Below are 285502 nucleotides of genomic sequence, written 5' to 3' on the forward strand. Positions count from 1 at the left end.
CCGACTTGAGACATATGGCCTAGTGAGATGTATTCGGACAAAATAGAGTTATATTCATCTCTGCCTTGCGGATTCTCATTCAATTTCCTCTCCAGCAATTTGTAACGCTTAATGGCTGTCGTCTGAGAATCTCCTAATGCCGCCAAACAATCTATTTCCTTAAGCAGTAAAGGAACAACATATCTGCCGCTTGGCTTTCGATAATGGCAATTAACAAACATTTCCTCTGCTAACTCATCCTGCGGTGACACAATATGAACCATAGGTGCTTCCTCTAATCTCCAAAATTTTTGAAGAGTTAAATCGAGATCAGATTCCGAAGATACAAGACAAGTAGAAATGTTAGATGAGTCACGAGTTGCAGAAGACACCGAGTTTAATGGCCCAATAAGCACATACCCAAAAATCGAAGGCCAGGCAGTGGGAAGTCCACTTGAACGAACCACTGGCTTATCCAACATTATATCAGAAAACATATCTGCTCCAAGCAAAATATCAACTGGCCCTGGTTTGTAATACTCCGGATCGGCTAATTCTAGGAATTCAAAATGATGGCGTACTCTATCTGGGACTTGCTCCGTGGGTTGTGTTGAGCTTATCTTTGGTATAACAATGGCATTTACTTGAAGCTCAGGACCCCGTCGACGCGGTCGAATAACTACAGAGGCCGTGCCCTTGGTGGATGTAATCGGAGTAGCGGCTAAACCAAAACAATTGACCAGCGATGATCTGCGAGGAATACCTAGCCGTTGCTGACAGTCCGTTGTAATGAAGCTCGCTTGAGAAGCAGGATCAATTAGAGCACGAATAGGAATGAACGTTCCTGACTTGTTCTTTGCAAGTACAAGACATGTCCCCAACAAAACCATAGAATAATGCAAATTCATCTGGCAAGCAGAACATGAAATTGAATTTGACGAGCCATCCACCTCGACTACAGCTGATTCAGAGTTTACTGATTCAGTATTCTTAAGAAGTTCTGCAGCCGGTCGATTATTTAAAGACTGTGTCTTATCACTTGTGGCTTGAGATTTGTGGACTACATTGTCGTAGCACAAGTTTCGATTGCATACTAAGGTATGATGTTTATTATTACATACTTTACAAAGGTTTTTGGAAAGACATTGCTTAGAGGAATGTTTCTCTCCTAAACAATTGTAGCACAGCCGTTTTGTTTTCGCCAATTCCCTTCTCTTCGTCATCGATAGAGAAATGAATTTCTCGCATTGATATATCTTATGATCACGCGAACAAACAGGGCATGATAACTTCTCTACCTTGGCTACATGGAAATGAGATGTTTTCTTTGCAAAAGATTTGGTTGATGAACTAACTTCTTTCAATGATATAGACTGTGCGCTCTCCTTTACTCCCGATGATCGGAGAACGTTAACGTAGTCGCGACCAAATTTTAAAAGCGTGTGAACCGATGGAAAGTCCACCCGGTTATTCTCAAGTTCAAAATGTTTCCTAGTGTCTTGATCCATAACTCGAGATGCTAAATAGAACAAAATAAATTCACCCAAATTAGGTATGTTCATCGTCTGCAAAGCAATCACATTTTCAGAGTATGTTTCGATGAACTTTTGCAAAGAATCCAGAGAAGTATTCTTCAAACATGGATAGTTAAACAACTTATCTAAATAATGAAACGCCAACTGGCGTTTATTCTCGTACTGTTGGATCAAAGTTTTCCACGCTATTTGATAGTTTTCAGCGATTAGCGGCAAACTAGTAACAAGCCTGTGGGCATTACCTCGTACGCTTGACACCAAATAATGGAATTTTTCAATGTCAGTTAATTTAGTGTTTAGGTGAACAAGACTATTGAACACATCAAAAAACGGCTTGAAATTCTCAATTTTCCCATCGAAGGAAGGCAGCGTAATTTTGGGTAAATGTACCGTTCTATCGTCGGATTCATTCGAAGAGGCTCTATTTGACGCTGCAGGTACCTCCCGAATCAGAACACGTCTTGCCACAGCTCGTATTTCGTGGAAGTAGCCTTCTACCTTATCGAATGCCTTTAGCTGTGGTGCTTCTTCCTCATCTAGCTCTAAATCAATTGTCATTTCCCGCAATTGATCCGATAATTCAACGAATGACTTATACTGATCATCGAGTAGCAAAAACCTACTCTCAAAAAGGTCTTTATCCACCGCGTTGCCTTCGACCGTCATGGATATTTCGTGTAACTTTTCAATGATACGCATGTTCTCTTCAAATTTAGATTTAGTTAATCGAAATCTCCTCAGAAGCCTACTACTCTTCTCTTTATCGCACATGATAAATCAACTTCACTCAAATGAATAAGAAACAATGCTACACAAATGGAAATGCCTGACAAATCCAAAGAAAACGACCAAAGAATAGCAAAAATACCAATGAATCAACAGGAAAGAAATATTTCCCCAAGCACTCGCCACGACAAATAATGATTTCAAATATGATAACCAACAAAATGATTACGTTGTGGATTCACCAAATGGATCCACCCAACAAATATGCGATTCGGTAAGCCAATATCCGGCCCGAAGGACCAAAAAATGTTTAATAATCAAAAAGGGGGAGAGTGGACTGTATTACACTGGATTGCCGCCGAATGGTACTCACGAAATTCGGAGGCTTCAATGCCATGGCGAGCTGGCGCGTGGTCTCCGAGGCAGCTCCTCCTCGGTGTTCGAAGCACAAGTACGCGTCTCGTATTAGTCCTTGCTAACAACTGTCCTCGTCTCGAGGATCAAAAAAAAGAGAACCTTTTGCCCTCTTACGGCGAACACAAACAAAACAAAAGAAAAACAAAATGCACCACTCGGCGGCAATACGAATGATAAGTTTACCGAACAACCTGTGTTAACATATTTTTTATCGTGACGTCTGCTTTCAGCAGACTTAACAAATGCTGTTGGGCCTCGCGTGGAATTAATTAATATCCGCAAAATTACTTCAAAATATTTGTATTAATGTGCTGTGTTGCCGAGACAACATTTTTAACTGCTCAAGTGCCTTTTATAAAATCAATTAAAATACATTTTACGCTCTTCTTAAAAGGAGCTCCCAAGTCATGAGGATCTTTTACGCTTCTTTTTTAACATGCCATAGTAAATATCAATCTTATATTATTTTTATAGTCTTGATGCAGAGCTTCATCCCTAGTCATTTTGATACAGATGATGAATGGGAAAATGTCCTCAAAATATTTGTGCATAAAGGGTTTAAATTATTTTTCCTAGGTCATTGTAAGAATTTGGGGTATCCGCGGCAGCATATGCAGGACAAAAATATTTTCATACACTCGGCTAACCTCTCTGGTGTACAGATTTGCCGCAAATATTATTTATATTTTTTAGACAAATGCAGTGAAACTTCTAATTAATTTATCACCATGTATTAGAACACTTTACTTGTCCCAAATTTTTCGCAATTAGTAATTCAAAATTTTTACTACGATGCTGGAATCTATTTATCCAAAGCAGTGTCCTCTGTAGCTATCTCGGGCCACAGCGAGAGTTTTCAGGAAACGGGGCTGAAGTTTTTGGACTAACTTTAGGCACTTTTTGGTTTTCATGGCTCCATCAAAATTCTTTTTTTCACATATTTTAATTGCAATTTCAGTTCGTAATGGCGAAATCCACCTTTCGGAAAGGAAGCTTTAATTCCATTGAAGAATTTTAATCTATGCTCTTGAGATTGCTCATTACTTACTTGGCATAACCATGTGGGCAGATGCTGCCGGGTAAAATCCACAGTGAAGGCTGGACTTGAGGCGGGGTCACCCCCTAAAATTAGCCCAAAAGCAGTGAATTAAGGCATGGAAAATCCCCCGAAATTTAATCCCCTTTGCCGATAAGAGTCTTGATCCCCGTGAATCCCATATTGGTCTCACTCCAGCTTCTTTTTTGTTCTCTTTCCATTTCTGATGGAACAGGTCAGTGGATGCGGAACTTCTGGAAAGCTTCTCGTCCGGCTTATACCAATCAAGAGTCGAGTGAGGAGGTCCAACGGCTGCACCCCTTTCACGTGAGTCTAGCTGTGTTCGCTGGAATCGCCTTGATCTCTCAAACCCTGGATTGTTCGGGGCTTTGCGGATTATTTGAGGTGAAAGGAAGGCGCGGGTGCGAACTCAAAAGTATCGGAGTCTGGGTGAGGGGATTGTAGGAGAAGAAATAAAAAGGCGAGAATTTTCCGGTGCCAAGGGATTAAAAATCGGGAGGGAACAGTTGTTCGGATATAAGAATAAAATAAGTGGAGTTCCCTCGTTCGTGTTGCAAGAAAAGAAGGGAGAACCTATGATTGTGGAAATTGTATTTTGAAAGCAGTAATAGCGACACGCCAGAAGTGCCGATGAACAATATGACTTTTCAGAGCCGTAACTGTGTTATCAGACCGGTTTTCCTTAGCCATATTCTTCCTCTTTGGGGGGATACCAGATTATCTAGTTGGATCATTAAGGCTACATAATCGAAGGGAGGAGTAGAAATATTTTTGTGTTTATCGGAGAATAAACACACCTCTGTATTGTGTTCGGTTTCCAGCCCCTGTGGTGACGAAATGCTTGGAGTGAATGTCCAAAGGACAATTAAGTGTTAAGAAGACTACATAGTGGTTGTGTACTATTTCGCTCTTCTATTGGAAGGAATTCAAACCACGTTTCTTATGAAGAGGGTACCTATTTGTATTTATTCGAGCTCTGATAATTTGCCTAATAACCGCTTAATTTAGCGATCACACCTTCAAACACCCAGCCAACGGAAGGAGAGATATACGACTCCGGTGTAAATGGTGAGGAGACTCAGGAAATTTCTTTTCTCCTTTTAGCTCCTTATCATTACCTTTTTTACTGTGAAAAGCGTGTGTTTTCCATCCCACCCACTTAATTAAGCTTCGTTGCTGCAAGTACGATTGTGTGAAGGCTAAAACCGACCAATCGGCTCTACCGTAGAAGGCCAGAGATTCCTTATTGTTTGGGTTGTGCTGCAATATAGGATGAATTTGTGGGCGGGAGGATATTACAAATTGCTTGTTTGACAACGGATGGAGGCTATTCTTGCAATTTCAATTGTGCTGAAGGTGAAAGTCATCTCCTGAGCGGAAGATAGGGTGACAAGTGTTATTCATTTCGCGTGGGAGGGAACATTTGGTATCAAAGGAAAGTGACTACGTCTGAGCAACGTCGCCCATTAGAAGGAAGGGTATTAACTTCCGGTATGTTTTGAAACCCAAACTCGCCGAGAAATCGAAGGTCGTGTCTTCATGATTAAGAGTGGAGCAAGGCATACTTGAATTTACTTCATTACAATATGGTACTAAGTTGCCAGTAATAAATATCTTGACATTTGTAGTCCAATTGTTTGTTGCTATTTGGTTATGACGGTAGTGCGGGAACAGGTTTAAATATCGATATCAAGTAGAAAAAAATGTAAATTTTAGCTCAAAATTTGCAAGTTGGAGTGCCTTTCAGAGTTAGAACTTTATTTTTATCCGTGGGATAGAGAGATTAAGCTTTGGAATTAGAAGTGTGTTAATGAAAATTTTACGAATTGGAAATGATCTAAAACTCAGCTAAGGGATTTCAAAAATTGAATTTTTGTTATTTTTTGGGCTGTATACGTTTTTGAAAGCGTTTTGCTGCGAAAAAGGGGGAAGAAAATTCGTCCAAAACAATCGCGCCTGAGAAAACTGGTATCCCAAAAAACTGAAAAAAAGGAATTCTTGTGCAAAGGACGTGCAAGGGGGGAAAAAAGGGTCGCACGATATGTAGAGAGGAGCCGTAACTTTGATTGTTGGGTCGGAAGAAATGGATTGTTCGTAAAAATCAAACACGAAAGAGGGGATCAAGCGCAGCAGGCGTGGGCAAGGCTCGTCCCATCCGCTATCGAGGGAATGTGATAGGCCCGAGGGAAAGTGAAAGTAGACGTCTCTACCCGGGGGATAAGCTACGGGATGGTGGGAAGGTGACGTGGGAATGGAATAGAGGAGAAAAAGAGAGGGAAGGAGAAAGGGGTGAAAGGTCAGCGTGGGCAGCAGATATAGAGGGCATCGCAAAGGAAAACAGTTGCCGTTCGTCCGGCGAACGAGGACTGAGCCTTTATCGAGGCGAGTTTTTGTCGAGCACAAGCGATGAATAATCTTAACAAGAACATGTGCAAAGAGCAAAACGAATGGACAAAATGAATGCATAGGGATATCCGTTGTCGAGGGAGAAATAGAATAATTTGGCTTACAAGAATGCTCTTTCATAGCGAGATGCTGAAAGTTAAATTTGTTGAGGAAGGAATTAAAAAAGTATGCCTTGTATAGTAAAGAGAATAATTAATGATTATTGGTTACGTATTGTAGCAAAAGCGTACGGCGTAAGAAGCTGACTGAAAAAGAATACTGAGTAGGCTGTCAAAGGAGGAATTCGCTATCACATCGCAAAATACGGCGAGCAAGAGAAATAAGATAGATTCCGTAAAGAGTTGACTAAGAAAATATCAAGAAAACAAATTTAAGATGAGGTGATCTACAGAAACATTAGAAGTGAAGTTCAGGTGTTCAAAATATAGGGGAAAATATTAGGACAAAAGGAAAAGAAACATAATTGGTACTGAAAACTTTGATACTGATTCAATTCTAGAAATGCTGGACGAATAAATCAATGCCAAAGAGAAACTTCAGGCTGGCGTCTCTATAATAATTGGTCTGATAGCTGCCCTTACGTAAAAACATCACCGAGCATTCTTGAATTTATTGAATTCCTATTAGTGATAATAAACTAATTATCTGTGATAATTTTTCGGTGCGGTGTAGTGTTAGGTCTTTGTGGCAGTATAGAAACAGGAGCGTACATGTACTTTATCGTTGTAAAAGACAAGGATTCGTATCAATAGCCTGTGTGTACAAATTGTCTGTCTTTAATAGTATTTTAAGTAATTATAGAGCATATTAAGCATTATTTACATTCATTGAGGTGCTCATATGTTTGCTTATAAAATCACAGCGGATAATCTAGGAAATATATGTAATTTAAAAAAGTTTTTTCATACATCGTGAGACCATTTAGAATACTTATAAATGATTCGACGACACAAAAAGTCGAAGAAGAGCTATCTGGGAATAGCCTGTAAGCTGACGTCAAAAATTCTTGTCTGCGCATAAAGCAGTGAAATAATTACAATAAAATTGTGTTTTTTCCTTTTATTTTCCATTCCGGAATCTCAAAATCGTTAATATTTTAATTTTGTAAGTGTATATGCTAATCATATCCAATAAAAATTATTTGTTTTAAGAGTTCAACTAGTCTTTCTTGCGGGAACTTTTTCGTGATAAAATGTAAGATTTCTTCAGTAGGGGTAAATCCGTTCCGCGAGGACTGATTTTCAGGCGTAGGTACAACCAATGTAAAAATTGGAATGAAGAGGTAGTTTTGATTTGGGTACAGATGCGAAGCCACAAGTCTGTGGAATTTTTAAAACTGTCTCAAACACTTTTGAAGTTCTATTTTGCGGTGCAATAGCAAGCAGGTGAGAAAAAAGAAGTCAAGTGAAAAGTCAAGCCAACGTTACCCGTCAAGGGTGGCCGGATTTTATAAAAGCAATATATTTCACATCGGGCGTAGTCGTCTTTCATACACTCTTAGTGCCTCGGATTGGTGGTTGATAGAATTCATCTGTGGAGCGAGAAAAATGTCCCAACTGCATAAACAACGGTTTACGGTTCTTCCCTACTACGGTTATATATCGAGCCAAAATTTTTCTTAGAAAACGCTGTCTATTTGATCTTTGAAAGACAAAACCATTCACGTTCTTGGCTGTAAAAAGAGGGCATTAATATTATGTAGAGTGATAAGAAAGCATGGTGCTTAAAACCGCGGTGTAACTTTATGTAAATTATGAATAAACACAATCCCAATAAGTCCGACTCACAATAAAAGTAATATCTGTCTTAATAACTCGAGCAATAGACAAATCAGAGAAGCTAACCACGATCGTCTGTAAAATGGATGGTGAAATTCAATGAAAAGAGGCTAGGTGATAGGTGGAGTGCGACTTTCATAGTAAAATAAATATCTAATATCCCCATCTCATAAGTCAATGTCCTTCGATGGTCAGGCAACTCTAAAAACCTTCTTATTTTTGCAAACAATGAGTAATTTATTAGTTTCCTCGAAGTGATTCATGTCCTAATAAATCAAGTATATTAATTTTATGGATTAATAGTGATTTTTTCACATATTTTGCAATAGAACATAATGCAATTCGATGGTAATTTACGTGGATGAGTGAAGATTAGAGAGTGATCAGATGTAGTGCATAGTTTAAAGAGAGTTAGTCCTGAGCTCCAAATAGAAGTTGTAATGGATACTGTAAATGTGAATGGAGTTTGATTAACAGGCGTTTAATAAAACTAGACCATATCATTTTTCAGGAAAAGGTGGACCTAAGAGCCTTGCGTGTATTTACGTAAATATTATGCTATTCAAGTGAAGTGCATCATTAAATACGGCGTTCAGTGCTCCAAGTGAAAGTGCCATCATATATTGTGGTCATGGAATTTCAAGTCATCTTATTTTTATTGGAAACCTAAACAAAGAACAAGTAGAAAGTAAAGGTGAATAAATCGTTGAAGATTAATTCAAACTTTTGAATAATCAAGTAAAGCGCGTTAGCGTTGAATTCTGCTCCAAGGAAGCGTGTAAACAATATTTTTGTCGTGAATTATGTGAAGGAGGATCTTTCAAGGTTAAGGCCATTCCAGTGCATGGATGAAAACCTATGAGTAATAAGTTGACGTGCGTCATATAAAACAAGTGAGATGTACTTCAAATAAGCATGAAAACAAATTCGAAGGCCGTGAATTGCTTCGGATTTGATCTATTCGAGTAATTTTGAAGGAAACCTAAACTTGGTGAAAGTGAGATAAAGGTGCTGTGCAAAGACAAGCGAAAACTTTGGAATAATCAAGTGGAGTGCGTCGTTGAATAACACTGTGTTGTGCCCCAAGTAAAAGTTAATGTGACCGTGAATTGTGCTGGGGTTGATTCGTTTATTTCTTTATAAAGAAAAGGAAAGAAAACAAAGGTGGAGGGGGGAAAGAAGGCGCCTGCGTATTGATGGGAGGAGTAGAGAGTGGGGATTAGGGAGGGGGGAAGGGTGTGAGATGCCCATCGTGTTCGGGCGTTGCGTGGGGCGGAGGGGCGAGGGGGCGGTCGCCAAGGAGGGCCCCTCCCCTCCCCCCGCCTCCTCCACGCCTCCTCCCCCGCCCCCTCCCTCCCGCCGCCGCTTCCCCTTCAACATCGGCCGTCGACAGTCGTCGCTCGTGAGCGCCGGCGAAACATCCGTGCCCGCCGTCGCACTCGTATCCCACGGACGTCTCCCCGACCTCCCGGCTCTCCCCAAGGGATCGCCCCTCGCCAACAGGCGCTGCGGACGCTGCCGGAGGTTCGCCCTATCGGACAGGGCTCCTCCTCCGCCCCCCGCGAACACCACCAGGGAGGAACTGGTGGTGGTCGTACCCGCCTCTGCCGAGTACTGCGAGGCCCGTCCCCGCACAGCCCCCGCCGCCTCCGCGGGGGACGGCAGCAACTCGGCGGTGGTCGGGGAGGAGTCGGACACCGCCTCCTCCTCCGCCGGTGGCCGCGGTGGTCCGTCCCCGGCCGGTGGGGGCGGGGCGGCCGGGAAGAAGAGGGATAAATCGCCCCGGAGGTCAGCAAAGTCCAAGAAGGTGCATCGCCAGGCGGAGGCCGCGGCGGCTACGGCGGGGGGCGGCGGTGCGGCGGCCGGGGGCAAGGCCTCCCAGCCTCCGGCGGCGCCATCCGCCGCCCCCGCGCCCCCCGCCGCCAGACACCGCCACCACCACCACCATCAGCATGACCAGGCGCCCTCGGAGGACGCGGCGTCCGTGGCGGAAGGAGGCGGGACGACTGCGGGGGCCGGCCACGGATCGTCATCGGGGTCGGTGTCGCTCGCCACGTGGGTCATCAAGAGGGTGCAGAACCTGAGGCTCTTCCAGCCGAAGAGAGGTGAGCTTTAACGATACGATGATTATTTATACTTTGCGATCCCAACATAGGTTGTTGAAAGCTGGTTGCATTAGAATTGTGACATTCATTGACTACTTACATTGCTCATATCCCCCAACTTTTCATAGTAAACTAAGCGAATCAGAATTTGGCAATCAATATGCTACTTTTTGCAATGAAGTGAATTACGATTTTAAACATTATTTTTAATATTTTAGACATAGATTAATGACGGTACCAAAGTCAGAAGACGCTATGTTGCATTACAAAAAGGTATGAAACAATTTTAAGCTATTAATTTTGTCACTGAAATGCTATGATCATCTTGATTTGTCAAGTTGAATACGCACTCCTTTTTACCCTTTCTGTTGAGTTTTTCAGCTTTAAATCTGGCCTAAGAGTAAAAATTCTGATAATCTTATATTTGAAATCAATGGTAATGCATCATTAACCACCACTTATCATCGATATAAACAAGATTCACACAGATGTAGTTACGCCTTCCTTCTTACAGCTTCGTAGAAATAGATGATCGCCATTAATCTAGTTTTTTCTTCTTATGACGCCTTGGTTTTTCGGAGTGTCTGAGTGGTATTGTCTTTTGATGGTGACGTGTCTATTTATGTGCTACAACCATCCTCACACTGGGCCATAGTTCAACCCGTCTTGATGGCGCCATTAAGTCAGATTAATTTCGCCATCTATACATATCAAGCTCAGGATACAACTGAGGAACTCCAATAAAATTAAAATACCGTGAATTCAACCTTGAAAAAATCAAAATCGAATATAATTGATGTTATTCATTGCGTATTATTTTCTATTTGCACTATCAACTTTTATTTCCTCCAGGAAAAATAGAGGAAAACCGTTTATTTCTATTATATTTGTATAGTATTAAACAACGTCTTACACAAAAGAACAAAGTCTTATGAACGTAGAAATCCAGCCTAATGTCAGACAAACAGCTATATAGTAGTGTCAGATTCAACTTTATCGTTATATGTTTTCATTTTAAACTGAGATTTTGAAGTAGTTTGTACAGGAATTTCACGAAGAACTGGTCAATATGTATGTTCTCTCCGTACTTGTCACACAGACCTACGATTCAAAATATATAAATACTGATTTAGCAGTAGGAGGACACTGGTACTTGATTCCTACACTTAAGATAAAATATAAGGGTCCATTTTACCTACCCGGATACAGAGCTAAAATCGCCGATAGTTGGTTTTCACACTTTCATATCAATTTCACGCATTCACAATGTCGCAATTTGTGTTTACTCTCTTTCAGACTTTCCCGTTGACATATTTGTTTAACTGACATGCATATTCAATACTAGATGATAAACTATGTGAAACGCGATGATTTTCATATTTCACCCCTTTTCCATATTTCTACCAAATGAAGACAAATAATACCACCCGAAGTTAATTCCTTATGTGTAATTAGTGAGCAATTTCATTGGTGTAGGTCCTCATATCACTGTAGCTAAGAGTAAAATGCAAGTTTTACTAAGACCATATTAGACCATGGAAGATATTTTCTTAGACCTTATTTATTCCGTGAACTTTAGCATATTTGAAGCCTAATTACTTATTTTTTGACAAGTTAAAATTGAAATTAGTTCCTAAATTCGTTGTAAAACTTGAAAATCGTTTAATTTTCCTCAGTTTACATATCGTCACCAACTGCTACATAGTTTCCCTTTGTGGGATAGCAGCAGCAAAAGAATGAATGGCTCTCAATCCATGAAATAGCTGCAATTACTAATGACCTTATTTGGAACAAGAATTTGAGTTTGAAAAAACGATATGTTCGATATTTTTTTACGGTAGACCTTAAAACCCCGAGATAAATAAGTTAACATTTTGCTATGAATTGATTTTGAATCTGCCATACTTCCTCGACGTCGTTATCAACTCTCACCACCCTTTAGTTTCAATTATTCACGTTGTTTAAGGAAGTGACTGCGTCTTTATTTGCACAATACTTCTTTTTAAAATTGAGTCAAGCCAAGTTTATATTTTTGCGTTCCTTTATTTAATGTAGAATTGAATTTCGCAAATAAATACATTTTTAATCCTCACCTATTTACAATTATTGCTGAAACTAAATGGGGTTTCTAAACAATCAAATTAATAATCGAACCAAGTCAGACATGATGTAGCAATCGTTACATTAACGAAAGTGTGTTTTTCCTGCCGATTAAAGTTGAAAGCAAAAATTTACTGCCAATGAAATTTATGCATTTGTGTATATTAATTGAGATATTGCGTGACGGGTTCTAAAAGCTTATTATTTAATTCAAGAAAAACACAAATTGCGTTTTTTAAGAGTTACTGGAGTTTCTTCTGTCTATATATTACGGTTGTTTATTTCAGTAAAGTGCTGGAGCAGAAAGTCAATTTTAGGTAAATGTACGTCATGAAGTGGCACGGGACGAAATACTTTGAAAAATATAAACTCTCAGGTTAAAATATCTAATGTGCCATTATTTTAAAATAACCTTTACGGCTCGTCTTGAAAATACATGAAAATTGTGTTAGTAATGATTATTATGATCCCGTTTTTGAGCTTCATTTTGTAGGTAATGGCTTTATTATTCAGCCTAAAAAAACGTCTATCAGACACCCATGAGTGGAATTACCAAATGTAGGAGTCGGAAAATAACTTAGATTTTATTTGCGGAACTTTCAAATTCGAGAAAATGGTTGAGAAATGCTTAAATATTATGAGAGTAAAGTAAAAAGAATTTGGGCTTTATATCCCAACAATGTTAGTAATTGAATAAGATTTTAATATCTTTCAATTAGTGTTTCAAAGTGTAAATACTTCAGGTGTGTGCGTCAATGTATTTGTATCCATGGATACTTCACTGATTTTTGAGGTGGAAATAATCTGAAGGTCAGAAATGTGAAACCTCATATTAATTCCTTTCTTCTTCGGTGGCTTTTTTGTCAGAGTCAAAGGAAAAGAATTGAAAGTAAAAAAAAATTTCCTCGCTCTTTTTCGGGAATATCCACACGTGCCCCTGGACTTTCGATGCCACGACAGGCAAGGAATTAGTGACGAATGCTTTTCACATACTTTAATGCGACTTTGCACTGCCGTGCAGCATCATTGGCCTCTAATATTCCTAAATTTATCTTACGTTTTGAATTAGAAAGTAATATTAAAGTTGATTTTCCCAACGTTGGACCTTAATTATATCCTGATTTTCGTTCAACTTTCTTTGTTCTTCCCATACATTACCATAGTTTCTACGCATCTTTGTTCCCACACCTTCCTTATTATTGGTTTTGGCGATCGCTTAGTAAATCTTGTGCAATTTAACAAATGCTCTTGTATATCACCCAGTTTTTTATCATATTGTCTGTTATTCCGCTATTTCCAGCGATGTTTTTGGTCTCTTTTACACAGTATTGACTTCTGAAGTTTTTCAATTATAGCTTAACATTAGTGTGATCATTTTCATTAAATCCAATTTGTTTTGTGTCGACTTTAAATTACCATTTTCCCTGGTATATTTTGGTGTCTTTTTGATCGTGCTACAGTTGTTCTATCCCTCAATTCTCCTCATTAGCTCTCTCAATCCAAGTATTTCCTATACTTTTTAATCTTTCCAATATAATTCCATTTACGTTAGCTTCCCATTTATAGATGTTGTTTTTCTTTTTCATCGTTAAGTATCCATATCAGAATGCCCCTATGGATGTAATTACTGTAATATAATTCTTACTTTTCACCTGGAAAGATGTTTCTATTTCACTGCATTGATATTCTACAAATCTATGAGATGATTGCAGTTCACTCATTCTGTTTTTATCATTTTCCCAGAGAAATAAGTTAAAAATATTCAGTGCAAAAATCTTAAATTGCATGGTCGTGATTTTTGTTGGCGACGGGATTTATCTGCTATCCTTTGGTCGTGGGTTCTAATTCGATTCTTGATTTTTCTAGACTAAGAGCCGTAATACAGGTATATGGATTACCAGATCGTTCGTGAAAAAATGAAAAAATGGATACTATGAATTTCATATGAAAAAGTATAAATAGCCATGAACTAAGAAAAATGCTCCAGCTGAAATGGACGCTCAATATGATAATTAATTATATTATTTGTATTTCCTCCCATTAATTTCTATTTTACGGAAATTATCTCATACCCGGTTATTTTCATTTCATCTGTCAATCGTCTGGCCGAGGTCTTCCGCTTCCTCATTTTAACTTACTATTTCCTCTTAATGTCTGCTGCCCTCAGATTTTTCTTGGTCTCTAACATCGAAATGCATCTTTTACTATTCCTTTTAATAAAAACAGTACCCCTTAATTTTAATGTGAGAGTTAAAGGCTGATTAATCACGGGTGTAATTATTTTAAATTTTTTCTTAACGGTCTTAACGGTTGGTCGCGTGGCGTCTACTAGACGCCAGGCCATTTTCATATCTCTGCCCATATCGTATTTTCACAGCTAGGAAACTCATATTCCTTGTGTTTTATCATTTTATGATTCTGAAATAGTACCCAATATATATTTTATTTAATAGTGCCCAATATATATTTTATAATATACATATATATATATTGTCACACTTATGGAATTAATATTGATATTTAGTTGTATTTGGAGTATGGTAGACGCGAAAACTTCAGTTTCAATACGTTACATACCAATAGGCTCGTGATATTCATCGCAAAGTCTTTAATTACCTTTATGGTATATATACACTAGCAACTATTTAACAGTATTAAATTTTGGATATGCATCTTGTTGCTACGATTTTTTATCGTAATCAATTTAACACCTGATTGAAACTATTATTGCGAAGAATTTACTATGGTTCTCACATAATGTGAGTGAACTTAGGCGTATAACATACTGTTTTCTCCTCTGATATATACATTTATGGCCGCATATAACATGGTTGTAGATGCACGACATTAACCGTAAACATACATGTAACAATGCTGTGGTTGCATCGAATTATAACTTTCCAGTCCGATAGGAGATATTTTGGTTGAAGTTCAACTGAACGCGCTATCAATATAAAATGTCTCCAGCATGAATTATTACCCCTGGAGTCAAAAGTTACGTTAGGTTATTAATAAAATCCGTACTGTGAAACTGTGAAAAATCTTTTAAAAAAATATTTTTGCACCTACTGTTCGAATTAAACATTTTGATATAATTTCGATGAAAGAAAAACTATAAGAAATTTCAAAATAAGTGGTATTTAGTCTTTTATAAGTACAAAAATTTCCATCACTATCATGCATAAATTGCTGTCCATTCTTGAAATTAGGTATTTAATGAATGATTTATTGTAGCTAAAAGAGTTATTTCCACTTTCATGCATTTTGTTTAACCATTCCAAAATGGTGTCTGTGAGACGCCATTATTAAAAAATAACTTCCTCCGTAATGACAAAGCTTTAAAAAGAATGCGAAATGCTGAGGATGTTATCATGCCTGAGTAGTGAGGAAATTCAAAGCCTTTGCAGACATTCAACGAGGCGGTACGTATCAATTTCTCCAGCATCAATTCACAGAGACGGCTCAGTTTCATTCAGCCGCTAGCATAAATTTCTTTAATGTCTCTCTTTAATTTCACTCGTAGCTTGGCGTGGGTTTATTTTAAGGCATTTGTTTTATAAATTTCGATTTGTATGCAAGCATTTAGTCTCCAAAAATAATCTAGCTTTCACTTTCCCCTCCAATATTTGTCCTTTACTTCGTTTCCTCCCACAATCAAACTACTTTTTATCGAAATATTAGTCAGCTGCATCAAGGACGATAGGTACTTAAGCAGATTATATATTGTCCTTTGAGTTGTTTAGTATTTTTCTTTCTGAATAAGATATTTTTGTGAGAAATTTATTCATTTCAAAGGACTGGATGGACTGGAATAAGTGGCCTTGAATGTTTTAGGCGTCCTATGAGTGTGCATAGTTACCATTCTTGGAAAGGTGATTTTACAATATCTTCACTTTCAATTTCTTGAAATGTTTTTCATGCCAAAGTCGTACATAATATTCAAGAATATTTTTTTCTAATGCACTTTTCTAATTAGTTGAAGTATTATTTAAGGGGATGATTCTCGAAAATATATTTTTTTAAGTTTATAAGCCTCTCGTAAAAAAAATGCTTATCCCATAAATTTCATCGATTAAACGTTATTTAGCAGAAGAAATGCCAATTATAGCGATTTAGCCACTGAAATGTAAAACTTTTGCCGTAATCGTGAAGAAAATCAGAAGTATTTTGTAATTAAATGTATTTTTATCACAAACATTATGAGTTTGAAATACTCTTGCCATCTGTCAGACGAGATGGTAAACATTTTTCTGTTTTTTTTAGGGTAATGTAGACCAATAATGAGGATCAAGTCAGGCTGCAAAAGGTGATTGCAATGGAAAGTCTTTGGCGCCAACAAACGCAAAGCATTTTGTTTATTCTAATATACTTTATTAAGCTTTCCACCCTTGTAAATAGTGACTGACAATAAAACTGAGGTTCGCAGAGGGTAGCATTATAGCCTATGACTTATCAAAGGAGCAAACCTATTAAATTTTAAGCTAACGTTTTACAGTAATATGTTATATTATTTTTCAAATTTGATCCTCGGAATGGAAATATGTTACTTTCATACACCAGTCTCTTGCTCATCGTATTCAATAAAGCTTTTCCGTTATAGGTAGAAAAAAGCAAGTTCGTTCAAAACAGAGTTAATCATAAGTTACCCGAAGATAGAGGGAGAAATGAATTTTTACAAACGGCATATTTTCACATAAGTGGAATCATTATACCGTCCAAGATGTCAAATTACGGAAATATCTTTGTTAAAGTTTCATCCATATGGAATTGCTAGTCTTCTCTAACCTCTGGGTGTGTTGTCTTCATGTTACAAGAGTATATTTAAAGTTCACCTTTTGTATTTAATACTAACTAGCCACAAGTTAAGGAACGCCATAAATCGAGAATAAAAGCGCATAACAATGCAAGCGTATTCCAAGAATGTAGATAACCGCGGATTTCTGTCGCAAATATGGCGCATTGCTTTCATGGGTGGCCGTGGTTGACAGGAATATCGACTCATCCGTCGCCGAAGATTGTAAACACGGTCCCGACCGATGTTGGAACTCGGCGAGACAAGCCTCAAGGACGGCTGAGTGATTAAGGGAAGGAGGCATGGATGCGTCCGATGAGGGAGAAAGCGGCTTTGGTGAAGGAGGGAGACGAGGCAGTGGGGAGAAAGGCGATGCTATGTTCTCGCTGAGTGAAGACGGACCTCGGGGAAATGAGACAGAAAAGGAGGAGGCGTGGCGCAAATTGAGCATTTCGGGACCCGAAACCTCCCTCCCCACTCCCTCCCCCTACTCCACATCCTCATCTTCCCCTCCTTTCACTCCTCCTCACTCCGCGTCCGTGGTAACGGCCCTCTCTTCCCCGGCCCGGGTCATCGTGAAACCGAAAAACCAAAACATTTTTGTGAAAGAAAACGTACCAATTCCACGTATTCAGGTCAGATAGCTCCGTCGTTGTTAATTCTTCTTGCCGGGTCCTTTTTCGTGGGAATAACCCGATTTTCCGTGAACTGGAGGATGCATCTCTACTCCACTTGGCATTGACGCAGTGCGTCGTTGGGTCCATCCTCAAATGAAACACGCCGAGTCGTAAAGTTGCATGACATACCCTACTATTACCCATTGAATTAAAGGTTTTTCTATATGGTTTGCTGAATAACAAATTCGAGTAGGCATAAGTTCTTTTGAATTTATGGGATTTTTTCATTCTAATAAAATACTATAGTTTTAACAATGTATGTATAATTTTCTTATTAAATGTGACTGAAATATATACTTACTCCATATTCAAATCGTTATTCTAATACATTTTATTTCTGTAAGGTAAATTGCTAAAAACTCATGTATTACTAAACAGGTTCGTGGCCCAAATGAATGAAATACTGACATATTTACTTCATCTGTTTATTAAGCACCTGCCGTCGCAGTTTTTCTGCTTGGAAATCAAACATTTTAAAAGTAATCCTCTATATCTCATTGGGTCCGAATTGCGTGTGAGCTATAACTGAATGGAATAGGTTTGGCGGCTTTTATCAACGTCCCATTTTTGATTGATGGCATGGATTCGTTATCGTTAAGTAAAACGGAGCAACTTTGGTGTGTCCAAATAGTTTAATACGACTCATGTTTTGCATGGGCTATAATCTAGGTATAAAGGACATCGATTGGTGATAGTAACAGTGAAATGATCGTTCAGATCAGAGATGGCCAATGAAACGAAACGAAACCCAGAGGGAAGCGAAAATATGAGGCCTAGGTTTAGTTTCGTTCCCGCTCGAAATTAAAATCGCCGAAGAGTTTACTTTCGACCAGGGACGAAACTTTACTCCCGGGAACGAAATTAAATTAATCGGAACCCCGCTGCTCATAGTTAAGTTTCGATCCCAGAAGTTGAATGGAGGGGGGAAAAAAGGAATACTTTCTACCCCATTTCATGACAGCAATAGGAGATTTTAAAGCATTTAACTTCATCATATTGCGACTGAATGCTAGCCTGCGCATTATGAGTGGAAAAGTGCCCCACGCATCTAGAGGCGGTAGGGCGAACCTCCACTCGATTCAACCATACCCCGTACTCGGTGTGTGGGTCGAAACGAAACTGTTCAAAGGTGAAGTACGTGGTCCATCCGTTGCGAAACATAATCTGTGTTTCGTTTTTTTCGTCCCATATATTTAGTTTAGTTTCGACCCGAAGTAGTTTTGACTCCAATTTCGTTTCTACCCTGAGTTTAGATCCCTAGGTTTTATTCTTTTCCGTTTATTTCTACATTTCGCTCCCGGGAACGAAAATATTGAAAGTTTACTGATTTTGAATTTTATTTAGTTTTGAATGCCATCCCTGTTTGAGAGGTTTCAGAGGTGCTACTTGCCATAGCATTTGATTTGCACAAGTAACGTACAATTCGAATTCTTAGGTGTACAGCGAGTCCTGCGAGTTATGCAACATGCATATTTAAAATGCTGCGCAAGTGTATACACTGCAGGATAAATAACATGTTATCTGTTCACCGTTGACACCCCGGATTACAATTTCTAAACCAAGAGGAAATGAGGTTTGTGATATTCCAGGTAGTGCTTACGAAATAAGTTTTTGATAAGAAATGAACAGATTTACGGCAAAACAGTTGTTGTCGAAGCGCCATTCCTTTAACATAATTTACTATTCTCTGTCGGTCACATCACACTATTAGTGCTTTAAGTGCTATTACTGATAAAACAGAATTTATAATCCAAAGAAAAATTTTTCATTAACTTGTTTTGAGGGAAAAACTTGTTTTTCAATTGTACTTTTAAATATTATATGTTTATTTAAAGAATAATATTACACGCGCACCTTTTCAATCAGCAAATTGCACCCTCAGAGTAAACGAATGAACTTCGTGAGCGATAATATTTAGTCCTATTTTGAAAGGATTAACTACAGTAATAATATGACGTACAAATTAACATCATTTGCAACTTTATTTCGTGCGTATTGCATTTACGAATTCTGAAAAAGCCCGAAAAGTATCATTGCATTATTTTTGAGATAAATAAAGTTCATCTTGTTCCCAATTAGGAAATGATAATGAATTCCACAATATGTTAATAATTTGCTTTTAGGTTCCTTTTATTCATTATTTTTCATCATCTGCAACTGTTTGTTATGCATCTTAATTTTAATCTTATAGAACTTGAAATTGTGAACGCTGGTTACATTACTGATTGTGATAAATCGTCTCAAATCAAAGATAAAATTATATCATTTCAATATGATAATACGGATTTCAAACCTATGCCATTTATCCTTATCAATATTTAAAATATCAAATCACTGTACAATATTTCCCTAATCGGTAGTTCGTTAATTTATACTTCACATGTAATTTTATAATTGTTTAAAATGATTTCGAAAGTTTTTCGTTTTGTAAAGTATTTCGTCTTTGAAGTGATGAGGTTCAACATCCATTTTGGTTCTGCATCTCCTCCAATGGTGTTGCAAAGGGAGTGAATTAATTACATTTTCAGAGAACGGACAGGCTTCCACGATAAACGTAATTGATGCGGCATCCGCTAAGAGTTCCAATTCTTTAGGGCTTGACGACGTCGTAATAACAAGCCCAATGGTTCAATAGGCCAACTACGATTTGACCTCAGAGATAATGTGTTTGCCAAACGTAGTCGGGCATACGTATTTTTGTCAAACAAATCCGGGTTCAAAGGTTTGATTATTCCCTAGAAGCTTAGGAAAAACGATGTTATAGTGCCGTTTTTTGTGGCAAATATTGAATTTTTAATTCGGTTATAAGTAGGTTAAATGACATCAGTGGAAGTTTGCAAGTAGAGATAGTATATATGCGGATTATTGTTTCTAAATACATCTCATAGATCTTAGTGCAACGAGGAATACGGAGATAAGGTAATAATTCTCTATGAATTTTAGTTCAGAGACTAATACCTACATTGTTCGCAATTTCTACTTTTCAGAGCCCCAAATATTTGATCCGTGTAAATAAAAAATAAACATGATCGGTTCATTCTCCAACATAACTGCATATCTTTAACACACGGTCATCTAAAATGGTTCGGACCAAGTTGAATATGGCTCATTTTATTGTAGAGGTCATTTTTTTCATCCGAAGGGCAGAGTAAATGTTTATAGAATTGTACTGAAGTTTTTATGAACCTTACTTTATTTACCCTAAGTTTTTGGGCTCTTTCTCCACATCTATGGCGCTCTCCTCATTTATTTACCATAAACAACTTCGCGACCATGGTGGTAAACTGCTAAATGGATGGATAGGAAAATCCTGCATGTTAATTTTCTTAATTATATTTATTATTACCGATTATTTATTTTATTGTATTAAAATAAGAATAATATATTCTGAAAATTTCACCAATTTTACATTTCCTTCTTTGTGAGAGGAACCCTCTAAGCATATTTTACCGACGAAGTTTTGATGTTAGTGCTCCGTTACAAATCTCATGCAATTTGCTGGGTCGACATCATAAACCTGTGTACGAAGTCCACGTCCTCCATCGCTGACGGCCCTCTGCCCCTGGCATTTAATTATTGCTATCTGAAAGTTATGCCTTCGCAGCATGGGGCCTGCGTTTGTCCTCTGCGAAACGTGTAGGTAATGCATATGATATACAGGGCTGCTGTTAGAATGGACCCTCAGAAATCCTAGCGGAAGTTTTCTAACCCCGCTGGCAACTGTTCCATCCGCATCACCTCCAAGTTTTACTGAGAAATTTCATGAACGCTTATAATGAATTATGTACTATTCTTAAATTATTTGAAGGTGCCTTAAAGAAATATATGAGATATATAGCATTAATATCCTCATTAATTAGATAATCTATACTTAAGTTAAGGGGTAAGAATTATTTCGGATAAATGACGTCCTAGTAATATTCGATAGCCCAAGCGTAATAATTCATCAAAAATAATTTTGTCTCATGGCAATTTTTTCGTAATATTGGTTTTTTAATTTGAAATATACATTTTTCTATTTGAAACCAAACATTTAATGCCCTAACATAACTTAAATTAAACGTTATTCTTGTACTTATTGCATAATTTTTTGGATAGCTCTTTCCGACTTACTATTGCTGAATGGCCTGTGTTTGAACTGCCAAGTGTGTTTTTTATTTAAGGGGCGTCAATTCTTAGTGTTAAAACAAGGACAAATATCTTTAGAGGCAATTTCCAACTAGGTGAATTACCTTGTAACCATGTCTCAATTATCGCTAAATAACAATGCAAAACAAATAAAACTAATTTTTTCCAAATATTATCCACAAAAATGTTTTTGAAAAGAATATAGAGATAGGCTTTGTAGAAACGCATACGGGATAAACATAGTTTATTATTGATGGAGGTGTGTGGTGAAAGCATCAGAACGCCAAGAAAAGACTGACGTTAAGTTTAGTTCCGTCTGTCATCCGAGATATCTTAAGAAAACAAGCGCAGTCTCGTTCGTCAGGGTGGACTTTTTTATTCTCTTGGAAAAGAATATATGCTATAGTTTTTATATAATTTTTTCGTTTTCCGAACTGGAGAGGTCATTCAAAGTCAAGGCTCTTTGCATCTATTTTCCCTACCTGTATGTAGCTTCTCTACATTTAGACCCAAAGCAATAACTTTTAGCAGTTTTATCAAATACGGACGCTCCCTCTACATATTTATCAGCTAAAAAGTTTCACAAATTCTTTGCTATGTGTCAAAAATGTTATTTCTAATTTATTCTTTTTTCTTCTTACTGATATTGTAGCGTCTGTATTGGCATTTTATGTTGGAATATTATGTTAAAATAGAAAGATAAAGTTATTTTGAGTAATGCCAAGGTACAAGACACAAGACTTGACGGTCAAGTGGTAATAGAGCTGCGAGTTTTGAAATATTTTAAAATTTGTTTGTAGAATATTTTTTTACAGTCAAGAGACGCGAAAAAAGGCATTAAACTTTTCATGACAATGATTTTTATGAGCCATCAGTGTCATATTTGTGAACAAAATGCTCTCCAAAAATATCGACTGCAACTAAAAATCAGCGAGAATGCCCATTTTTGTAATCAATTAAGTTGTTATTTATAAGCAAAGTGAATGATCAAAAATAAAATGTTAAAATCATAGGTTAAATTTCTTTGCAAGGAAATTAATGTCGTAGCATTAACCATTTAACCACTGTCTTCGTGAGAAGTCTTAAGAGAGCACTTTTCCTCTTTGTTATATAGTTGATTTACGTTTCGGATTTCCTATTTTGAAAACATTATGGTGTTTCAATTGGCGAAATTTGAATGACTTTTTCTGAGATCTAGCAAAAATATTCCCTGCATATTATTTTCCAAAATGTCAAGCTTTGTACGAAAGACATTTGGAGTATGAATTTATGAACTCCCCTTCAACCCTTTCTAACCCAGAGCTGCTTCAAGGAGAAATCAAATTTGAAGATTTTTCATTTTGAAAACTTGAAAATTTAACACTCAATTATAATCATCGTGGCAGCTAAATATTTCGTCATTAAAATTTACTCTACAAAATAATAGGTAGTTTAGATACTTTCTAAATAAAGCTGAAAGTTTAAACATTTTTGATGTTGCTTAGAAGCAACATTGGGTTATAATGGGTTAATGGAAACATACCTCACTGTCGGTAGGTCGCATTTAGTCTGTTTTCGCGAAGAGGTAATGGTTTTAACTGAAATAACCAAGTTGAAATTGTTTATGATATGATTTTTTCATTTTCTATCTCAAAGACAAAATTATCTATATGAAATCTTAAGAAAGGAAAGCTCCTGACCCTGGTGCACCTCAAAAATTACAAGGATATTTATTTGAGAATATATAAAAGCTTCACTCTGAGCTGAACCGGAGACTCTTATGGCCTATGTTTCTTTTAGAAGGTCTTTCCTCTATTTTAATAAATAGTATAAAATTATTTGAAAATAAAATAAATTGACATTTTATATTGAAAGACTTCTTGGATAAATATGTATTACTTATACCACTTCTTTTCTCAAATAAAGCGACCGGGGTTTTGAGGAAAAATCATCACCATCAGGCGTAAATTGGCTGAAGCGATTTATTTGACTAAGAAGACTTATTTTGCCAGTGGTATGTTGAACAAGCGATGAATCATGGAATAAAAAGCCATAAGTTTGAGTGAAGCCATAAGTGCGTAATATTATCTTGAACTTTCTGGGATGACACAATAGGAGTCTTTGGAATTAGCAAAAGGATATTGCTTGCTAAAAGGGAAAATTGGTTGGTACTTCTCTTTTATGTAAGTCAAGATTTCAATCCCTGTTTCAAAAATTCTCCTAGCAAAAATATTAATGAATAACTAGCAATACCTTCTGTTGAAATAAGGAGTTAGTTTTCGAGAGTAGGTAAGGTGATAGGTACTCTACTTTTTTAACATCTAATATGAGAATATGAGATTAAGCTTGGAATTTCTTGAGATTTTACTCGAAAATAAACACTATCTGGAAACAAGACGTGGTCACCATCATCCCCATAGTAATATCATCAACAGGAATAACACATTCATCACTTAAATTTGGAATTGAGCAATTAAAAATTAAAAGAAATACAATATATAAAATTCAAAAATCTGTAATTCTGGATACATGTAGAACAGTCACATTGTTTTTAAATGAATTGTAACATGAGGCAGTGTCATGCAGCAAAAAACCCCACTCCAAGAAAACACCCACACAAGAAGGGGGCGTGAAACACCTGCGAAAACCTACTGAGTTAAAGCTAATGTCATGTTACATGTAAAATACAGCATAGTTAATGAGGTACAAAGTATACACAATTATTACACATGCAATGATGACATAAAATATAATATATATTTATAAATATTCAGTGATACATATCACTTTGTCGTAGGCGCTGCTCAGTGTCATGTTTATTAACCAGGTAGTTGTGAAGAGAAAAGTGCTCTGTGTAGCCTCCTCTTAAAAGATGCCAATAATGATGATTTCCTAGTTGAAAGGTTAAGATTATTCATATAGATTCATTCTCAACGGTAAATAATTTGTTGTAAATGACAGTTCAGTGATGAGGTATAACAAGATTGTGATTCCCTCTCTTGTTTGTCATGTGGACAGTGTCAAGACTCCTGAACTCGTATGATAGGTAAGGAGGTGTTTTTGTGTTTAGAATTTGATATAGGAGAGATAGAGTATGCAGCCGGCTTCGAGAATCGAGTTTCAGCCATGACAGTTTATTAACATAATCGGTTGTATGGTCCGATAATTGTAATTTAAATATGAATCTAATGCATCTGTTCATGGAACGTTGAAGCTTAATTCTAAGTTCTTGATAAAGGTCCAGTAACTGACGAACTAAACCGTTATTTATAGAGTGGTTTTCCTGTATAGTGAACTTTTCTCTTCATGATTTTATTCTCGTCCTTTGTAGATCCATTTTTCTTAGCCCAGCACTCGGTAAAAATTATTTCTATACTCGAGCGAAAACTCCAACTTGAAGGAAAGACCGCACTTTTATTTCATCCGGCTCTTATCTGATGGCGGACCGACAGAAATTCCACTTTAGGGGTGAAAAGATTATATCCCACGAGAAATATTTCAGGGAGACATTTTTCCATGAGTTCTGTCCGTTCAATTTATTGCACGAACAATATCAAGATACAGGTGATTCATTCACTTCTCTCATGATCGGTAGAATGATAAAATTTACGTACTTCAGGTTTTATTGCTTTCGTACTCCTTGGGCTTGTTATCATCCAAATGGTCACGGAAGTCAGTATTTGATCGATGCATATAGTTTATTTATTGACATAGGAGGCAGAAAATTCCGGAAAAAAGTTTGCAAAGGCAAAAAAACTGCTGTGTCGTGAGTCTAGTAAGAATTACTGCACATTGAAATTTACGGAGGTGACGATGTTCAGTGACTTTTAGCAATTCCAAAATACATTTCGCCTACCTGGATATACTCTCAGATTCAACGGATCTTGCGATATTGGTACTCAATCATGGTGTCAGAGTGGTTAGTTTTACTTCGATAAACCCTTGATTGATCATCTATGGAAAAGAAATCTCTTCGCTTATTAAATGACCAAGACTGAAATTTCTCTGCTTGCTTGTGCGATATTAGATTTGCTCTGTAGTATTCGGAATGGAGTTCCGTACACAAATATTGATGGTCTTTCTGCTAGTGTGGTAAGCGTCAATCAGAATAATTATTTCATTGAGTCAGATGCACATGTCGAATGCACCACTCGTATTTAATTGAGATGCAAAATCAATATAATTAGATTTCAATTTCAGATTCTCCCTGCCATTGATTAGCTCATGCTTTTTGGGATAATAAAGAACTTGCAGCCTGATTTCTTTGGTTTTACTTTTATTTCTTCGCCCATTTAGGAAACTTTAAATGATCAAAATTTCATTTCTGGCTGTCAATCAATGTGTTAATGGTTTCTATTCTAACATGGGTTGGTATAGAAACCGCATTTGGGTTTTTTACCCAGTGTTACGAAAGTAAATAAAATCCACAAGCGTGTGCCCAAATTTATTTTTTCCTATTTTCTGAAGACGAAAATGTAATAATCGCTCTCAAATATCGAGTTATTATTAGTTAGAATTTTTAAAATCATCCGATTGATTTATGACAGCCTCATTGAAAAGAACTCGTAAGTGTGTAAAAATAATAGAAATGACATGAGAGAAGAGGAGAAGAAATCTTTTTTCTTCCACCTCTTTCCTAAAAAAAAGCATTGCCATAATTGTACTGATTGCCATTTTCTGCTATGTTGTATCTTTCACTCGCCAAATTTATATGGCTTCCCTGCTTATTTGCCTTATTAAACAAATTAATCTGTAAATGACGCTATGTTTTGAAACTAAGATGCATTTCACCATGTAGAGGTGTTTTTTTACTGCCTTATTCCAAAGAAACAGCAAGTTTGAGGCTAGCTTTGCCGTTTAAAAACATTTTTATGGCTCAGTAGTTTGAAAAAGCTACTTCAATCGTCAATGATTGGATTATAATTCAGATTAACTTTCCAAATTAGTGACTTGTATTCATATCAATATGCGTAACTGCCATTTTGTCTGAAGATGTCAAAATTCCTTACAAATTAAATCAATAGATTCAAATGAACTCAATATACTATTTCGCATCTGTATCTAGGTTTTTAACCATGAATTATATTTTCAGCTTTACACGGCTGACATTTTTTAATTATGAAAAAAATTATATGCTAGTTTACAGCATGCGTAATCAAGATTGATTATGAAGACACAAAATGATTTATAAAGCTGATATTTTTTTGCACAGCAAGCTTTTTGCACTTCTGACATGTTTATTTTAGAATAAAGAGACATGATTTTTAATTGAGCCTGTGTATGTGCTGTACCCAGATTATTTTTCCTTTCATCTTCTAAAATATAGCATGACATTCGATTTTTGAAAATTTTCAATCGAGAATTTGTGAACTTGGTCTATTTTCTCCGCAGTGCCACGCTATTATTCCTTTCGTTTCGGCCCTTCGGTCCAGCGAGCTCTGAGTAGCGTCAACAAAGCCTTCATTTGTCTTTGATGCCAGTTTATGGTGTAAACAAAATTTTGTTATTCGGAACCCGAGGGAGGTTGGGCATTTTATACATGTCGATCACTGCGACTGCGCTTTATCATCCAAAATATCTCTTTCAATAACTTCTCGGAAAAAACATATGAAGTTGAGTTTACGCAGCGGGGATGTGCTTTGACGTAGAATTTTTTTGCTATCGTAAGCAGTCTCAACCTTCTCTATAACAAATGTCACAGATGCTGAAAATTTAAAAATGTGATTCGAATGATATCTGGACAGCAAAAATGAATTATTAAACTGGATAGAATATGAATCAGGAAGGATATTTCTGCGGTTCGTGCTTCAAATTTGGAGCAAATTTACTTCGGTCCTGCAGTATTTTGTGACAGCCAAATCGACTTTCCAAATATGTAATAGAGTATTTGCAGCCAAAAATCAACCTTTTCATGAAGAAGAGATTTAAAAATATATTAACTAATGAAATATTACTTACAATTAGTTATAATCACTCAGGAAATACCTGCAAATACTTTCGGCTGTGATTTGGAGCTGACACAAATAATTTTAAGTTTTCATTTAGTAAAAGGTGGAGTATGTATTATTTAATTTTATAGTGGTAATTGAAATATGTTTGAAAATTGTTATTGCTGTGGGTATCAAATGCTCATTTGTTACCGAATCAGTTTATTGTTTTTGTCATTTTGGCTATTGCGGGAGATGAAATTATATCCGTCAAAGAAAAATTTTGTGAAGTCATTGGGGCTGGAATTATTGGGATTGGTCAAGGGGGTAAAATGCTTAAGAATATTAGTATAAAATGGGCAAAAGTTTTTACGTTACTACACCATTTTTTTTTATTCTTCTCGGCATAATTAAAATAATTGTTACCCTATTACCGGTAAACGTAGATTTTTAAACTTCATTTTAATTAAAATCGTTTTTCAGTCATGAACCAACAATTTAATGTTTAGGATATTAATATAAAACGGAAAAATGTGTACATGTTACTAAACCATTTTGAAATTGCTCTTGGCATAATTTTTAAAAACAAAATTTGTAACCCTACAGAACCAGTAAACGTAGATTTTTTATTTTAATATTAATTTTAATCGTTTTTCAATCATGAAACATCAAATTTATTTTTAGAATGCCCTCATTAGGCTATCTACAATGAAATGATCATCAAACTCTCGTTCCAAAACTATGAAGGAACGCCGCGGAAAGGAAACAGTTGATGGTGATTTTAAAGCACATAATAGCTAGATTATTCACAGTCAATTTTGACGCTCCATTCCAATGACTGAGTATTCAATTTAGGCTACAAGAAAATCCTAGAAAAGGTGCTGGCGAACGACAAAAAAGCCGTTTTCGAACGAATCGCTGTTCCATCGATTGTACGGCGGAAAGATAGTTGATCTCTATTTTGGCTTCAACGGAGATGATGACCGTGAATAGAAGTCCGGACTACTTGCATTAGCACATTGTTGAGCTAACCCGTTTCCCTTACGTTCAAAAGTTGGCCGCAGCCCAGTTGTCGGTTAAAAAAAAAGAAGTGTTCGCCCCGCTGTAAACGGTCACTGCATATGGCTTGGGCTCAAAATTACTGCGAGGACTTTATGGGGTGAGCTCTCAGCAAACACGCGTAGCCCTGACTGTGAGTTTAACTGCTCGATTCTCTCGCATCAACCCGCAGGGACATTTGCAGGGAGGAACGACAGGGGTGGCGAGAAAACAGAAAACATCGACGCGCCTCGGAACAACGCAGTACTACTGCTGCTGCTGCTGCTGGTCATACATTTCACAATCGCAATTCGTGGCCAACATTTTTTTTTATCCGACCTTCTCGCCGTCTGGTAGGCACACATGCCGCACATTCTGTGTGCATTCAGTCGGATCGCCAGATGCCGCCAATGCTTTAAACTCGGGTGATTCCGGCATGGGAAAGACAAAGAACGTAAGTTTTACAGCGCCCCGCGGACAGGATAATTTAAAGGCTTAAAGCGTTCATCATCCGTGGAAAACATGGCGAATAAAACTCGTATCAAACCATTGGCTTTGACAGCATGGCTTTGCACATTATGAGCTGATTCCAAGAATGCTGTGCTAGTAAAGCGATTGATAGTGGGTTAAAATTTTAAAATTTCTTTGTAAATGAGCTATCAAAATTTTTTTAGGGGGAAATAACAATTTTTGGCACTTTTTCAATTCAGGTTAGTTTAATGAGATGGAATGGTATTGCAGTTATCTTGAGTCCACATCATTCGCTGTAATTTTACTATCCACTGGAAATTTAATTAAATGCATTTAGGGACTAATTTATTTTTATATTAAAATATTTGAGCTTTTCTTGATTTGAACTTAAATTTCATTTGTATACTAAATTCCTTTTTAGTATCATCGACGAATATTTCGTTTTACGTACATGTGTTCGAGATTTCTTCTATTCAAGTAAACCACTTGATACGGTTCACAGAAAATTATCCAATTTTCTTAAATAACATCTCAATAAAAAGGGGTTTTCCTACAGTATAAAATATTATTACATAGTGAAGATGTGCTTAACATGACCGCGAAGCTTTAATGCCGCCTTATTGAATGTAGGGTTACCGCCGAGGTCCCTGTATTAAGGCACCGGCAAGGTGGTGGTTCAAAATCAAGTTAATTCAAAAACATTTCAGGGTACTCATCGAGTCGAATGCTGAATGAGAAGTGGAATGTATTTGGATTTGTTCATAATTACATAACTTTTATTGGAATTCGTTTTGTATTTAATGAAACGGATATAGTTAATATGAAGCAAGGATGTTTATCAAATAATAGGGGACGGAAGGTATCTATGAAGCACCCAGCGCCATGATGGACCACGCGAATCAGCTATATCTTCAGTCACCGTGGATAGATATATTTGGGACATAGGAAGGATTTAAGGAATAAAAATATGAAAACTAGCATCTGATGACACCTAAAAACTAAAAGAAACTGTCTTGAGAAAGAAAAGAGTAGAGAAGTTTCTTAATGTTTAAGAATTATTCTCCTCCAAGAAAGAAAAGAAGTTATTGGTTTAATTTTCAAATGCATCGCCACTTACAGTGCTACTGGGACCGCATAGTCAGGGAACCCATTAAAATGCGCCTCAATTTAAAAAAATTCTATCGTGATACTGGTTTCGTCTGAGTAATACTTGGGCACTGATATGATGCTGCGTAAAACAGATAAGTAAATAACAGTTTAATGCGAACGAAATTACGTATATCAGCCAATGAGACGACTCTTAAACATATCTAGAACCTGGTCAGTTCAATTCATAGAGTAATATGACAAGGTGTGATAAAACCGCCTTGGAAATGGAAAGCAAGTCTTCTTACAACACGTTGATGGAATTTAAGTCAATATCCTGGGGGTGAGGCCGAGAACATTTTCTAAATACTATTCATGGAAAAAAACTTAAATCGTAATTTTCTTACCACAAAAAATATCTTTAACATCTTGGAATTGCAGTACAATGAATCAAAGATAAAAGGCATTAGTTCCAAAGTTTGCTGGCAGGACATTGGCTTCAGAATTTTTTTTCTTAATATTCTAACTTAATTTTAAATGAGGCCAACTAAGGATACTATGAGAAATAAGATATTCTTTTACAAATAAAATAGACCCTAATGCTCAAATTTACCGGAGAAAAGCTAGTAATTGTTTCATTTTTCTTCCCTGTTGACAGCACGTCAAATAGTTTTTATTTAAATTTTAAAAATGTTAGTGGCATACGCATATTATTTCTCTTACTAATAATTTATTGAGGAGTAGTCACATGAAATAAACGATATCCAATTTTCAATATCCCTATAGTCATGACTTTGATACTATATTTATAGCAAAAAGGCTAGTTAATTAATAGTCCAATTCCTCTGCATATTGTTTATCGCATATCCTTTGAAAGCTAGGGAAATCTAGTGGTAGTGGGGAAGCGTACTTCTCATTGAAGAGGAGGTCTCTTAACTGCGAAATATTTACAATAATAAGCGTTAGGCGTTGAGCGTATTACTTTACTAGAACGCTTGACTGATCTTTAGAAAGATAACAGAGACGACATCTGGCACCAACCTCTTCCTGTATGTGAAGCGTCGGTCCAATTTCTCAAAATGATTGGTTGCAGCAATGCCATCCTCAAGGAAAAATTCCGCCGAATCAATCCGAATTTAATGACACCTCATGTCGTTTCATAAAACACGGCCGTTGTGAAGTTTTTCAATTGCTGCCCATGATATTTATGTAGGAATCTAACTTTCCCTATGGAAGCCTGATCAAAACTTTAAGCATTTTTTTTTTGTTGAGTTTGTCTTAAATCGTTTCACATATTGCTGATTTTGGTCCTACATAACCTTCCTACGGGTGCAAACTTGACGTTATTTTTTATTTTTATCAGTCGCTTAGCGGAAAATTCACATGTCCTTCGTAAATACTGTTTATTATGACATGCTCTACTAAGCCTTTGTGACGCTTACTTTTATTTCGAACTTCAGCGCGGGAATCCGTTCTAGTATGGTTTTGAGGTCGTCATTGAGTCCCTGCTCATCAAGATTTTGAAAGAAGTTATTTTTAATGATATGATTGAATGAATTTATTATGACTTTGAGACTATATAATATACTTGTTACATATATATTTTCAGCACCTTCAATAGTGCGTTGAAACTCCTGACCTCCATTAGTTTGTGACACGTATGATGTCCCCTTAAGTAAGTTTAAAGGGATGGATTCCAGGCAATTAGGACTACGCACGAGATCTAGGCAATCTTGTCGTAGATGTTAATGACTTCAACAATTTTTGGAATCTATTCTTTTTTCTGGTGTGGGCTGTCCACGCCAGTGAACATTCATATATCCAATGTGAAATGCGTACGTTTTCCTAATTATTGTATTTTTACACGGCCAAAACGAGCACCACATACTTTCTCATGCTCCTTCTCGGTGCTGTAACATTTTCAATAACGACTTACAGATATTAACAGTAATTGAGCACATGTCTCCTAAACTCAGCTGTTATCGTTTTTCGCCAGGAAAAAGGTTGTGTCTAGAACTACCAGACTTGGCCAACGCCCTCCATCGGTCGAGAGGATCGAATTAATCCCCTAAAATTTAGTTGCACATGTGTACTGTGACAACATACTAAGTAACATTTCTTTTCCTATTTCTTTTCCTCCACCAACGAGAGCCTATAACCGTAATTTATAACAAAAATTATGTCATAGAAGATCGCTTCATTCTTAAAATAATATCTTTCATGCAGAGGGATCAATTTTAATACGTTCACCCGTTTGGAGTACATCTGATAGTTTCGTACACAATATTTAGAATTGACGATCCTGTTTTACACCCATGCATGAAATACAAATAGAATATAATTATTGACATGAAATGACTATATATTTCAACGTTTTCAAAAAGTATTCATCTCAAATCTTAAAAAGGATTAAATTCATCCCTCCCGCCGTTCTAGTGTTAATCACATTTTTGTGAGTGAATAGTTTGCGGTAAAGATGCCGATGAAGATTCGTTGCATCCGAAAGAAATATTTGTATCCAGGAGATCATAGAAATTCAGACCAGGTGTGTTGAGCGGCAGTGAATACAGTTATGGGTAGTTACAGAAAGGAATAATAGCAACCAAGTTGAGAGAATAGACGCTGGATCTCTTTAAGATGCACCCATCCCCAAAAGTGGCAAGAAAATACCGGAATAAAAATTCACTGGGGACATTTAATTGACCTGAATATTCTTTTTACTTTATTTTTATATCATACATAGGATGGAAGTGATGCTGCATAGTAACTTAATTCATTGCTAACGAGCTGGTCTAGAATCTTTGTTGATATAAATTTCCTAAATAAGAAGTAATTCCTAGTAGAGCAAGGGTAGTTTTTGCACCGAATCGCTCTGGGATTAATGTCTTTACCGGAGGTTGAAGGAAAAAGGAAATGTATTTAGGTACAGGAAAGGGTTTTTTCTATTCATATACCGTTCTTGTGTAAATCTATAAATACAATACACGTTTGTTCCTATGGTAGCCATGGTGACATTTATCTCCGTGATTTTATAAGGGTCCGATACTCTCTCCTCCCTTATCGCTGTATAGGCATTTGAGGTCGTGGCGTAGCACAGCGTATTACGCACATCGTCTGTGTTTTTATTATCATCTGCTGGTACTCCCTACTTGCCAAGTTTGGAAATACGCAGCGCTGACAGGAAAAGAGGGATATAAGGGCATGTAGGGAAAGGGGCCATGAACATTTTTCTTTTTCTGGCTGTTTTCCTTTATACTCAATAACGATGCTCAGGAAGTGAGCACAAGTTCCCTTTATTTTTGTGATTCAGGTTTTGCTGAAGAAGCAGAGAGCTAATCTTATCTAAATTTTTATTTTTGAATACATTCTTTTTTCTTGAAATCAACTCCTAGAAGTGCTTGTGTGGGGCACCATTGTCGACTACGTCCTTCACCCTCCTGTTCAACCAGCGACGATACCTCAGGGACACCCATAGGTAAATGTCTATTCTACTGCGGTTCTTGCCGGGAACTTGTCGTTTTGCTCACAATGTCCCGAAACTGGCGTTGCGGGATAATACGTAAACAGCGTTGTTTCTTTTGAGAGCCAATCTTATCCATGTATTTCTGAATACAGAATTTATTCGTTCTGTAAGAAATCGCATTTGGCATTGCTGAGTGAAACAAGAAAATCACCTAGTTATTCCAATCGAATTGTTAATAAGAATCTTTTGTGGAAATAAAATCTTTTAAATATATTTTAAATATTGCTTCTTTTTTATCTCTATGATGACTTCCTTTCTGATTTTTGTTTCTCTTGAAAAGTTAAAATGAATTGATATTCCTATATTTCAGTCATGAATACAAGAATTGAAGTTAGGAAAACAATTCATGAGATTATGAATACAGAGTATGTTTCTTTATGCTAGCGAGGCGTCTGATCATTGTCGGCAGCAGAAAAGTTTAGAGTTGATGAATTCGAAATACGGTGATATGGGAGAATGATGAAGATAAAATGTATCGTCCTAGTAAGTAACGAGGAAGTGCTAAGAAGAACGGGGGATAGAGAATATTCCTGAATGTCCTGAAAAGAATACAGGAAAACTTAATCAGCCGCAATGTAAAGGATGACAGCATGATGAAGACAATCGTGGATAGGCAATGAGGAAGATCCAGAATGAGTTATATAGAACAGGTTATTGAGGATGTAGAAGAGGACAAACACAAATATGAAAAGGTTATCAGGTAGCAGCGTCTAGAAGATAACTGTATGGAAAATAAAACTGTATGTAAATCTTGTTCTTTCCCTGCATATTTTCGTGTTATAATAGCATCGAAGCGTAAGGAGAAATGGGCCAGATGAACTGTGGGAAAACCTGGGAAGAATTAGTGTAGTTGAACTCGTTTAATTTCATATATTTTTACATAAATTACTTTTTAATTAACAGTCATGTAATACCTAATAAGATTGTGAGAAATAGGCTCGGCTAATTATATATCAGGGATAGAACAATTTAAACTAGAGGAACATCTGTAACAGTGTAGAGGTTAGATTGGATGAATTTCGGTGAATTTCTTCGGTGACTGTTTTTGGAGCAGATATGATATTGATGAAGCTACCCAGTAAATAATAGGTCAGTCCAAAACTCATTCTTTAATAAAACATTCCTTATGTTGGTGTGCTGAAATTCACTTCTATTCACCACTAGTGTCACCGTCCCCCGATGTTTTTCTTCCACGTGTCATTCTTCATCCCAAAGGCAAAAGCGTATGTGATTCTAAGATTACTGTAACTAAAATGTGAATAATTTTGAAACACATGCCAGTGAAGGTGATTTTCATTTTTAAAATGTAATACTAGGTCCTGTTAATAACACAACATTTTTAAGCATTCGGTCGACTTTTAAGAGCATTTCAAATTAAAAAGGCCTTCATATTATATTTTGGGTATTGCTTCAAAATTTCCAGTTCGTAGTTTGTCTTCTTCACTTGAGTCAACACTCTGAATTGTATTTGGCTTTGTTTTATGTGAATACTTCTCAGCACTTAAACAGTGGTCAGGCTATACATTTTCTTTGCTCACATGTGAGGCAAGAAAAACTACATGTTCTCCATTGATCATATTCTTTTTATTCAATATAGAATTTCATGAGTGATAATGAACCGAAAATTGTTCCCAGAATTGACTGTCAATTTAAAATGCCAAATCATTCTTCGCCGTTCTAGAATAAATTATGATTGCCGTTTTCTTCCCACCTAAGATGGATAGGCAAACGATACCTGAGTGCAATTCTTATTCTGGGTCGTCTTCCAATGAGTTATTGCCCTTTAACCTTTCCCTGAAGTAGGTGGCTCCATATGCCCTCATGCTTATTCCCTTTACGCCCTCTGCCCTCAGTAATTGGCTCCCGAACGTGCCTCCCGCAGGCATCCCCTCACTTCGCGCGAGCCCCGCCAGATGTCACTTTTCACCTTCAACCTGCGCCTCTCTTTCTTACCGTACACATGGCATCCTCTCACCATCCACTCGCGCACAATTCTTCCTCTTATTCCCAATACGCCTCCTCACTGAATCCATTTCACTCCGCACAATTCTCTCTCTTTCTCTTATTTTTCTCCCCCCTCCCCCCCTTCGCTTTTCTTTCATTCTGTCCGTCTCTTCCTCTACTCTTCCCATGACCTTTCCGGCTTCCCTTTTCAAGCACCCGTCTCTCTCACATTATCAAAAGCGAAGCACCAGACGGTCGCACATTCAGCAACTGATGCCAAACCCCTTTTTAACGGCGAGCGATACGTCGAAGTGCCGTCTGGCAAATTAAGAAGACACCTCACTCCCCCTCAACCGTCCATTTTTCTATGACTTATTATTAATTATGAATGAAAATCCATATTTTTGAAGCCAAATTATAGTAACCGCACCTTCCCGTCAAAGTAAAAAAAGGTTTTTCCATGGTAAATTTCACCCTTGATGTATATAGAAGCCATACTTTGTAGTTCCACATAAAATTTATTCGATTGCCCATGGTTTTAGGGTAAAACGTCATCATCGTATAAGATTTAAATGAGTTCTCAAGAAATGCTTTCTTAAAAACTGCTTTAAGTACCTTCACTCATCAGTCGTACCCTGTGCGACTGGAAGAAATTTGCTAAACTAAGTGAATGAAAACCTAGCACTTCCTAATTCTACATAATAATTTATTTAAAAGACTATGGTTTCGACGTAGAACGCTTAAATTAGGGAAAAACAGTTGCAAACACGCATTTATGTACAGGAGAAATATTACATTATTCCAATATTCCATTTCCCATTTATAGTTGAAAGTTAGGGGAGGCTGGGTGACTGTTACGGTGAAGTATCTGTAGCTGGGGCACTGCATACATGAACATATTTTAGTGTGCACTCGTTTTACAAACAAAAAAATAATAATTCGGGAAATATCGTCCAAAAATTCTTATGAGCTCTCATTTCGGTTGTTCGTGGTTCTAAAATTGTTGCCACTCAGGCATTTGTATTTATTCAAAGTCCTAAAATTGTCTTATGCCAGAAGTGGCAATATGTCGAGTTCATCTGATAAATAAAAATGTAATTTAAGGGGTGAGTCATTCACTGTAACAAACACACCAAGGTTAACATTACATAAAAGTTGCGTTCTCTACATGGGGCCTATGATATTTAATTCACTGCCCGCTAAAATTTAAAAATATAAATCCTTAAATGAAATGTGAAGAATTACCTAAGACTGGCTTTTCCCTCAAGAAATAATTGAACATTTATTTTGATGTTATTTTTTTAACACTTAAGTAATATTCTCTGCATATCTTTTTGCCATACATTTTTTTATTTGATGGTGGCTCAATTCTGATCTAATGACGTTTACTAAATTACCTAAATCTCCTTCTATTTTTTATCTTTGTTATTCAGCTGTAAAATTAAAACGTAGGAGAAGATAAAATCATTATTTTTATATTATGTTGGATGGGAAGAGGAAAACCCTGACCTTCCGACCTCTTCAAACCTACTACTGTAAATTGGAAATGTTCTATGCCTTACAAAACTATATTTTTACCTGTTTGTCCCTGATGATGACATACCACGTGTAAACCGTGGCCGGTTGAATACATTCCGATTCAATCAATTTCACATTGATTTGCAAATTCCTTCAAGAGACACCGTAGACAACGAATTTATTTAATACTTGTTTAACATTTGTGCTAAAATCTTGAATTATTATTAGAATTGAGTTTAGAAAATTGTAAACATTTGATTGTATACCTCTTAAAAAAATGTTTCCTAGTATTTTATCGGATGCAAAATATTTTAAAATATATATGTAACTTGAGAAATGAGTTTATGTTGACCAAGGTATGCTCAGTATATAATGAAAATTTCATTAACATAACGTCATTTTTAAAGGAGTTAATTCCTTAGATGAGACTATACAGATTGCGAGTAGTATTATAAGCTGTTCAATTATAACTCTTCAAAGAAAATCTCGATGGGGTGGAGCTACTGTGCATAATTCCACCCTATTCGTCGGAGGGGAGGGGGAACAAAATACAACCGTTGAAGAGGGAGTGATGCACGGAATATAGGGTTGAGCACGGGTTTTCGGTCTGGCACCAGTGTTGCTTGCAGGTTGCTGCTCAGGAAATTGCCCCGGTAGGTGAGGATATGAGGTGTGCCTTGGTTACGGGGAGGCATCATTTTCCGCGGGCGCTATTTCGGGGGTGGGTGTCTTGTCACTTGTTTGGTGACATCCTCCGCAGAGCCTTGCCATCGTGTCGATGTAATGGCGCCCGCGAACAGCAGGTGGTGCGGTTTCTCGACGAGGTCATGGAAGAGCGAGGACAGCCCTTATGCAGCATCAGCATATATATACATCGCCCTTTAAACTGAGGTTGCCCCCTTTAGCGATCTGTACTTTGCCCAAACGGTGAGCATTAATTTATAGATCTCATTTTCACAGTTTATTTACAGTACAGCGCATTGCCTTTCATATTCTCAAGTACTTTCGTCCCTCTCGTTATTTTTAACTTCCCTCGAATTATTTTCTAGACGCAAGACTGATGTTGTGCAGTTAACGACTCATGTCCGATCAGAAAAATAATTTGTGCTGTTTGTTTTTAATTTAGTAGAATTTTCAGTAGGTTAAATCGTGTATAATTTAATCTCTTTGTGGTCTTATCTGCATCCACAAAGCCAAATCTTCAAGCAAGTTCAAAATATTTTCGTAGGTCGCGAGTTTTTTCATCCCTCATGCACTACTCTAGATTTACCAACGATTTTTTTGTCATTGCATCAATACCGGCGTCTAAATTAAATATGTCTTCTATGCCAAAATAGAGCTTTTCAAGTATCATAATATCATTGCACATTTTCCGAACTAGTTTTTGCAGGGTTAAATCAATTTATGTGAGCCATGTGTCAAGAAATTGATTATTTTGATAAAATAATATGTAATGATATCGAAATATATTCAATCATTACCTTTCAGAACTAATCTTTTCTGGCTTAGATTAAGATATTGTAAAATTTATAACATATCACTCTACTTCCTATATTTTTATAAATCATTTTCTTTTACTTTACACAAAGTCCTCAAAACATTATTTGTTAAAAACTACTTTTAGTGCCTACGCTCATCAGACCACCGATTAAGAGAGAATTGCGTCTGTTTACCGGAATTAAATAAATTTTTACCCTGAAAAGAGCGTGACATTTTGTTTGGAATTCCTTTACAAACTACACAACTAGTACGAGTTTGGCAGTCAGTTGCTTCAAACGATTATAGTAGTTCAAATTTTATTTTTTCCGTAATGCCTTCTACTTTTCACCCAAGTCACCGAGAAGATGATAACCAAACTGGAGTAATAATTTATCTTTTTCAACTGTCCGCGGTGTATAGCGAATGGAAGTGGCATTTTGCAATTCCTAGAAGATGACCCTAATTGGTAAGTTACCTGATGAAAATAAGGATACCGAGTGCGGGCAAGATAAAATAAAATTTCGTCCTGTTGAAATATCACGGGAGCAACTTGGAATCGGAGACGTAGTTATCGCCCGCTGAGCACCACGACCAGGCCACTTTAATCTCCAGTAATTATCGCCATTCTGTGTGTGCGGATTAAAACAACGAAAATGCAGCGCACGCACGTTGTGAGGAAATCTTTTCGGTGCATTCGGCTAATTTGTGGCTCAAAAGGACGGACAAACATGAAACAAGCTTCGTGAATTGAGGACAGACGCGTAACACGGCTACCCTAACCCGTCCCACTGGAGAAAATTCTCAGAAGAGGGAAGAAAAAAAAACTTCCTCTCGAAACCGGACTTCCGAAAAATTAAAAACCCAGGGACAGTATGGCGTTGAGTATTTTCCCTTTGCGAATTTGCGTCGTTAAAACTCGAAGAGGTCACGATACTTCAAAGCCGCAAAAAAATGAGGGAGTTTCTTTTTAACACAAAAACTTATGGAGATATTTCCCAAGCCCTTCCCCTGTAATTTAGAGAGATGGTGTGTCTCGTTAACTTGTGCGAGCGCATTTGAATACTTCTTTCTCATTTCCCGAAGAGACGCTTGGGTGTACGATCAAAGAACCCGGTCTTGAATTCATTTAAAACGCGCAAAATATCTATTTCGTTTTCTATGTCTCCCCATTGCCATTTTAACGTGGCGTCTAATTTTTCAAAGAGAGTTACTCGGCTACATTGTATAACAAATAAATTGTTTCTGCTAGGGTTGATGAGCAACTTCTGATTAAGTTAGTTTGGGATCTGATTGGCTAGTAGCACGGCGCACCATCACTGCTATCAAACGTTGCAATATAAAGGACGACATTCTACCGTAGATTTCGTCAACCAGAGCAAAAAGGTATAAGATTTGGCAATAGCACGGAAGATGATGGGCCACTACGCCCTTCCTCATGCATATCTTTTCACTGAAGAGAGGATGCGACCTTTATACGACGAGAGCGATGTCCCATTACCATCAAACATATCTAAAATGAGTGTAACAAGTATCGAACTTCCAGGAATAAGAGGGACTCTTTCCGTAGTAATCAGTGATAAAACCAATTAGGTTGATATTGTGAGACATTGCCTTAAAGACAATGGATTTATAACAAAAATATAACGCATGCGGTTAGGATAATAAGGCAATTGGTGGAAAATTAAAATAAATACACACCTTTTATATTCCTTGACCTTAGCCGCCGTTAGGTGTAAATATGACCTTAGCCGTCGACGCACCCTTATTACAATTACTGCAATTACTCTTCTCCACCACCTCAATTGTAGGCATATCCAGCAGCCTCTCTTCCAGGGGGAAAGGTCCATTGCTGTTAGAAAACACTCCCTGTGCCCAGTACGACGGTTATAGTATCAATTATTGGGATCAGAGTAACTCTTCCCTAAGCACAGTATGATAATGCGAATAAGGTTAAGTGATACAATATATTAAGGACATGCATCAGTAAAACTGATAAGTGTCCTAAAAGACGCTCACCTTATGAGAAAAATGTATTTTATTCAATTGAGGACGGTTAGAAAAATGAGAGAAACATAAATATCGTTGCATCAAGCAAATAAGTCACGTCACCTCCTTTATTCCTTGACTGTGGTGTTGCAAAATGACATTAGCCGTCGCCGCACCCATAATACAAGGTACTATTTCTACTGCTGCGACATTGGTGTCTAAAATTTAATGTTTATCCTTGCTGGTTACCATAAAAGGTTTCATCCAAAAAACTGAGTCATTAAGGTCAAAGATGTGTCCCTGAGAACCCGTAGCGCTATAAGCCGTTGTGTATCTGGGAATGCTCTCATAAAATCTTCTTGCCTCTCAGACTCAGGTGAATTGCGATAGATATAAAAAGGCGCGTAGCGAGCGCACTTAACCTAGCAAACGTAGGCCTTCCAAACCTTCGCCTAAAAAAACATCTTAAATCGTCTTCTCGGTCATTCTATTTTCGCTGTGGCCACTTTTCTTCACACGAAGATAACCCTGAACGCATATGTTACCGTGGCATTTTAAAAATAATTGGACTGTGGCTATTTCTCACGTATTTAGAAATTCTCGTTCCAGCTGAAATTGTCCGTATGAATTAACTATTTGCTCACTAATGGTTTTACAGCTGCCATCTGTTTTTAATTTTCTTTTAGTCCTCAAAATTATAGCATCTACCGCGTTGAATGTTGAACAATCAGGTGACATTTGCTTGATTCAAATTAATTTTTCTCTCATATTCATTTGAATCATTATTTTGAGCATAATATTTAGGTATGCAGGGTAATATTTAGGCCTGAAATTTCACTTCATAAATGTTGAGATAGTGATCAGTATAACAAAAGATATTAAAAGGATGATCTTAAGCATATCACCCCACAAGCCACTTAAATGGGCATATGGCGAGGTATATCAGGATAACGTTAGATCTGATGTGAGGAAATAAATGACCTTAAGTTGATCTGTGACTCATTATTGGCTTTATTGTAGGTTTTTCTTTTTATCATTCGCAGCAGACTCTTTTGTTACTCCATTAACTTCTATGAATTGCCACCAACAGGACCATATTTCATTGATACAAACAAGTTCATCTGTTGTATTGGTTTAAGGAGCAAAATATTCCATTGTTTATAGAATTGCGTAATTTTCCTCTTGCTTATCCTCCTGTTGCGGCAGTTTCTCCTGGTGATAATAACCATGGCAACCGTTGTGACCCACTGTCGGATGCTTGTCGCAGTAGAGCTCTTCCCATAAGCTATTTCAATTTCCGCCAAATCTAGCAAATTGTAATTTTTTTTGTATATATCGTTGCATTGACTTTATCAGGAAATTGAGTTCTTATTAGGCAAAGACTCTGATCGATTAATTAAAGTTTTTCATCATTACCAGCGGCTAATCCATAAAATTATCATACGCTGCAGACTTTCGTATCGATTTTTGTTTCCATTTATCATTCTGCATCTCATTATACAGGGCCATATTGTTCGGAAGATAAATACGAAAAAAATAACTCAGTAACTTTGGAAATACTTTAAATTTGATTAATTCTTGGGAAACTCACCATTTTTCATTTTGCTGCTAACTTTTCAGACATAAAACGAAAAAAAAAAGTTGCGTCGCCGAATTGTACTCATTTTGCATTGCCCTAGATACTCAAATTCGAGCAACAGCCATTATTTCTGCTGGTTGGCACGTAAATGTATTTGGGTAATGGAACTTGCTTAATCGGTACCGATTAATGAAATTAATCAAGGGATGAGAGGATGGTCGTTAATTTAAGATGATTTCCCATTTTATGTGCTGTAATTGGTACGGATTATTAGAGATGAAGACATGCATTTGCGTCTTTATACGACCCTTAGGCACATACAAATCACACATTATCCGAATTTTAATCCATTACTTGAAAAATGTGCAATGATATGATGAAGGCCCAAGATCAATCTAATTAACAAATTTTAAACAAACATTAAAATGGCTATTAAAGTGGTACTTTATATAAGATTATTATAAACTGAACTTTTAATGCGGCTTATAATAGAAATTTTTTTGATTCCCAGTATTAACTCACGTTCCTCCTTTGTTCTTGAAACCTTTCTATTGCTACTTAAAATATGAGGATAGTGGATAACTTCTCAGTGGTTCTGATTTATTGATGATTGTCTATATACTTGACGAAATCGTTTGGAACGTTTCCTTAAGTTATTCGTTGTCCAAATGGTCATGCCTCCGAAGAGGACTTGCTTACCTTGGTTGCAGCGAGGTAAAGTTCTCGCCGATCAAACAAGAGGTCGCGGGTTCGAGTCCCACCTTGGTAGGTTGCCCTTACACTGGGAATTGTCGTTCGTGCACGTGTAATTGTTGAAATGTTTAGTAAATATTGATGTAAAAGGCCAAAATGTCTTCTTGAGGTGGTCTGGAAGGAAATAATTAAATAAATTATTCTAAGGGAGAATTAATCACTGCTGGAAGGTTTTGAATGAGCTATAATGAAGTCCAAGGAATGCTTTAAAAATACTTTAGTTGTGGAATTACGGTACATATTTTGTGGAAAATTTTAGTATGTTTGTCTATTGATGAGAGTTTTAAGTTGATTATACTCAACGTGAGGAATAGATTTAATAAAATTAAGTTGAAATATTTTTTCTACGATAATGACGTTCATTAGTATAGACGATAATAGCTGCCTAGAGCAATCTTGTAGGAAATAACTTCTTTTTTTATATTTCCTGACTTTTTAAAGTCTAAATTTCATGTAGTGGAAGAAATTTATAATTTTTGTGTATAAAAAACCTTTAAAAGAGTGTTTTACCATCCATCAACACATGCATGCAATGCCTAAAGCATAATTTCATTCCACCTATTCTGGTGATGCACAAAAAGTGTGAAAGTATAGAGCGGAAAATTCGACGTACCTATTTAAATTCGTACAAAATGGATTTACTCAATGTCAACCCGCCGCGGCATGAAATAGTTTTATGATTGTCTCGACAGCAGGAAGCAATAACCAGCAGTGGTCAAAAGTGAAAATGCTGCAGTTATTCTTTCAAACGGCGCTGCGGCTATCTCCTGGGAATTCACTTTTACCAAGCGCGGCACCAAATTGAAACGTTCAAAAAAGTTTGCCTCATTTATTTTATTTTTATTTTTTCTCAGTGTTTCTCCCTTAGGACTGTGAAACGGTGCTATCGCGACCCTGCCCAGGGATGCCGCACGTTCCCCGCGGGGAACGGGACCGTATCCCCACGGGGTCTATCAACGCGTCCCCTCCAGCCCCCTTCTCATGCTCATGAATATTTATAATATAATACGCACATAACGGCGGCGTGTGCGTTGAGTAAACAAAAGGAGGGAGGGGTTGGGTGGAGTGGGGGAGGTTAGGGTAGCTGGGTGTGTATGTATTGCGGGTTGTGCGAGGTCGAGGAGCCTGAGGGGAAAATTGAGGGAAGGGGGGGAGGGGTAAGGACTGGAGTCCCTTCCCCTCTACTCCCGTGACCCACTCACACTTCTGAGGGGAAAAGCACTTGGCTCCCGTAATTGGGAACTGGGGTGGGGGATGGTGGGGTGTATGGCAGCGGGTGATTAAAAAGCGGGACGCGAAGATTGGCCGTGGGAGAAGTTTGCAGCTGAAGGCGAGGATTAGGGGAGGAGGATACGAAGAAGACTATTTGCGAATAAAGAGAGAGAGGAAGGACCTACCATGGCGCGTAGGAGACACCAGCCGCTCATATTAAGAGTCTCTCTCGTTTGCAAATCCCAGAAAATATTTGTATCTCCGGGTGAAACTTTCCCTCCTACTTCCTTAATTGAACTGCCGAGATTATTTTATGTTGAGTGCCTAATACGTCCATCGACTGAGAAATAACTCCCCAAAATATTTGTATCGTCATGACTTCACCGAATTTTCTTAATATTCAGGAGGAATCCCCGCAGGGTGATAGCTGGTGGTACAAGATATTCAACTAGAAAAATCTAAAAATGTTTCATGATTCGATGCCAAGAATCGTCTTGCTATCTTTTTGTATTAATTTGCACTCATCCAATACTCACGTAACTGGAGATAAGACCGTACTAAACGGTACAAAACTGAGCACATTGAAAAGAATTTACTTTTCTTTTCCTACCTTTGTACTAAATGATTCACATCTCCGGCCACATTGATTGAATGATTTACACTGCCGGCCTCAGTGGCGCCAGTGTAAAGTCCCCGACTGCTAACCTAGAGGTCGCGGGTTCGAATCCCGCCTGGGTGGTTTGACCACCATCCAGGTCATGGATGTATGTGATTGTCAAACAAGTTAATTGTAGGACTATATAGTCCTAAATTCGCTTGCGAAATAAAGACGACATAATAATAATAATTATTATTATCTGTTTACTCCCATTACTATTGCTCCCATTTTCCAGAATTTATGTCTGACTCCTAGCTGTCCCTCATCGGAACTATACTGTTTGTTGTCACTCATCTCTAACACTTATTATGTGCTTTATTCTTTTCTTCGCTCATCCACATAAATTAATTCCACCAACTGACCACAATAATAAAGCTGTGAATCTTCATTTGGTTGATTGCAGGCCTCGAATGTTAGGTTTCCCTCTCCTTGAATTTATTTTTTTATTTCATATTTGTCGGCATAGAAACCCATTATGACTCAAATTGGGACCTAACTGCATGGATATTGTAATAACTGGTATCAGTGTGCGTTGTGACCTATTCCCCCAATGGTTTCGTCGTTTTCAGTTAATAAAAAAATAGACTGACAAACAAGAGAATTTTTTTATCATTTGCCCGGGAAGCTCTTCAAAATAAATGAGACTGAAAAATATTTGTATACTGACCAGACCTGCCTAATTGACCTGCCGTGTATACCTTTCCGTTTCTCTCTGAACATGCGTTTTCTTTTTTTAGCCACGGCAACCCACCAGCCTCGCATTGTTTATTTACTTTTATATTGCGCGCATCTATTCATGGAGGATTGGTGTTGTAGCCATAGAAAAAAGGGTCATCCAGTGTTTGATGGCACGCGGCAGTAGATTTGCGGCCTTGGATGCGGCGATACAGGCGAAATGACAGTCGGACCCAGGCTCATGAGTGGATGTGGGGCGCCACCCCTTCATTCCCCAAACGAAGCACGCCCGGCAGCGGAGGAGCGAAGGACGTGCATTGTGGGTGCTCGCATTAGACCTGGGAGTTTCGGTTCGTATTTAAGATTCGGTTCACGTGATCTGATTCATGACAATGATTCCACTGATAAATAATGCAAAATAAAAATAAATTTTTATAAAAACCAACGTAGTTATAGCGAACTAAATGGAAGACCAAATATATTTCCTATGAGCCTGACAAAGAGTCTAAATTACTTGCTTCCTATGCAATGAAAAACTTCTAGCGCATGGTCCACTATGACACCCAATTTGTAAACAAATTTGTTGTTATGACTCTCTATCATTCCCGTTCTTGTAAATGATCGCAACGCTGTCATCGGATTTTGGTGACCAATATTTGAACTAATCACCATACCTGTATTCAATTCTGAATAGCAATGGAGATACAGTTAAAACCATGATTAAAGTGTTAAAATATTGCATTTCCATCTGGTTATGGGTTATCCTAAAAATTTAAGACTGGTAATTTGGTAGATTTTAGCTTGGGTTAAAATTGAATCGTAGGATTTGACCCGTTCAAGATGGCAAACAACAAAGTAAATTGAATGAAATTAAAAAATTATAATAATTTAAAATTTTTCAGGTTTTACCGCGCGACACGGGTTATCTCCAGACGTTTCACGATCCTTGGTGGTCACTTCTTAAAAGGTGATTGAGCTGCTGTCGGTGTGGGTCGCAATCACCTCAAGCAGCAAAATCTCCTTTAAAGAAGCGGCAAGCATGGTTAGCGAAACGTCGGGAAATAACCTTTACCACGCGGTAAGACTCGGAAATGTGTTATTTTGTCAACCATGAACCGTAAAAGTCTCAATTAACAATAATTTTACTGTTCAAATTCTTCATGCAAAACAAAACCATTAAGAGTCTCCATTCTTTGGCCAAATCCTTGATTCCATGACGCATGCATAGTAAATCTAAGTTATATTTGATCTCATCATAAATGAACGTTCAACGAGCGTACAAGCATTTTAATCAAAGTTGACTACCCACCGAACAATGTCAAAGTCAGTTAGTGGAGTATAAAAATTGATTCTTTTCGGGATACATCCTACACTGCCAATGTCCAAGCCGCCCTTCAAAGATGGTAAAAAAACGGTTAACCTCTAGTCCCCATGCTCTTTCCTGGTCATGAATATAAAAAAAGACATATGATGCAGTCTTAAACCGCTGAATGTAAGTATTTCATTTAGAACGAGTTTCGTTCGGCGAATTTTACACTAGCAGCGGTATCACTAGATTCTCTAGAAACGTAGCCATCCACATCCTCTGCTAGCTCTAACATATTTTAATTCTTCGTCCCTCATAAGAAATTTAATTTTATATTAACGGTTTTGTTCATTTGAATCATTTCATCAGAGAATCATGATTCAATTCATTCAATTCATGCCAGTGAAGCGTTCTTTTCCAACAATTCATTAATGAACGACTCAGCTGTAGTGTATATTTACCGCTTTCCTTTCTTCCCTTTTCTCTCGCTTGACCTCCCTTTTTTCATTAATTAGAGGGTTACACGAGAGGACTGGGAGAGCAGTTGGGCGAGCTCATTATTAGGCGGGTTGGCATGGTACCTAGAAACTCGCGGGAAAGTGAACCCTGGAATTGATGACGCAGAGCAAGTTGCGAACAGAGGGAAAATACGAGAGAGAGAGGAAGTTTTTTACTGTCGTCATTCATGGCGAGTATCCACTTCTACGGGCTGATTCTGGAGATCTCCGTGCACTCGTATGCAATGATAGGGCGCATCATTCTCGATCGACTGTAAGATTTTTTTCTCGTTTTTCGTTTCATATATCTCTATTTTAAACTTATCTAGAGACTTGCGACAGAATAACTGAGCTATCATAACATTTCAAAGTTCTAATTAAGGGACGAACACATTAGCAGAACAACAAGAGTAAGAAAATGTAAAACAAAGATAAAAAAGTGATAACATATGAGTCAAAAGTATGGGAAATCAAGTAAAAAAAGCAGAAGTAAGGCATTGGATTCTTAGACAGGTTAATTGAGAAGGAATTGCAGAAAGAGTACACTTGCTAAAGTTAGAAATGATACAATAACGATGACATTGAAATTGGAAAAAGAGATACTCGACGAGGTAAAAAAGAACCAACTACTCTGGTTTGGCATTGTTGATAGAATGGATGACACAAGATGGCGCTAGCAAAAATTGGATTCTAGACCTCCAGTAAAACTGAATAGAGAAAGAACAAGAGTTAATTGAAGACAGGAAATACTAAAAAAATTGAACAAAAGCAAGATGGAGAGTATCATAACAAGGAAAAATGGAAGATGATTACAGGAAAACGACAAAATTAGTAAAAATTATGCTGTATATACACCTACTTCATGCAGGATATTGAAATATTAAGACGAAATGAGCGATGAGTTGTGTACTTCTTCTCTATACTTGGCCGTCTGTGAAAATACGAGTAATTGGATGCGATCTATTGTTTAAATAACCCTGATTTCCAAAGGTAGTGATATATTATAAAAGAGAAAACGCGTCAATGGAATGCTTAAAAATAAGCCTTAAGCCCGGTCCGTAATGGTTCCACTGACGCTAATGTAAGCTTCCGCATGGGTGCGGACCGTGCGCACGTGGATCATCCGCGCGCGTACGGGCCATAGAGACAGGGTTGGACTTACACAATACACATGAACGCGTACGGCTGATGCGGACCAAGCAGATTTGTCAATGGTAATTGAGTGAGCTTGGAGATGACAGTGCGAGTGCGTCTTTTCGCTATGGATAGTGAAAGGGAGTGGGCATGCGAAACTAATTGGAAAACTTAGATTCATCAAGCACGAACATCAGTAAATGTGGTCTCCAAAGTGGCTTTTAATTTTCTTCGTGCCACAATAGGGTGCGGCCAAAACCTTCTTTTGCAGACACTTTTCTTCCGTTTTTTTTTTCTTATTTGGTATACAGCAATAGGGTGGTTTCCTATTACTTTTTTTATTGCCTAAATCGAAAGATTATTACTCCTGGAGTAGGCATTTCACGCTCTGAGATTTTCGAATGACGATATCTATTTTCCGCGATTAAACGAAAAGTGAAAATTTTCAAGCGCGCGAAAACGCGACGGCTAAGTAGGAATGCTGGGAAAAGTCCGGGTGATGTATTTCTGGTTCCAGCTGTTACCTTGCGAGGTGACCGTGGGACGAGGATATGTTCTCCGCTGCGATGCAGGCTGTTAGCAGGTAGCAGAGTACCCAGCTAGCAGGTAGCGCTTGGCTTAAATAAGGATTATTGATACCTTATCAAAAGAAGGAAACTTTCCGACCATGGGCAGTTTTAATAGGTGATTATTAAGAGATGTTTCCCTGAACTCTGTGCCTCATGCATGCATTGGTAATCTCAGACAATGTAAAACTCCTATCTACTCGTATAGAAACTAGGTCCCTGTGACGTCACGTGGAATGGAATCGCGTAGGCGCCAATTTGGTCTTTTTCAAATGCGGTGAAAATTGACCATTGCCATTCGTCTAAACAGGGATTTCTAAAACCGAATAATTTGTATATTATGAATACACTAATGGTGGGTAACGAATAGCACTCAATACATTTCGTTTTGTTTGATGAAGGAAACTTCCCTATCGCTTTGATTGCACCTGGCAGTATGACGTTATTCTACCTCGGCAAGCTGCAGCAGCTGATATTGTGCCACACGCGGACAGATTTCGTCCGCGCCTATGTGAACAGCGGCGACCGCTCACGGCCCGTGGCGCGGAACGCGGACCGTCCGCGTCCATGAGAAACGGGCCTTTGAATGGTAAGCGAGCGGCCCTCCAGAGCGTCGGCAACCACGGGGCCTGACCCCCCGGATGAAAACCGTTATGTCTTCCTGAATAGTAATAGGTACGCCGAGAAATCTCCATTGGGAGTAATACGTCTATATTTATTTTTTTCAGAATGAAATAAACGAACGAAATTCTTTTTTTCTAGTGGTTTTGCTGCCTCTCTGTGGCGAGCCTACGGTTTTTTGCCATTCCGGGAGATCTTCAGCAAGCTCGCAATAGGGTAGTTTCCTTCATCAAAGAAAACGAAAGGCATTGATTGCATTCGTTACCCACCATTAGTGTATTCATAATATACAAATTATTATGTCTTAGAATTCCCAGTTTAGATGAATGTTAATGGTCAATATTAACCGCATTTAAAAAAGGCCAGATTGGCGCCCATGCGATGCCACTCCACGTGACGTCACAGGGACCTAGTTTCTATACGAGAAGATAGGAGTTATACATCGTCTGAGGTTACCAATGCATGCATGAGGCGCAGAGCTCAGGGAAACATGTCTTAATAATCACTTATTAAAGCTGGCTAAGGTCGGAAAGTTTTCTTCATTTGATAAGGTATTAATAATCCTTATTTAAGCCAAGCGCTACCAGCCAGCAGGGTACTCAGCTACCCGCTAGCAGCCTGCGTCGTATCTGCGCTCAACTCGCCTCAAGGTCACCTCACAGGGCGGCAGCGGGAACGAGAAATACGTCAAACGGAGAGATTTCCGGGCATTCATACTTACGCGTCGCGTTTTCGCGCGCTTGACAATTTTCACTTTTCATTGAGTCGCGAAAAATAGATATCGTCATTTAAAAATCTAAAAGAATGAAATTCGTACTCCAGGAGTAATAATCTTTCGATTTAGGCAATAAAAAAATAATAGGAAACCACCCTATTCCTGTCAATTTAGTGATGAAATTAATATCGGGGCAAAGGTGTTGTTGTTCATCTCTCAATATCTTTCCTTCAATACAGTAGACCTCCGCGTTGCGACGGCTTCGCCTTATCGGTATCCAAACCGGACTGATTTTCTGCGCTCTTTTAAAATTTACAAAGTTCGCCGATGGTGATAATATTTCATAAATATTATCCATGATATTTCTTATGCATAGGCCCTACAGTAAACGTTGAATGGATTGGCGCTGATTCTCTTCACATCTATTCCTATTCCGTAAATACTAATTCGAACTTAATGTGGAAAGTACGTTAATTTACTTCCTTCCGGGACTAAACGTATCCTCCGAGGAAATCCGCATTGCACAAGTATTCACAAGAATGTAAGCTTAGGAGTGGGAACGCCGGAAACTAGCGTTAATATTCCCAAAACGCTTGCTTCAGAGGAATTAAACATACTTACCAAATGTTATTAGCCCTCCCAGTAAAATTCACCCGCCTAGTACACAAAAGGTTGAAAAAGAACCCTGAGAAACTAAAACTTCATGATACATTATAACATTATAAATATGACATTAACCTTGTTGTAGTTAATTGCCGTAGCATAAAAAAGCGCGCAGAAATCGAACATATTTCTCAGGGCACAGATGTGGTCATCGGGACAGAGAGCTGGCTTAGGGAAGATGTAAGCGACAGCGAAGTTTTTTCTCGTAAATAGTGAATTTGGAGCGAATATGAACTCCGTTTAGCCGTAGCAGTATATTTAAATGGGGATGTCTCTAATTCCCAAGGGTTAGGCAAGAGTAGCTTCTACTAGAACTCCAAGATCTAAAAAGGTAGCATGTGGGTTGACGAGTAGTCCATAGATTAGCGAAGGAGGAGAAGACCAAACCTGCCAAATAACCCGTAAAAGGAAATATTTTGGTGACACTGCCGAGGAACCAACAAAGAAACCAAGGGATGGAGCTGCGGTAGAATGCTATTTTGAACTGTGCGAGGATGATAAAATGGAGTATATTATTAGGTGTATGCAATGCAATATATGGATTCATGCTCAAAGCGTGGAGGTGGGAAAAAGAATGAAATATTTTAATCTGCAATGCCTATAAATAAGGGTGTTGACTAGCAAGGTTCAGAAAAATACTTATGTCGATTACATTGACCTAAACTGCGACGCGTCGCGACGTATTCATTTAGCTTCTGCTCAAGTAATTGGTTACAATAAATGTGTGGTCCAATTTTGGAATCCACTATTATAAATAAGTCGACCAGTTTCCTAATTTGTACTACTTGAATATATTTATAAATACATAAGTATTTTGCTTGCTGTGACTTTGAAAACTTTAAAATCGAATTCTATTCATTACATCACACTAAACGAGATAAAATAATATATTGGAATAACTGGGTAACTTATTATTAGATCTACATAAAGTAAAATGTAAAAAGTGGTGCAATATAGGGAACTCTCCCCTATTACTTTATTCTCTTTCAAACAAATAATCTGTAAACAACGTTTACAGATTATTTGTTTTTTGATTTGATTATTCGTTTTACTTCGTATGTTTTTTTTCGCATGACAGTTTCACTAGCATTGCAGTCGGCTTCTTGATGTTAGTGAAGACTCTATAATCACACTTTACTGTCATGCAGTAGCCGACTACAACACCGAGAAACAACGCTTCATCCATACAATTCCGCGGAAGCCATCGGAAGAATTGTATTCGTTTGGAAGCTTATTGAATCGAGTTTGTAGGCATTCAAATTTACTGCAAGAGAAAGAAAAAAAATTCCATTTGCGTTAGTTATTTGTAGGAAAAATACATCTCGGCTTTGTGGAAAATTGAAGGGTAAGGGATGAATTATGTCAATGTTAATTGATACTACATCCTGTGATAATAGATTTTCCAAATAAGAAGAGCTCGGATTTGCTTAAAAATTGAACTGAGGAATGGTGCCAATAATACAGCGTGTGGTGACAGATATTCTGAAATGACCTCAAATTTGTTGTTGTCCGGTGAATCAAATCCTATCTCTCTTTTCTTCTTCTTCTTCTTCTTCTCCTTCCTTGAAGCTGCCAATTGCATCATTGGGTTAAAAGACCTCTTCCGCCTGTCTTTGCGATTTAACCAGGCCGAAGATGCTACGACAAAAAGTGCAGCGTTTCAAGTATGTTACACGAGTTAGGATGGGAATATTTACAGGAGCGTAGATCGAAGTATAGGCTTAACTTACTTAGGAAATTCGAAGAAAATATTTTCTCAGACGACGTGAATCATATCCTTCGTTTACCATCGTACTATAACAGACACGATCTTGAGAATAAAATAAAAGAAATAGAGTGCAAAACAGAGAGATTTAAGATGTCATTCTTCCCTCGTACTATTAAGGATAGCAACGTTGTCTCAATTGATATGATTAGTGGCGTCGCTCGGTAGGAGCACTCATATCATGTTTTTTTTCATAGTTTTAACCTTGCATGTATTTGATCTAGGAATTAAAAACCATTAGCAATTTTTTTTATGAATAAGCATGTATATTTTGCTAGTGTGCGTAATATGCATGTGGCAGTCCTCTTGCATGCTGCATGTTGGTGATTTGTCACCCCCTGCCAAACACACAAGAGGTGGCTCGCAGGGTATTATGTAGATGTAGAAGATCCTGTGCCTTCATCCGGACTCAATGTTATGAGGAATCCCCATGACTTTATGCCGGATTCAGCGTCTCTGCGCCCTACTTTCATTTTTTAGTTCGTACTTTTACAAATTTTCATTTGCGTTGAAGTGAGCTTTTACTCGTTTTTGAAGACTAATTATCTGGGCGTTTTAGTATCTCCTTGGCTTCTATTACACTGGGAAAAACACTTAATATGATTCCGAATCATTGTAAGCCTGACATAGAGTAAGGTATGAACATTTAGATAACTTTGAGGGTACACATCCCAACAGTTTACTACTACGCATGTTCATTATATAAATTTAATTTGACTACTTACGCGCAAAGAGCATATCCTAACAAGCCCTTGCACAGCTCATCTTTGCAGAGGAAGTTGAAGGAAACTAATTTACGCGACCTTTTCCCGATTTCCGGAGAGCAAGACCTAATCCCAAAATAAAAGTGCGCCTCTGGTAACGTAGCCTTGCTGGATTAAGTCCTCCACCAAGTGAGCCTTTTTTCACAATAACTCTTCCTACCTAAAAAATAATAATAATGAAATATGGAAAAAATATATAAAAGGGTTCATCATGTATGGAGGAAGAAACTACGCCGCACAGGGTAATCACGCGCACCAATAACGAAAAAAAAAGAAAAAGAAAACGCGGTGATTTCCCTATACGTTCGTCTTCTTTTTTTCCCTCGCGTTCGTCTTGCTCTTTTAATTAAGCCACTCTTTCCCCCCGTGAATTACGAAACGTGAGAGCGCACCAGAAAACCTCGAAAGACCCGCCGTTCGACCGCCGACGCCGTCATAATTAGAGGGCGCAAGAGGCGGAGGGCGCGCCTCTCTCCCCTCCCCCGCTCTCGCCGCGGAATACGCCACCAAAGACCGATGCTTCACATTCCTCCCACCCACTCTCTCGACCCATCCTATCGCTGCTTTAAGAAGACGCATAACTCTCAAGCGACCGGTCTATTTTCATGATGTACTGCTCGCGTAATACTAACGCCATCGGCGCAGCTAGGCTTCCGGGAAGTCCTCCGCGTCGATTCATCACCGTTTCGCCTGCGTTGCAGCAAGCGTCTTCAGGTTTGAACATCTTTTTTTTGTTTTTTTTTGTTTTTTTTAAATTAAAGTTGTACTCTAAAACTGGAGACGGGTGCCGTAACTCCAGCGAAACTGTCGCCAGGAATATGAGTCGACGTGGTGGACAACCCGGAAGCCTAGCTGCGCCTACTGCACTACTCCGCGGAAGCTTCCATCAACACTAACACTATTTTTCATATTGATTTTTCCGTAAAACTAGTCAATGATCTCCTTTCTCCGTGAGATTCATGTTTTCTATCGAGGCTGTGAGCTCCATTCAGACTAATTTTTTCACCGGAAAATAAAGATGTTAAGTTACAGAAGTTAGCAATAATGCTTTATCCTTTCAGGAATCACTATCCCACTTCCATGAGTTTGTGTATAACTAATAAAACAAACTGATATTTAATATTCGTAGAAAAGAATAACGTTTAGTGCAAAGATAAAGTATTATTTAAGCCGATGTAACTTAGTACATCTTTTTTTTGGGTAAGAAAATGCATGAAAGTATGTTGGAAAAAAGAGCGTCATTTGAATGCCTTTTTCTCCTCAGAATTAGCAATATGTCATTGATGCCTCTTAGTAATTAAATAAATACATTTTATTCCGTAGAATTTACAGAAAATTCTAGTTTTCAGCGCCAGCGCCAAACATCGAAAAGGGAATTTTCGACGGCCCGAAGCCGATGTACTAGCCTACCGTCTCCATTTTCTACCCTTGCACCACTGCCTTGAAAAACACCTCCTCAGATTCCCTCTGGCCACGGCGGAGAAAGATGAAGATAGAAATGGAGGCTGTCAGGGGCGAAACCTTGAGCCGAGACCCAAAACACCCTTCCTCTCCGCAACCGACAATGCCAGCCTCTCTCTCGCGCGGCTTTCTCCGTTGAAGCAAGAGAAGGGGTCGAAGAGGAATGGGGGGCAAAGGAAAGGGGTGGAAGAGAGAAATGAATGGGGTTGGTGCGTGATCAGGATTCCCCGCGGTCCTCCAAAAATCGGTAAAGGGAGAAATATTCTCATTAGGACGTTAATTCTTTGTGAGGGCATCGCCTCCGAAGGATAGCCGCGGCCGTGGATAAACGTAAGTAGAGATAAAAGTTTAAAAAAATTTAATATACTAGAACTGGCCAAAATGATGACTTTAGGGAGTCACCCGCAATGTACTAAGTATGCGAAATTTCCATAGAGAAAAATCAATTGCCTTAACCAAGATTTGATTCTGGAACACCTGATTTCAGGTCGAGTTCTTCAGCCCATTAAGCTACCGAAGTGTTTACCCTCCGTGGAAATTTTTGTGAAACGGCTGTGTAGCTTAACTTGCTGAATTACTCGACCGGAAATTGATTCGCATTCGAATTCCGGTTGAAGCAAATAATATTTCTCCGTGGAATTCTCACGCAAAAAAGGAATATTGGCGTCTATGCGAGGAGGGTTGAGGGAGAACTCCCTCCACTCGCACACGAATGAACGAAGACGGGAAAAACGTAATAGGGTGGTCTCATATTATTTTTTTATTGCCTAAATCGAAAGGTTATTACTCCTGGAGTACGCATTTCATGCTTTTAGATTTTTAAATGACGATATCTATTTTTCGCGATTGAATGAAAAGTGAAAATTTTCAAGCGCGCGAAAACGCGACGGCTAAGTATGAATGCTGGGAAAAACCCCGTGTGACGTCGTTCTGGTTCCCGATGCCGCAAATGAGGTGACCTTGGGGCGAGGCTTTGAGCGCTGATACGACGCAGGATGCTAGCAGGTAGCAGAGTACCCTGCTAGCTGGTAGCGCTTGGCTTAAATAAGTATTATAAGGATTAGAAGGAAATTTTCCGACCTTAGGCAGTTTTAGTAGGTAAGTATTAAGACATGTTTCCCTGAGCTGTGTGCCTCATGTATGCATTGGTAACCTCAGACGATATAAAACTCCTATCTACTCGTATATAAACTAAGCCCCTGTGACGTCATGTGGAGTGGTATCACATGGGCGCCAATCTGGCCTTTTTCAAATGAGGATAAAATTGACCATTGCCATTCGTCTAAACCGGTATTTCTAAAACCAAATAACTTGTATATTATGAATACACTAATGGTGGGTAACGAATCCCAATCAATGTCTTTCGTTTTCTTTGATGAAGGAAACTAACCTATTAGGAAAAGCAAGAGTGATTCCCTCAGGATACTTCGCGTCAATTATGCACTCTTTGGAAGTGTTACCCTTCCATCACCGGGAATCGGAATATAGAAGCAGAGGACTTTATTAAGGGGGGCTCTGCGGGGAGGGGAACGACTAGGAATTCTAGGAGAGCACAAACAGAAATATAAAAACCGCAGACCGGACCATAAGTACTATAAATTTTCAGTCAATTCTACGGAAAAATTTAATCAGTCGATCATTATAAGGCAATACTAAGATGTTTTTAATGTTTAGCCGGAAAAGAAATTCAGATAACGGTCCTATTTTGCTTTCCAACTTGCTTTCTTGCAATTTTTTATAAAGAAAGGTTATTATATTACACCAGCTAACGATAATGCTTCATCCTTAATCCGAGGGGAATAGTCCACACTGCCCAGTTAAATTAAAACAAAACCTAATCGGCGGGTGCAGCCGACCTGTCACGTCTTGTCTTCAGGATGTTTCACGTACGCCAAAGAAGGACCTGATTTCATAGGTTAAGTCATAAGGTGCACTAACTGCGTGAGACATATACGAGGAAATTAAAACACTGCCCTGGGAAAGGTAGGAGTCGGGTTCTACAGGTAACAAGCCTTAGGATTGATATGCTTGAATTGAGATGATACGGGTAAAAGTTTTAGCACTATGCAGTTGCTATCGTTTTTGGAAAACTACTGGATTACCTGTGGAGTCACTGCAGTACATTTTACAGGCTTAACATAAAATAATAGTGGAATTTTTCACCAGATTTAAATGCAAAACTGAGTTATTTTCACTTAATGATTATTTTATTTTTCGAATTTGTCGCCTCAAAAAGTCGTGGCTTAACGTCCTACACGACGACAGAGGGGTGCACTTGAAGTGCCATCCTCGAGTACTCTCAATCAAGGATAGGGCAGCCTCTTAACAAATATCTGCCACCCTAACCCTTCTATCTTCATATGAACCAATGAAACCGCACCATTATTTTATGATGACCCTGCATTCTTATGCATTATGCAATAAAAATACTCACCGCTCTCCATTCCTTTCCATTCTCATAAAATGTCGGCAGATTTCGTTGTAAATTTTTTTTCACCTCAAGGAGGAATAATCTAACCCTGTGAAGTATACTTACCTCGATGACTAGAGTCAGAATTTCCAATTAGAGCGTGACATAGTCGGTGCACAGTGGTAGTGTAAGGCGTTTTTTAAGTTTTGCTACAGTGCATGCTATTTGAGAAAAAAATATTTAATTAAATTTTTTAAATAGTCGGCTAATAAGTTATAGAATTTCAATGTAGAAAATCGCATAATTAATTGGGATCTAGTTAAAAAAACTAGTGACAACTTCTTAAAATTTTAAACTCCGAGTAAATTCATACACTATGTATACGATCGTGTTTCGCCTTTTTGCAAGAGGTAGTCCTAGTTTGAAACTGAGGTAATTATCTTGATATATTTAGGGCACACAGAGTACACCTTTTAAAATATTTTACCTGTATCACTGATATAATACAGAAATCACATCCGAGTAAGACCGACATGAAAATTTCAAATTGGATTGCGGGATACCTTATCAAACGAAGAAAACTTTCCGACCTTAGCCAGTTTTATTAGGTTATTATTAAGACATGTTTCCCTGAACTCTGTGCCTCATGCATGCATTGGTAATCTCAGACGATGTAAAACTCCTATCTACTCGTATAGAAACTAGGTCCCTGTGACGTCACGTGGAATGGAATCGCGTAGGCGCCAATTCGGTCTTTTTCAAATGCGGTTAAAATTGACCATTGCCATTCGTCTAAACCGGTATTTCTAAAACCGAATAATTTGTATATTATGAATGCACTAATGGTGGGTAACGAATTGCAAGCAATGCCTTTCGTTTTCTTTGATGAAGGAAACTACTCTATTCCGGTATAGAAGTGATGAAACAATAGATGCCACACCTGGAGTGAGGCTTGGACGTTGACAGGTGCAGGAAATTCAAGATTGGAAGCATTCGAAATGAGCTGCTACCGAAGAATCATAGATAAAATGGATCGACCGAGTAAGTAACGAGGACGTATTTACCCTCCGTCAGTCGTGTCATATTTTGGTATTCTACTTTTCGCGCGGCGTCTCATTGACACCATTTTGGAATGGTTAAACAAAATGCATGAAAGTAGAAATAACTGTTTTCACTACAATAAATTGTTCATTGAATACTTAATTTCATTAATAGAGACCAAATCTATGTATAGTAATGATGGAGGTATTTGTAAAAGACTGATTACTACTTATTTTGACGTTCCTTACTGTTTTTATTTCTTCGAAATTATAACATGTTTAATTTGGACAGTAAATGCAAATATATTTTTCACAGTTTCACAGTACGGATTTTGCTAATAATCTAACAAATAATTTTAGCATGAGGGAAATAATTCAATTTGGAGAATTTTATATTGATAGCGTGTTCAGTTTAACTTGGATCAAAATGCCTCCTATCTGATTGGGAAGTTATAATTCGATGAAACCACAAAATTGTTATGTGTATGTTTATGGTTGATGTCATGCATCTACATCAATATGATAGGCCACCACAAATGTATGTAGCAGATGTAAAAACCCAAAGTTATTGTATTATACGCCAAAATTCACTTAAATGATTTGAGAACCATAGTAAATTCTTCGCAATAATATTTTTATTCAGGTGTTAAATCCATTACAAATTTAATACATTGCAATAAAATACATTACAATTAAAAAATTCGTAGCAATAAGACGCATGTCCAAATTTTAATGCTTTAAGTAATTGTTATTTTATATTTATAAACGTATTTTAAAAATTTGCGATGAATATCACGAACCTATTGGCATGTAACGTATTGCAATTGAAGCTGTCGCGTGGCGTCTACCATACTCCAAATCCATTATTTATCCATGATGCTAAGAAGAGTGAAAAAAAGTGAAGTATTCTGAAAACCCTAAGAAGAAGACGGGACACATTAGTCGGCCGCATCATGAGATTAGATGACTTGATGAAAACAATGCTAGGAGGACAGGTAGGCGGAAGGAAGGGCTAAGTACGGCCGCTAATGAGCTACATAATGCAGGTCATTAAGGGTATAAAAGAAAAGAAATACGTCGCCATGAAAAGGTTAGCAGATAGGAGAGCGAAATGGAGAGTTGCGTCTAACCAATCTTAGGATTATTGACATTAGATGATGATGATGATACGTCACGAAAAATTAGCGGTCCAGTGGGAGCGATGCGTCCTTTTAAAGGGAAAATCAGTCCGTGTAAGGGAAAAAAACAGCTTGTGCGTGCGTGCGTGATGGGCGGAATGGAACGCAGGGAGAGAGAATAGAATGGCAAGAGGAGGCGCGTGTTGTTGTTGGTGCGTGCGTGCGAGGGATAGGGTCCGCGTCGAGGGTTTCAGGGTTCCACAAAAGGGGTGAGGAATGACGCGGAGGGGGCGGGGTGAGTGGTCCCTCGACCCTCAACTCTTCCTCATCCGAGGAGGCGATGCTGGGATAATGGGCAGTAGTTCTCATTCCACCCGCCAGGGGAAACTGGGGGACACGATCCGGGGAAGAGGGAGTCTGGGGCTCTTGAGTACATATACAGAGTGAGGCAACATTAATTCCTATTATGAAAAAAAAATTAAAACTCATTGCATATATATTAGATATTTTTATCTGTTTATTAAAATGTAAGCACATGTTTTACTTTTTATTTACACAGTTTCGAATTCAAATCAGTTAAGTAACGTCCTCATTCACCATGAACTGAGTAAATCATATTCTAGCACTTGTCATGACTCTTGCCAGCGTAGCAGGGGTTATGTTGGAAAATTCCTCCTGCATGTTGCATACCGAATTTGATTGAAAGGTAAAATATAGCCTCGTTAAATACCTAATTTAACCTGGTGGAGCGTACGACGCTCAAATTAATTGTTATTGGCGAGAGAATGAAGGTATTAAATATGTAAATAAATTTCATCGGCTATTATACGTTAGTAATATACTTTCAGGGTGGAAAAACGCTCAATGAATATGAAAGGAGTCATGAAAATGATTATTCCTGTTTTATCCTCGTCAAGCTTCTTCAAAAATTCACCCACGAAGATTTTTTATCAGAAAAACTACTCATACTCAACGAGGGGTTAAAATAGGATACAAAATCTTAAAACACTGGAGATAAGAAGACACTCATGAGGCCCTTCCAAGCCCCTGCATAATGAGCAGCCGATCCCTTAGCCCACTTCATTATTTTCCGACCTCAATGAACCCAGCCTATAAGAGGACGTGTCCTCCCGTCTCTGCCCGTCGTATTATGTCTTTTTTCGAGACTAGTTATACGTTCAAAACTCGCATTTATCCAGTTCTCCGATCATTTATTCGATAATTTCGCCAACGAAACCTTGTTTTGGTCAACTTTTAATTTATTGATCTTTATATTCCATTCATACGAGCAATAAATTCATAACCAATTCGTACGAAATTTTTCTTTACCTCTTTAGTATGCTTTCATATCCTACCTTATTAGGATTTATCTTCAGAGAATTTGCAGTAGCAATACCATAGTCACTCATTTACTCTGTGCCTTGAGCCGAAGGTTGGTTTAGATAGGCAATATTAGAGCTCACCCCGAACTAAGTCACAGGCATGTGAATCTCACACATTCAGAATAGGGGGTCTAGTTCCTTTCCCTAGATCACCTCGCACTTCGAGTGACTTGCATTACGACCTTGAAATTTTTAGGGCGTATATATGTACCTATGCTAAAATTTTGCCTACATATTCCTGTGTCTTAAATGTAATAATTTTGCATATGAGCTAATTGCGAGGAAATATAATCTGAGGTTTCAGGCGAGATGGAGTGGAAACGTGACATAATGAAAAATGAAAAAGCAGGAGCAATTTCCACAATTTTAAATTTATTGGTACTACCGGTTTCGCTTTACAGCATCATCAGGTACTAGTACAGGTACCTGATGGTACAGGTACACGTACCTGATGATGCTGTAAAGTGAAGCCGGTAGTACCAATAAATTTAAAATTGTGAAAATTGCCCCTGCTTTTTCATTTTTCATTATGCGAGGAAATATTTTCAAATTTGAGACTTAGCCAAATGCTGACAGGGTTTTCTCGGTAAATCATGGAAATTTCAATATGATGACGTTGGTTTTAAATGAATAATTCTCCACCAAAGAAAAGTTGAATAATGGAAGTGATGCGTGCTCTTAAAACCAGCTAAACGCTCCCGCACTACTCAGTTCGCTCCAACGCAACCTCAAACCACGGCCTAATACTTGTTATAACCGCATATACTTTTCATTTATTCCGCCGAGCAATGAACAGCTCTAACTACTGACCACAATCTTCCCGGCCCCATTCCACTGCCACGCCGTTCTTCTCTTCTCTCTTAGCAAATTGTGGCACCCATAATCCGTGTCTACCTGCCTACTTCGTGATATAACTGCACAGTGACTTAGAATGATATCCATCTGTTCAAGTTTTTATACAAAATGCCCGAAAGAACATGGTGTCGCGAAAAAAGCGCATTGTTAACCCTTTTGGAGTTAAAAAAAAGGATTCTAACCCCTATCTTCTTAGAAATAAGGAACGCCAAACTATTAACCCATCTATCTTCTTCCTAAACTCCCTCTATGCGTTGTAGAGTTTAGGATTGGTGCTCACCTTTAGTTTATAAGAGAAAGAGAATCTCTAAAATCAATTTCTGTTGTGTAAAAAATTGCTTTTTGCTCGGCCCGTTTACAAGGCTTTTAGTTCCAATTAAGCTAATGCCTCAAATGGGTTCTAATTTTGGACATTTGTTCAAAGAAAGCGAATGCCCGTATATATCCAGCGGCCAAGATAGTCGTAATCCACTCTACATCTGGGAAGACGATGGCAGACTCAGCCGTGGAAATTTTGGGAGCATTTACCCAATACCACACCCGGTGGGAAACCGGAGAAATTTCTCATCATCTCTTTATGCGTATCCGTTATAATGTGCTGCAGGCTTATCCTTGTCAGAAGTAATGACTTGCATAACTAAGCCATGTAAAAATACTAAAAAGAATTTAAATGTTCAAAACAATAAGTAAACCAGAAACTCTAATTTTAACACTAGTAAGTTAAAAACACTGAAACAGGCGATTGCTGCTTATGAAATGACTTGGAGGACCACCATAACGGTAATGACAAAGATAAGAGGGGTGAGGTGGTTCGGAAATTTTGGAGGAGTGTATGTGAGCTATTGTATCACGTGATGACACTCATGAAGGGTGAAGTGAACTGTGGTGGATGATGAGGAGGAATGCACCTGGGCTATTGTATTCCTTGATGGCCTCACCACCAAGCAGTTCCAAGTTTACTGGGTAACGTAACCCCTACCCCACACTATCACGTTGGTCCTTGTGCGCGTTCCTCGCACATATCTACATGTGCGCTTTTTTCTTATACTCTCAGTAATCTCCATGGAGTAATGGCTATCGATGTTTTGCAATAGATTCGACCACTGATCGGACAGGAAATCCTCATTTCCTCACGAAGCCTTTTTCTCTTCGTCCATCTTGGACTTCCTCGTTTATTTGTGTCTCCGTCCGTTTCACTGTCTCCATTCTCACGTAGACCCAAACTTCAAACATCTTCACCCTCTTCTCATTCTCAATAACACCAGCCCATGGCCCGAGAGAAGTAAGTGCCCCTTTTCTTTTCCTCCTATAGTTTGAATTCAAATGCTGTACTTTTCGGTTCATCGGGACACAAGAGAACATGTTTACTCGGTCCTAATTTTGCTACTTCCCAATTGATCTGAATATAGTGCGTAAACATGCATGCATAGGCCAGGCATTTAAATGAAAAGACTATATGGGAATCGTTTGCTGAGTCCTTAGGGTTCTTCTCCTCAACCATGACCTATCCACTCTTTGCCCAGCGTGTCACCTGTATTTTGTGGGTACCTAATAAATTAGTGTGTAAAATGTATTGTGTCTCAAAATAATATTTATCTACTCAAGTTTTTACGTAACTTTCCCGGCGAGGGCTTTAACCCTCCGCCACCAAGACCGGCATACATTCGAAAAAAATAGTAAAATTTATGACAAATTTTCTGAAGCTCTTATAGCACATGAGTTTTATTCATATTTCTCTAAGCATCCGCGCATGGCAACGTGGTTTTTAGCTGAAGCGGCTGTAATAAATGCGATGAAAAAGAATTCATTCTCAGTATTAGTTCAGTGGAGAACGAGAATCTTTAAAATCAATTTTTGGAGTAATTATTTTTTTTCTTATCTTTACCTCGTTTAATTCATGTTAAAATGTTTCTTGGAGTGTAGGTCAACGTATGTTATGCAAAAACTTACTTAGGGCTTAACTTTGCACTTATTTATTTGTCAATAAATATGCACAAAGTTAAGCCCTGATGATGGTTTAAAATAAACAGAAACGTTGGCTATAACTTTTTTGCATAACATACGTTGACCTACACTCAAAGAAATATTTTAACATGAATTTTTGGAGTGTAAATAATTGCTTTTCGCTTGGCCCGTTTACAACGCTTTTATTCATAGTTAAGTTAACGCTTCAAGTGGGTTCTAATTTTGCACATTTTTTGAAAGAAAGCGAATGCCCGCATATATCCAGCGGCCAATATAATCGTAATCCACTCTAGGCTCGTAGTTTTCCGTGGCGTTGATTTGCAAATGTATCCACGGCTTGTGAGTTTGACCGCGTGGGATTTGTTGGTGACGACAATAACGCTGGTATTCCAACCGGCGCGGCGCGGCGTACTCAGATCGAGTGCTGGTATGGGGTCCTTTCGTTGACTTTCACTGGGCATGCTAGTGCCAGTTCCTTCACCAACTTTCCCTAGTTGGCGGAAAAATCTCAACCAGGTAATTATTCTATCTGAGGACGCCGGTTAGAAGAGCGAAACAGTCGTCACTATCGAATCCAATGCGGTGAAACCCAGAAACCGTGGAAACGCCTGCAAATCAAAGCCACGGAAAACTAAGAATCAGGTTCAGTGAATTACGATTATTTTGGCTGCTGGAAGATGGCTTCTATTCAACAGATTTCCAAGAATAAAACCACTTGAGGCATTAATTTAACTGGGACTATAAGCCATTAAAACGGGCCAAGTAAAATGCAATTTTTCACACGCAGAAACTATGGAGACAACCAGTTGGGCAGTTGTAGCCGGGCCGGTGCGGCGTACCCCCTAAACTCCAAACTCGTTATAAGCGTACCGGATAAACTATCTTTTTTTAAAGTATATATCCGAATGTATACTACGTATTCAGCTGTTGGAAATTTTTTGTGAGTACCGCTTAATTTTTTTTTCCCAACTACAGCACTGGATACAACCACTAAAAGTGCCACGAAAGGGCTCTATGAGTGGCTGCAAAACCAATATTTGGGGTTTCAACACTGATTAGGTGCGGGTTCTGCAAGAGAATGGACATGGGCTACACGAGATGTACGGAGAGCAAGGGCGTGGTGTCTCAATGTGCATGTGCCTATATGCCGGAGGAGGGTGGGTGGGGGATAACCCTGCCAAGTGGTGGGGAGGGGATAACTCCCGCATTGCGTAAGGGTGTACAGGGAGGGGGTAAAGGGGAGAGGTAAGGGGGGGAGAGGCAGGGTTCGCGATATGTCCAGTGGAGGGGATGAGTGCCAGGGTGCGTTTGTTGGGAGAGGCGCCACTCATGCTGTTCCCCTCTCCTTCGGGTGGGAACGACACGCACGATACCGAGACTACATAATCCGCATGCGTGCGCCTTGTAGTATCTCATTTGTTTGTTTTTTACTTTCCTAACTCAACGTGCAGCGCTCGAACGAGCGGCCGCTATAGCTGGGCTTCACCGTTTCATTTTCTGGCCTCATTTTTTTTTTTTGGTCTCCTTGACTCCAATGTTGTCTCTTGCGTGCACAGTATTTCCTTAACTATAAGCTTTTCTGAAAATGGTTACTTGGTCTATCAATTGATCGGAGGTTTTGATTGCCATGTAATGGCGTATTCTTGCTTTAATTGATGGACGGAAAGAAATAAGTAACTTCTAGGTATGTCGCTGAATTACTTATTGATTCACTAGGCAGTGGTGTCTATCATATTCAATTTTCTCGTTAATTATTTTTACTGCGATCTCACCCACAGGTACTATTCCCCAGCAATTTCCGATTCTATCTATCGGTTTGATGAGGTTCTAAATGCAACTAAATTAAAGCCGAAACATACGATTTTTCTTTCGAAAATAATTCGTTGTTTAATAAATGCCGAAATTGAGTAAATTTCTACGTTTTTAAATAAAAATCGTTTCCATTTCCCACAAAAACTCAGGAAAAATCATTATTATACACAGATTATTATATTAGTGGAATGTTCAATACCTTATGTCAAATTCAACCAAAATATCACCTGGAAACTTGTCTTGCCATTGCAGCGACTATCGTCTGTCAAATGATTTGTCCGATGTTCATCAAACGGATGTAACAAAAGGGACATTACTTGAAAATTAATCAAGGTTTTAGAGTGGATGGACGGAAAAATCGCAAACGCTTCAAACCAAAATTCTGTTTTAAGCTAGCTCTTATTATTATTCACTTTCAGATTAAGATCTAAATACCTGCACCGCATAACATTATAGAAACAGTAGAGTGGTACAATAAGATACAGAGGGGACTGAAGGTATGGATGGAGTGAGTGATGAGTGGAAAGAGAAGGCTGAAAATAGTGTTAGAGGGTAGAGTGTTGGCTGAACGAGGGAGAGGAAGGAAGAAAATAGGATTTTAGTATGGTATTTGGAGAAGACGACCAACAGCTGAGATAATTTACGCCATGAGGGAAGGGTATGGAAGGAGGGATGGAGAGAAACCCGGCGTCAGCATTGGCCTGCTCTTAACGAAAGGCGCCAAGGGGACCACGGCTTAACGTCCCATCCGATGGACGGAGTGTTGCGCTTGAAATTTCCTCCACGCAACATTCAAGCAGGGATCGGGCAGTCTCCAAAAATTATCTGCCATCGCTGGAATTCGAACCCGAGACCACTTGATGGGGAGTCAGCACTCTAGTCACCAAACCAATGAAGGCGAGTAGGCCAAGTTGTGAATTGAAAGGGGAAGTCCATGAAGACAGTGGAGGCAGCTCGAATGCTTCTGTAATGCTAAAGTACTCCGTGAAACCTACCATGATCGGTAGAATACTTTGATAATAATAATAATAATAATACGTCTTCATTGGGCGAGATTGGGACTAGAAAGTCCCATCTTCCATCTAACCCCTGGGAGTAAGGCAGTGCAGATAGATATTATTCTTGTAATATGCTCCACCAACACTCTTTTCAAAGCATCAGTTAAACGTAATCGACCAGCAAGCCATTAGTTATTGACTTTACATTATTAGATATTTGCTTTTATTAACATGAAGTTCCCCCTTTTTCAATTGAAATTGGTGAAAATATGAAGAATATTTGAGGGTACAAAAACCTTTCCACTCTGTGCTTTTGATGGGATATTTGCGCTGTTGCTAAGAGACCGTTTCGAATTTGTTTGTCGATGGGAATGGCATCCGTTGCATCTTTTGCGTTTTGTGTGCTAAGATAATGATTTGTGTTTCCACAGTGAAGAAAAAAAATTCGGAATAATTTTTTAGAGAGGCACCTTTCATTTCGATAGATTGGTTTCATAACTCATTTTAACGACTCCGCCATTAGTCATGTTTCATCTCGCATGCGCTTCTCGAAAAAACGAATAATTCGGGATTTTCCCTGGCGCGGAGGGTAGATGTTCTATTGCAGCGTATGCTTGCCAATTTCACGATGTATAGTATATGACCTAGTTCTAAATTTCGCTAAAATTGCTCGACGGTTAATTGCCTTTCTCAGTTTTTATAGCTAGAGTTGTGTGAGAATTCAGTGTAAATTGCGGTTTTTATTCGTCATCCCAAATGAAGCTTTTTCTGCGTCACGCCTAACCAACCAATTTTCTCGTGGAGTTGACCTCTCTCTAAAAGTTTGTTCTCACGTAGAATGACCATTGGGATTTAATATATGCTTTCCATCCCATTTTACGAAATTCGTTTTTCTAAACATCTCTTTGATTCATTTAACTAGGTATTTCAACTGATACTGCCAACTGTTCTCTATTTTACGAGCTTTACAAGCAATCTGTGTATCTTTCAGGAGACTAGAAGTGATATATTTTTCTTCAAAATGAAAGATTTTTCCTCTTTGTGGCTTGATAAAACTGACATAAGCCAAAAAAAATGTAAAATCCTATTGTAAATATAAAAGAACGGTTTCTATTGGTGCTTCTAGTTTCATCCTTAAGCACAACTGAAGATTCCCAAATTAGATACTTGAAGATTTCAACAGCCAATTGCTCTGTATATTTTTAAGCTTTCAAATTATTTGAACTTTGACATGATGGGAAATCCACGTGGTAATATTTAACACATATTTGCTTAATTATCGGATTCTTCGAATAAAATGGAGAGACTGAAAGACCGGCAACTTTTTACCAGGATGCAAATATAATTTAATATGCACTTGGTATTTTTTCGTAGTAGTCATATACAAAGCATTATTACAGCTAGGTTACAGGCAGGTATGGATTTTTAGCATTCCATAGCAAGATAATAATGCTAAAACAGCAACTTTAAATAGAAGTTATGAATGCATTTGTCAAGTACTATAAACTAAATTATGAAAAACAATACCAGATCACTCTGGGTCATTTGTATTTTTTTTTAAATCCTTCACCCAGATTCTTCTCAAGTTTTCATGTCTTACGCCATTTTTTTATCTTCTCGAGGAGTGCAGCTTATGTCTTGCAGTTGATGACAAAATGAAATTCTTCGCGCGCCTCAGATTCTATAGCAAATAGGGAAAAACGTATAACGACATCGTTTTTCTTGACATGTCGTGCTGTTAATTATTGAAATATATGCAAATCATTAAGAAGAAAGGAGTTGCTTCACTTCCCTAATTGGTAATTAAAAGTTTCCAATGAAATTTTCGAAAAAAGGTACTTGAAGTGTTAAATTATTTATTTTTTTTGGTCTTGTCACTTTTCCTCCTTTAGTAAGTCCACTATGGTCTTTTATGAGGAATCACTTTCCAGTGCCTCTTTCATTTTTCAATCGCTTGTAAATCAATGAACAGAGCAATCACTGGGATTTGGAATGGGGAGGACCCTTCCTGTTGCTCGAAATGTGTGACCACAGACAGGGGGAAACGCACAAAAATCTCGTTAAACGGTTCCAATATTGAAAATAAATTGAATAAACTCGAGCAGAAAAAATGGGGGGGTTGGGGTGCGAAAGAATAGCCGGGTGGGGCGAGAGGAAAAGAGGGAAATGTTAAAACTCAATGGTCGGACACATCGAGCGGAAATTGGTTCCCTGAAATGGGCGGAAGGAAGTGGACGAAATCGAACGATGGAATGAAGAGAGGACAGGTTGGGATGTGAGGGAGAAAGAATGGAAAAACACAAATCAAGATCAACGGTAGCGAAAGTTGATCACTTTCGAAAATGAATCGTACTTATATTTACAATGGACTACTATTTTTATTTGAAGAGGAAAATAACTATTGACAAACATAACGTTCATCATTAAGTCTATTCGAGATTCCCAGTGTTATATATCACTAACGTATCAACAGACGACTCATGCATCGTCATCGGGGTGAAATCACTTAACTTTTCTCTTTTCAACAACAGTGTCTTTAAATAGTAATCATTGTGGAAACATGTGGAATATATTTTCGTTCATCTGAGCTGACAATCGGTAAGCAAAGTAATCTAATTATTCTCTGACAGCTCATCATTTAGCAGCAAATGATAAGGATTTGTTTTCATTTTTACGTTCTCCATATTCTTTCCTTCTCCGTTGAGTCACTGCGAATACCCACGCCATAGAAAAAATAATTAAATCTGGCTTTAATGCGCAGCTATTAAAAATATATTAGTATCCATTTTATCAATTCCGATTCATTACGATTAGTTTTTATTTAATATGCATTATATGACCTTGTCACATGCATTTATCATAGACCTATAATGGTTTGGACCATCTATCCAAGGTATAACATGCTTACCGTTATGCCCAATTTTTTTCCTTGGAGACAATGCTGACTTATGCAAACATTGTCAAGGAAGTTTAAATCATCCATTATATTTGTTTCAAGAAACAACCTCAATGCTTACGTATAATCGTGTGACGCGACTTGTTTCTATTCGGGCTCTTCATGAAAAGGCTTCTAATCGTACTAGCTGTGGTCATTGCTCCGTGAAAGAAAAAACAGTAAAAAAATTTACAATAGGGAAAACTCCTCATGATGCGCGCGGTGGATAAACTTAGTGGGAGGTAAAGCAGAAATAAAAACATCTTCACACCCTTCCCGTTCGCTTTCTTACTTTTGTAAAACTTGTATTGCTCAAATAAGGGCCCACTGATCCATTCCCAAATTCTCAAAATCTAATAGGGGGCGACATAGGGGCATATGATGGAAGTAAAATCAGTCACAGTTTCACTATTGGAATTTTGGAAAGGTGCGACAAAAGGCAAACATTTCTTCGAATATATTTTTTCCACTTTTCTTCTTTTTCGATTGCTTACATCTTCATCATATTCCATCATTTTTCCGTCTTCGTTGCACGAAAGGCCCCACTTTTGTGTATATCCTCGAGGGTGTGTTTGAATCGTTCAATATTGATAACCATTCGAAATAGTCCGAGCGCTCATTACTTGATAGAAATTGAATGAGTCCTTGGTGACGTATCAATCTCGAGCAATTCAAGGTCGTGATCACATTTTCCAATGCCATTGCAATTTAAGTATCATGGAATGTCAAGTCATGGATACAAGCTGAGGCAAACGTTTTCAGGTCTCTTTCACTAGTAGAAAATTTCATCTTAATCTAAATAAAATCTCATAAGTGCTTCTGATATTAATGATATTTTTTTACTATTGGCGTCTTTCACTTTTGAATGATAAAAATTTGAAGCGTTAGCAATGCATAAGAAATGAAGATTATCCATAAGAATAATAATGCGTATAACAAGAAGGATGCTTCAGCGCAGTTTTCCCTTTAAAGCAGCACACATTTCTAATTGTTTATGTTTGCAATTAATTCTGTTTTTTCACGTTGTTGAAAGTAATACATTTATCTATTCACTTATTTTCTAAAAACACTTTTTTTAGGAAAAATATTTATCTGCTTCACCTCTAGCTCTCGATCACCGGGAATTTCGCGTTGCTTGATTGCTTTTTTGTATAACCTAAGCTCGGAATATAATCGAGAGGAACAGAGGTGTGAAGTGGGAGAGAGTTGCAAGAGAACGAAGATGAAAGATGGGGAGGGAAAGCGAGGCTGGTGGAACGGGTGGACTGGCAGAGTCGCGGAAAATCGCGCGGTTAACGCGCGGCGAGTTTTATAGCACGCTGCCGGGCGGATAATGCGCTTCCGCTCGCTCAACTGTTTACTCCGCTCGGATGATGTGCCGCGCAAAAGAGAATCGGAACGCGCAGCTCGCTCTCTGGCCTTTGCTCCCGCCCCTCACTATAGCTATCCCACTCCTTCTACTTTCAATTCTGCTTCTCTCTCTGTTGAAAAAAAAGGGATCATCCGTTAGTTTACATTGGGTCGGTCGAGTTTAAACAACGTATTTTAATTTGAATCTACACGAATTTAACGTCCGGAGATTACAGTTCAGCGTTTATTTTTTCCTTTCGATTCCCTTTTACGTGTACCTCAAAGCATCTATCAGATGCATTCCTAAAAATAAAAGCCTTCAAAATTTATACTATTTTTAATAGGATCCCTTTATCTCGCTTACTTAGGTGGCCTCTAACTGGTCACTGGTAAAAGTATCTCTCAGATGCAATGCTAGCAAAAACAACCTTGAAAATTTATGTTTTTCCACGATCCCTTTATATATCTTACTTAACCAGTGACCTCTAACTCGACTTTCATAAAAGCGCCAATAAAATGCATTGCTAACTATAAAAACCTTGAAAATTTTAACTATTTTACATGATCCGTTTACATCTCTTACTTAAAGTGGCATCTAACTGGTCACTGGTAAAAGTATCTATCAGATGCATCGCTAGCAATCAAAGCCTTGAAAATTTGTATTTTTTCCACGATCCCTTTATATCTCTTATTTTACCAGTGACCTCTTAACTCTTCCTCTTTGTTTAATAAATATTTTAAATATATATTTGGCCGCGTGCTCCCGTCCTTATGTTCTAATCGACTTTTGTATGGACGCGAAAGCTGTGCCGTATTACTGAAGCTTTTTCATCGAGCCTCTTTGGTATTTTTAGGACCTACATACGCAAAATAAAAATCACTCTCCCTCTGTCTCTCTTTGACTTTGTGAAATAATTAATTATAGGAATCACTTCGTGGTATCGGCGTAATTTTATTTTAGAGCAATGTAATCCTTCGGTGGGTCACAAAACGTTTATTAGTTGTTTTAATAATTGATCTTCACATTTACGGCTACGAATTAAATGCGGAATAATTGACAATTATGCTTCAGCACTTCCTTTTCTTCAACCCCATTTTTTTGTGTCGATCGGTAATTGCGGAATTAGTTTAGGTATATTCTGTATAATGCTGGTAAAATCTGATGTTCCTTACAGCTTCTTTCAGATAAAATCATCAACAACCCTAAGATAAGTATGACGCAGCTCTCCATTACCCTCCCCTATCTGCTAGCCAATTAACATCGACGCATTTTTTCTCTTTAAATTCCTTCTCTAACCTATCATATGTAACTCATTCGGGGCCATTCCTTGCCCTTCTTCCCTTCCACCTGTCCCTCTACGGTTGTTTCCATCAGGCTATTATGTCTCATATTGTGGCCAAATAATTTGTTCCGTCTTCTTTTCAATGTTTTTAGAGTTTTTAGACTTTATCCCGTTCTTTTCGGTACTTGTATTTCCTATAATAAGTGTATAACGCTACATGTTACGGTTGGCTTCTTACAGAAACTGGTAAAATTATTCGACTTTCATTACTCTTATCCTTATATTGGAAGATAAGTGAATATACAAATAATTACACGTTAAGTGTACATGAGTAAAGTACGTATAAGTGTAAATATAGTTTAAGATGTAGTGACTTTTTTATTGCACCATTCCCCAGCATTCATACCTAGCGCTGCATCCATACAAATAAATACGGTTTGATATTTCGGTTGAATTCGTTACTCGCCCATTCGTAATTTCCTTCGCTTCGAATTCCAAATAATGATGTTAGCGTCTTTGGGAAAGGTAAAAACCGCAAAGCACAGGAATGGAGGAATGTCGGTTGCGAAATCTAGGCGAGGAGATGTTTACTTAACGTCTAAGATGGGATTTTTCGGGAGTGGGTTTCCCCGAGGAGATTAAGTGACAATCTTTCCTTCCTTTCGGTGAAATTCAGGCTCTTAAAGTCCCCTGCAGGAATCTGGGGTTCTTCCTCCGAGCGAGAATTGCCGAATAGAGTGGAGGATGTTCGTTAATGGTTTTTTGGATTGAGGACACAAAAGAGCATTTCTTCTGGAGATCAGAGTGAGTAGCATTAAGGTGCTTGTTTAAGCCTCTTCGATTTTATTCAATCAATGACGAATACCTTACCGTGATGCGCATATTTTGACATTTATTTCTCGTCATTATCTTTTTATTCCAATGCTTTCCGTGCGGTAGTGACTTCCGTAATCCGATTTTGTGCATTCATCGCACGGACAAACTTTTTTCTTGCCGGAAGATAACATTTATTTATTTAATTTATTTTTATTTACTTAAGGAGTTGCTCACATGCAGTTTTTCTGCCAATTTATAGTGACGCAGTAACAAATATGAAATTTTAACATAAAACATCTGAACAAAGAGTACAGGCATAAGATAGTAAAGAACAAAATAGAAGGCACGAGGAAAGGGAGGTTGAGAGGGAGGTTTATTTATTAGCCGAGGAATGGGACATGGCGAGTTTGACAAATGAGTTAAAGGGCAGAAAAAAACGGGTCAATATTGTCTGGTAATGAGTTGAGCAGGGAGCAAAGGCGATGTTGTAGTGAGAGCTTAACGAAGGATAGTCTAGGGATAGGCGTATGGAGTAAGGAATGTGTACGAGTGGGTCGGTTAGGCACTCTGAAATTAATGGATGAAAGCAAATCAGGACAATCAATGTGTGAATTTAGAATATTGTGAATAAGTATAACGTTCATCTTTACTTCTCCTAAACTTCACTAATATGGTTAATACACTTAATAAACACTTTTTATCAGTGAAAACACTTTTTACCAGTTTACCTTTTGGTGAAAACATCTGGAGCGACGACGCGTACACCCGCACGCCACAGCTTTCATTACAACCACACTCCCTCTACTCTGCTCCGCGCAGTCAACAATAATTACCGTCCATTATCACTTGGCTCATTGTTTTTCTCCCATTAATTTTACAATAATATTTAACTCAATATTAATTTGCCATTAGCCCTTCAATCCCAATCCCGAGAGTCGATCTCGGATCTCCCGATTGCCGGTCAGGTAAACTACCAGATATTAGGTATACTATAAGGTTCTATTGATTGATTTGTTTACCTTATCCTCTCATAAAAATTACTCAGAAATCTCTAAGAATCTATTGCATTATTCTCTCATTCATTTCAAGTATTCTTAAATAGGAATGCTCAATTAGTAGGCTAAGTAAAGATAAATTACAAGTAAATTAACGACCTGCGGCAAAGCATCAGGAAAATAATCAAAACTGCACGCTGTCGGTCGCTGTGCGATAAACAAGTAAGAGAGATTAATTGAATATTGGTTCAATTGTAAAATAAGTTGTTCTTTTATCATGTATAAACTCAGATACCACGTAATATATCACTAACATGCCCGTCTAATTCGTTCTATTTGCAATCTGGGGAGGGATGGGAAAAAGAAGATTGATTTAGACAGGAAGTGGCGATGGCGATCATGTATGAAAAAATTAATGATAAACAGGAGTTATTATGGAGTTGTAGGTGTACAAGCGGAATCCGCTAGGCAAGGGATCTCTGAGTGACAGATAATGGTGATGAGGTAGTTGGAAAAAAAGATGAGTTCCGTGTTTTACGGGAGAGGACTCATAAGGGGAAACAAGAAGAGGAGAACATTGAAACATGGAGAACATTGAGAGGATGTCGTCATACTTCAAGTGGGCATTCATTATTCGGTGAAAAATAAATGCCTCCTGTGAGGTTTGAACTCACGACCCCTGGTTTACGAGACCAGTGCTCTGCCACTGAGCTAAAGAGGCTTACTTGAAAGGAATTGCAATGTAAAGAAACTATTCCTTTGTATGAACAATGACGTTTAGCAAAGGATTCAATACAAAATCCAATGTGGTATTTGGAATAATAGTTGCTATATTCCATTACTTTCCTTATGGTGCTGAAGTGCATCCAGCGCCTTTTGAACATTTTCCTTCGGCATATGGTCATACACATTCGTCAAACGTAAGTGATTGTGGGTTATTCATCGGTGTCATAATTGACACTGCAAATGCATGCTAATCACATTTCCTATGCCTACTCCAAAGGTGTTGATTGAGGCATCAATCCTTCCAAAGGTGGATTTTAATAGCTGCGCGAAAACACAATAGCGCTTCTGCAGAAGGCGCTGCCGGCGGAGGGCGCGTGGGTGAATGAGTACGGTCTACCGCGACCCGAGCGGAATTGTGTCAGGGGCAGACGGTCCGTGGTCCTCGGTTCGCGGCGAGCCACATGGCTGTCTTCGCGTGATCTTCCTTTGTCCGGTCTCCATGGAAGCGAACGCAGTCTGAGAGACAACAATGAGCTCGCGGCGTTTTGTTGCCCGTCGCGATGTATGGCTCTTTCATTTGTCCTCATAATTTAAAGCAAACATAGATTTATAATCTTATTTTTTGTTTTCTTTTTTGTGAATAAAAACAGCTGTAGTGCTCACGTCAGATAAACCAACATATTTATTCAATGAATCGCTCCTCCTTGCTCCTTGCAGAGCGACCTAGCTCAGCATGCTGAAATTTTTTTTCCTGAACTCTGGTCGTTAAATTACTTGTTATTTATCTTTTCAAAGTCTACGTGAGTGGTACTTTGAACTCTTAGCGCTGTATGTATGCTTTATAAATGATTTAATTGAGCGTTTCAAAGAAAGAATACTTGAAATGCATGAAATAATAATGCCGTAAACTTTTAGATATTTCTGCGTAATTTTTGTGAAAGAATGAGGTAAAAAAATCATATCAAAGCATTTTACGGCATCCAATTCCATTTCATGGCCATTAATGGAAAAATGCACTAAATTCTACCGTTAGGGGTGCTCTTTTTAAGTTTCTTCATCAGCTGAATAGGATCTCAGTATTCTACAATTCATACTAGAGTTCAATGCGTTTATATATAAGAAGAATTTTCAAAATTGAAATTATTTCCTTTGCATTAAAATTCCATTGTTTGAAAATCAATAGTTTTTTCCAATGACTCTAAAAGTATGCATCAACACCCACTGGGTACTATTACATTCTCATTTTATATTCGGTTCCTCCGAATTGGAATTCTCTGAGTTCGAATCTTTCGCGACCAACTTCTCAGACGCGACCTGTAATGAGTGGGGAAAAAGCCTCGTTCGCGAGATCTTTCCGATTCAGTTCTGCTTGTTCAAGTGTTACGTACTTGATTATGATGGAGAATTTTAATTTTTCCCAAATTAATAGAAAATTATTTGAGTTGAAGGCTGATTGGGATTTTGTGCATCCTTTTCCTAATTCAATTAAGGTGGGATGATATAACATCAATTCTTTAAAATAACCATTCATCGCAAGGAAGACCCAATAGAAAAAAGTTAATGTATTGATGAAATTATTTTGAATTTAAAACTTACGTGATCAAGGTAAAAAACTAAACGAATTTTACCTCGCTTGTTTCTTTGGACATTCAAAATAAAAACTTATAGTATTCTAGTATTCTTCTAATAAAAACTTATAGTATAGAAAGTATTCTTCTAGCCGTCGCAAGTGTTGCATAAAACCCGAAGTGATCACTTCCACAATGGGAAATCAGTCTGTGGAAATGTTAGCGTCTGCTAGTAGCCGTTAGCTTCCGGAAATGTCAGCGTCGATGTGAAATCCTTCCGGGGTTGACTGATTGAGGATTTCGACTTGGCTTCCTGGATCCTCGACCGCCTATCCCCTTGTGTTTTCCTTGCGTAACTCGATCAAGGGCACTACTACACCACCCACCGTAATGACTCCATTTTGCCCGCCCTCCCGAGGCTGTCATGACAACCACCCACGGACGGAGACTATCTCGGGAATCAAGAATACGCTGAGATGAACGCAGAGGGAAAAATAAAAGGGGGGGGGGGGAACACGGCTTCTCTCAGCCATCAATCTCGACCGCCAATGCTGTCCGCCTGCAAGTGATCAACGCTCCCTCGTTCCCCCAACATTCGCCACTGCTGTTCCCGTCTCGAAGCCGTGAGAAAAAATAATGAAGCCGGTCTTTGAGAAGCTGATCACTATCTACTCAAAAACATTCAGGATAAAAGAATTGAAAAATCCCTTTTGCGTTAAAAGCATTGCGATTTGAGAAAATTTGTTAGAGAGGTTCTTTTTATGATAGGTAAGTCATTGAAAACGAAGGTTTTTCCTGAATATTTAATTCTGAATACAATTTCGAGGCCATTTAATAAAGTAAGGGGCAATTAGTTTCAGGAAAAATATACTCATATGAAACAAATTTTATTGGCACCTTTAGTTAGTAAGAAACCACTTCACTTCTCTGCACAATCGCTATTAACTTCTAAGCATTTTTCGTGCCACTTCACCAGCTTCTTTAACCCATAGAAAAACCTCCACATAGAAGCTCGCCGCAAGAGAGCTGAACCAATGGACAATGCCGTTGAGATCCTCGTCGGTTTTGAAATGTCGCCCAACGAGCCAGGGTCATTCCATATCAAATCACCTAATATGAATAAAATTTATCGCTTGACATTTCTAATTATCCTGATTTTTTGATCATTGTTTCCCTACAAGTAGACAATCAAAGAACACCATTTAAAAGTAATAATAATGAAGTGGTTGCATTTTCATTGAAGTTCACTGCTCCACAACTCTAAATGTATGAGAGTCTCAGTCATAACTTTTTTGTGAGATATTTATATGAGTAAAAAGACCATCCTGTAAAGACTTTCATCCAGCCCCTTTATAGATATTGACCTGCGAAAATCGATGTTAAAAGGCTTTCGGCATTGTTTGACAAGCTCTAGAAAAAAGGAGCGCATTCTCATTGCTAAAACTTATACTTACTGCAAGTAGTTTTGTAATTATTCAACTTAGAAATAACATTTTATTAGTGAGTCTCCTTTCCTTCATACAAATTTATGGCGTTAAAAGGTTAGTATTGACAAAGTTAAGTTTTAACAGAAGTATTTTGACAAATGTATTTTATGGTAGAAAATTTAAAAAAAATTGTTTCCAAAAGTTATTTTTATGATGAACACACTAGTTTTTTTAAATTATTCTGATATCTTTGAAAATAGCTTCGAAAGTTAACTTTATGCAACCCACGTTTTTCATCAAAATTTGCCCAGCCGCTCTTTTAAAAATGGCTTTAAAAAAAGTATTGCTTCTAAATTTTTTTCAAATGGTGTTTAGTGATTTTCTACCTGTAGGGAACCAATAATAAAAAAATCAGGAATATTAAAAATGTTGAGCAACATGGCCTGGGTGATTTGAAATGGATTGACCCGCCACTGATTCCAGTGCAAGAAGAGGGAGTGGTGCAAGGAAAAAACTGCACGGTGGGTGGCCAAAGAGTTCCCAAGGAAAATCTTGAATTCTCGCATTGGATTTAACAGTACTGTGAGTCTGTGGTTTTGGTCCAATTGGTTCAACTCTCAGGCGGCGATCTTCTATGCGGAGGGGTTAAAGAAGCTGGTGCAGCGGTACGAAAATTGCTTATAAGTGAACGGCGACTATGCAGAGAAGTGAAGTACGTGTTTAGTTTACTAAAAGTGCCAATGAAATGTGTTTCATATAAATATATTTTTCCTGAGACCAAACGACCCTTACTTTACGTCTTTTATCAATATCTTTTATAACTATAAAGTGCCATAAATTTTCATCTACCACTTACATTTTAATCAAGAGGCATATAATTTTGTTTACCGATCATAAATTATGTGAAATTAAGTGATGCATGATGCTTTCTCTGCAAACATTGCTGGTGGAGATCTCATAGCAGTACCTAGTTGGTCCTCTATTTTGTTGTAGTGATCTAAAATACACTTCATTTTTTATTTAAGTATACACTATAAAATGTGCAAATGCATACTTAAACTTTTGGTAATCCTGCTGCGCAAATATTAGCGATAAACCTCGAAATATCCGTAAACATTTTAAATAATGCAGTTTTTTCTCACGTTAACTGAGATTAGAAAACATTCCCCTGTACCTGTAATCGAATTACGGATCTTTGGCTATCCGGGTCATTATGCAGACCACTGAGCTATCCAGACACTTCACCAATTTTTGCAGTTATTACGTGATATCTTCATTTTTGGCGTCGAAACTGCATCAATACTTGTATCTTCAATTCCGACGCTCACATAAAATAATTATCGCAATGACCGTACAAATTCATTCTTATCTCAGAGTATACTGAAAATTCTAAATGCCTTCTGGCCAGGGTTAAGAAACTAAATGAGAAATAATGATAGTGTGTAGAGACGCGTTTTCCCGCGGTAGTATCGGAAGGCCTTCCTATTATATAGAGACCGTGTTTAGAAAGATTGAAGTTTGCTCTTTTTTCCTCGTCGAGGCATTTTCCAATCGGATATCTTGCTTTGAACATCGATTCTTTAGTTTGCCCTCACAACAAAACTGCACCTCTCCTGGTCGCCTCAAGCCAATTAACCTCTTAAATTTATTTGCATCGAACTCATAATTTTAAATGATTGCTTTTCATTCCTTCTTGGAGGTGTATCATCAGACTTGAAGGTAAGGATTCTACATTCGCAGAAAAAAACTAAATATCGATTATGTCATCGGTCAATTTGCAGGTTTTGAGTAAAATTAGTTACCTAAGGAATTTATGCAGCACATTAGCCTAGGTTATTTCGGCTGGATTTTGTTTACAATCTTATATTACTTGTCAAATATTGAATTAGTTGCAAATTCCCATGAAATAGCTTTTAGAGCTTTGAAACTTCAACGTTAACGACCGAGATTTCAGCATCTAGTGCTATCATTATTCACTACCACTGATTCTATCTCATTCAGAGTGGAAAAGGAAAGAGTTATGAAAGCGCTCTTTAAGCCCTTTTCCACCATTGATGCCTTGAGAATTTCAGTTTGTTGCTGCCAACTAAAGCGGCTATAATAGCTCTATTGCTAAGTTATCGACTGGCAGTCTGATAATTATCAACTGGAAATCAAGTTATTCATTAGATAGCGTATACGTTGATACCCAACAATGAGTATGAATTAGTAGAAAAAGGAAAACCTTTTTTGTGTATTTTTTCATGCTTTGTTTTTCTTTTTAGTGCTATACTTGTGGTGCCTTCATCTCTTAAATCAAAGACACAAAAAATTATCATGGCAACAAAAGTTGGAACAGTGAAAATTGGAAATTTACTGGCGCTTTCAAATATTTTGTCAAATATTATTTCTGCTGCACCAACTGTGATGGATAAAGCATAATGCAAATGGAATTAACACGCAAATCTCTGAGTGAAAATCAAAGATTATAGACAAAATGGTATCATTGGAAATTCAGGAATCGAACTAAAAGAAGAACTTCCTTAGCACTAGCAAGGTAAAATATTCTCTATTTCCACGCAGATATCTCGTAGTAATAGAAATGCCTCATGTTGTAATTTGTTTCGCGGTTGCAGTCCTTTTAAAGAGACATTTTCATTTTTTATCTCCACTCCTATCTTGGATTCTCGAGATGACTTTCCTCAAAATGTCTTTATTCAGAGCCGCCGCGGGGGTCTATATATCTCACTGTTTGTACCTCCAGGTGTTTACTCAAAGGGAGCCTTTTCCATTATCGAGGCCGCATTTGGAAAGATTGTAATCCTGCCTTTTTTCCGCGCCACGGCGTCTTCCTTGTGGATATCTTGCTTTGGTTATCGACCCTTTAGTCTTCCCCACCCTCCAATTTGGAGCATCCGTCGAGAGAGGATTCTCTCTGTTTTCATGAGGTCCTATTTCGGGGGAAATTCAGCCGACTTGCCAGCCCCTCCCCCCCTTCTCCTCTGAACCCACCGCCCCCCTGTTTTCTCTTGTGCTCCTTGCTGTGGTTGTGCGTATCCATGCATGCATTTTAAGGCATATTCTTTAATCACTCATAGGTGTGGTCATTTACCCATATTTGTCCGTTACTCCAATCACACAGGCCAACAAAAAAATTTTGTTTGAAAACTTTTTTATTTTAATAGCTGATCTTTATAGATTTTGATGTGCCGAATCCAAACCTGGCCTTAGTTTTTTTGTACGACCCATAGTTTCCAAGCAATATGTACTATATAATATTTAGTCTAATACCCCTATACGGTATACAGGGAAATCAATGAAACACTGAGTTACATCATGAAATTGTTTGTATTTGCTACAGCGTGATAATACAGGCTTCAACTTGTCAACTACAATTGGTCTACATTTTCTTTCCCATTTTTCCTTGAAGCTTCTTGTGTAGCTTTTTCTGCGATGAATCGCCTGCTGAACTTCTCGGTGAAGTACCAACAGTAATCCCCATTATCTTCCTTCATTAGACCTACTTTTTCAATTTTATTGTTACTATAAAAAATCTGTTAAATTCTAAAAATATTGCTTGATTTCATAAATTAAACTGTAAAATGTGAATGAATGGTGGGAGATACAACTTCAAAACCATCATATTTGGATTCAGTAACTTTAAAAACATAAGAATAAGGTATTTTCAGTAAAAAGAAGTTTTTTCATTGTTGCCTGTGTCATTTATGATATGATTTTACAGCATAGTATGTGAAAATACATGCTTGGAGTTTTTTTTTTTCATACTGCCGTGCAATCATCAAAGATAAATATCGAAATATCCCTATACGTTTTAAATACAGTATCTTTTGGTCAGTAAATGAAGCAATGCATGGTGTTTACATTCGGTGATAAAGAAGTAATTTTTTGCAGATATTACCAGATATATTCATTTTTGGGGTCAAAAATGACTCCATATTTGCTTTATTATTATCTATTTTTCTTGAAGATCGCCACAGATAGGTATGTGGTACCATTACGTTTCGATATGAAACAGATTTCCACGGTTTGCTTTTCTTGCATTCGTCGTCCAAAGAGGCAATCTGGTATAACTGATTGGTTATCAATTTGAACGTTCTACGCTCGTGTGGCGATTGATTGAAGGTAGTCCATCAAATGATTGGTTATATTTATTGATTAATTCCTCTTTCGAGGAAATCTTTCTCCTAAAATGTTTCATGCTGCATAGCTGTCACCGTCATTTCCGTTGAGTGAAGATCAAAACAGAAAAATTTAAAAAAAATTGCTCTATTAAAAATTTTGATGGCGAAATTGTATTCATAAGGAAACCTGATGTACACAGTAATTGATGATAGTCAATTCTCTTGCTATTTAGGGTAAAATTTCCATAATAAAATTTTTTTACTTATAGTCTGGTGGTGTTAACTGAGATTTTTCACACCCTCCATAACGATAAAACAAGGTACCTTATGGGCATTTTTGGTAATGCTGTTTCCGTAGGGATAATGTAGTTGATAGATAAGGTGGGGCCCGCTACCGAGTGAAACCTTCTCCTTTAGTCGTGGCGTCCTTATTTGTGGCTACTGCCACGGAGGGAAGCAACTTTATGTCTTCTTCGGAACGGTGTGCTCGGTGCAGGTCAAAAGAGTCATGGCGGAAACTGCCCCCATTATGGCTCTGTGCGCTAAAATATATCGGAGGGGGTGAGTGGGGGTCGGTTGGTGTTCGACCTATTTTTAAAGAAGCAAGAGAGAGGGGTGGTGCTAGGGGGCACCCGTGTGTGTGTGTAGATTTTCGAGGCCACGGTGAGGAAAGTGTGCTAATCTCCGACCCACCCGCCCTCGCCTTCATTACGACAGTGCGCCATTACGGGCGTCACCCGATCTTTGAGCCAATCTACTCCTCTCTTTTTCCACCTCTCCCACCTACATAGGGGGAGTATACAGTCACACCAGAGCGTCCGTGTAGAAAAAAAAAGAAGTCCGAATCTGGCCAGGGACACTGGCGAGAGAAAAATGAGACGTTAGGGCGGGGATGGGAGTTTGGTGGATGGATGGACCTGGAGACAGGTTAGCACGTGAGATGGGAAAAAAAATGACTGTGGATCCGGTTTTTGGGCGCAATTTCTGCTCGCTGCAACGAAAGCTGTGCGCAATCCGAGTGTCAGTTTCGCCCGGCGAGGTAAATATGGCATCGAAATGAAAAAAAAACGTGCTGCATCTACCGATTAATTGGTGTCTACAGTTGTAGGTAGGTTAGAATATTTATTTTTTTTAAGTTACCCCCTCTTATTCAATATACTTTTTAGATTTCAAAATATAAAATGAACTTTATTTTTACTTTTACCATTTGTTATTGCTGGATGTTAATGAAATTGCTTAAAACTGCTAAAATATTTCATGTTAATCCGTATTGATTGAAAATATTAAATTCATTTTGTTCACTTATTGTTTCAGATGGCCACAAGATGAAAAAATTGGTATTAAATGAGACTAAAATATGGGAGCAAATAATATAGCAGCTTAGGTGTTATAAATGGGAAAGACTACGGGATAATAACGGCTGTTTAAGGTTATAGGGTGGTTCGAGAAGGAAACATAAAGAAGATATCTTAATGAAGGTTACAACGTTTATAATTTCTAAATAAATACCTACTAAGCTTCTTTCTTAGTGCATTATATATTTTAATGCGATTTTTAAGAACAACATATAAAAATTATATAATGATATATAAATTATATATTGTCTGTAAATGCCAGGAAATACCTGTCAGTTATACAGGCCAATTATACTCAATATCACAGACCGCATTCTATTTCCTATCTGAGCTGATGTTATCAGCTGCCGTCTGATGTCATTATTTAAGCCTACCCCGTGAATGGGTAATAGAATTCAAATTGATTCGTACTAGAAGAAAACATCTAATATTGGAGTCGAAACTCGGCCATTTCATTAAAAATGTCCATGATTCAATTGACGTTGTAGGCATCACTGATCAGGATTTACTTTATCAGAATTTACTATTCTTGGATCGCGCTGCAGAGGATGCATCTTAGAATCGCAATCGTGGCCTCTTAATTTCACAATCCATTCCGTCATCTCTCAGTCCCTCATAGCCGTTATCGCGCCTAAGAAAGAAAACAATTTGTAAAAATATTTGCTCGTGAGCAGCAGTAGTGCAAATATCAGCATTGACGTAATCTCTGATGCTTTCCCGGCGAATATATTCGAAAAAGGCTATTCAGCCTAGGGAACCCGACTCGTAATCCGAAACGTCGGCAGAATCGAGAGAGCCAACCCAGATGGAAGCCCGAACACCCTTTTTCGAATCAACGTTGACCATTAGCAAAATTTATTGGGAAAGTAAATGAGCAATTCCGTTTGTGACGGAATTACCTTTAGAAAAAACTATGCAATAGGATATTTAGTTAAAATTCAAAAAAGAAATTGCAAAACTTCCACTTGAGCATGATCAAAAAACATTTATGTGATGTTCACATACAGGAACAAAATTAACTATCGAAATACCTTCTAAATATGCCCAAAATTAACGTGTGACGTAATTACTCCCAGGTCAACCTCCTAAGCGTAATGATGTCAAACATCTTCCAAGCTCTGTGGAACGAAGTATAATTTGAAAACTTTTAATAAGGCTCTGAATAATGCTCCAAATACTGATTTCTTAATATTCAATCATTTATCTGTTGATTCATCAAGATAAAATAGTTCCAGCCTAAATTTTAATTTATGAGAAAAAGTTGACATTTTCATGAAATTCCCATGTAATTCATGGAAACCTTGTGTAAGAAGAGGGTCAAACGGACGGATAGGATTAGAAATGACGAGGTATGCAAAAACGTAGGAGATGTAAAGGCGACGTAGATAATTGTTATTCATAGAAGAACCCGGAGGATAAGCCATGTCGTGAGACGCAGCAATTACGTCGGAAACGTTACGGAGGGGAATTTGGATGTCCCTTCGAGGAAGGCCAAGTGATAAGTACTTGGGGAAGGTCAAGAAGGATGCGAGGAAGAAGAACCAGTCAGAAGGTAAATCAGGGACGTAAGGGAATCGGAGTACGGGCGAGACTGCATTTCATCAATTCCAGAGAAGTTGAACTAAGTCAGCCCCACGCGAAATACTATGGAATTGTGCAGTAGACAATTTTGTGATTTGAATGTCCTTTTCTAAAAAAATAATGTTGTCGTCATATGTAAGTATAATAAATGAATAATTAAGTTGAGCTAGTAATTGGTTAAAGATTAGTATTAGTTAAAGTAGTATTGGTTAAAGAATTCCAAGACAGGGAATTACAATGTTAATTAAAGTTAGTTGGAAAAATATCTCCGATACTAGTTTTTCGAACGGGAGTTTACCCGTAGTTCTATGAGCCAAGCCAAGCCCTCATAGCCAAGCCCTCATAGCCAAGCCCTCGGTGGATTGACAGCTGTCTTCCTCCCCGGTAATGATTTCCGAAGGTAATCAAAAAGCCGGCTTCAGAGACAGTTTTCCTAATAACTTAAATTGGAATTTTAATTTACTGTCTAAGAAATTATTTCTATAGCCGTGGTTGGAAGATTAACAATTAACACAGAAAGGCTTTTGATACATTTCTGCTGTGTACTTGGAAATTTTCTGCAAAATATCTGCGATGAATTTTTATGCCCCCATCCGTTGGCTGCTGAGGGTTACAGAGGGATTTTTGCTATCCTGCTGGTGGTTGGTGGTACAGTTTCATCGCTTTTTTGGTGAAAACATAGAAGTAAGGAGTTTATCAGAACTTACATTTGGAGTAAGCATCTCCACGGAAGTGAGGCATGGACAATGATAGCCACGAAGAAATCTAGGGTAGAAGCTTTCGAAATATGATGAAACAGAATAATGATGATGATCAAATGGATCAATCGAATTAGTAGTGGGGAAGTCCTACGAAGAGTAGAAGAGAAGAGATGCCGCATGAAAACCTGGAGAAGACGGCGGAACAAGCTTATCGGCCATATCTTTAGGCATGATGGTCTGATGAAGACAATCACCGTGGGACAAGTAAATGGCAAAGAACGGAAAAGGAAGATCTCGAAGAAAATATATGTGGCACAGTTGAGGAGGAATGTGAAAGAGAAGAAATATGTAGGTGTGAAAAGTAGAGCTGGTAGTGGAATTAGGCGGAGGGCTGTATCAAACCAATCTTAGGACAAGCGATGATGATGCATCACTGATGCCAGTGATGAAATTCAATGAAGTGGTCAATGCACAAAAAATTGGTATGGGAGAATTAGAGCGCGTCGCAGGATCGTAGTTTTTTTGGTCTTTTCATGTCATCTTCCGTTCCTTCGTAACTGTATCGCGGACTTCTGGTCGAAAATAGTACTTTCCCTCCCATACCCAACCCTTCCCCGATGGCCATGTCAATCAACCGACTCGGAGGAAGGCGGAGCCGGGCGGGGGTCGAAAGGATTTCGTCGTCGACTGCCCTGCCCCCTCTCGGCCGTTTCATTAATCAACCTCGTTTCATCCTCCACTTATATATATGCACATGCCCAACCCCTCCTACTTCCTCTCCACCCTTACAACCAGCATCGCCTTCGCCACGGTATCCGACTTGCTTCCTTCTCCTGTTTCCGTCGACTGCAAAAGGTGCACCTCGCTCCTCGAAGCGCAGTCCAAGTTTTCATTCGTCTCATGTCATTATTTTTTATATTCTCTCTCCCTCAACCTATATCCGCCCGTAAAACTTTATACCTCCGACTTTAACTCTCCGTCAGTCGCGTCACATTTTTGATCGTTATTTGTCGCGCGGAGTCTCACGGCACAAGGGCGCAGCTAAGAATTAAGGCTAGGGGGGGGTTTAGGCGCAACTAGTACTCACGGGTGTGGGGGTATTGCATACCCACCAGGGTAAGTGGGAGTTGCGGGGGCCCTCCTCCAGAAAATTTTTAAGAATAATGGTACAAAATGGCGAGTTTTACGGCTCTCTGAAGGATATTTGATTAATCCTAACACTACTCTATAAGTAGTACTGATCCAAATAAGGAAAATGGATTAAACTTTAAAAATTGTCTGAGCTCCGGGGGGGAGTTTTATCCCCCCCTCGCTGCGCCACTGTCACGGATACCATCTAGCAATGATTAAAGAAAATGCATGCAAGCAGAAATGACAGTTTTTAATCACAAAATATCATAAATAGAAGATTTAAATTTAATGTATGAGTAACATATTTTTGCATAATAGCGATGGAGATATTTTTTTGCACATGATACTTTATATGTACTACTTATTTTGATGCTTATTACAGTTTTTATTGCATCTTTTATTAGAACAATAAATGCTAACATTTTCTGCATGCTCCAGGGAAATGCAATTTTTACAAGTATTACATTTATATTTAGTCATTCTTTTATTTTTTCGCCCGAAGACGTTTCGAGCTGTGGAATTTTCTTTCACTCTCCTTTCGGAAGAGCTTACACGTACAGGTAAGGTACGTTCAGTTTCATTATTCGGTGACTCAGTTTCATTTCATTCATTCAAGTGACAATTCGGTGATTTAGAAGCATTCTAGCTAATTTCCCTCAATATATTGACAATCCTTTCATATCATCGCATTGAACATTTCCAAGGCGTCGAGTCTCCTCGTATTTCCTCATGAGTGCAGGATTTTCGGCATGGAGCCAGTCCAATGACTCTACTACTTTTTAGTGCAACTACTTTCTCGACAAATAAGAAAAATGAAGTTTCACGATGGGGATTTTGTCCAGATCTTACAAATAATTTTGACTGCATATCTATTCATTGATTTTTGAGGATATTCTGTAAGTATTTAAAGTAATTTTAAGTAATTTGAATTTGGACCAAAATAATTTCTCCGATCAGATTGAAAAGTTACAATTTGATGCAGCTAAAAAATGTTGGTATTTGTTCATTTTTAATAATATGCTTACACATTACACATCTATGTCATACCATTTAAGCCACCATAAAAGAATGTCACATGCCAAAGCTCACTAAAATTATGTGACGACTATAGTACTTCTAATGCAATAACAGTTTCATTCAGGTCTTATATTGTTTACAATCAAATATGCCCAGCAAAAAGACGGGTATACCTAATTCGAACTCTTTAAATAGCTGTTTCTTTAAATTATAACGGCATTTAAAATCTTTTCAATGAAAATCGAGAATTTATTAGCACATTACATACTACTGTAGCTCAAGTTGTCGCGCGGCGTCTTCCAGACTCCAAAAGCCACAAAATAGCCGTATTTATTCCAGAAATGTGATAAAATATAATCAAATTGGTGACTCTTTTAAAGGCATAAAGTAATATGATGCAAGGAAGGTGAGTTTCCCAACCATGAAAACGCGATGGGGACAAAGAAAATAAAATGGCTTGGCGTCTGGTTGACGCCGCGCGACCAACGGAGGGTTAAAGATATTTAAAAATGTAAGTATTTTATGAGTCTACATATTTTATATAATAAGGTAGTTTCCTTCATCAAAGAAAACGAAAGGCACTGATTGCTATTCGTTACCCACCATTACTGTATTCATAACATACAAATTATTTGGTTTTAGAAATACCGGTTTAGACGAATGGCAATGGTCAATTTTATCCTCATTTGAAAAAGGCCAGATTGGCGCCCATGCGATGCCACTACACGTGACGTCACAGGAACCTAGTTTCTATACGAATAGATAGGAGTTTTATATCGTTTGAGATTACCAATGCATGCTTGAGGCACAGAGCTCAGGGAAGCATGTCTTAATAATCACCTATTAAAACTTCCTAAGGTCGGAAAGTTTCCTTCGTTTGATAAGGTATCAATAATCCTTATTTAAGCCAAGCGCTACCAGCTAACATGGTACTCTGCTACCTGCTAGCATCCTGCGTCGTATCAGCGCTCAAAGCCTAGCCCCAAAGTCAGCACACTTGCGGCAGCGGGAACCCAGAATGACGTCACACGGAGTTTTCCCAGCATTCATACTTAGCCGTCGCGTTTTCGCACGCTTGAAATTTTTCACTTTTCATTTACCTAATCGCGAAAAATTGATATCGTCATTTAAAAATCTAAAAGCATGAAATACGTACTCCAGGAGTAATAACCTTTCGATTTAGGCAATAAAAAAATAATAGGAAACCACCCTATTTGTTTTTGCTTTTTAGCAATTATGTGCAAGTGTAAGCAGCTGAAGCCAATTTAAAATTTTTTTACAAATGCGTGATTCGGCAATCCTCAAAGGGCCTCTATTTCCACGATTTTTTATGGATACTTCTAGTATTATTTGTATTATGAAGAATGTTACTATCGTCATCTTCCTCCGATGGCCATCTCCAGTTAATTCTGCTAGATAAGCAGTCACATGGCTAAACAGGGCGGTACGGGATGATATTCGTGAGTGATTCATTTTATGCCATTGAACTAGATGAAAAGGACATAATCTTCAAGGCGAGGATCATTTTGGATGAATGAGTGTTAAAATCGCCTTTTCGATGCCATTGCTGCTGTTATGCTCGTATATGATTTTCAGACAGTATACGTCAATTTTGAAATTCTTTGTTTCTGCAATTGGACCTATTTTTACCGTCTTCAAAACTAAACTAATAAGAGGATTACGCAAACACAACTTCCAGTAACATATTTGTGACAGTATGGCAAAACAAAAATGTGTGCGGTTTTTCATCAAGAGCCTCTTGTACACATCACGGAAGGGTGCATCCATCCCGTTGCGGTGAGCGGAAATGGGTTGAATCCATCCCCCTTTGGGAGTGGTGATACGTTTGGTGACTTTTTTTTAGAGAGTAAGCCTTAGGAGAAGGAGAACGCAAATTTTGAGCAAACCTCTTGGCGCAATTCCACCACCCAGTTCTACCAACTTAGAGAGTTTGATGGATTCAGTGCAATAGGAATGAAGTATTCACGTTTGAGATGTAAGTAGGTAGTAGGTCACTTCTTCCCTCGCTTTTTATTCGTTTTGTTTCCTACCATACCTATAAGTCGTGCTTATTACGTGAAGCCATGCATAATGTGAAAACAAAGAAAAACCTATCACTGAAATAATTACAAAGAATTTGTGCAATAGATGTTGTGAAATATATGTTGTATTGCCTGAAGACAAGGAATTCGTCAGTATTCTTCATTGTTATTGGAAGTAGCATAAAGATTTTTTCGTAGTCGAAATCAGGTTGCTTTGAATTGTATTTCATGATACACCTGGAAGTATAACCTATGCTGACGAATGGCGTATCACATGGTGTATTTTTTTGGAATGGAGTGAGTATTTTGAGGAATCGTGTGACATTAAAATCTTCGATCCCATTAAATTTTCGCTCTCAACTCCATTATCGTCATATTACGAAACCTCCGGACAAGAATTTTTTATCTGATCCTTGAGGTAAAATTAATTGTGTAAAATGCAAATGCCATGACCCTGATTTAAGAATTATGCAACGTATCCTTTCATTCACTAGAAAATCGTACTTGTGATCACGCTTGTTAAGAAAGATTCTGATTGTAAGAATATCGAATTTGAACATTACTCCCAGTGATGTGTTCATTAGACTTTCATTACAAGTTCAAGGTCTACCGCTATTCCCGCGGTAAATGCATTAAGTGAATTTACGAGACGCAATAAATTCCCAACATACTTTGTTATTTCTCTTTCAATTGATCTTGAAAATAATTCATCTTCTAACTTACCAAGTTCTTTTACGCGGATTCCATGGAATCATAAGAGTATTCATAGCTCGTATGGGGAGCGGTAGATCTGTTTTATTCCCTCTTTTAATCTATTCTTTTCTTTTCACTATCCAGCGTGAAGGTCGCGCGGATCTTCGTCAGGTCAGTTCATCGGGAGGGGTTCGCACAAAAAGCTCGGCCGTGTGTGTCAAGTCCGCAACGCGACGTCAAAAACGGAATTAAGGACGAAGGAATTTGCCACCTTCCCCCTCCAGATCTCGCTCATGTTATTCAGCCATCATGGAGATGCACATGGCGTCGCTAATTTTTTGAAAAGGTATTTTCACACGGACTGGCTGGGGCGCCATTAACGCTAATGGGTCCACCATTCATACCATCGGCCTGTGAAGCGTGCGTTCTCGTCTGACCTTGCTGTGATTCTGGCTTGGTCCGCTTCATTCAGAATTAGTTCGACTTTGCTGCTTCCCTTTTATATTCCAATGGAAATTTTATAAAGTGAGAATGCGACATAGCTTGAAAAAATTAGTCATAATTTTGCTCTTATATTTCTGAACTCCTGGGGAGATGTTCAGAAAACTGGGTCGAGTAAAAATTTGATATTTTTTTCTCCCTTAAAATTCAATATATATTGATCTTTGTAATCTCTAGCAAGATCTTTTGTGCGAAGTTGAGGTGAATAGTGTGATATAAAATTTGCAGGACATGTGATACGAAATATTTGGAGTACATTAGCGACGCAATATGCTGGAGTAGGAGTTGGCATTAAAATTATTTTTTTAAATCTAATCATTTTCATAAATGGCATTTGCATTTTCATGTTTTTTACGTAAGTATGTCAATGTGCTTCCAGAAATAAACGTACATGTGGCAAACTTCCAGAATTTCTCATCAATGAACTGCGAATAGCCTGCTTACCAAATTGTAAAGACGTATTGAGAACTCACCTATGCATTACCATGTGCTGTCATAAAGTATTATATTTCTGTGCTGAATTTTGTCAGCAATCGGCAGAAATTTTTATACAGTGAGATACCCTCGTGATGGATTTTCAAACATAATTTTTGCTTACACTCTCAAAATATTGACTCCAATATGGATAGAAATCCTAGTCCGTCCCGGAGAAGCTTAATTTATGCGATTGATTTCCAGCCAAAATTTGAAAGAGAATATTCATTCTCATTTGCCTTCCTTGTTTTCGCACTTCATTCGTTCTTGTGGATGACTCTGCAAAGCACGCCGCTGGCTTGTTCGCGACTATTTCCCAAAATAATTTATTCTCGCGTCAAACGTAAACTGCCATTTCTTAAGTGAAAGTGTTAATGTGAGTAAAATATGAGTGTGTCGAACTTTTCGTAATGGTTTGGACTTGTAATGGTTTTATTTTGATTTTAAATTATATCTTTCCGCCCTCATGTTACATCATAACCCACCGCCACAATCTTATCCTCCTGCCTTTCTAACCATTGTTATTCGATGACTATTCTTCTTCCTCAGCACCACCGCACGCCAAATCCCCTTACTTTCACCTTAGTTGACAGTCAGTTGCATCTGTTGCCTTCCCTCCAGCCTATTTCATTTAGCCCCACTCATCGTTAACTGGTTTTAATGTGACCCTCACGCCCAAAAACTTAGGAGTACCGAAACTTGTATGTAAGTTTGATAACTACACCGTAAGTACCGAAACCGGCCGGTTGGCTGAATAATAGTGTGTGGAAAATTACTAAGAGGTTGTTACTCCCATTATCATGAAGGAATACACAAAGTTTAGGCAGCAAAAATTTTAACATATAATACAGTAGAGCATGGTAAGGGAATACAAGGAAAAGTATTGAAATATTCTCTACTGCGGGAATGGGATGTTGGAAACAAAGTTGCAGGGTAAAATAACGAGGGAGATTAAGGAAGAGAATAGAATTAGAGAATTTTTAGGAAGAATTAAAGGGATGAGGCCTTGACGGGAGATTGCCAGAACACCTTTAAAATACTCCATAGAAATCTATCTTAATTGGTAGAATAATTTTAAGTAAAGTTTAATGATGAATAATCTTAATAAAGAATGAAACTTAAACGATGACCGAATGTCCTCCAAAAAGTTGCTCTGCAAGTTCTTCGCGTATTACATTCTACCTGTTTTTTTATTTTTTTTCCGCTATCGTGATAATTAAAGGAGCTAGATTATCGTGTTATAAGTGAGGGATTATGCTTGATAGTTATAGCTATACTTTTGAAGTACACTTTTTACCTAATGCACTCATGGCGACTATTCTTCACCTTTTTACTTCACCAAAATTCCATTTTGCTTAATTTGAATGTAAATAATCTCTCCAGCCACGTTTACGCGTTGAATGGAATGAGTTTCCTGTCGTTTTCCTGAGAAAAACACATGTTTTCGATGATAAAAATGGGACTAATATTTCATAATTTCCACGATCATTTGTGAAAAAAATTTGCTTGGGTTCTGATCCTTTTAAGTTACAAGTTTCAAATTATTATGTGAACAGCATAATGATAAAAAATATTTTATCTCTCGTAGGAGTACATTTTAGTGTCTGAGAACTATAAGTAGGGTATTTTTTTAATATCTCCTTACAATTCTAGCCGATAATCTAAGCAATAAATGCGCTGCATATGAGGATTGAAATAAAATGTGGGCACTCGTGAACTTCTCTGACTCAAAGAGAGTTATGTCTACTGCCCAACATTGAGAGGAAAACAGTCGTCTAGGTCATATTACTTGGCTATTAGTACGATTTAAGGAAATGTTAGTTTTGTAAAGAAGAAAACTGAACGTTTATTGCTAGAGGAGAGATTTACTTTAAAAAAATAATTTCCCATGCTAAATATGAATAAAAATCTTGTAAGGCGTCAGTCAGCGTGCCTCTGAGGAGGCACATGTGCCCGACTTTCGTCCGATCCAAATTCGCGGGCAGCGTCGAAGGGCGAGCATGTACGTAATTGGAAATAGGAGCAGGATGCGACGGCGATCCCTTCCCAGAGTATCGGCCGTGAATCAGCGGGGATTATTAAATTTCCCCCCTCCTCCCCGCCCTCTGTCTCCGCGAACGCGTCGCTAGAGCCTCACATCGGCTCCTACCTCTCTTAACGTGACCCCACAGTGAGGCGGCAAAATGGAGAAAGTCACGCCACCCCTATATGCATTGGCGAATGTGACACCCTGTGATTTGATCGGGTGGCCTTTCCTCTGAAGCCGTATCCTCAACTGGAGTTCGGAACGAAAAGGCATCAGGCCGAATGCGACGCCTTTCCCTCGGAATGAATGCTCATCAGTATGCTGCAGGGTCGAGCGCAATGAATGACGCCTCTGACTGGCATTCGGACCAGGGAACCCAAGCTTACGAAGTGGTGGCACCTGGGGGTCGCCCCAAGGGATTGAGCGAAAATTTTATTTTGCGGCTATCCCCGTAGGTCTTGACCACTGTTTTCTTTTATAAATTATAGTGATGTGTTATTCGGGTTTGATAATTTAACTAAGAGTCCTGAAAAATGTGTTAATATTTTTATATTCATACCAATGCTAATCAAAATTGATGTAAGCATAAAAAATATTAGTAAAAAATAGGACGTTGACAGCAGCAAAGAAGTCAACCCTAAAACTGTTGAAATTTCAACAGTTAATTGGGACCACTGTTGAATCCAACAGTAATTGTTCAATCCATCAACAACTGTTGGATTTATCTGTTACTGTTAGAGTTAAATGTTATTGTTAGTTTTAACAGTTACTTTTAGTTTCAACAGTTACTGTTAGTTTTAACAGTGGTCCCAATTAACCGTTGAAATTTCAACAGTTTTTTCGCTAAGGGAAGAGTGGAAGTATTCGAAATGTGGTACAAACGAAGAATGATGGAGATAAAATGAAACGACCGAGTGAGTAATGAGGAACTGCTTAGAAGAGTGAGATGAAATAATGAATTATAGTGAGTTAAGATAGGGTATAAAGTATATAAAAGAGAAGAAATATGTCGATATGAAAAGACTGGTGGATAGGAGAGAGGAATGGAGATCTCTGTCAAACCAATCTTAGCATTATTAACCAATGATGATGATGGAGTATAAAATTGCAACATAGCAACCTAACAGACTAACTAAACAGCTACATTAAATTCATGTCATATCTTAATTTTCATGTCATCTTAATTTATCTCATATTCTTAATTTTTTTAAATTTCAAACCCATTTGTTAAAATGCTTTCTCGGATATTTTTTGCACTGCATAATTAACTTTTTTCAGTTGGCCCTATTTTTTTTAGTTTTCTTCTTTTCATAAAAAAACCTTGAAACTGGAAAATAACTTTCCGAAGCGTTGAAAATTTTTAATGACGTAATCATTTAAATATGAACATGACGTCAAGAACAAAAGGAATATATAAATTAACTCTTCAACTGTTGAGTAAAAATATCTGAATGACGTGCATAAATTGTAATACCAAATTTGAGTTGACGAATTATTACCTTAATGACCTAGCACCAATAAGTCATCCCCATCACTTATAATTCCAAATTATTATTCAATACTTGACAAAAAATGGGTTAATGGCTCTCGGGGGTTAACGCAAAAAAATGAGTTACTCCATGGTTGCATTGATGCCTTCATTAGGAAATATATCTCGACTCAATATTTATATCCATGTTATTTCTCATTCCGAGACGTCATAGTCCATAATTCACGGTTTGAGTTAACAGATTGTGGATTAAAAGCGCGCGAAACAAATGACTGCGACAAAGCGCGACAAAAAACTTAACACTAATTCAACCAGGTTACATAATAATTTCTACTGAAAACACTGCCAATGACCTAAGGTCACCTGATTCTCACGTAAAGGGCCCTACAGTAAATGTGAAGTGTTTTTCGCTTTTGTAGGAATGAAGGGCTTATCGAAATAATATCCACAGTATCCTATGCAATTGAAATTTAAAGCTACACGATGAAATATAAGCATTTATATTAATTCTCTTCTATAAGCAAAGCCAAACGAGTTCTATGGCAAAACCACGAAAAGAAATGACGCATAAAGTTGCCGGAAAGATGCTAAGTAGCAATTAGTTGATTAAAAACTGTAAAAAAAATTAATTTTTATAGCAAGATGGACAACATGACGTGACTAGTTTTCATAGAAAATCTAACATTATATTGACTCGCTCCATTCTCTTAGCTAATCTGTGTATTATTTGCTTTTATATGAACTTTTTATCGTATAGTATAAACTACTTCATAATTTTGACATGCAAGTTTCTCCAAAACTTACAATCATAATTACCACAATTTTTTTAAGAAGAGCAAAACTTTATCCTAAAAAATTCCTTTTCTGTATATTGTACTAGTATTTTTTCGAAGTCGTGTGAAACGTAAGATTCTCAATTGATGAAATTTACTTACATAAAAAACTGTCAATTCTTGGGTTGTATTTGAATTCATTTATGATTTATCGTGAATTTCAAACCTTTCAATAACCAAAATTAACTAATTCACAACTTACTTTGTGGTATTCCATTATAAATTTTCTTGGATGTTAACTATTACTTATACCACTTATTTTTTAAATAGCGCGACCCGGGTTTCGATGAATTATCATCATCTTCAGGCACAAATTATGATCTATTTATCTTATTCTTGTTACATAGGTATTATAGGTAGGTAGGTAGGTAGGTAGGTTATATAGTAATCGCTATTAAAATAAATAAATTGTTTTATTAGTCCAAAAATAAAAAAGTACAGAATACGATTGATTACATACAAAGGAGTAACTTTAGGCAGTCATTAAGTAGAACCTGTTTTATTTAAAATTATGTAAAAAAGAAGTGTTATAAGTAATAGTTATTATCCAAGGAAACTTTCCATCACCCATTTCTCACCTTTTTACTCCCGGGAAACATGGATAAATCATGCAAGCGACATAGTATTTTTCAGATATGGAGATTTTTAAGAATTTCCACAATGACCTCGTATTTTTTCTCATGCAATTGATTTTACATTCATACATCTTCCGATTGAATCGTTACTCAAAACTCATCGGGCGCGACGGTTGCGCGGGACGTCTCTCTGTTTGTCCGATTTTCCGTTGAGGGCGTGCTCGGGACAGCTGCCTCAAAGGCCTTCGTCGATTCCAATCGCCTCTCCGTGGCCTTAGATGTCATGCCGTTTGATTAAAGGTTTTACCGCGAGACAGAAACTGGCACGCGGAATGACCTTGATCAACGGAGACGAGACGTGCATTTCCGTTTTTGCTTCATGCCATATCCGTTGCATTGATTCCGATGCAATCATTTTTTCCATCGAACGATTTTATTTGCGTTTCTTTTTTATATGATTAATTTTTTGACGTAGGAAAAAATATTCAATTCCACTTGATAGAATTGATGGTTTGAGGCGTAACTTGGTGAAAGCGATTCATAATTAAATTAAAAAGAGGAACTTTGTGCTTTCACATTAATATTTATTCACTTTAATATTAATGTGAAAGCAAAAAGTTCTTCTTTTTAATTTAATTTCAATTCCACTGTTGTAGGTCAATTTCACACGTTATTCACGAAGTAGCTGTGGATATATGAATTCGTATCATATTAAAATCGAATGTAATAACAATTTTTTCCATTATTATGATGCGTACAACGCATTTCAATCACCTGGTACTAGACTTGATAACTGGTCTTGTACCAGATGATTGCTCTGCGGGCATAAAAGCGTCGTGCGCATAAAAATTGACTTGTTGTTGAATTGAAAAGTTGACTTTCATTTTATTTTCATATTCCAAACTTTCACTACATCACGCCTGAATACTGGCTCCTGAAACAAGGGTTCTGGCATCAAATCGCAGTGCCAGTTGGCCCAAGTAAAGAAACGCCCCCCCTACTCTGAATGTGGGAAATTCACAGGCCCGTAGCTTAGTTCGGGGTGAGCTCTACCCTCACATATCGTCACCAACCTTAGGGTAAAATAGATAATTGTTTTTGGGTTACAGCCGCGTCGACTCAATTTTGGTGGACAATTTAGGGTTGAATAATTTATTGAATGAAGTAAATAATGATGATTAGGAATTTAGAATATGTACAAATATTATGCGTTAAGAATATTTTTATTATATAATTACGGAGGCTTCCGCGGTGAGTTCATCGGTGATAGTTATTAGACGGGAGTTGGAACGCACCCGAAACTCAAATACGAATCAACGCGGAATGAGCCCGAAAAACTATCACCATTAATATTATATTTCATCACCCGGCATTCATGGTGGTCGGACGTGTGTAGCTCTGTAGCCTAAAGCGTCTATACATGTGCCTTAAGTTGTCTGCATATTGTGATTAATACGTATCACGTAGCACTAATCAACAAACACTAACTATTTACGAACTCACAAAGTAATTTGAAATCTTCATGAAGTGCAACAAGTGTGAAGAAGATATTGTTGACGAGGAGTTCGTCAATTGTTACGGCTGCTCGTCAAGAATTCACTTCAACTGTGCCGGCATCAGAGAGTCGACATATAGGTCTATGTCCTCGAAGAAAAAAGAGGCTTGGAGATGTGTTACCTGTCGTTGTGCTGAGAATTCAAAGCAAAATGAGCAAAGCAGAAATCCACCAGCTGCATCCGTAGAGGCTCAGCCAGCTGAGGAACAACGAGAGAGCTGTTCCACTGATGCTGTTCTCACGAGGGAGGATGTACTACAAATTAAGAAGAGTCTTACCTTCCTCAGCCACGGCTATGATGAGTTTGTGAGTACCATAAATGCTTTTAAGAACACTGTGGGTGAGCTGAATAACACTATCAGTGACCTAAAAGAACAACTTAAACAGAAAGACACTCTTATTTGTGATCTCCAAAAGAAGGTTAACCGGTTGGAGCAAAAACAGCTAGAAAACCGCTTAGAAATTGTTGGTATTCCCTTGGGTGATAGTGATAGCAGTGAGCTCCTGACTGCTAAAGTTATCGATGTTGCCAAGGATGTTGGCGTTGTAATTGATAGCAGAACTATATCTGAGGTTTTCGTCCTTCCTAAGGCTAAAACAAAGCTACAAAAAATCGTTGTTGAGTTTAACAGCAAAGTTGTGAGGAAATCTCTTTTAATCAACAGAACCTCCTTGAACAGCCCTGAGAACAGGAAAAAGTACCCTAATGCAAAAATATACATCAATGAAAGTCTAACTCCTTATCTCAAAAACTTGATGTGGCAAGTTAGGACTAGGGCTAAAGAACTTGATTTCAAATTTGTCTGGTATAGAAATGGTGGAATACTTGTCAAAAAAAACGAAACCAGCCGAATAATTAAAGTGGAAAATGAAAATGACCTATGTAAATTGATATAATATATATTTCAATTGATTATATTCCCGTTTCTTATTACTGATTTTGTTATTGTCATTAAGTATTTAACACTATAAGACACATTAAGTGTTCTATCTGTTTGCTGTTGAAATTGAAAGATCTTTTGGCATCATGGATCCATTGTCATCAATAGCTAGTGATGTTGAATGCAAATCCTATGAGAGCACTGGTGGTTTCTTGAATAATGTAAATTTGTTTAAAGGTTGTATTTTTTGTTCGTTGAATGTGAGGTCATTGAAGAAAGGTTGGGATGAAGTAAAAGTATTGCTCAATATGCTGAATAATAGGGGTCAGGTATTGGCATGTTTGTTGACTGAGGTCAATATAAAATCCTCAGAAATGGGTCCTTACAACCTACTAGGTTTCAACTCTTTCCATAAACTGAGGGAAGAACGAAAGGGTGGAGGTATGATTGTCTTTCTGAGGGAGGTCTTGCCTGCAACGGTAGTTGATTTCGAGTTGGACGAATGCGAGTCATTGATCTTGAAAATGGTTTATGATTCTAACACAGTGTTATTAGTATGTGTTTACAGACCACCACATTGTAAGAAGAAGGATTTCCTCATTAGTCTGGAATCCTTCCTCGAAAGTAGATCAGAAAACCAGATAATATTGATTGGTGACTTTAATTTGAATCTAAAATCGAAAAAAGATACTAATGTGGACGCATACAAAAATTTACTTGCATCCAATGGGCTCACTGCTTGTATCACAAAAAGCACTAGAATAGAAATAAAAAAACGTAAAGTGACAGCTTCATGCTTGGATCACATTAACGTTAAAGGTTTCCACTCAAAACTTGATGGTTTCATTATCAAAACAAAAATATCTGATCACTTTCCTGTTGGTGTTTTTATACACACAGATAAGAGCTTACCTGAAGATAAGGTTATGGGACAATCTACTCATCTTTGCGACCGGAGGGTAACACAATTAATAAACAGAATAAACTGGTCGACACTACTTACACTCAATGATTCTGACAGCATTTATCAGCAACTGTGCGAAAAGTTAAATCATGTTTATTCATTATCTAAAATCAGGCAACGGGAAAATATCGGTAATAATACATTTAAACTTCCGTGGATGAATAATGCTATTTATTCAGAAATACAGATAAGAGACACACTATTCAAAAAATACAAATCCAATACAACAAACAAAGTGCACAGAAATAATTACAGAACCCAAAGAAATAAGGTAACTTCCTTGATAAGGCGATCTAAAATCTCTTATGTTCGCTCTAATCTCGAAAGGAACAAAGACGACATTAGGAAGACTTGGCTACTGATCAATAGCCTTAGGGGTGTCACCAGTAAGAAAAGCATTGATATGCAAATAAAATCAAATTTTAAGAATATTAATTTAAACTATGTCTGCGAATCCTTTGCATCTCAATTCACTAATGACATACAAAAAATACTGCCCCAATGCTCACAACACATTCTCAACCCTGGTGCTAAAAAAATAATTCCATCTACCTTTTTATTGTTGCCAGCAACTCCAGCTGATATCCAAAGTATATTACAGCAATCAAAAAATAAATGCCCAGGGCACGATAATATAAGAATGATCGATCTCAGTTGTAAACATGACATCATTGCTGCAACAACCCACTGGATAAACAAAAGCATAACTGAAGGTAAATTACATAACGATTTAAAGTTAGCGGTAATCAGACCGATATATAAACAAGGAAAGAAAAACGACACAAACAATTATCGTCCCATTTCTATTCTACCCTCCTTGGATAAAGTCATAGAAAGATATTTTGCGGTACAATTAATTAACTTCATAGAAAAATTCAACATTATCACTAAACATCAATATGGGTACCAAAAAAATAAAAGTGCACGATCGCTTCTGGAGTACTTCAGTGAAGATGTACGGAAAAGCCTAAATAAGAACTGGTCCGTTCTCGCTGTATATATCGACTTCACTAAAGCTTTCGATACTATCGATATCAACATCCTTTTAAAAAAACTGGAACGATGTGGAATACGAGGAATACCGCTTACATGGTTAGAAAGCTATCTCACCAATAGGAAATTACTTGTAAAATTATTTGAACATAAGAGCACGATTAAATCTGTCACCTCTGGTGTGCCACAAGGCTCTATATTAGGGCCAATACTCTTCTGTATATATGTAAACGACATACCAGAATATATTAATCATTCTAAAATATATATGTATGCTGATGATATAGCGCTAGTTTCAATCAGCAAATCTTTTGAAATGGCTAAGGAAAAAATGCAACAGGATTTCTATGCGATACAGTGCTGGTGCCATGACAATAAATTAGTAATAAATGATAAGAAAACGGTAACCATGCAATTCCGAAATGCCAAGGCAACGAGAAAACTAATAAAATTAAGATTTCATACGCATTTATGCCTTCATACTGGTAACCCTGGCCATAAAAATAGTAACTGTCATTTATATTCCTGTTCATTTATTTCCCAAGTCAACTCCTTTAGATATTTAGGATTGACCGTAGACGAAAATTTTGACTTCAGTGAGCATATTAATCACTTGTGTAATAGACTTAGATGTATTTTGTACCAACTATATTGTGTGAAATATACCTTACCAAATAAATTTAAAAAAATGTTGTACTTAAGTCTCGGTGAAGCAGTACTCAGATATGGTTTAACGATCTGGGGCTCCACAAATAAAACCCTGTTGAGAAAGGTGGAAAAAATCCAAAACAATATGGTATTACAATTGGATCCAAGAGAAAGAAATGTCTTTAAAATTTACAAAAATCTAAACATGCTTCCAATACGCGATTTATTACACTACATATTAATAACGGACAACTATTTTAACAATAGCTACAAAACTGTAAGAAATGTAACACACGATATAGGACTCCGAAGAACTAGAATATATAATGTACCTAGTTTCATCAACGCTCACGGGAAAAGAACCTTGGAACACGTAGTTCCTAAATTGTTTAATACGCTACCACAAAATTTGCAATCAATAGAAAATATTTCTCTACTAAAAACGCGTCTGAGACATTGGTTACTAGAGAAATATAATGATACCGATATATGAGAATTATGTTTGCTTATATGATAATACATTTATTTCTTTGTCTCGTAGGTATGTTAATAATATGTTATGTTATGTACACATGTTAAAAATTTAATGACATTATACTACTAAAAATGTTATACATTGTTTTGTTAAAAACTAATCAAAATTTATGGTTTAAACATGTATAAAGAAAGATACATATATTTTGTCTTTATTTTGTCACATATATAATTTCTTTCTTCCAATACGAGAAATATCTCAAATGCAAACACGTTATATATTTAAAAAAAAAAATTTTAATACATATATTCCTGTAATGTTAATGTGTATTTATGTATGTACTCTTGCTCCCTAATAATTTTATAATATGTTTTTGGCAATAGTGGAAACATTATTAGTGAGAATTCATGTTTGCTAATGTGATAATACATTTCTTTTCTTTTTTGCTTAAAGTTATAACCTTTTCTGCTACCATTTCTAATCTCTGCCATTAGTAATCATTTCTAATCTCTGCCAATGGTAATTAAATTTCTTATATTATAAAAAAGTCTATTGTTAAAACATATTATTACATTATATTGCTAAAAATTTTAAACATTGTTTTGTTAAAAATTAACCTAAATTTATGGTTTATACATGTATAAAGAAAGATACATATACTTTGTCTTTATTTTGTCATATATATTTTTTCTTTCTTCCAATACAAGAAATAACTCCAATGCAATCACGTTATATATAAAAAAAAATATTTAATACATATATTCCTGTAATGTTAATGTGTATTTATGTATGTACTCTTGCTTCCTAATAATTTTATAATATGTTTTTGGTAATAGTGGAAACATTATGAGATACACAATTTTAAAAGACAATGTACGACCACGAATAAAAAAAAAACTAATAGGCACCTGCTGACAAGCCTTGAAAGGCTTAGCGGGACCTAGACTTTTTTTTTTTTCACATTGTATTTTCTTGTAAATGACATTTCATCTTTGATTAATGTTATAAGTTGTTGTAAAATTTCTAATCTCTGCAATAAATATTATTATTATTATAAAAAAAAAAAAATATGTTGTTGTTTCCTTTTGCGAGCACTAGAGAGAACATTTTAAGATGCAGAGAGTTAAACCATTGGATGCAACAGAAGTTGAACATCGACTTAATTGCTGCAGATGCACTCCGACTCAATCGGATAAGAAATTGCAAAATATCCATTTCTTAGCCGGTGTTCAGCCCCAGAGGTAATATTAGGTAATCTTTTCTGGGTAATTCTTCATAGACATTCTCAACTAAATTGCTTAACTGGAAAAGCAAAACTTGAAACTTACTTATGTGTTTCGAGAGATATATTTAAAAAAAACATCGGGTATCAATAACGTTTCGCTTCAATATTTTTGTCATTCATTAGATAATTTTCTGATACACCTCGAGAAAAAATATTTTCCAGATACATTCTTTCACAGTGAAAGCTTACAATCCTAAGCAGAAACATGGTATCTAATAAAGTAGAATATTTATGCAAGCATTGATTAGTCCCGTTAAGAATTGTTACATATGATTTGGTTTTCAGTTCAATGTATATATTTACCCTATTATAAAGCAAGAGTTCCACTCGCTACGCATTGTAAAAGTAGTTGCTAAGCAAAAGCAGTTTTTGGTTTTAGATACCGAATTTAATGAGGCTCGTTTATACATTAGTTCAATTTTGTTAGGATCTTGATGGATCATTGAAACTGTTTTCATGAGCTCAATTCACCTTCCAAACTGCTTAGCACTCACGTTAGCGAACTAATAGTTTCCGATTATTGATATTTTTTACGCAATAAAGGATGCGATTTCATATTTTCTATTGTGTAATTAACCCGGTTAATGGAGAAGCAGAGTCTAGGAATAAGTCCATTGGGGCGGAAGAGATAGGAAATCAGATATCCAATGCGGCGGAAAGCAAACATGGGCTGGCGGAGGGTCGCAGGAGACGACTCATACGTAATGGGTTAATGCGCTCTTGAATAATGGCGGGTAGTGAAGCCACCCCTGGCTCCAGATATAATTACCAAACCCCGGAATTATTAACCTCTGGCCGAATAAAGGGATGATGTTCTGTTACGGTGGCGGGAATGGTTAGTGAGGAGAAGAGAAGATCCGCTGTATGTACCCAGCAAAGGGAATAGGGTATAGACACTATAGACTCTCGATAAGAATAAATTACGAATGGAGACTCCAGCATATAGTGATTGCGATAATGCAACATTGATGCATTATCTTGTTTTTTCATTTAATTTTCTGCATGTGGCCTTTTAGCTAGCTCTAAGTAAGAACAGATTCGTCCAATTTTTAACGATAAAAGATACAGCTTCCGGCGTAATTCAGCGGAAATCTTTGATAAATGGCATAATGAAAGTAACTCTCCATTTCCTTACTTATTTCAACCGACCCAGGTTTCGGTGCGTGCCGAATTAATAAGTGTGGGATAGATAATTACTTTCATTATGTTGAACATTTTCGAACGCCTGAAAATGTCCAAATCTTTTATAATTTTTATCTCCTTTTTAGAGGTGTTAGAGGTCTTGAGCACTATTTACACCTAACTTGTGTATTTTGAATCCGCGATAATTAGCGAAAAAATGTGCATATGCAATAAAAAATAAGTCATAGGGAATAATATTCGCGAGAAAATAATTTGATTGATGCATTGCAATTTAGATCATACAACTACGTAATTATTCCTCACAAATAAATCAGATATAAATGAAGAGTAAAGCATTCCCCACGACAACATATTTAGATGAAACTTCTAATATAACACCTTTTTTATCGCGAAACAAAGGACCTTCCACTTCCTTGTCATGCCTGGTTCAGTTTTCGGTTTTATGGCATGGTTAGGTATGCATGTCAAATATTTAAGGAAGGATTAAAATTATGTTCTCAGAGTTATCAGAGGTCGATGAAGTAGATCCATAGACATGATTTGCTTGAGTAAATTTCCTGCGTTTTGAAATCAATAGCGACAAAGTGAAATGACTCCATTACCCGATTTATGCTCAGGAAAATCAGGTTAGGTAAAAACCTTTGATATAAATAAAAAATGAACGGCCTCATATAAGTGAACATTATTGAAGTGGAACAAGATGTTACCGCTCTAATTCGCTCACCCTGAATCGATCGCATTTAATATATCCCCTATTTACTATATTCGATATTTACTATACACACTATTTTAGGTAGATTTATTTGCATGGAGTACTTAAGAGGTATTATGCCATGGACTCCCTCCCTTCATGGACTTCCCTCTTAAATTCATAGTAAGGCCTATTCTCTTTCATTCTATCTCAAAGAACGTCCTATTCTCTTCCTTCCTGTCTCTCATTTACCCAACATTCTACCCTCTAACAGTATTTTAATCATCTTCTCCTTGATAAGTACTCGCTCGATCGCTACATTCTGTCACCTCCGTATCTCCTCTTGAAGCTGCTTCTCCTCACCCACTATATTGTTCCTCATTCCCTCTGTCCACATCACCTTCTCCATTCTTCTCCACACCCACATCCCAAACGCCTCCAGTTTTCTCTCGTCCTTCTTCCTGAGTGTCCGTGTTTCCGCAGAGTAGAGCGTAGCGCTTTAGGAAATACGAAATACTGGATATTTTGGGTGAGGAGAGGCCGCTTCTAGATGAGATCAGGACACTATTCGAAGAGATCAGGACACTATTCACTAACACCTAAAAATTTAAAACTTCGGCTATTTGTTTTGGAATTCATGATTCCTTAAATGAAGGAAAAAAATGGTTTTAAAAAATCTGGGGCCAAAGGTTGAAGGAGTGAATTGCCCGAAAAACACCACAAAAATTTTTCGAAAGCCAATAAGTGTTTTTTAAATGTAGATAATTTGCGAAACTGCTTGGATCCCCGCTGATATTTTTAACTTAATGCGTAGCCCCGCCGCTTAATGAATATCAACGGGGAAATGGAGATTAGGGATAACACCCTCCCTTATCTTACCCGGATTTTTTATCTACTCAGCATTCCACGTAGCTCTTCACAACAAGCAACTAGACCTCTCCCTCGCGCACGGCATCCGAATTGTTTTTTCCCTAGAAGCGATTCATTTATACACCTCTCCCATCAGCTCTTGCCATCATCCTAAATGAGAACTACTGAAACTATACATCCTCAATAAAACAGAATAGCGTAAATTTAATGTAATGAACAATGTAATAAATGTAATGTAATAATATACATTGATGAAAAAGGAAGTTTTAAACGCTCCTTTCAAATGTAAAGTAGATTTGAATTCAAGTTGGCCTTAATTGCTACTATGAACTTCGTACTCTGACACTAAGTATACTTCGCTCTAAGCTTACTGGCTTTTGGATGCAACTATGAATTTATGTCAAGATGAAATTCCTTTGACGAAAACCAAGTAAATTGAATGCCTTGCTAAATTTATTGCATGCACCTTATTTAATTGTGGTATCTTATGCTAGCTAAATTCACTAATCCGTTAATATTTCCTATAGAGAATGATAAACAAAGATATCGAATTGCCCACTAATTTTAATTTAATAGCTGCATCTGATGATGATACGGGAGCAATCGAAACATGAGCAGTAGGTAAAATGATTAATTAAAATTAGTGGGCAATCTTTGTTTATCATTCGATGTGTTGTTCCACGATATCTCTCAGCAAAAATTCGCAGTTATACCTGTATAGAGGTAGGTATGAGATAGTTGTAATCAGTTCAGGGGCGCAGCTAGGATTCAAGGCTAGGGAGGGTTTTAGGCGCAATTAATACTTTATGGTGTAGGGGTATTTCATACCCAGCAGGGTAAGTGGGAGTTACGGGGCCCTCCACCAGAAAATTTTTAAGATTAATGGTTCAAAATGACTAGTTTTACCGCTTTATGAGAGATATTTGATTAACCCTAACGCTATTCTATAAGTAATATCGATCCATTAAGTAAAGCGGATTAAACTAAAATATTTTTCTGAGCTCTGGGGGGGTTTTATCCCCCGCGCTGCGCCACTGAATCAGTTAATACGTAACTAATGAGACATTTTCAAAGACCTTGACTTGTCAAGAAATTTGGGTAACGGAGGAAAGAATTGCTTGAAAATTTAGTCTACTAGATTTTCGGCAATATGGGACACTGAAGATACCATTTATATGCAGAAAAAACATTCCGAGAGTCACCGTGAAAGCGTCGACTGCGTGAAGAGATAGGGAGAGATCGTGGTCAAATTTCCGCGGAATGTAATCTATTTGTCTATCAGGTTACACGACAGGTGTCCCACCCTCAGTGTTGTCTTCTGTCCAAGATTCCACTCGCTCCCGGCTTAAAGCAAAACAAAGACCATGCACTGTAGCATTTTCGTCGCTCTTTTATCACAGCTCAGTTCCACTCTCGGCCACTAGGGTTCCCTCTTATCTCCACCCTTCCCCCACGTAGGCAATAGGAATCTCCAATCGGCCCCTAGTTGTACCGACACCCAGTGGGGTAGCCAGGAATTTCGTTCGGGGGGGGGTCCAACACCAGGGGGAAATTTTTTTAAAAGCAGGGTACTTTGTAGTGGGTTTTACACTTATTTTAAGACTTTTAATGAAAAAACTTTATTTTTCAAAGAAATCTTCTGTTAAGTAATTCATGATTTTTCGATATTTTGTTTTCAATTATGAAGGAAAGTAATTGTGTTTTAACATTACGGGGCGGAGGGGTACGGATCCTTCAAACCTCCACCCCCCTCCCGCTACGCTACCGCTGACACCCACCGCGAATTTGAATCGAAAAAAATACTCACTGTACTAATTTTTTAATTTAACATAAAAGAGTACAAAATATTTTCGAAATGCATATGATATGATTCCACCATATAGAACCAGAAACTGTATTTTCATCCACTTAATAGCTGCTTAGTCCATAATGCTGCAATTGTCTTCGCTCGCTACCTAGTTTCCAATTACCGTGCAACAATTATGAACAAATGATTCCACTTAACATTATTTCCATTGTCTACTACGAGCGTGATTACAGATATGACCGAGGGTGCAAACTTAATTAGCGTCTAAAACACTTGATTTATCTGATTTTGTAAAAAGTCGACACTGGCGTCACCATTAGGGTAGGATGATCCGAATTCTACAGGGTAATAAGCAAGAATTCTAGCAGATAACATAAATTATACCATAAACAATATAACCTATCGAATTCAAAACTTTGTGTTGCCATTCCACAAAAGTAAATACTAATACACTATTGCAAATTTGAGACTGAATGCATCGCCTGACGCTACTGCGGACATTTTTGAAAACCGATTCAGAAGCGAGAGAGCATAAATCAAGCTTCTGCGGTATGAACTAGATCTTCTTCTTGGTAGTCCCCTTGCTTTTAAGCCTCAGCTTTCTCCCCTTCTCCTTAGATGTCATCCGGATAATGGGACTCTGTATTCTAATGAATTCGCTTCCGCCGTTTCCCATTCGGCCTTCTCTCTTCCGCGCCTCCTCCAGCGACTTTCTTCTCTTGTTGGCGACGGTGCCAAAAACCCATCCCGATTCCCTTTAAAACAAACTCTTCTCCACTCTATTCATCTCGGAGGTAAATTTCACTCCCTCTCATCCGTAAATTACCTATTCCCGCTGAGTGAGTCTTCGGATGCGAATCTTCGCGGACATGTGCTCTAAATCATATTTATCAAGTGTTCCACACGATAATCAAGACTGAATCCTCGGCCGTATCTGTAACCACGCTTACAGCACACAATATGCAGTCATGTTGATTTGAATAATTTTGAAATAACTGTTGTGCACTTATTGGAAACTATGTTGCGAGCTAAGGCTATTGCAGCGTTATGGGCAAAACCACCTTATTTAAGTGGTTTAAACCACCACGATATTAAGTGGTATTGATTCTTGTGGAATTAATTTTTTCACTCCTGATGGTTAGATGGATGAAATCACAGTTCCTGGTTTTATATTTTACAACCATTTAATGTCCATTTCGAAAATATTTTGTACTATTCCACGCTACACTAAAAGTTTAGTAAAGTGCAAAGTATTATTGAAAGGGATATTTTCATTGAATCATTAGGATGATACGCTATATCTTTATGGTTTAAAAAAATGGAACTGTAGTTTCTCTGGTGGTGTAGCGGATTTAATCCATGTTACCAGTATTTTCTTATTTAATTGAAGAAATGATTATCAAATCAGCTATGGAACTCAAGAGTCCCAGTAATTAGAATATTTGTTGACAAAACTATTCTCTTTTTTCCTTATGGTGAAAATATCTCTATCAAAAATCCACATATTAACGATTAAGTCTGATAAACCTTTACTGTCCCTACATCTAAATTTTGAAAGACAAGCTAATACCTTTAATTATTGATTTTTTATAGACAATTTTGATTCCAAAAACCCGCAAAACCCTTGGACAGTGCACACTAGTTATCAACAGCTATCGCGTAGAATATTTTATTTTTCAAACCTAAATACGATAGCGACCTATCTTAGTGCTTGCTAGCCAGTGAGGGCTTTTGAAATAATCCATCATTTTTCACCATTAACGCGTTATCAACCAGTCGCTGGCTGAAATTGATGTTGTATTGTATCTTGATGATTGTATTTTGGATAACTTGCTGATTTTTGACGCTCTAATCTTTCTTTAAAAGGCCATTTTTCAAATTTAGCGCACTTCCTGTCACTCTTCCTATCGCCCAGTCACTGATGATGTAATCTGTAACTTCGGACAGTATTAAGCGATATTGATTCTTGTGGAATTAATTTTTTCACTCCTTAAATAAAGGAATATTGCGTTAAGAGGTTAAAAAAAATAAAAAACTAGTTTCTGAGTTTTTTTCAACCTGGTCACTTACAAGAAATTCTGGTGAAAGTGTTAAAAAACCCTAGAAAATACACATGAAAAAACATTGAATGAATTTTTTCATTAAATTATTGGCGTAGCGTCCATACTCTATTTTTCAAGCAACGCAAAAATTTTGTAGCTGTTGATGTTTCCTTGCCGATGCACCTTGTGGGCTTAGCAAAATATTTTGTTGATTAAAGCATTGTAACTATTTTATCAATCCGCCATATGTACTGTAAAAATTAAAAATTGGCACACAGCACCATGTTTTGATAGTTAGAAAGCACATCATCTTAAATTATTCTGAGTTAAAGCCGTGTCAAATTTTAGGGCATGAATTTTGCAAATTATATACCTGCTGGATACACCAATGTGCATGCTGCACGTATAATCATATTTTTAGGGGCTGGATAGACTGTGGTATTTTTGATAGTTTTGATCATGACAGCATTATTCTCTGTGAGATAGACTTATAGTGATTTGAAGACCTATTGGTTTTCACCAAAAATTCAACTTAAGCCCTGCTTAAGACCGTGTAACATAATTATATTTTAATTCATTAATACTTACCGAAGGGGCGCTAAAAGCATCTAGTATTTAAGTAATGGAATTAAATATTAAAACTTGATGAAAAGCTGTAATTTCATTAGAAATTACTAAATTCAAAAAATGAAGGAGCTATTTTGATCATGTACCTGGCTGTTCCGATCGTTAACTTTGATAATTAATAATTATTGATTTCCTCAAGGCTTAAGCTGCAGTGTTTGGATTCGTTGCTGCGATTATTTCAACTCAGTATTTTTTATATAATTGTTGGGCGTATATCCTTTCGGGATTTCAGGATAAGAGATCGGCTTGATTTCAGGAATAAGCGGAGTTGCGATTTTTCGCTAAGAGCTCTTTATTCCACCGTCACGTTCACCTCCCTCGGGGTCTTCGATATAAAGAAATATATCCCCCTTCCCCCCCCCCCCCCCCCCAAGTGTACCCAGCAAACTGTCAAGGCTTATCTTTTGACTCCCAGGAAACCTAAACAGAGGCGAGAGAGAGATTTTACTCCCTTCACTCATCCCGTCAAAGTGATTCCATTCTTTAATTTGTTTCCTCCCAGATGTCTCGTCTCCTCGAGCTGTCCGCCAATCCTCTCCTGCCGCTGACGCTCTGTCGAGAGTCGTCCTCTTAATCGATCCCTACCTCGCATTCGATAATAATCGAGGATTCTGCAGAGGTAGCGGTCGCCTCAAGTGATCTCTTAATGGGATATAATCAGTAGTTAGAGTCATCCGTCATGTCTCGTGCAGAACGTTATGTCAAGTTTCCCATTTAATCAGACGATTCGGTTCTCTTTCCGAGGGAGCAGTTACGCGTAATACTTCTGTGGCGATGTGGCGATTTTTATGCCAGACATGCTGCTATTAGCCATTATTATGCCCGAAATGAAAGTCTTTCGCCGATATTCTTATTCGCTGGTATTGAAAACGCGTAGTATCAAAATAAAACTTATGGAAAAAGTGTTATCTTATTTTCTTAAACCGAAGGAGAATTTAATTTTTTCTTATAATATGGGGTGCTTTCTATCAGGCTATAATATTTTAATACCATCCAGAGGGAATTTTTGTTATGCTCATTAAGACTAACAGCCTTTGTTGCATTATTTATTAAAGCCTGCGTAGAAAATTAATAATCCGGTAAATTAGTTATCCCACAAGTATTATTCATTCTTATGAAAGGCTATGCACCTGGAAATGAGAATGCCTTGAAATATATTAGTAAAATATAGTAATTAGGCGAAAGTATCGTGCATTATAGCTTTATTGAGCATTTTTCATTCTATCAAATTTAAATTCAAGCGAAATGTTGAGTTTTATGCTTGCCTTAAATTTTTTTAAGATGCAGAAGAGAAAAACGTGCATTTCTTATATAATTTTACCCCTAATTTTCCTTCAATTAAATTTGAACTCAGAATTTTGAGACCTTTATGCAAATGTTTGTGTAGCATATGATTTCAATCATCTTGGATAAAAGGAAGCCATCCCACCTCAAGCGTTTGGGTTATTATTCCTAATTAACTTCTGCTTACCCTTCCATGATTAAAATGCTCATCACTATCAGAGTTAGCCACCGATACGTTTTTCTCAATGATTCACCTCAGCGGGAGTCTAAATAAATGTTAATCCAACCTTTCCCTCGCTTAAATATTAGTAGCCAGTTTACAAAGCGAAACTTGATTTATATAATTGGAGCCATAATAGATAAAAAAAAGATGATAGATCGATGGCAATTGTTTAAAATTAAACTTCAATAACTTGAAATATCCCATGGAAAGTGTTTTTTTTTTCATAGTTTTCGAGCAGCCAGAAGTAAAGTTGTACAAAGACGTCAGTGATAATTATTCCTAAGGACCTGGAGGTTTACTTTTTTTCTTGCTTTTATTCCTTTCGTATGTGAGATAAATCTTTTTCTTTGCAGTTCTGCTCCATTATCCAAATAAAAAGTAAACGGAGGGAGTGCACATAGACCCCGTGGGAATACGGGTAGGCTTATATATGAGAGACTCGCCGAACTATTGACACTAGTCTGATAGAGCTTAGGCGGCACATTAGGCTAGGCTATCCCGACAAAATCAGCCATCGCCGAGCGCAGCCTAACACAAAACTATCGATTCTATTTTGACAAGGCAAAACTGATCTGATATTCTTTTGTAAGATTATATTTTCTTCGTAACTAGACTATAAAATGCCACTCTGTATGAAAATGTTTTCACTTTCAGTTAGAGAACTCTTTTAAAATAGTGGGATTTCGAGTCTAAGTGATCGATCGAGTAGATCTACCATGCTTTAAAGACGCAAATATTTTTTATTTGCTTGGCAGTTTCAATAATGAATCTAGAAACACATAGTTTGACTCGCTTTTGCTCGTTATCCTTTAAATGTCATATTAGAGCGTAGTTTGAAATTGAGGAGTTATTCTTACTTTTGCTGATCGTGACCATATATTCGAAGGAAAAAAGCTGTAGAGCTTCCCCACCAATGCTTGCAATTTTTTAGCCATCCAGGAACACAAAATTTTCAAAGCAAATAGTTAAGTGTAGCTTCATTATAACGTTTTAGCACCAATAACGAGCTGTGGCAATGAGTATATTTTGCCTTTGAGATGCGATTGCAATAGTAGATGGATTGCCATAAAATAAATACTAAGAACGACACTACGAGACATACGTTGCTAACTAACTCCCTTTTGTTATATCATAAGGCGAATAACTCAATCATGGAAAAGTACGAGTCGAAGAATAATCTCGCGATGATATTCGATTTATTTCAGCTGGTATTATATTTTTAACTGGCCTGGATGGAAACATTTCATATTAATTTTTTTTAGAGGAAAATGACATTTTCCGAAAGAAAAAGAAAAACATTCATAATATTTTCTCTTTTTCTTTCTGCACCTGAGAGAAAAATATTGATCGTAATTTTCAATTACTTTCTGCAAATTTTCAACAATGGGTGAGTACCTCGAGGGTATATGGCTTCTTCGCAAAATCGTTTGTGCATTAGACATCTTATTTTTTATTACATTATTAACGCTGCTCATTTAATCACCGCATTGATACCAAATATATATATAATTACTTTAGTGAAGCCATCACGGAGGCTGATGAAAAGAAAAAATTGTTTGCCTGCATCTATCCGTGATCATCTTTTTTAACGTAGTCGAGTCATTGGCGTGAATGATTCACGCTATGAATGAAAGCGGAAAATCGACTGAAGACTCAAGAAAAATTAAGAGAGACGTCGTGGCAAGAGAACTGAACGAGAATAATGAGATGCATGAAATATATTCCCCATATTTCAACGCGGACTGAACGCAAGGCATCCATGGTGTACGTTGAAGCCATTACGAAAATTGTGAATGTTAATAGCCATGAAATATTGTGTATGGTACCGCTGCAGAGGGTTAGGGTGAAAATAATGGGAACCGCTCTTATTAAATTCTCACGGCTCCAGAGTAACTACGTTCACAAAGATCCTTTATCATGCACATTCCTTTGTCTTATTTCTACGTAAATGGTTATTGTTGAGCAAAACCCGCATTTATCCACGGCAGAGTATCATGAGTATCAGCAAAGGAAATACATTCTCTATCTTTCTTCCTGACCTGTCTTCATTGAGTGAAAAAAACCAGCAAAGGGCGATTAGTGGTTATGATTAACACGTTATTGGTCAACGCATCTTGCGTGCAATTACGCTATCGCGTTAGCATTGAATCAGGTTTTGCGCTAAGGCTACTACTTATGAAATTCTATACTAACAACGTAAGGGTGTAACGCGAATTCTCATAATGTACTGGAGCCCTTTTGACGGAAGTGGATCTAATTTAGGATATAACTAGTTCTAAGCATTACCTATGATTGCAATTTTTTATAATAGAAATGAATATAAGAACGCATACAATACTGTGTCTACTAGAGAAGTGTATCACAAAATTTAAGCACCTCTCAATACATCTGTGAAACACTTGTATTGTATTTAATATTTGTATTTAATTTGAGAAGCTATACTAATACTTTTATCCCAAAAGCTATATACTAGGTTTAAAGAACATTATTACGGCACTGAAGTGAGCATTGTATCTTGAAGAGCAGATTTTATTCCACTATATATTTGGAAATAAATAATCCACATCAGGGAAATTCTTGCAGTCGAATACTGAGTAGGCAGGGTCAGCCTCAGTTCTAACTCAAACAATTTTGAGTAAATTTCAAAGTTCGGCAAGTGCCGGAGGAAAAAATGCGCAAAGATCGGGAATTTCCTTGACAAAGTAATATGAATTTCATTGCAGTAAATTCTCCTATTATAGATGCTGCTCACGTGCAAACCTAGTGCAGTTCTAATTATTATTAGTACTTTCCTTCCCTCGTAATTAAAGTTCCATGAGGTCGCCCAATTACACCCATCCTGTTCACAATCGTGGACCGCGAAGCTCCGTGAGTCGTGAAGCTACGTTAATTGCAAAGAGGTCCAAGAAAGTCTGGTAGAGAGGTGAAGTTCGTAGTGGACTGGAAAATATCACATCTCTGCATTGATCATCTGTCCTATAGCCGTTTTCAGAGGAAAGGTCTTGAAACTTTCGCGGAACATTAGACTCACAAAAATGATGCAATTTTGATGACTGGGCTCCAAAAATTTCAAAGAATGTCTCTTAAAGGAATGAGTTTTTTCAAAGTTGGGTCAATATTTTTATGATTATTCCGATGCTCAAACATATCAAATCCATAGAAGATAGGGCCCTTAGTGTGCAAGTCATTATTAAATTACTCAACAAAGCTTAGTAGATTATCGTGGACGTGACATTATGGCTTCAGCGTATTCAACTTTCAACCTGAAAAATTCTCTATCCTAATTGTATGTATATTGGGAAAGCATCATTGCATATTTTTATCCGAAGTTAGTTTATTTTGTCTTTATGTGTATTTTGTGTGAGTCTGTAAAAGTTTGCCACTATGTATGTCGCTGTTTTTTTTCGAATTTGTCAGCTTGAGCAAATTTCCAAATTTACAGGTAAAACTACGATTCCCTAAAAATATTCCCCGCTAAAGTTAACCAAATTCCGTACTTCAATCCTACACAAATTTCTTAACATTATTGTAATCTACGGTTCAGCTAGAATGAAATCATCCTTTTTAATAATTATTCAGAAATTTTGATCATAAAATTCTTCATTTTTCGATACTTAGTTAGGATTTCATGGAACTTCTGCGTAAGGAGATCAGAGCTTATTTTAGGCCCATATTCGATTTCATTTGGTGGTGTTGGATTGATTCTTCATTGATTGATTCAGTGGTTGTTCAGTCATTTCATTCAGGTAAAAGAGTAATGTTGTACACGATAAAAAAGATTAAAAATTCACAAATAATGTGTATACCACAATAAATAAGTTATTCATGGCTTTTAAAACGGGCTAAAATGTGCATAGTTTCCGACGTTTCGTTAGAGTACTCATCTATTGCTCTCAGGTCCAGGAAAGTATGAGATCTTCTTTCTGAGACGTCTTTCTTACTCTTACTCTTAGGACGTTAGATAAGGAATCTAACTAAACTCGGGAAACTATGGAGATTTAAGCCCGGTGTAAAATCCGTGAAGAAGTTACGCACACCAATCGTCGGGAAAATCTGATAATCTAGACAAATTATAGATCATATTGTTTTAGCGACATAATTATCTCCTTGTGATATCAAAAAGTAGATGATTATTTACGTAGATTCTATTCATGTATATGAAAGAGCTAATGAGAGCCTCGTTATGTAAGAGTTTAAAGAAAATGTTAGTGAAGATTCTGATCTGGAGTGTAGCGATTTGCGGTGCGAAACATGAACATTTAAGAATGAGGGCGAGAGAAGACTGGACGCATTCGAGATGTGAGTTTGGAGAAGAAGTAGGAAGGGGAAGGAGAGGAGGAGGAACGACAAAGTGCTGGATGCGATACGGAGGAGACAGATGGAATGGATGGAGCGAGTAATTTGTGGGGAGGGGATGTTGAAAACATTTGAGCCGTCTAAACTGGGGCTCCAATCCGTGGGAAGCTTCTATTATAAGCCCATTGTAAGCAGTGGAAGTACGACCTCACTACGGGGCGTAGCCCGAGTTTTCGGACTAGCCCTAGCCTGTCGACTGTCCCAGTCCGTCGCTGCGGAAGGAATCAAATTGTGGGCTCCCTATATATTTGGGAGAGCAAGAAGATCCGGGGCCTTTTTTTGGGATTCGCCCGTTGTGGCATGTTGTGCCCTATCACCTCAACGCCGCTCCGGGGCTGCCTCGCCGCCAGACACCGCCAAACTACGTAAGCTTGGGAGCCCTTTCTTTTCCACTTTCCAAATTATTTCCTTCACCCCTTCTCCTTTGTTCCGTGTGCCGTGGTCGTCTTTTTGGCAGGGTTTTTGGTTTGTTTTAAATTCATTTTGTGGCAATAAATTACTTTTTTTCTAAATGTATTGCTGCCGGCTTACTGCCACCACCTTCACCCATAGTTCACAGTTTCAGAGGGTAGAATGTTAGGTAAACGAGAAAGATGAAGAAAAAGAATAGGAATTTCAGAAGGAAAGAAGGGGAGTAGGCTTCATTATGAAATGAGGAGGAAAAGGCTTAAAGAAAGGGAAGGATCCAAGAGTTCCTATTATTAAGTACTCCATGGAAACCTACCTTAATCGCCAGAATACTTTGATAATAAATGCTCTTGAAGAAACAGCTAATTTTTCATGTTTATGTCATGTGTCTTATATTTCCCACTCTTTCAAAGTCAGCTTGAGGAATAGAATCGTCCCTGTTTCATCTTGAAGTGGAGAGATGAACCTTTTCCCGGGAAGATGATGCGACAGTTATGTGTTTTTGCTTTGAAGACTTCCTAGAACGCTCCTTCGCCCACCTTTTCATCATCCACCCAATTGGGTCAAATGCAGCGTTGGTTACCAGATTTTACGGCGGAATGAATGTCACTAGGCTTTCTTCTATGCCCGTGGCGTGCCCTACTTATCTCCGCTAATCCACAGGGCTTACAAATAAGAATGAAGAGCTTCGCTCCCATCGTCTGGGGGGAAACGAAAAACCTTTCAGCTTCCCTGAGCCTTGACTTTTCATTCTGCACATATCGCGGTTATAAGATCCATTTCCCCTCATCGGCATTTGCGCGGGGCGCTAAAGTTTTGAAAGGCGAGCGTCTCGTCGTGAAGTCGAAGCCATTTTCGCCAGACGGGAGGAAATGAGGTATCTCACGTGATGATTTAATGTTATGAAGGCACTTGAGAATCCCACAAAGTAAGGCATCGCTTTCCAAGAGAGAATTTTTTTCTTAATGCCTAAGGTAATGGTCTTGATGATATTATAATTAATTATATTTAATCGTATATTATTAATTGTTTCTCCATTGAAACACTCTGTCAACAAATTGCAGGCAAGCGTTCGCCTTAAGTAACCAGTAAGTAGTGGGCATTTTAAACATTAATAAATTGATTTCCTAATATATATAATTCATTCTTATTGAAGTCTTAGTCACATACTTACGGAAGTAACATTAGGTAGCTATGAAAAATAAACTATGTTATGCCTACTATCGATAAAAAATAGCAATACAAACCAAAAAACATACGGAGGACCATTATTTCGAGTTACATTACGTATTTAAGTTAATGTATACGTAATCATGGGTATTGGATTCAAAGAATAATATTCTCCATAATTTTCTTGTAAAAGAACAAGACATTTTTCATTAAATCACATTATTAATTTTTCATATTATTAAGTTGAAAATTTAAAATGTTTTCTTTCATTTTCAGGTGAGTGATCATTAAGCGGTAGTTGCGGATTTCTTCCAAGGTTCATTTGGAAAATTTGTAAGTATATACTTACATCTGCCAAAGTAGATATAACCTTAAAGATTGTGATGAACATGAAGATTAGAGAAGTGATCTGCGGTGAAATTTTATGAGCCGTACTAAGTAATTTTTTCAAAGTTCATTTCTACTGGATAGATATGCAATGCAAACCGAATTATTGGCTATAAAATTATGACGAATGTCGTAAACGCTACCGACCATTATTCAAGAGTTGCGAGCATTGCATCTTTACCATTAAATGAGATAATGAGGAACTTGCATGGGTCGTGGATTGCTCTAAAAACTATTTTGAATAAGTCAAATGGATACATTAGCTCGCAAAAATACCTTCAGTTTCTCCATTCAACATCAAAAGAAATAAAAAAATTGCATTTAAAATCGAGAAAAATTTCTCTGAGCCGACCACTGCGCGAAGACACCCGAGCGTTGCCGAGGCCAGGCGTGACGTCATAGGTGCCTAAACAACCGTAGGGAGTAGGGAAATACGCTGAGCGCATGGTGTAAAATTTGTTTTGAGGGAGTATTTAGCCGCTCATCGTCACTTTATTTTGTTCTGTTATTCTTGGGCAAGTTTTCCTATTGCTATTGTGCCTAGATTATTACTTGGGATATTAATAATGCGGCATCGGGATGATGAAGTACAAGCGTTTCACTTCGTGTGTTTTGGTTATCAGAAAAATGGATGATAACGTTGCCACTCGTTCGAATAGTACACCTGAAATTCATCTACGTCTACATAATACCCCGCAAGCCGCCTAAAAGGCGTGTGGCATGGGGTGTTAGGACACCAGCCTTTTTTTAGGACACCAAAAATTGATGCCACGACCCTCATGGAATTTGTTAAGACAAATTATTGCTATACGTCGGCGGCAAATCGAGTTGTAAAAGAAACTTGTAATACTGGAGGATAACGATCGTAAGCTGTGCTGTTGAATTTGGCAACGCCGGATTAACGGAGAAGGTAGTCCTACGGTACGAATTCACAGCAAAACAGTCTGCACACAATCCACATGTGAGATCGCGAATCAGTTCCGCTGCCAACACACACACAAGCTACAACCTATTTCAATAATATAGGTAAATCCATAAACAATATACTAGCATATACCATAAAAATATAGTGGGAAATAGGCAAATACTCTTATCAAAAACTGGATGTCACTATCAAATTCTTAGGGCCCTCGCGCACCGGCAACTTTTACAAAGCAACTATTTAGTTGCTTTGTGGAAGTTCAAATGAAACACATGGCATTGACTGTGGCCCCGCGCACGGGCGACTTTTTAGTTGCCGCAACTGCCGTGTGTTTCATAGGGACTTCCTCAAAGCAACTAAATAATTGCTTTGTGAAAGTTGCCAGTGCGCGGGGGCCCTTATATTCATCACGTACAACTTACAATAACAGAATTCGTTATGATGAATATGATTCACTGATTTAAACCCTTAAATTAGCCCACACAAGTGACACAGGTGACATTTCTCACTACCATTCGTTGAAATAATGGAATAACAAACTTCACACACAGTTTTTATTTCAATAGCGTGATCGTGAAATGTCATATCTACGGTGAACAACGGAGATTAGCACGCCACTGACAATTTTTACACTACTGTTAGACATTTATCGAGAGCGTAATAGCACTTTTTACAATTCAATCACGATGGAACACTGATAACTCTTGGCCGATATTTTTCAACCTTGTCAAACTTTGTGCATTACAACCACTGGCACTGTGATTATTAGCAGTAGCTTAACGGGAGATGTCAAGTTGAAAATAACACTATTTTGGCACAAAAATGTTCCTATATGTCTCCAATCAGCGAGCAAAAGTTGCATTGACTGGAATTCACCCCATAATACAAGCACAGACAGTCCTAAACGACGAATTCTCCGGTACCTACGAATAAACGGATGAAGTTATTGCATATAAAAGCTAAGCGGACATTAGTAAACATCAAAATCGTTCTAATTACATACTTAAATGAATGATATGCCGTCGATAACATCAACTTACAATTAACGTATCCCCCTTCCAATGGCCGTGGCTCAGACTCCTACAACGATGTTATTTAGGTATTATCAAATTTTTGGTTTAACTGCTCCAGTTTTATATTTTATGCCCTTACTCAGATATTAATATTATAAATAATGCAAAATATGAGGGCTTGCAAGCCTCTATCGTCGGATATTTATCTTTAAATATAAAATAATCAACACGTCTAACAAACGAAGCTCTCACAAGTGCTGGCAACTATTACAAACAATCACAACAATAGCTTCGCGTGATGTTTAGGCACCTTTGACGTCATCGAGGCTTCGTCGGCAGTGGCTTGGGGGGTGAGGGAGTTTTTCCCGCGCTTTAAAATTCGCTATATTTATCATTAAATATCTCGCGAAGGAAAACTCAGATTTACATGCGGTTTTCTTCGTTGTATTCAGAAAATAATTTTCTGTCCGCCTATGAAATAAAAAAAATTCATGCAAGTTCCCCATTGGTAAATTACTCAGTATTATAGTCAAGACTATCGTATAAAAGTGTTTAATAAATATTTTTCATGTCAAAAAATTCAACTTTGATATCTAAAAACAGCATAATATCACATCATTTAGCTGCACTTACGAGCCTACATGAAAAACTTTACCAACCTGCATAATATTCTTTACAAGTTCAGATCCATTCTTTTCGAGCCAATGCTCATTTTTTAGCGCTTGCTTACCTGCAAAGCACACAATTGTGTCCTTAAACTTTAATTGCGTTTAAATTACTAAGGCTGATATTATTTTACATTCTTATCCTTAGGATTAGGGTATTGTGGAAACCATTCCACCTACAAGTAAGACTTGCAATCTACTCGAAGTTATGTGGCATTTATTTTTTTGTAGATTCTTCCTTCGATCTGTGCCTGCCAACACCACAAATTTTGACGAAGATGCCCCATAATTTATGTCAGAATCAAATAGCCAAAAGTGATTCAGTAGTTAATGTTATGGCCAAAATGGATAATGTATAAAATTTCCCTAATGGTATTCTTACTATTCTTTAACACAAAAGAATATTATCACCCCGGAATTATATTTATTAAGGGTTAATAGGGAGTCGATCACCGGCCGTTGAATAAGCAATCTGCTGCCGAGCACTGCCTGTATGTGAACAAAGAGGCAGGCATTGATGAGGGGCGGGATTTTGTAGGGGGTGGGGAATGAAGATGAAATAAAAAATGCGGTCAAAGTCCTTATCAGAACGGAGCCGGAGAAGACGCAAAAAAAAGAGGACCATTACTTTTTTCACGCATTTCTACGCTTGGATTTTGAAGGTCTCATATAATCGATACGGATAGATGGATTGTCTTCATTCATTCGAGTATTATTTCAAATTACACTTCATAAGTGTATTTACCCGGTGATATATACCTGATGAATAGAGCTTTTTTTTAAAGCCGTGCAGCGCACCAGTCGTGATGGATGATGAAGCGGCGCTGGAAGTTCAGCATCAATGCAAGAGCGGAAAGGGCATAGCCGGATAAGAAGGTGAAAAGTCCCCCCTCCCGGATTTTTCCCGTACTTGGGGTGTGCGATTTGGGATCAAATAGGACAAACATCCCAATATTTCCAGCCCGCTATGTGCCCACCAGGGCCGGCTAGATCGAAAAAACGAATTTCACTCTTTTTTAAATATCTCGGTCAAGAATGCATATTTTTCAATGCGGTTTGCGGCATTTGAAACCTTATTTAATGGCACATATTTCCGATTGTTTTCAAAAACTTCGAGCGGGGCAAGAAGGTAAAGCGTTGATTTGAAAATTTCTAATGCATGTTTTCATAAAACTTTTTTGAGAGGGCCAAAAAGAAAAAACGTTTTCTGGAGGTGTTTTTTAATACCTTTCGGCTGGAGTATTGAAAATATAACTTTTAGGTGGTGGAACATCGCGAAAAATGCGATTGAAAATATGCGATTTTGGCCATCTGGCTCTATGCTCTGGCCCTCCATAACACCCCTCTTTAGTTATTATAGTATTCTACCGATTAAAGTGCGCACCACAGGTACAGAATTGTATGGATAATGTTGCCGAAAATGGCTTCAGGGCCTCCGAAAACTGCCGCAATGTAAGAATATCGATTAAGAAAATGAGCTCGATTTGAGTTTTTCCCGCGTTGTATCTACGCGCAAGTGTTGTTTCATTTGTGGATATACCGCTACAAATTATCTCCATCCTGATCCCGTAGAAGCTAGATTGCAGGTGAGTGGATGTTGATCATTTTTTTCAAAAATGTGGTCTGTAAAGGTTATCTACATGATAAGCGGTTTTTACCTATGAAATTACCACTTTCCGTATCTACTGCATAAGTATTACCTTGCATGTTTCTAAAATTCGTCTATTCGTGGACAAAGTCGCATATTTATCTAACCGCAGTTCGACGGCGAAACTTAGTGACTTCCATTTTCTGGAGAACTGATTGTCCGCGAACTTTTACTGGTTTGTCATGGGACCAAGTAACAGAGTTACTTAGTGTGTTAACGTCGACGATAAATTCGGATATTAGGTCAGTCACTCAAGGGCTGATAGTTTTTCTTTTCAAGCTCCAAACCGGAAACATGAACAGTACTAGTTCCTCTTTGTAAACCATTCCCTATTTTTACCCTTGATCGGTTGTGATTGTTATGCCCGGACTCTTTTTGGCCAATCAAAATGATGCCGATTCTATAAAATCAATCTTGCAATCGGCATATCCAGTGAAAATTTCATGAAAAAGGGTAACATTTTGGTTCTGGATAGAGGATTTCGGGATGTTGTGTCATATTTAGAATATGATTTTGAGTTCAGCGTGCTGATGCCGACGCTGAAAGGCATGCGAGCTCAATTGACGTCTAAAGAATTGAATAAATTGTGATTCGTGGCTAAATTAATGCGGATAGATTATGGTAATGTTAAGGAAAAATATCATTTAAATATAACGAACAATAATTTTTATTTAGAATATGCTTACAGCGAATGGCAGCGTGTGGGGCAGCATATTGAGATATTGCTGTGACTGTGGTAATGGAATAGAAAAATAGGGTGTTGCGCTCATTTAGCAGCAACAATTTATAATTTATCCTATCGGCAGTACCAAGATAAAATCGCAAGACCTTGATTTTATTAAGTAATATTAAATAAGATTTCAACTAGCATTTGTTTTGACGGACAACGTAGTAACATGCATCAATGAATATTCAGAGGATGACGAATACCTTTCAAGAGCGATTTTCATTGACATCCTGAAGTCAATATAAAATTGTATGGTGAAAATTCATCTGTTCGGCTTGTTACTGTTCACCAGATTTTTTTATTTGTATGCCAACTGGGCCATTTTTTTCATTTCAAAAGTTGAAACCCATATTTTTTTTCATTTCAGCAAACAGCTATCATAAACTCATCATGATATCCACATAGTTTAGCATAGGTGAGATAATTTCAATGAATTTATATCTGATTAGGACATGGAGGAAGTTCAATAAATTCTCATGGTGCGTTTATTACGGTAAAATCAAACCTATTCCAGCGTTTGAAAGGAATGACGGAGGGGGTTTGGCAGCGGGGAAATTCCTTTTAGCTTACTCGGGCGTTTTCAAGGGCCCTGAAGGCATTTTCGGAACCAGTATCAATACAATGCCGTCCCTGTGGTGAGCACCTTAATCGGTAGAATACTATAATAACTAAAGAGGGGTGTTATGGAGGGCCAGAGCATAGAGCCAGATGGCCAAAATCGCATATTTTCAATCGCATTTTTCGCGATGTTCCACCACCTAAAAGTTATATTTTCAATACTCCAGCCGAAAGGTATTAAAAAACACCTCCAGAAAACGTTTTTTCTTTTTGGCCCTCTCAAAAAAGTTTTATGAAAACATGCATTAGAAATTTTCAAATCAACGCTTTACCTTCTTGCCCCGCTCGAAGTTTTTGAAAACAATCGGAAATATGTGCCATTAAATAAGGTTTCAAATGCCGCAAACCGCATTGAAAAATATGCATTCTTGACCGAGATATTTAAAAAAGAGTGAAATTCGTTTTTTCGATCTAGCCGGCCCTGGTGGGCACATAGCGGGCTGGAAATATTGGGATGTTTGTCCTATTTGATCCCAAATCGCACACCCCAAGTACGGGAAAAATCCGGGAGGGGGGACTTTTCACCTTCTTATCCGGCTATGCCCTTTTTGACGAAGCACCGGTCATTGATCGTCGAATTTGCTGCAAATCACCTCCCCCGAACAGAACGGAGGAGAAAAAAGGATCTGACAGTGGTGGGCAGTGGCGGATCCAGGATAGGGAAAAGGGGTGCTGAGTGGGCGTTAAAGTTCCAGCAGTAGTGGGGGTCGGAAAAAATACCATTCTATCAAGTGTAAATTGGATACCTAAGGGTCTATAGCCCCCTATTAAGAGCCACCATTGGTGGCGAGTAAGGACGATTGATAATATTAGAGGAGTAGAATGAGGATAGAAAGAACTATCAAGGAGTCCCTCCAGGGAAACGGAGGCGGAAAAGTCACAAAAAAGAGGACCACAAATTTCTCACATATTTCTACGCGGTTTAGTTTTTAAAGGCCCCATACAGTTGAAATTGAGTTGATAATTTCCTTCATTTTTCTGGGACATAGAAAAATAATTAAAAAGAAAAATTCCTAAATATTATTATAAATATATTATAAAAATAACAATTAATAAATGGCAGCCAGCTATGTGTGATAATTATATAACAAAAAACTAAACCATTTTTCTACTCATGCAATCATTAATGTTTCTCCTATATATGACTGATATCTCGAGTACTAACATTTACAGATAAGGAACTGGCGATTGATGATATTAGAAAAGATAAAAAGAGGACCTCAATATGATTCTTCGCGGTTTATTTTATGAACGACCCATCAAATTTAAATAGTTATTGAAAATGGTCTTTATTTTTCTGGGAATATAATTCCTCTGGGAATTTGTAAAAAAATAATTAAAATTATTACAAATACATTATAAAAATGACAATTAATAAATAACAGTAAATCATGCGCGGACAACATGTTACCAAAATATAAACGGCGATGAAGATCGAAAGGACGAGAGCAGGAGCGGAGGCGGAAAAGCCACGAAAAAGAAGACGATAAATTCCTCGCATACTCTACAAGTTGAAATATTTTATGCTAAATAATAGAGCTGCATTACCATAAGGAAGAAAATTAGTAAAATGAATTATCTCGCGTGTGATAGAGAGAAATGGGAGAGTGCAGTGTACCAATCAATGGTTTGTGGTACTATGAACAGTAACGGGGCTCGGAAAATAGCATGATCGTATTGATTCAAGTATTATTAAACTGAGAGAAAAGAGGACCATTAATTCTCACACTGAGAATTAAAGTTTTGAAGGACACGTGAAAGGTGCTCGAAAGAATGCTAATTTGGGCTCATAATGCTCTTTTTTCATTTAATAATTACTTCGAGTATAACTTCATAAGTTTGTCGACGTGACGAAATATTCCTAGTATTTCATACCAAAATGAATACAGCTTTTTATCCTTGGATTATGGTGTCGTCCTCTTTATGATGTGATGAAGGCAATCTTCGAGGGACGAGTGGATGGCAAGAACGGAGATGAAAGTCCTCAGTTAAAATAAATGGATCCGATAGATAAGAATGTGAAGCGGAAGAATTATGTTAGGTGTTAAAAGATTAGCTGATAAGATAATTGAGAGGAGAGCTGCGTCAACCTAATCATAGGATTTTTGACCTGTGATAATGAGTACGAAGAACATAAAACAGCCTGGAATATAGCATAGTCTTTGCTAGTATGTGAAAGTATTATTTGAAATGAAATATCATAAGTTATTGGAGCGACTTAGTATTCGAATCATTACATTCTGAAATAAACGCAACTCACAATGCAAGCAGTGTTGCGCGCCGGCCAGTGATAGACTGCCGTATATCGCGGAGGCCGCTGGAAAGCTCGCTATTTACGCGAGTGCAGACGTGTTTGAGAAAGGGTCGCTCATTCCGTTGGTCGTGAAATCAGCAGCAGTGCACCGCCTGAAAGGAACCGAACGGAACCGAACAAAGGATCCGACTGTGGCGATCGGTTATAGGAAACAGAATGAAGATGGACTGTGAAGGACGAATGGTCAAGGATTCCCTCGGATCGGAACCTAAGCAAAAAAAAAGTCCCAAAAAAATGAGGAACGGACAGCGAGTGCCTCTCCGAAGCACGATCATGCCGACAAAGAGGGCTTCTTCTTCCTTTTGTGCGTCCGAAGCCGAAGCGGCGGCAGTGAGGAAGTATTCCCTTGGATTCGCAGTGCGCCATCTCGCGAAGGCGCGCCCTGAGAATAGCAATTACGTGCCTGTGCGAAGGGAGTGATCTCGCGAAGGCAGGGGACGAGTGGTCATCGCCTCGCGCATGAAAAATCATCCGATCGACCTGGTATTTCGGGCCGAGTGCGAGGGAAGCATTATTATTACCATTTTTACTCAAAATGCCGCTGCTGTGAATTCTCGCACGAATTCGCACGAAGCTGCTCTTCATAGACTCCTAGACCTTTATCGTAAAATACAGAGGCATTTTTATTCCTCTAGTTCATAGTATTACCATTTGATATCTGTGAATATAGTCCATTTATTTCCAGAAAACACTGTGCAATACACTGTAAAAAGCCTGTAAAATATTGAGGAGGTTACATCGAAAATGTACTACAGCCCAATTTTAATAAAAACTGCCGCACTGATATTTATAAGAGTAAGAGACCACTTAACGCACTGCAACTTTACATGGCATAACTGGGTTCATTGGACAATGAGTGAAAAAGGAACACCAATCGCACATAACACCGCGCAGTGTTAGTGAAATCGATCTAAGGCGACTTTCGGTAGTTTATTTACACGACTCTAGATAAACCATTGTATCCTTGTTACTTCTGGCTACTTTTAAGGGAAATTTGTGGTTTCATCAAATAATGAGTATCCATAATCGAGTTAAGCCATTTGTTCCTTTTTTCCACCACATAATTATGCCGCATTGAGTACAGATGTTAGATGGGGCATAGCAGAACAAAGAACTGCCGGCAAGGTGCTGCATCATAGAATGCCTGCCAGCCTCCCAGGAATTTTGATTATCATGGTTAAATTCAATTTTTAAAGCACCTCTCATATTTAAAACTCTTTGAAAAATCGGCGGAAAAAAAGAGGAAGAATGAAAAAATCTCTTTTGAGACGGAATTCGCTCCTTTCGACAGCATCTTTTGCAATATTCTCACTGCGCACCGCAGGGTACAGACAGGTACTGATCTCTGTTGCTTTCGCGTGCAGACAAAGACTGCACTCTGTTGGTGTTCGCGGTATCCTTTCCTCCTCTTGGCCTTGAGCGCGGCAGTGAGCGAGATGGGCATCCCGCAGAAAGGCCTTTCAATCTCCCGGCATCACCTCCCTCTCTCCTCCGCATGCATCACGCGTCGTCCGCACAATCTCATCCCTCAAGTTCACCGCTCACCCTCTGCTCTTTCCTCCTCCTCCTCCCGTCATGGTGAGAACTCCACGCTGCATCGAGCGAGTAGTCCACTTGGCCAATTAACCGATTTCGCCAGGCGAGATTCATACAATCAGGGGCTAGGAATTAAGCTTAGTAAAACCACTTGTCTGTTTCCACACACTTTAATTTAAACCGACCGTGGTTTCGGCAACTCGTGCCATTATCATTGACAGCCTTTTCATAATCACCCAAGGCTATGTACCTTTCGCGGTCCATCGCGCACCGTTGTTTCGTCTTCTCCTTAAAGTTTTCCGAAGACTTCTCTTCTTCTCCCTCTCCTCTTTGCACTTCCTCATTACTTACTCAGTATATCCTTTTTTTCTTCATCATTCTTCGGTAGCAACAAATTTCTGATGTTTCCACTCTTCAGTGCAGCTGTCAACGTCCAAGCCTCGCCCCCATAGAAAAACATGCTCCATAGAGAGCATCTGATGGATTGCTTCCTTATTTCGATGCTTGTATTCTCAGCCAAGGGAAGATTCTTCTTTTCGTAGAAAACCCTCTTCGCCTGTGCTATAGTACTGAAGGTTTCCATCTTTGTTCCTCCATCGTTGGTAATTCAGCTTCTTAGGCAACACAACTTTTTCACCTATTCAAGCTTTTGTTGTCCTAACGTTTTTTATTTCCTCGCAAACTTCACAAATATGATTAATACACTTTATAAACACTTTTTTATAAGTTAAAGGTAACGTACCTCTCAGCGAAAAACTCGGGAGCAAAGACACACCCGCACGCCACAACTTTTACAACCATGCTCCCCTATTCTCTCTCCCGCGCCGTCAACGACAATTATTCCATACTATTTTTCCTGTTCATTATCGCCTGCTTCATTGTCTTTCTCCCATCAATTGTCACATTAACATTCAAATCAAAATAACTCAAAATTAAGTGTTACATTGTCCTATTTTAATGTTTATCCTAGTCATCTCTCTTTCGCTGCAGACTTATCTTAGAGTTTTCGTTGATATTTATCTGATTGCCGTATATTGTGTATATGTGTATATTTTATACTTACAATGATTTTGTGCTAAAGCATACCTATGAAAAGAATATATTATTGGTTTTGTTGGTAATATTGCCCAAACTAGGATGCAAACGCGTTGCCTTGAGTTCCTCGCATCCGGAGCTCTCCTGCACTTCTTTCGCCGCAACTCATGCTATCCTCCCTCTCTCTCTTTCTTTCTCGACTGCATCGCTCTCGATCACCCGTCGTTATCACTCTCCTATCGATTCCGCCAGTGCACGTGTGCCAGCGGGACTTTCTTTTTTTCTTCTCGCGTTCCCTTGTGCGGTGGCGATACACGATGGCCTGACAAGATTCGAGAGTTGCCCGGTCTCGGTGGAAGGGTCGCTTCCGTGTACGACACGCCCCCACCCAAACCAAATTCATCGCGATTTCCTTTCTTCCGTAGGCTTATGGCATTGATCGAAGCAGAGCAACTCTTTAGTCACTTACTGGTGAATAATAAACGAAATTTTACACTTAACTTGATCACTACTAGAGACTACTAGCCTCGACTCAAAGTATAAATGTTTTTCCACTTAGAGTCGATAGAAAATAAATACCGACTGTAAAACACTCAGCATTTGGTTTAAGCAAGTGGAAAATTGCATTTTTTTTCACCTGTAGATCGTGGTATGATAACGACAACGGAATGCGAATGTGTATGACACCTTAATTAAAATTTACCTTCATCTAAAATGATACGTATCACTCTAGCTTCTTGAAATTTTTTGGATTTATAAAGGCAATCATTATAAAATTTGTCCTTAATCTAAAATATTACGTATCTTTGCAGATAGAGCGGTCGCATTTTGTCTATTCTGTGACTTAATAATTTTTTAAACTACGTAATAATCTTGAAGTTTTCGGAGAATGTAGTGTAGATGTAAAAGAGAAGAAAACGGTCGCTATGAAAAGGCTAGCGGATAGGAGATTGGAATGGAGAGCTAAGTCAAACCAATCCTAATATTGTTGGCTAATAATGATGATATACAGTAAATTATTAAAAAAATGTACCTTTACCTAAAATATGAAAATGGCACGTCTGAGAAAAAAAAGTGAAGAAAATTTTTTCATTTGAGGCACAGGCAAATGATGATCATCACCAATGCTATGAAAAATTCAGGATCCATTTAATGAAATCGTTAGTTTCAACCAAGAATTACTTAAAATAACAAGACCAATCTAGACTTTGCGATGCGCATTCTTAAGACAGAGCAAAATTGACATTTTAAAACGCCTTTCTTGATATGATCTTCTTGGTATAATTATAGTGAGACGTGTTGCGGATTTCCTTGCTTATAACAAAGGCCAACGATGAAAAAACTTTTTTACTGAAAATACCTCTTTCTTATGTTTTTAAAGTTGCTGAATCCAAATACGATGGTTTTAAAGTTGTATCACCCACCATTTATTCACATTTTACAGTTAAATTTATGAAATCAAGCAATGTTTTTAGAATTGAACGGCTTTTTTATAGTTATAATAAAATTGAAAAAGTAGGTCTAATGAACGAAGATGATGGGGATTACTGCTGGTACTTCACCGAGAAGTTCAGCAAGCCTGATTCATCGCGGAAAAAGCTACACAAGAAGCTTCAAGGAAAAAAGGGAAAAAAAATGTAGAACAATTGAAAAATGTTGACAAGTGAACCCTGTATTATCACGCTGTACTAAATACAAACAATTTTATCACAATATAGTGAACAGTAAATACAAACAATTTTATGATGTGACACAGTGTTTCATTGATTTCCTTATATACCGTATAGGGGTATTAGACTAAATATTAAATACATATTGCTTGGAAACTATGGGTGATACAAAAAAACTAAGGCCAGGGTTGGATGCGGCACATAAAAATCTATAAAGATCAGCTATTAAAATAAAAAAGTTTTCAAACAAAATATTTTTGTTGGCCTGTGTAATTTTACGAAAACGTCTTTGATCTGAAGATGGATTTTGCGGTTGAAACTGGTCATTTTTGCGCAATTGCATTCAACGGAAGTTGCAGAATATGCTTTTATTGTAACTATGGAGTCCTTCCACTGCTTACGCTACCAGATAATACATACTGGGTATCCCCGCGCGGTAGTTTTTGGAGTATGATGTGATTGAAAAGCTACATTTCCATTCAAAATGCAGCCGGAAAATACGTCAAACTTTTTAAAAGGTGCTTCGGAAAAATGCGTATTGTTTTATACGCAAATAAAATAAATATTCCTTTTGGATTTTTATCAAAACGTGGGGATTTTACTGCCGTATGTCTTGGAAACCGCTTTAAAATTTTTCATACGTGTGCAATCTCAAGCCGGTGCTTGTCAGTGGAAAAAATTATATTAGTCATGGTATATTAATGTCGTCTGAAAAACATCTCATAATTCCATTATATTCACTTACAGTTTAAAAACAAAATGTATACACCTCAAATTCATGCACTTGGAGTCTTTTTCAGACTGATACCGTGATATGAACCAAAATCTTTTCGTGAAAATTATCGATAATCCTTTTCCACGAGCGAAATCGACAGCAATTTATTTTCTGTTATGCATTCACGGTGCAACTTTCCGAACCCTTAGTGTACCACAATCCTTTTCCATTTTCTTTCTAAAATAAGTCAACAAACGCAGGAGTATTGGAATATAATACAATAATTTTTAGGGAACTAGTGAAGTTAAAATACGTGTCAAAAATGGCGTAAGACACACTTAGTAACAATAGAGTAGTCGTGGAACTGGCTGAAGTGATTTTTTATCCCGGATGTGCCGTATTAATGTATGCAGTACGTATTGTTTATAATCTATAATTAACTTACCACTTTTGCTAATTTACAATATATTTATCTTGTCTTTTCCTTTATTAGTGGTGTTTAAGAATTTCGTTTGGGTCTAACGACTAAGACTGCGCTTATATATTTAATTTAAGGCTTATTCTAAGGATAATAGTTTGTTAAGGTTTATTCTGGATATCATGTGCGTTCGTCCAATAAAAAGGAATTTTTAATGAGAAAAATATGTCCAATGAAAAACTATGATTTGGTAAAGTCTATTGTGGAAATAAGTAATGTATTTTACGGATCCATACTGACGATAAAGCTTAATTTTCTTTCATCTCTGACACAATTCATGCAATTTGCGCTTGAGGTAAAGGCTCTGAGTAATATCTAAAATGGCAAATAAGGCGTATTACTTATTTTTATTAGAACTTGAAACAACCTATTATGTGTCGTTTTAAACACTTCTATTCTATGTTTGTATGCTTTCATTATCTAGCGTTACCATGGTGATGGTATGCAGAAATTTAGATGATTAAAAGCGCTATCAGAAATAATTCTATCTTGGGGCTTTCGCTGCTACTTTGGGATGAAATGCAATCTGGACCTGCCCTTTGAGGTTAGGTGATGGGTATTGATATATTACGGGTTATAACATGCCCGGGCACTGTTCCCTGTCCATATAAGGTATAGGGATTGATTTGAGCCGCTTAGTTGGCATTGGAACAATTGGCGTCTAGATCGGGGATCAAACTCCAGACCTTGGACTGAGCTACTGCTTACCCGAAGGTTCAATAGGCCTTGTCAGTCCCCAATATTAATAGTGATCCGTGATTCTGAGGGTGATCACGGTGCAGTCAACGGCAACCCGTAATTGCAGTGAGGTGTTGTGGGGGTTCAATTCGTGACTCGGGGGGCAATGCACTAATTACCCATGTAAAGCAATACTGGCCTTTATTCGAATCCACATATATGTACGGAGCAATTAGGCTTCACCTATGGACAATATCTTGAGCCAACTACTCAAGTTAACTTCATTTAGGGTAACAGTGTTATATGGGAACCCATTATAACATCACTTGTTTAGATCACCTATCGCATTATTTAGATTACCTACTTATAACACTACCGCACATTTTTAGAGCCTTTCGATATTTCCAACTACAACAGAAACGATATGTTAAAAAAAGCTTTTTTCCGAGGTTTAGGAACTCGTTTTTCCCCCGAACAAGAGAAAGCTTTATTAAATAATTGGCGGAACTTTGCACGCAAATTTCGTTTTTGTTATGCAAACGGCTAGAATACCAACAGTAATTAAGGCGGCTTGCGGGATTGTATGAAGATGTAAATTGACTTGTAAATTGGTCATTTGAGATTCGAGTACTAATTGGTCTATTACGTTTGAAAAAATAATTTCTTCAATAGGGTAGTTTCCTCCATCAATTGCGATTCGTAACCTACCATTAGTGTATTCAAATTTACAAATTATTAGGTTTTAGAAATACTGGTTCAGACGAATGGCAATGGTCAATTTTTATCATCATTTGAAAAAGGCTAGATAGGAGCCTATGCCATGCCACTCCACGTGACGTCACAGGGACCTAGTTTCTATACGAGTAGATAGGAGTTTTACATCGTCTGAGATTACCAATGCATGCATGAGGCTCAGAGCTCAGGGGAGCATGTCTTAATAATCACCTATTAAAACTACCTAAGGTCGGAAAGTTTCCTTCGTTTGATAAGGTATAAATAATCCTTATTTAAGCCAAGCGCTACCTGCTAGCAAGGTACTCTGCTACCTGCTAGCATCCTGCGTCGTATCAGCGCTCAAAGCCTCGCCCCAAAGTCAGCACACTTGCGGCAGCGGGAACCAGAATGACGTCACACGGAGTTTCCCCAGCATTCATACTTAGCCGTCGCGTTTTCGCGCTCTTGAAAATTTTCACTTTTCATTTAATCGCGAAAAATAGATATCGTCCTTTAAAAATCTAAAAGCGTGAAATACGTATTCCAGGAGTAATAATCTTTCGATTTAGGCAATAAAAAAATATAAGGAAACCACCCTATTGAGGATACTCTACCGTTTGAAGTAGCTCATATATTAAAAATGGCTGGTAACGCTCCTCGCTTTTTTTTAAACAAAAATTTTCCGGGTTTTGGCAACTCAATGCTCTTACCTAGAGTTTACAGAGAACCAGGCTTTGGCAATGAATTTCCCCTCAATATTTCATAGGTGTTTTGAGCAAGTCGAGTGATCTGCTCAGAATTCCCGAAAAGGATCTCTAAAATTTTTGTTATGCACATATCAATCTTAGGAAGGCTTTGATAGATGCAGAAAGTGTCCTATTGGCTAAGATTATAGGAATAGTTGCTTATGGTTCGATGATTCTCTCGTAACACATCAATAGGGAAGATTAGTCGACAGGAAACTAATCGCCGTGCAAATAAGTTCCAACATTTCTCCCCACATAGTCGTGGATATCATCCCTGTATGTGAGGATTTGGATATCTTATCACCCTTAGGTTAAGTAGTACCATGGAATTGGGGTAGTAGGTGGCTATTAAACTGAATGTTACACTTTCTTAATGCCTACTATTGCCATCGATTTTTCCAAAATTTTCATGCATGCTGAGATACAAACAGCTGTCGTAATTTTCCGAACTATTTTATTCGCTAAACCGGTTTCAGCTTTTACACGTTATTATCAAGAGCGGTCTCTCACAGATTGTGGAGGTGTAAAATTACTGCTACTGTTTGTATCTTATTACAAGGAATTTCAACAAATTGAATTCGTCAACAATTGAGCTGTACCATGAATACGTCACTTTAGCTTCACAACGTTTTGTAGACAACTGCGAAAGACCATCGCTCGCCATAGTAGATAGAGAAATAGAACGGAATCCCACGAGAGAGCAAATGATTCAGCAGTTAACCCTCAGATTATAATGAGCAAAAGAAACATATAGTGTCTAATCATTTGAGGATTATCAGTAGCTTTGGTCTTCTTTTCCCCCTGAGCACCCATTCAAATGAAGAGTTTCGATATCCCATATTAACGAGCCTTCACTTGCAAAATTTCCATGAATAGAAAATAATTGCAGTCGACCTGGCAAAATTGGTGCGGAGCAATTGGACAAAGGAATCTGGAAATATAAAATGGAATCATTTGTGTAAATCGATGATTTGGTTACTTTTAATGGTGACTATTATCTGCCGGAAACGATATTGGGGCCGTTTTACGAGTGGGATTCACCCAATGCAATCACACTGAACATGCAGATAATCCAAGCTTAATTAACTTCGTAATATGGTACCAAATACCTTGTTTTATATTGCTACTTCCTCATTATCTAGTCTATAATCAGGGACTGAAAGATACTATGCTAGATACAATGATGGGCTGGATGACTTAGTGAAGAATCAACTTGATGATGGAATTTAACTTAATTTAGTAGCTAGGTTTCCACTTACTTCAACTAGCCCAAATTGAAAACAAAGCAATTAATCATCGGGCATAAGAGGCCAAATGGAAAAATTAAGAAATATCGTCCAAAACCATGAATAAAGTCAGTGAGGGACCCGAAGAGCAAAAATAACAATTTTTTAAATCAATTTTAGGGTTTTAATAATAGAGTAGACATTGTTAAAAACCTTAAATTATAAGTAATCACTTTTATTGGCACTGTTTTTATTTAAAAAACAGTCAATCCAAACGAATATATTTCCGTATTCATTTTCACGCAGAAGTTTCACCGCAATTAATGTCAAATATTTTCTTAGTCTCTCAAATCAATTTCATTCATCTCAAAATACACCCTCCCTTGTCTCTTTACGCTGCTTGGGACATTCTAGATTGCACATATCTAAGCAGTTTATTAATTTTTATGGAACGAAGTCTCCAGAGGGTTTTAGTATGACCTATTATTTTTTACGGTGCTGAAGTTTATATTTATACCCGAAGGCAATCAATCGGAAAAGAATAATTACAAGAAAGTGATGAAAATGTTGAGAATGTATTTATTCCTCAATTTGTTGAATTGCTGATTATTTGGGATTGACGAATTAAGAGGAGCTTCCCTTCCTCTCGATCGATCATATTTTGTCTTCTTAGATGATGCATTACATATTTAGAATATGGGTTTAATTTAGAAAATAGAACTATTTTAATTATAATCAACATCAAACTTCACTGGTTAGCACGTGATACGTTGGAAATTATTCAAACATATCTTCCGTGGGATCGTAAATTTTTATATTCTTACGCTTCAAAAATATAACTTAGCATTAATCCTTAAGATCGCGAAAATGCGAAATTGCAATTGATATAAGATACTTTTTGCAATCTCAAATATAGAAAGTTTATCCACAAAATTAAATAATTCATTACTAACTTTATGGTATTCCATTTGAAGTTTTCTTGGATATTAACTATTACTTACACCATTTATTTTTTAAATAGTTCGACCCGGGTTTTGATGAATTAATATCAACTTCAGGCGAAAATTACGAATTATGATTATTTGTGCCTGAATATGATGATAATTCATCGAAACACGGGTCGCGCTATTTAAAAAAGAGGTGGTATAAGTAATCGTTCATATCCAAGAAAACTTAGTTTATCCACAGTCATTTAATCGTTATCGTTGCGGATAAGTGCAATTGTTATTTTTATTTTAGCAACACGAATTTCCACTACATCTCGATTGAATCGGTTGATACTGTATAGAAACTTAACGTCTGAGAAAATAATGAGGTAAAATTTTTAAATATGAGATCGGTGGCGGCGGGGTAACGTCCTCGCCTGCCAAACAAGAGGTCGCGGGTTCGAATCCCGCTTGGGTAGATTTCCCCTGTCCAGGGCACGGTTGTTCGTGTACGTTTAATTGTTAAATTTGTTGAATACCCCGATATAAAATGGCCAACATGAGCTGTATTCGGTGGTTTGAGGATAAAATAAAAATAAAAAACACAAAAATGTTGCATGTGGCCTACAGTTTGATTAAGAACTGGTGAACCTTGGGAGCAAACAATTTGTTGGATATCAGAGCATATTTGATAATTTATTGCAAGACGAGCAAAGTGTATTTGCTATATGTATCTATTTATTTATATCCACAAACCACGAAAACAGCTCGCAATGCCCTTTACAACGAGGATCCCTACAATTATAAACGGTAAAAGCACTAATACCTATGCTCTGGATAGAAGTAATATATCCAAACAGTACTTGAATCCGCGAACTTTAGATTAGAAAGCGATGACTTTACCGCCACTGAGGCCGGTAAAATACATTAAAATCATTTTATCTTCCACTAATAGTCATGCTGAAATTTCTTCTCTCATAGCTTCAAAGTCTATCAAATGGGCATGAAAATGTATATACCAAGATATTATAATATAATATTATATTATATATACCAAGATATTAGAATATCTTGGTATATACATGGTCGTGAAGGAGGACTGACGAAGGAAGTCCCTCAAGATCTCGTTCAAATTTTACTACTAGATAATCAGTAGATACCCGTGAATTGTATTTTTTATTGCAGCTGCAAACGCTCAATACTTTTCAAGATATATTTTAGCGACAGAAAGTGAAACGCCTCGAGTTATGCAATCCGCAGCAAAACGATATACGTCATTGTCTGTGCTCTTCATCCTAGCAACGGAGTACAAGGGCCTATTATTTTACTGCGGGTTGTATAAAATTTAGGTGCTTTCCAGGAAGAGAAAAGTTTCTCCCGCCATTTCGAGCAGCGACTTGCTGTTCATCCTCAGGGGATCTTCTGAATAAAATTGGATGGACTGGATTGGATCTGAAAAAAAGGATGAACAGCAAATCACTGCTCGAAACGTCAGGAGACATGGAGAACATTAAGGAGTCTAAAACCCGGGAAACTTTTCTACACCTAATACACCCGGAAAACCTTAGATCATACATACTTTCGTGGTTCTCTCCGTCGCAAATAACTCAAAAAGTATTGAGCGTTGGCGGTTGTGACAAAAAATACACCTCATGGATATCGAAGAAAGATTTCGTGCATTCCCGGCGAATGGACTTAGTGAAGAGTTCTCGGGATCGACACCGGGTCAGGAACTCCATATCTGACGACGTGCCGACTCCGACTCGGTCATCGACACGTCGGCAGATATGGATTTCCTGACCCGGTGTCGATCCCGAGAACTCTTCACTAAGTCCATTCGCCGGGAATGCACGAAATCTTTCTTCGATATCCATGAGGTGTATTTTTTGTCACAACCGCGATCCCGAGAACTCTTCACTAACTCTTGGATATCCATTTCCTATCACCTAGAAAAATTTGACGGAGATCTAAGTAGTATTGACACATGAGCGACTTTCCTTGGGGTTCCTTCAACACTGCCAATTTGAACTTATTAGTTCCAAAAGTTTACGTAATTTGTACATAATTTCAAATTCTTTTTACTGTTGGATAATTTCTAGAGTTCTGTCATATTCATTCGATAACCCTTGATATATGTATATCTACGACCATCTCATCCCATAGGTCCAGGATCCCTTCTGTTCTAAATTATCGATTGTTTTTATCGCGCCGATTTTTTTTAGCCTCGCGTGATGCGGGATAGAACCATTTTCGCCCTGAAATCCATTCGCCCCATTCCCCTCAGTCCATCGCTTCGCTCGCCCTCTCCTCTTTAGCATTTCATACCGAAATGTCGGAGTGGCCCGCTCGGGGCCGCCGCAAAATCCTATCAATAATTCGACAAGAAAGCCCCACGTGGCCGCTTTAAACCTATCGCTGTCCTACCGCCCGATGCAAGCGAGACCAAATCTCGATTGAAAAGACAAAAAGTGAGGAGAACCCACGTGTCAGCGTCGATGTTTCTCGATTGGTGCAGCGGGGGGGCTCTTTCCTCGTCGAATCCATTATCATCAATACTTTTTATTCTTCACCAATGTATCGACGTCACGGGAATGGGCGAGTTTCCATATTTACGTTGGCGTTAAGTAAACTGCCGACCAGGCGACTTTGCTAATTTTGCGGGCGTTGCTTCGTGAAAATTTTAGCAGCTCTAATGTAGTGAATTTTTCCTTGTTGATGAGTCAAAATACCTAATCATAAAGCGACCGTATCGCCGACATATACGATAAAAACAACTCTTTATCTCATTTTCGATTCACCGAAATTTCTCTCCCTTTCAGCCGATTCAAATATACATACAAATTTTCGTTTACGGCATATTTCATTCGTTCCAGTGCACAAAACACTTTGATGCCATTGAATATTTCAGCATGGAAAATTTTGATAGAATAATAATGACAATGCACCTTCAATCGACCCATACTTGAACAAAACCTCTCTCTACTGCCCATGTCCTAAAAATGCACCAAGTAATCCTTATAGATACACCTATTTGCTTGATAGCTTGCAGGCAGGGTTCCCCTCTCCCCTACCTCACCCCAGACCAACGGTCACTTTAAAATTTCCCTACCCTCCTTTCCACCCCACCTTCCACCCCCAATTTCTCAAATTTTTGCGAGTGTGCATTTTTTTAATATATATTGGTATAGTTAATTTCTTGGTTTAGTCTTGATAATGCTGCAGTGCAGCGAAACATGTCTTCTGTAGTTTAATAAATTTTCATATTGAAAGTACAAAGTGTTATACTTCATATCTCATAATGGATCTCCACAAAGTATCTGCCTCATCCATCCAATTCAACTAAACGGAAATATTTACCTTTATTAATATAATCATGTGATTGAAATTATGCCACCGTGTGGTAAAACGCGTAGTGCGAGTCTGAAATAAGTCGGTGGAAAGGAATTTATTTCTTCATGAGTATCCAAAATTTCCACTGTCTAATTAATTTCCACAATTTGCACCTGAATAAATCAATTTTATGTGGGTATCCGTAAGGACTGACGACCGGAAAATAGAACCTGCCAGTTGTCTGGAGTACTATTTAATCGATTAAAAACTATCCCTTCCGTGACTATGCCTAGAGAACTTACGCGAACGAGTGTGTGTGATATCTCAGGTACCCCATTTATAATTCATAAATCATACGTTGCATTTTAGTCTTACATGTGATTAAACAAAAAGTTGCCATGTTGTAGAATATTGGCGTCATTGAAGTTATAATATAATAAAATTTATTGCATTCGACTTTTTTCCCAGCACTCATATAACAAACATGTTTTTTTTCTCACCAACAATTATGCATGGTAACTCAGTTATCCCAACAATAAAAATTGATGTTTTCAAATCATTCATCGCCTAAATAAAGACAAAGTGGTTGAGCTTGAGCACAAAATATATTAGAGGGAAAAAATGAAAAATAAATTTTTTCACAAAATTAACATAATTTGGGTTGAGTTACTCATCCACGGAAGGTTTAAAGTGATTTTGCAGTTCGGGTAAATATGTTCGGTATGATGTGAATGCATCGACACGCGTCATGAAGTGTAGTGAATGAAGTTTTTAAGTGAAACCTGCGCAATCTCTTTCATTTGTGATTCCACTTCACCTCAACGGACACAACCAGTTTTAGTCCGTGGTCCAATGAACAAAAATTTGCGACTCGTTCTCTCTCAGTGGCGGAGGAAACTTCTTTATCTTTTGCGCACGATGACTTTGGTATGGAGAGACAGCATATGTGGTAGCCGGTGGGGACGCGATAGCTTTAGTGTAGCCCACATCGGCCGAGTTCACGTGAGGCCTTTTCCACGCGCAGCGCGGCTTTCGGAAGCGCCATGAATATTTCCCCGAGCGACCTGCGGAGTGACTGCTGAACACCGCGCCCCGTCAACACACTGCCGTCTCCCCAAACCTCGATTCCGCTTACATTCATGAGGCATGGGCGGTACATGATCGGGGACGCGTCGAACGTATTCTCAACGCCACACAGACTTGTGCGACATACAATATGCCTATCAAAACGTAGCGACGCCATGTACTATATGTAAAGGAAGCTGGAATGGGATGAAGTGGAATAAAAAATCGATATTTAAAAAAAATTATTTTATTTATCATTATTACGCATTACCTACAATCAAAATAAATAATCAGGCAATAGTGCAGAATAAAATTGATGGGAAAGTTGGATTACAAATTATCTGCCAAGAGAAGTATTCTGCAAAGCTAAGCTTGTGGTATCGTGTATAGTTAGGCTTAAATCTAACGTAAGATATTTCTCATAATAATATCACAGTGATTCCCGCTAAATTATTGATACGTTTGATTCTTTATTAGAGACAATTTCAAGGATGAAGTTTTCTCTCATCACGCATCGATATAGATGAAAATTTTCTTCTAATTTCGGAAACTTGAATCATTTTTATAAATTTCCAATCAAACACCACTGTTCAAAATTTAGTCAAACACTCATTTTAGTAAAAGTTGGTATATACGTTTCTCTTGTAATAAAATGCTAACGTTTGATGCATTTCATGAAAAATCAGAAAAAAAACTGACCAGGGAGTAATTTTAAATTACGGGTTTTCGTGAATACTTGGCGCCACCTTTTTCGGGAAGAAAATGGCGTAAATAGATGCTTGACGACATATTTTTATATTTAATTTAAATATTAAAATTGGACCGTAAAGTTGTTTGAGTAGTTAAAGAAAATTTTAAAGTACTGCCTTGATCGTCGTATTTAAAATTTGTTATTTTGTTATAAATTGGGGATACTACCATTTAATATAAATTTTTATTAAAGTCTAACGAGTACAAGTGCCAAATTCAGTTCAATTCGGCGTGGATTAACCCACGCGGAGACGCGTCTCATCATGAGGTAAGGCGAAATAATAGCTTTGAATAGAATCATAGAAAGTTGTTGTCTTAAAAGTTTGACACACCCAAGTATTGGCTCCATACCTCCCCCAACCCCTGACGTTCGACCAATTATTACATCAACCTTTCCATCAACGAACATTACAACGCTCAATATTCCAATCTTTTTTAACATTCTCCTTTGAGGAGGCCAGCTTGGCAGGAGAAACACCTGGTGTCAGGAGATACTTCTTGGGCACTTACTACCCTTCTACCTTTGCCAACTCCCGTGTGTTTGACGGTCACTGTCGTAAGCGAGAGCTTCACAAACCTGTGTGAGTGAGTGCGTGTGTCCTACGCGGACATTTGTTCCTTGGAGCAAATCCGCGTGGTGCGTGAGTGAGCTGCGCGTTTGTATAATACCTTAGTGTTTTATCTTGTTTTCGTTCATTACTCCCCTTGTTAGCATTATAACTTCTCACCCCACTCTGCCCACCGAAGAGTACGGCCCTGTGGAATTAATTTTCTTTCAACTGTTTAAAGGCCGTAGTTCGTTCAATTACTTATATTAAAAGTTTGCCTAAAGGACCGTGCTCTTTTAGAAATTACGACATCAATAGCTTTCAAATCCTTAGGCTATCGACTTTAAGGAAAGAATCAAATGGAGACTCGTATTTCACAGGATCAACATGACTAAACCTAAGTTCCGCTTTTGAAACGTATCTCCTGTTAGAAACGTATCATGAGAGCCGGACCATACAGACTCCCATTTGCGTCAAGGCCGCGGACTGCATTTCCATGCGTTCGTCTCCTATGCTGTGCTGCAACGGAACACGAGTGCATCCACTGCTGTGAGTGTTGCCTACCGTCAATGTTTTCTCACACGCATCAGCGCCAGAGGATACGAGAAGATGGTGCTCATGAATTTCATCTGTCGATGGCCAAATTTCTGACAGAGACAGTTGCTAGCTGTTGGATACGTTGTGGGTTTAGAGAGGCAACCGGCTCAGCATCCCATTTCTATTTTCCGTATTAGCTTCGCTGTATTTATCATTAGCGAGAATTTTTTATCCACAAATTTATGGAATTCTCTCCTGGTGGACTTATAACTTTTTTTTTACATTTTAAAAGGGTCATTCGAAACGAAACTCTTTACCTACCTTCATCGTAATAATATTTTATTATTTGGTTTTTAAAAAGTATTTTGAGCTGTTTTTCACTGTTTTGTTTTTTTCTTGGGTTTATTCGATTTCTTGGGCAATGTTGATTGTAAGTTTCAGCCTTTTGTTAGAGTGAAAACAAAAAAGATTTTACAACGCTGTATTGCTTGTTTCTTATATATCTTATGCATTTGAATGTCAAGGTTGATAAAGAGAAAAGTTATGCCTAAGAATTTAAAAATTCATGAATTAGAGACCACTTAGTTCTTAAATATTTGTTATTTGTTGTTTTGTATAATTTTTACTATTATATCAGACAACCACTGTTATTGTTATTGATGATTAGTGTCTTGGGGTGAAAGTCCTTAAGAATTAAATGCAAAAATTTGGCCACCTTTCGTTACATTTTTATACCTTCTTCAGGGCTACGAATGAATATGATTACATTAATTTGATATACAATGGCACGAAACGTTATTACAATGTTTTTTACAGACATAAAATGAAAATAACTCAATTTTAAATTAATTAAATATTAGAGAAAAGAATTTTAATATACCTTTTTTGAAATTAATATGATTTTCATATTGATTATTACTAAGCTACTACAAAGTGCAGTTGCATTATTGTTAATGTTCATGTGGTGCTCTTAGGAGTAATACACCCAGAATAATTGAATAATAATATTATTATGATTATTGATATTAATATTAATTTATTGACGCCAATGAGGTAATTCTTTCAGTTCTGAAATCGCAATTCATAAAAATTCGGTAAATGGAAGGAATATATAAGTCGCAACGAAACTAAATCCTCCCCAATCTCGTAACTTTTAAGTAAGGAATCGCAGAATTTGCCACCCTTCTTTAATGAGTTGGAGACGTCATCAGAGTAGTGGTTCCTTTTGTCGTACATTGACAAACAATCATTGGCGGGTGGCGGGAATCGTTCACAAGAATCTAAAGAAAAAATTAACTCTATTGAGGCCACATAGGCAGCATCTTTTTGGTTTTAGAAACGTTAAAATTGCCTTTTTTCTTAAATACGATTAGGTCGGACGGCTGTGACTCCAGCTACTCCAGCCTAATGAGATTCTGCGTTATCTATTCGTACGGAGGTTTATCTATGGATACGTTCACAGGTGAAGAGAAGTCAAGAGTGGAGGCATTTAAAAAATGTGGTGCTACCGAAGAATGATGAAGATAAAATGGAACGATATATTAAGTAATGAGGAAGTGCCTCCTTTTAAATGCCTCCACTCTTGACTTCTCTTCACCTGTGAAGGTATCCATATATAAACCTCCGTACGCAGAATCTCATTAGGTTCTACTCTTCTCTTCTACTCTACTCTACTAGAGTAGAAGAGAAGACAAGTCTTCTAAAAACCTTTAAAAAAAAGACGGGACAGCTTAGGTGGCCACAATATGAAAACAATCACAAAAGGACAGGGGGATGGAAAAAAGGGCAAAGGATGGCCTCGCGTGAGCTGCATAGGACAGATTGTAAAAGACGCACAAAAGAAGAAATACGTTGCTATGACAAGTTTAGTGGATGGAGGGGCGGAATGGAGAGCTGCGTCAAACCAATCTTAGGATTGTTGACTCATGATGATGATGACGATTAGGTTAGGTGGGTATATTACGGATATGGCTTTTTAAAGTTGCGTGCATAGCAAGTGCATTCGCTGCCGTAAGCCAATCCTGCAATGCAGCAATCTTCCTGATTGGTTTAATGATAGAAAAGGGGATTTGAATCACGTGAACAATTTTTTAGCACCTATTTAGTTTTATTTAATTTTTTTTAAGACAATTATGAATAAATGAATTATAAAAGAAGTTTTAGACCACATAGCTTGCGCATTTTTCCCAGCATAAACTTTTTATATTGTATAGTAAAAGATTTAGTGATCATGAGTTTTTTACTTCATAAAAAAATAATATGTCAAGAATAAATTTACCGATATTTCATACAAACATTTGGGAAGCTATGCTGGCCACTGACGAAAACATGTGATGGGTCTACTTTCCCAGAATGCATACTTGCATGTTATATGAACAATATTATAATTTACAACTATAATAAATTTTTGCAATGAACCAATTGGGAGTAAAGTTAATAGAATAAAATTTCACTCAATAGTATTAAGTAAATGAACTACACTTGGTTGAGTGAGTAGCCTTTGCATTATCATTTGGAAATATTTATGTTTAATATTGCTTTTGGCCTTTTCATTCTCTTTTATCATAATATATACCTTAGGTCCTACATGCAGGAAAGATTTTACCATGGTATTTTTGATTACACTGAATTTCCACAAAATAAATTAGCATAGGCAAGATAAATTGGCCAATATAACCACTGTTATTATAATAAACACCTTAGTTCCTATGTAAGAAAAAATTTTATAGAGTTTTCTTCGGTAAAATTGGATGACAAAATAAATGAGTGTAGGAGAGGTAGGAATTTCCTTTTGAGGTTACGTCGCTGGCGTACAGGCGATTCTAGGGCCTTCCCGCAATGCAGCAATCTTCCTGATTGGTTGAGTGATGGAATCGGGCATTCGGATCGCGAGCTCAAGTTTTGAGCGCGGAGGTTCGTTCCGTATCCGGGGGATGGGCCCACCGACTTCCGATAGCCTCCCCTCCTCCCCCCCAACCTCATCCTACAGAACCCCGTGGCCTTTATCCTCCCCAAGGGCTCCTGCTTCTCGTCTCCCACCCGCCTGTATCTGTCTATCTGGAGGCATTTACGACATAGATGCTTACCTTACTAGCGAGACCTGACATCCTCCCTCCCCCCCCCTTCTCTTAACTCATCCCTGCGATCCCTCCCCTTTGCGAGTTCCCTCCAGCGGCGCCGCCTGACGTCTGCCCCTTTTGAAACCATGGAAACGAATTCTCGAAGAAATGCGTACTCAGTTCGAGAGAGTAATCCTACATTAGCCACGAGTTAGAATGCTACTTTTATCCCATTTGAAAATACAAAAAGTTCTCTCTCCCCTTCAATATATTTTGTGAATTGGTGGGGCCTGGTGGCTTCAAATTAATTCTAGACGGAGTTAATTCTCTTTACGGAACAAAAATGTGACTATTGAGCTTGTATTGAGTTGAGTTTTATGATCATCGATATTGATACCTCATCTTCCCGAAATCATTCTTAGCTACTAAAATTTAGCCTAGGGCGGAAATAAGGTCGTATATTACGCTGGAACCAAAGCAATGTTATTTCATTTGCTCTCCTACGTGATACTCAGATCATGAATTCAAGAATGTTGCATTCATCAATGTTAGGGAAGTAATCTTGCCAATCCGCTCTGAAGTGTGCACAATATCAAATTTATGCCAAAAAACTTTCTCTTTTACATCAAAATGAATTTTCCGATTAAAATAATTATTTTATTCCCACATTACTATGATCCCCTGCAAATACAGGTATTCCTGGACTTACGATCCGAATAGGTTCGGAATACTTGATCGTGGGTCTGCCTCGGTGGCGGCGCGGTAAAGTCCTCGCCTGCCAAACCGAAGGTCGCGGGTTCGAGTCCCGCCTGGGTAAGTTACCCTTTCCCAGGGCATGGATGTTTGTGATTATTAAATGTTATCAACCCCGATGTAATGGCCGAACAGTGCTGTTTTCGGTGGTGTGTGAAATAAATAAATAAAGTTGGAAATGACGCTACAAAAATCACTTACAAACGATTTTAGTTTGTAAGTGATTTTTGTAGCTATCCTGACTGACGAAGATACACTCCATTAAGTGCACGTACTTTTTACTCTAGACACTTTTGCATAAGTACAGAGAAACGAGCGCTCCCAGCGGGCTTCCCCCGCTTTTTTTCAATGCAGGTCCACAGAGGGATAGGCGCGTTTCTAATTTTAAAATGTAGAAAAAAAAGGCAGGGTCTTATGTACAAATTTAATTGGAATGTTAATGTACAAATTGAGGTCAGAGGACCTCTTTAAACACAACGTTGGAATGAATTACACTTTCCTCTGTTAAACGCACATGATGACTCATACTTCCGTATCAACAGGAGACTTGAATGTGCAATCAGCCGCATTTTGATAAAAGTTATTTAAAGAATGCGAGATATTGTTGCAAATGAACAAATGTATCAGTTTGTTTGCCGTTAACGTCAGGAATATCTACCGGTTATTGTTTTTTTTAATTATTTAAAAACCAATTTTAGGAAACAATAGCAATATTTAGGAAGTAAGACATGCCGTCACATGTTCTCTGATAAATTCTGTGCATTTTGGTAGAGTTTGGTTGCGTATAAGTTGAGAAAAAGGTATCTATACAGAAGAAATAATATAGAAGATTTATCACTGAAAAAAAAAGCAAAAATTGTGAAAAAAACACTGCTATAATATGCGAGCGATTATCGTGGATTTTCAAGAAGAAATATTGTATATTTAATAAGAAAACTTATTTAAAAAAGTAATATAAGCTTTAACTTTGGATGGTCGCAAGTCGAGGGGTGTATCTATGTATCTTTTGATTTCTCCCCCTATTCGACTCTAAAAAGGTCCAATTTTGTAATTACTTTTGTAAAATTGCTGGTTTTAATGACATCGCATCATAATCCAGCACTCTTGTTGAATTCATGTCATTTAGGGACAGAAAGAAGCTAATTACGATCGAAGAAATCATGTCTTCAACATCGCGTAAGACCTTTCGAATTTTTATATAACCTTGTGAGTATGCTTCTTTAAAAAAAAAAACTTTTAGAATTAAATGGAAGAAGCACGAGCTAACTCCCCGATGATTTTTACGAACTCCCGACACGAGTTATACGTTCGACGCTTGCCAGATACCCGGCCCTTCGCGCCTTCATCACCTGATGATTGCCTGACGTGTGCATAATAATCTCGATACCCTCCTCCCTTCCTCCTCATCTTCAAAAGGATGGATCCATAACACGCGCGGGCCCCCAGGCGGGCGGCCGCCAAAGCCGAAGCCGGAAAGCCCGTCGTTACGGAGTGACGTTGAGTCCCAGCAGAATCATGTTTATTTACTCCGCTTGTCGCATTCTTTTTACGAAACCCCTACCTGTGCTGACGAACGCACAAACCTACTTCCCCCCCCACCGAACTCGTCTCTCTTTTCAACCAAAAACAGAGATAACAGCCCTTTCTGCCCTTTTGAAATTTCCAGTTCAACAAATTATGAATCCAAATATTTCTTAATCCTGGATTCCTTTGGCTATTATGCTCTATTTCAATTGTTGTGGGTCAAATCTAATAAAAAATTGGCTATATAATCGATGACGTTTCATAAATTCTTTTTTTTTAATCCTTAGACGTGTGATGTTATTTCATACGGCCCGTGTTATGACGACCTCCTGGACAGATCATAATATTACTGCGTTGAGGCCTTAGATACAGCCCGGCTTATGCCCTTTTGCTCAGATGGGAATCGCCCGAAGCCATACGTATGACCCGAGGCCGTAGTTATGGTCCATTTCGGCCTGGCTGTAGGACTATTGGAATAGCCCCACAGGTCGTCAAACGTTAACATTGCAGTAGCGTGTGCGAATTATTTGTGGAAAAAATAGGGAAAATTTGTACTATATCATGGTAGCTAAACAAAAATTTATAATTTGATGTTGACCAATTAATATGTGATAACTAAAGAGGAGACTTTAAATTGCTCAAATTTTTCAATGAAATTGAATAATGATTTAAAGGTTGTCGCACGGAAGAATGGTTTCCTCGGTGAGAAGTGTCGATATTATAATGTGTGACATCTGCCATTCAAATGCCGCATTCATATCTAGTTCAGGATTTCGAGAGTATGTGCACATTTCATGCGATTTTTTATTGATCACAAAGTATCTGTCTGCGACAAATAATTTAATCGCTTTTCATTTGAGTTGAAAGGCAACTGTAGATTTAAAAAATTTATTTATTAAAAATATTTAAACCCGTTTTTATAAAATGCATCTGTGTACTTGGTGGGCGTAGTGCCTTGTCGAATTAACACCAAGTTAAGGAACTTATCAGATGCCCAATCATCTTAAGCATGACCGAATAACTCTTACATATTTAAAAATAACATCCTGACATATTTTAAATCTCCCTTTCAATGAGTGCTGCCTGCACCGTGCTCCTCAGCTCACAGTGGCAGAAACGATAAATGACAGTAGGTACTGTTTAATAATGTATAAGGCCAATCAAGGTACATTGGCATATCTTCCTCCAAACATTAATACGCTTTCATCTCTGTACTAACGAATTCCTGAAGTATGAATATTTTATATTGCAAATATTTCCCCATAGCTGTCTCAAAACATTTATTATCTCTATTTGATATCATATTTTTCAGCATATATTTGAATTTTTTCCGGTTGCTACGTGGTTTTGATAAGCCTAAAAAATAAAAGCACCGCAAATAATAAATCAAAAAATTTCTAATAATTTATTATTCTTGTACTTTCAATAATTTTAACATGAGGGAGGCTAAAAATATGTTTTCCTTATATTTTGGGATATAATTTGTGGCGTTAATTCGAGCTTATTTGTTCCCAAATGAATACCTGAATGAACCTGAGATAAAGTATGTAACAACACAAATTTATCCAGTTTAACGAGAAATATTTTCTCCGTTTTACTAATATAATGTATCTTTTTATACTATCTATTAATCGGATGATCACTTTTTTATTTCTAATTAAATTGAAGTTAATACATGTGGATGAAATTTTCACGACAAAAATTGTAGAAAAGTCCTTTTTCAACTCCTTGGGCGTGCAATGTTATTTCATATGGCCCGTGTTATGACGACCTACCAGTGAAAATGGTATGGACTGAAAATTGGGGAATAAATGCATTCCTTTCAAATATTTCTCTTGAAGGATCATCTTTAACAAAACAAAGAATGAAAATTGATCCTGGTTAGTCATGTGTTCACCAACGGCTTTGCGATGAAATTTTCACAAAAAACTAATTGCATTAATTACATCAGCATTTTTCAGTATATTTTATGGTGAAGTTTTTCGGCTATTCATATTTTGATGTCGTAATTTTTTTCCCATTCAATAATAAATACATGCAGTGGCGGATGTATGGGGGAAGGCTAAGGGGGCTCCCCTTGGGAATTTACACTAGATAGAAGTTTATAGGGAGAGTTGTTTGTTATAATTAATTATATTTGCTATTGTATTTTAACAAGGTAACATTTTAAGTAACCTATGGCAACAAAATGGAAATTGAAAAACATGATTACCCCGGGCGATTAATAATACTTAGTGAGTATAGTTGTGGAATGCTTCCAGCTGAGTACTTGTTGTTTTTTTGTTTACAGCTCGTTTGAGTATATTTAAGCAGCTTTTATTTTCGAGTTTTAAACTAGTTGAATACCTCAGGTTGACCGCAATGTTCTCGACTAAATTCTTTGTGCAAAATTAATTTCATGCCGTTACCACCGTGGGCACAATTTAGGACATAGCTAACCTTAAATTAATTAATTTAACCAGGAAAAAATGTACCTTAGTGATCAATCGAGGTTGACTGTTGAACTTAATGTTTTTCGTGGCAGTGTTGCTATTTCTTGAAAATGGATTCGATCATTTATATTTACCAATAGAAATCAATGTTGTAATGGAATGTAAACCATTAACGGTCTTCGCATAAACCGGAGCGCAATCGCAAAATATATATCATTGTGTACATTCTGTAACCTCGAAACGATGTTCAAACTTTTTGCAATCATTTCAAGTCGGAAAATAATCTTTAAAATTGCGTGTTGAAAAATATTTTACACCGCTGGAATTAAGCTGAGAGCTGCCAGAGTGTAGATGGCTTGACATGAGTTTTTCAGCAATTAATAATAAATTTTTAGAGCAACACAGGTAACATCTATTCAGAACCTCATAATATTTCCAAGTCCGACAGAAATTATAAATTAAGAGAGCAATTTTACGAACGGGTAGTCAGGTGAACTTTTTTTTCCTCCGAACAATAAAGGACTTAAATCGGTGTTAGGTGAGACTCAGTAACCGCATCCCCGCTTTTTATCAGTGGCTGGTGAGCTAACACCTTTTATATTTTTTAGTTTATTTATTTATTTATTTATCAAATTGTCCACACCCAGCATAGTTTGCCATTTTATAGTGGCACACTTTAACAAACATAAAAAGCACAAATACAATCAAACATAAGTAATTTAAAATAATAACAATACATTGAAGTAAACTTATTGACCTTATGTGTTTCTATTAAGGTAGGAAAGAGCGCGGTTTGTAAAGGAGTGGTTTGGAAAGGAGAACGGGTCAATGTGATCTGGAAGGGAATTTATGAGGGAAGAGAGGCGGGAGAGGATAAGAGCGAGAGAGGTTGTCGATGGATAACATTAGAATACGATCACAATATTGGGTAAGGCCTATTTTGTTCTCTCTAAGTTTAGCGCCAGAGGTAGTGCCAAGACTCAACACACCTGGTGGCATTATGCTGCTCTTCGATGGAATGTTGCAGTTGAAACTGCATATTCGAAGGCTATTTCAGGATATTAGACATCGATATTATCCGGACACCATTTCATGTATTTGAGCTGTTTATATCTCGTCGATTCAGTGGGTAATCGCTATGGGACAATTGAGCATGTACTCCCAGTAATAATGACCCGTGAATTAACCATAGATCTTGCTCGAGATATGCCCTCATTGTGATGGCTCAGACCTTGTCGTTCAAGGGAGGAAACCAGCTGTGGCGCTCCTGTTGAATTTTTCACGTTTCACCTGGGATGTTGGCCGGAATCCAGAAAGAAAATTCTCCGCTCAAAACTCGCTTCTTACGATGAATAAAAATCCCTGCAGAGATATCTCGGGTACTGCAAGATAAGACCTGCATGCTTCGTGGAATACAATGGATAGGTAGGTTCTGCTGGAACACGGCATGAAAATCAATGGAAGGAAAACGAAAATTAGATTAGCCGTGTCAAAAAGAAGTTTGATGGGCGAACTCACGAGTGCGGGATGCTGTAGTCAATAAAATACTTCAATCATTTGGAAATTTGTATGATATAAAGCCGTGAATAACACAATGTAAAAATGAGATAAACCTTTTCGCAAAAGTGAACGTTATCTGAACAATTCTGCCTTCTAAATACGAATATGGTACTGAAAACATCATATATTATAAATATTGCCATTAAGTTCATATTTATTAACATGCTTGAGTCCCTCCACATTGATCCTGAATCAACTCAACGCTAATCAAATAGTAACACTTAACTATTATTGAAGCACAAATTTGAAGTAAAATTAATACATTGTCAATTAAAAGGTTGTTTATTTCGACTTTTAATGATTGTATTCACACTAATTAATTTTTTTTCAACGGACGTCCAGACACGGAATTTCAGTGTTTTTTTCTGATTTCCGCCCGAAAACATCATCTTTAAGACTCTTTAGAAATTAAAAAAAATGACACTCAAAATTTCATAATTATTTAAAAATTAAAGGCTTTCGAATCAGTCGTATGAAACCTCATGTTATTTCACTTGAATTTGATGTTTTTTAATGATTTTTAAAACGATTTTTGTGTATTCTCTTCTTATTTTTTTAGTTATATTATTGTAATAAACTCTTTCGTAACATTTATTTATGTAAGCATATTGTATATCATTGTATTTTATATTGTTCTCATGTTTTCATTCATAGCCCTGATGATGATTTTAAAGAAACTGAAACGTTGGCCAACAACTTTATTTTTAACTTTTTTGCATCATATACATTTGTCCTATACTCCAAGAATTATTTTATGTTTTTTAATGTAAATTCGAATGGGTGGTCTTAGAAATATTCGTCTCCAAATTCGTCCGATTGACTTTACAACTTATAGTGAGGATTAGTCAGATGCTTGATCTCTTCACAGAACGTCACGGATTGACCAATCGGTTGGTGCGGCTCGGGATATCAAACACCTCATGTTCGGTGATCCCGCCGCGAGATAGGGCGTAATGCCTCTCAAATGATGAAGATATTAAGGTTTGGGCGGTCGGAACGCCTAAAATCCGAAGAAGGAGGAGGGCGGGAGCTTTTACTGCGGTGCAACGACGGGCGTAATTAATAAGGTTCTCTCTTGCTCACCTCACTGGAGTCGGCATTCATTGGTTGCCGAGGAGACGGAGGTAGAGGCCCTAACTGTGGGAAGGGGGACCGTGGGTAAAAGAGAGATCCGCTTTTAATGCCTTCCATTTTGCTACAAAGCCCATTAGGATAACACGGGAGGCCTCCTCACTCCTCTCTCTCCTATTAAATCCACCTTCTCCTTCTACTTCTTCTTCTTCTTGCTTGGGTCCTCTCCTCTCTCTCTTCCGCTCCTTATTTTCCTCTCATCCCTCTCCGAAGGCTTTAAATTTCCCCCTCCTTCTCCTCCCCCTGCATTAATCTCACTCCCGCGACCCTCATCCATACCGACCTGTCCTCCCTTGTGTTCAGGCAGCAGTGTTGCCACCTGAGAAAAGTGGGGAAAGCATGATTGCTAAACAAGCATGATTGCTAAAAGCACTGATAATGAGGGGAAATTAAATGAAATTGTGAATATAATAAATATTTACAGTCTTGGAGTATATGTCAGGGAAATGATATGCAAAAATGTTAGCCGAGGATTCGAATTTTTTTATATCTTCATCAGGGCTATGAATAATGGTTACAAAAAAATAGTACATGAACACACGATCGATTAAATCAAAAATAAATAAATTAACATTATTTTATTGTAACCATTATTCATACCCCTGATGAACGCATAAGAAAATATTGAAACGTCGGCAAAAAGTTTTGCAAGCCATCTCCCTGACCTCTACTTCGAGTCTCTGTTATTATTATACAAATTGAGATTATGAAAAGAAATAGATGTGTTGTGATTATTCTATTATTTCTGTTTCTATTATTATCTGTTTCTATTTTCAATCGTAAAAATTTCTAACCGGGGGGCGTGTAAAAAAATTTACTTCTGAGCAAAACATTTACATACTAACACTGTTACTGCCTGGGAAAATTAGGGAACGAAACTAGCATCATTGCTGAAAACACTATGGAGAAATTGAATAAAATAGTGAAAATAACATTCTGCTTCTATTTTCGATTGGAAAATATATTACCACGGAACGTGAAAATAATATTACTTCTTAGGAAAACATTAATTTACTAACAGTTTGATCACCTAAAAAGGTAGGGAAAGAAACTATCTTCATTGCCAAAATATTTTATAGAAATTGTGAAAGTAATTTTCTGTTTCTATTTTATTTTGAAAATTTCTTTCCGGGGAGCATGTAAAAATGTTTCTTCTAAGTAAAGCAATATTTTTTGGCAGGCTGCATGAAAGAAACAGGTGAATACTTCTGTGAATTTGGCTCAAAATTAAGTAAAAGGTCCAAAGTAATCGATACTATGATAATAATAATAAGTGGTGAAACATATACTTCTTTGACTAAGGTAAGCATTTTATATTTTTTAAGGTCGCTAAGGAAAGTATTTATATGAATAGCTCTTTCAAAACTGAACGATGCATGCATCCGCACTTAGACCATTTGATTATCTGCAGTTGGCCCTGCGTTTAGGGAACCATGGAAGGGAATTAGCAAGTTTTTGAATTTAAAAACTTAGTGTGTCTGCCAGCTAGACAAAGACGCATATCCCGAATAAAATTGACTCTTCCATCACATTAAATTTTTAGTCTCACATAACAGGCAGAGTGTTTATGCTCACTATACTCACTTGGATAACAACTTTCTTATTTTTAAGCAAAATATTTTGTGCCCATTTTCCATTTATATTTATTTTTTTTTTCTAATTAGCCGATACGAATCTCTTCAGCCTGAGTAATCCTCAGCTTGAAGTGGTTTCAACTATATTTGAATATAATTTCCGTTATTTATGCATTATTTTGTGAAGAGATTCGTAGGAACCAAAGCGTTTCAAAATGTCAAAATCCGTTGACCGCCTTGGGCATTTTGTGGTTTCCTTCAGTTGGCGGCACTGCCCGTTCGCCCACATTCTTACGGACCTCTCAAATTGTCTCCCCAACCCCCAGATCCGCCCTCCCTATTCATTACGCCTCCACCTTTCCTTCGACATCCTCTTCTCCGGGATATTAATGGCAATTGGAATGATTTGGGGATTGTTAGCTCAACGTCCCATCGTGCTCAAGCATCTGATATGCGTAGACATTTTCTGAGGCTAATTTATCGTTTGCAAACTACTGGAAAAAAGTTAGAGGAAGAGAGATATTTAGCTATCTCTCCCTGAGTTATATGATGTAGTGGTGCGGATAACTACTTTAGCTGTAAGTTGCGTTCTAGTTTATTGCCTTGGAATGGCAATTTCATTCATGGTGGCTTCTTTGTTACGAATTCCAAGAATTGATCATATTAAATTCGAAAAACCTTGACTAAGAGCTAAACATAGTATAATATGTAATTTATATAATTTTTCTCCTGATTCGACTCCTTTTCCAATTAGGTATTTTTATCAGAATGGATTCCTTTTTATAGATTCGTATCGGATGATGGATTCGTATCGTCTAATTAGAAAAAATATAATAAACATAAATGGAAAATGGACCCAAAATGTTTTGCTTACAAATAAGATTAGGTATTTTTATCAGAATGGAGTGGATTTTTGGAGTGGTTTGAGATTTTATAAATGAGCTTCGTCTAATATGTACTGGTGATGGTAATTAAGCTTTCCGGCAAAACCTTCAGAGTCGTTTCCAGGAAAGGCTACAGCCTCACTTATTCCTTAATCACAGCTAAAATCCCACTTAGGTTGTAACCCGTAAAGAAGGTTATTTATTTTAAATGAACATTATTATCAGTTTAAACAAAAGATAATCATGAAACACGCAACATACTTACTCCTAATTGTATGTTAGCGCATCATCATTAGGAAAAGATGGTATCGGGCCGGGAAGATTGAATTTTATTGCTGATTTCTTATATTAACTTATAGTAACTTCATATTGTCCCTGCGGTTTGATGGCAGCCTCGATTCCCCCATTGCGTGTGAGAATCTTTCAAATGCGAATTGGCTGAGCCCCACCTGCTCGCCTCCACTCAGCATTCCAATTTCCTCTCTCTCACCAGCCAATCCCTTTGCTTCCCTCAAATTCCCACCTCATCACAAGAAATATGTTTCGCCGTTTTCCGGAGATTCGCTCGCATCCACTCGCTGCAGATTTCCTCCGCGGCGGCGTAACCCCTCCCTTGCAGCGCATAACTGAACGCATTTATCATACGGCGGCGGTCCCACTCCCTGTACAACCTCTCATCCGTGCTACACTGCCGTGCAATGCCATGTAACATACCTGTACGAATTGTTCACCCCCCGCAAAAAAGGTACTGGAATTTCCACCCGCCGTGTTTCTGACCTTCAAATTCCTCAACCCCGCACCAATATATATTTCAAATATTTTCATCTAACTGCGTCTAGACTCTAGAACTCTCTTCCGCCAAATATAAAGACGTCACAATCACTTCAGTCGTTTAAAAGAAGGCTGTACTCCTATTTGAAGTCTGGGGCTAAATTCAGTCTCCTCAACTCATTAGAGTTATCATCTTAAAGTTGTGATGCTATCAAAACTCTCTACATAAATGTGTGTATGTATGTGTGTGTTCATTACTGTCTAAGTTAAAACTTATATTTTTGTGTTATTAGTATTGAATATTTTACATTTTTGTATAAATATCTACTACTTGTTAGCCTAGCAATAATCTCCATAATGCCTTATTTTTGTCAAAATGCCTTTTATTAAGAGTTAAGCATTTCCTGTATTTTCTATTTTTTGCTCTCATAGGTTTTACCTAGAGCATAATAAAAATAATCTATTCTATTCTAACGATCTGGTCTTTAGATCATTCTTCCTCAATGATTGATCCTCCAAGATCGTTAGAACATTAATGGCTTTGCTTGGTTTCGCTGTTAGTAGGGCCCTCTTCGCTCCTATAGCGTTGGGGTGCGTTTCCCTCGTCCCATCCCTTCCGCTCCCATCCTTTCCCAGAGGCGTCGTCGGCCTCCTGTCGCGGCGGCGCCTCTTTCCTTTTCCCTTCCTCTCCAGCCCCTCCCCGGGTGATCGGGCCTATAAGCCACTGGCTTGGCTCCCGGCCCCGGTGCGTCGTATCCTCGAAGGGTTCGCCCTAAACCCTCATACTCTCTGCCGTGCAATACTATCTCCATCCGAGGAAAGGTGGGCCTATTTTTGCGATTGATCACCCTTGCATATATGCGTAATGCGAAGAAAACTAGAAAAGGTATTAGTGCTCAGAGGTAGATAGGAAGCCAAAACTAGCTTTAGAATTGTCATGGCTAGTCATCAGTCTGAAGATTGTTTTGGCACAACTCTCGCCTCCACTCTCCTATCTGGTAACCTTTTCATACTTGCGTTTTTTATTTCATCCGCGTCAGTAATTACTCGTCGAATACATGCCATACATACAACTTCTTCTTAGGGCTTTCGAAAGAATATAAAAATTTATTCGGAATATTACAAAAGGAAAATTTATATTTAATAGTCCAATTCGTCCATGTGTATCTCTCATCTATTTTATTAAGCCCAGCTGTCTTTTAATTTTAAACCTACTTGGGAATTTTTCGGCCACCGTTCTTAGGGCTTTTTCTCCTTCCTCCCACTCATCTAAGCATTTCCTCATTTCTTTTTTTCGGCCAGTGTGTTTTATCTTCACCATTCTTTGCTGTCGCCACTTTTAAAATACATCCAACCTTGTCTCCTTGTCATCAATATATGGTTTTAGAAATTAGAAGAGGTGAATTAATTCTGTTATTTGAAAGCCAAGTTAAGAGTAACCAGAAGCAAGAGAGAAAGCCCAGGCGAAGAGAACATTCCATAAAACGAAAGATTTGCTTAAAGCAGAATATTTTGGAGTTGGTATAAGGAATCAATTCATCAGAACTTGTTTTTCTATGGCATTGAGGCATAAACGATGTCAGCAGCAGAGATAGGAAACGTGAAATCCAAAATTTAGACCCATAGAAGCATTATTATGGATAAGCCGAGTGTGTAGGAGTATGTCTAAAGAAGAGTTGGAGAGAAGAGAGGAGTCTAATGAGACCTTCAAAGAGAAGTAAATCGGCTATATCTTAAGGCACTGACAGGCTCATTTTTTAGGGAACAAGTGGAGGGCAAGTTTGCTATATCCATGATAAAATCTCAAATGGTAATTTCCACTCTATTTAAGTTAAAAGTCAACGACCGACCATGGTTTCAACACTTTGTGTCATTTTCAAGGTCACCTGAATCTTAAGGGAGTAAATCCCTTCCTTAATTATTTGAAAGAAAATTAAAAAGTTTCCCTTTCGAAATCTCCTTGAAAATTCACTCAATAAGTATTATTAAGAAAAAATAACTCTCATGATAAATTAAATGTGATTTCGGTCGACAAAAATAACGGATCTAAATGTATTTTTTGGCACAAAAATGTTTTCCTTGGATTTAAAATTAAATAGTGTGGAAATTACCATTTGTTTTTATCATGGATAAAATATATTTAACAATTAGAGAAGGATGTGAAAGAGGAGAAAAAATTTCGTGTAAAATGATTAGCTGACTCGAGAATTCAGGGGAGAGAGACGTCAAACTAACCTTAAAATTAATGACCAGTGAATCTTATTTCCACTGTGAGTGACAAATGGAAGCTTCAGTTTGTCAATTGGTTTGATCCTCTTCAATTATTTAACCACATGTATTTTTGAAAAAAAGCAATGGAAAATTATTTTACTGTTCACATGGTGATTCAGGAACAAAAACATTATTTTTAGATATAGCCTAATTTTCATTTCTATTTAACTGTCATTTATTAATTTTTAATTGCCGTAAACCGTATGTTGAGAGCCATGCAGTTTTGACGTTTACATGATTAAATGCTTTTCGAATGCATTGGTACTTTCTCAAATGAATGGATGAAAATTATATCTCTAGTTTAAGAAAATATATTACTGAGCGTTACTGGCGATACATTTTGCCCTAAAATTTATATTCGTAAGCGGGTATTTTTTTCTGACATAATATTTTGCAAATCTTCTCCTATTTGAAATGAAGACTGATATTATATGAAGTAAAAAATGAATGTAATACATTCCATCAGAAACTATCAACAATTCATCGGAATATTGAAAAAGACAAATTAAAATTTAAGAGTTAAATTATATCTGCGTGCATCTCTGATCCATTTTATGTTTTCAGCTATATTTTAAATTTTAACCCCCTTCGAAACTTTGCGGCCACCGTCCATTTTAGGAGTTACCTGAATCTTAAGGGAATAAATCCTTTCCTTAATTATTTGAAAGAAAATTAAAAAGTTTCCCTTCCGAAATAAGCATCTCCTTGAAGAGTCGCTCGATAAGTCTTATTAAGAAAAAATAACTCTCATGATAAATTAAATGTGATTTCGGTCGACAAAAATAACCGTTCTAAGTACATTTTTTGGCACCAAAATGTATTCCCTTGGATGTGTAGGACGTCTTCCCTCACCATTTAACGTGGGTACTATTTACACTACCGTGTTTAAAACTAAAGTAGGTAATTATCATGTACGAACTGAAAATGATAGCTATACCATGACCGAAGTAAGTCAAACTAGTGCCGTATACTCCTTTATCTCATGAAACTTAATTTTTATCTTCCATTTTCATGAATAAATTTCAATCTATTCATCGCCTGATTTTTAATTGATTTTTCTTGATCAAATTAAAACATTTTCCGGGTTGGAATAAAAAAGTCAACTACCTACTAAGTCCATCAACTACCTAGATCAGTGAGGAGTTGGTTTAATTTTTGTTTTAATTTCACAAGCATTTATCACAGCAGACCATGCAAATGAATTTTTTAAAGCTGATAATATTATCTATAGGCGTTGCTTTATCACATGTTGGCAAGATAAATGGATGGGTATTTGTTGAATCATAACACAGGTCATTCGCGGTTACTACGAATCGAAACCCTTCCAAAATATGTTCATCCTTATGAAAATAACTTTCTGAAATTTACGCACATTAGCATTCAAAATATTAACGTAGCAACACCAATAAACACTTTCTTCCACTCACATTTTAAGAGGTAGGAATTCATTGAAATTTTTTGATAGATTCGGCGGAAAATATTGATGTAGGATCTCGAGGAGTGGTTCAGTAGGCGCAACATTATTTCCGGGTTGCCCTCCGCGTAAATTCATCTTCGTAACGACAGTTTCGCCGGCTTTGCAGTAAGCGTCTTGAGGTTTCAAGTGCAAAACTGTCATTATGAAGATGAATCTACGTGGAGGACAACCCGAAAATATAGATGCACTTCGCCAGCGAATATTTCTAGTTTTTAATATTACCCCTTAAAGTTACATTTTTATAAAGCTATGAACCTTGCGTGTGTCATGCGTAATCGAATGCTACGAATTAACCTGTGAAAGTTTATGTCCATTAAAAAAATTTGGTAGGGAGCAGTGATATTTTAAGTAATAACTATGTTTCAACCGGCTAATACCACATACAATTGGCGGAAACTATGTCGTGCAACATTGTGTCAGTACTGTAACAATGCAATAATGATATTTCAAATCTCACAAAAACTAAATTGCTAGTTTGCATTAATATATGATTTAAGTCTGACAAGGGAGAATTTCGATTTAAGCAATAAACATCGTGTCGTATCACCTGTTAAATTGACTTTAAAACCCTGAATTCCAAATTAGATGTAGATAATCCAATCATAAAATGGCTTCTGTATTCGAGTTCGTGTCTCAATTGTTTCTTCTGGAGTTGATCTTCGCCTACAATGTTCCACTGTACTTACGGTACACGTGGTACTAGTTTTCCGCCCTTCCAATTCCCTCCAGCCTCTCTATGTGACTCTGAACCCTGCAAACTATGACTATAATTGGATGCGATGACGATGCGCTACCTTTTCAAGAGTACATCCGCCCGTAGCTGAGCTGCGGTCGTGGATTTTGGGCTACGGAATCCCCACTGACCGCGATGTGGTTGGTCGCTGAACACTTACCGAGAGAATTCCAACTTCCGGCCCCCAGTGAACCAAGCAGCTGATAAATTCACTAGTACCTCGTTCCACCCAAAAAGACACATTTGGCGTGTGGTGTATAAACGTTGGCATTAGCAGTAAAAAATAATTCCATTTTTCAATTCCTGTTCCGCAAACACCAAGGCTCCCGTTCAGCTCTAAACAGTTTTGCGCCAGTTAATCAAATAAACCAACATAGTGAAGATGATCTTTTTGAAAATTATTGATTCGAAATTGCTGGTGAGTTCAGCAGATTTATATTACTGATGTTAAGCTGTCTAAAACCTGTCATGCACTAAAACTTCAATCGTAATAATGGTGGGAAATATCACTAACTCAGAAAGGAGAAAACCTCAAGAATGCAGCAGAAAATATTTTCTCTGTTTCATATCGTCAGTAGGACGGTTGACGATTTAAAAAACTGTTGAATTTGTGGTAAATTTTTTATCGCTAAGTTATTTTCAACCATGTCCAAAATTCAACAAAGTTATGGCCGAAATTCCTTTCCTTTGCCTTTAGAACTATTTGCTGTTAAAATATCATGGTTCCTGTCACTTTAAGCCGTAGAGATTACAATTTAAAATACACTTTGCATAACTTAATGAAAAACAGCTAACAATGCACAAACTTTAATTCACCTCCGACAAATTTCATCACAGAAACCTTGCACCTTGGATGTGTCATGTGTAAACGAATGCTACGAATTAAGCTTTGAAAGCTTATGTCCATTTAAAAAAAACTAGGTAGGGAGCAATGATATTTTAAGGAATAACAATGATTCAAACGGCTGATGCCATATAGCAATTGGCAGAATGTTATGTTGCGCAAGATTTTATTTATTTATTTCACCACCAAAAATGGCACAAAGGCTTTTACATTGGTTGTTACTTAAATAAATAATGGCTAAAAGATAACAAACTATAACACAATAAATAAAAACTAACGGAAAACAAAATTTTTGAGCATATGAAGGGGCGCTATAGATTAGACAACGGTGAATTATTCATTTAATTTCAAGAAATCATTCAATTTCATTCATTTCAAATTGTTTAAATTTAATCCAATCATAAATTGGCTTATGTATTCGAGTTGGTGTCCATATTGTCTCTCCTGGAGTAATCTCTGCAAGTAGAAGTACTTTTATTCCATTACATGGGGTATTTTTAATTGGGGTACATTATTCCTACCTGGGAAAGTTTTTTTTTGTGCATTCAAACTTATTTTATACTTTTCTATATTCTATCGTGAAGTGTTTTGAAAACATCGAAATTACTAGATTGAAGTTCACCAGTTATCATAAAAATGTAAAATTATAACTCTTCTAAACGCCCTCATTACAGACTCCTTCAGACAGATATTTTAATCTCTCATTCATAATGCTGTACAGATGATTTATGCGTCAAATATTCAAATGAGAAATGTTTAACATGCCGAGACTGCAATCATAATAGTTTCAGCTGAAGAGAGGATTGGCCTTAGGGAATAGCCAGATCGTGCTTCGAATATAGAGACGCTGAATCACAAGAAAATTACCACCATCAAGAGAAATTTTCAATTATCTCAGCTCATGGAATGATTTTGAAAGATATGGCCCTGAGCCCTCGACTAAGATGCGCAATATCTACCGTTTCTCGCATGCTGCTTCTCTTTTATTGCTAGAATACACTCCTTCTCTCGAATTTAGCATGCATTGCCTGCAGGCCGTTACATCCTCGCATCTCTTCTGTAACCAATGAACAATCGGCTTGAAAATGAGATGCGTTTATGACTCTTTATTAAATATAGACTTTACTGATGCAGCTCTAAAGTTGGCTGTGATGACATTCTGTTTTGATGGCAATTTTAGCGTCTTTTTCACTCTGTGAAAGAATTTCTCATATTCCCACTATCAAATTCTTATGTGGTGATTATTTTTCGGGTTCATTCCGCGTTAACTCATATTTTACCCGAAAAACAATCACCAATTTCAAACAATCAAAATCTCACCGCGGAAACCTCCGTAATAAATTCTTATTTACTCTGGACCACTTTCTCGGATGTAATGCCTCAGTTTTTCACAGAAAATCTGAAATACTTGAATTCATCGTAAAAGCTTTTAAGTCTTTGTAAGGGATTTGGAAAATACGCCATTTTAGCGTCAATCGTGAATCCTCTAAATTAAATCTAGATTATTTTATGATTTAATTTTTACATATTCACATTGCGAAGTTGTCCAGGAATTTATTGAAACTTGATAGCATATGCAAAGGAATTTTATGCTCAACGACCATGTTCTGTTCAATTTTCCTTATCCCAGTCAGTTAAAATCATAAAAGGCATCATTCTCTTAGCAATAAAGCCTGAGTAATAATGTTTCCTTTAATAGGTGAATTAAAAATATTCGCACGCACCGTTAATTTCATTTAGCTGCTTAATTTTTTAAAGTTGACATTTCAGCTACTTTCATCATACATTCTCAAAACCATGGCATCCATTTCTTTCAGCGGATTCCTGGTTTAAAAAATCAATCTTTACCAGGAATACAAAAATATACACATTCATTGTTTATAAAAAATCCGAAGGTTTAACGTTAACCCATAACAATGTTGCTTCTATCAATCAATCATAACACCAAAATGCAATCATTTTCAGATGTATTTAGGAAATAAATTTAGGTAATTTAAACTGCGCATTATTTTGTGGCTTAAAATTTAATGACGAAATACGTATCTGCTACGACAATTATTATGTTCAAGTTTTCTAAATAGAAAATGTTGAAATTTGCTTTCTTCCGAAAGCTCTTTCAGCTCTTTTAACTCTACTTTAAAACTACTTTATATTTTGGGTTTCATTTTTTCAACTTCTCAACTTAAATTTTTCAATTATCCTTTTGTTTTGAACTACTACGATTAATTAATAACTTTCAGTAGGAAAATTACGGCTCAAAGTCAAAATAATTCCATTGGTATTTTTAAGAATGAAAGTTTCACCTGCTCACATCAAAAATTCTTATTTTACATGAAGACACTACTTTTTCAGAATTACGTTGTTTCACGAGGTGCTTTAAAACATTTGAGCTCACCGATAAAATAATTTAAAGTTCACATTTAAAAAATCTTATTAATAGCTTTGACCCTCCTATGTACGAGAAAATTCATAGCTTTCTCTCATGCATGTCCCTACACAGTTTTTAACATCAAAATTCTGAGCTCTTACCAGAAATAAAAGAAAAAATTGTGACAACCGTTAAAATAATTTAAATACTACTTCTCAAATGAACCACTGAAAAAATTTATTATGCTTTGATCTTGTCGTCGTCAATATAAATTCGCTGGCCTCGCAATCAATATGTAAATATTTCTAATCACCAACAAATATTTATACCGCTGAATATATTTCGAGTTGATTATTTCAATCTTTTACAGACAACTTCTGATGCATTACCTTGCCATTACTTTCAGCGAAAAATTCCTTGGATTTACCAGGAAAATTAAAAGTATTTTTGACTAACCGTGGAAATAATATTTAAAAGGCACTGTATTTTGGAATTTGAAATTTTCAACAGCTTACATCAAAATTTCCTAATTTTACGTACGGACACAAAATGTTCTGCATAACTTTATTGGAATCATCAGGAACAGCATTATTTAGCGGTATTATTTTTTTTAGTTTGATTTTTCCACTCCACTCAATGGAATCCATATTCAAATTTTGTCTACTACTTTATCAGGTGACTTACTTTTTTCAGGGGATGTGAGGAAAATTTATAAACTATTTTACTATTTTTAATAGTAATTATTCATTATTTTGCGTCAACATATTAAATAAACCCTTGGTCGCCATTTCCATTCCAAAAATTCCAAAATATCACCTGAAGCATGAGTAAATCTACTCTACGTTGACAAATATTCATCTCTATTTTTACAATTTTATATATTTCACCGTTCCCGCGATACATATTTACTTTTTCACTTTCGCCAAATAAATTAATTAGGTATTCCAGAAAAATTGAATTCATTTTAATTCATCCTCAAAATGATTATTCTTTTTATTTTAGTTTATGCTACAATGCTTACCTAATAATGCTAAAGGCCAAATCATCTTTTACTACTTATAACGTAAGTCTTGCAAGGCACCGTTTTTCACTTGTCTCGCCGTATTTAGATTTCTTGTGCTTACTCTCTCAAACTTTTGTCTTTATTACTTTCGGCCTCTGGAGCTGTCCACATGAGTAAACTCCATGTAAACTTTTGAGCCCCATTCCCCAACTCTCCTCCGTGGGTGCGGTGATTCACGGGGGATAAAAAAAATGTGGGCCTCGTTAGAATTCACGCCATGGTCCTCTTTCGCTTTCTTTGTTTACGCTGGGAAAACTTTCCCATTCATTCATGACGTTTTGTATGCCATGCCCACCCATGCCTTTTTTCCACTGCCTTTAAAACTTATCCCTACTAGACGTCTGTGATAGCGCATTCTTTAAGGTTTAAAGAAGAGTGTCATTTTATTATTCTTTTAGCCTTTGAGTGATTGCATCTTCTTTATGATATATTTTATAATCTGGTAAGATTTAGGATGCCCTTTTTTTAAAGAATAATCTGTGATATAAGTGTTCAAAAAATGGACCTGGTACTGAAATAAATCCAGGTAATTACAATTTGTGAGTATCTTGGGTGCAAAATCTGAAAACCGACCTACATTCCTTTCCAGATAAAATAACACTTTTTGAGATAATTATAGAGCATTGATTTTAACTTGTGCATTTTAGCTCACATTACAAATATGTTTTGAATATTTACATCCAAGTGATCCTACATAGAAATTATAAAAGCGTTCACATAGAAAGAATGCATGAGCTTGCTCACTTACTGGACAGTTGAATTTCATCAAATAACCATTTTCCTGAAAATGATTTTATTTACTACCCAAATGTTTATGCTTAACGCAAAAATAAATAAACAAATATTTTGCATAATTTTTCAGATTGTATCAATAGGATGGAATCCAACCGCATCGCGATTGCTTTCTTTTCGGCTCACTGGTAACGGATGAAGTCTATGAAATTTTTATTTAATTACTACCTTTTTTTACATTCCGCCCTCATCACGTTTTCACTTTTAGTGGCTGTAACTCACAAATGCTTCATTATTTGGTGCTGAATTTGAAGTGATTATATTTATTTTAGATGATATTTAATTGTGAAATAGCTTTCAACTAGCATGTAATTTAAGGTATAGCGAGTAATAGAATAGATAAAATTTAACTATTCGAAATAAAATATTTCCATATGGATATAACAATGACTACAAATATTACTTAACGAGAACAATCATCTCTAACCAATGAGAAATTTCTTGCAGTGATTTAGCAAGCGAACTCAACAAATTTTTCATCCTCTGCTACAAGAAGAATTCTTTGGAGTTTCTATCATATTTTTCTGCTCATTTGGTGACTTTCAGATATTCAATACTCATCACACACGTACAGATAATCCTTGTCGCGGGAATGTCAGCTGAGAAAATGCTTTCATTTATAATGGCTTAAGATCTTTATAAAATATGAAATAACCTGAGAGGTATTTTTTTCTTATTTAGGTATTTCATACAAAATTTTGGGGAATTTTAGAAGATTATATCATATAACTCTCATTTAGTAATTCATTTTCAAAAATTTATTGTTTTAGAATATCATTTAAGAATGAAGTGTTTTCTCGGTTGAAATTTCTTTCGTAAAGATGATCGTTATAAAGGGAGTCTGAACCTTATAAAGGGAAATTTATATTACACAATATAATATTGTGTAATAAGTATCTTGTGTAAATAAATTCCTTTAAATGTATAGATTGTGTAAATATGTTCCCTTTATAACGATCGTCTTTACGAAAGAAATTTCAACCGAGAAAACACTTCATTTTTAAATAATATTCGAAAAAATAAATGTTTGAAAATAAATAACTTAAATAGAGTTACATGATATAACTTTCTAAAATTTCCCCTGATTTTTTATGAAATACCTGAATAAGAAAAAAATACCTCTTTCATTTCCAAAATTTGAAATACTATTTTTTCCTCCGCACGAATGCATTTTTCCAGAACATGTAGGTTATCTGAGCGATATTAAGTTTTTCTAGCTGAACACTGCGACACATCCTTGAAGCTCTCGGAGCACCTGACACCGAAGCGTCGTATGGAGCGCCCTTTGCCATCGCCATTCGCCTTATTCCACCCGTTGAAGCGCGGAGTAGCTCACGACTCGGCGACCGTTTGATGCCTAAATGTTCCGTCACGTCCTTCCAGGATCTTATTCCACCCAGCTAGCCACCTTGCCCGTCGGCGGGAAGTTCTCCCTCGCCTCATCCCACTCATTCAGGCGAAATCCTTCGTCTTAGAAACTCCTCCTCACGGAGCCGTAACCCGAGAACTCGCGCCGTGTTCAGGATGTACTGCCACCCCTTACGCGCCCGCCCCTTGGTCCTCTCCCTCACCTCTTCCGACCCACCCCTTTTTAGATCCTGCCCCGACTGGATTCATGCGATCCTTCCCTCTAGCGGCGGCGTAGTTATCCTCACTCTTAAACTCTTCTGCCGAGTCGCCTCATTCCACTCGGTCTGTTCCGCGCCAAGAAAGAAATCGTCCGAAAATTGCTCTTTTTCTCCTTAGCATACGCACTCGTGACGTTATCGGGACTTTTACGAGCCAGGTTACCTACAGTCTCTTTCAAAAGTTTTGGGTTGAACTTTGTGGAGCCGCTTCTGATTCTTAAGTAGATTTTGTTTCCCTCATTCTTTTTATTCTCCTTGGTTACTCACCGCAAATATTTCGTCTGTGAGTGAATAAATATATACTCAGAGAGTAAAGTTTAATCGTTATGAAAAATTTATCATTATTCGTCGATTTATGTTGGAGGTATTGATAATTTGTGTGCATGTACTGCGTACTTTCCCCGATTTTGACTGTTTTTCTACTGCTTGCGTATTATATGACTTGCAGAGCAAGTAGTTGCAGTGGCGGATTGAAGTACCTACTGTTGTGACGGTGATGTTTAATATATCGGTTCCCCTATGCTCATAAGTTTTTTCAGCTCCTTATCTCGTTTAGTATTTATTTACAGTTTTCAAATCATCTTAAATTTGCCAAGACTGCTTTTTATATATTTATAATGGTAATTTGTGGTAAAAAATCTTGGAATTTAGTTGGGGTTAACGTAACTATCCTTTTTACGAATGGCTACGTTTTTAGGGTTTGGGATAGTCTAAGTTTCAGGACAGGATTTGTCCTAAGATTTTAGAGATTGACTACACCTAGGCTTTCTCGTCCTTTCCCAAATGCTGCAATATATAAATTTTAAGTAATCCGTATTTCCATGAGACGCACTGGTATCTTATCCTCCTTCCTTTTCTTTCCCATTTTCTCTCTCTTTCCATTGCTTATATTTTACGTTTAGCATGATATCGTGTAAGCGAGCATTTTTTTCTTTCACGGCTGACGATAAAGCCTAATTATTTGTTTCCCGATTGGTAGAAAAAGTTAAGTAATTCGTAACTTTAGCGGCATGATGAAAATAAAGCGTAATCATGCACTTCCATGTTTCATACCAATAACATCTTACTAGTTTAAATTATTTAAATAATGACAATGCTTATTAGTTAAATTAAAATCGTGTCGTAATTTAATCTAGCTGCTGGGAGCGTTTAAAACATACTGTTTCACTTTCAGCATTTATGAATCTGAATATAACGTTTCTACCCAGCGTGAATAATATTTGAAACTTTATTTTGGAACTGCATCTTCAAAAAGTTAGGAGATAATGCAAGATATATATGCATTTATTTTAGATATAGTGGTTAAAGCGAAACTTCCTCGTTTATACGCACGAGTAATCCTCGCACATCTCCTCTGGCGAGTCGCTTCATTCCACTTGGGATGTTCCACACCAAGAATGAAATCGCCCATTCCTCCTTAGAGCACGCACTTCTGACGTTATGGGACTTTTACCAACTTGGTTAAATTTTCCCCCTCGTTCCCACCTAAATGTCGTAATACATTTTAAGTTTCCCCGTGTGTTCTTGCGAACGCGCGAAGTTTCTTTTGCTCCGCTCCATGTGCTTGCTTCCTTTGCTAAATTCTTTTTGCCGTTCATTTAAAAATGTGGTAAAGGAGTTTTCTTATCCGGAGGTATTGTTTTGTGTTTCCTACGTTAATATCTACGGGGAATGAACAGTTTTGATTTATCCTTGTGATATTAAGAGATAAACTCTTTTACAACAATGGAAAACGTCGAGGAGAAGATAACTAAAGATTTTACGGCTGAATATCCTTTCTGTCACACATTTCTACGGGACAGATGGTACTGAATATTATTTTTATTTGCTACAGTGCCTCAAATAACTACTAAAACTTCGTGTTTACATAGTTAATATGCTCAATAGCTATATACCTACAAATAGTCGGTAATGGGTAGTAGTTACCCTTTCCTGAATATTTCCCGCTCTAATCAATTTATTACTGAACATTTTAGGGAATAATAGGTTACATTTTATTTCACATAATTCGGAGCCAAATCATTTATGCACTGGACAGGGATGATTTCTCAATTTGCATGAATTTTTCTATCTAGGATACGCAAGTTTAACAAACCAAAGAAGCTATGCAACGCGTTGCGACGTATTTTTCATCTGTATTATAGCGATACTTTCATGCTAATAATTTTTCAGCGGTACTTATTGTATCCCTTATCCCTTATATCCCTTGGACTTAGATGAGAAAAACCTATATTGTAGGTCCGTGAAGAATGTGCATAGTTTCTACTAAGTTTAGCCTGAAGTAGCTGCTTACTATTTTTAGCAAAGCATTTTATGCAAGCTAAATGTTTAAAAGCCAGAGAATGACAACTTATGGTCCACATTACGCTTGAGGTACCCCGGAATAGCTAAATTTGGCCCTTACTTGGCTCTTAGTAGTTAATTATTGTAACTTCATTATTCTAAAACTAAATTTTAATAAATACTTATATTTTAACAATCTTTCTCTTCACTTACGTGGGTTCTTTTATGTTATCTATCTTTGACCGTATCTTCTAATGCCTCTTCGGATCTTTGTTCATTTTTTCGTAACATTTTCCGTACCCGCTAATATGCTTTTTATATCTGAAAAATCTTCCGTTTTCTTTTATTATTTTTATTATCAACATATTTTAAAAGTATTCAAGTAGTGAAAAATTGTCATTATTTTACATACTCGACTGACGTAAATGTATCTGGCATCGCATACCATCATTAATTTAATGCGCAAGATAGTTCCCAGCTATCAGGTATATAAGAGTTTGAGGTAACAATTTCTCGGGAAAGTTTTATGAAGTTGATGAAGAAGGATCATAAGTTTACTATTACGAAAGTGCGGAGACGTGTTGGCAAGACAAAAGGTATTCCCTAGCGGATCTGGAAATACAGAGATTCTCGGCCCCACAGACTTGGAAGAGGACGTGCTCCTCGCACGAGCCTTTTCTACTCAGCATGTTCGACGGTTTTCATATTTAACATACTTCTCCCCGAATTCTCCTTCTTTTCCAGCTTTATCATATGGTACACGATTATTTCAAAATGGAACTCTCCAGTGAGCCCCTAGATATGTTATATATGTTAGCATAAGTCGCTGATAGGCAGAGCGATTAGAACATCATGGATAAATAAGCTATAATTAAGACTTTTTACCGAAATTCATATCCTTGATGGCGTGATCTATCAATTTCATAACTTTTCAGGCCTTCGACCAACTGAGATGAAAAGAACATTGCTATAAATTACCTACGAGAGTTCTCATAATACATTGCGAAACATATTCCTAAGGACATTTTACGTGTCACTCTCCAACCACGCGTGGCGCTAGAAATAAAAAATTGCATAGAACCATTCGGCCACGTATAGTCCAAATAATATTCTCCAGTCGGCCTTTAAATGTATTGTCACCGACGGCATATACGGTACGATCTCCCGTTTTCTTGTCGGTGCCGCACCGATCGGGTTCGTACAGAACCACACGACTTCTTACCGGGAGTCGGTGTGACGTCCCACCCGACGAATCGGTTTGGAGATAAAGAATACGGCCCCAGCAACGGTGCTACAATAAGAATTGACGACGCATAAGGTAATGCTTAAGTTTTTATAATACCAACCGAGGTTTCAACTCAAGCAGTCACTTCCTTGGTGAAACTATTTAAAAATTCTATTCAAATAAACACGAGTCATAAAAATTGAAATTAATTTTTTGGATTGTACCTACTAAGTTCCCGTCAGTTCTCTCAAATATAATTCTACTATAATTCGATCCTCATTAGAGTAATTATAATTTCACTATAGCTTCCTCTCTTCATTTGGAGAATTTTCACGAAGGATCAAGAAAAAAGGTGCAGGGTAACGTGTGAACTGTATGTAACTAAATAAAAGTAAGGAGTGGAGGACCCCAGCCCCAAATAAAAAGATCCAGGATATCGACAGAAATTGCGGAAAGTCCCGGAAATACGACTCGGCTTTTTTTAATTTTACTACGCATCCTACTCCAGTGCATTGACTGTTACTGTTCCCATTCATTACGCCGTGTCTTCAAGTCTTACAGTTAGGATTAGTAGAAGGAGTCTAGCTATCACCAGTAAACACAGTATATGCATCAAGTGACGTGGAAAATATAAACATCTATGAGCCATTGAGGAAAACTGTATCTGATAGAACGGACTGACTCGGTAGTGGTCGGATCCAGTCTTTATTTCGCAGTTATCATCTCTCTCTCCCTCTCTTTGGCAAACCCTTGAAGTCTCTGGACCGCAACGACCCCTCTGCGAAGTCGTCATGGTTACATTTCGATTTCCCCCGACGATGCGAGCTACCCCACGCTATCCACGGCCTTTTCCTCTCCAGGAGCACGGACGGAGGCTGGTAGGGGGAAGGAGGCAGAAGGCAGGGGGGTCATGGGGTTAGCTGAAGCCAATAAAAGTGTTGTGAAAGGGGTGGAGATAATTTGAAGGGGAAAGGACGGAAAGGAAGTCGGGTCTGCGAGTGGTGCGGAAAAAAATCAAATTTTATTGTTTCCATATTTCTAAACCAGGTAAGGATTTGTGTAAGTGAGCATAAATTTTGGGTTCGTTGCTTACCTGGATATTTATTTTTCAATCTTTATTTTTCATTAATTACGTCAAGTTAAGACGCATTTCAATTTTTAAATTATGAGAAATTTCATACGAGCAAATTCATAAAATTTAGGAAAGTGAAAAAAACGCAATTTGGTCTTGCATTTTTCCTAATTATGAAAGTATTCCTTTCCTTTATTATGGAGCATTAGCATCATTATCATAATGATTCCACCCGAAGGTTGGTTGGTTATATTCAACTCGAAGGTTAGGAGTAGGTAGAGCTCACCCCGGACTAGGCCACAGGCATGTGAACTTAGCGTAGCCAGTTCCTTTCCATGGGTCACCTAGCACTCCAAGGATTTTTTATGGGGCTGTACGATTTCATCCGTGACCAGCGTAGCATAATAATAAAAATATGGAGATCTGAAAAGTCGCGGAAAAAACGAGTTAAGTTCGCAATTTTTCTAACGTTCAGATGGCTTGGACGATTGGAGGACATCATCCGGTTTATTTCTTCTCTTTTTTTTAGTATATACGTATCACAACTTTCCCTCACTAGGTATAGCAACTTTGAAATAAAAACCTTACCTCTCTCACACCGCCATTCTTTCTACCAGCATTATTTTTCATGTTTGCAAAAAATAAATCTTAAGCATAAATAGTATAGTACCCTTACAAAGTGCCGCCCAGCTTGTATTAAAGTCCTTCATTGTTCAGGAAAAACGAATTACTATTCCTATCCGTTCCGCAAAAGATCTCTCTCCAATTTATCTTCAATGACGGGCCTGTCATCACATACATTTTCATAATCCTTCATCCTTCGCATAAACACGACTTTCAAAATTAGATACAAGATGTCCCATGGAATTGTTTGTGGTCAGTCCACAAACAAGCTGACGCGGAAGAAAACCCTGAAGAAATGCAGAGATCAAACCATCGCCGCGGAAACCTACGTTCTAACATGTTCCATGGAATACGATAAGGACTCCGAAAATAATACCTATGAGTTCTAAAATCGTATCCGGCTCGACTTTGTGGAAGTTCTTTATATCCATGATAAAAAGAAGAACACAATGGTAATTTCCACACTTTTAATGTCACAACTCAGCAACCGACCATGGTTTCAACACGTAAATGTTGAAAATGAAATTTTGAAACCTTGAAAATGACACTTACGTGTTGAAGCCATGGTCGGTTGCTGAGTTGTGACATTAAAAGTGTGGAAATTACCATTGTGTTCTTCTTTTTATCACGTATAACTTGTTCTTATGTCAACGATGTCATACGGATTACATACACAACAAAACATCTTGTTGGTAATAAAGTGATTGAGCTCAGTGGCTAATCCAGGATAGGGACAAGGGGGGTTTAAAATTCCAGCAGTAGTGGGGGTCGGAAAGAAAATACCATTCTCTCTAGTGTAAATTGGATACCCAAGGGTGGCTATAGCCTCCTCAGCCCCCCCCCATAGATCAGCCAATGATTGAGCTTACTTTTTATTGAAAGCTCAATAGCTTTTCAAATTTATAAACAAACTATCATCCAAGCATTATGTAGGGTAGTTTCCTTCATCAAAGAAAATGAAAGGCATTGATTGCGATTCGTTACCCACCATTACTGCATTCATAATATACAAATTATTTGGTTTTATAAATCCCAGTTTAGACGAATGGCAATGGTCAATTTTCACCGCATTTGGAAAAGGCCAGATTGGCGCCCATGCGATGCCACTCCACGTGACATCACAAGGACCTAGTTTCTAAACGAGTAGATAGGAGTTTTCAATCGTCTGAGATTACCAATGCATGCATGAGGCACAGAGCTCAGGGAAACATGTCTTAATAATCACCTATTAAAACTGGGTAAGGCCGGAAAGTTTTCTTCGTTTGATAAGGTATTAATAATCCTTATTTAAGTCAAGCGCTACCTGCAAGCTGGGTACTCTGCTATCTGCTAACAGCCTGCATCGCAGCGGAAAACATATCCTCGCCCCAAGGTCACCTCACACGGTGACAGCTGGAACCATGACGTCACATGGGCTTTTCCCAGCATTCATACTTAGCCGTGGCGTTATCGCGCTCTTGAAATCTTTCATTTTTCATTTAATCGCGAAAAATAGATATCGTCATTTAAAAATCTAAAAGCGTGAAATATGTACTCCAGGAATAACAATCTTTTGATTTAGGCAATTAAAAAATAATAGGAAACCACCCTATTATCACAAAAGCTAGTGGTGTTAGCATCGCGATGGCAGGAAGGTAGGAGGTGAAAAGGGCACTTGCAGTCAAATCGCACTCCGACAATTTTATGTCAGGTTTGGAAGTTTCACTCCCAACGTTGGCATAAAATATTTACGATAAAGTTTGCGCTCTTTGGAATAAACCCTTTATTTTTGTGGCGGTCGCTCCTCTTAAGTTTGAGCGAGTGCCCTCTCGCGGCCGAGAAAATCTCTCTTTCCGTGGGGTAGCCATGGGCGGGCAGCAGTCGGGAGGGATGAAGGGCGGCGGAATTGAAAAGCGAGAACTTGAGAAGTGAGCGGAATCGAGAAGTGGTCTCGAGGGTTGCGTCTCCTTGGAGACGTGACGCGTGGAAGGGGGGGGCAAGAGGTCAAGTGAGGCGAGGGAGGGGGTTGAAGGGAGGAGTGGAGAAAGTTGACCACTGCCCGCCACCCCCGAGTGCGAAAAACCACCGCAACCGCTCGGATATCTTTCACGAGTTCAAGGGGCGGGCGGGGTACTTATTCATTTATTTATATGCCTCTTTACATATTCTAAAACTAATGCAATGTTCATATCGTAATGATACACATTTCTAATGTTTATATTTCATTTAGTTAATTGTGTGTTGATATTAATGTTGATATTGCATACAATCCTGATGGTGGTTTAACGGATTTATCGCCGTCCCTTGAGTAAATACCGGGCCGATACCATTACCGTCCTATACTCTGTTCCCTTTTATCTTTGCGGGCGAGCTGGTGTGGCTGAAGCAAGTGGGGATGAGGGGAGGGAAAGTATCTCGACACGTGTCTTTCCCTTTGCCAATCAGCAAACAGCAGGCGTGGCCTCAGTCAGTCACTTTCAGGCCTTCGTCGAGTTCGCATCGTGAATTTCTTCGTGGAGCAGTGTTGCCAAACCTCACTCGTTCTCCTTGTATGCCGTTCACCGACGGTACCTCATTCAGGGTTGGTTGCTGACAAAGCCATGGGATTCTACGAAAGGATTATCCTCAATGCCTTCCAAATGAGTAGGTATATTGTCTCGGTGCCGCGCCGGGCCCAAAATACCTTGGGCCACCCGTAACTCGCACGTTTTCAGTGACAAATTAGGGAGGCTATGTACATTTGGAAACGTTACGTTTTCTCCTTCTCTCACTCCCGCTACTACCCCCACCTCAATAGCGAAGCCTTCCGAGAGTGTCCAGGTTCTCACGAAAGCTCACTCGCAAGCATAAAGTGAATAGAATATATAGTGTTCAACCTCTGTAAGGCTGAAGAAGTGCTTGCGTAAGCAGCTCCGCGAATATATTTTTGGTTATTTTGTTTAAGAGTCGCATATTTTGTGTACGTGTCATTATTCGCGCAAGTAGCAGAGTTGGACTTTGGGCGGTGAGGTTTATTTTTCGTTCGTCACTTTTTGACTGCTGGGCGAATTTCACCTCCTACTTTCCTGCTTACATGAGATGTTACTATATTTCAGTCCCTGCCCTCTCCCTTTACCCTGCGTAAAATAAGTGTGCCCCTACCACAACCAAATTCGACTTTGTTTAAAAGATGTTTTTTGTACGTTGGACCAAAGGTTTTTAATTTGTTACGCCAGTCATGATGTATTTCATAGTCTTTGAAAAAGTTTTTGCAAAATGCACATTCTTGGCTTCTCACTAAAGAAAGTGTAGAACAAATTTTATTATAAAATGTTGATCTAAACGAATTATAAATACTACTTTAGTTGTTTTTTCATGTACGCACTTAAGCTTTGATAGTATAGATTATCAAGGTAACACAAAAATGAGCTAAGTACACTATTTGTAAAGCAAAATGCATTATTATTTTGGATGGTAGCCTCAAACAGGTTATCCTTCGTGGCTACCTAAAATTACTCAATTTTGCTATTGTCATGTAATTTGTGTGTGGAGTAATAAATTACTAGTAGATTTTGTTAAAGTTGTTTATTCACATAATTATCGGACGACATTTTTACTTATAACTAGGAAAAGCCAATCGGCTTTCATTATAAAAAGCATGCTCAATCATTTTATCAAGATCGAAATGCATTTTTTGTGCATTTTATCCTAATGAAGTATTTGGGCATTTTATATTTTGTACTGAGGACCCGTTACCTATTGTCCCGTTGGCCTACCCATTTGACCTATGCGAAGACAAGTACTCGCATCAAACTGGCTGATGTGCGCTATTTTGCTATTTTATGACAAGTCACCAGCTTAATGTAGCTTAAGCAACATACAATGCGATTTTTTGTGGCAATAAAAATTATTATTATTTTTATTATTATAATGAATAAATTTTGTACCGTTTGCTTTTATCAAGTAAAATATCTAATGAGGGGATCAGGTTGGTGTCGTAGTTAGAAAGTTGGCTTCCCACTCTCTGAGTTTGGGTTCGATTCATGGCGCAAATGACTTACGCTGTTGGTTGCCTCGTCAAAATACCATACCGTACCAATGCGAAGTGAAATAAAGTCTTATTAGTAAAAAAAAGTTCGAAAAGGATAAGAAAAACTTATGAGCTTTGCACGCTTCCGCTGTAAGTTGATTCCAACAATTGCAGACAAACTACTCGTAGCTTCCAGTAAAAAGATAAGTCCTCGAATGAAACTGACTGGTGTGCGCTACTGCCAATTGCGAGATTTTGTATACAGCGGTTATTGGCGTAGCCAGGAATTTTGTTCGGGGGGTTCCATGACCAGGGGGGTAATTTAAAAAACAGAGTACTTAGTAAAGGATTTTAACCTAATTTTTATACGTTTCATAATCGAAAAAACTTCATTTTTCAAAGAAATATTTTGTAAATTCATGAGTTTTCGCTATTTTGTTTTCTTTTATGAAGCAAAGTAATTGTGTTTTTATATTTCGGGGGGTCCGGACCCCCCCCTTCTCCCGATCTCCGGAAAGAGACAAAAATGTTGGAAATATAATGTCGAGAGAGTGTGTTAAGATTGAAAATTTATGTATCGATTTTATAACAATTAGTTAATAATATGAAGTTAAGTATTGGTTGCTTTCTCAATAAATGTACCAGTCTAAAATGTATATTTTTAATAGAAAAAGGGGGGAGCGAAGACTCTGAAAGACTTGAGTTTCTCTATAAATTAGAATCCTACGCAAAGCGTTGTCCTATCCTCAAATCCATACGTCATCAGCTAAATTTTATGGTAGATATTCCTATCTAAATCTTCAAAAATACATTAATTCACCGACAGAGAGTACGAGGGTTCAGGGCGAACCCTTCGAGGATACAAATTAACGGGGCCGGGAACCATGCCCGTGGCTTATACGCCCGATCACCCGGGGAGGAGCTAAAGAGGAAGGGAAAAGGAAAGAGGCGCCGCCGCGATAGGAGCCCGTCGACGCCTCTGGGAAAGGATAGGTGCGAAAGGAACGGGACAGGAAAAAACACCTCAACACTATAGAAGCGAAGAAGGCCCTACTATTAGCGTAACCAGGTAAGCCTTTAATGTTCTAACGATCTTGGAGGATTATTCTATGAGGAAGAATAATCCAACGGTCAGATCGTTAGATTCTAATTCATCGACAATAGACGCCTCATATCTCTGGGCGGCATGAGTTTCATTTAAGAAATCCTTTACCTCTCTTTAGTGGGATTCTATGAGATTTTTATGCCGTCTAATAATTAATTGCTTTATCTTTATACAATTCAATAGCTTGCTCTCTCTAACAATAACCTTGGACTTATTTAATGGACCCCATTGTGAAGAAGCTAAATAGAAGAAAATAAATTCTCTTGACCTGGGTTCGATCTACAATTTCCAAGCGCCGAATGCTTTAACCACTTTGCTTTGTACTGCCAAGGCATTTTTTTTTATTTCTTTTTGCTCGGCCAAATGTTTTCCTCCGCGTAGAAGCTTCAATCTTTCAATGTACTTAGCGGGTGACTCCATGAAAGGTCATCCTGGCGGCTAGTACGCGATTTTTTTCAATTAAGCTAATTCATCATTTATCTATACATCATAAAGTCCCCTAACGACCACTCACTCATTCATTCATTCACTCACTCATACAAATGTTTGGGGTGAACGAGACGAAATATGACAAAAATTCTTATGAAGACCCCCTCTAAAATTGTCTGAAACCCCAGGAAAAATTATAAAAACTACAAATTTCCAATTATTTCTCTGTCTATGCATATGAAATTGAATATGGGGATTAGTTCCAAAAATGGCCACCAAATTCCAGTGGCGGCGCGGCAGTCATACAAACGAACAATCATAGCAACATATTTGTTTATGCAAACAAGAGGAGCTAAATTGGGAAAGAAGATAAAGGAATTAAAACGAAAAACTGATAAATATAAGGAGGGAAATAAGGAAAATAATATTTTAAGAGTCTATTTCTTTGCGTCTTCTTTCCGCAAGAACAAACGTCTGTTTAAATCAAAGCGCATTCAAATGAAAAGCGGAGAAATATAAGGTAGGAAATTAGTTGTTGTTTTTGGTATATTACATCGAAAGTGTGGTGGTTATTAATTTCAAAGTTAACAAGTGCACTAAATGCCATTTTAGAAATATGATTCGTGCTGTTGACTATAGTTCGTATCTTGTTGGCGATACACGATTGTAGAAGAACGACTTTTAAACATGTCTTACATATATAGGTAGGTAAAAATGATTATGTTTTCATTTTTTGTGATGGTGATAACTTTTTTTTTTTGTTTACGGTCTTTTTCCGTTAATGTCCTTCTTAATGTACAATGTTATCCGTGAGCTGCAGGAGTGAATAGGCAGTGAATAATACAATATGGAAGATAAGTGCAAATAAAGGTATTTCTTATTCAATTATTTGTCTTAAGAAAATCACGTTTCCTTGAGTGACTAAGTTATTCAACTGTGAAAATTATCGAAATCTTGACATTCACGATGTCTTGTATACCAAAGGCTGTGATCCGTCACTCACCAGATTTATTGCGCATTGCGTTGGATATTAAAGCTGAGATATTTGTGTATCCCGATTCATTAAAACTTTAAATAGAGCTATTTCTGAAGTGAAATCATTCGCGATCAGGATAAATTATATTTCGATAAAATTCGTCATACTAGCCCCAATTCATGCTAAGGCGCATTTGTTCTAGATATTGATATTCAGTCCATACGTAATTCACTCACGAAGTGGAACAGCTGTTACATCTTATTCGTGCATCAAGAATTTGGTTGAGTTTTGTGGAAAATAATTAATAAACGTGTTTTTCATTGTAATACGTAAAGTTGTTATGTTATGATATTACGTATGCATTGGGTGTTACAGTGGAACGTGGTCTCAACGTTTTTTTTATTTGAATTGAATAATTTAGAGAAACTCGTAGAAATTTATTTTACTTTTTTAGCCCCTCAGAAAAACGTTTCTCTTTATAAATATTTAAATTCATATTGTATCCTACGTACCATGCGCTCGTTTTACGTGAAAGTGGAAATATTGCTTTTACCTAAGCTAGCCAGCTTAAAAGTAAATGATCTTTAAGTACCAAGTAGCAAATAAAAAGTGTAAGACCTCCCACAGTGAGCATAACAGGCCGCAGGCCTTTTTCGGGGGGGCCCTAGGGGGGGCAGAGCCCCCCCAGCGTGCAAAGCGAGTCAGACCATATGACTCGTTATTTCCTCTTATAATGCCTATCCGTAAACTTAATCGTAGATCCTTAAGTTGTAAATGAGAATAATAGCTCTGGAGAAGACAGCGGTGCGGGTAATTAGCTAAAAATTGACTAATTACTGATGCACATAAATATAAATACTCCAATGTGAAAAAGAATTGATTACCTGACATAAAAGCTAGAAGTAAAGTTGATTGGACAGCTGCCTGAAAATAATTCCTTTTATTTTTGACCGTTGATGATCAATGATAGTGATAATAGTTGATAATCTTAAATAGATAGATAATTGATGTAGGTTTCCCTATTTTTCTCGGGTGTTAGATCGCGTAAATCTCTCTTCTTGGAATATGAAGGCCAGGGAAAAACCAGAGAATAATTTCTTTGATACAATAATGATAATGACCAATCTGTTATAATTGAACACAATTTAATATTTTCACAATCAGAAAATTCAGTTGAACCCTTTTTTTGGCTAAAGGAACTACAAATAGGGGGCTCACGTTAGTATCGCAGGGGCTATATTTACCCTGCCACTTCGCTTGCATTTTAAACTGTTTTTCAAAACGTTCGCAGTATTTGTTTACCAATTATTTTTGACCATTTATTCCCAACATTGGTAATGCAATGCTTACACTCGTGAGGGATAGTATTTATTAGGTATTATTTTGATGAATCGTATCATCAAGGACATAAATTTCGGTTCGGTCGGTTTATAAACTTAGTTCTAGATCGTTCTTCCGTCAGTGACACGTATTGTGACTTCTGTCAACCCATTCCAAAATGCAGTGGGTGAAGGCACAATTTGTAAAGAACAATCCACTTTTTCCAGTTTCATATTGAACCTTTGTTATCAGTTGATGTTTCCACTGAGTTTGATATTAATAAGCTCTTGAAGGGTATGCAGCAAGGGTTTGGCTTCCCATTTTTGCCGACGTTTCGATGGCCGAGTCGTCCATCGATCTCAGGGCACCCAATAATGGAGAGCCTGACCCGGACGCAAACCCAGAAACACTTTATAACCAAATCTTTATGGCTGACTGGAGAAAATTCTAAGGCAACACTCGTGGTAATGGCGATGCTCACGATGGATGTATTGCAGAGCCTTACAATATTCGTTTGAAGGGGATGAGATCTTAAGAATTGCAGAACGAAAGAGAAAAGAATGACAAAGAGAAGGGAGGGAAAAGAGGTTAAGGAAGATAGGAGGGAAGGGAAATAGAATGGATGGAGTGGGGGGGAGAGAGAGAGAGAGTTCTTTTACGACAGGATTCGTTTAAGAGGGACGGGAATGCTCAATGAGTTGAAAGGGTCGCTGGAACAAGGCGCAATTTGGAGAAAGAAAATAAGGAGTGGGGGACCCCAAATAAAAAGATCCAGGATGTCGACAACAGTAGCGGAAAGCCCACGAAATACGACTCGGCCTCTCTTTTATTCCACTACTTATTCTACTTCACTACATCGACTGTTACTGATTCGATCCATTACGCCGTGTCTTCATGTCTTAGAGCAAGGATTAGTGGAGGAAAGGTACCTAGCTTCCTCTGCAGTAAATACGTGTGCCCATCATGTGCATCACTTGACGTGGGAAATTTTAATATCAATCAGCCGGGGAGAAAATATAAGGCAAAATTAAATACAAGCAGTGATCCAGAAATTAAAGATTTCAATTTCCAAAACATGCATAAATGTGTTCATCTACATCTACATCTACACAATATCCCGCAAGCCGCATAAAAGGCGTGTGGCAGGGAGTGGCCCAGCAGCAGGGGGAAGCCAGCCGTTTACAGTAAGAAAAATGAATTGCTCTAACGAAGTTGGGACTTGCGTTTATTAAAGTCCTTTATGGTTCGGGGGAAAAACGAATTCCCATATCTATCCGTTCGGCAAAACATCTCTCATAATTTATCGCTTCTATCGGACCTGGAAATATAGTGTGGCTCAAATATTATGTTCTCTGTGTCGCTCTTAAAGATATCCATTCTCAATTTTTCACGCAATCTAAGCCTAGAGCGCAGCCTCCGAGTCTCCAGCGGCTCCCAGCCTAATTCGCTTAACATCTGGGTAACACTGTCTGTACGCCCGTAGCAGTTTTTGACGAAACGTGCTGCCTTTCTTTGTAATTTAAAATTGTTGTGTGACGTCTCAGAATTTCCAGCTATGTCAAACTATGTCTCGGGATTTGTACTTTTTCACTTTCGAGAACGCCTGACCTCCCTTTTCCCCTTCCTCGTTGACGAAAATGACGCCGGTGATTGTTATACTCAGTCACTGGTCACTCGTCTCTCGTCAATCGTCAGTCACAATGTAGCCGTCGGCGGGAGTCGAAGCTCGGGGCGGATGGCCCGTGCTACCGAAGCGCCTCGCCATCGACCCGTGCCTTCACCAGCAGCTCCTCTCCTTCCCGAGACATTGGTAATGTCCTAAATTTTGGCTATTCTAGACGCACAAGTTCATTATTACCTTATGTCTTTTCATTGAACTGATTTGGAAATTGGGATTTTAGTTGGAAATAAATTTTGGGTCAAAAAATTTAAATACTTGTGTGTGATTGTTCGCTTCCCGACACCAAGGGCAAGAACCCACACTTAAAAGCGTGCGACCCGCGACACAACTTAGGTCCGCGGGCCGTTCCGTTTCATACAACATGCATGTTGAGAAAAAATATGTCACAAAATTTTCACCCTGTTGAGCTGATGCTACTAGGAACCAAATTCACCAATGATGTTTAGGTCGAAAACGCACCAATTTGAATCTACCGAAATTTTAGCCAAGCGCTCCGATTGGCCGCGACTTTGCTCTGTTGCCGGATGTCTTGGATACACCGCGATCTCCGGCTGGCGAAGCATTGTCCGAGTTGTCCAGAGCATCTGGCAACAGGGCAAACTCGCGACCAACCGGAATACTTGCCTCAAACTTTCGATCTAAGCATCATTAGTAATTTTGGTTCCTACTGGCATCAGCTAGCCAGGGTTAAAATTACAACACACAATTTTTCTCCATCCTCCATAACATTAAAATATTTTTAACTCGGCTTACCTGTGACGGGTCACTGAGTTTCTATTGAATGATTTTTGTTGACACCCAAATTCACGGCAATAACTCTCCGCTAGCCTAATCGCACGCAAGTCAGGAGACACAATACCCACGTTACCATGGAAACTCTCGAGGTACGTTGGGACCAAGGTAGTGTCGCCACCTGTCCTCTACTTTCATCCTTGTTTTTAGCTTCAAGGGTCCAAGGAAATACGTGCTAGAGTATATCGTGGAGTAATCTCGGATAATTTCATCTGCGCGTAATTAATTGCTGGCAAGGGCCTCCAAAATCGTGCCATAAATATTGAAGAAGGCACTTGCGTTATGTACCTTTTCTTTTCGTATATGTAAATCAAACTGGCTAAACATAGGGCATGCCATTTTATTTTTATTGTCTTTGGTCTATAGTAAATTAAAGTATTTAAAAATTCCCAAAATTAAAGAGAAAGAACTGTTTGTTAGAATGGTTGATATTTTATTTCCATACAATGATTCATTAACCTACATCAAGAGGCTAAAGTTGTTAATATTCAGGAAAACTGGAGGGTGGTTGTTTTCGCGAAATTTGTTCAACTTTGACCTCATATACATGGTGAAGATAAGATTGTGTCACGAAATTTTAACCCTGTAGGAACAAAAAATGATGTTTGGGTCGAAAACGCGCCATTTTTAAGCCTCGGAAACGTTAATCCATGGGCTCCGCTCCATGGATACATCGCGATTTTCGGCAAGCAAAGTATTCGGAGTTATGAGCTGTCCAGAGCATCCGCCAACAGGGCAAACCCGCGGCCAATCGGAGCGCTTGGCGTAAAATTTCTCTAGTTTAAAAATTGGTGCGTTTTCGATCAAAATGTCATCAGTAATCATCAGTAAGAATTAAAAAGAGCCATCATTTGGTCCACGAAAGCCGATACCGTTATTTTCATGCTAACTTGCTATTCATCGCTGATGTTCAAGACCTTACCCTCTCAACAATTCGTAATCCCTTGCAGTTTGCCGCGACGCCTGATCCACGGGCTGGGCTCGTGTTAAGGTGTGTTTACACTGTGTAACATGCTGTTAAAAACGAGTTAAATATTGTATGTTTTACGAGAAAGTTACAAATCTGTGTAACATATTTCATGTAGCATTGTGTTATACTAAAACAAAAATTCGTGTTAAACACGATATTTTATTTTATAGCACAATTTTTCATGTAAAATGTTACACGGATTTGTAAATTTTTCGTAAAAAAATGTCAAGTGTAACTTGTTTAATATAACATGTTACACATAGTAAACGCACCTTTACTGAGCCATCAATGGGCTCGTTCGCCATTTTTTTACTATAGCCGATTGCGATAGTTTGATAAATAAAAATACCCGTGTGTGCCCGTTTTTCGTTCCGTCACTTACTTCTCGCGCTATTCGAGGCATAATATCGTCGGACTCATCCCTTCCGTTGATAATTTCATGACGTCGTTGACTCTTGCCGGGCGGTTCACCACTTATGCACTAATTCTCTGACTCGTGCTTCCATCTCACGTGGTTCATTGTCATAAACACTCAAATGACCGATTCTTTCCGTCAAGGATCGGGTCTCTCTGCACAACTTAATGACCACAACTTTAATGACGTCACCGGCTCCTGAAAAACGGGCAGCAACTTTGGATTTTTTCCTGTTTTGAAGTATGAGCCCGTCTGAAGTACGCAGTATCCAATATAAAAATCATATATCTTTAGTGCCGATAAATTTCTATTGAGATACAGATTTAAAAAATAACTGTTTTCTCTTATCGAAATTCTAACCTCATGGATGCGCTTTTCAAACATTAATCACTAAGTTCAGTTCTTACCAATACCTGCACCTTGCTTTCACTTTAATATCCTATTGGCAGTACGTATAGGTAGTACACTTTGAGCCGCAATAGAAGAAAGAAGTTACAATATTAATTTTATTGATTGAATACATGATAAGTAGTACATTTATTTTTAGACTCTGAACCTAACTTTGTGATTTTGCTCACTAATATTCAACTATCACCGCTTAATTATAGAATAATACAATCAAAGTCAATTCTTCAACAACTACGTTATGACCAATATGACCGACAAAAACCATAAATATATGGCCAATTTAAAACTTTTTTCGGGTTCCATCAAGTTTTTACGCTTTTATAATATTTTCGTAACTTTTTTCATTTCCGCAGGATATAAAAGCTTTTGTTTGACTGCTGCTCCATCGAAAACAACTTCATGTAGTAGCAACATACTATTTTGATTTAAGACCTCCGAGCATAATTTACAATTTATCATTGTTTAAGGTAGAATACAATAATGTGCTGTTTTCTCACTGCGACATTTTCACGTCTGAGTTAGTTGTGTATCACAAAATAAAGCATCTCGTCACCAGAATTAATCTTCGTTCACTATATCAGTGCCGCCAAAAATTTAATATTCCCGTGGAAATTTTTCGCAATAATTTTTTACGTTTAAAAGTACTTTCTCTTCTCAAAAAAGCTTTCTCACACAGTTGGGTGTGATTTGATATTGTTATACAAAAGGTTATTGCTGGCTATGACTTCAATGATTGAATTTTAGCATAGATTGGTGAATATATTTTTCATGAATATCAGATAGAATAAAAAATTGACCTTGAAAGCCTTGTTTAAAAACGATTTTTCGTGAAAAGACAATGGATGCTCTAAATATCTGGATAAAAATGTGTCCATGTTAACGTTTTATTCCTGAACTGGCAGAGTTATTCTCAGAAATTTGTTTGTGGTCTCACCTCCTCAAAAACTATTGGACACTTAAGTAACTGTCCCATAAATTAGATAAATTGAAATAACTTCAAATTTAAAAAATCGAGGTTAAAATGGTTAGTAACAGTGTAAATGGCGTCACAAATAATACATATAAAGTCCTAAATTAGATTCAGAGGTCGTCTAGCAGTACACATAAGCATAGACCATCAAAGAAATAGGCGAGGAAATTTCTTTTCGAGGAAGTGGAAAGTGCCCCCTCGACAGCCGAGAGCCGACCGATGGATGTGTCTTTGAGAAGAGGGGATGGGGACGGATTTAAAGTTGAGTGGGGCCAGAGAGGATCCCTGAGGAACACGCCTCCGCGACTCCAGCGCTCCTGTTTCCCCCGGACGCCACTCCGTCGCGCCGCGGCCACCCGCCTCGCCCTCTTCTGCCTCTCCACCGCCGCCACGCCCTCCACCACGCAAATTCTCCCTCTGAGGCACTCTCCATGAAGGAAGGGAGAGGATGAGTGCCACGACCATAAAACTGCACGAGAGAAAGACAAGAGAGAGAGAGGTCCGAAATGCAAAGCCAACCCTTTTGTCTCCTTTGCTTTCTTACTCTCTCTCCCTCTCTCTCTCTCTCTCTCTCTCTCTCTCTCCTTCTTGACCTCCCCAATGGAGTGGGAGATGAATAAAAGAATACATAAAGGGGCTGAAAGTTTCCGCAAGCTCCAGCTTAAGTTCCCCATTTCCACGCATTTTTTAAGAAAGCTTTTGTTAAATTTTAGGAAATAATTAGGAATTGAAAAATACCCTTCGATAGCCCTATATTCTTAGATATAATTCAGGTTTATTTTTTATAATACTGAATATAAATTAAATAATTAAAAGCAAACTGAATAATATCATTGCAGAATTAAAAAAACGTTTATAAATAATGGCTGGATTACATATTGAGAAAGGACAACACCAGCACAATGAAACAGCTTTTGATGGTATACCCAATGGTAGAACACCTCCAGGAAGACCAAGACTGCGCCGAAGAGATCAAGAACTGAAGGATTTTAGAACTTTGGGAGCAGAAATTGTAATAACGGAAGACAGAGGAGTGGAGGCGGGTCATTGGCGAGGCCAAAATCCATCTTAGGTTTATATGGCCAGAGGAGCAGTTTTAGTAGTAGTACATCTGATACTGAGTGTTGATGAAAACATTGATTGACCGCGTAAGTCATGACAAAGTGCTAAGAAGGAAAGGAGAAAAGAGAAGCCTCCTAAAAATCCTTTGAAGAAGACGACACAACTTAATCGCTCACATAAGCAGGAATGACGGCCTTTTGAAGGTGATCGTGAAAGAACAAGTGGATGAAAAGAAAGGCAAAGGAAGACCCAGAAAGAGTAACATAGGAATGATTATCAAGGAAAGATATTAAGTATGTGAAAAAGAATAAATACGCAAACAGGAAAAGATTATCCGACAGGAGAGCAAAGAGGAGAGCTGCGTGAAACTGCTTTTCGAATGGTTTCAAATGATCATTCGGAAGATCCCCTGAGGATGATCAGCAATTCGCTGATCGAAACGTCGGGAAACATGGACGACATCAGCCGGTGGAAAACCCGAGAAACTTTTCTGTAACTGATGCGCCGGGAAAACCTAAGATCATACTTCTACCCTACTGTCTTCCAATGAATCACTGAAACCACACCATTTGTTTATGATTACCCTGTGAACGATGAAATATCTTTGCATGCTGCGGCCATGATACATTTAACCACTTCTGACCGCGACACTTAATTTTTATTTGTTTTCCTCATTTCAATAAGGCCGGAACCCACACGAAACCCCAGTCCCTTATATGAAACCTTCTGGTTTATGAGGCTATTTTTTTTTAGTAGCTGCGTACCACGGGCGGTTGGCACTGGGACTCAATTCAAAAGGAATCGTTGATCTACTCTTTTTCATCTCATTTGCATCTTAAGAAACTGATATCAAATGTTCACCCATTAGCTCTATTACTAGCATCTCTCATATTTCTCCTCATTCTCGAACATAACCACCTTTGTCCTTCTAGCCTCGAGTCCTCCGCCTGGAATTTTAAATCACTTAACTAAGTGCCCAACCGATAGTTTACTGATAATGACTTGGCTGGTTTTCTAATATTTAATAAATTTTATTTACATTTTTGCTGGCCTTGGTGGCGGCGTGGTAAAATCCTTGCCTGCCGTAACGAAGGTCGAAGGCTCAAGACATACCTCGATAAATTGCCCCTATTGAACGCATGGTTGTTTGTAAAAGTGTAGCTGTTCACTAATTGGTAAGCTTCGAAGTAAAGCTCATTTAGAACTGTTTTTTAGTGGTAAGGGGTTAATTAAATGTTTCTGTTGACCCTTGCTGTTGTATTCTCATCCCATGACTCAAACCAAATATCCTGCAAAAGCCCTCCCTTCGTGTTATTCTATAATATTTATCTCTTCTGATATTTTCTCTATACGGTAGAAAAATCTACGTTACCTAATATGTACACCAGATGCAAAACTGAATTCAGAACCTCATCTTTCCAAATCACTTCATATTGAGTAGCAGGTCCATTTAATGAAATACTGATGATTTTTAAAAAAATGAGAAAAATTGAAAAATACTTATTAAAAAATCGCCAAATTCATTAGTAATAACTGATGAGGAATAAGTTAAAATATACCTAACTTTAATTCGTGTCTAGAGGATCTATGAGTTTCTGTAAAAGATTTTATGGCACTGTGCTCGATAAGGTTTTAAGTACTACATACTTATAATGAACTGAATATATACTTCCTCCGATAAATAATATCAAACAAAGACAACTTAGACAACATCATGAAAATTTGGGGAAAATCTATCAGCGTGAAATGTTTAGGCGTTCGCTGGCATCTATTTGGTGTGACTCGGAGAGAAAAGGACAGAAGAGAAGGTAGCCTAGTTTGACTAGAAGTTCCATTTGTTGGCGGTCGAGGGTAATGGAGGTTGAGCGAGTGAATTCATTGTAGTTGTGGCGCTGTTGAGAGGAAAAGAGAGTTTGGCGTGGAGTCTAGAGGGGTAATTTGAGAGCTTTGTGGGTAAGAGACTGGCTGGAGAAAAAAAAATACTGTGAAATTGGAACGCGAAAGACAAGTGTGGTGTTGCCGCGGTGGATAAGAGGAGTGACCTGCGGAAAACCTCAGAGAGTTGTCGAGGCCGCACGGATTCGGAGCGATTTTTAAGTTTTTTGACAGCTCAGAAAAACTCCTAAATTGGGGGGATTAAAACATACAGCAGAAATGAAAAACTTGTCTAGATTTTTTGAGTAATTCAAATTATAGTTCATTCGCAAGTCTCCCTTATATTTACGAAGAAAACATATTTTTTCCAGTGAACACAAAGAAAACTAAATTATTATCATGGAAAATTCAATGGGATTATTATGCAGCAGAAGGCTGGAAGTCAATGCTAGCAACAAGTTACGCAAACAAAAACAAATAAAGGGGATCGAATCCTGCTATTTGGGAAGCAGAATAATTAGCGATGGAAGAAGCACGAAATAAATTATCAGTATAGTAGCTCAGTCAAAGTGAGCATTTGACAAAAAGAAAAATCTACTTGCAGCAGAAAATTCAGACGAATTATTAAGGAAAAAAATCATCAAAAGTTAAACCTGGAGTACGCTTCTCTTTGGATGTGAGACTTGGACCACGGCAGCTGTGGAGAAATCAAGGGTGAAGGCTTTTGAAATGTGGTGATACAGAAGAATGATCGGCATCAAACGTATCGACAGGGTAAGGAGGAAGTTCTGGGAAGGGTAGGAGAGAAGAGAAGCCTCACGGATACCTCGCATGAAAACCTCACGAATTAGACGGAGCAATCTTATCGGCCGTATCTTGAAGTATAAAGGCATGATGAAGGCATTCGTCGAAGGTAAACAGGATGACAAGGACGAAAAAAGAAATAAATTCGAATTAAATATATGTATCAGGCGAAGAAAGATTTGAAAGAGAAAAAATACGTGGGTGTGGAAATATTTTCTGATAGGAGATAGAGTGGAAAGCTGCGTCAAACCAATCTTAGGATTTTTGATCAGTGATGATCTTTTTTTTTCGATTATCAGAGAAAATTATTGTTCATCTAAATAAGTTTCTTGAAATTGGCTGCGTATAAATATAGGCATTCATTTGGCAATGAATTTTACTGGATTCCCACCTTATTTTAATGAGAATGAAACCAGTGCATAATAAAATTCGCGTTAAATGAACATGCCTATAGTTATCGGTCGTGCTAAGATAGCACAAAATGGCGCAATGTTGTTACATTTAGCCCATGGTTTGTACTTTGAATCCCCTATTTTGGAAAATTATATTATTTCCATTTATATTTGGTTCACAAATCTCAAAGATGAAGCCAGATAACGAAGAATAGATAGTATAAATAACTCCCAAATATTTTGCGGCATTCTATAGATGAGACTGAGTGAAATCGCCGAATAGCCCTCTTAAAGGCCATTTTGTTACGATTGAAACATAGTAATACCTGCCCTTAAAAAAATCTGTGATATGTGTGATTCTTAATTGCTCGAGATATAGGAATTTTTCCGCAGAGATAGGAGAAAAGTATGTTTTTTCATGAGGTGTGAGAGGGGGGAAATATATTTTTACCTCAATTTTATTGCTTCGAAAGACAATGTATCAATACACTTACCTCTAGATAGGATAAAGGCCGTTTTACACGGGGCACGTACCTGCACAATCTGACGTGTGTGCGAAGGCACAGTCAAAATTGAGTCGTGTAAAGCGGTGAACTGCAAGAAGACACGCGAGAATGCGTTGACGTGAGATGGCAAAATAGCCCCTGCTCTAATTTCGTTCATGCATTCGCGGAATTCCACGCCATTTTAGAAATTAATGCAGTTCTAACCTGCGTAATTCCGTGCCCCGTGGAAAACGGCCATGCTAATTGATCAGAGGAGAATCTTGATAGACATATAATTCGTGGTTTCACGCTGCGTAAAGCTTATATTAAAAATTTTACACATTTCTCTGACACATTTTTGTGCTACCAAGTCATATGTCTTTCTAGTCATGGTTCTAGTCTAATCATGTTAATTTTTCCTATTTCCTTAAAGTAGCCTTTTTTGGAAGTGTAAAAGTGAACATTAGCTCCAAAAAATTAGGATGGCCATCTAATTACCAATGTTTTAACCCACTCTTCTCATACTTCTTTTATCGACAAGGTTCCCAATACCTGTTGTTCACATCATTGTGGAATTCATTTCTTCAGCGTTCGCCTTAGGGTATCATTAGCTAGACTTATGAATTTTAGTCTATGATATCCGTACTACTTCAACGATATGCGTCGCAGGAGAATGGGAAAATAATCAACCTGAGGCCAGGCACGTTTTTCAGCAACTGGTTGTGCTTCACTGCAAAGAGAGGTACTGCGAAAGTGGAGAGAAGGCCTTTTGTCACGAGTCGACTCGTCTAATTAGAGAGCCCTCTCGTCCATGACTAGGACCACTTCTCTAGTCTAATCCGTCCTTTGTCCTGAATACAGGTGGCTAGACTAAGGCGTACAGTACACGTGGTGTCTAATTCTACCAGCAAAAGTGAAGATTCTCGATCATTGACAAAATATTCTTACGCCAATACCATTTTTTAAATAATATTTCCCCGATTTATGAACTGAATTTCCATATTTAAAAACAGTTTTAAAAATTTCAACGGATATCATTAGTTGTAGTTTGTTTGCAGAAATTTCATCAAAAGCTCTGCATTGTTCGATTAAATGATTCACCATTAAAAAGTAGAAAACAAAAATACAATGAAAAAGATTTTTAAAAACACTCCCTCTCCAAAAACAGTGTAAAATGCACTGAGGAGTCAAAAATATAAACTTTTTTAAGTTTAGATATTGATAATGTGTGTTCTCAGCTCAGGCTCTTCTACACTCATTTCTAATATGACTAATCAACACTCACACTTCATTCTCCGAGTAATTAAAATCTTATTTTTTTACTTTTTTATTTTGATTTATCCTTTTTTAGGTAAGACCGTGTTTTTTATATCTTTTATTTCATTTTTTTATTATTTTATAATTGTCCTAAAAACTTTGAAGCTAATTTTTCGTTAAGTTTATTATTTAAATTTTTTGCTAATTTCTTCTCAGTAAACCGACCTTACGGAAGTGAGGGAGGGACATTGAAGTTCTATTTGCGCGCTCCCTTACGCCACCGCAATGAATGAATGCGTCGCCCTATACTCCATGAGTTCCCACCAGATGTCTCGCGATTCCAATAGGGTAATTTATGACGCGGAAACAAACACACGAGGGTACTTCATCTAGACTAGATAAGTTTCGCTCTCCTTGAGGCCTACGACTCCATTGTCCTAAGGACACCTGTGACGGAGCAGCCCTTTCCTTTATGAATGCCTCTATCTTCCTGCGTCTCCCCATCATCTTCGAACTCCACTTTGTCTTCGTATAACACGAGAAAAAAATAGCCTTGGCCGAGAAAAGAACCATAGGCATTTGTCACCCGGGGCCATAACTCAAACAGGCAGGAGTAACTATTTATCGCCAAATAAGAACTTTAAGAGCCACGGGTACCCAACAATGGTGTAACTATGGGGGGAAATGAGGGGATAAATCCCCCCCTCCAAAGCCTCACTTCAAATAAATTATCACATTTGACACATAATAACTGCATCTGCTTAAAGTTAAATTATAAGTAGAAAAATTATATGAAATGTATTTCCAGGCATTTTTTTTTTTAATTTCCCATACCTCCCGTTGCCTGGGGGGGACCCCTCCCGTGCCCCTTCATCCCCCCCAAAGCATGATCCTAGTTACGCCACTGGTACCCAATGACGAGGCATGCTCACTCCAAATCATTTATCCCATTCTCCCCGTTAAAATTGTTTGCAACGGCTAAATAAAACCTGCGTAAGATCATAGAGTAAGTATATTCTTACTCTATGGTAAGATTCACTGACTTAAGTAGAGATGAGCATTTATCCAAGTTCTATATTGAATTGAATTGGGTACATCTCCATTGACGAAAGAATTGCTTGCTGGATCATTTTTTAGCTCCATATTGCGAAACTAGACTCTAGCACTCTCCTACAATTAATCCCATACCACCCTGACTTCTTTGATCTTCCTCTTTTCCTTCTGTCTTTCTGTATCTATTTGAGAACAGCTTTGTAAATTCTTTCTTCACCCATCCATTTGGACGTATCCAAATCATTGCAATCTTCTATCTTCGATAATCTCCACCTCTTCCTTCTTTCCATCCATGGTTTTCTAATTCTGTCCGCCGGATTCTGAACGCTGCGGTGTTCCGCACCATGACACCACTGAAGATATATAGTCTGGTTAGGGAAAACTACTGGAAAATGAAATGTACTAATTTTTAAATAAGTCTCACCATTCAAACTATCTTAATACATCCGGGACGCGAAAGTTAGCTCGAAGTGGCGAAATCATCGATGTGTTCCGTTCGTTCCCAAAATCTCATGCCAATATAAGTGAATTCATTCATTGCGCATAAACTTCCATTCATGCTGGTCCAATTGAATCTTCTCTGGAGATGATCCTATTAGGAAATTGGCTGTTTAAACTAGTGCCGAATCTCCGCACCGAACCACCATTCACGGAGATAATCCTGGGCTTTTATGCCTTTGGAAACGCGAATGAATTACACCACTTTTTATCATTATTTAATTCGTATCGAAACTCGGTGATTAGACTGCGATGATAGCAAAGCGCTACCCCTACAGTCACTTCAGGCATCCCGAAACATCGGTGAAATTTCCCCTCAAAATAAAAAAGGAGAAAGTTGGCGCAGAGTTTGGAGCAAGCGGACCCGGGTTTTTATAGACCGTTATTATGTTTTCTCGCCTCGAGGTGTTTATGTCATCGTCCCACAAAGTGCGTTCCGCTTGCTCGGCATTCTCCGGCCCACACTGACCCGGAAGTCGGGAGGGTCGGACGCTGTTTTCGGATGTCCGCCTTCTTCTTTTTTTTTGAACTCCGAAACAAACTTTAAACAAATGCGTGTAAGCGAGCGCATTGCCTCTCTCTTCCGTTTGGCGCCCAGGGCTCTGCACCTGACGCTTTCCTTCTAACTCGTCCATACGCTTTAGTGGGCTCACTAAGGCCTCAGCGGAAATGCACTATTATACAAATACAATGTGTCCCAAAAACAATGACCCGATTTTAAATAAGATTATTTATTAGTAAGAAGGGCTTAAAATCAACATATTGCATACTAAATTACTCACAAAAGACAAAAGTTTATAAAAACCCATCATAAATGTTCAATATGTCCTCCATTGGCTGCGCGGACGGCATCTTGCCGATAGCTGAATTCATCCCAAACTGAGCGTAAGGTGTCTTCTGTCACTGAAGCTACAGCAGCTGATATTCCTGTTTTTAGTTCATCAATGTCACGAGGTAAGGGTGGAACGTAAACACGCTGTTTAACATTTCCAAAAAGGAAAAAATCGCATTGTGTTATGTCAGAGGACCTAGAAGGCCAAGAGTGTAAAGCCTGGTCTCGCGGTCCTGTACGTCATCTTCAGCGAGACTGGCTGCACCTTATTGTTAGACCAATGGTCTAAGGGTTGCACCTCAGAGTACTTACTCTGAGGGTTGCACGCTCCACATCAGCGCTCGTAGTGACATTCACAAAACTGTTTTCAACATCCCCTCCCCGCTGAGTACTCGTTTCATCCATACCTTCTGTCTTCTCCATATCTCATATAGAAGCTGCCTTTCCTTGTGCAGCACTTCGTCGTTCCTCCTCCTCTCCGTCCACTTCACCTTCTCTATTCTTCGCCACATCCACATCTCGAATGTCTTGAGCCTTTTCTCGTCCTCCTCCCTAAGTGTCCACTTTTCTGCACTGTGTAGCGCTACACTCCAGATCAGACTCTTCACTAACCTTTTCTTTAAATATTTGAAAGCGTAAAAGATTGAAATTTAGCTGCGGCTTTTCCTTTTTCACACACATTTTTTCTTAACTTGCTTCGTCTATTTGGCTGTTCCATGGATGGATTCCTGCTATTTATTTTTAACCTACCTCCCATTGTCGGTCGGGCTGAAACTTCGAATACTTTCTCGCTTCGTTGACATTGCCATATTCAATAATCAGGTGCTTGAAATTGTGCTCTATGGTGCTCATATTAATCAACTAAATTTCGATGCAGAAAAAAGATTGAACTTTTCTCCCTATATGACATTACCTACAACTTTTCGCAGGAATTCCTAACAGGTCTGCTTTAATCGATTGACTGATTCACCACTAAAAAGGAGTAAATAACTAAAATTTTAAAAAGATTTAAAGAGTACATTTTTTTAATCAAGTTTAAAATGCGCTACAAAGTAAAAAATTAACTTTTGATCACTTGGAGAACCCACGCTTTACACTCATTGTGACGATGAACACTTTTTAGTGCATTTTTTACCGTTTCTTGAAAAACGTGTCTTTCTTCCTTTACCTATTGTATTTTTATCATCCTGGTATGAAAGTAGATAGTCTTAGAAAAGCTGAAAATCAGCTATAACCTCGAAATTCTTAGAAACTGGTGCAATCAACATGCAAATTTGGTATAAGACTCTTCTTACCATAAATCAAGAGTGACTTGAGCCCAACTGAAGTTTTTGGGCATTTTATAGGGGTAAAAAACTACTGCTTGTCGAAAAAAAATCAAAAATACAGCTTTGATCATTTAATTAGTAAAAACCTGTTTGTTCCATGTTACATACGACCCATTATATAACCAAGTTCACATGTAATGAGCTATCCATCAGGTTTGGACGATAACTCTTTTAATTTTACTTAAATTGGCTGTTATCATTACTCTTTTGGATTGTATTTCCCATAAAACATAGCACTCATTACACCAGTGAAATTATTCATCTATCCGTTATTTAAAGTCGAATATGAACATAAATTCGAATATTCGCCGATACAACGTTTCCCTTCCATTAGCCATATCACCCTTGGCATTCCACTCATGTCGTTTTTCGAAAAATGATCCTCTATGTTGTTTTATAAGCTATACTTTTGTTCCTTAAAATTTATGATTGTCTATTGCGACGTTTGAAGCCGAGCCCAAAAAAATTAGACGATTCCTTGGCGATTCAATTCTTTTCCAGCAATCTATAGTCCCGTCCGTGAATTTCACTCTTTTCTGAGAATCTCCGATGTTAACGCGTAGTGGCACTGATTACAAAATTATTGCTAGGGATGCAAAAATTTGAGATATTGGAACAGTCCAGCGAAAATAAACAACGTTAAAGCTGAACTGAAGGCAATAATGTATGCATCCAAAATTTTTATTATTATTGATCATCTTCCATACTAGACTGAGAAAATATTTTTCAGAATATGAATGAAAATATAGCATGAGGTTTAATCAGCTAATGCAAGTTGCTGTGTGTGAGAGGGAGGAGAAATACCACGCTTACAGATGTTTGGATGATATTATCTTTGCCTTTAATTTACACAGGAACTACTTTCAGATTCTATAGAGCTGTATCATGATTAATTACATCGGTAATACATAAATAAATTGTTAACATTATCAATTCAGATACAAACTCGCCTCCCATTAGTTTACAATTTTTGGTGCTTCCCAGGCAATCGTCGAAGCAAAAGATAAATTGAAATTGTAAATAATTGAATGCAAATGTAAATGTATGGCGCAAATTTGTCTTCATGAATTCTCTAAGGTACCTCTGTTCGTTACCAGCGCCAGTAACATAAAAATAAGTAAAGTGATACTTTCGGTAATAATATTATTTATGATCACTACATATACAATGAGCGGATTTACGCTCTTTTACGGTTCAGTATTTCCATAAATTATTTCTAATAAATCGCGGAGGTAATATTTGATTATCCTCTTACAAAATACCTGCTGCCTAACAAAAAAATTGCTCTGATTGTTCTTATTCCTTAATAATTTTGCAAGAGGCCAAGGTTTACGAGTTATTCCCGAAAAACTCGAAAACGTCAGATTTAGGGAGAAGGGGTCCGACTCCCCGCTTACCTCCTCCCCTAAGGATCTAGTGGGACTCATAGGACTCGGTCCCACCACTATGCCATAACTTGCAACTACACGATTCCTTTCCTTCATTCGGCCACATTCGACAGTTTTTCACGCGATCAAACTTAAAAATAGCGCTAAGGTTGACACGTGAAGCTTGAAAAATATAACAGTTGAATTATCCTGATTCTATTCACCGTAGTTTTGGTTTTCAATGTCTATTAATTTACGAGTGTTAAATTCCTTTAAATAAAAATTCGAGAGTAACAAAGCTGCAGTTGATTAGTGAAGATAGATCATCCTCAAAAGTTCTCATTTAATGTATGTAACAAATTATTTTTATTTTAAAAACTTTAGATAATTTTAAAATTTCTTTGCGCAATAAATAAGAATTTAGCTACTTCAAACGTGTGGTGTAGGTGCAAAATCAGCTGACAATTTCATTTTTCGTAACCGCTTGAAATTCCTTAGCCAAAACTTATTTACCACTGCGCAAATTTTTCGAAAACTCAATATATTTCCTCATTTCGGCCACTTTCGACATTTTTTGACGAGATCAAACAGGCGCTAAACGTTAAGTTGTTACAAAAATGAGCTAGGGGTCGCCCGAAAATGTGAATGCTGCGGAAATCTCCCAAAAAGGCTTAAATTAATGACTCAATTTGGTCGACGAAAGTTTGAAATGATAATTATCACGATGACAAGAAACTGCTGCCGTAAAAGTAGAACGAAGAGTTAATGCCCGCCAGCTATTCCATCTGAATGAATCGAAGAGAAAGAACCCAGACGTCTCGTTACGAGGGCGCGATGATAAAAGTGGCGCGACCATTTTACATGTCTACGAAAATTAAAACAAAAAAAGACTGTCTGAGAATTCTTCCAGTGTCTGCGCTATAACCTTAGTGCGATGCGGGCAAGCTGCTCTTAAACGACTACTTTGCGATATCTCCCGCCCGGGAGCGATATAAGTACGCCTTCTTTCCCATCTTCAAAGTGGCGCCTTTTACGTCCGGCAAAACAATGGTCTGGTCCCGAGGAAGTAAGATAAAAGGCGATAAGCCAAATCAAGCCGTCGAGAAGTCAAAAGAGGTCGAATAAAATGGAATTGAAACGGCTGCGGGTAGATGGGGTAAGTATAGTAAAGGGGCTTTAGTCTTCCTCACAGAGCAGCCGGTCTTCGCGCACCTGGAAAAGCCATCGGAATCGGCGCACGGAAACGACCGGAGCATCGTAAACGTCTGTCGGTGAATGGAAACGGGCGAGCAAGGATTTCTTAAGAGATTAGACGACTTCGAAAAAAAGATAAAATAATAAAAATAGAAGAGCTTTAGGGATCGTATGGAGAGGCGCAAACTGAGCTGTGGGAAGCGCTCAACAAAGCTCCATATCGAAGCGCTTTTCGAGAAAAATGTGAGGGAGAAATCGGTTGAATTTAAAAACAGAAGGCGTCAGAGCGTCTCATATCCCTCTTGCCCGAATCCTTCGTTCCGATATTTATTCATGCCCGTTATCCTTAGGAGGGCTCGGAGCTCAATCCTGCATTTTTTAAGCTCTGCGTCGACGAATGAAATTCGTGCATCAATTCTTACAGTTCTCAATTCTTATCTCAATCCTAGGAAATACTGGTGTGTGGAGGGTGGAAAAGTGTGGAGGGATACTGTATTTTGCTGGAGTAAGCCTCCCAGATGAATTTCATTCCTGATTTTATTATCCAAGCAAGGAGAGGAGGAATATTTTTTTAAATATAGCTAACTCAATGCTTAGTGAGCGCTCGAGAAACGAATCCTAACCTAAATTCGACTTAGTTTTTTTGTGGTTTAGGATTTTCGGACCAGTGCCAAGATGTGAACGTTTATTTCGCCGATACCTCCACTTGTAGGAGTTATATCATTTCAGCCCTCGTTAATTTTCATTTCTTTATGTTCTTTCTCTATGGTGATATTAGGCTCAGTTTTAACAGAAACCTCAAGAATTGCTTTACGAATTATGACAATTTTTTCCGTGACTCAATCCAATTTTGAGTTATAACGAGCTAATACAAAAGAACTTATTTTTACCGTGATAAATATATGGACGTACCCATTAAATTTTAGATGTCATTTTTCGTGTGGGAAAACTATAAATTAATATTTTGGCTATTTTATTCGAGCGTATCGTTATCTTTTCGATAATTAAATTTGTGGTGATAAAATCTGTCGCTTTTACAATTTAAACATACCATTCCTCGCGATTGCAAATACTATATTGAGTATTAATGGTCCGCCGGACTGGGGACATTTTTGAAAACCGACTAAAGGGCGCCCATAGCGGCAAAAAATCAAGTTCCAAATAAAAAATAGCAAAGGAGGCGTCCATGAACAGGAAGGAGCTTATGATGAGATCACTATGTAAGAGTTTAAGAAAGAAGAGTCTTATCTGGAGTGTAGCTCTGAACGGTGCGGAAACGTGGATACTAAGGAAGGAGCACGAGAGAAGACTGGAGGCGTTCGAAATTTTGACGAGGAGAAGAATGGAGAAAGTGAAGTGGACGTAGAGGAGAAGGAATAACAAAGTGCTGGATATGGTGGGAGAGGAGAGGATACTCCTGGACGAGATAGGGAGGAGACAGAGGGTAGATACGGATGGAACGAGTACTTAGCGCGGGAGGCATGTTTAAAACAGTGTTACAGGATAGAATATTCGGTAAATGAGGGAGAGGAGGGAAGGGAATAGGATTTTTATGAATAATGAAAGGGAGTAGGTCATATTGTGAATTGAAGAGGGAAGTCCATGAGGGGAAGGGAGACTGGCAAAATACTTCGTAAAAACTCCAAGGACATTTACCTTAATCGGTACAATACTTTCAGAAAAACGTCACCATGTAAAGGCTATATGAGAGCGGAATAGAGAGCTGCTTCAAACCTATCTTATAAACAGGCCCGGAACTACGGCGGGAACGAGGGGGCACGTGCCCCGGGCAGCAGATTACAGGGGGTGGCAAAATTTAATTTATTAAAAATAATAATTTAATTTTTCTCGTTAAATTATTAAAGTATAAATTTTTAAGCAACAGTGTTAATAAAACTTATTATTAGAAAACATGCGGTGTGTAATTTTATTTAAACAGCAAACTGATCTTTGCACCCCTGAAAAAACTCCTACGCCCTGCTTAGGATTGTTAACTTACGATGATGTTGATTTTAATAATAATTATAATACGGGACGGATTTCGGGCCTCCTCCAAGTGGTCTCCACGGTTTTGAGTGCAGTGCCTACAGGCCTCATTCGGCATGGACACAAATGGTGGTTGCTCCATCCGCCTCGCATCTTATTCCCTCCCGCCATCTTCTTCCAAGGAAGCACTTCCCCAAAACATCCTCCACTTTTATTTTCCGCCCCTCCCCTTTCTTCCATTACACGCTTCCGCGCCGTAAACACGCGACGACCGGGAAGTCGTCTTGGAGCAAACAACCGGGAGTTCGATCCTTCATCTCTCCCCTTCCCAGCATCCATTGCGCCCTCTTCTTCCACCCACATCGCCTTCTTCGTTTTTTTTACGTGTACACTTCCGCAGTCTTCCTTCCAAAACCCACTTAACCCCTCCCCTCCCTCCCCCCTTTCGTCCTCCGGAATTACAAACCTCTTGCAAGAGCGCAGGGAGCAGGATAACCAACTTAACCGCTTTTCTTTTGGCAACACCGAATAAAAATGTGCTCTTGAAATAAGAGGGGAATGTTGTTACGCCAGGTATAGAAGGCGATATCGCCGTACTTTTCAAATGATGCTCCTCGTGTTGGTGAATTTCTGTCTCAATTTAGACTTGTTGAGAGCTCTCATGTGTTAATATTTTATTAACTCTATTTTCCTATTGTTCTTCAATTTTAAATACACAGCATTTCCACACAGTATCATATGAAGTCGATAATTCTTATTTATGGATTCTATTCTACCCGACGGCAAAATTTGGTGTTGAAGGGGGACAGTAATACTGCCGGGGGTCTAGAGGATAAGGAACTACCCCCAGTGAGACGGGGGTAGTTCCTTAGTCCGTTACCGTGGGGGGTAGTCCCAAAGGGGGGTATTCCATAGCCTCCGAGTCTTCCTGAATTTTTTTAATTAGTCTCTGAAAACGGCGTTTTAAGTGCTATCTTAGACTAAAATTATTAAAACTTTTGATGTTTTTGTTTTCGTTATACTTGAATGTATAAAATTCGTACTTTTTTAAGTGAAATTACCATTAACTCCGCCCAATATTCTGCCTTCCTTAACAGGAAACTGAGTTTGAGTCGCTATCAGCCTATTGTTTGTTCCTATGTTTTTTTCATACCTAACAATTAAAACTGACGTTTCGCTCGTCCTCAGATGAGTTGGATCCGGAGGAGCTGGACATGCTGCAGCCGGCGCGGTGTCGTCCGGAGAGGCTGGAGGCGATCAGGAGAGCGACGCGCTTCTCCAGGAAAGAGATCCAGTTCGTGTACCGCGCCTTCAAGCAGGAGTGCCCCACCGGAATGGTCAACGAGGACACCTTCAAAGCCATCTACGCCAAATTCTTCCCCCAAGGAGGTAAACCAATAGGTCCACGTACTTATGTAAATACCACCGAGAAAATAAAGCATAAGAATAAAAAGAAATTTTCATAATTATTCGAAAATTTACTCTTAACCACTCATATGGGCATTTCAATTCCCTAGGTAAAACCCGCGGTGAGTATTTAATCTAGAAATAGGGCACTTTTTCGACTAAATTAAATTGAGTTTTGAAAGCCGTGAAGGTGATTTCCTGTCATATCTTCAAATTAGCTATATTTTCAAATTATAGCGTCGTATGTTATGTAAGAAAGTATACTTGTAATTGGATTTTTAGAATCTATTTACATTTTTCCTCGCCTTCCGCAGCTTTCGTGGCTTTAGACTCCCTATTGAACGACTGCATTATCATCCCTCCCCTGAACGGCTGGCTAGTCATATTATACCCCCTCGCTTATCCCCTTTACGCTGAGCACCACGCCAGCCGGAGGCAAACAGAGCACTGTGAAGGAGGGTGAGTATTCATTCGTCCGCTAGCAAAAATGGCTCAAGTTAAGTGGGGCAACTCATAGGGATACCTCCTTATATGTTATCCTCGCCGCGGGTATATATGCCTCACTTAAATTCTTATATTGCCACTGCTGCATGGATTTATTGCAATAGTCTGTTATTGTCAAAATTCAAGTATATGGCTGATAATTTCGTTAAAATAATATAATATTGCCGCATTTGTTCTCAAACACATTTGCTTCATTCCCTCCCAGCAGGTGTAGCCCCTCTGCGTCTTAGGAATACATTGCGACAGTGTACAGCAGTAGAAGGTGATTTTGATGTGGACATATGGAGTAAAGACCAAGCGATCAATGGCGGAAAATAGGAATGCGGATGGAAAAATGAAGGAGTTAAAAAAAAAGTTTAAACATTGAAGAGAAATTTAAAGTGATCAATTGCTGAAAAATTTGGAGCGTCAAAGCGATATTAAGCGTGAGTTTAAGCTTCCGACGTCGACTGTCCGCACTAATTCTGAGTAAAGACGAAATTAAAATGTCATCGACATCTGCCACACCAACTTCAGACAAGCGGTCACCACGTGAGCGGAGTTCATTGCTAGAAAAAAAACGGAAAGACTTCTAATTACCTGGATTTATCATGAACGGTCAAATAATATTCCTCTATCAAGGCAATCTGTGTAAAAGCTGTGGCTTAATTTATATATACAAAAAGAAGATTGGGGGTGGTTATTGCTCCGAGACTTTTAGTGGAAGGTCCGATTGGTTCCAGAATTTCAAACGGCCAGCTGGTATTTTAGTGCCGCGGTTTCGGGTGATTCTGCAAATGCTGATATCACAGTCGCCACAATATAATCTGATGACCTCCCGAGCTGTGATTGAGAGTGGCTCCTTTTCCCCTCATCTAGTTTTCTTATGTTGACGAGACGGGATTGTTTGGGAATAGAATGCCATCTCGATCATTTAGTTTCAGGGAAGAAAACCTGGGTCAGGTTTCAAGGGATTTAAAGACCTTTTCACGTTGCTGCTTGGTGGTAATACCTCGGAGGACTTTAAATTAAAGCCAGTTATGACATTATCACAATTATTATTATTATTAACAATTATTATATTACAATCACTCACAAATTCCGCGAACAATGAAAGGGTACCATTCAAAGTAGAATTTCTCTACCAGAGGATGAACAGCGAAAGGGCTTCGGTGACAGAAGAATTATTTTTAAACCGGTTTGAAAATTCGTCCACTGCCGGCAATGCATTACAAACCCCTGAAACAGTACGCATTTTTCCTAGATGTTAGCCCACCCACACGGAAGGAGGGAATTTCAAAAACACCTACGCACTATGTTACGAGAAAAAAAGTTTTTGAATGAAGTGCCTACTGTCTTTAAGGATACTTTAATCTATAAATAATTACTTAAATAAGGTTTTCCTAGGCTATTAATAGGAATATATACAGTTTATTGGAAATTCGATACCTAACACCTATGCTATCACGAATGCATCCCTATTTTCCCAATGTTAAAATGGTCTCAAAAACGCAAATTCGATTTGCGCAAAGACCTCAAGGAATGCATCCCTTGCAATAAGCGAGGCATGGGTGTAGTTTATTAATCTATTTGTGGCAAAAAAATAACTGATGTAAAATTAGCTGAATCGTAGCAATATGATAAAAATGAAACGTACGTACGTCAATGCACTACTTGATGACATATTAGCAAATTCATGTGCTATTTAAAATCACGTATGCTAATTGAAAATATCGCTGAAAGCTAAGGTGGAGCATGAAAAACATTCGCTTAGACCTATAACGGTTGAATTATCCTGATTCTTTGCACCCTAATTTTCCTTTTTAAAATCGATGTAAGTTATCTGAGAGTGTGAAACTTTTTTAAACAAAAACATGTAAAAAGTAGGCTGCCATTGTTCAGTGATGATGCAACCTCCTCTATACAGCAAACGTGATATTTTTCAAAAATTATATTTTTTTATAATTAAGTATCTAGTTCTGAAACTTCCTTGCAAAAGAAAGGAGAATTAATTGACTTTAAACGTATGGTGAAAGAAAAAAATCTACTATTTCATTTGTGTCGTCAATTCGGTAACCTGTTGGAATTTCTTAACCAAAATTTAGCCGGACGAGCATAAAAATTTTCTAAATGAAAAAATTCTTCAATTAATTTTTCCAAATCTGGCCCAATAGTTAGTTTCATTGACGGTTTCTCCTTCATTTTAATTGCTATTCCTGAATTGTTTAATGAAGCTTCATTAACACTTTCAGCCCGCAGGTAAAAATTTTAACTTCGCCCAGATCCAAAATTTTTTTAGTAGCGTAGTCGGCCGTCATCTATTGATGACACTCGGATCTGGGTGGAGTCCGGCGTGTCATCTATAGATGACGCTCGGTCTCAAAGTGTTAAATAATTTTGACTTTCAAAAAAAAATGTACCTTATTTTAAAACATAGCTTTACTTCTCCTTTCAAAAATCTTTTGAAACAATTTAAAACAATGAAGAATTGATTCATAAACACTAATAAAAATACTAAAACAATCAAGATGCCATAGTTTGAAAACTAATCAAATAATTTTTCAATTATTTATTAGCTCCATTTTATGCCTAAAATCATTATAGAATTTAGATACTAAGTATTTGCCAGTGGCATTCAGCCAAAGGGATTGGTGGTCCATCCTTAACTTCTGGATTAATATATATTCCACTAATATTTTGGCCATAAAGAGTTAAATTTGAAATGTACGCATAATTTGGGTACTTTTAACATGTTGCTTATAATTTTTTAATTTAGCTATGTGGCATCGACGGAATATTTTTTCATTGGATTTGTGAAGGCACTGCAGACGAGACTTAGTTATTAGGGCGGATCGGAAAAATCGATTTTTTTTTCAAATCCACCTGGCCCAGTGAAAAAAAGTTGTGGGGCCGACCAAAAATAAGGCCTAAAAGTTTTGAGACCTCTAGGTGAACCCCTGACCCTCGCTCAAATGCAATTTAGGGGGGGAGGGTCACAAATATAAAAATATAATAATTTATGATCATTCCCTATAGATTTTGCAGAGTTACTCCCCTCTTAATGAAAATTTTTGTGCATTTTGACGTATCTGCCACCATTTAGCCACAAAATGCCTAATTTGAGTCCGCGAAGAAAATATTCCAACGCCCATGCAGCATCGCGGATACAAGAACGGCAGGCCGATCCCGTCCCCTCCCCGCTCGCTTCACCCCTGCCATGCCTCGAATACAGCAAAAATCATCCCACGTGTGCTGCTAGGAGGGCGTTCATCTTTAATAATAGACCATAGGCTCCTTTCCTCCGTGTTTGGATCTAAAAATTGGTAACTCTCTCTCTCTCTCTCACTTCTCTAAAAGTTGGTAACATCGATTTGTTTAACACCGACAAGGCGCCAAATAAGAGACAAGTCGTCTCACTACGCACTCTTTTTTACCATCTACCATCTTCCGATTTATACTATCAAAGATGAACGCCCTCCTAGCAGCACACGCGAGGATTTATCCGATCTGCCCTATTGGTTATATCTTGTATACAACTTATTTGAGCTACCTCCTCAAGTGTCACTTGAGTGTCTCTATTTACCAGTCCATGATTTTAAAATAAAGCATAAATGTGGAAGGCAACAACCCCTTATTTTATATAGAGCATGCATTACAGTGGCATATGGTATTTCACATAAACTCTATCACTACGCTGCATGCATAAATATTTCTTGAAAATGATGCAAGGTAACATAGGTGGATTTAAGGGAGGGTCAGAGGTGCATATGCCCCCCCCAGAACCTTAAAAAATACACAAGAGTTTTCATACGGTTGTCATATAATTTTGTGCATGTGTATCACAAAGCCTCATTCATTTAATATCATATTGATTAATTAATTTGATATTCAAAGAAAGAGAATATTTCATACAGTGATTGTTGTATGCTATTTTTAATCTCAAAAATGAAAAGACCATTTGCCTGTCGGACCCTTGTGCCCCACATATATTTTGGTCATAAAGATTCCACTCCACCCCATAATACATATATGTAGTGTTTTGCGAAATAAAATCTTCGAGCCGCCCTTGCTTGGTAAAATATTATTGAATGAGCAGTTTGTTCTGCTCTTCTTATGAATAAAATAAGGGGATTTTATAAAGATGGTCACCACTTAATAAAACCAGGAGTTTCTCACACTTCATGAAGGATTGCAACTGACATCTGTTATTTTCCTGCACAATGGTATTTTTCTTCTTTTGCAGACTCCAGCCAATATGCTCATTATGTGTTCAACACCTTGGATAGAAATAAGTCTGGCACCATCACATTCAGCGACATTATGCTTAGCTTATCCATCCTGCTGAAGGGCTCTCTGCAGGAGAGAATCCGGTGGGCCTTCAGGTGAGGACTCTTAATGATGCACGTGGATTAAAATAGAAATTTACTCCTTTTTTCTTTGAGTATTGGCAACGGAGAATTTTTATTCATCTCTTCCAGTGATGATATTAGTAGACATCCATAGTTCAGGGTACATACTGATTTCCCAGCAGTTCAATTAAATTTAACAAGTTGGGCAGTTTCCGTCCCTAAAATGTACATTGTCTATTTCCTTTCTGAAACCTTATGTACCCAAAAGATATGTTCACCAGATAAATTCCTCATACATACTTAGGAATTTATTTGGTGAACTTCTTTTATTTTATGGTGGTGGGAGTGGGTCTTATCATTTATTTGGTGGTGGGAGGGGGTGAATCAAGGGTTTGAATCCCCCAAAAATTGTCTGGGAGTATTATTTTAAGTCAACTCCCCAAAATAATGTTCTGGAAATAGTCAGACAGGGTTTGCCAGACTCTACCCTTGATGTGAGTGACAAATAATAAAAGTTATCTCAGGCATCAAGAACAGAGTCAAAAGTATAAAAGATTCCACCAAGTGACCCAAATGATTTCCCAACCCTGTTTGAAGACCCTCTAAATGACACAAAGAAAATATTGGAAATTTCCACCTTGTTCATTCAATATCTTCAACCACTGTCTGTAAAAAAAAAGCAAGATACCCGAGTTTGAGGAGCTCTAGCATCTAAACAAAGCAGTCAATTTCAATGCAACGTATAGCATGTGAAAGAGAATTTATTTCTATGCTGTATCATTTACTTTAAAAAATCTTCGGCTCAATAGTATTTCCTGTACTTAATTTTTTCTCAAAAAGTAATTTCAATCATTATCAAATAGTGAAGGTAGTACTGCGAGCTCCAATTATATATTATTTTATTAGGACATGGGAAAGGTACAGAAAATTTACCGAGATATTTCATTGGTGCCATCTTTTACAAATATTTTTATTGTATTCCTTCTCATATGATTTGTTCTATCATTCAAGAATGAATCTTTTTATAATTTCAATACACACTTTGTAGAAATGTTTTATATCTAGTCTGTACTTCTAATTCCTATAATGTATGACAAATATGGAAACAAAGATATTTCAGTGGAATTATAAACATCCAATCATGCTTCACAAATATTTAGTGCCTACATCTATTGCACTTTTTTTCCAGGGAAAATCAGAAGTTTATTTCTAGTCTCATTGCACTTTGAAGGTTTCTCAAACAAACTCACAAAACAGGCTACATAGTATGTATTTTAAAAATACTGAATTTATCGATGATTTTTTTATGAACTTCTGTCAATTATTTTCAGTCTGTATGATGTGAATGATGATGGCTATGTCACGCGGGAGGAGCTATCTGAGGTGATAACAGCAATATATGATCTCATCGGTGACCACCAATGTCATCACCACAGAGGAAGCAATGCCCTCGAAGGAGAAGCCTCTGTACCTGAAACCCCTAATGATCATGTGGATAGAATGTTCAAGGTAGTTTACTAATGCATTTTGTGGAATAGTAATGTGTTTTTGTTTCACCATAAATACTGTAATTTTATTTATGAAATACACTTTTTTTAACCACTTTGTCGATACAAAAATGTGGGGGTTGAGCTTCTACAGCCTCGGAAATTATAGAAAAGAAATTCTCAATTGGCCGTATAATTCTCCCTGCTTATCCACCTTGCAAGTCAAAAATGTTACTGTGTTGGTGTGCGGGAAGGGGGAGAAATCCCCCGCAGGAACCAAACACCAGCCTCTCAACCGGGAAGCCCAAAACACACACTCACACATTCACTCACAACAAACATACACAACAAGATCCTTTGTGGGGGCTGTATAATTGAAGCCAATGATCCTTGAAGCCATCTACAGGTGAGTGAATGTATGAGTGACTGCTTATTGAGTGCATGTGTTTCCACAAATCACTGGCTATCTTTAACAGGCCCATCCTGTGAAGATTCCCATTTTTTTTTTGTGGAGTGAGAATCCTTAGTGGAGGTCCCTACAGCCCCCACAAAAGATCTTGTTTTGTATGTTTGTTGTGAGTATGCGTGTTTTGGGCTTTCCGGTTGAGAGGCTGGTGTTTGGTCCCTGCGGGGAATTTCTCCCCCTTCCCGCACACCAACGCAGAAACATTTCTGACTTGCAAGGTGGACGAGCAGGGAGAATTATACGGCCAATTGATAATTTCTTTTCTATAATTTGTCAATAGAGTTACAAATGCAAGTGCCCTTCCCATGCAAAGATCTATGTATCAAGTAACCCCATGCATTTTGTTCATGAAAACAAACATGTTTTCAAATTTCGTTTCACTGCTGCTCATATTTTACACAGTAGATACAGTCCACTCTGGATTATGTAATTACATATCCAAATGGTGACACTCAGAAAGTGACTCCCAATAGTAACAGACACAGAATATAGACCCATGTAGAAATTTCTATGAAAATCTGAGATCCTACTTTTATTTTATTTTTAATTTTTACTTATTAATTTGAAGTAGAATGACCCATGTGAGTAAGACTATAGGCTGAATTCCAATCCGTGTATGCCACCTTATTATAATATCATGTAGTAATCCAAGTACATTTTTGGGGCATACTACAGAACTGGAAAGTGTACCTACCTAAGTACGTACAACTGTTGCTCTTGTAAACTGATAAGGCAGTCAATGAACTATTAACCATAACATATAACTCAGCCTTGCATTTTGCTTAAGTATTTGCATAAAATTTACAGATTAAAATAGTGAATTTGTGCATAAATGACTGTCTCATTAGATTTAAGCATTGCTTAGATAATAATTGCATCAAGAGAAAGGTTCGAGGTATTAATTTATGTAGTAGGTACTGGGGTGGGAGATGAAATGTATCAAGGAAGAGCAAGAATTTTGATGAACTTCTTATGTATCACCAATATTTTATTATACAGAAGTTCCAAAAGAGAATACCTATCTCCTTTTACCAATGATTCTCCTGTGATTCCTTTTACCAATGCTATCCTCTTACCGGTATCCTTTCTGCATGGTTAGCTTCCTTCCAGTGTACTGCCCAAATAACTAAATTATTCTACCAGCTCAAGTTTGTGAGCATCAATTTTTAGAATATCAGTAAATATGTGCGTTTGCATATCTTCTATCATTGTGATTTAATTTTTTCACAAATTATCTTCATCAATTCTTCTTACAGAAATTGGACCTTAACCACGATGGTGTGATAACAGTTGATGAGTTCATTGACTACTGCTCAACGGTGAGCCCCTTCTTATCTAATTAGAATTTTTTGTTTAAAGACCTAAGTCGTTGTTACTTTACTATTGACAAGTCTGGAATTTCATTTATTGAACTTTGATTGTTTACTTTCCCAATATGAGCTACATATTTATAAATACACCAAAGGATGAAGTTAGCCATGAAAAAATATTTGACTTAACCCTCCCCACATGTGCCACAGTGTGGACTTCTGACGTCAGCATCTTGTTCGGTAAAACCCATCCCGAAGTTCACTCTTAGAAAATGGCTTGGTGGTGTAACTGGCAAACACATCTGACCGGCAATCGAGAGTTCAAGGTTTGCATCCCGGCTAAGTCAAATATTTTTTACTGGCGAACTTCATCCTTTGGTGTATTTAACTTTGCACCCGTGCATGTGACTGCGTACAAAGTCACTTGTTCCTGCATTTCTTTAGATATTTATATTAAATTATCCTTTAGTGCCTATTTGATTAGACAAATGTGTATGATTAATAGATGACCAAAATATTCCTGAGATGTCTAGCAATTCAAAAGTATGTTCAGAATCAAGTGCAAAATTCTAAAAAATACTAATTGTGTCATCCTTTTTAAGAATTTGAAATTCATGTTAGCATACAAATGTTTAATACCTAACTGGAACCATTAATTGCCTCCTGGATCTTGGTTTGATTTTTCAATGAATAGTTTGCTGTATATAAATCCTTATTTCTGGGGGGGGCCAGCAGTGGTGTAGCCAGGAGGGGTCTGGGGGGTCTGGACCCCCCCCCCCCCCAAAATATAAAAACACAATTATTGTCCTTCATAAAAGAAAACAAAATATTGAAAAATCAGGAATTTGCAAAATGTTTCTTTAACAAATTAAGTTTTTTCGATCATGAAAAGAGTGAAAATTAGTTTAAAACCCATTACTTAGTGCCCGGTTTTTCTAAAATTTTCCCGCCTAGTTTTGGACCCCCCCCCAGCAAAATTCCTGGCAACGCTACTGGGGCCCAGGCCTCCTGACTTGGGCTAGAATTGGCCTGAGGGTATATTTGTGCCGGCAGTACTTAGGTACAACTTGGATGATGCGGATAGGTAGATACTAGTTCATGGTTGAATGCTCCAGCATTCTAAGTTCTGGTCTTAGCCTCAGAAATGTGGCCCTATGCACGTTAGTATGCGGCCATGCGTCAATGTATGTCTGGCAGCATAAACCATTTTGTCCTCTAAAGTCAACTAATGCTCAATAGGAGATGAAGATGCCTTTGAAATTCAAATTATAGAATACCTGGTGAAAATGCACTAGGTCAAGGTTAAATTCTGGTAAAAGAAAAGAAATTTTTCTTATGTACACGATAAAAAATAAAATATGAAATTTTCTATCAATTGTTAATTTAACATTCACATGTAACATGCATTGATATTTTATGTTCAAACACATCATCATCTTCCTTGGCACTACAGCTTGAAGGGTTCTGGCATTCGAGATTAGAGTTAACCTATTTCCAAGGTTGTAGCCAAGGAATTTTGTCGGAGGGACCTTTAAATGCATTGCAATTTTGAGAAATGCTACTTTGATATCTGCTATCTGTTTTAGCTGCAGTAATTTCTCTTCTCTCGTATCAGAATAATAATATCCAAAGTTCCTTTGCATGGGAAATTTTTTTTTTATTATTTTACCTTATCAGTAAATTTGCCTTATTACTGAATAGATTTTTGATTAGAACTGAAAGGGATCACCAGCACTTTTTGAACTACCACAATTTTGACTGGTCAAATTTTTCAGGAGGACCATGAGCCTTCTGTGGAGAGGGGGAAATGAGCCCCCAGTCCTAGTTTAGCACATTCGTCTATTTCAAACCTACATATATGTATTATCAAGACTCCCTAAAGAAGCAATAGCATTATCACAGCTGGCATAATTGAAACTTATTTTACCTTCATGTCACTGTATATTTTGTTCAAATTACAAAAGATAAAATTCTTAAAAGAAAATTAAGTCAAAGCACAGCAGCTAAAACAGACTGCTTAGTTCATCTCTGATATTTTTATCATCTCATGAACTACACACTTATGATGCATAGGTACCTAAGTAAAATTCAGCCATTAACTACATTACAATGTTGATAAATGCTTACCTATTTAACACACTCAATGCTGAGAAAATTTATCATAACACACCGCCACGCGGAAAAAATACTTTGCAATAATATCAGATATTATGTCTTCCTTAATCGTATACAATCATGCATAGTTCAAAATTATTAAAATTTGCACTATTAATAAAGAAAATATTAAATATTATAATAAAATTATAATAAATATATTATAATAAAAAGAGGGCAAAAAATCTGCTGCAAGCAAACGACTTTTATCCAGTCACAGGAGAAGACACACTGAGACGCTGGGCACAATTGCAGGGTCTAGTAGAAGACGCGGAGGTAGATGGCGGGCCGAGAAACATAACGAGACCGATGCCTTGTATTCAAGGCATCCGCATCCTAGGCTAGCGCGGGATGCCTTGAATTCAAAGCATCCGCATTGAGTGTGTTAACTTATTCAGCAATCTGTCTTTACTAAAGTAATTTCTCTTCTCTCATTTCAGAATGATAATATCCGAAGTTCCTTCGCAGTATTCGATGATCTCTGGTGACTCACAATCCAGTCTTTGTTACTTGTTTTGGTTCTCCTTTCAGAGTCTAGTTATCTGTTGACTTAATACTGTTACTTCATTATAAGAATCTTGGAAAACCTGTCTGTAATCAAACTTAAGGCTCCAATGGGATCTCTTTTTGGTGCCAATGCCCATATCTTGAAGTTATGCCTTTCCAGTGAAACTAAGAAAAGATGAGAAAGACATAGTGTGTGAGTGATCGAGTGCCTGTTGGATTGTGTATATATTTGTATGAAAAGGAAGCTATGAACTTGAAACAATATTTAAAAGTTTTAAATAATTCCAAGAAAATAAGTTAACAATTAATGATAATTACGCAGTGAGTAAAGTCATTCCTATAAATATATATCAGTCTTAAATAACAATGGATATGACAAGCACACCACAATGTTATATTGCCAAATAAAACGTTAAAAGTGAATTTGATGCAACATGGTGAAAGAAGGCTTCATGAAGATGCAACCAAATTGTTGTTATTTTAAAAAACAAATGTGAAATGAATATGAAAATATAAATTATAAAAAAAATTTTATTGGAGGCAGTGAATTTGTACAATAAATCCATGTTACAAATACATCTCTCTATGTTTAATTGAGACTGGCTCTGAGGTGTTTAGGTTGATGAGATTTCCCACCCTGTGGGCCCGGGTTCAAATCCTGGCAGTGGAAGATATTTGAACGTAGGTTTTCGCAGCGAGGGGCATCGTTGCTAATGGCTTCCGGTTGCAGCTGCGTGTTGCGCATTGTCTCGCTTGAATGACGATTGATGAATGAAGCTTGATCCGCATTGTCTCGCTTGCGAGACAATGCGCAACACGCAGCTGCACCCGGAAGCCATTAGCAACAGTGGAAGAGATTTTTCAGAGACTGTCCGATCCCTGCTTGAGTGCTTTATGATGGGCACTGCAAGACCAACACTGTGTCTCTTGGATGTGGCGTAAAGCTTTGGTCCACTTGGTGCCTTGTTTTTAAGCCTGGTTTTACATATTGAAGCTAGCTCTTTTCTTTATACCACAAGTGGTATTTTAAAATTCTGCCTTGAAATTTATCAATATTTTACACCCTGTGAATGGAGGTCATGCACTAAGCAGAGGAAGTGATCCTGTCGATGACCTTCGATGCAACTTATTTAAGAGTTGAGGTTCCAGAAAAATGGTTTTGGATCTCTGCAAAAGACCCACAGATAGCTGAGTCTCCATATGAGGAGGTGGTGAGAGTAAATTTTCTTATAGAGAAAAATCTCTGGATTAACCTTACTAAAAATACTTACTGGTTTCAGTGGGATTTTTTCACTGTCTCCTTCTGTAATCCATTGCACCCTTATGTATCCTACTGCATTGTACTGTATTTTACTATCATGAGCAAAAAATCTTAACTGACTTCTACTGGTATCAGTAGACTTAATGTTTACTAATAGATATCCCTGTAGTTTTCCAAAGTAATTCATACAATTCCACACAGGTTTTTGCACAGGTTACAATACGTGAACTTTACTCCACTGGCTTCCTCTGGTTTTAAAAGACTTATCCCACTCAAATTTCAACTGAAAACAGTGGATGGAAGTCGGGTTACTGGTAACCTATTGTGAACAGTAAAAGTCAGAAGGATTACAGAAGAGCAACTGAAAACAGTAGGTTGTTTCAAAATTCTTATAGGCCTACTGAAAAATGGTCCATACAGAGGGATGTGAAGAGTCTCTTCCCAGTCCGTACAGCAAGCATGCATATGAGAAATTTCCACAATCGGGAAAGGAATAATGGCAGTTTTTTTCCAGCCCTATGTCCTCCCTTAGGTTAAAATAGATGGCAGACTTATCATGCAAGTAATTGTTACATATGTAACATGAAAGCCAAAATATTTTTTAATCCATTACATACCAAGACGACCAAGGGTTACTGATGCTATCCTCAATCAGATTTATATAATCATATTTCACTCAAAGGGGCAGTCAAGCAGCCTTAAAATACAATCTTTCCAGCTTTGGAGAGAGACGATTTACAAGCTTTTGATGGAGGAGGAAATGCCAATGGAAATTTTACAAAACTAGGTATTCCTTGAATTTTCAGGTTTTGGTATTTCCCTTCATGGCTACCATTTCCACCAATAAGTTAAGCTCAACCCTTACCTTGCCATGAAGCCATTAACCCTTTAACAGCGGAGTTTTTTTTGGAGTTTTCTTTGTTTTTTTTATTAAAAACTCGTTAATTACTGCCCTAGCATTCAGATAAACACTTAGTTTTAAAATTCTGTTGATTCGTTGTTGCTTGAGGGGGTGTGCCCATATGGGTACGCTAGCTGTTCCGGCCACCGGTCTGCATGCTGCAGAAAAATCGCCTTTACCTTCATAATTCTCAATTTTATTTCGTGATACAACATGCATTTTGGTACTTACCCAAAATAATTCACTTATTTGTCAATTTGAAGAAATTTCAAATCATTGTACTATATTTTTCCCGTAAAAAATTTTTTTTTGGGCTTTCCAAGGAAGTTAAGACTTCCTTGGAAAGCCCAAACCTTTATAATCTCTTATTAAAACCATTATATTTATAAATAACCTCTCCCCTTCCCCCGTACACCTGATTGTTGGCTATGCCTGCCAGTAGTAGATAATAACCGCAACATTCTTCATACTAGATGGTTCTGCAAAGTAAAATGCAAGCACCATGTAAAACGTGTTGAAGGGTATAAAGTGTATTTTTTGTACTAAATATTATAATGGAAATATTACAAAAAATAAAGCAAAAAATATCTAATTCGCTAAAATCGGATGACGCAAAGAAAAAATGAAAGGTTGACAAAAACATAGCATTTTAGATGGATTTTTAGATTTAAAACAATACGATAACAGACCCAATAACGACATTAGTAGCCATTAGCATCGGCCAAATAAGGCAGCCCCGGCTACCAGCTAGCGTGCCCATATGGGATCACCCAAAAATAAATTCAAATCCCTTGCCCTATACGAAAGATATCATAATTCTGGCAAAAGAAACCGAAGTTGATAACATTCGTTATAAGGATAAGATTAAATACATAAACGAGTAGCAAAAATAAAAAGGAAAAAAATCGCATTTACTGAAGACACTTCGCAAATTTTCCTCTTTCGCCGCCTCGAGGGCAGCAAGTAAGAAAGAATACCTAACGTGCCATTGTCAAATGACGGTATTGATCCTGGCCTTAGACACACAAACCGAATAAAGTGATGCATTTTAATCATTTGTGGCAGAGACAGCATACTCTACAACTTTTGGGTTGGAATTTTTACGTCATTCTTTAGACCATTGCAGCCGTGCCCATATGAGCACGCTAGCCGTTCAAGGGTTAATTAGCCTGGCCCCCATAGAGAAGTTCAGGACATGATGGTAAATAAGATTTAAATAAAAAATGGTTCTACAAATTGAAGTTAGCTGTTTTTCTTTAGACCACAAGTGGCTTTTTAAAATTCTGCCTTGAAATTTATCAATATTTTACACCCTATGAATTGAGGTCATGCACTAACCAGAGGAAGTGATCCTGTCTATGACCTTCGATGCAACTTATTTAAGAATTGACGTTTCAGAAAAATGATTTTGGATCTCTGTGAAAGACCCAAAGATAGCTGAGTCTCCAGATGAGGAGGTGGTGAGAATAAATTATCTCAAGCAAGACCGGAGGGAAGGCGAGGAAGAGGATGGCCAAGGCAGGAGTGGGAAGGAGGCTATGTGGAGAGACTGGCAGCCCAGCGCGGGTTGAGTATAAACAATGTGAAGTGGCTTGCTCAGAATAGGAGGGAGTTTAGAGAGTGGCTAGTGGAACCCGACGCCTAACAGCAAAAGGGGATAAGAGAAAGAAGAAGAATTAGCAACATTGCTAAATGTACACATACATTAAACTATTGTTACAATGCAATGAATTGGGACTTGAAAAATAACCAGTTCATTACAAAAATTGTGAGAGAATCACAGGCTGCAGCCGCAAGTGGCAAGTCTCCACAGATGGCACCTCACACTCTTTTTAGTGTGTACCACTGTCAAAAGGAAGTAACACCTGAGGGAGAGTAGGTATGGAATACCCTTTACCCTGGAGGAGTAACGTGACATTTGATTGGCATCTTTTTCCTGAGAGTCGGGCATTCATTAAAAGACTTTTCTAAAGAGCACCTGTTCGCACCCTTTGCCCAAGTTACTCCGCATTCTCATCAGCATTTTTGTCATTAATTTACCATGGAATAAACCAAGAATTAGTCACATGTAGCTATTTCTGACTCCACGATGAACCCAAAATAGGCGAAGAATTTAGGTCATCAATGAACCCCCTACCCCTAGCTAAATGCCTGAATAAATGAAGAGATAATCCAAATAGTCAATTTTTTTTAAAGGATAAATAAATACATCAAGATTTATTCAACAACATTGACAATATATATTTCAACATTCACATTGTCCGACACACTTCTTGTACACTGAACGGTGGTATAAAACATTTATTACAGAACACATAGACAAGAAGGCTTTTTCCCCGTGTGCATTTGCTTGAAAATTCTTCTAAAAAAATGTAAAATATTCAACAACTATACATAATCAGTATGCCAAAATAATATATACTCTGTAACTCCCACAAAATTTCCCTTTTCATTGGACCATCTATCACATTAAGTTTTAAAACACTTCTCTGCTCTCTTCTCCAATTTTGTTAAAAAATGTTTTCGCACCCAAATTAAAAAAAACAGTCTTTGTGCACCACAAAAATAAGCAATGCAAGATCTATGAACTGCTTCCCTCAAAAAAAGATTGATGCTTCACCAACTTCTTGAACAAGCCATCTTTGATGGCCAATAATTCGGCATATGATCCCTTTTCAGCTATTCTTCCATCGTCCAAAACAGCAATCAAATCTGCCAACAGAGAGGTCAGTGTGAGAAGTGTGAATTTAAAAGGAAAACATTGCACAAAATTACCTTAACCCATTTCCGACCATATGCCTCTTTTAGCAAGTGGGATTATGTATACTGGCTTCAACAATAAACTAATAGACGGTTTAGATCAACAAAACATTTACATAGCAGCATATTAGCAGCAATTTGAAAACAAAATAGAGCGTAGTTTATCTTCAAGAGACTAACATACACAGAATGGTAGGGTTTAGGCATATGGTTACAGTGGAAGGAAATGGGTGAAGAAGAACCAATAACTTAGCAATGAGTGTACCATGTAGCAGAGCAAAAATCCTGATATAATTTTTTCCACACAGATTGACTCTGCCCGACATGAATGTCACCTGAAGGAAGGGGAAATTTTCATGTACCTACATGCATATGGCTATACAAATCACTGCAAAGGAAAAGGAATGATTTCCAGCACAGGAACCACTACTGAGCCCTTTCATTGGTAGGGTTCTAATCTCCAACATATCATAGAACTATGTATGTAGAGATAAATCAAAACACACACACTAGTACAAATCCCTTTTGCAGTGTTTCTTTCATCAAAGAAAATATGATCTATTAATTTTATATTTTTGACCAATCCTTTACATATTATGCACTCATAGGCACATATTAAGTGATTTGAAATAGCTTAAAACAAATGTTCGTTCGCAGGTTTCCGCAGTGATTGCTTGAGTTCAGCATTCTTTCGGGCTGCATCCGCGTCCGTTGTCGAAGAACCACAACAGTTTCGCCAGCTCTCCTGCCAGCGTCCTCAGGTGAAGGATGAAGTGAAGCTTTTAGTGCTCTCTTATATAGTCAATTTTTGGCGCCAATTTGGTGGATTTCTTTCGACCAATCAGGGAACGTCCTCGTATTTGCGTCGAATATACATACATCTTTTCCACGTGCTGTGCAAAGGATAGCCATCCTCCCTGTTAAAGTTCGCTGGTCTTTTGACTATCTCAATGGCCTATCTTGACTATCTCAATGGAATAAGAAAGACATACTATAAGAAGGAATATATTCATAAGAAGGACACACCTCTCCGACCGATTGTGAGCCAGATCGACGCTCCGACTTATCGACTCGCCAAGTACTTAGCGCAGTCATTGCAGCACCACGTCGGAAAGACACCCAGCTTCGTAAAGAACTCGGCGCATTTCATTGACATCATAAGAAACACAGTCATCAACGACAACGAGATTATGGTCAGCTTCGACGTTGAGTCACTCTTCACCAACATTCCAATCGAAGAATCTCTTAACATCATCAAAGAACTCACTGACTGTGGCATCCCGAAGGACTTTCCGAAATTGGTGGAGCATTGCCTCCGCAATTCCTTCTTCTTATGGAATGGCAGCTACTACGAGCAGACGGAAGGAGCCGCGATGGGTTCACCCCTTTCCCCGGTTGTGGCAAACCTGTATATGGAAAGCTTTGAGAAGACAGCCTTGGAATCTTACTACAAGCGGCCTTCACTGTGGCTGAGATACGTCGACGACACATTTGTGATTTGGCCACACGGCGAGGAAGAACTAAAAAGGTTCCTGAATCATCTGAACTAACAGCATCACGCCATCCAATTTACTATGGAGTTGGAAAAAGAGCATCAGCTACCCTTCTTGGACGTCATGGTGAAGAGAAAAGGGAATGGAAGGCTTGGACACAGTGTATACAGAAAGCCTACACACACCGACCGCTATCTAAATGCCGCATCACATCACCATCCCAGCCAGAAGAGCTCACTAGTAGCTACTCTTGTTAACCGAGCATATAAAATTTGCGACTCGGACTCAATTGCCTGCGAGAAGAAGCACCTGACATCAGCCTTACTAATAAATGGATACAGCGCCAACATGGTCCTGAAAAGGGCCGAGAAGGAAGAAAACAGAGAACAAGTGCCCGCGACGCCTGACCCGGAAGATGCCACCAGGCCGGATCCGAAGGGTTATGTCACCATCCCCTTCATCGCAGGGACGTCTGAGAAAATCGCGAGAGTATTGAGGAAGCATGATGTAGTGACCAGGTTCAACTGCATCACTAAGATAGCTGACATCCTACCCGGGCCCAAGGACAGAATTTCACCACTACTCTCCGAAGGCGTGTACCAAGTGCCATGCTCTTGCGGTAAATGGTACATTGGTGAAACATGCAGAGCGCTGAACACCCGTATGAGCGAACACCGAAGAGCGACCAGAAACAAACAGTTCAAAGCCTCTGCCATCGCGGAGCATGCCTGGAGTGAATCCGGACATTCAATTTTATTTGACGACACCAAAATAATTTCGAGAGAAGACAAGTACTTCCCGAGAATAATAAGAGAGGCTATTGAGATAGTCAAAAGACCAGCGAACTTTAACATGGAGGATGGCTATCCTTTGCACAGCACGTGGAAAAGGCATATTTGACGCAAGTACGAGGACGTTCCCTGATTGGTCGAAAGAAATCCACCGAATTGGCGCCAAAAATTGACTATATAAGAGAGGACTAAAAGCTTCACTTCATCCTTCACCTGAGGACGCTGGCAGGAGAGCTGGCGAAACTGTTGTGGTTCTTCGACAACGGACGCGGATGCAGCCCGAAAGAATGCTGAACTCAGCTTAAAAGAAAATTAGATGCCAAATTTAAGTTCATTTGAAAAGTTGAGTACAAATGTACAAAATGTTGTGTAAGAAAATATTAACATAAGGGCACTCATGTACACATTGTGCATATTAGTGAGTAATTTTACATATACACTTTGTATTCACGGGTGGCAAGTTTTCATCATCAGAACTTATTATAGCACTTATCATGCCGTAAGCTCTCATAGTATTCACTTCTCACATCCACAACACTCATTAATAACCTATTTTAAATAAAATACATTACCAATTCAAAGTAAAAAAATATACATATATGTACTTGTATTAAAATGTAGGCGTGAAAAGTAATCTCTAGTGAGAGCAGTATGAAAGCCACATCATAAAATAAAATTGATCAGATGTGGCACATTCCTAACTACCACTCTTCTTTACTGAATGCATTCCATGCTGACAAAAAATATACCAAATATCTCACTTACCTGCATTGCAAATTGTGGACAGTCTATGTGCTATTGTCAAAACAGTCCGGCCCCTCATAATTCTTTCCAGGGCCTCCTGGACCAAGTGTTCACTTTCAGAATCCAAGGCACTGGAAGAGACAATGCAAATATGTATCTTCATATAACTCAAAAAAAAATACTTTCCGTAAAAAATTAGCACACAAAATACTATGCAGAAGACGATTTTTATAAATGTGTCCAAACAAAGAAATAAACAGTCTCCTTTATGCTTTTTTTTCAATGAAAATGGTTGCTTTGTTTCGTCGATAGAGCTCCTCAATCTTGGATGTCTTGCTTTTTTTACGGACAGCCCAACTTTGAAGAACCATGTGATTAGAAATAAACTTTGCATAGTAAATTGCATTTTGCGACGGAATTCAATGGAATATTTCATACCATGATTTAGGCATGGATGCTATTATTATGGTATGTTACAACCAATGATTTACCATGAAGAGGCAATTCGTATCCAAATCAAGAAGTTAGTACAAATAGTTTCAGTGTGCCATATGCAATGCAAAGTTTTATTTCCTAGAGTGAGCATCATTAAATAAACCAGGAACAAACTTAAGGGAATAAATTATAGGATCAGTATGACAGTTAAAACTAAATATGATGAACACTTATGTAAATGCTACACAAATGATACATGTAAAAGCAATTGAAATGCTGAACTACTAATACGTAAAACATTAACCAAATAAAAACTATTGACAAGGAAGTACAAAAAATTAAGGGGAAATGGTACATGATTTTTAAAATACAAAATTTTAACTCTTTTACACTAGCAGAACTTATCAACTTTTTTACACTTGATTAATTTTACTCACTTGATCAATCAAAATATTGCAGAACACATGGCATGAAATTTCTATTATCATAGTGAGAGTAAGTTGCACAAGTGCATAAGGCACAAAATGTTGGGATAGACCCCCTGAGACAACTGTCTGTCAATAATTATAAAAAAATTTTAGCAATGGCCATTATATTTTCCGCAAGGGAAAAATTATAAACTAAAATATTGACTAAGGAAGCATTCAATGGTGTTTTTACGAGGGACGTTCAATATATACATAATGCCCCATATGTTTTTTCTCAGAAAAATTTATTCAAACGTGTTAAATTTTGGAGACAATATAGCTGCATGTTTCTCTGACACATACTATTTTTCAACATTGTCTCCATTAACTACTACGGTCTTACGCCAGCATGAGACAAGTGCCTGTATTCCTTGCCGTACCAATTCTTGTCCTGTGCACCAAGCCATGTTTTCCCCACTTGAATGATGCTCTCGTCATCATCAAAGTGTCTTCCACGCAAATTGTCTTTAAGAGGTCAGAAGAGATGGAAGTCTGACGGTGCCAGATCTAGGCTGTATGGTGGATGGGGCAATGTTGTACAACCCTATTTGGTAGGGTGTTCCCGGGCTCTGAGACTTGTGTGCGGGCATGCATAATTGTGCAGAATCAAGATTTCAGCCAGATTCTTGTCATGCCTAACATGCCGAAGACGATTCTTGAGTTTGCCCAGAGTCTTCTCGTATGCTTTGTAATTAATGGCTGTCCCTCTTGGCATCACATCAACAAGAATGACCCTTTCACTGTCCCAAAAAATAGTAATCATGACTTTTCGAGCAGAGGGGGTTCTATTGAATTTTTTCTTTCATGGTGACTGAGAATGGTGCAATTCCCTTGACTGTCTTTTGGTTTCCGGCTCAAAGTGGTGCACCCAGGTTTCATCACCCATCACAATCTGGGACAGAAACTCTTCTCCCTCAGCATAAAAACCTCTCCAACAAATCACATGACATGTTTGTTCTTTGCATTCTGTGTTCTGCTGTGAGACTTCTTGGGACCCATTTTGAGCAAACTTTTGAACATCCGAGAGCCTCACTCATTGCACACACACTTCTACAGCTGACTGACAGATGTGAGGCCAATATGGTAGTTTCCTTCATCAAAGAAAACGAAAGGCATTGATTGCGATTCCTTAACCACCATTAGTGTATTCATAATATACAAATTATTTGGTTTTAGAAATACTGGTTCAGACTAATGGCAAAGGTCAATTTTTATCCTCATTTGAAAAAGGCTAGATTGGAGCCCATGCAATGCCACTCCACGTGACCTCATAGGGACCTAGTTTCTATATGAGTAGATAGGAGCTTTACATCGTCTGAGATTACCAATGCATGCATGAGGCACAGACTTCAGGGAAACATGTCCTAATAATCACCTATTAAAACTTCCTAAGGTCGGAAAGTTTCCTTCGTTTGATAAGGTATTAATAATCCTTATTTAAGCCAAGCGCTACCAGCTAGCAGAGTACTCTGCTACCTGCTAGCATCCTGCGTCGCATCAGCACTCAAAGCCTCGCCCCAAGGTCACCTCACTTGCGGCAGCGGGAACCAGAACGACATCACACAGAGTTTTTCCGGCATTCAGACTTAGCCGTCGCGTTTTCGCGCGCTTGAAAATTTTCACTTTTCATTTAATTGCGAAAAATAGATATCGTCATTTAAAAATCTAAACGCGTGAAATTCTTACTCCAGGAGTAATAATCTTTCGATCTAGGCAATAAAAAAATAATAGGAAACCACCCTATTGTCGCACAGTGATGTGGCCGTCCGCATGAATAATTATATCCATGCATCTCACCATGTCTGGAGTGGTGGCACTGACAGGACGCCCAGAATAAGGCAGATCTTGAAGTCAAGTCTGACGCCTTCACTCTCTTTGACCACTGTCCCAGCTAGCACATTATAAGTCATTGAGATAAGGTGAAAGGAAGAAATAAGGAAGTCGCTTCTCAAGTAAGCTTGTTATGGGTTTCTTACGGCCAGGGCGACAAACATCCAGAGTAATGGCAAAATGGATGCCAAACTTTCAGCACTTCCGTAGATGCTGTTATTATCCCATCGTTACAGAGGGTTAATTAAGGCCTTTATGCATTAAAACAATGTTTTTATTATTGGCGCTTCTATAATATGAGGAGAAATAACATCATACCGCCAAAATTTGAAAATCATTCACATTTATGAACTGATAGCTTAACGAAGGTCGTAAGAAAAACACAATTTCACAAGAATACCAACGTAGAATAATATAAAAATGCCGGAAGGAACATCTAATATACGTATTGTAGTCATCGGGTTATCAAACCATAATTTAAAATTCATAAATGTTAAAATGTATGGACCTTGAATAAATTCAGTTTTTCATGCACATGCCAAACAAGTTTTTTTTACATAATTGGATATTTAATTACTAACTACGCCAACTTTTCTCAGCAACTGCCGTGGTGTAGTGGTTAGCGTGTAGTACTATGGTTCCGAGGGTCGCACGTTCGGATCCACCCTGATGTTATTTTTTTTTCTTTCCGCCGCATGGATAGAGTACTTGTACTATACTTTATATCTTCACTAGCCGGTTGCTTGCAGTTATTAATTTTTTTCTATTTACGGGAAAATCTGTTATCAGTTGTTGAGCCCTTATAAAAACTCGCTAAATTTCCCCAATAGCCTTTAAATTCATGTCAAGATGAGCCGCGTAGCATGTGTAGTACGCTGTTCAGCCGCCTTTGGCGCTCCAACAGATGTGACTTACATTGCCTGAGGATATTTGACAGCAATCCTTACCTAAACGCCCCTAACGTCTTACCCTTGCCTTATATAAGTCCCTTAGCTTACGATAAGCTGCTTATCAATTTTTTTCTTAAGAAAACCATAAGAAACGGTTAACTCACTTACTTTGTGCTACCTGGGAATTTAAGGTTAATATAATTTTGTCCAATTTTTATGACGTTTAAAAACAACCCGTTGACATACTCAGGGTTGTTGTTATATTCTCCGAGTATGCTGTGACAAAAAAGAAATGATTTAGCTTTACTTGTCCTCTTTCTATAAATACATATAGGATAAATCACGGGAGAAAGACGCCGTTTTCATAAAATTGTCTTCGGGAAATCTATGAAACATTGTGATTTTTATTTACATGGTATTGTTTTTCAATGTAGCACCCATTTTCTTTATTTTAAAGGTGATAAGAGTTCAGGAAGGCGATCCTACTAGAACTACCGATAGTAATTGTTATTATGACGACTTTTCCACAGATTGCAATTACCCTGACTGCTATTATTTACTTTCCTCGTTTGCACGTTTTCCTGGTTAGTACGTTCATTTTTTGTGGTCCCTTCAGAAACGTACTAAACAAGTTCCACTGTATTTGAAACTTCATCCACCTGGCAGAGAAGCACTAAACTTTAAGTACTGCAAAGTACAACTTTCAGTTTTCCCTCATTGTGAAGAAAAAAATGTGGGGCATTATACAATGAACGACCCCAGTACTGTATTTCTACAAATATAGTCCCTCCTCCTAATTTTGAGGCGTCAGTTTCGAGGAAAGTTAAAAAAATGCATTTGAATAATGTCCCCCCCTTTACTTTTAGCACGGGCATTTTTGGAAAAAAAGGGGGGACTATATTCAGACATATACGGTATTTCCAGAATAAGTATGTGCTCATAATTTACTTTCCAAGGGTAAGCAGGCAAAGATCAGTTGGAGAAAGAAACGACAAAGTTTTTATAATATTAATTGAATATTAACTGACATATTAGTTGAAAACAGCACATGAGGAAATTCCAACATGATCATAATCTCAAGAAACCTAATGAGACAGCAACATCACAGGGAAAAATTGGGTCAGGCATTCTTCATCTATGGGTTGAAGATGAGCACTATTAATTAAATTCTAATTGAAAATCGTAGATATTACGCAATAATTTACTTCCACATAAAAGGGTACTAACCTAGTTGCTTCATCCAAAAGAAGAATCTTTGGATTCTAAAAGAGAGGGTAAATAAATGGATTAGAAAATTACATAATATTTCAAATTTCACTACATATCAAAATTAATACATGCACACAGAAAGCATCCTTAGATTTGATCCCTTATTCTAATGAAATCAATAGACCAAAATTTAAAGTGTGTTGTCAATAACAGCAAATGGCATTATATAGATCAGAAATTTTTGCAACACATTAACTGTACACCAAAACAAAATGACGTCATGGATCAAATTTATTTGCTAAACTATTAATTCTAGTCTTAAAATAACTCTAATGCATGGCCTACATGACAATGTGTCAAAAAATATATAGGCTGTGGAATATTTGTCATCACAGTGCTACTGTATATTATTCCATCCAAAAGACATTCCAGGCTTCTAAACCTTCTAAAAAATAGATTTTGTGCAAGAAAAACACTTAAACATTTGATAATATAAAAAACCAAAGAATTAGATTCAGTGGAACCTAACTGTTGCACTACAGCTTTAGTAATTACAAAAATCACCTAAGAGGTGCTATATGTACATCTATTTTACAATAATTTCTTTTACATTCACAGAATCTTCTAATGATGAAGGGATAATGACAGATTTTCACATAAAATTGAAAAATTCACTAAAGGCCTTGTCCCTTCTATTTTAATAGACAAAGTAAAAAGTAAGCAAATTAAATGAATTACACATTTACATTCATATTTGTTTATAATGCCCCCTCAATGTTGGCTAATTTCATTTTTAATGTGACTATCACTCATCAAATACGTAAAAAAACTGGAATCTATATCAAATATGTTATCCTTCCAAGATATCAAAGATTACCCTTCCAAAGTTTAATTTTTTGTTATGACATGCTTCACCAGAACTTCAGGAATTGGAACTTTATAATGGATACTGATTTTAATTCAGCATTTTGACTCATAGAACAGAGGTAAATTTCCATAAAGAAGCAGTGATCATAGTTCTGAATGAGGTGCAGTATTTGAGTCGGGGTATAAAATTGACCATGAACGTACCGATACTACATTGATTCCACAAAATAGGTAATGTTCCTTGAGAGGCACGGTCCCTTAAAAGGAGTGGTGGTAAAGAGATTTCACTGCATGACCATTTTATGTACACAACGGTCAGGTAACTTACCTTGATGATGGCCCGTGCGATCGCCACCCGCTGCTTCTGCCCTCCCGACAGCATCACTCCCCTCTCACCCACTCGCGTGTCGAACTGCTCCGGGAGGTCCATGATGAAGTTGAGGGCATTCGCCTCCCTTGCTGCCTCCACCACTCTGCACTCCGTATCACTCGCATGCTTAGGACCTCCTCCCTCCGACATCACACCCTGTGACTCAAGGTCGCTTCCGCCGATGCCATACAAAATATTGTCCCTGATGGTGCCCGAGAATAGGACAGGCTCCTAAAAAGTGATTCCAAAATTGCCATCAGATAAACTCGATGAAAAGGAAACGAGACAGTCCATTTGAAGGAATGATTCTCGGTTTCCCTGTGGATTTGGGTAATTGATCCCAATTACCCACCCCTGGTAGGAAACCCAAGAATTATTCCCTCAAACCATACGCTGGGAAAAAATAAAATTCTAAAAAAGATAGTCAATGGTGATTGAGAACAAAATTGCAGCCATTATGGAGAGGAATTTGAACGTGAATAACTAGCAACATCAAGATTACACTTCAGAATAATGTTGTAATAGGAAAATGTAATGATATTTGAGAAATAAAATGAGTTAAAAATAAGAATTTTTGATTCAGGAATAATGCAATTAATAAAGCATAATAATAACCAACATTTCAGGAAATATTACTGCCACACAAATATCTTTACTACTCAAAAATGATCTGGTACAATATCAAAATACACTGCATGTTTCACAACATCTGTGTACAATGATAAGTTTATTTCACCTGTACATAGAGTGAGAACTGAATTAATAAGCTACATACTTCCTTAATAATAATGAAGAACACTTCGTTTCTTCCACAAGTTTATAAAAATTTATATTGACCAGTTTCGGCTATTACACCATTATCAAATAATTGTATATATATGTATTTGATAATGGTGTAATAGCTGAAACCGGTCAATATAAATTTTTAAAAACTTGTGGAAGAAACAAAGTGTCCTTCATTATTATTATGGAGCCCTTCCACTACGTACGTCCTTCAAGTTTCGATTTACATACTTCCTTACCTGACTGACAGTAGCAATATGGCGGCGAAGCCATGATGGGTCAATGTTTGCAACAGAAACACCATCCAGGGTTATGACTCCCCTGTCAGGGTCATAAAGGCGCAATAGAAGTGCAGCCAAAGTACTCTTTCCTGAACCACTGGCGCCAACAACTGCATACGTCTTTCCTGCCTCTACCTCTAGGTTCAATCCACGGAATACAGGCTCAGTGCGTGAGGGATAGCAGAACCAGACATCATTGAAAGTGATGCATCCAACTGGAGTAGCTCCCGGCCTCAAACCTCCTGTGATTGGGGAAGAGAGGAATCACCATAAATAATTCAGCCTTTTGATTAAAATTTAAGGTACATTGGACTTCTACGCAGTAAAGCCAATGTCCATTGTTAGCTAAGTATCCTGCCAGCCTATGAACAGCTACTATTAATGATAAATTTACTGTTCATCTGGACATAATGACAGAGAAGTTATCGATAAGATTGAAATGATGGTAATAATAGGGAATAAAAGTAACTTACACAATCACACAAACAGAGGAAATATTCAATGATGTTAAAAACAAATCACGCTCCTAATATTGTATGCCAAAAATTCTGCTCGATGTTTACATTTGAGTCATTCGTTAGATGAAGTGAAAATTGATGTAAATCAGATGGCAAAGCAGTACTCATTAACCTATTCCCATTGATGTAGACATTCTGCATTACTATGTTACTTAACCCTTTTACTGGCAGCCCATTTCAAGTGGGATGTACGAAGACTGCCAAGGCAATTAGGCAACTGCCAAGGCACCGGAATTAGCAACATTTCAGATTTAAAAATTTTTCAGCTACTTAATTTTATTTAATATGTCTAGATTTTTTTCCCAATTCTTAAGATATATTTACATCTTATAACCATAGATAGATTATGGGGGTTTACATAAATTACAGCCATTGAAAAGGCCACAATCACCAAAAAAAAGTGAAATAATTCGGGCCGATAAATCGGCCCCTGGTAGTTTCCGCTCAACCAGTGAGGGCCGATATATATCGGCCCCTGTGGCAGTAAAAGGCTTAAATACTTCCCAGTGGCTGATGTGCAGCATTATGGGTAACTTAAATCGCAATACGCATGTCTCATCTTTCTTCTCAAACACATTCATCACCTCACTGTGCACAGGCATGAAGGCCTAGAGTAATGAAAGGTTTCATTTTTTTATGATTAAAAAAGTATACTGGTTTCCCTGATATCATTATAATAAATATTGAACATTAAACACCATTCTTCCAAAAGGGAACTTGAACTTCACAACAGAAATTTCCAATCAATCGGACTTAAACCCATCCCAAGGGTTTTCCTATATAATTACATGAGAGATAACTTCTCTTGTTTAAAGACTGTACACTACAAATAGGAAAAGCAACAAAGAATAAATTAGCAGACACTAATGCGATGAACCATTGCTTTGCTCAAGTACTCGTCAGACTGTGTTCATCAACTCAGATATTGCAGAGTACTTCACATGGATCAGTAAACTCGTTTTTGAGAAGGGATTTGTACTACATGATCAAAGTTGTTGAACCTTTGAGTGGAATCATTGGCTCTCGATCGATGAGCTCCCAAAGCCTAGTGCTGGCCCCAATTCCCCTCATTGCTTCCGAGTAAAAGGATGAGATGCCAGCCACCGAGATTCCAACATAGGCAGCGTACAGTAGGAAGGAAGAGAGCTCGCCCACTGTGAGAGACTGCTTGGCCACCATCTCACCTCCATAGCACAACACTGAGAGAATCATTATATTTCCTCCTAATCCTGTCTGAAAATAAATAAAATATATATTAGTTGAAATTGTATCAATTCAATCCAGCCAAATTTTGTAAAGAAATAAATATTTATAGGAATAAAATCAGAGGCTAAAAAGCCATAGTAAACATTTCCCAGTTGGCTATTTACTAATCATAATTAATGTAAATTCTGATCGTTAAATTCCCAAGACATCAAACGTATTCAGCCAATCAGTTATGAAATGTGTATTTAACTAATGATCAAGTTCACAAAAATAAGTTATAACTAAAAATAATAGATAGATTGACAATCACCAATGCAAAATTTAAACTTCAATTGCAAAATGGGATATCAAGCAATGAATAGTTTCAAAACAGATAGATATATATTCTATTTTCTGATATCTAATTTTGAATTGCATATTTTAACTGATTTTGATAGACCACATTTTCTTTAAATTATTGAGCATTATCCATCATATATCACAAGGTAAAATGAAAGCAGTAAAAGGTGAACATTTCAGCAAAATAGGTTTAAATTAAAAAGAATAAATGCCAAACAAAATTCAAATAAGTACCATTCCAAAAAATATTCCTCTGGCTAAAGCTTCTTTGTAGGCAAGTTTCAAAACCACGAGGGTTTTATTCTCATAGGATGCTATTTCTCGACGCTCATTACTAAAGGACTTGACAGTTCTAACATTAGCGATTCGCTCCTCAGCTACATGCGTAGCTTCAGCCAAAGAATCCTATTGAAAGAGAAATCACCAAATAGAACCTGGGAGTAAGAGTAGACATGTAAACATATAGTGAGCTATTTTATTGTAAAATTTAATACATATCAAACAAGAGAACAAAAATTAATATTAGATGTTCCCTGTAAATTGCTATTGTTCTAAAATGCAGATGAGTTCAGTAAATTAATAATGTCTTCAAAAGATTTTGCTCAGAAATTCTTGCATTTTTCGTGTGTTAAAATTTCAGCAGATTTTGTATAACATCTTAGAACACCAACCTGCACAGCCTGGGTGATTTTCTTGACAAATCGCCCATACACAACGGCCATTCCAGCCATTGGTGGCACGATTGCCAAACCTACCAATGCTAATTGAGGTGATAGATAGAACTGAAAAAATAGAGAGAAACTTTGTTTCACAGTCCATTCCATTTCCTTAAAACTCACTAATGTTCTAGAGTATATTTTTTCCAAACTAAAATGACATCGCTAATGAAACAAAGATCCACACTTGATGGTTAGTTCCAATTACCAACTGCCAAAAATAAATAATTAAATTTAACTTTTCTAAAAACTTCTAGAGGCTTGTTATAATGCTGGGATTGCAAGATTCTAATTTTTTTAAACTGGGAATTATGGTTGGAAGGTTAGCATTGGTGAGGTAATGTTTACGATTGCAGTTGCCAACTTTGAAATTCATTATGTACATTCATTAATCATCATTCATAATGAATATGAATTCCTTTGTCCCAATGTAAATAATTGGGATATAACTATATTACAATATAGTTTACAATGCCTGCAAAGGTTTAAGGATTCCTTCAAATGATGCCACTCCGTCATACTACCAAAGTGGCACATTTTTGCAATCCCACAGCATGTGGCTAGCGGTGCTTCCTCAGCATGTCCTTCACTTAGCTAATTCAAGCAATGCTTTGCTCTGAATGGCACTCGAAAGCACCACTAAGTGGCCCTTTGTGAAGGGACTCAACAGGTTGCAAGAGCTCCAACTAAAGCACCAGGACATTCAAATTCATTGAAGGTACATGATAAATATCAAAGTTGGCAATAACAATCGTAAAAATTGCCTCGCCGATTCCAGCCGTCCACCCACAGCAACCAATTTAAAAATTAGACCCTTGCAATCCTAAAATTGTCTACTGCATGAAGCCACAAGTTTTCACAAGGACTGTACATTACAATTACATGTAAGGAAAGTAAAACACAAAACAAAATTTATGAGATAAGAAGGATTTTGGTAAGGGTAATCACATTAATGGAGAGAGTATAGCTTAAATGTGGAGCTTCACTAAGTTAAAAGGTTCTTGGCAGCTTGATCAAGGGTAATACTGGAATTAAGACTTACCATCATTGACACACCAGCCATGACCATCATGGACGAGCGAAGTCCATCAGATATGTTCATTGTAACAGACTGACTGACTAGGGATGAATCTGCAGATAGCCGGTTAATTAATTCACCAGTTTTGTTTTTATCAAAAAATGCTACTTCTTGTTTCATTATTGAAGAAAATACCTTTGTTCTAAGTGCCTGAGTTATTCTTTGACCTGAAATTGAGTGCATCATTCAATACTAAGATACTTTGAAAATTGTTACATAACCTTAAATACCTAATCACTAAAGACAAATTATCTTCGAAGAAAAATCTTTGAATAATATAATTATGCATCATGAAAAGATAAAATTAACATTTTGTGGCAAGCTGAAGCACAATAAATTAAACGAAGTATGTGATTTTAGACATGTGGGACAAATAAATGCTTCTTAACCTGGTATAAAAACTTTCATTAACCCTCTTGAGGCCACCTGCATAGAGTTGTACTGTCAAGAAATGCCAGAGGTATTCAAATAAAAAGTATCACCGTCGAGAAAAAAAAATATCATTTGGCGTTATGTTATATCAACATGCTGTTTTTTATTTTCTCTAATAACATTAATTTTTAACTAAATAATTAATGTTGCTCCTTGTATTCAACAGTTGCTCCATAATTATTAATTTGAACAACTACCTTCCGATCTCAAAGCCGATATTTTGGCTACTGGCATTTCTTGGCAGAGAAGCAAAAGCCGATATATCGGCTCGCAGCCATAAGAAGGTTAAGATATTTGTCATTATTTCCTTTCAAAAAACATGATGATAAGGGGTGAAATTTTGTCAATTGGAGCTCCAAAGAAAAGTTTCACAAACCTCTTTAGTTCAAATGCTATTCTGTAAACAAGGAAAATGATATACAGAAGCAAAAATTTCTCTGGAGCTTCAAATAGGGGAAATTCTACCCCAGGCTAACAACATAATGTGTTTTAGGCTAGGAAAGGAACCAGGAAGCACCTAAGAAAAGTGATAAAATTAAATTTTAAACCCAATATAGAGTAAGATAAAGGGTACAAGCGACAAAAGGTATGCTGAAATTGAGAAAATAAAAATAGGAGGTAGAATATTGAAAGTAATGAAGGGAAAACTAATGACGATGATGTCATAATTTCAAGGGAAGTACAAGAAAACTAGCCTTTGATATGAAATCCAACAAAAAGAGCAAATTTAAAGCTATAAGAGCATGACGGTATAAATTCATTATTAATAAATCGGACACCCACCTGATATTGACATAAGATAGACTCTTCCAAAATTACAGAGTCCACCAATGATAAATACACCGATCAATATTCCGGCTAACGTATAAAGCTTCTCCTTCATTACACCAGATTCAGAAGTGTATATTATGTCAATGACCTTTCCTAGGCAGAAGGGCACAGCCATTGTCACAGAAGAGGAAACAATTAAGAATAAAATTGCTCCTGAAAATAGAGAAGGATAAATTTAGCAAAACCGTAGAGCACAATGTAAATAATTTCTTAGGCCACTTATTCCAAAATTAATTCAAAGGACCACAAATCTGCTTACCCGTGATTCGCCATTTTTCTGGCTTTGCTAGAGATAAAAGCCTCCTAATTTCTGAAAATTTAGCTTGTTTGCCAAGGGATGGCTGTTTGCCATTGACCAGTTGCTTAACCACCTTTTGCCTTAACTGTCTACTGAAACAAAAAACTCTAACTCTGCTACCAAAGGGAGAAAAATTACACGGTTTCCTCCGAAAAAGGCTACAAAAAGCAGATCTGGGTGTTACCGTAGAGTAGCCTCTAGCAACGTAGTCCCGGTATCTTAAAGCACAAACTCGGTTACGACGGGGATAAACACAATTAACTATTTTACGCCATTCTTCTCCTCGGTAATAAGATGAGATAGATTTATGCACATACTGAGGAGGTCGTAAATAATTTTTCGCTAATATTTTACAAAATAAACCTGGAGTTAAAATCATTTTTGATTTTGTACCCCTCCAGTAGATATTTGAATACCTCGACTATGGGTCATTGACACAGCCACAGAATCACGCCATGGTCAGGAAAAGATCTAATACTAATTCTTGTCATCTGCTACCAAAAAGTATTGATGACTGACTCCGCTGAATCGCTAGAATTTGCCACAAACATCTCCCAAGCCTGGAACAATAGTTCACCTGCACACGTAAACACAGATTATTGTCCCAAATTTACATTGCGCTTCTGCTCCCTCTTCTGTTTCGATTTCGTCTGCTACCGCCGAAGACCATGGCGTGCTGTTACGCGCTACAATTTCAAAAGCATATAACTTGCGACATAATTAATATTTTATTTAAAGACAAGTCTATACCATTTTAAAGAAAAAATTTTATGTAAAATAATATTTCCATATTATGCAACAATTTAAGCAGTAAGATTCTGGCACAATTAGTACAATTTATTTGTAATTATCACACACACTTATCACCAGCACAGAGACGAAAGAGGTTATGTTTAAGCCATATTGACTTTTCTTCGGGCCTACCGTCAGGATTTTTATCTTTCTCGTTGTAAAGGAATACATAGTTTTCTTTTCTAATTCATTCACCTTTGGGTGTGCACTTGCTAACATGCGTATATATGAGCGCCGCCACTGGACTAAGCTATTTAGGTTCATGGGCGTACCCAGCGAGCCATCCCCCCCCCCCCCTCTAGAAGCAAAAATCGCAAAAGTCTTTAAGCAAAATCAGTCCTAAATTGAAATGAAAGTATTCAACAAATTTTCTTTAAACCCACGAAAAATGATATGTATTAGTGTAAGATATGTAACTAAAATAAAACTATTTTTTTAAATGTCACAACTTGGCTTTCCTCCCCCCTAGACCATGGCTTGCCCCCCCCCACCCTAAGTTATAATCCTGTTTAGGTTATCTATAAAAGACTGTTTACACGAAACATTAATACGTGCGAGTTAATGTCTGTTTGCTTGAATGATTTTTGTGGACCGGAACGGATCACGTACGAATGCATGAACCAAATTAGAACAGGCTCTATTTTCCGTCCATGCAATTGCATAAGTAGGGTTGTTACATAGTACATTTTCGTGTTCATTCCCACGTTCATACATTTCGACATTATCTCGTAAGGGTTAATTTATCAATTAATCAGGCCTTTGGAACATTTAAAATATTGAGCTATTGTGGCCCGCTCTCGCAACGAACATAATAACGTGGCGGTTAAACGTATGTGCTAATAGCTCAGGCACCAACTCGCCGTGGGAACGCAGGTGGGCGCTATGCTAGTAAACAGGATTTACCAGCGCCGAGTCAATATGATTGTCGCTGCTTAATCGACCTCTGCGCAGTGGCGGATACATACACGTCCCTCCCCCTTTGCGGGGCTGCCTGTGTTGCCGAACATTGCAGAACCACAGTTGTAAGTTTTTTATATCATAAGATGACATGGTATTAAAAATGTCAATAATCAATTTGAATAAAACTTTCTTAAGCTTTGCATGTGCCTTGATTATTATTTTATCACGATGAAGGTAAAGGCTACTAACAATATCTTTATAAGGCACTGCCTCTGCGAGTGATTACCCATAGGCTACACTGGAAGTAGGTATATCGGAAAGTTAAAATAATAGGATACTGAAATTATGTGTACTCCAGTGAGACTATATGATAATACGTATTAGTTTTTTTTTATATTTTAACGCATTATTTGGCTCAATTAGACGTTGCGGACGATTTTTCGCTTATTTTCGATAAGTGCCCACTGATCAATCAGATTAATGTGCTACTGATACCGCTAGGCATTTATTAGCAAAATTTTCCCCCCTTTAACTGCAAGTGATTTTTTCTGCCCTTTTAGAAACCGGCATATTTTCGGAGGAGGCAGGCGCGAAGCAAGGATATTTGAATGTATCTGAACGGCTATTCCGGATCCCGAGAAAGATTGAGTGGAACCATAAATAACTGCAGCTAGTCATTACTCACCCTAATAATATAAATGGCTGTTGATACACTTTAAAAGGAAGAAGATTTGCTTGCCAAAATATGCTCTGGCTGTACTCAAATAACCAGAATTTGGCGAGTAGGGGGAAGCTGATGGCTAAGTGACTTATGCTATAGATACTCAAGTGACAATGAATTGATACAATTTTCTGTGACCCGAATAAATTTCATCCAAATTTCACCCGTACAAATCATGTAAATAATGATTACCAATTATTGCAATTATTACTGACTTTTCTTCACTGGGTTTTTACTTATTTATTTCACCATAGTCCAAAATCCCACAAGGCGTTTAACATTTTACATAAACTGCAAAGCTACATTACGTTATTCTAAATTTTTACGTTAAATTCAAGCAATTTGCTTTAAATTGGTATATTCAATTAGATATTAATACCTGATTTAATTTTATTACATTTGTCCTTGCTTGAATACATTAAATGACTAATTTCCCGTAACTCTTCTTCATTTTTTTACAAATCTTAAGAGTTAAAACATACTCTAGGGTAAATTAATAAACTTAATATACCTGACTGCAGTGCCTAAGACATGCGTGTAAAGCAAAGAGCAGTACTGTTATCATTATTTAGACGAGCATGACCCTAGCAAGCATACCTTGGGGGATAAGAATAATTTAGTTTAAAATGAAGAATAATTTTTTACCCGTTTTATAACTGTATAGGTACTCTTGAATCACTCAATGATGGTCTCCATTCGATTTTTTGGGTGATGCCTCGCATGCAAAGGTATATGGAACGGAAGAGAAAGGTTCGAAATAAGAGGAAAAGGAAAACCAGAAAGTGGAGACAACAAGAAAAGAAGAAAGTAGAGGATAAGTGCGGGCAAATATAAGAGTAATTAATGAGATGAATAGTGAATGTCTTTATTCCTACAGCACGTACTTCGAATCTTTTCAGGAATAAAAACGGAGAAGAAATGATAGGGGAAGAAAAAAATCTGAAAGATGGAAAGAATCTAAATTTACATATATGTAAATACTCACCCTCAACTCCCCAAAAGCTGTGTGGCGGGGTTGTCATGTCACCAGACGTCCACAAAAAAGAGAATGAAATGCGCGTATTGAGACATAGTTGACATATAGGGGCACCTCTAGTTGAAAATGGAAGTACCGCCGCCGAAAATTGAAGTAATGGTTGATCCGCCATTGTAAGACGCGCAACCTGTTTTTGACGCTACTCAAACGTAAAAACAAGTGCGAATGGCTCTAAATGGTAAAATGCGGACTTTTTCATTTACTGAATAAACTGTTGGTATCCTTAATGGCACGAGGAAGACTGGCAGATTAAATCCCTCTATTCTGTATTCTTCTGCATCCCAAATATTGTGGATCATTAGCGAAGCCAGAATTTTTAAATGGGGTGGTGGTTACCGGAGATTTCGGGTCCTTCCGGGGTGCATGGAAAACACCTCATGGCAAAGAGGGGTCCCGGGGATTTTTAATTTTGTACGAGTATATATTAAAATAAAGTATTTTTTATTTACGGAGACCAAGGGGACTCCATACAGAAGGTCCAATTCCTTCCGACAGAAGGTTTATTTCTGTTGCCACTTCGGCCGCATTTTAAGCGGCTTTCAAAAAGGTCCAGAGCGCTGTGATGAGTGCAATGAAATCCACTTTTTTTACAGCATTTTGCAGTATAATTTTTTAATTGCGAGAAATAGCATTGAAAAGTTATGAATTTGATAAATAAAATCATCATCAATTTAAATTTCAGTTGTCACCCCTTATTTCCCCCTGAAACTCGGATCAATTTGTTCGCCAGCGGCGCGAGTGGCAACTTCTGTAAACCCATTTCAATGCGCGGTGGGTGACAAGACAATATGACGCCGACTTGAGGATTCGCTATTGTAATATTCCTGACTGAGGCCATCTTACTTGTTTTTGGCGCCTCTTTTGAAAGCTCACGAGTGTGGGGAGTGGTTACTCGGGAAACCCCCTGTAGTTTAAAATGAAGAATAATGTATTACCCGTTTTATTATTATATAGGTTCTCTTGAATCGTTCAATCAGGGCCTCGATTCAATTTTTGGGTGATGCCTCGCATGAAAAAAGCCTCACTCGCAATTCTGTGTTTACAATGGATTCTGATTCCCACCGCATTACAAACTAATCTTCACACCAAATAACATATTATGCCACTGCCGTGAATTGAATCACAAACACTAACTTACATTTTTCAACTTCAAGTTAATAACATCAATGTGCAATAAACTTGAAAAATAAAAATTTCATTAGTTTTTGTAGGCACAGATAACATTATAGGTTTCTTTAAATATTTTTTTTTAATTTTTTTCTTCAGTCCATTAAAAGAGTATATATTAAAATTAAAAAAAAATTAATTATCTATATGGGTAATTGTTGCTTGCACGTAAATTGCAGACTTCGAATTAAATTTCTCGTTTTATTTTGAGAATTGTCAAATTTTGAACGAAGCTCTACCATCAACATTTACGCATTTAATGCAGCAACAATTTCCATGTTGATGTTTATACTGAAATCGAGATATAAGTTAATATTTATCGTAAAATTTAGTTTAAAAATTGTAAACGCTGCTCAAAAGACAAAGAATTCAATTCCTAGTTTCTATTTTTGAGGAAGGAACAAATATTTATTTCGGAAAACTGACTGAATGAACAATAGGGTAGTTTCCTTCATGCGATGCCACTCCACGTGACGTCGCACGGACCTAGTTTCTACACGAGTAGATAGGAGTTTTACATCGTCTGAGATTACCAATGCATGCACGAGGAACAGAGCTCAGGGAAATATCTCTTAATAATCACCTATTAAAACTGGCTAAGGCCGGAAAGTTTCCTTCGTTTGATAAGGTAGCCAAGCGCTACCAGCTAGCAGGGTACTCGGCTACCTGCTGGCATCCTGCGTCGTATCAGCGCTCAAAGCCTCACCCCAAGGTCACCTCACTTGCGGCAGCGGGAACCAGAACGACGTCGCACGGAGTTTTCCCAGCATTCATACTTAGCCGTCGCGTTTTCGCGCGCTTGAAATTTTTCACTTTTCATTCAATCGCGAAAAATAGATATCGCCATTTACAAATCTAAAAGCGTGAAATACGTACTTAAGAAGTAATAATCTTTCGATTTATGCAATAAAAAAATAATAGGAAACCACCCTATTACTCAGATAAAGGAGGCATTCTGCGTAAAAAGAATCTACTGACAGGTTAAAATTGAACCTTGAAGGCCAGGAAACAATTTATCACATGCTGCATCTCGTTTGGACCATGTCTTTATAAAAGTTAAGTGTGGACGACGAAAACTGCACAGAAGTCGAAAGTGTAAGGGTTCTATACGTGGTGCCAACGAAGAATGAGAAAGATAAAGTAGTTTGATCGAGCAAGTAATGAGAATGTGGCAAGAAAAGTGGAAGAAAAAAGAAGTCTTATTAACGCCATAAAAAGAAGACGGAATAACGTAATCTGCCGCAATGTAAGGAATGATGGCCTGATGAAGAGTCGGAGGACAAGTGAATGGGAAGAACCGTAAAGGAAGGCCTCGAATGAGTTACATGACGCACGTGATTAAGAGATTAAAATATAAGAAATACGTAATATGAACAGGTTATCAGAAATTTAAGCAGATAGTATAACTGCGTCAAATCAATCTTCGGATCGCTGATGACTACTCATGAATAATTCTATAAAAAAGTGTATAGGGCATAAAGTTTGATCAAAATCAGAGATTCTATGGTTCAACGGAAGATTTGAGTGCAAGAAACAGGTAATAGCCAATGGTCAAGTTTCAAGATAATGAGGAGCCAATAATGAATGGTTCTGTACGCAAAGAGTAGAATGTAAGTTTTCATAAATTTCTGCTGAGTAAGGTTTTCTTAAAATTCTTAAGGGAGTCACAGGGAATTAGCGTTCACTTATAAATGAATGAGGGGATTGAGTGACTAGCAGTCGAGATAAAGGTTATGTCTTGAATAACTTTTTTCATAGCGTTTCACTAATTTCAAGACGAGCCTATCAACACCTGTGCCTTGACTCTACTAAGAACAATGCCGCCTATTTGTATTTCAGACAGTGGTTAAGAGAAACTGGGCTGCATTAATCCAAAGGAATCATTAGGTTCTGATATCATCCTAGTTAGAGTATATAGGAAATCGGCATCATAGATAGCGCCTTATTTGATGATAGTGTTTGAAAAATCCCTAACAGAGTGCATATTCCATGAAAATTGGAAAACAGCGAACGTCACGCCTATTTTTAAAGGTGTGAATGCCTAGATATAACAGTGATATAGGTAGGACTGATATTCCTTCTATCTTTAGGAATCTCCGGTTGATTCTCACGTAGGTATTTGAAAAGGATATCTTGTTTCATTTTGGTCTCTTCGGTGAATTTTCAGCAAACTTCCTCATTGCCGTTTTTCAGGGTAATGATATTAAGATACCTACAGTCACTTTCAAAAGTTTTAGGACCAAGTTTGTGACGCCACTTTTGCTTCTCGATGAATTGAGTTTCCCTTACTACTTCGGTTGTCATTGTTTATGCACCGCAAATATTTCGTTTGCACGTGAAGATATAGGCATTCAGAGGGAGAAATTACTCGCAAACGTTAAATACTATTTCGATTTATGTTGGATTTAATTATTTATTTCGGGTGTATTTGCTGCGTACTAGCAACGAATTGCACTGCTGGTATGTAGATTAGGCATTATAGGACTAGCATCGCGATAAGTTGCGGTGGCCTAGTGACGTAAACGTGCTGCGGTAACAAAAATCGTTGTTAGATCGAGTCCCCGCCACAGAAAACTTTAATAATGTATTTTTTCAGCTCGTTCACTTGTTTTGTATTTCTTGCAGGTTTCAAGTAAGATGAAATTCGCTGCAACAACTTTACATACTTTTGTCCAAAAAACGTAACGTTATAGGGAAAAACCGATTACAACCACTTAATGGCTCAGGTAAAGAGGTTTGGAAAATCAAGCTTGCATGGGGCTGTAACATAAAGCAAGCACATTTTCGCGTTTTCAGGATGCGAAAAAGATTAAAATTGAAAGACTCAGATATCAAAAGAACGTCTTAGGGTCTCATACGCTCTTTCCGATGGTAGAGTTGTTTTACACGCTGTATATTTCTGTTGAAATGGAGTTTGAGGGCGGAGTCAGTGAGAGGGAGGGAGGCAATAATGGATACTTTGTAGCATTGATTGAAGATGGAGTCGTGTGACAGACAATGTGTAGGAACTGGTAGAGAGGAGTGGGGGACGATGGACAACAGGAGGCGCGATGATTGTTAATTCTGAGATTGAGGGGGGTAGTGCATTGGCCAATATAGAAAGCGGGGCAGAAATTACAGTGAATAAGGTAAATGATGCTGGTGGAAGTACAAGTAGTGGAGGGGAAAATCGGTAGGCATTTAAGCTTGGGGAGAAAAGAGGCAGGGGGTGGGGAGAATATCTTGCAAGTTTTACACCTGGGACGATTGCAAGGTGAGGGTGTGGAGATAGTGACTGACTGCGACTTTTGAAGAGGGCGCGTGGCTTTAAATATGGTATTTAAATTCGGTGGTCTCTTAAATGTGATCCGAGGAGTGGAAGGGAAAATCTGAGATGTGGACTTGTGTTTGGAAAGGATGGGGTACAAGTCCTTCAATATGTTTTGTAGCAAATGAGCACCAGGAAAGTAGGTAGTGAGCAGAGAGGGAGAGCAATGTTTGACTGCGCGGGGTTTATTGGAAATAGCCGGGTTTTTTTCAAAAGTTTTTTGGGGTATCCGCGGTGAAGAAGAGAGGTGTGAAGTTTGGAGAGGAACTTTTGTATGCTGAAGACCGATAGACTACAAAACCGCTGCACCAACCATCGTGAAATTTATTATTTTTTCCGATTTAAGATTTCGTATCTAATATTTTTTATAACTCACCCTAAGGGTCTACAAGACCCCTCCCCTGTGTTCCATGTAGAGCGCTGCTTTTCTGCCTTTGAAGAGTACTTACACTGAAGACGGAGGACGGGTATTCTTTTCATCTTAGTTAGATTTCTCAATTTCATTTGAGTTATTTAAATTTCAAATACCAACAATTCAGCCATCATTTGATTTTGAAACATAAGTATAGTGTTTTATTCAAAAGAGGCATAATCTATAATTTCTAAAAAAAAAAATAATTTTATATTCAAGACACCTGGTAAATAATCAGTCGTTTGAGAAACTGAAAAGGGGATGGGCAGGCACGCAGCCAGGGGGCTTTGGGAGCTTCAAATTTATCACTCCCACCCCCTCGACATTTTCTCTCCAACGGCGACACGTCAGCGGAGGAGACCACAAGCCGAGCTATCCGACCCTCCATTCTTCGCGGAGTTGATTTGAGGGGATTACACCGAAGACTGTACCACCCAAACATTTCGAGGAGGAGGAGATTTGAACTCCTCGACCGCTGCCGCTTGGGTCAACTTGAACTCCAATGTGCTGCTCTTTATCCCAACTGCTACATTTCTTCCGCTAATCAACTATTAGCACATACACCGAGAAAAATAGTGTAATTTAGCGCAAAATTATTCACGATTGTAATAAATAATTAAGAAGCTAATAAAATAATCGACCAATATCACCGTGTGACCATAAAGAGCAGGTCTTGGGGGTTTAGCCTCTTCCCCCCGAATTTTTCTATTTTGGCGATTACCCGCAATACATTTACGGAGGACACCGCAACCCCAGGGACACCTATCCTCTGACATTCCATACTTCGACGCAGTAACATTCTATCATGAATATCAATGACCAACGATTAATTTAAACATTCAGCATTATTCAGGCGATACATATAGGGGATTTAATGTTTGGTTTCCCAGGGGACGCGATTTAGCAAAAAATGTCCGTACAGGCAACCTGCATGCCACCCAAGCACCCCTGAAGCATATTGGAATTATATGGCATTTGGGAGAGGAAATGGACAGCTAAGGTCGTTGGCGCCATGAGGGAAGGATAGGTAAGGAAGGGTGGAGAGAAACCCGGCGTCGGCATTAGCCTGATCTTAACGAAAAGGGCCAAGGAGATTATGGCTTAACGTCCAATCCGACGGACGGAGTGTGCTTGAAATGTCCTCCTCACAGAATTCAAGCAGGGATCGGGTAATCTATGAAAATACTCTGCCACCGCCGGTATTTGAACCCGAGCGCACGGCATGGGAAGCCAACACTATAGCCACCACACCAACCCTATCCCCTTGAAGCATATTTATGTCTGCTTCCCTGAGAAAGGTACTCATTAGTACTCTTGGGAAAAATGCAAAAATCGTTTACACGCATATATTTCAAAGTATTTATGGGCTAATTTCTTGCCTTCATTAATTCATTGCCCAAATATCCTAAAAATGATATTAAGCTAAAAAATAAATTTACCAACCCCCTCATGCACCCTATATTATATACAGTCATTATCCCGAAACAACATATACATATCCCTATCAATAATATAACCATTTAATCACAAAACAGCACCTTCCTATCACTCCAAATTTCATACTCTTATTCACAGCACACCAATCTCTCATTCGCATTAAATCACATACTTATATACATAGCCAACAACAAACCCTAAAATAAATTATACGCTCTCATTCACACTAAACAACTTACTCATCATACTAAATAAAATACCCTAATTCACACTATTCAAAATTTAAGTGACACAAATTACACCCTTTTTCACAAAAATTCAATGCCTACTTCATTCACATTAAATAAATACAATTAGTCACACTAAATTAGATACTCATTTGCACTATTCAACATGATCACATCATTCACACTATATTACAAAGCACCACTCAAAACATATACCCTCAACTAACTAATAAAAATAAGTCATCAATATTTTTTTCTACTGTAGTAGATTAGCTAAGTAGATATTAAAGGCAAGGTTGTGAATTTTTCTTTATTAAAAATATCAAGGAATTGTCAAATTGAAATGGACACTATATTGGTTTTAGTTCCATACAATAAAAAGCTATTTCAAGTTTTTACTTCTCACAGTAAAATATAAACTGAAAAGACAGTAAGAGTCAAATACATTGAATGAGCAATATTTACATTTCAAAAATGAAAGACAAAGGTACAAATTACAAAACAGGTTTTTTTTATAATTTCTCACGATAGTAAATGAACTCAGCAGTTATTTAAGGTTACATATTGGTGTATGTCAACATTATATAGGAATTAGCAAGGTTTACACCTGAATAGAAAAATGAAAACTCCATTTACACAGAGTAAAATTGGTATGTAATCTGAATTTTATTAATAAGGATTAGGCAAACTCTTAAATTGAAAATAAACAAAATAAATTGGTTTGGCAAAGGCAGAAAAAAGGAATATGCATTTTAAAAATATATATTTATCATATTAGAACATAAATTAAGCGGATGAGTTGGTCAGTTAATTATGCGTGAACGATAATTTTTTAATAGCAGTATGCGCACTTGAACAGAAAATAAAAATACAACATTTCTTTAAGTTATAAATAATATTAGTAAGTGCTTTAAATTTTAATTTCTCACAATAGCACATGGCATAACATAAATATCATGTGTGAAATTGGCGAATCATTCAATTTAAATGGAAATAACAACGCGTACATTAAAATAAAAATATAATTTATTGCAGATAAAATTGAGAAATTAATTAATACAAATTGTTTTTACAACAAGAATTACAAATCTATGGATAAAAAATAAAAATCACTTGAGATTAAAAACTTAGCCAATTACAACTCCGACACGTGAAATTTATTTCAAATACACTACGATAAATACAATTAGTACATCACCAACTGCATTAGCCAGCGGAAAGTCATGCATGGAAACAATTCACCAGTTTTACATTTTGAAATAATTTAAGCGCTTGCATTCACTCATAGTAGTCCGCTAATACTGTGATATATATATTAGCAAGAAAAACGCTTAATAAAATGCGGCAATTCTGTATAGATAATCTTCACAACCTCTGTGAAACATGACTGTCCGCTGTTACACCCCCTCTCCACGTTGAGGACGCAGTTGGATTTGAGGGGGACATGCACTACTCTACACTACACAAACTCTACGATAAAATCAAGCACTAAATCCACCGTTCAAAAATGTAATAAAAACACCTAAATTAAATATTCTCACCATGTAAAATACCCTTATCACAATAAATATCATTCATATATCACACTGCCATTCAAGCTAAATAAATACCCTCATTCACTCTACATCATACACCAAAATTCACACTAAATTTATACCTTCATTTACACTAAAATAGCATACTCTCATTCACACTTAAGCGTAGGGGTACCAATATTCACACTAAATCACATTCACTCATTCACACTAAACATAAACAAAAATTCACACTAAATGAACCAACATTCGCAGTAAATAACACTCATTCATTCACACCTAGCAATACCCTCGTTAACATTAAATGACACACACTCAGTCATGCTAAAATGCATATTCTCATTCACATTTAAGCGTATGTATACCAATGTTTACTCTAAACATAAACCCAAATTCACACTCAATGAGCCACCATTCGCATTAAATAACACACACTCATTCACACCTAATCAATACCTTCATTAACACTAAATAACACACACTCATTCATGCTAAATTACATATTCTCATTCACACTTGAGCGTAGGCATACCGATTTTCACACTAAATCACTCATTCACACTAAATCGTATAACAATATTCACACTAAATGAATACCCTCATTCACGCTAAATAACACACTCTCTTTCACACTTATTTAATAGAGTCATGAACGCTGAATATCATTCACACTAAATTAATACCCTCATTCACACCAAATAATATACTATCTTTCACTCTAAATAACACACTCCCATTCATACGAAATAAACTCTCATTCACACTTTATAACATACGTAATCTCATTCATTCTAAATTGATAACCTAATTCACACTAGAGATCATTCCATCATTCACACTAAATGACATTCTCTCATTCGCACTAAATTAATACCCTTATTCACACCAAATAATAGACAGTCTTTCACACTAAATTACATTCCAATATTCACACTAAAGAACACACTTCCATTCATACGAAATTAATACTCTCAATCATACTTTATAACACACGTAAACTCATTTATACTATATTACTAAACTAATTCACACCAAATATCCACACATACCATCATTCACACTAAATGACATTCTCTCATTCGCACTAAATTAATACCCTCATCCACACCGAATAATATACCGTCTTTCAAACAAAATAACACTGTCATTCACACTAATTGACATAGCTCATTCGCTCCATATAATATACCCTTAATTAAATACTCCCAATCCTACACATTCTCACATTCACACTTATTCATGTTCTCTCATTCACAGCAAAACACAGTTCTAAAAAATGAAAAAGGCACATACATTTGAAACATATACAAAATATCTAAAAATATGATATCAACGTATGCACACGGCCTATCTTCGTCACTTGAGGCTTCAAACACTGAATGTTCCTCTTATATCATAAACTCTTGAGGCTCCAGATCTTCAGGTGTAACTCCATGTAATTAAATCCTACTGCTTCCATTCGTACTTTAATTGATCTTCTATGTCACTTCACTGAGTCGATGTAAGGCTGTTTACGACTTCTTTATTCCGAAAGCTGCTACTTCAGGGCCCATGGTTGTAGGCTACCGTACTTCCCCTACAGTGAGAAAAACATCGAATGTACTCAACAATATGATAAAAAGGTAATGAAAAAAGGGCATGAAAAATACCGCTTTATTGGAAATGAATAATATTGCTTTTTTAGTCCAGCCAATTGAGAATTTTTCACCTTTGGAAATTAGAAAGACAAAACTGCATAGGGGGTTGTCTTTTGACATGTATAATTGAATAGACCTCTGGACAAAATTTTATATGCCTTCAAATATGTTCTAAAAAATCAATAAGGATAAATATATACGTAAAACGTTTATTATATGTAATAATTTTCCATGGAATGTTTTTTAATGGCAAGAAAAGGAAGCTTCTCTCATCAGCAGACACTCCCACCTCAATACGTATTTCCATTGGCTGACGGAAATATGACGTCAGCTCATGAAACCATGCGGCGGTCCCATGAAATTCATGGGGGTTCGGCGGATTTGCAAGGAGATCTTCAGCACGGATCGGCACTTCGTTAGCGTTTCACTTTGAGAAGTGAACATAATATCGCCGTGACGTGCTTTTCCGAAGAGTGAAAAAGTTACTGGGGATATTATTTTGCTTCCGTGGGCATCATGGATCCTGGTTTCGATAAGGGAGACGCGATAAACTTGCCTAAATTTTCAACTGCCTCAATGTTTACATTCATAGGTATAAATAGTAACTATTGAATTAATAGTAACTACATAAATTATGAGACCCGGGGAGTGAAGATGGCTAGGTGAGTATATCACCACGAGTGGAAATTGATTTTCTTAGGGTATTAGTTGATGTTAACGTTTCTAAATCCTTTTATTCACATAGAGTCAGACGAGAAGAATACGGCGATGATGCTATAAGTTACGTGGTTAAGCGTGATAAAAATGAATGGGGGAACCAGAGGTGTACCTCAAGGATCTCTCCTTGGTCCACTGCTTTTTTTACTTTTTATTAATGACCTTCCGAATCACTTGTCACATGGTAGAACCATTCTTTATGCAGATGACACCTCCATCATTGTCACAGCCAAAAGTGCTCAACATTTGGTGGACATCACTAATTTGACCATTAAGGAAATGCATCAGTGGTGTAAAAACAACAACCTCATTATTAATGAAGATAAAACTCTCTTCATACAATTCCTCATTAAAAGCTCTAACAAGAGAGTTCTTCTCCCTCATATTAATAATATTAATCACTCCACAAATGTAACTTCAACAAAGTTCCTGGGGTTCCTAATCTCAGATGGCCTCGATTGGTATCCTCATATTCAGGCTATAATCAATAAAATTTCTGTGGGTACTTATATGATCAGGAAATTATCTCCTATTGTGTCATTTGAAACCCTGAAAATGGTTTATTATGCCAAAGTACATGCTCATATTTCCTATGGAATATTGCTTTGGGGAAATTCAACTGCTGCCAAAAAAGCCTTTTCTGCTCAGAAAAAGGCAATTAAGACTATGCATCAAGTTCCTATCCGCACCCCTGGCAAGCCCCTCTTTGCTGCATCAAAAATCCTAACACTCCCTTCTCTCTATATCCTGACATGTGCCAACTTTATTAAAGCAAACCTTGATAAATTTCCTTCTAATGCCACCTTCCACCATCACCACACAAGATCAAGTAATAATATACACCACAAGCAGTACTCCAGCTCCCTCTGTTTAAAAGGTCCCAGGCATTCAGCCTCTGCTATATTTAACAAAATCCCTGACGAAATAAAAGATTGCACCTCAATTTATGTATTTAAGAACAAGCTGAAACTCCTTCTCTCTAAAAAGTGCTATTACAGCATTTCCGAATATATGGAAGATAATTTGTAAATATGATAATCTCCATGATGCTAGTTGTGACATCTTATTTTGTCCATACTATTGTATTGTACTTATTATTTTCATCAATTCTTATGTATTTAGAATAATTATTTTTATTGTTTCCATGTAAATTGTAAATCTTGATGACACATCATCATTGTATTTTTATTTGATATTTGTATTAGCTTTTTTATGACGTAGCCATGCAATTGTACTCTTGCCAATCGGTGAAATAAATTATTATTATTATTAATGCATCGTCCGTGATCGTATTCGTAGGTTCGATCGAAGGCCTATGTTGTTGAAGCCCGTCTTTTGGAGGAGAGCGGCGAAAGCGAAGTTGTGACTCTTTCGTGTAAGGATTGCATAGCCAGTTTGGGTACGTAAGACTTTACTCTAAGTGGTAATGTATCTTTTTTATTTGACATTTTAAGGAAAACAAATTTTCCCGTTATTTATTCGTGTAGAACAACCTGATGAAATTTTTAAGTGGTGAAATCTCCGATTCAATAGACATAATAATTAGTATTTCCTGAAGTGTGGAAAATATAATATGGAACTTCTTCGAAGTAGCCCACTTGCTCAAAATTTCACTTTTAAGTAACTTAATGGGATAAAAAAATTCCCCTTTTTCTGTTGCATTCTTACATTCGTTACCTACAGCAAAAATATAGGAGATAAAACTATCCGCTTATTATTATTACATTTGTTACCTATCAATGAGCTGTAGGGTTCTACGGTACTTATTCATTTGGCTTTGTAAGCATATATTCGAGTTACTCTAACATTGTCCAGTCTTTCCCTAGTTTCAAGAAAGAATTACTTCAGTTAATTATATTAGAGTTTTCGTAGTAAGTACCAATAAATCAAGAGACTGAAATTCGTCGGCACTTTTTCATCCGAACAGTTCGTCGTTCACCGTCTTGGGGGACCGTGTGAAAATACTTATTTGAGGCATTTCCACTAGTATTACTGCACAAAGGCACAATGCAGTACTTATAGCTGCGCTTCGACAAATCGACGAAATACGTACGACAACAGAAACGGCGTAATATCCACAAAATCACTAATTCATTACCTCCTCTACAGTAATGCGCACGGACGCGAACAACACTATTGCATGACCTGACGTCATTCAAGATGGCAGTGGTGCGAATTACGTTCTTCTTGCATGGCAAGTGACAGCTATTTAAAATGCTCGAAATAAAAAATGCAAGATTATACGGCCAAAGTGTTACGCCGCTTAGATTAATACTTACACGTACTTTTCAGAAAGGTCTTTACCTTGATAGGTGTCCAGAGGTCTATTCCACGAAGTGCGGATTAAGAAACTGTTTGTTTTTTTTAAGATTCTTTACTTCAGTTACTTTTTGGAACCGACCCTTAACGTTACAAAAATAGATTTTACATTGTGTTGGGGGAGCTGTTTGATTACAGCTCCATTTGACTCCAAATTCTTCTACCGTCCAACAAATATCCATCATTTAAGATGTTAAAGTTTATGATGGCATTACTAATATTTGTAAATAAAAAGTGTGCATAGTTATGTACGATATTTTCCTCTTAATAACTAGTACAAATATTGATTTTAGTTTGTAAAACTTGAGCCAGAAAAGTATTATATGACCAAACACACCCGCAAATGTTTTGTAAAATCTAAACTATTAATTGTTTTAAATATATATTAAATCAGTGCAATAAATAAAATTTAATGTCTAATTTTAAAAGAAATATAATTCTTAAGCATTTAACCATTAAATAAAAATTTTCTGTGCCAAGACCAAGATCGACGCTTTTAAACAGAAGGTAAACCCGCCCATTGAAATGAGTATATTTTACATTTACATTTATACTGAGGGGCATGTTACGGAATGAAATCCAATTCAAACTAGGGGTAGCTATCCCTCGATCCTCGCTAAAAGTGCTTATAGAGTGGTGGAAACTCGGGTCAATATATGAAATTGCATTATGTGGAACGTACGAAGCGTTTTAATTATATTTTACGCATCAAACGGCAGTTTGGTAGCCGACTAAGTCACTCGAAGTCCAAATATCGGAACATAGAATTTTTCAATTATTCAGTTTAATATTATTTAATCAATTATTATTAAAAATATTACAAATGAACCACACGTGCTCGCCTGTGTCAGTGGAAATTGTATTCTTGATGCCAAAAACCCTTAAATTTCCTCCTTAAATCATATTTCCATAGCATGAACTTTGAACTGATATTGTCGCTAGGCAAGTTTATCCCGAAATCGCTCGTCACATGATCCATTCTTGAAAAAAAATCCACTAAACAAGTAAGTTTCTCACGTGTCAATGAGCCTACAAAACCTCGAGTATCGTATCCTGCAAATTACACGTGATCCATGGCAGGAGTAATGTTTGCTCGAGCATGGCCCTTTTCCGAACCCTTCCGCGCCCTTTAAGGGCCAGTTTCACCAACGAGGATATTTGAATTAACTCGGATAATATTCTCCAAAAACCGAGATACTACAACAATCGCGTTTCACCATATGCATTAACTCGATTTTGGGCTGTTATCTCGGTTTATATACTTTTACTGACGATATTCCGCCGTTCAAAGCTTATTATCGGAGTAAATCTGAGGGCAGATGTAACGTGGCATGGCGCGCATGCAGCTTCATCAGCTCTCGGAAAATACGAATGACAGCGATGAAGAATATTGATATTCTATTCGAAGACCACGTTCATTATGGATAACTGAGCGTGCAGATTATTCTAATATAAATGGTAAAGTACATTTATTTACTCATCCCAAAATGGCAAATGAAACTGCAGTTCTCGCTCCAGAAGCATGGCAGAGATGGGAAAAATATTGAAAACAATTTTTTTAAATATACGATTCCATTGATTTTCAAGCGTTGCGCACTCTAAATTAACCGACCAAAAGGGATTACAAAGTCTACAAAATATAATCCTCCATTGACGCGAGCAATTTTATTCTGGCTCCAAAGGTAAGAGCCCATATACTAAGAAAACATCCTCAGGAAAATATTAAAAAGGTGTTAAACTAAAACTAAAATACGTTCATTTCACTTTTTTTAACGATCCGAGCACATTTAAAAAAATAATGAAAAAGCCAACAGAAAAGACAAAATGAAATTTTTTCTTACCGTTTGGAGTGATCAGTGCACCGCCACAATCCGGATTATCCTGATTTTTGTGCAGGATGTATGTCCTTAACCATCGAGATGACTTGCGACTGAAGAGAGAAAAATGATACAGATATTGAATTTCACTCGTGGATTCACATATACTACATGTTAGTGCACTGAAATCCACTAGTACACGAGTAATAACCTCATTAACAGCCGTGCGCAAATTCAATATTAGTGGTACATATTCCACATGTCTCATCCTGGCACAAAAAGTCGAAACGACTTCGATAGGGATACATAGGGAATCTTAGTCTAATTTTAAGAAGAATGCAAGGGAAGTTCTTCAAATTAGTTAAGTAAGTTATAAAAAAAATCTCTAACCTGAAGGTAACTCATACGTGTGTTTTAGTGCCATAAATTAATTGCTGTATATATTAACTTATTTTTTAAATACAAATACATCTAAATTACAATCTAAAGAGAAAAACATTTTTCCTAATAAATCAATAATATGGAGGCTACCTCTACCACTGGCAAGGAATATCAAAAGTACTTTTTAATTATCAAATAAGAGTTTACTTTAGATTTGAGAATATCTCCGTTCAATTTATCAATAATATAAGAAGAACAGAGTCGAATGTCACATCTTCGTTCTTAAAGAATAAATAAAAGCATTTCCATGGATTAAAAAATTAACTGATGGTATTAAAAAAATAAAACATTAGTTCTATTCCAAAAAAGGACTTAGAAATTCAATAGGGAAAGAATTGAATTTATCAAGTAGGTATGACAAAAAAATTTACTTATAAAAGTACTTATAATTTCAGAAAAATTAAAAACAGCGAGTCTGATTCACTGAGACTGACCAATTTCCGCACAGATTAAATTCAATGATCATATCTGAATGAGGCAAGGCTAAACTTTTTTTAGACCATGCGAATGATTCAAGATTCATTTATAAGAAACGAAATAGATAAAAGTTAAATGTGAGTAATGCAATAATTTCTAAATTGCAGATTAATCATCTCAAAAAATAGACGCATATGGTAAAAATTAAATTAACAGCCAAAGAATTTATCGACGATTAGAATTAAGCTGAATTTGGCTGCCGTGAACTCATTTGGAGCATAAGAGTAATACAAACGTCATATCATAAATAAGTGGTATTGAGTTCAATAATAGAAATGTAGCAATTATTTTGCACATAAAAATTCGGATTAAATTAGTAGAAGGGAAAAATTCACTACCGTCAATAAACCAAACGTAATTGTATCTTACTGATAAGGAATTAATTGTAAAATAAAAAGAGCAAAAAATGACACCAATGAAAAATATTTCAAAACTTTATTCATACCGATTTCCGTGGCACCACTACGAGAATTCCTCCTTGGCACGTTCTTTGTTCTATTGTCTGATGGTCTTGCTCTTAAGAAGTCTTCATTTCTTCGGCCACATTGATGTCTTGTGCCTAGGGAAAGAGCGGGTTAGTACATGCAAAGAAAATAAATTACCCTTCCCCCAAGGAAGTGCATACGATCCATTAAAATACACGGTTAGTAACCATGGAACCCGGAGGAAATAACCACTTTTCCATCCAAGTGACACAGTGTAATCCCCGTGTACCCGAATGGTATACAGCACTTGCCAAACCTCGGTTCGACACAAAAAAACTAAAATTAACGCGAGCTAAAAATCCTAGCCTTACTCGACGCAATGATCACGACCCTAAAGGCCCAAAAGCTAACCTAGTTTTGAAGCTGGGGTCCTCTTCACGTGAAGTTCTGATGACCTAGACCCTGGGGAGAGAGGGAGAGAATACATACAAGGAAAATAAATGACCCTTCCCCCGAGGAATCGCATACGCCCCAATGCAATGCACGGGAAGTCACCGTGACACAAGGAGGAAATTACCACTTTTCTATCCAAGTGACAGTTTCATCCACGTACACTGCAATGGCTTACAGCACATGCAAAACCTCGGTTCGACACAAAAAAAACTAAAATTAACGCAAGCTAAAAATCCTAGCCTTACTCGACGCAATGATCACGACCCTAAAGGCCCAAAAGCTAACCTAGTTTTGAAGCTGGGGTCCTCTTCACGTGAAGTTCTGATGACCTAGACCCTGGGGAGAGAGGGAGAGAATACATACAAGGAAAATAAATGACCCTTCCCCCGAGGAATCGCATACGCCCCAATGCAATGCACGGGAAGTCACCGTGACACAAGGAGGAAATTACCACTTTTCCATCCAAGTGGCACAGTTTAATCCCCGTGTGCTGCAATGGTATACAGCGCATGCCAAACCTTGGTTCGACACAAAAAGAAGTACAACTAATACATGGGCCCCAATTCCTCGCGTGGTCCTCTTGTCCTGAAGCCTTCTATCTTCTCCTCCTAAATTTGGAGGTCACACGCATCATTTCGTCGTTTGTACGATTTAAACGGAATTTTCGCTCAAAAACGGAACGCGTCGGAAAAATCGCTCGCATATAACTCTTTTTCTTCTTTCTTCGAGCTCTTATCGTTGTTAATATTCATGTATAAATATATCATCCTGTAATAGGAGGTTAAGTGCACATACACATAAAAATCAAATATTACAACTTACAATTATCCCAAAACATTGCTAATTCAAAGAAATCGCAATGGAAACATTATATGTTACCTTCATGCATACATTTTCTAGTTCCCTATGCCGGCTTAATTTTTATGTATTAGGGACATTTTGCCGCCACACCTAATGGTACCTTTGGTTTTTTGTCGACTTATGTAATTTTGCATTTTTATGCTTATTATACCAATGATTTATGTGAACGTTCACCAGAGATCTCATACCAAGACCCATATATCCATGAGTCTATACCACTATGCTCATCAACATAACTCTTATCTCATGAGTTTAGGTCTATTCTCTAGAAACACTTATCTAAGAGTGACCTTATGTTACCTTCATACCTATGTATACCATGCTCATGAGCTTTTCTTTGGTTGAACTCTGTGGAGGAAAACAAATTATTCACCGCATTGCATAAATAACTTAATTATATGAAAAAAAAACATTTCAGCGATGCGCAGCGTCCTGCGCATCACTGCAAACCCCGGTATTGATAGGAGATCCAACTTCCACAAACACGCCTTCCTTATTGGTAAGTACTATATAAATATTTTTTATCCTCCTTTGGGTCAGTTTTTCTAATGCTTCAGGTAACTGCACGTTCTTCTACTCCTTAAAATATTTTTCTTCGTCCATCCTGGAATAAATAAATAAAAATTAGTTAAATTTTTAACGTTGTTCGTTTATTTAAAATTAAGTGAATCACTATTTAAAATAATTCATTAAAGTTATACGCCAAATCGTTATTGCCATTCATGCTATTAGCTTCGTTCTAAGTTTATTTATAATATTCGTTGCGTGTTCTCGTTATTTTATGTTCTCGTGATTTCTATAATTTACAAACAATGGATCCAGTGCGAAAAATGAAGGATGTCTTCAACTTCCCATAACATATTTTATCATTCTTTCGCCAAGTACAATCATTCAATTTCCACAGCCCAATTTAACGTATGGTATTAATAACAATACTAAGAATACACGTTTTGTTATAATAGCTACAAAAGGTTTCTCAGGTGAAAATAAGGTTTCTCCTACGATTGTGAGAAATGATAATATCGTAATCAACTGATGACATGCGTTATTTTTCTTTCCTTTGCAAAAGAGTTAATGAGAGGAACGTAACAACCGTACTAAATAACAATTTTCAACAAAAATCATTATGAAATAGTGCCACAAATAAGACATTAGACGTGAAAAATGAAGAGCGAATTAATAATGTATTTGTTATAACTATCACGGCACAGATATGAAGTTCACTCGGAATTCTTATTCCTCCGAGCTGATTTTCTCAAGCAGTACGTTAATTTCTTATGAACTTATTCTTTAATAAATGAAACTTTAACGCGAAGTGATTGGCCACCGGCTGATCTGACGATAGTTCTTTTCGTTTAAAAGTTGGCAAGTGGAAAAATCCTTGTTTTCCGGAGATTCCTTCGAAAAATATTCTAGTGATATACACCTCGTGACGCTTTCAGGCAGAATTTAAGGAATGCCAAGTTTAGAGTGGAGCCAATCGAAATGCGATGGAAAATAAGAATGATGAAGATGTATTAACCTTGTAAGTAACGAGGAAGTGTCCATATACTCTTAGGATTTTTGAATCGTGATGATGATAAGTATTGTACTTGATGACAGAAATAAATATAAAGTGAGAAATCTCTTATAATATAAGACACGTAATGGAGGAAAGAAATTAAGATAAATCCCTCGAGAAAGGCCAAGAGTGAAGTTAATGCAGCACATTAATAATTACAAGAAGAAAAAGATAAACCTTCCTCTTGTATTTCTGAATCTGCTGAAGAAAGAGAGGAATATAATAGTAGTACAGTATAACAATCAGAATATCAATATTGAATATAAATTATTATGCTATAATCGATATAATTCAAAACTTGGAACCCTCTTAGTTTGTGCAAAAAATTAAGCTCATACTGCAACCATCTACGGAAGGCTGGAACAAATTGATGATAGAATTTTGAAAGTGTAGGGACGACTCCACAGGGTGGAGAAAAATTATGTCAAGAAATTTTAAACCTAGCTAGTTGATGCCAGTGGGAACCTAAATTACTAATAAAGTTAAGATGGAAAAGCACCATTTTCACACTACAGGAACTTTGAGACAAGTGCTTCAATAGCTTCAACATGTAAACAAAAGCTGCCACATTTCATTGCAACTGTTCGTCTCACTACCACATTAAATGGTCATAAAAAGTTGTCACTGATTTTCTGACTGTTTAACGGCCGAGTAACAATTGTTGGGTACTGCTGAGGCTAAAAAAGCACCCACACAATCAAATTAACCGTGATCGAACTTCTTACTTGGCTAAATACGGTATTATATGAATATGCTATATGTTATGCATGTAAAACAGTGATTTCTGAAGAAATATTTTTTCTTGGAGGAATTTTTTTTAACTTATCGCCATTCCAAGTCAATGACAGAAGAAAACGTAACTTTTATAATTTCCCAATCCTCAATGAAACTTGCATAGACCTAGGTTTCAAGTGATAAGCGTCATTCTCGAGGTATCGAACACCAGTAAAGTAACAAAACTATACATATTACTGTTAGGGTGGGTAGCAAAAATTCTGGGGGTTAAGGACAAGGGTTTGATGACAGTACTGCTCTGCATGCACTGTATATGACACCCAAGCACGTTTACCAGATAGCAATTAGTTCATACATACAAACACGAGAGCATGGTAAATGGACAACAAGGTTACATATGAGGATATAATAGGCTAAGGGGAAAGAAATGGTGAATCAATAATGAATGATTCCTTTGAGTAAGGTAAATGCAAGGCAAGCAGAAAGCAGAAAAATGGTCTTTTAATGGGAGACTTGGGTAAATAACCTTCGTTCCTTGTTAGAACACTATGAGAGTTTGGCTAAAGTATTGAACATTAAAAAATATTGCGTGTTCTGTTATCATAATGATTGAAAAATTCCTTCAAATTAAAGCTGATACTATTTTTTATATTCAGAGTCGAGCTACACCGCTCTAAGATATTGCGTACTGGTGGATATTATTCTCAGATTTTCAACTGCGTACGCCAAATTAAGGCAAGCTCAGTTGTACCCCTAACGAGGACTAAAGCAGCGGCGAAGTCGTACATTCAAAGTTGAGATCGTCGGTTGCCGCACCTCAAAGGAAGGAGTTTGCAGGTGGAGGCTTAATCAATAGCTGATAAATATTTTGAGAAATGGAGGTAGTGGAAGGAAGGTAGTCGGTAGTCTGGGTCTTTGGTCAAGTACAACGTGCGAATACAAATAAATAAAACATCAAAGAAATGGGGCGGGATCCGTTAAAAAAAAACAAACTACGGGCGGATAAAAATCACAACACAGTTTTGGGACGAAGTTGGATGGAGATCAACGGTGATACAGCGGCTACGTTCCAGGCTTCGATATCGCGAAACATCTATAAAGAGGATAGAAATCTACCAAGAGTTACGCAGAGGACAGTGCAAGACTAGAACTATATTTTCACGTGGGATAAAACGATATAATGAGAGACATACTTTCCTGAGCGGATAGGTATCATAATCCGACATCCCGCGAATAATTGAGTTATTGCTAAAAAAAAAATGGGCCACCATCAAAAACCCAAAAGATACACTTAAAGCTCTTCTCCAGGTTAAGGTCTAGAGCGACGAATAGGACATAATGCAAGAACCGAGGTATATTTTAAGATCGAGGAGAAAAAAAACAATAAGAGCGATACTTCGCCGAACGGATAAGTATAGAAATTCGAATTCCTGTGAACAATTAAGTAGTTGCTGGAAAAAATAGGCCGTCATCAAAACATCCACAACATACACGTGAATCTCTCCTCCAGGCTTATGTTTACTTGAAGTGTTATCACTCCCGCCACGCGCCTGTTGAAGCATCTTTCGGTGTAAAAAATACATTTAGATAGTTAAACAAAAAATTAAATAAGACAGAGAACGTATTCACTTCCGCTCTACCTTCCATTTTTCTCGATTTCCTGGAATGTATCCGTTGGAAACCTATGGTATCATTCTAAAAATATCAATAGATTGTAATAAACCCTTATCAGTATACTTCTGTACATAGAATATAAAAATTTAGTATCAGAATCTTTCCTCCACAGTTTTTATAAAAACTAAATAGCTGTGACAAAATAAAATCAAGGAAAATACTTTTGATTTCAATATCCACGGAGATATAATATTTGGTATGCTGCGATTTGATGACGGCATAGCAGTAAAAACCGTAACATAAAAGGATTTGAAGAAGGCTTCGACAAATATGGATAGGACAATGAATAGATATCAGCTGAAAATCAACAAAAAGGAATCTAATATGCATTTAGCATGCAGCAAACGAGGACAAACATTAAACTAGGAAAAAAAATCTTGAAGAGGTGAAAGAGTTTTGTTGCAAAAGAAGAATCAAGGAAGAAATAGACAGCAGAATAGCTCAGGCGAAGAGGGCTTTCTACAAAATGAGTAATCTTCTTACAGCTGAAAATACAAGCAAAGATGCAAAGAAACTATCAGTTGCTACACATGGGGAATGTTTCTCTATGGCAGCGAGGCTTGGACGGTGACAGCAGCAGAGAAGTCAAGAGTGGAAGCATTCGAAATGTGGTGCCACCAAAGAATTATGAAGTTAAAATGCATTGAGCGTGTTAGGTTATAAGGAAAAAAGTGAGGAGGTGCTGAAAAAGTGGGAGATTTCTTCTAAAAACCTTAAGAAGAATACGGGACAAATTAGTTGGTCAGATTATTAGGCATGATGGCCAGACGAAAACAATCGTAGAAGGACAGGCGGAAAGGAAGAAGGGCAAGGGACGGTCCCGAATGAGTTACATATACGACATATTATAAAGAATGTAAAAGAGATGGGTTACGTGGTTTTGAATAAGGCTAGCCAATAGGAAAGAATAATAGAGAGCTGCGTCAAATTAATCGTAGGATTTTTTACCAGTTATGATGATTTTCCATGATGAAATGTTCGTGTACTTCGCCAGGCCACTATAATTCCTCGATTGTGGCATACGCCACTCAAAGCCGCAACGTGAATATTGACAATGAGAGAAAGTAAATGTCATTGCAACAGAAAAACATTTCCATCCGAGGTAGAGCTTTGAAATAAAAAAATACACCATTTCGGTTGGGCCTGTAGGTGTTGAGTCAACCAATAAATCGATTTCAATTTGGATTTAGGTGGAAATTTTTTAATGGAGCGGCTTAATCGATAAAATTTCAGTGAAATATCGTATCGGAGAAGTCGTTCGTTTATTAAAATTTGGAATAATGAATCCATATCTCCAATGGTGTCAAAAAAAAATACCCCAAGTCACAGCTTTACGGCGACTGATAAGTCTAAATAAAGACGAGGCGCTACGCCGGCTGCGTCTGGCGCATCCCGACGACTAGTCACTGGCACTCGTGGGTTACGGACGTGCTGTGGGGAAGTGACGGCGGGTGAGGTCGTCGTGTTGACCGCAAGGGAGCTTGCTTTTGGGGAGGAAACGACGAACGGAAGGGCGGCGAAATCGGTGGAAGTGAAGGGCACATTTTTCCATAGAACTCTGAGAAATGGGGTGCAATGTAGTGAATGCTGCGCATGGTACCATTTTAGTTGTACCGAAAGCAAGCTGGAGGATTGTGTAAGGGATGATTGGAGGTGTATCAGGTGTGATATTCAGAAAAGTCGGAGAGTTATGGAGGAGAAAGCGGAAGCTCTTGAGCGGTTTCAGGCGGAGTTAAAAAAAGCCCAAAGTAAAATTATTGATTTGACTGCTGAACACGTTGGACTAAAAGCAGAAATCGCAGAAATGAAGCTGCATCTGGATAAGCGCTTCGTAGGCGACGCCCACACTGACCCAGGGTTCGGAGGAAGGAAATCCAAAAAATGCAGGACTACGAGGGAGAAATTTGACGTTGATGATAGAGACTAGAGTGCGCTGAGAGGGGAGACACGGAGGAGCATCCTTAGGAAGGACAAGAAGAATAATCGAGGGAGTGGGAGGATGGAATGGCGAAGCTGGAGACAGGAGATAGAAGAGTGTCCGCAGGTGGAAGATGGTGGGGAGAGAGCTACTCCGGAGGAGACAATGCCGCCCCGTGTGAAAATAATAGGAGATTCTATCATACGGTTTGCTGGTGACTTAGTGGCAAAGGGTGGGGTGGGTGTCAGTGTTTCCCAGGGATAAGAACGGAACAGAAAAATAAGTGACATGACAAGTAATGATGATGAAAGCGAAAGTGTAGTGATAATCCATGTGGGGACAAATGACTTAAGAGGTGCGAAGTCTGACGACCATTTAATTGGTTTTATTTGGGATTTAGCAACATCGGCCAAAAATAAGTTTAAAAAGGCCAAAATTGTATTTACAACGGAACCACTACTAGTTCAGGGATGTGTTCGCCATTCCGAAAGCCATAAAAAATACGGCATTGAAAAAGGCGGAGCAAGTTTCGTGGTCTCCCCTTGTTAGTGGTATTCTTCGAGGGAGGGATTTGTACTATAGGAGAATCGACCGTATCAACGAGAGCATCGAGTGGGTCTGCTCGCAAAAAGGGATGACCTTTGTTGACTCTAAATGTTGGATAGGTGACAGTAATTTGGGCCGTGATGGAGTGCATTTAAACAGGAAAGGATCGCAGATTATGACCAACTTGTTTAAAAACATCGCACATAATCTCTGTAATGAGGGAAACTTGAAAGGCGTGCGGGAGGTGGAACTCCCGAGTTTGACAGATGTGAAGAGAGTGAATCGCGGGAAGTGGTCAAGCTTGGTGAAAATAAAGGTAAGTGCTTAAAATTTTTGCTGGTTAAATGTCATGGTATTATAAATAAAGTTAGTGAATTTGAGACGCTGATTGACGCATATAATCCCGACATTGTGGTCGGCACGGAGTCCTGGCTTGGTTATCATATTACGACAAACGAGATCTTTCAGCAAATTTTTAGCGTTTACAGGAGGGTTAGGGATGGACCAGGAGGAGGTATATTTATTTGTATTCGTAAAAATATAATAAGTTCTCTGGAGTGGCTTAGAAACGATTGCGAGATGATGAGTGTCCGGGTAAAAAATAAGAAAGAAGGGAAATATTTTAAAGTGATATCGGTGCATAGAATCCCAAACGAAGCAATGGGATCAGTCGACATTTTAGCAGATGTTTATTCAGAAAACCCAGAGGGACACATTCTCATAGCAGGAGACTTACACCTTCACGGTATTCGGTGGTCTGGTGAAGAGGTCACAGTAGGGGGTGGGCGGGCACAGGAAGTAGCCAACCGTCTCATAAATGAAGAGGGTTTTGTATAGGTCGTAAATAAACCCACTCGCAGAGAAAACATCATTGACGTCATGCTGTTAAGGCCAGACAATTGGGTGAGGAGAGTTGATGTCTTTCCAGAAATTAGCGACTATTTATCCTTGTGTGCATATCTCAAATGGATTCCAGTCTTTTTTGAGGATTAGGTACCCTGAGTGGGTGAGCGGTGGTCAAAACGTAGAAGAAATCTGGGGCGATTTTAAGAAGATAATGGAAGAAGGATTAAACCTCTTTGTTCCAAAAATAGCCATCAAAGCAAGCACTGATCCCGAATATTACAAAAAAACTATCAGATCACTAAAGAGAAAAGTTAGGATTAGTTATAGGAAACGGAAAGAAATCTCGGATTTGCTAAAAAAGTACAAAATGCTGATACACACATTAAATAGGGAAAAGAAAATTGCCAAAGAAAATTTGTTGCATGACAATTTCCAAAGATAATGGCATCATTTTTTTTTAATAAATGAGGAAGAGGAGAGAATATAAGGGAAGAATAGAAGTTTTAACAAACGAAAAAGGAACCATAATCACAGATAACAAAGAGAAGGCCAATGCCCTCAATAATTGGTACGATAGTGTTTTTTCAAGGATGGAAACCAGAACGGACTAAATTACTGATGTAACCCAAACAATAGGACAACAGGAAGACAAAGATTTGGTTATTTCGAGACTGATTAAAACTTCGAGGTGAGAAATTTTCGGCAACATTAGAAAAATGAGAAAAAAATAAGTCAGTGGGACCCGATGGAGTTTCTATCGATTTATTGAAATTAGGTGGCTTAGCCGTTTCGAATTACATATACCATTTATTCATGTTACAATGAACAAAAATGACTTACCAAGTGACTGGAAGAAGGCCAGAGTATACCAATATTGAAAGGAAGAGATAAAGATCATGTGGAAAATTATAGACCGGTAAGCCTGACATCTGCAGTATGCAAATTGTTAGAGAAGATCGTAGCAAATTACCTTCGGGATTTAGGGGAATGCGAGAATTGGTTGTATAACCGCCAACATGGATATAGAAAAGGACACTCACCTGAAACCCAACTGTTAGGGTTTTGCCATGAAACTGCCGACTTAATAGATGCGGGAAAAGAATTAGACGCGGTAATAGTCGATTTTTCTAAGGCCTTTGATAAAGTTGATCACGAACGGCTTATGCTTAAGATGAGGCAGTTGCCAATGGAAATAGATGGAAGAGTCATCTTGTGGATCGATGAATTCCTCAAGGGTAGGACGCAAAGTGCTAAGGTAGAGGATGAATGCTCAGAGACAGCGAGGGTAACGTCCGGTGTTCCTCAAGGAAGTGTCTTAGGACCTTCATTGTTTTTATTATACCTGATATATTTATGACCTCCCGGAAAAAATAAATTCCAATATAAGGCTCTTTGCGGATGACTATTATTTATAGGAAAACAGAAAATCAAATTGATCAGGAAACTCTTCAGGATGACTTAAACAAATTAATGAATTGGGTATCGAGATACGGGATGGAAATAAATGCAAATATGTTAATTTCAGTAACGGAAGAAAATGCGGAAACAGAAATTATGAATTTTCGGGTAGTAAAATTTCAAAATCAAACAACTTCAAACATTTAGGAGTCCATTTATCAAATAATTTAGGATGGGGTTTAAGCGTTAGACACACAATCAAAAAATCTTTTAAAGTATTGCACTGGGTGATGAGAAACCTCAGAGGAAGCACTAGGGCCACCAAACAAAAGGGCCAATACAACCCTAGTACGACCAACATTAGAGTACGCATCTCTTGTCTGGGACCCACATAGGAGAGGTGAAGAAATTGGAGAAGGTGCAGAGAAAAGCTGCTAGGTATGTGTTGGGAAAGCATACGAAAAAGGATAGTGTTTCAGAAATGCTCAAAGTTCTTAGGTGGGAGAGTTCACAAGAGAGGAGGAAAAGAAGCAGGCTATGTGGCATGTTTAGAATAATGAGTGGGGAAAAGCCATGGAAAGAATTTGGGGAAGGACATTTCAAAGCCCAGCTTTGTTGGAAAAAATGATCACCAGTTCAAGATAAAGTGCCGATCACAAAGGACAAACACAAAGCAGTTCTCCTTCTTGAATAGGACCATAAGGGACTGGAACGACCAACCAGAAAAACTCTTTGAGCCGTCCCCGAAAAATTTACATATATTTAAAGAAGAGCGGTTGAAGAAGTAGGGACCAAGGGCTTCTTATAATGTTTTCTATTGATTTCGCATCATATGTACAACCTGTTACCACCAGGCCAATTGCCTAATTGTAACAATTTGATAATAATCAGAATAAAATTCTCTTAAATTCCAACCGGTCGAGATAAGAACACATTCATGTATTCCATCGAATTGAGGTCCATTATATTCCCCATCCTCATGAAAAAATCCGTGAATGCGACTTTAGTTAACTATCAAAGAAATAAAAACGACGTAACGGACCTAACAACGTTAAGCCGGATTCCACCACCCGCCTTATAGCAAGAGAGAACTTACAAGAGCAGGAGTTCGTGCAGTTTTAAAATCAGTATTTGCTTTGAATATGAATCTCTTTTACGCAAATACACACTTACTTGCAGTTAAATCTCCTCTTGTGAGAGATAAGCGTCGTAAGGGGCGAAATTAAATGTAAATTATGAAGTACTACGGGATTATCACACAATTACCTCCAAAGGGGATATTTTGCACGCGATAATCCAGAAAATCGAAACCATATTTTTACACGTTTTTTGTCTCGAAGACAATGGTTTAAGACTGTCAACCTTTTCGATCTAGTATTATTTCTATGAGCAAACTATTAACCAACGACTAAGTATTGATAATAATTCAAGTGGGGATAGGATTGCATTCGTCAAGAGGTTAGATATTTCGCTCATATAAATAATTTAAAATTGAAATTGAAGGCACTTTTCCCCTCAATGTGGTGTTTACATCAAGAACTACACCGATAAAATAAAGAGAAGGCTGCGAGAGACAATAACAAACTTGAAATCCTTGGTACCTATATTGTGATTTATGGACGACATAACAGTCTTATTCCTGTACCAGGACAAAAATTCAACTAGGAAAGCTAAAGATGGAAGAGAATAGTTTGCTACCTCTGAAGCCAATTCACCAGCAATGAACGAAGAAAGAAAAAAATGGTTGGATGGCGCAGGCGAAGTGGGAATTCTGCGTTAAGAATGATTCACTTGCAGCCAAAATAGCAAGCAAGGAGGCAAGGAAACAATAGATCAGTTGCTGAATATGGAACATTGCTCTGCATAGGACAAGAGCATGTATTTTGACACCAGTAGATAAGTAAAAGGTGAAATCATTCGACATGTGGAGTCGCAGAAAAATAAAGAAAATCAAATAAATCGACCGAGTGAGCAATGGATCGCCCAGAATGAGTTAAATATATTATTTAATTAGAAATTTAATACAGAAGACAATCGCAAGTATGAACGTATTAGCTGACAGGAAAGGGGACCGAACAGCTGTGTCAAAACTATCTTCGGATTGATGACTTAGAATGATCACTCTGGAAAATATACTGACATTCTTAAAATTTCATTGACTTAAGGTTATGTATAGGTTTCCCCATACAGTTTAGGTTGTTTTTTGCATCATGAATATAATTTTTTTAAATACATCTCCTTGGTAATCTTTGTAAAGCAAGTTAGCATGAGAATATCTGTATAGGATGGTATAAGTGTTTGGGGGACGCAGTTGATTTTTTCAAGGGAAACTGCGAAAATAAATGCTTAGAATACTTTGAACTTACTTTACTAGAATTATTTATTTATTTACTTTGAGAATTAATAATAATTCAAATGGGGATAGGATTGCTGAAAGGAATTAAATTAAATAAACTTTGCTTTAATAAAAAACTTTAAACCGATAAACGCTTTATATTTACCCATTATAACCTGTTTTTGCATTTATTATTTCTCCTTTATTTAATTTAATAAGTGCAGTAGTGCCCTTACTTCCAAATTGAATCAAACCTTTGAGATCAACGGGCTAGAATGTCAGTCCGCCGTAAATATAGCATTGTTTCATCTGATTTGGTGGCATTTCATTTCACAGTGAAACACGGCTCTAGTTACAAATAACCACAATCAACAGGCGCTCTTACAGTATAGCAACTCTCTTTAGTAGGTTTTAAAATCTTTTACTTGGTATTTCCTCGACTTCAAATTTATTATATTTGAGAAGCTTAAAGGTTTTACCACAGCCAGAACACAAAACAGGCGCATCAGCAGTATAACCCAGGCAAACGCGGCATTTATAAAATAAAAAGTACAGTGCCTAAACTGCCAGTAATATTAGCATTAAAGCATGGAAAAAAGTTATCAGTACTTACATTAGGAGCATAGTTTTTATAGTTGCGATGACATTAAGATGACAGCAGTTGAGAAATCAAGGTTTGAAGCTTTCAAAAATCCAAATGTATAGATCGTGTGAATAATGAGTAAGTCTTGAGGAGAGTAGGAGAGAGGTCTCCTCAAAAACTACGGAAGACGGAAGACGATGAGACAATTTAAACACAGCTAACAGGAGACACGTAGGTGTGATGTAATTTATCATTGAAGGGCAAGTGGAAGGCCTCAAATGAGATTCATTGAGTAGCTTTCGAAGTATGTAAAACTAAAGAATTACTAGTTGTAAGATTAGATGAACAAGGAAATGGGTTGAGAGCTGCATCTAACTAATCGTCTGATCTTTACTTTATGATGATAATGTTGGGAAGGCCTTCGTAGTAGCTAAAGACATTTTGCCTTGAGTTGTTACCCACTTAACTCGGAGAAACTGCATCTGATTGGTATGGTCAACATCCTTAAACTAAATCTACCCATTAGATTAATTATATCCGGCATACGAGATGTGGTGCACCAAATCACGCATAGCCTGTCAATCCTCTTTATGAATGATATCCGTCAAATGCAATATCGTTCTAGTTGTAATGTGACCAACGTCTCAGCCTTCGTCCTCCACCGACCACCTGCCTATATGCCTCCTCTATATCAACGCCTCCCTCTCTCTTTCAATACTCTGACTAACATGCACAAAAACCTCTTTTATGGGAAAAATGTTTACGAAATATGTAACCCAGAAAACTAACCACAGGCGATGAGTGGCGTAGGCCATATGCATTTGGCACCAATTTCTTAATATCTTAGGAAACCATTGAAAAATACAAAATAACTTCGCGTATTGCTTTACTTTTTTATTTTCAGCATAAGCTATTGTTTCAATTCTTGTTTGGGATTGTTCTGGGAGTCTTGCACCATGAGATCCACTTACATTACTAGAAGTATACGAATTTTATTTCGAACCACCCTAGCGTATTGTTTTTGGAAGTCAGCTACAATTCACCATTACAGACAAATCAACAAGATGGGTGTCCGATCCGCTTCACCACCATGCTAGTGTAGAGGCAATTGAAGTGAGATAAATGGAGTAAGCCAGGTCCATTTGTTGCTGTTGGCTACTAGTAATGCCTGAGTTCGATTCTTAAGTTATGAGTGGAAGCTATTTAAAACCGAACAGAAAAAGTTGAGCTTTCTCAATTTTTGCCGGAGTGCATGGTTAACACGGACAAATTCTTTGCTGAAATCGAGGAGGACCATAATGATTATCCTCCTACGATACATCGCTCAGCGGATATAATCAATAACTTTAAGCAATGCCGATTGCCCACTGAACAGGGACGGTTTGGAGTTATTGAGGGCGCATGATGGAGCCTTTATTACCAGGGGATTCGGGATACCTCCCTCGGAAAATTTTAGAGAATGGTATGTCCGGAAATTGGTTTTGACACTATTCTGGCTCTTAAAAACAGGATAAAAATTAATAAAAATAGCAATTTCGTAATTAAAATGCTATTAAAAGTGAAAATTTCACAGATAATAAAGTTTAATAATGTACTATGGTAATATTATCAATTTATTGAACTTCTTCCTTGAACTGCACAAAAATCTAAAAAAATTACCAATAAAGATGACCTTGTCAAAAAAACTTGTTTAAAAAAACATCAGATTCTCATTGTCTTCTCCTTCTGGCACATTTATTTAACTTATTTTTGATGTTATATTTTTACTGTGAGCGTTTTGTAAATATGGTAACTAATAACAAGGTAGAATTTTATAATAGCAAAAAAAAAACTTTCGTTCGAGTAATCTGAGTCATTTTTATAACACTTGTCACATCATCGGGGCCCACTAAGATCGAGGCCCGCGGCAATTGCCGACCAGCCAACCTTGCCAGATCGCCCCTGGCACTGAAGCCTTCATGGAAACTAGATTGAATGTGCCGCCTCGGCAGAAAGGTAATCAGTCACTTGGCAATGAACAATTTTCTCAAAGGCTTAAGGTAAAGGACATAGAATCGACATTGGCCGGAAATCAGCAGGGGAGGAGGGCTTTCGGACTTTGTTAACGGGTTTCACTAGTGCGTTTTCCATATACTAGGAAAAACTGAGTTGGATAAAGAATATTTGTATCTTTCAAGCTGTTATGGTGACAATTTTTCGGGGAATTTACGGATGAAGAAATTCGAAATCCTATCAACCCCGGATGAGTGGGTTAGGGAACGGGTCAGCGGTGTAGCGAGGGGGGAGATACGGTCGCCGGGGACGCCCTCCTCCCCCGAAATATAAAAAATATTACTTTCCTTCATAAAAGAAAACAAAATATTGAAAAATCATGAACAACAAAGGATTTCTTTGACAAATGAATTTTTTGTCGATTATAAAAAGTGTTAAAATCAGTTTAAAACCCTCTGCTTAGTACCTATCCTATTTTTTCATTTACCCCTGGTTTTGGGCTGATAAGGGGGGCAATAGAAATATCGAGTCATGAAAAGAACTTCCATAGGGAAGACGGCTATCCTTAAGCTTCATCTTTCAAACGGCTCTACCAACAATGGAATTCAAATAAACTTGACGCCAGACTAGCCTTTTATATAAAGAATTGCAGCTCTGCTGATCATTTGGACCCGAAGACGGGAGCTGGAACGCGCCCGAAACTGTCGTCCGCCAAAAATGAGTCGACGCGGAATTTACCCGGAAACTAATCATCAATTGTTGACTAACACTATCGGCCTGGACCTGTCGACGAATCGAGTGGATTAATTTCATTTCCTTGCAAGTTTTGCAATTTCGTATCGTCGATAGATGAGCTTATCAACAGTGTTCACGAACAGGATTAATAACAACAAAGATGAGGAAGTTCTCAGTCTGAGGATTCCCATGATCCCAGCCGATAATGCCCTTTGAGTTGAAACGAATTCAATTTTCAAGTCATGCTGCATTCGCGATGGCGATTATCAAATCACAAGGTGAGTGTTTGTGCTCTGGATCTAGAAACGCCATGTTTTTCTCATGGTCAAATATATATGAATCCACGTTCCCGTGTTGGTAAACAATCCGCTATATTAGTTCTTCCGCCTGACAAAAAGACAAAAACTGTTATATATCAGAATGTACTTGACTCAAGTGAACAAATCCGAATGTGTAGGGTAGACCGGGGCATGTTTACGCATTACGCAATTAAAAGGAAAAGTAAAGGGTGTAAAACTTACACTCTTTACTTTTCCGAACCGAGTTATACCTTGCGCGCCATAAGTCATGACATATTAATGCTGATTTAATGCTGCTTGCGCCAGTCAAGCATCGGTCTAGCGTTGCGTAAACTTGCCCCAAGAACGAAGATGGACTTGGACCTAAAGATATTTTTTTTACGGTTAAAAACGCAAACATGCCAACAGCTGAATGCAATAAAAATTAACTTCATGAACTGCTTTATGATACCACAATGTCTTAAATATCCTAGGTTAAGACATAAAAATTTAAACTTCATTTAAATAAATCCGAGCAGGTGTGACCCGGTCTACTCTATGTACCTAGATTGAATAAAAAAACGTTTCAAACAAGCAATTGAAATGATTATTTTTGTAGTTTCATTGAATTTTTTTATTTACTGTGATTTGTCAAAAATTATTAAAATCGTCATAGCTCTCTTGATTTATAAATAGTGTAACTAAACCTTTCATAGATAAGTTAGCGGTACGACGTTCGCCGGGTCAGCTAGTACATTGGATAAAACACGATCCGGGTTTCATAGTATAGTTAATCTGACGATGTAACTATGTGATGAAACCCGGGTCTCAAATATATTAGTAAACCTAACAAAGTAAATTCTTTCATTTTCAATTTACTCATAAATGTTTTCAACGGAGATATGTACCGCAAGACCATTGACACGAGGCCGAATGGGACCGAAGGGTCGTTAGTTAGCGCCAGGTTTGAGTTGCGCCACTTATGCTGAAGAAAATTAGTGAGTAATATAGGCGGCTAAGCCCCAAATCCCGTGTCTTAACTAAGTTTCGGCGTTCCCAGAATAACTAAAATACCTTAGGTTCCATTGTCCGAAAGAATGTCCTGTGGAATCGATTTCTTTTTCATATTACCTTCATAATATCGGGGCGGAACTGTGGGGATTTACAACGATTTGGAGTACAAGCCCAAAGAAGAGCGACCATTATTATATTAATTTAATATTACAATTTAAAAAATGTAATTCAACACCAATAAAAATTGGGTTAAACACTTTATTCCAATCACAATAGTAAAGTTCCTCATGGAACACAACAACATTTAAGTTTTTCACATTCCTAAACGAGAAAGTAGGCAACGGTGAATGCAAAAATTTAAAGCGATAGTTGAGGTATGGCAAACAAACCGCGGATTGATATGAATGAGGTTTGGGAATATTTTTTTATACGAAATTATTTTCTCAGGGTTGTCAACAAAACATGCCAATAGTGGTAGAATTTAAAATGCGGTGCTACCGAAGAATGGTAAAGAGGAAGTGGTTCGCTAGAGTAAGAAATTAGGAAGTGGTAAGAAGAGTGGGGGAAAAGGGAAATATTTAAAAAATCATCCGAAGAAGATGGAACAGCGAAATTTGTCTCGTTATGACGACTATGACGTCTACATCAAGCATATAACATACTAGAGAATAATATCATATGTTAAACTGAGGCCAAAAGAAGGACATCGTTACACAAGAAAACCTTTCAATTAAAAAGTGTCTTCGTAAAGTTCAGGGTTAATAGTACTTTGTTGGGTTCCTCGATGGAGGAAGGTTACAAGAAATTGGTACTTAAACTGTCAGAAAATTAATTGAGAAATTACCGCAAGAAGCCCAAAAGGAAAAATGACAAGCGCAAAAAATAAAAATAAGAAAGCAACACTAGTTGGTTACTCACTCATTAAACACAAATTCATACAGAATATTACAAAAGGAAAATTTCTTGGCAAAAGATAAATGATGACCGGGAACTTCATACAAATAAGTATTGGCGATGGAATATTGGGATGCACCTTTAACTATGACATGAAATATGTAGAAAGAAAACGTTAAAAATGGAATTATGTTGTAGATTATGTAAATTATAAATTATGGCTGCAGCAACGAAGAATAACATATTCATGAAAAAATATGAACTACTTGTGGTAATTTCTAATTCTCAAATATAACCTCCTATACCTAATTACTAAGTATTGCCAATAAGGCTGTTAGGGCTAAGTTATATTTTAAACTCTCTCTCAAATTCCACGTAGCCAATCTCAACGAGTATTTCAATAACCAGTGCTTGAAGTTATAAGTGATTCCTAAGTACGTCAATCTGTGCTGTAAATAATCCTCTAGGCAGTAGAGTTTTAGATTAAAGTGTTGAAAATACAATTTTTGTAGCACCAATACCACAAAGTGTTGAAATGTTGAAATTACCATTAGTAGTATATATTTTATCATGGATATATCGTATTTCCACCAAGTCAAGCCTGAAACGATTACATTCGAGGTACAAAATCTCCAGAAAAGAAATTCTGCAACATCCACAGAAATATCAAAGGAATATAGAATATTCTTTGATTTCTGTAGGAGCAGTTAAGGCTGTCCAGGTTTCGCTAGAAAGCACGATAGAATACCACAGGGATATGAGGCTCCGCTGCTCAAAGGGTACCGGCCGAAGAGCGTTCGACTGCAGCAACGAGGAAAACTTTTGAAACAAGAAGGACCTAAACAAACCCGTCTTTTGAACTTCCAATTCATTTCAAAGGACTAAATAACCACATCAATAACTCTGATGGTCACCTTCTCTCTTTCGCAAAATTCAGGAAGCAAGTCATATTATTCAATCGTATTTTCAACCAAATTTTTCATAAAATTAAGCTTTATTTCCTAAGCCTAAACAAACCTGTCTTTTGAACTTCAATAGCTTTTCAAAATACTAAATAACCACATCAATAACTCTGATGCTCTCTTTCGCAAAATTCAGGAAGCAAGTTAAATTACTTAATCGTATTTTCAACCAAATTTTTCAGAAAATTAAGCTTTATTTCCTAAGCCTAAACAAACCTGTCTTTCGAACTTCAATAGCTTTTTGAAATACTAAATAACCACATCAATAACTCTGATGGTCACCTTCTCTCTTCCGCAAAATTCAGGAAGCAAGTTAAATTACTTAATCGTATTTTCAACCAAATTTTTCAGAACATTAAGCTTTATTTTCTAATTGTGTAGACAATGCTTATTAAAACCTACAAATATGGAAGTATGTGATACAAGAGTTCCCATTTGAATATCTGTGGAAAGCAATAAAGTGACAATAGGTACTATAAACGTTCTATGAAGTGACTACAAGCTTAAAAACAGCTGGATATGTTGAAACGCATTATTTAGCTGATACATGCAAATAGTTATAGCAAGGATCTCTTAAATACACGGAATCCTCAACTGACTTAATATCTAAATGCATTCGAAAGAATTGAATGATTATATTGGGATCCATTGCCATAAGTTTAACCATACTTTAGGTACTAACGCAAGGAAATATCAAAAGCTGTTGGCGTAGCAAACAATGGACCTCATTTCAATAGATATCCAAACAGTTTCTACAAGACAACACTATAAAGATTATTTTAGGTTCAAACGCTGTCAAAAGCTGTAGTACCAATTATAAGTAGCTTCGGGATTGGGGTGCCGATAAAAAAAATATTGGGGGCCCATTGGGGGTCTTATCCCGGGAAATTTTTTAAGTGGCGAGTTAAAAGTGTTTTTAGCATTTTAGATGAGTAAACATTAGAAGCCTGAAAACTCGAGTCTTGACAACTCGAAACTCTGTGGAAAAAACGAAGGAACTGACACATCTTTTCCTCCCCGAATAGCGAATGTTTGAGCCCCGGGGCCTCGCCGGAGCCCCGGAGCCTCGGGCCCCCTCAGGCCCCATGAAGTCAGCGCCTCTGCATCGGAACGTAAATTTCTTAATGATCCGAAAGAATCAATGTACTGATTCACCAAGTGCCAACATACTCAGAAGATTACTCGTCAAGGGTATTCAGAAGACGTTGATATTCATAACGAATACACAAGTGTAGTTAAATTTTAGCAGCCACTTTTGAAACAAGTTAACTATGCAAAGGAAAATCCGTCGCCTATATCTTAAGAATTTCATCAAAAAACGTAATCGCACAAATTTCCACGAATCTTCTCCGGTACTTTCTCTTGAATTTGAAATTTTTAAGAACTCCAAGGCGGAACAAGTAAAATTTAAAAAAATTGTTTGTTCCTAGACTTAGTATATATAATCCCGTGAAAAAATCTTCTATTTCAAGTAAAGAATAAGGATTAGCAATGGCAACAATTTGGCATATAACATAATAAAATGTTGTCTACTAGGTTTTGAAAATTGAAATTAGCTTACCATTCATTCCTCAAGATCACTCTCCAATGTACAGGAATTCCAAGAAATATCACTCGTATAAATGATACACCACATCTTTCACATGCACTCCATACACTGAAAATAATCAGGGAAAGAAACACATTAACATTATGCTGTTATCATGCACGAACCGAGAGTACGAAATGCATAGAATTTGAATACCGAAATATTATCGCTGCACCATCCGGCTATTACGATGACGGAAAATTTTACGAAGTTGGTGAAAATGATAATAAATACACTAATTTATTTGATATGGCTTTCCTTTATGATTGCTAAGGCCATGTAAGTTTACGGTCGAGAAAAGAAAATTTAAGAAAAAAAAACGGAAGGTCTTAGATGGCTAAATTCCGAGGAAATTCCCGAATAATTGCGACAAAGTCAAGCAATTACAACCACTTGCCGACTTCAACAAAGGAGAGGCGCCTATTTCAACTCTCAAAACGAAATATTAAGGAATATGTCTTGAAGAACCTCCGTATAATACCATGCCACTGATAACTGCAAGGTTAGGCAATCTGCGGTGAAATGGCACAGCCTTGCAAATATTCAACTATATTGGTGACCAAGTCCCGAAAATTCTTTTTCAATTGTCTTACGTCAAGAGCTTAGACGACGGGAAAAGTCGATTACAATCGCCTCTAGCCAACAATGGAAGACAAATCATTATATTCTAGCTGTTCTCAAAACCCGTAAGAAATCACTCAAGAAGCACATACGGATGACCTTCAAACACTTCGTCGACTATACACAAATACTTGCGAGATATTTAACCTCACATACACTCACATTTAATCAGAGAACACCTTAATGACGAAAATATCACAATATGACCACTGTATTGTTGCAATGGACAATTTTCCATCATCTGATGCGTGAGATATGCAGACGACATTACTGAAACTGCATTACTAGGTATTGTACTCAACGATGAACATTTTAGACGTATCCCGTATCACAATAGCAATCGGACCGTGAAAGTGAATGAGCGATAACAACAAGTAAGTATTGATATAATATTCCCACTATCGTCGCATCTTTGGCAGGAACAATGAAAACATACAAATAAGTGGCGAAGATATCACGATAGCATTTCCTTCAAATAAGGGTTATAAATGTTCTTAAGCGAAACAAAGCCTGATAAAGAAATCAGCTCACGTATAATTATCGGCATTAATCACAAAAAAATTACTGATATCTTAAACACTAAAATAAAAAAGTAATGGCGTAGATATGAAACAGGAAACCGGTAACTTAAACTTGGCTTTGTTACTTACCTCTTAACTCGAAGACGACTATCACCAAACTGAGAGGGGACGAGGCTCCCGAAGATTCGGAGATTGAACAGGCACGTGATTGGATAACACCTATGACGTCAGAGAATAAGGCCGATGTATTTTCGTTAAAATATATTAAAATAAATTTTCAATTTTAAATAAATAAATAGGATACCATTTCAATTAATTTTAAATGTATTATTTTATATGAATTCATTTAAAATAATTTAGTTTTCCAAATAACTCATATTCTTTCCTTGTGTTGCGTAATAGGTTCGATAGTTTCGATAGATGGGCGCTGTTGACTCTCCAACGGTTTCAGTGCTCTATTCAACGAGACGTCGCTAAATTCCATCATTAATCCTCCCCACTACTTAACTTGGTGCAATTTCTTGTCTTGTTAACCGTCAGAAGACCATGACTCATTCTCCTGCGTCATTTCAAAAATTACTTCCGCACTGTCAGTGTTGCAGTGTCTACACCAACGGACCACCGTGAAAAAATGTGTGCATTTTAGGATAGAGTACGATGATAACCTTTTGCAAACAGCGGCTTGCTGGGAAGAAATTCACGTGATTGACCGTGATATAGTGAGTGAGTAAATTATTATATTTTACGGGCTTATTTCACTATCATAATGTGCATTTCATTTCTTTGTGCGCCGGTTGTCAGCAAAGAACTATCATAATACAAAACATATGGTCCATTTTTTGGATTTTATGATTCAGTTGCATTTACCTATCCGCTCAACAGCTCCTCAAGGTAAAACTGATATTATTTCAAACTTTTGTTTTCTCCGATAGATTCTCTGAAAAAAAACCGTCTTAGTATTTTTTAATCTCTCACTCTCTTATTTTTTTGTATCTATCTCTCGTACTTCCTGTATCTTATGAGCATATTTGCTGCATACTCCTTTTTTACTGTTTTTCTGGGCAATGATCCAAAGGTAACTGCATTGGATCTGTATTACTGCTTACAGAGAATGTGAGAACGGAGAGAGGGGAAAATTTGGTACGGGCGTACTTGAGGAGCAGAAATACACGAGAGGGATCATGATTACCTGAAAGTAATCAGCAAGTCCTATGAATTAATTGCCGTCATCATAGATCAGCAATCCGAAGATGGGTTTGATGTGAATTTCCACTAAGTTCTCCTAAGATCTATCATTTTCATATTCATGTCTATTCAAACCAACCTTTGGTCTGATGAAATTAGTGAGCGATGACATTAATCATCTTTTTGTAAACCTCCCCAAATGTAGTTCTACACCCCATCCCGAAATTTCAATGGCGAACGACGTGCCGTCACCATAGTAATGGGCAACCCCAATTAATATTCCCTGAACTTTTCAGGTTGCATTGGATGTACTATCTGCATTGTTTTTCACTGTTCAGTCCCAAAAGAGTTTCTTAGATTTTTCGGGTTACCTCCCTGTTTCTCAGAAAGATTTAAATAACTTCCCACAAATGTGGTCAGCAATGGACATTCTCAGTGGCCGTTTTTTTTTAATTTAATCATCTCATCATCAGTGATAAAGTTGATACTTCAATACTAATAATTTATTCAAACCATAAGATTCATACTTTAATTATCCTGTATACCGACTACCAAAAACCTTTCTCATTTCGTTTTCCTTTGTGTAATTTTGCAGTAACGCTGAACTAAGCGTTTTTCTGGGTATTAATCCTAGTATTCGTCGAGGCTGCTGTCACAGATATGAGCATGAAGTGAGAAGAAATCTGATGTGAGAACAACATATGGTACGAGCACGCCGGTGGAGCAGAAAATCACTGGAATAATCCTGAATACGTGAGTGAAAAAATTAATTGCCATTAACATTGAACTGAAATTGGAGTCTATACAGAGCTACCAATCCCCTCCAAGGCTCTACGTCTTCTCAGTGTCACAAAAAAAATCTGAATGACTACACATAGAATATAAAAATGGCTACACATATGATCCACGGCTTTAGAATGGGTAGAATGACGGTGACGTAACCACTTTGGTCCCAACATACGTCGAGCGTCAATGGTAATTCGCTATGCATAACGTAACTTCCATGCGATCAGCGAAAGGGTTGGATTATTAATGTGCATTTGGATGCCAAGAACTATTATTCAAGGTAAGCTTAGTGACCCTTGATTGGTCAGTCGGCCAGCAAAAATATTTTTACATATTGTATTTCTTTTATATGTTCCTAATTTTGTTTGAAATCCCCTCGTCACGTTAAATATTCGATAGGTGGATGTGTTTACTAAAGAGATTTCTAGCTATCCGACCTCTCCTAATTCCTACTCTAAGACGGGATGGCAGCATACTTAAAGAATGGAGAAAGTACAGTATACGTATAGGGGGAGGAACGACGAAGTGCTGGAAATGGTGGGTTATGAGAGACAGCTTGTAGATGAGATACGGAGTAGACAGAGGGTATGGATGGGGGAGTACTTAGTGAAGACGGGATGTTGAAATCAATGCTAGAGGGTAGAATGTTAGGTAAGCGAGGGAGAGGAAGGGAGAGAATGGGATTTTTCGATAGAATGCAAGGGAGTATGCCTTATGGTGAATGGAAGAGATACTTAAGTTCCTGAAGGAAGGGAAGGCTCCCAGAATGATTTATAAGTGGTCCAGGCAAACCTACCTTAATCGGTTGAATACTTTAATGATAACAATCCACCAATAACAAAGCGATGAACATATAATGGGTAATTGATTTCGCCTCTGGCATAAACTGAAAGATTGGTGTGAAATAAAACGTTATGAATATTACGTTATTTTCGTATTCATTCGTTCGTTCAGTCGCGGGCACAAATATCTCTCAGGAAGCGAAATTTTTCTCCAAAATTGACTAATTATGGATCAGATCAATCAATAACTTATTCTCTGAATCATAGAAAAAACCGCGCATCACTTCTGGAATTGAATTTAGAGGACTAAAGATCACTGAGATTCTCGTTCTCCGATTCGAAGGCGTGGTTCAGAGGCATTGCCAATTCCGCGTCTATTCTGGACAAAAATTTCGGCTCCTACTGTGATAGTGTTCATTGCCGTGGGGCAGTTTTCGTTTTTGGGGTTTATCGTGAGTAAGAGGAACAATATAAACATTTCCTTCCATGAAAATTTTGAATTTTTTTCATATAGCACACATAACATCGATATTCATGTACTTTTCTAAGCCTCAGAAATTGAAATCGACCTTTCGGCTATTTAAAAAAAAATCAAAGAATTGGTAATATTTAATTTGAAAAAAGATATTTTTAATGCGAATATGTCGTTCTCTCCATAAAAAATACAATGAAATGTACCAATCAAATATTTTACCCCTTACGAGATGAAGAAGACGACCGTTTCGCCGTTCTCATAGTTTTTCGCGTGTTCTTTTTCACTTTTTCGACCGTAGAAGCTAAGCGTTTACGTTTAAACAATTTTTAATGTTTCACTGTAGTAGTCGAATAAACAATGAGTAAGACGATATATAAAACGACCCTACCGAGCTTCGGCAGAATTTCATACAAATGCTTAAAGTTCAGCGTAATACCTTTTTTTGCGGCGATAGTAGGTGATTTTTGTGTCCGAGATGTACGAATGCTACACCGCGAAGGGAAGATATCTAAATACACACAGTGTGTTTAGTAAAGCTAATATAATTGTTTTATCCTAATCAACTGAATAAAAAATATAGTAATCACGAGTAGTTTTAAAAGGGGAAAATTATAGTTACTTGGTTGTTTCCTTGGATCTGGAGCCATTTTAATCTTTCCACGAGATTGAGGCCACATCCTAAGATCCTAGTATCATTATTCCTCTTCTGTAACTCTCATGGTAACACAAAAAACTTCACAATGTAACTGCACAATCACCACAAGATGCTTCCACACGCACACCATCCAGCATACTTGACAATATATCATGCACTGAATGAATAATTTCCAAATTCAGATATTTTCGCACTCCACACAAACTAATGCACTTCACCATGCCTAACGAACGATTTTCGTGTTTTATATGCACACGCTACTTCCTTCATGTTATTGGAAATCCGAAATAATTACTTAACAAGACGGAAAATGCACACCACTCACAAACGAATTCCAACACTACCATCACATGGTTACGCAGCAACTGAACTATTTTCTGAGTGGCTTCGCACCGATCCCAAATTTTTTCCACCCTCAACTCTGGACTGCGCCATGCTGAAGGCCTAAAGACACGACATCTTTCTACGGATAGTACAATACGGCAGTTCACGGCCTTTTTAGTTCCTAAGCAAGAAAGCAAATACTGCCGGTTGAGCAGGAGTGATGCGTCGTGTTAAACGCACGAGTAAATGCTGGCGATTATTCATGCTGGCTTTTTACGGAATCCATGGTAATTCATCACTTCAAGAGCATTTCCAATTATAATATGAAGCGAGGGATAAAAGACCAGCCCTCACCGCGGCATACGATAGAGTGAACTAAAAATTGAAGATATACGGTGAGACGGGGACTCTACAATCCATACAATGGAATAACGAGCGCCATATTTCGCCGTTAGCTGAAACATAGCCACCCATGAGACGTAAAGTAAGCCAGGCAGTGCATCAGCTGTTGTTTCCACTTAACATAAAGGGAAGACGGGAATTTAACCGCACGCGCTAATGCTAGCGATTGCTCATGAAGCTTCACATGTTGCACGGTACCCCTCCATTACTAACTTCTTCTTGACCTATGATGGGCACACAAAAACACTTGGTTAGATGGTAAAAAACTAAATAAGCAATAAAAATATATGTAGCTTACGGGGTAGAGTTTGCTTTAATTTTCGATGGGACGTAGCTCATCTTTCTCAAGAGGAGAACGGCCAAGACAGGGCTCGCTGAAATATACCAGAGCAAGTGATGAAGGCAGTAGGCAGTGAAGGCAGGCGTAGCCAGGGGGGTACCGGGGGGTAGCAGTAGAATTATGTATCTATGAAAGACTATCCAGTATGAGAATTTATTGGAGAGCTTCGTGAAACCAATATTAGGATAAATGATTGTTGATTATAATGATATGAATGAAACATATGCCCTACAGAATGTAATACCAAAATTATATTGAAGAAATGAGGGCATCATAGTGAAGCATCGACGATATAAGAGTAACATTTGCCTATTTACCACCTTGGGCTTTGAAGACTAAAATTTCAACATAACTTCGCGAAGGTTTTCAACTGTACCTACTTACTGGCCCTGATGAATTGCCCGTGGGTGCTACGGCACTCACCGTTCACCCGCCCATGATCATCAATTTGGATTTTCAACTATTACTTATAAAGGCTACTACATTCCATTTCCGGGCGTGCTGAATATTAAACTCAACGTTTCGTTCCTCCTGCTGCGAGCGTCGTCCGAAAACTGAAGATCTAAACATGTTTATCTCGTATCGTTGGAAAATTGGTCGATTGTTGTCATGTTTAAAAAAAATATATCTATAAAAATAAAATAAACCAATTTCTATAAACTATCAACTATAAAACGGGAGATGAGTGTAAGAATATTGCTATTCAATTTTTTGTGAAAGGTATCTTTTCCGCACATGGCTCAAATTATACTTATCATCCCTATTAATGTTTAAAGCCTATTTAGAAATTTCAATTGCCTATCTAATTAGTCGTAAATAATATAAGTAGATGTTCTTGCAATGGCTTTGGCCTCATCCAGCAGGATCTTATGTTCTGGCCCCGACATGAAATGATCGGCGATAGCTGAAGTCTCCCATTGCCTTGCACTCAGTGCCCTTTTATGCTCTTTCAGCCTGATCTCTCTCTTCCGTTTGGTCAGTCCAATATAACTAGACCCGCATGAACATGGAATCTCATATATCCCTTCCATTTGTAACGGAGGAATAGCATCTATGGCGGATGGAAGACGGTCATTGATTTTCTTCAACCTGATTTCAACGTTTGCTTTTCCCAAGATGCGAGCAATCCGGTCCGTTGTTCCTGGTATACAGGGTGTCCCATTCATCTTGACCACCCGAAATAACTTTTTTTCCAGATGCAAATTCAAAAATGTGTCAAGGAAACGTTCATTAGCCGTCAGGGGTCATTAATCAGCATGATTGCCTTCCTTGTAGCTTTGTTATTCACAAAGATATGAACAGGAGGAGTTATAGGAGAGGAAATGAATTGCCAAATAAAAAATATAGGGTGCCATTTAAAGAAGACATACCGCTGTCTTCTTTAAATCCGCTGTCTTACATCTCTTTGTAAATAACAAAGCTACAAGGAAGGCAATCATGCTGATTAATGTCCCCCTGACGGCTAATGAACATTTGCTTGACACATTTTTGAATTTGCATCTGGAAAAAAGTTATTTCGGGTGGTCAAGATGAATGGGACACCCTGTACATGGAAGCAGTGGCGCAGCGAGGGGGGGTTTTGGAGGATAAACCCTTCCCCCAAATCTCAATGAAATTATTAAGTTTGATCTATTTTATTTAATTGGATTAATATTACTAATAGAATAGTATAAGGATTAATAAAATATCTCTCAGAATGCCGTAAAACTCACCATTTTGAACCATTTATCTTTATTTTTTATGGCGGAGGGTCCCCGCAACTCCCGCTTACCCTGGCAGGTATGCCAAACCCCAAGGCCCCCTCAGTTTTAGTTGCTCCTGAAACTCCCCCTAGCCTTTATTCCCAGCTGCGCCCCTGTATGGAAGAACTGCAAAAGTGGCTTAATTTTATCCTTCGGGGCTTTGACTTCCCGTAAAGCTCTCCTTATGAATGAAGTATCATACCCGTTTCCTTTTAAAATTGAAAATAGATGTTGCATTTCATTTTCTATGCTATCTTCATCAGATACGGCAAGGACTCTACGTTTTAAGGTCTTGATTACGCAGGACTTCAGACGCAGGTGGTGGTGTGATGCTGCATTCAAGTAGGTACCTGTCTGTGTGGGTCTTCTTCCTAAAGACCGAATGTCCCAAGCTACCGTCCTGCCTTCTTCCTTACTAAAACATCAAGAAATGGTATGGAGCCATGTTCTTCGATTTCTTTGGTGAACCTGATGTTATCATCAATGCTATTCAGGTGTTCATGGACATTTTCAAGAGCCTCCTTCCCGTGTGGCCAAATGATAAATGAGTCATCAACATATTGGAGCCAGCATAACGGAGTAAATTCACTCGAGGATAGAGCATCAGCTTCAAACTTCTCCGTGAAGAGGTTAGCTATGACCGGAGAGAGAGAGAGAGAGAGAGGATCCTATAGCAGCTCCCTCTATTCGGGAATATATTTCTCCGTCATAGCGTGGACAGCTGTTTTTGAGGCATAATAGGCTGGTTTCCTATTATTTTTTATTGCTTAAATCAAACGATTATTACTCCTGGGGTACGAATTTCACACTTTTAGATTTTGAAATGACGATATCTATTTTTCGCGATCAAATGCAAAGTGAAAATTTTCAAGCGCGCGAAAACGCGACGGCTAAGTATGAATGCTGGGAAAACTCCGTGTGACGTCGTTCTGGCTCCCGCTGCCGCAAGTGAGGTGACCTTGGGGCGAGGTATTGAGCGCTGATACGACGCAGGCTGCTAGCAGGTAGCAGAGTACCATGCTAGCTGGTAGCGCTTGGCTTAAATAAGGATTATTATTCCCCTATCAAACGAAGGAAACTTTCCGAACTTGGGTATTTTTAATGTGTGATTATTAAGAGATGTTTCCCTGAGCTCAGTGCCTCATGCGTGCATTAGTAATCTCAGTCAATGTAAAACTCCTATCTACTCGTATAGAAACTAGGTCCCTGTGACGTCACATGGAGTGGTATCGCATGGGCGCCAATCTGGCCTTTTTCAAATGCGTTTAAAATTGACCATTGCCATTCGTCTAAACCGGTAAAAACCAAATAATTTGTACATTAAGAATACACTAATGGTGGGTAACGAATCGCAAACAATGCCTTTCGTTTTCTTTAATGAAGGAAACTACCCTATTTTACGAGATGGGTACGTAGATAGGGAGCCCTGTCTGAATTAGTTCCCTCAAAATCAGAACTGAATCATTGACCACAACCTTATTAAAAAGACTCACAACTTCAAAACTGACAAGAATATCCACACAGCAGTGCACCCGGAAATGGAATGTAGTAGTGCATCTAATCACTGCGGAAACCTTAAAACCAAAAAAACCATTTTTGGTGTGTTTAAAATGAGTGTACCTACATTACCAAATTAACTTTGAAAATTAAAACCAGGCCAATTAGTAAATTATTATTTCTACTGTATAGATACCTTTTTCTCAACTTATACGCAACCAAACTCTACAAATGAGGTACCAAAATGCACAGAATTTATCAGAGAACATGCGACGGCATATCTTACTTCCTAAATATTGCTATTGTTTCCTTAAATTGATTTTTAAATAATTTAAAAAAAACGGTAAATATTCCTGACGTTAACGGCGCACAAACTGATACATTTGTTCATTTGCAACAATATCTCGCATTCTTTAAATAACTTTTATCTAAATGCGGCTGATTCCACATTCAAGTCTCTTGTTGCTACGTAAGTATGAGTCATCATGTGCGTTTAACAGAGGATAGAGTAATTACTTCCAATGTTGTGTTTAAAGAGGTCCTCTGACCTCAATTTGTACATGAACATTCCAATTAAATTTGTACATAAGACCCTGCCTTTTTTTCTACATTTTAAAATTAGAAACGCACATCCTTCTGTGGACCTGCATTGAAAAGAGCGGGGGAAGCCCGCTGGTAGCGGCCGCATCACGCTCGTTAGTAAATTATTTACATTATTTTGCCACATAGATTTTTTAAATATTCTCGATAGTGACCCCGTATTTTTCGAAGAAGCCTGCGTGAATTTTAACGCAATGGCCCAGTAAAAATGTAGGTAGATCGTAGGTCGCGCCATAAGCTGCGGCCAAATGAAAATTTTGTCGCAAACACAGGGAAATTTTCAAAAGAGTGTGCCAGAGCCTGAATTCAAGATCAGAAAATAGCCGCCACTCGAATTGGCCCGCGATATTGTTAAAATCGGCTGACGCAACAGAATAAACCATCCTCGTGTAAAATTTCGAGCGCAAGTAGATTTGAACAATGGATGACGATGGAGTTTGACGTGCCTTATGACGAGATTAAAAAAATTGTCTCCACGAAAGCGAAGATAAGAGTGAACAAAGAAGAGCCAGAGAGCAAAACCGTTTTAGCTCGCTCGTAATATCCGCGGAGGTCGTAAATTAAGAGCGATAGGGATTGGAATTCATTCGGAAGCAGAATGAGGGCACTCGGTTGCGCGTGGCAAGACCTTAGCCAAGAAAGAATTCTTTTTCGGCGTACGCACGTAAACGCTGGCGTCAATTGGCCACAAGTCAAAGCAGTCATGTCAGCGATTATTAGCTATTGCACTTTCATTATGGCGCCGACTCCAGGGGGCCTGAGGGGGCCCGAGCCCCCTCACAAATTCGTTAAGGGTGTGAGGAAAAAATGTGTCAGGCTTGTCTATTTTCTCCTGAGTGTGCTTATATCGAGATTCAAGATATCAGGGATCTAATGTTGATCGTATGACTCTTATGAAATGCTTAAAATACTTAAAACTCACTACTTATAAAATTTCCCGGGGCAAGATCCCCGGTTTGCCCCCCCCCCCCAAATTTTTTGTAAGTCGGCATCCCTGATTTTTAATGAAAACAAGCTTTCTAAGAGAAAAAAATAACATGAAAACTATGGGACTCCGCGCACTGGCAACTTTTACAAAGCAACTACATATTTAGTTGCATTGATGAAGTTCCAATGGAACACACGGTATTGACTGTGGCCTCGCGCACAGCTTTTTAGTTACCACAACCAAGGCTCTTATATACGGGCCCGTATATAAGGGCCATGGCCACAACTTAATAATTGCTCCGGACCTATTCCGAGGGTGAGTAAACTGTTGCCGGCAGGAATAGACCACGTGGGCTTTTATCAACTAAATAGTTGCTTTGAAAAAGTTGGCAGTGCGCGGGAGCCCTAATTCTATCGTCATAGTCAGGCAATCAGATCTATCCAACTCATAACGTATATATCGATGGCTAACTTGGCAAGCTAAAAGAAACTATTTATATTTTTAATTGTACACTGAAATTAAAAACCAAAAATTCATAGAACTGAAATAAAAGCATACATACCTACGCAAATAAAGAGTAAACAATTGTTTTTTGCTTGAATTTTATTTTTTTTAAGGTCATTACACTTTGTTTAAGATACCTGTCTCAAACCGGCCAAAATTTGAGATACGTGTTTTTAGAACTTATCCATCGATATGCAGAACCTAATAATCGCTTTTGTTTATATTTAATCTGATTCGCTCACCGAGCATCATCCACAAAAATAGCTATTGCATTTCCTGCCATATATTACGAAGCAGAGCGATCATTATTGTACAAGACCGTCCCTTAAACAATATCATATTTACGTGATTGGCAAATGGTAAACAAAAGTAAAAAAAAGTAAGACACTGCCTCTATTTGGGAAACAAAATTCACCGATTGGTGCATACCACGTGTGATAACTTGAAGATTTGTCCCGAAGTTTCGTGACACATTGCTGGTCGCTTATCCATGGGAAATGATGTCACGAGGCGATTTTGCCTATTGTATCTATTTAAAGTAGAATACGCGGAAGGAGGGGAGGTAAAGATTGGATGAGGGGAGGGGGGTCGAAAAAATTTTGCGGATGACTGGGTTCCATGTATTGCTAATATTTGTGAAATCTCTATTGAAATTCCGTCTGTTTTTCTAGATCTCCATGGGTTCACGGATGAATCGTGGTTGGAAATTCCCCAACCCAGCGATGACTCCACATATACTATATCAATGACATACCTATATCGCGTGACTTATGTAGTTTCGTGTTCCGCCACATCGTGTCCTTCGTCGTGTATTCTGGCCAATGGCATTCTTCTCGTCGAATTTCGAATGTGCGTGAGTCCCGTTTCCCCGGTGTATTTTTACCGCTCCGCAGGGGATTTTGTAACTCTTTCGATTTGTAGCGGTGTCCTGTCGTTCGCAATAGGGTGGTTTCCTATTATTTTTTATTGCCTAAATCGAAAGATTATTTCTCCTGGAGTACATATTTCACGATTTTAGATTTTTAAATGACGATATCTATTCCCGGCCAGCACGGCAGCCATCCCCCTACCATGTACCTCAAACCATACTATCAATGTTGATCAAAATCTGCGGATAATACCTTGGCAGTGTCCCTTCTCAAACAAAGACCTTGATTGGAGTCAAATCTCAAGCAAAGATGTCAGTTTTCAGGGCCGGATCAATATCCAAGAGGCCCAGGCCCTGGGCAACCCACCAATGGTACCGTTCTCCAGTGGTGAGCCTTCCTTCTCAAATCTCAAACTAATGGAGAGGCGAATATGGACATCTGTGTGAAACAGGAACGTGGCAAATTTGGCACTGATGAACATTGAGTCGGACATACTCTGTGAATTGGATTTCAGTGGCATCATTGCCGATTTTGCGGCGCGAAAATCAAGGAAAGTGCCTGGATTGTTATGCATTAGTTATAGTATGTGTATATGCGTATTGTTAAGCCTTTTACTGCCAGCCTATTTCAGGTGGGATGTACTACATTGTACAAGACTGCCAAGGCTATTTTCCGGAATTAGCAACTTTTCAGATTTAAAAATTTTTCACCTACTTTATTTTATTTAATACGTCTAGATTTTTTTCCCAATTCTTAAGATATATTTATATATTATAACTATAGATATATTATGGGGGTTTACATAAATTACAGCCGTTGAAAAGGCCACAATCACGAAAAAAAGTGAAATAATTCGGGCCGATAAATCGGCCCCTGGCAATTTTCGCACAACCAGCGAGGGTCGATATATCGGCCCGGTGGCAGTAAAAGGGTTAATAAGATGTTGAAAATTGTGTTACTAACATTTCCTGTTATTACGTTACTGATCGTAACAATTTGAAGCAGTAGGCCTCCCACCAAAATGGGCTCCGGGCCACCCACATCGTAGATCCGGCCCTGTCGGTTTGAACCTCTGACTCTCCCACGAGACTGTACTTCTTCAAAATAGACTTGCTCATGCCCAAAACCAAATTCTGCACTGGGGCCGCCAAGACAGTAAATGGAAAAGTGATGGATCTTGGTTAAGCTATGGCCTGTAATAGTAAGTGTACCCCCTAACGTTCAACTGCCATTTTTAAGGCTTCTACTTCAATATTCTGTGCTTATTTCCTAAAACAGTGCACAAGCTACTGATAAACTTTCAAAAAGGCAACCCTTAATGGAATGAAGAAAGATTTCGTGCTTTCCTGGCGAATGGATTGAGTGAAAAGTTCTCGGGATCGCCACCGGGTCAGGAACTCCATATCTGCCAACGTTTCGATGCCCGACTCTGCCTTAATGCCCTTAATGGAATTCTTCTCAGGTTCTCTACCAATCGAGAATCTCCATGGATGACATTTAAATGCTCAATTCAGGCAGCATTTGCCATCATAATTTCAAGCAGCTTTGTATGAAGGGCAGATGAGTGACGTCTCATGAGACTCATCTGCCCTGAGGATGATACCAAGTTCTGCATTGAAAGGTCGGCCATGGAGAACATCAACTGGTGGAGAACCCGAAGAAAATCCCTTCAACTTGTTCCCCAGAAAAGCAAAAGATCTTATT

The 285502-nt window shown here is 37.7% G+C and overlaps 2 protein-coding genes and 1 non-coding gene across 3 annotated transcripts; 1 reads left to right on the forward strand and 2 right to left on the reverse strand.

The window, feature by feature from the left end:
• Nucleotides 1–9141: 9141 nt before the first annotated feature.
• On the forward strand, nt 9142–211905 carry LOC124153249 (serine/arginine repetitive matrix protein 1-like). Its single transcript, XM_046526349.1, has 6 exons — nt 9142–10003; nt 200353–200553; nt 205298–205436; nt 206735–206912; nt 208613–208675; nt 211261–211905. The coding sequence occupies exons 1-6, from the start codon at nt 9142–9144 to the stop codon at nt 211306–211308; spliced, it is 1491 nt and encodes a 496-aa protein (XP_046382305.1). The 3' UTR covers nt 211309–211905.
• Nucleotides 74629–74700, reverse strand: Trnat-cgu. The gene has a single exon. It is a non-coding gene; the product is annotated as a tRNA-Thr (tRNA).
• Nucleotides 211906–215705: 3800 nt separating the features above from the next.
• On the reverse strand, nt 215706–232457 carry LOC124154610 (ATP-binding cassette sub-family B member 10, mitochondrial). Its single transcript, XM_046528450.1, has 11 exons — nt 231789–232457; nt 231482–231682; nt 230231–230433; nt 229144–229254; nt 228707–228877; nt 227929–228160; nt 226368–226651; nt 225304–225576; nt 224127–224161; nt 219299–219408; nt 215706–216201 (listed from the first exon to the last, which is right to left on the reverse strand). The coding sequence occupies exons 1-11, from the start codon at nt 232204–232206 to the stop codon at nt 216071–216073; spliced, it is 2169 nt and encodes a 722-aa protein (XP_046384406.1). The 5' UTR covers nt 232207–232457; the 3' UTR covers nt 215706–216070.
• Between the last annotated feature and the right edge of the window lie 53045 nt (nt 232458–285502).

Source organism: Ischnura elegans, chromosome 2, assembly GCF_921293095.1.
Source record: "Ischnura elegans chromosome 2, ioIscEleg1.1, whole genome shotgun sequence".
Taxonomy (NCBI): Eukaryota; Metazoa; Arthropoda; class Insecta; order Odonata; family Coenagrionidae; genus Ischnura; species Ischnura elegans.

What these genes read in the sequence shown, in the direction of transcription:
- LOC124153249 (XM_046526349.1), top strand. Translation starts at nt 9,142, where the DNA reads ATGCCCATCGTGTTCGGGCGTTGCGTGGGGCGGAGGGGCGAGGGGGCG. An exon ending in ATGTGGATAGAATGTTCAAG is followed by an intron (nt 206,913 to 208,612) that starts GTAGTTTACTAA and finishes TTCTTCTTACAG; the next exon opens with AAATTGGACCTTAACCACGA. An exon ending in TCATTGACTACTGCTCAACG is followed by an intron (nt 208,676 to 211,260) that starts GTGAGCCCCTTC and finishes CTCTCATTTCAG; the next exon opens with AATGATAATATCCGAAGTTC.
- LOC124154610 (XM_046528450.1), bottom strand. Translation starts at nt 232,206, where the DNA reads ATGATTTTAACTCCAGGTTTATTTTGTAAAATATTAGCGAAAAATTAT. An exon ending in GCCAATGATTCCACTCAAAG is followed by an intron (nt 226,652 to 227,928) that starts GTTCAACAACTT and finishes CCCCAATCACAG; the next exon opens with GAGGTTTGAGGCCGGGAGCT. An exon ending in TCGCACGGGCCATCATCAAG is followed by an intron (nt 224,162 to 225,303) that starts GTAAGTTACCTG and finishes CCTCTCTTTTAG; the next exon opens with AATCCAAAGATTCTTCTTTT.